The sequence below is a fragment of the Hyla sarda genome, chromosome 10, assembly GCF_029499605.1.
Source record: "Hyla sarda isolate aHylSar1 chromosome 10, aHylSar1.hap1, whole genome shotgun sequence".
In the NCBI taxonomy this organism is placed as follows: domain Eukaryota; kingdom Metazoa; phylum Chordata; class Amphibia; order Anura; family Hylidae; genus Hyla; species Hyla sarda.
The window spans coordinates 8,046,101-8,292,630 of NC_079198.1; the positions used below are offsets into that span (position 1 = coordinate 8,046,101).

At 44.0% G+C, this 246,530-nt stretch overlaps 5 protein-coding genes across 11 annotated transcripts; 2 read left to right on the forward strand and 3 right to left on the reverse strand.

Moving 5' to 3' along the window:
* Positions 1 to 5,663: 5,663 nt before the first annotated feature.
* LOC130293572 (G protein-activated inward rectifier potassium channel 2-like) lies at positions 5,664 to 75,178 on the forward strand. Of its 2 annotated transcripts, none has more exons than XM_056542410.1 (3): positions 5,664 to 6,020; positions 68,803 to 69,759; positions 74,616 to 75,178. In XM_056542410.1, the coding sequence occupies exons 2-3, from the start codon at positions 68,823 to 68,825 to the stop codon at positions 74,939 to 74,941; spliced, it is 1,263 nt and encodes a 420-aa protein (XP_056398385.1). In that variant the 5' UTR covers positions 5,664 to 6,020; positions 68,803 to 68,822; the 3' UTR covers positions 74,942 to 75,178. The 2 variants fall into 2 exon arrangements, with proteins under 2 accessions (XP_056398385.1, XP_056398386.1); XM_056542411.1 differs by lacking the exon at positions 5,664 to 6,020 and adding an exon at positions 33,415 to 33,475.
* Positions 75,179 to 90,373: 15,195 nt separating this feature from the next.
* Positions 90,374 to 109,453, reverse strand: LOC130294528 (cytochrome c oxidase subunit 6B1-like). Of its 2 annotated transcripts, none has more exons than XM_056544460.1 (4): positions 109,304 to 109,453; positions 96,019 to 96,141; positions 93,236 to 93,336; positions 90,374 to 90,617 (listed from the first exon to the last, which is right to left on the reverse strand). In XM_056544460.1, the coding sequence occupies exons 1-4, from the start codon at positions 109,326 to 109,328 to the stop codon at positions 90,564 to 90,566; spliced, it is 303 nt and encodes a 100-aa protein (XP_056400435.1). In that variant the 5' UTR covers positions 109,329 to 109,453; the 3' UTR covers positions 90,374 to 90,563. The 2 variants fall into 2 exon arrangements, with proteins under 2 accessions (XP_056400435.1, XP_056400436.1); XM_056544461.1 differs by lacking the exon at positions 109,304 to 109,453 and adding an exon at positions 96,646 to 96,785.
* On the forward strand, positions 96,809 to 210,755 carry LOC130294527 (dual specificity tyrosine-phosphorylation-regulated kinase 1B-like). 5 transcript variants are annotated; one of them, XM_056544456.1, is made up of 13 exons: positions 96,814 to 96,948; positions 106,167 to 106,235; positions 168,465 to 168,510; positions 188,811 to 188,953; positions 190,850 to 190,969; positions 194,492 to 194,680; positions 196,649 to 196,796; positions 197,331 to 197,617; positions 199,309 to 199,455; positions 200,053 to 200,193; positions 200,587 to 200,890; positions 206,359 to 206,462; positions 208,725 to 210,755. In XM_056544456.1, exons 3-13 carry the CDS (start codon positions 168,480 to 168,482, stop codon positions 209,235 to 209,237), a joined length of 2,127 nt encoding a protein of 708 aa, XP_056400431.1. In that variant the 5' UTR covers positions 96,814 to 96,948; positions 106,167 to 106,235; positions 168,465 to 168,479; the 3' UTR covers positions 209,238 to 210,755. The 5 variants fall into 5 exon arrangements, with proteins under 5 accessions (XP_056400432.1, XP_056400431.1, XP_056400433.1 ...); XM_056544457.1 differs by lacking the exon at positions 168,465 to 168,510 and having other exon boundaries at positions 96,809 to 96,948; XM_056544458.1 differs by lacking the exons at positions 96,814 to 96,948; positions 106,167 to 106,235; positions 168,465 to 168,510 and adding an exon at positions 134,768 to 135,050.
* Positions 210,756 to 221,479: 10,724 nt separating this feature from the next.
* FBL (fibrillarin) lies at positions 221,480 to 231,889 on the reverse strand. The gene is made up of 9 exons (XM_056543878.1): positions 231,738 to 231,889; positions 227,133 to 227,318; positions 225,181 to 225,288; positions 224,993 to 225,087; positions 223,825 to 223,995; positions 223,595 to 223,727; positions 223,364 to 223,476; positions 222,069 to 222,214; positions 221,480 to 221,959 (listed from the first exon to the last, which is right to left on the reverse strand). Exons 1-9 carry the CDS (start codon positions 231,745 to 231,747, stop codon positions 221,935 to 221,937), a joined length of 987 nt encoding a protein of 328 aa, XP_056399853.1. The 5' UTR covers positions 231,748 to 231,889; the 3' UTR covers positions 221,480 to 221,934.
* Positions 231,890 to 234,981: 3,092 nt separating this feature from the next.
* Positions 234,982 to 241,110, reverse strand: LOC130294264 (uncharacterized). The gene is made up of 2 exons (XM_056543876.1): positions 241,008 to 241,110; positions 234,982 to 236,331 (listed from the first exon to the last, which is right to left on the reverse strand). The coding sequence occupies exon 2, from the start codon at positions 236,306 to 236,308 to the stop codon at positions 235,088 to 235,090; it is 1,221 nt and encodes a 406-aa protein (XP_056399851.1). The 5' UTR covers positions 236,309 to 236,331; positions 241,008 to 241,110; the 3' UTR covers positions 234,982 to 235,087.
* Between the last annotated feature and the right edge of the window lie 5,420 nt (positions 241,111 to 246,530).

Consider the following 246,530-nt stretch of genomic DNA (forward strand, 5'->3'; position numbering starts at 1 on the left):
GGTTACTGCCTGCTAGGAGGGGATATTCAACAGGTGAGGACTTCCAAGGGGCGGTGGGGGGTATCGGCGCTGGCCAAGATCGGACACATCCGGTGAGTAAAAGATTTTTTATTCAAATGCAACGCGTTTCACCGCACTTAGGCGGCTTCATCAGACATCTGATGAAGCCGCCTAAGTGCGGTGAAACGAGTTACGTTTGAATAAAAAATCTTTTACTCACCGGATGTGTCCGATCTTGGCCAGCGCCGATACCCCCCACCGCCCCTCGGAAGTCCTCACCTGTTGAATATTGTCCAGGTTGGGGAGGCTGCAGACCAGATGGACTCTCTCATCCACGCAGACTATTGTTGTGTGTGAGTTCACACAACCGCCTTCGTTAAGGGTTTTTTACCACTTTAATTAAATGGGACCCTGGAGGGGCGGTTTTACGCTATGGAGCGCTCTTCTTTCTTGTTTTACTAGGAGGGGAATACTGCCTATTGGGGTCGGGAAATACTGCATACAGGGGCGTTGGGAAAACTGCTTACCGGGAAGGGTGGCGGGATTACTGCCTATTGGTGACGGGATTACTGCCCATTGGGGGAATTACTGCCTACTGGGGGGGGGGGGGGGGGGATTTCTGCCTACTGGGGTGGGGGGAAATTACAGCCTACTAGGAGAATAACTTGCTATTGGGGGAAAATACTGGCTTTTGGGGGGGATTACTGGATACTGGTGGAGCTACCTGGCCTATTAGGCAGAATACCTGCTTACTGGGGGGACTACCTACCTAATGGAAATTGCTTGCCTGCTGGGGGGGGGGGGGCTGCTTTCCTACTGATGAAGGCTACCTGGCTAACTGGGGGTTTGCCTGCTTATATAGGGGGGTGAGGGGTTGTTTGCCTACTGGGGAGGCTGCCTGCTTAGTGGGAGGACTTCCTAACTGCTGTAGGGGGTCCTACATACATATCCACTTTTACTGTTTGGGGCACCAAGGAGGGCATTATTGCCATTTGGTGGACTATAGATGGAGAGATTGTAAAAGACAAGAGCCTAAGATGTTTTCTGACACATTTTGCAGAAAAGAGTCATGGCTGGAAGAAGTCATCATGGGGGTCTCCAAGAAGACGTCCCCTGTGAGTCACTGTTGTCACCCAGGACAAGAAAACGGATAGAACGGAAAAAAACGGTGTAGGGAAGAATCAGAACCAGTATTCCAGCACACTGAACACCAATGATGCTTGGGAACTACTAGTGGACCTGAGGAAGGCATCTATAGATACCGAAACGCGTCATCCCCCTTAACCAATAAATCTATTTGTTGTCCTGTGCTACCTGAGTCTGTTCATACTTTCGCACTCTGAGCAGCGCCTCCCAACTCCTTTTTTTTCCCGCTCTATCTGTTCTCTTGTCCACTCCTCATGCCTGAAGTCCGATACCGTTTCGAGCGTCGCAGCCAGCACCGTTTCGCACGTTCGCAACCATCATCAGAGTTACACAGATCCAGTGTAACTCCCGCAAGTTCGGTATATCACTGAGGTGTGGTGGAGGGTGCACATCAGTGGATATACTTCATCAGGGAGCGAATCTCTAACTGTTGTTACCCAGCACCCCTTAGACCAACGTTTCGCAACCAATGTGCCTCCAGCTGTTGCAAAACTACAACTCCCAGCATGCCCGGACAGCCGTTGGCTGTCCGGGCATGCTGGGAGTTGTAGTTTTGCAACAGCTGGAGGCACATTGGTTGAAAAATGCTGCCTTGGACTATTCTGCATTATGCGGCCATAAAACGTGGCGTAAATCATACGACCGCCATTACAATTACATTTATTACCTGCTTTTCCTGCAGCCCCGGAGTCCTCATCAGCCATTCGCCCTTGAGCCTCCCTGTACTGTATAGCGGAGCCCATATAGCCATATATTAACAATTTATAGCACTGTAATGCTCTTTAACCCCTTAATAGCCTGGCCACATCCTATATCTAGGACACAGTCCATTAGGCACCGCACCTGCTCTACAGTCTGTCGTCCCAATGGTCACATGGTAGAGATATATAATGGGGGCAATGCCTCGAAGGAGATGTCCCTGCAGCAAGAAGAGACCCCCGAGTCCGGCACCTGATGGAAATATAAAGCTGAAATGAATTCACCGGTGTATTCCAGCCTTACATGATTAATAGTAGGGACGTAGATAAAAAGGACAACTAGGATAACAGGATATAGGACCAGAACGAGAGAAGGGATGGGCGAGAAAGACATGAGGGGGGTACGGGATATGTATGGAAGGAGATAAGTGTCACATAGATAAATACATGAAACAAACACATAGACCGGGAAGACCCTCAGCTCCCATGTTTTAGATATCAGGGTCTAGATCTCCTGTGCCACCTCTATCATGGTCGTCATATAGAATTATCATCTGCGTCACCTTTATCATGGTCCTCCCATAGAATTATCTCTTGTGTCACCTCTATCATGGTCCTCCCATAGACTTATCTCCTGTGCCACCTCTATCATGGTCCTCCCATAGAATTATCTCCTGGGTCACCTCTATCATGGTCGTCATATAGAATTATCATCTGTGTCACCTCTATCATGGTCCTCCCATAGACTTATCTCCTGGGTCACCTCTATCGTGGTCTTCCCATAGAATTATCTCCTGTGCCACCTCTATCATGGTCCTCCCATAGACTTATCTCCTGCGCCACCTCTGTCATGGTCCTCCCATAGACTTATCTCCTGTGCCACCTCTATTGTGGTCCTACCATAGACTTATCTCCTGGGCCACCTCTATCATGGTCCTCCTATAGACTTATCTCCTGGGCCACCTCTATTGTGGTCCTCCCATAGAATTATCTCTTGTGTCACCTCTATCATGGTTCTCCCATAGACTTATCTCCTGTGCCACCTCTATCATGGTCCTCCCATAGACTTATCTCCTGTGCCACCTCTATCATGGTCCTCCTATAGATTTATCTCCTGGGCCACCTCTATCGTGGTCCTCCCATAGACTTATCTCCTGTGCCACCTCTATTGTGGTCCTCCTATAGATTTATCTCCTGGGCCACCTCTATCGTGGTCCTCCCATAGACTTATCTTATGTGCCACCTCTATCGTGGTCCTCCTATAGATTTATCTCCTGGGCCACCTCTATCATGGTCCTCCCATAGACTTATCTCCTGTGCCACCTCTATCGTGGTCCTCCTATAGATTTATCTCCTGGGCCACCTCTATCATGGTCCTCCCATAGATGTTTCTCCTGTGCCACCTTTATTATGTCTTACCATGGAATAATTTCCTGCGCCACTTCTATCATCGTCACCTTATAAACTTATCTCCTGGCCACCTCCATCATGACCCACAGACTCATCTTTTTTTACTCTTCTGATATGGCCGTTCCTTACCTGTTCTGTATATCCCCCCACACACACACACACATTTTGGGGGTTTTAAAGACCTATCTCAGATACCTGCTGTATTCTGGACTTTGAATGGACCAAATGCCAGATACACTTATGGCCCCTTCATTGTAGTCCTCTCTTACTCTATCTCCTGCATCCCCTCCTATATGGCTCTTTCATAGACTCATATACTATATCACCTCCGTGGTCTTAACATAAAACTATCTCCCTTATCATCTCCAATATGGGCCCTTTATAGACGTATCCCCTGTATCACCAACAGTCATGGCCGTAAATGTTGTCCCCCCTGAAATTTTTCTATAAAATGAAGTATTCCTCACAGGAAAGGATTGCAGTAACACAGGTTTTGCTATACACATGTTTATTCCCTTTGTGTGTATTGGAACTAAACCAAAAAAGGGAGGAAAAAAGCAAATTGGACATAATGTCACTAAACTCCAAAAATGGTCTGGACAAAATTATTGGCACCTTTAACTTAATATTTGGTTGCACACCCTTTGGAAAAAAATACTTAAATCAGTCGCTTCCTATAACCATCAATAAGCTTCTTACACCTCTCAGCCGGAATGTTGGACCACTCTTCCTATAACCATCAATAAGCTTCTTACACCTCTCAGCCGGGATGTTGGACCACTCTTCCTATAACCATCAATAAACTTCTAACACCTCTCAGCCGGAATGTTGGACCACTCTTCCTATAACCATCAATAAGCTTCTTACACCTCTCAGCCGGAATGTTGGACCACTCTTCCTTTACAAACTGCTCCCGGTCTCTTATTGGAAGGCGCCTTTTCCCAACAGTAATTATAAGATCTCTCCACAGGTGATCAATGGGATTTAGATCTGGACTCATTGCTGACACTTCAGAACTCTCCAGTGCTTTGTTGTCATCCATTTCTGGGGCTTTTTGACGTATGTTTGGGGTCATTGTCCTGCTGGAAGACCCAAGATCTCGGACGCAAACCCAGCTTTCTGACACTGGGCTGTACAGTGCGACCCAAAATCCATTGGTAATCCTCAGATTTCATGATGTCTTGTACACATTCAAGGCCCCCAGTGCCAGAGGCAGCAAAACAACCCAAAACATCATTGACCTCCACCATATTTCACTGCCATAGACCCCACATCTGTGCCACCTTCATCAATATTGTTATCTAGAGCCAATTTATGTTCCTCTGTTATGATCCTCTACACAGCCCCTATTCTACCCCCCCTCTTCTGCGCACCCCCAGATTTAAAGCCTGTCTAATCCTCCTTCATCCCCACTTTCCTTCCCCATTTCCCCTTCTCATCCCTTGTATCTCATCAAACTTTCCTCTCTGCTTCACCATCAACCTGGACTACAACATGGTCAGAGAGAAGCGAATCCACTGCAGACTGTATACAAGTGATCATACAATGTATCTAATATCTATCATCTATCTATCTGTCTCATATCTATCTCATATCTATCTCAGATCTATCTCATATCTATCTATCTATCTATATCTATCTCATATCTATCATCTCATATCTATCTATCTATCTATCTCATATCTATCTATCTCATATCTATCATCTCATATCTATCTATCTATCTATCTCATATCTATCTATCTCATATCTATCTATCTATCTCATATCTATCTATCTATTTATCTCATATCTATCTATCTCATATCTATCTCATATCTATCTATCTCATATCTATATATCTCATATCTATCTATCTATCTCATATCTATCTATCTATCTATCTCATATCTATCTATCTATCTATCTCATATCTATCTATCTCATATCTATCTATCTATCTATCTCATATCTATCTATCTCATATCTATCTCATATCTATCTATCTCATATCTATCTATATATCTATCTCAAATCTATCTATCTCATATCTATCTATCTCATATCTATCTATATATCTATCTCAAATCTATCTATCTCATATCTATCTATCTCATATCCATCTATCTATCTAATATCTATCTATCTATCTATCTCATATCTATCTATATCTATCTATCTCATATATATCTATCTATCCATCTATCTATTTCATATCTATCTATATCTATCTATCAGCAGGCCAATCTACCCTCTATCCTCCTAAACCAGACAACTATCACACATCACCTTCCTTCCCTTCCAGATCAATCACAACCCCAGCTCTGCTACATCCCCCCCCCCCCCCCCCCCCCACTACCTCTCCATTGAGAAGCACATTTGCTGTGGTCCCTCTGCTGTTCCACTACACTGCCTCTGCTGCCTCTGCCTTCCCCTTTCTATGCTGGATGCATTGGTGTAGAAATCCAGTGCATCCTCCTTGCAGGCAGCAGAGCTCCTCCATGTGTCCTACCTACCTCCCACCACTGTCCCATTTTCCTGTGATCTCCTGCTCAGGTCTCTGCTGGGATCTCTGCCCCTCCTCTTGCATCCCATAGAAATCCCCCCTTTTGTATGATGTCTTCTCATTCCATCCTCGTCTGGCCATCTCCCAGCATTGATCTCCTCCTTCCTCTTCTCCCAGTCTCATCACTTCCCTAGAGTTGGATTTCCAGGGGAGCTGTCCTTCAGCACCATGCAGCGTCTTCTCCAGCCCTGGAGGTGCCACCTCAACGAATGACATCTCAGGTAGGATGCTGATGATACATGATGCCCACCCTAAGGTTGGCAAAGCTCATAACTTCCATCGCCTCTACCCGGTGCCTGAAACGCAATGCATGGTTAACCCTTCCACTGCTGCAGAACTTCCATCTCTATTGTCTTGGAAATGCGATGCAAACTTTACCACGTGCCAACTTGCACCTTGAAGGATTTGATGCATTAGAAGTGTTTCTCAGCCTCCAGCTTTTGCAAAACTACAACTCCCAGCATGCCCGGACAGCCTTCGGCTGTCCGGGCATGCTGGGAGTTGAAGTTTTGCAACAGCTGGAGGCACACAGGTTGGTGTATTGGTTCTCCATACAGCTCATTGACATTTATTTCGTGATTTATGGTTCCTGCGTTGTCCCCCTTTAGACCACACCATATAGTCCGTCCCCTGCACAAGAATTGGATTATATACCCTCCATTACTGGGATTTGTAGTTTTGCAACAGCTGGAGGCACACAGGTAGGTGTATTGGTTCTCCATACAGCTCATTGACATTTATTTAGTGATTTATGGTTCCTGCGTTGTCCCCCTTTAGACCACACCATATAGTCCGTCCCCTGCACAAGAATTGGATTATATACCCTCCATTACTGGGATTTGTAGTTTTGCAACAGCTGGAGGCACACAGGTAGGTGTATTGGTTCTCCATACAGCTCATTGACATTTATTTAGTGATTTATGGTTCCTGCGCTGTCCCCCTTTAGATCACACCGTATAGTCCATCCCCCGCACAAGAAGTGGATTATATACCCTCCATTACTGGGAGTTGTAGTTTTGCAACAGCTGGAGGCACACAGGGGTTGATGTATTGGATTGCCCATAAAGCTCATTGACATTTAATTTGTGATTTATGGCTCCTGCATTGTCCCCCTTTAGATCACACTGTATAGACCACCCCCACACAAGAATTGGGTTATATACCCCCCATTATTGGGAGTTGTAGTTTTGAAACAGCTGGAGGCACACAGGTTGGTGTATTGGTTCCCCATACAGCACATTGACATTTAATTTGTGATTTATGGCCCCTGAATTGTCCCCCTTTAGATCACACCCTATGGTCTGTCCCCCACACAAGAATTGGGTTATATACCCCCATTTTACTATTAACCCCCATTTCTGGGAGTTGTAGTTTTGAAACAGCTGGAGGCACACAGATTGAGGTATTGGTTCCCCATAAAGCTCATTGACATGTAATTATGGCTCCTGCATTGTCCCCCTTTAGACAACACCGTATAGTCTGTCCCCCACCCCCACAAGAATTGGGTTCTATACCCCCCCATTTGACTATAAACCCCCCATTTTTGGGATTTGTAGTTTTGCAACAGCTGGAGGCACACAGGTTGGTGTATTGGTTCTCCATACAGCTCATTGACATGTAATTCAGGATTTATGGCTCCTGCGTTGTCCCCATTTAGACCACACCGTATAGTCTGTTCCTCGTACAAGAATTGGGTTATTTACCCCCCATTACTGGGAGTTGTAGTTTTGCAACAGCTGGAGGCACACATGTTGGTGTATAGGTTCCCCATACAGCTCGTTGACATTTAATTCGTGATTTATGGTTCCTGCGTTGTCCCCCTTTAGATCACAATGTATAGTCCATCCCCCCTCTACAAGAATTGGGTTATATACCCCCATTACTCAGAGTTGTAGTTTTGCAACAGCTGGAGGCACACATGTTGGTGTATAGGTTCCCCATTTTACTATAAACCCCTGAGTCCTTCATAAGCCAATTTCCCTTTAGGTTTTCACTGGAGCTTTGTGAGGCAGGAATCTATTATGTCGTGTGTATTTTTCCCTTCTCCGAGCGGCGCGGATAACTACAACTCCCAGGTGGTCGTGTTGATTCGGAAAGCATCATGGGGGGGGATCGTAGTCCTAAATCTGATGATGCATTTTTACTATAGTGTTGGGGGATGTGCGCTGGAAAGAATCGCCACCTGACACTTTGGTGTTATTCTGTATTTTAGGCTATTGCTATTGTATGTTTTGTTTTATATCGTGATGGTGCGGAGGACATCGGCGGATGTGCAACGAAGTTAAGTTACCGATACTGACCTAGTGTATGATACTCTCTGCAATCTCATTGGTCTATAGGATCATACATATCTACCATACCCCCGATACTCCCATGTGGGCTCAGAATGAGTCGGTTTCGAGAAGGAGATTAAAGTACGTTTGTATCGTATTTTATGTCTTAAAGGGGAACCTGCGGAAGACCGGAAATCCACAAAATTAGGGTCTGTAATGTAGAATAACAGTGCATAGACCAGTGTTTCCCAACCAGGGTGCCTCCAGATGTTGCAAAACTACAACTCCCAGCATGCTTGGACAGCCTTTGGCTGTCCAAGCATGCTGGAAGTTGTAGTTTTGCAACACCTGGAGGCACCCTGGTTGGGAAACACTGGCATAGACAGTAACAAACAGCTTCTTGATACAACTTGTTTCTAGAGGTACGCGCCTCTCTTCATGAGGACCTGATGAAGAGAGGAATGTACCTCTAGAAACGCGTTGTCCTAAATAAACTGTTTGGTCTTTTCATATATCTTTCTCCCTTATCACCTCCTATATGGTCCTTCCATAGACTTATCTCCTGTATTATCCCTTATATGGTTCTTCTTTAGACCTATATCCTATATCACCTCCATTATGGTCCTTCCGTAGACATATCTCCTGTATCACCTCTATTATGGTTCTTCTATGTATCCTTCTCCTGTATCACCTTCTATCTGGTCCTTCTATAGACTGATATTCTATCTCGCCTTCTTTATGGTGCTTCCACTGTATTATGCTCCTATATTCTATATCACATCCTTTCTGGTCCTTCCATATATCCATGCCTTGTATCACCTACTATATCTGCCTTTCACATATCTATCTCCCGTATCACCTCCCATATGCTCCTTCTATAGACCTATTGCCTATATTACCCTTATATAGTCCTTAAATATATATCTAGCTCCTGTATTTTCTCCTTCGTGGTCCTTCCATAGACTTACCTCCTGTATCTCCTCCTATATGGTTCTTTCCTATCTGGGGCACTTTCAGGTCCTGATGAAGAGAGAATGTACCTCTAGAAATGTGTTGTCCTAAATAAACTGTTTGTTATTCTACTATAACTAGCTACAGTTATTCTGCGCGCCGGTGAGCGTTACAATGCGGACCACAATTTTGTGGATAAATTCGGAATTTCCAGCCTTGTCTTCTGCTGTTCCTGTTCCTTGACCAATCCGGTATCAGATACAAGCTGCTGCGGCTCAAAGACAGATCTCTTGTATATCCATAAGTGATCAGCAATGTTATGCCTGTAGCACAACACAATAGAGTGAGCACTTTATATCTTATGTGTTCTCTTTTTCCCTATCAGTTTAAGGTAACAGCACTAGATAGCATGATCTCTCCTATTCTTAATTTTATTCTTTATTTGGGTTAAAGGGGAACCTCACCCTTTGAAAATGTAGTTCAATCTGAAGGCATCATGTTATAGAGCAGGAAGAGCTGAGCAGATTGATATATAGTTAATAGGAAACAATTCAGTATAACTTGCATTTTTTTACATTTAAACCTCTGCTCATTCCAGTGTTAGGACCGCCTACTGGACTCCTAAACCCAGAACGAGCCGAGGTTTATGTGAAGAAAATACAAGTTATCCTGAATCTTTTTCTAGAAATGTACATATCAATCCGCTCAGCTACTCCTGCTCTATAACATGCTACCAGCAGATGATACTGCATTTTTATGGTGAAGGGTTCTCTTTAAAGTAGTATTTCCTAACCTGTTGAAAAACCACAATTTCCATTATAAGGAAAGTTGTAGTTTTGCTAAAGCTGGAAAGCCGTAGGTTGGTAATCACTGCTTTAAGGGAAGGTTCCTCTTAGAAGGATCTTCTGATATGTTAAATTTACTGCAATGAAATGGAGCTGTAAGACCACACGAAACCTGAGGATAGGTGTGGCGTTGTTTTTAGAAAAAAGAAGCTATGTTTTTCTAATCCTTCTAACTCCTCAAACTACAGAGTACGCAAGTATCAGAGCATTCAAACGACAGGGCATGCCCACACCAGAGCATTCGAACGACAGGGCATGCCCACACCAGAGCATTCGAACGACAGGGCATGCCCACACCAGAGCATTCGAACGACAGGGCATGCCCACACCAGAGCATTCGAACGACAGGGCATGCCCACACCAGAGCATTCAAACGATAGGGCATGCCCACCCCAGAGCATTCGAACGACAGGGCATGCCCACCCCAGAGCATTCGAACTACAGGGCATGCCCACACCAGAGCATTCAAACGATAGGGCATGCCCACACCAGAGCATTCAAACTACAGGGCATGCCCACACCAGAGCATTCAAACTACAGGGCATGCCCACACCAGAGCATTCAAACTACAGGGCATGCCCACACCAGAGCATTCAAACGACAGGGCATGCCCACACAAGAGCATTCAAACTACAGGGCATGCCCACACCAGAGCATTCAAACGACAGGGCATGCCCACCCCAGAGCATTCAAACGACAGGGCATGCCCACACCAGAGCATTCAAACTACAGGGCATGCCCACACCAGAGCATTCAAACGACAGGGCATGCCCACACCAGAGCATTCAAACGACAGGGCATGCCCACACCAGAGCATTCAAACTACAGGGCATGCCCACACAAGAGCATTCAAACTACAGGGCATGCCCACACCAGAGCATTCAAACGACAGGGCATGCCCACACCAGAGCATTCAAACGACAGGGCATGCCCACAGCAGAGCATTCAAACTACAGGGCATGCCCACACAAGAGCATTCAAACGACAGGGCATGCCCACACCAGAGCATTCGAACTACAGGGCATGCCCACACCAGAGCATTCGAACCTAAGGGCATGCCCACACCAGAGCATTCAAACTACAGGGCATGCCCACACCAGAGCATTCGAACTACAGGGCATGCCCACACCAGAGCATTCGAACTGCGGGGCATGCCCACACCAGAGCATTTGAACTACAGTGTCACCCCTTTCCTCAGGTTGTGTGGGGTATTACAATTTGGTTTTATTCACTTCAGTGGTACTGAGCTGCAGTACCGCACACAACCTGATGACAAGAGTGGTGCTATATAAGCAGCTCCACGGCTTGACAAACACTATAGCTGCTGGAGATACAGTAGAAGTCAGAACCAGTGTGAACTGGAGCCAAGCACAACCCCTTCTCCGTGACATTTCCACCGCTAATAAACTGATTAGGAATAACAGGATTCATTACGGCGAGTGTCGGGCGCTTCACAGGAAAAGCCCATAATAGACAAAAGGGAAACGTTTTATTTCGCTGTTGTGACACAGAAGAGAAGCCGGGACGGCGGTGCGGTGGGCAGATCTCCTGCGAGTCTTTGATGTCTCAATTATGAAATGATGTTTATTTGCTCGCTGGAAATAATAAGATTCATTCAGAAATGATAAAAAGGGAAATGGTCCCGGAAGGAGCCCCTTTAAAATATCGATTTTAATACCCCTACAGATGGGGGCGCTAGTGCACCTGAAAAATACTCATCACAGCGTCCTTCACAAACCTGTGGACTATTGACCCTTACATGGCCACCATAGGCTGCTCCATCCAACTCCCAGAGTGCAAAACTACAACTCCTAGCATGCCTGGTTGGTTGCTGGGAGTTGTAGTTTTGCAACAGCTGGAGCACGACAGGCTGGACACATAGGGTCTAAAACCTATAGCATAAACCTATGTAAACATAATTCTCATTATAACTGATTGCTGTAGAAGAGTCAGTAACACACCTTCCCTCCAGCTCTATCTGTATACTGCTGCTGTCTCTATGGGATCAGGGTATATAGTAGTTATACACCTCCCCTCCAGAATTATCTGTATACTGCTGCTATCTCTATGGGATCAGGATATATAGTAGTTATACACCTTCCCTCCAGCTCTATCTGTATACTGCTGCTGCTGTCTCTATGTGATCAGGATATATAGTAGTTATACACCTCCCCTCCAGAAGTATCTGTATACTGCTGCTATCTCTATGGGATCAGGATACACATAGTAGTTATACACCTTCCCTCCAGCTCTATCTGTATACTGCTGCTGCTGTCTCTATGGGATCAGGATATATAGTAGTTATACACTTCCCCTCCAGCATTATCTGTCTACTGCTGCTATCTCCATGGGATCAGGATATATAGTAGTTATACACCTTCCCTCCAGCTCTATCTGTATACTGCTGCTGCTGTCTCTATGTGATCAGGATATATAGTAGTTATACACCTCCCCTCCAGAAGTATCTGTATACTGCTGCTATCTCTATGGGATCAGGATACACATAGTAGTTATACACCTTCCCTCCAGCTCTATCTGTATACTGCTGCTGCTGTCTCTATGGGATCAGGATATATAGTAGTTATACACTTCCCCTCCAGCATTATCTGTCTACTGCTGCTGCTGTCTCTAAAGGATCAGGATATATAGTAGTTATATACCTCCCCTCCAGCTCAATCTCTATACTGCTGCTATCTCTATGAGATCAGGATATGTAGTAGTTTTACACCTATCTTCCAGCTCTATCTGTATACTGCTGCTATCTCTATTGGATTAGGGTATATAGTAGTTATACACCTCTCCTCCAGCTCTATCTGTATACTGCTGCTATCTCTATGGGATTAAGGTATATAGTAGTTATACACCTCTCCTCCAGCTCTATCTGTATACTGCTGCTATCTCTATGGGATCAGGATATATATAGTAGTTATACACCTCCCCTCCAGCTCTATCTGTATACTGCTGCTATCTCTATGGGATCAGGATATATAGTAGTTATATACCTCTCCTCCAGCTCTATTTGTATACTGCTGCTATCTCTATGGGATCAGGATATATAGTAGTTTTATACCTCTACTCCAGCTCTATCTGTATACTGCTGCTATCTCTATGGGATCAGGATATATAGTAGTTATATACCTCTCCTCCAGCTCTATCTGTATACTGCTGCTATCTCTATGGGATCAGGATATATAGTAGTTATACACCTCCCCTCCAGCTCTATCTGTATACTGCTGCTATCTCTATGGGATCAGGATATATAGTAGTTATATACCTCTCCTCCAACTCTATTTGTATACTGCTGCTATCTCTATGGGATCAGGATATATAGTAGTTTTATACCTCTACTCCAGCTCTATCTGTATACTGCTGCTATCTCTATGGGATCAGGATATATAGTAGTTATATACCTCTCCTCCAGCTCTATCTGTATACTGCTGCTGTCTCTATGGGATCAGGAAATATAGTAGTCATACACATCTCCTCCAGCTCTATCTGTATACTGCTGCTATCTCTATGAGATCAGAATATATAGTAGTTATACATCTCTCCTCCAGCTCTATCTGTATACTGCTGCTATCTCTATGAGATCAGGATATATTGTAGTTATACATGTCTCCTCCAGCTCTATCTGTATACTGCTGCTGCTGTCTCTATGGGATCAGGAAATATAGTAGTCATACACATCTCCTCCAGCTCTATTTGTATACTGCTGCTATCTCTATGAGATCAGGATATATAGTAGTTATACACCTCCCCTCCAGCTCTATCTGTATACTGCTGCTATCTCTATGAGATCAGGATATATAGTTTTCTGTCGCCATCCCCCTCCTATGAGCTGTATAACCATTCATTAACATTGGGAAACATTTTTCCTTCCATTCTTGGGGCTTTATAGGAATTATGAATCACTGCCGTATCCACACGAGTTACATTAGTCAGGGCAGGAAAACAATAGTCACGTAAGCAGATATCTTAGTCAGCGCGGCCCGGCGAACCGCGAGGGATCACGCTTATATATTCAGCAATCACTGAACCAATTGTCGAAAAGCCGGAACAAAAAAGATCTTTTACGCCTAATTTATGGGCGGTCACGGCTGCCTGTCAGGAGTAAAAAAAAGCGGTAATGCATAGAAATGTAGTCGTGGGGTCACAGGCTGTTGGGCATGCTGGGAGTTGTAGTTTCACAGTGCGTGGCTCATGGATTGCTAATCACTAGATCAAGGTCTTCAAACTGTGCCCCTCCAGATGTTGCAAAACTACAACTCCCAGCATGCCCGGACAGCCAACGGCTGTCCGGGCATGCTGGGAGTTGTAGTTTTGCAATATCTTGAGGTCCACAGTTTGGAGACTACTGCTCTAGATAAATACAATTTCCTAAAGGGTAACTTAAAGGGGTACTCCGGTGATAAACATTTTATTTTAAATCAACCGGTGCCAGAAAGTTGTAACAGATTTATAAATTACTTCTATATTAAAATCTTAATCCTTCCAGTACTTATCAGCTGCTGTATACTCCACAGGAAATTCTTTTCTTTTTTTGAATTCCTTTCCAGTCTGACCACAGTGCTCTCTGCTGCCACCTCTGTCCATGTCAGGAACTGTCCAGAGCAGGAGAGGTTTGCTATGGGGATTTGTTCCTGCTCTGGACAGTTCCTGAGGTGTCAGCAGAGAGCACTGTGGTCAGACTGGAAAGAAATTCAAGAAGGAAAATCACCTCCTCTGTAGCATACAGCAGCTGATAAGTACTGGAAGGATTAAGATTTTTATATAGAAATAATTTACAAATATGTATAACTTTCTGGCACCAGTTTAATAAAAAATAAAAAAAATAAAAATTTTTCCCATTGGAGTACCCCTTTAAGTTTTCAGTAGTCAGTTTATTGAATTGATTGACAGGTTTTCATAGCCACGCCCCTGAGGGAGTTGTAGTTTTGCAACATCTGGCGAGCCAGAGTTTGAAGACCATTGCACTAGATAAAAACACCTTTTCATTTCCTAAAGGGTAACTCTGTGCTTCAGTAGTCAGTTTTCATTGAATTGATTGACAAGTCTTCACAGCAACGCCCCCGAGGAGCCATAAAAGCAAAATTTCGGATCTGTCTGGGAGTTGTAGTTTCCCAAATACCTGGAGTATCACAGATTCCTGACTACTAGATAAATAGATCTTTAAAATTCCTAAAGGGTAACTCTACAATTCAGTGGTCAGTTTTCATGGAACAGTTTGTCACAGCCTCGCCCCCGAGGAGCAACACAGAGTAAAAGTAGAACTTCAGATCTGGGCATTGTAGTTTGAAAATACCTGGAGTATCACAGATTACTTACTACTAGCACCAGCCCTGCCAATAGTTTTATTTATTATTTATAATTTATAATTTTATTTATTATATTAAATTAATTATTTAATTTATTATTTTATAATTTTATTTATTATATTAAATTATTTTATTTATTACGTGAAATTATTATTATTATTATATTATTATTATATAATTATATTTATTATTTATCATTTATTATTTTATTTATTATATTAAATTATTTTATTTATTATTTATTACATTACATTTTTTATTTATATTATTACATTCATGTATAAATGAGGAGCAGATACTGCTACGTTGTATCATCTTATTCTCCGTCTGTGGCTCAATATATCTCTCCGGAGGCTATATACTCGTTCACACCGTATTCTGACATTTCTGATTGACTTCTCACAAATCCGCTGCCTATCATTCTCTGCCACATTTCATCTCACTGAGATATCAGGTGATTGATCGGCGCAAATGACGAGTATATAGCGGGGGCCCGGCACCGAATGGCGATATAGACCATTCATCTCCGATGTCAGCAACAGTGATTACTGGGGATGAAGATGAATCTAAAGCATTATATGTCAGCAATACAGGACGTGTATAACATCACATACATTGTAGAGAGCAACTATATTGTAGTATGTATATTCTAGTACATAGGGGGCAGTATTATAGTAGTTATATTCTTGTATACAGGATGCAGTATTATAGTAGTTATATTCTTGTATATAGAAGCAGTATTATAGTAGTTATATTCTTGTATATAGGGGGCAGTATTATAGTAGTTATATTCTTGTATATAGGAGCAGTATTATAGTAGTTATATTCTTGTATATAGGAGCAGTATTATAGTAGTTATATTCTTGTATATAGGAGCAGTATTATAGTAGTTATATTCTTGTATATAGGAGCAGTATTATAGTAGTTATATTCTTGTATATAGGAGCAGTATTATAGTAGTTATATTCTTGTATATAGGAGACAGTATTATAGTAGTTATATTCTTGTATATAGGGGCAGTATTATAGTAGTTATATTCTAGTACATAGGGGGCAGTATTATAGTAGATATATTCTTGTATAAAGGAGCAGTATTATAGTAGTTATATTCTTGTATATAGAAGCAGTATTATAGTAGTTATATTCTTGTATATAGGAGCAGTATTATAGTAGTTATATTCTTGTATATAGGAGCAGTATTATAGTATTTATATTCTTGTACATAGGAGGCAGTATTATAGTAGTTATATTCTTGTATATAGGGGGCAGTATTATAGTAGTTATATTCTTGTATATAGGAGCAGTATTATAGTAGTTATATTCTTGTACATAGGAGGCAGTATTATAGTAGTTATATTCTTGTATATAGGGGGCAGTATTATAGTAGTTATATTCTTGTATATAGGAGCAGTATTATAGTAGTTATATTCTTGTATATAGGAGCAGTATTATAGTAGTTATATTCTTGTATATAGGAGCAGAATTATAGTAGTTATATTCTTGTATATAGGAGCAGTATTATAGTAGTTATATTCTTGTATATAGGAGCAGTATTATAGTAGTTATATTCTTGTATATAGGAGACAGTATTATAGTAGTTATATTCTTGTATATAGGGGCAGTATTATAGTAGTTATATTCTAGTACATAGGGGGCAGTATTATAGTACATATATTCTTGTATAAAGGAGCAGTATTATAGTAGTTATATTCTTGTATATAGAAGCAGTATTATAGTAGTTATATTCTTGTATATAGGAGCAGTATTATAGTAGTTATATTCTTGTATATAGGAACAGTGTTATAGTAGATATATTCTTGTATATAGGGGGCAGTATTATAGTAGTTATATTCTTGTATATAGGAGCAGTATTATAGTAGTTATATTCTTGTATATAGGAGCAGTATTATAGTAGTTATATTCTTGTATATAGGAGCAGTATTATAGTAGTTATAATCTTGTATATAGGAGGCAGTATTATAGTAGTTATATTCTTGTATACAGGAGGCAGTATTATAGTAGTTATATTCTTGTATATAGGAGGCAGTATTATAGTAGTTATATTCTTGTATATAGGAGCAGTATTATAGTAGTTATATTCTTGTATATAGGAGGCAGTATTATAGTAGTTATATTCTTGTATATAGGAGCAGTATTATAGTAGTTATATTCTTGTATATAGGAGCAGTATTATAGTAGTTACAATCTTGTATATAGGAGCAGTATTATAGGAGTTATATTCTTGTATATAGGAGCAGTATTATAGGAGTTATATTCTTGTATATAGGAGCAGTATTATAGTAGTTATATTCTTGTATATAGGAGGCAGTATTATAGTAGTTATATTCTTGTATATAGGAGCAGTATTATAGTAGTTATATTCTTGTATATAGGAGCAGTATTATAGTAGTTATATTCTTGTATATAGGAGCAGTATTATAGTAGTTATATTCTTGTATATAGGAGGCAGTATTATAGTAGTTATATTCTTGTATATAGGAGCAGTATTATAGTAGTTATATTCTTGTATATAGGAGCAGTATTATAGTAGTTATATTCTTGTATATAGGAGCAGTATTATAGTAGTTATATTCTTGTATATAGGAGCAATATTATAAAAGTTATATTCTTGTATATAGGAGGCAGTATTATAGTAGTTATATTCTTGTATATAGGAGCAGTATTATAGTAGTTATATTCCTGTATATAGGGGCAGTATTATAGTAGTTATGTTCTTGGATATGGGAGCAGTATTATAGTAGTTATGTTCTTGGATATAGGAGCAGTATTATAGTAGTTATATTCTTGTATTCAAGAGCAGTATTATAGTAGTTATGTTCTTGGATATAGGAGGCAGTATTATAGTAGTTATATTCTTGTATATAGGAGCAGTATTACAGTAGTTATATTCTTGTATATAGGAGCAGTATTATAGTAATTATATTCTTGTATTTAGGAGCAGTATTATAGTAGTTATATTCTTGTATATAGGAGCAGTATTATAGTAATTATATTCATGTATATAGGAGCAGTATTATAGTAGTTATATTCTTGTATATAGGAGCAGTATTATAGTAGTTATATTCTTGTATATAGGAGCAGTATTATAGTAGTTATATTCTTGTATATAGGGAGCAGTATTATAGTAGTTATATTCTTGTATATAGGAGCAGTATTATAGTAGTTATGTTCTTGGATATAGGAGCAGTATTATAGTAGTTATGTTCTTGGATATACTTTACACTTTACTGTCTCCTATGTAGATCTAATTTCTCACATAATTACATTATTTCTTCTTACGGAAAACCGCCAACAACATGTACGCCATGCGTGGATTCACAAAGTGACAAAAACATCCTCTTGTAATAATGAAATGTGATGGCCCTGACAATTGCCGGCGCTGTAACCCATTGCCCTGATTGGCGCAGTGAGTCTCTCGGGATCGCAATGTAATTAATCACCCTGTGTAACTGTGGCAGATTAATTGCCTTTCATTTATTTTGTTTGCTATTTATTGCACACAAGAACCAATAAAGTGACAGATCAATTGCAATCAGCCCGACTAAGAAAATCTAACACAGCAGGATGGAGCGCAGGACGAACTCCAGCAACCGTGTATTCAGACGGAAAATTACAGATTTAAATTTAAAATGTATTATCTTCATGTTAAATATATTTAAGTGCACAGGGATAAAAAAAAAAAAGAAAATAAATCCTACGCGTTTTAGGCCTAAAGACTTTTGACACATCACAGAGACATGATAAAAGTTTGGATTGGCTGTGGTCTCAGTCCTGAGACCCCCAATGATCATTAGAATGAGCAGAGAGAAGCGCTTGGCTGTGCACTTCACTCCCCAGCTCGCTGTGATCTCCACCCAGGTGCATAGACTTATAATGGACCTGTCTAGTGCAACTGGACTCGTTCGTAGCAATGAGACCTCAACGGATCAAACCGTCTCTGGGACATATCAAAAGTTTTATTTTATTTATTTGTTTTTTTATGAAATGGAAACTTTAAGCCTGAAATGCTTATTTTTTTTTTTTTTATACATTAATTAATTAATTTATTTTTGTATTTGTTATGTTGTATGCACAAGATTTTTTTTAACATGAGGAGCGCAGTTTTTTTGGTTTTGTGTAGTGTTTTTTTTTTGCATTTTTTATGTTGTATACACAACAATGTTTTAACATGTAGCTAATAAAGACAAAGTTTTTGATTCATAATTGTTCATTCGGATGCCCATTGGGAAGAGCGAAGACGAACAGTATTCTATGTGCAGCTTTGAATGTGAGCAGAGTATAAGGCAGTGTTCACACAGCAGAATTTCCAAGCAGGATCCTGCAGAGTCCTAATATTTTTAATGGGAATCTGCTGCACCGTACACACAGCGGAAACATCTGCAGCAGAAATTTCAAATCCTGTCCCTGCAGAAAGAATCGACATGTTAAAGGGGTACTCCGGTGGGAATTTTTATTTTTTTAAATCAACTGCTGCCAGAAAGTTAAACAGATTTGTAAATCACTTCTCTTTAAAAATCTGAATCCTTCCAGTACTTATCAGCTGCTGTATGATACAGACGACATTGTGTGGTTCTCTCCAGGCTGACCACATTTATCTCTGTCCATGTCAGGAACTGTCCAGAGTAGGAGCAAATCCCCATAGTAAACCTCTCCTGCTCTGGACAGTTCCTGACATGGACAGAGGTGTCAGCAGAGAGCACTGTGGTCAGACAGAAAAGAACTACACAACTTCCTGTGGGGCATACAGCAGCTGATAAGTACTGGAAGGAATAAGATTTTTATATAGAAGTAATTTGCAAATCTGTTTAACTTTCTGGCACCAGAAAATTTTCCATCGGAGTACCCCTTTAATTCTTTCTGCAGAATCCACTCGGAAATGCATTGCCATCTATGAGTGATCCTAGTGGCGAAATGTTCTACCGGCGCCTGGTATAATTTCCGCAGCGCCGCAAATATTCTGCTGTGTGAACGTCAGTGATCTTCAACCTTCCGACCTCCAGATGTTGCTAAACTACAACTCCCAGCATGCCCGGACAGCCAACGGCTGTCCGGGCATGCTGGGAGCTGTAGTTTTGCAACATCTGGAGGTCCGCAGGTTGAAGACCACTGGCCTAGGTGATCCAATTCTATCTGCCAGCAGCCACCTTTAGGGGAAGCTTTAATTGACCTTTTTGGCTACCTGTGCTGTTGGCTATCCGGGCCATGCTGGGAGTTGTAGTTTTGCAACATCTGGAGGTCCGCAGGTTGAAGACCACTGGCCTAGGTGATCCAATTCTATCTGCCAGCAGCCACCTTTAGGGGAAGCTTTAATTGACCTTTTTGGCTACCTGTGCTGTTGGCTATCCAGGCCATGCTGGGAGTTGTAGTTTTGCAACATCTGGAGGTCCGCAGGTTGAAGACCACTGGCCTAGGTGATCCAATTCTATCTGCCTGCAGCCACCTTTAGGGGAAGCTTTAATTGACCTTTTTGGCTACCTGTGCTGTTAGCTATCCGGGCCATGCTGGGAGTTGTAGTTTTGCAACATCTGGAGGTCCGCAGGTTGAAGACCATTGGCCTAGGTGATCCAATTCTATCTGCCAGCAGCCACCTTTAGGGGAAGCTTTAATTGACCTTTTTGGCTACCTGTGCTGTTGGCTATCCGGGCCATGCTGGGAGTTGTAGTTTGGCAGCCGCGCACTGCTTAGGAAACGCTGCTCTATATTCTAATATACGAACCGTTCGTTGTTACTTAATGATTCGCAGCAGAGAATAGAAATAAACAGAACGAAGCTGAACAAACATCAGTGATTAATTTCGCCTCCTCCTCGCTCGCGGTTTGAGAGCCCTCTTCACGTCGCGCCCATCTGTCCCTCGCGCTGATGACCAGAAAGGCAAGATGAAAGGAACCCGACATCAAACAGAGACGAGCGTCATCCGCTCCCCCCGGGATAAGTCACCGCCGCCGCCGCCATACTCTTCTGTGCATCTTCTGTCCCCCCAGGGAAGCCTCGGAGGCTGAGGAACATTTACACGTTTTCCTTCCCTGGGGACAATGATTTGTATCACGAGACGTCTGCAGTCTGTACGGAACCGAAACACGTCGGGCGGATGTACTAAGCTAAATGCGGTGTACCTTGTGAAGGACTGGTCCAAATTGTCCCCAAATCTTAGACACATTGGGGAAATTTATCATTCGATGTATACTGGGTTTTTTGTTTTTTTGGGCGCATGTTTTGGCGCAGTTCAATGGTTGCGCCCTTAAAGGGGAACTCCGGCGGAAACAGGTGGAAAACAAATGTTTTAAAAATCAACTAGTGCCAGAAAGTTATACAGATTTGTAAATTACTTCTATACAAAAATCTTAACCCTTCCAGTACTTATCAGCTGCTGTATACTACAGAGTAAGTTGTGTAGTCCTTTCCAGTCTGACCACAATACTCTCTGCTGTCACCTCTGTCCGTGTTAGGAACTGTCCAGATTAGAAGCAAATCCCCATTGAAAACCTCTCCTGCTCTGGACAGTTCCTAACACGGACAGAGGTGTCAGCAGAGAGCACTGTGGACAGACTGGAAAGAACTTCACAAAATTCTCTGTAGTATACAGCAACTGATAAGTACTGGAAGGGCTGATATTTTTAAATAGAAGTAATTTACAAATCTGTTTAACTTTCTGGAGTCAGTTGATTTGAAAAAAAAAAAAATTTCCCAGCGGAGTTCCCCTTTAAATGCGCCTTTTTGTGTAGACGTTTTCCAAAAATTCTATTAGCACCCTGTGCCACCGTTTTGTTGCGTTTAGAATGTCTATCAAAATGGGCTGAGGTCGTACATTTGATGTTTCCATGCAGCGGATTACTGGGGCACTGCATCAGAGATCATTGGGGGAGTCCCAGGAGGCGGACCCCCCGCGATCAGACACGTTATAGGAGATAACATGTCTAGGGGCGGAGTACCCCTTTAAGGAATAGATCAGTGATCTCACACTGTGGCCCTCCAGATGTTGCAAAACTTCAGCTCCCAGCATGCCCGGACAGCCGTTGGCTGTCCGGGCATGCTGGGAGTTGAAGTTTTGAAACATCTGGGGGGCCACAGTTTGAAGACCACTGCGCAAAGGCCTTGATTTACCTTTCAGGGACAGTGTGGATCCTCTGGAGGAGGCAGACAGGATTTTGGCTGTCCAGGCATGCTGGCAGTTGAAGTTATGCAACATCCGGAGGGCCACAGTTTGAAGATCACTGCACAAAGGCCTTGATTTACCTTTCAGGGACAGTGTGGATCCTCTGGAGAAGGCAGACAGGCTTTTGGCTGTCCGGGCATGCTGGAAGTTGAAGTTATGCAACATCCGGAGGGCCACAGTTTGAAGATCAATGCACAAAGGCCTTGATTTACCTTTCAGGGACAGTGTGGATCCTCTGGAGAAGGCAGACGGGATTTCGGCTGTCCGAGCATGCTGGGAGTTGAAGTTTTGCAACATCCGGCGGGCCACAGTTTGAGACGACTGGTTTAGTTAATTCAGTATAGTTCTAGAGATTCGGGAGGAGGGAGATCTGAGAGGAGACAAGGTGTGAACCTCCAGGAATGACAAGCTCGGAGCCGGCCGTGTAATTCGCTCATTCATTTTCACACCTTGATGAAAACTCTTTCGCTTCGCTCCCTAATCTCCGTCTTGATGTGACACTAAACCAGTAGGACCCGCAGGCATCTTCAGGCGAGGCGTTCTCGGCTTCATCGTCTTAATTTAAAGCATTTGTCTTCCTACACGGTGCGAATCCAGAGATCTGCAACTCGACGAAAACTTGTCTTAAAAAAAAAGTCACAATCGAGAATCTGGAACTAGAATCTGCCTGAGAATTAGGGTCTACGATTGAGGGGTCTACCACACGTATTTCAAAGGGTAGTTTAGTTATGTATAGTAAAGCGTAATAGGGTTGCCTGGCAACTTTAAATATTAAAAACAGCTCAGACTATTGTAACATAATATAAGAAGTCATACTCACCCTACTAATCCCCACCGCTTCCATTCCAATGCTTCTTGGGTTATTCCACAGTCTGTACATTCTGGTCCCTCTTGGCATGAACATGTGACCAATACGGCCAATTGCTGGTCCTTCTCTGCATGGACACATGACCACGATGGCGAATAACTAACAGGAGCAGGTCTCTACTTCTTGGTCCCTCTCGGCATTGACATGTGACCACTGCAGCCAATCACTAACAGGAACAGGTCTCTACTTCCTGGTCCCTCTCGATATGCACATGTGACCAATACGGCCATTTGCTGGTCCTTCTCAGCATGGACACATGACCACTATGGCCAATCACTGACAGCAGCAGATTTTACTTCTTGGTCCCTCTCGGCATGGACATGTGACCACTGCGACCAATCACTAACAGAAGCAGGTCTCTGCTTTCTGGTCCCTCTTGGCATGGACATGTGACCACTGCAGCCAATCACTGACAACAGCAGGTCTCTACTTCCGGGTCCTTCTCTGTATAGACATGTGACCGCTGCAGCCAATCACTGACAGCAGCAGGTCTCTACTTCCGGGTCCTTCTCTGTTTGGACGTGTGACCACTACAGCCAATCACTAACAGCAGCAGGTCTCTACTTCTTAGTCCCTCTTGGCATGGACATGTGACCACTGTGGCCAATCACTGAAAGCAGCAGGTCTCTATTTCCTGGTCCTTCTCACTACGGACATGTGATCACTGCGGCCAAGCACTAACAGCAGCAGGTCTCTACTTCTTAGTTCCTCTTGGCATGGACATGTGACCACTGTGGCCAATCACTGAAAGCAGCAGGTCTCTATTTCCTGGTCCTTCTCACTACGGACATGTGATCACTGCGGCCAAGCACTAACAGCAGCAGGTCTCTACTTCTTAGTTCCTCTTGGCATGGACATGTGACCACTGTGGCCAATCACTGAAAGCAGCAGGTCTCTATTTCCTGATCCTTCACACTACGGACATGTGATCACTGCGGCCAAGCACTAACAGCAGCATGTCTTTACTTCCTAGTCCATCTTGGCATGGACATGTGACCACTGTGGCTAAGCACTAACAGCAGACATCTCTACTTTCATGTCCCTCTTGGCATGGACATGAAATCACTGTGAGTTTTTATTTTTTTTAGTCGACAAAAATCCACCCAGTCTAATATCTCCATGATGGAAATAAGCAGGTGCGTGTCCCTTTAAATGTATAATTGATTTAGCAGAACATAATGATTTGATGTTATTATCTCCCCGTAGTTACAGCAGGGTTTCATTTTGGCCGCTCACGGTAATTTGCAATCTCATTACCAATTAGTTTCCAAATTACTCAACAATTTTGGGCGATAGCGAGGGCTTAGCGAAAACCCACAATAGTCTCCAAACTGTGAACCTCCGGCTGTCGCAAAACTACAACTCCCAGCATGCCAGTCTGCCAATGGTGTTTCTCAACCGGTGTGCCTCCAGCTGTTGCAAAACTACTACTCCCAGCATGTCCAGACAGCCAACTATAGTGTTTCCCAACCGGTGTTCCTCCAGATGTTGAAAAACTACAACTCTCAGCATTCCGGGACATCTGATGGCAGTGTTTCCCAACCAGTGTGCCTCCAGCTGTTACACAACTACAACTTCTAGCATTCCCGGACAGCCAACAGCAGTGTTTCCCAAACAGGGTGCTTCCAAGCTGTTGCAAAACTACAACTCCCAGCATGCCCGAACAGCCAATGGCTGTTCGGGCATGCTGGGAATTGTAGTTTTCCAAACAGCTGGAAGCACCCAAGTTGGAAAACACTGCCCTATCCTGTGACTGGAAGAGGAACTTTAATCTCGCGATAAACCATACACGGCTGTCTGGGCATGCTGGGAGTTGTAGTTTTGCGACAGCCGGAGGTCCCCAGTTTGGAGACCTAGGTCATAGTAAAGAGATCTGTCTCAAAAGACTTCTCCCCCAAGCCAGCAGGGGGCAACAGTGAGCACCAGAGGGAGCTTGATCCAGAAAAAAAGAGAGTATACTTTGCTATACAGATTCAAAATGGTATTTTTTTAATTAAGAACAATACACTGTATCACTGACCTTTTATAATAACTGTGGCTGGCGTTGACCTTTAAATGCGGACCTCCCCTTTAAACCCCTGACTTTATATATACGGGTTAGCTTTAAGGCATTAGCGATCAATTCCGAGGAGCCCCGGTTGTTCCGTGAGTTTGTTGTCTACGTTGGACGCATTTCATTAAATACTCGTCCTCCTCCAGGAATTTTATGGAAAGAGAGGCTCCCCGCGGGCCTCCGGCGGAGGTTTTTAAGAACCTCTTATTGATTCGCGTGTCATTTAATTTATCGGCGCATAACATTCCCATTCCGATCTCTTTGTTATCTGCTCTGCCACGGGGCCTGACCTCAGTAGGAACTGAGAGATAATGATATCCCCGGAATGTGGCATTTTCACTTAAGCCGAGAATACGGTAGGAATACACAACGCTGTAATGCGATGAGAATATAATGTCAAGTAGGATATTATACAGCAAACTGTGTCCTATTTACAGTACAATAGAGCAAATGAGAGGAAATTACGGTTTCAGAAACGGTACAGAAACATTTAAAAACTGTGTTATATCTTGTGTAGGCTCCTCGGGGGCGGGGCATGACACAGGGATTCTCTCTTAATTATTATTCCTTACACTCCTGAATTATTCCCCAAGCCTCACGATCCCCACACTAGACATAAAACGGCAGATACATTTTATGTGGAGCGTCACCTTTAGTTTAGGTAAAATATTTTACTACGTTACTCCACGTTCTATATTTTCCCTAAATCGAGACTCCTCCCCTCCCAAGTCTGTCTTCGGCAGTCACCTGATATTTGTATTTTTTTCTCTGGCCGTTGAGTTGCTTGTAGTTTATGATGAGGGAAATCAGCTCTCCGTTCGCTGATTTTCTGCCGAGTCTTTGCTTATATACAGCGGCCATGCTTAACAAGCAGAGCTGCAGTGTAAAGCATTGGGGAAATAAAGAGAGACCCTAGTTAGAATAGATTGCAGACTACTTAAGACTCTAATAGACAGTTCATCTAAGACGGAGTCATTGTGGAGCAGAAAAAGAGAAGTGTGTGTGTGTGTATATATATATATATATATATATATATATATACAGGGGTCAAGTCCTGGAAAAAAAAAGTGTAGGAACTACCCCAAGATTTCCACTCAAGGGCTCGTACAGCTAATGGGAACAGTGTTCCTGCTGTGGAAAAAGTGCAGGAACTCAGTTTCTACGCGTTCCTGCAGGACTTGAGCCCTATATATATATATATATATATATATATATATATATATATATATATATTTATATATATATTTCTTGAGTTTTCCACATACGTCTGCCTCCAATGGGTGGTACTTGGGTTGCCCTTTAAAGGGGTACTCCGGTGCTCCAGCGTTTTGAAGATTTTAGTTCTGAACGCTCGTAGCCGGAGGCCGTGATCGTGATGTCACAGCCATGCCCCCTCCATTCATGTCTATGAGAGAAGGCGTGTCGGTCGGAAAGCCCCCTCCCACAGACATGAATGGAGGGGGTGTGGCGTGACGTCGTGAGGGTGTGCGGCTGTGACCTCACAACCCCAGTCGCGGGAGCAAAGTGGGAACCCCGCGATCATTCATCTTATCTCCTATCCTTTGGATAGGGGTTAAGATGTCTAGCAGCAGAGTACCCCTTTAAATCCCTTAAAAGCAGGGGGTCAAGTCCTGGGGGAAAAAAAAAAGTGTGGGAACTCACCCAAGATTTCCACTCAAGGACTGGTCCTGCAGGACTCCTGCTTATGGGAACGGTGTCCCTGCTGTGAAAAAAAAAGTGCAGGAACTCAGTTCCTATGCGTTCCTGCAGGACTTGAGCCCTGCCTACAAGGGAAAAAGAAGAGTGAATGGGTTAATATATTTATGAATATTAAAAAAAAAGCAACTCACAATGCGGATCATCAGTGGATTCAATGGAACATTATTTACAGAATGGTTTATACTTGCTGGAAGTGGAAAAAGAAGGTTAAAGGGGTACTCCGGCCCTAAGACATCTTATCCCCTATCCAAAGGATAGGGGATAAGAAGTTTGACTACGGGGGTCCCGTTGCTGGGGACCCCCGCAATCTTGCATTCAGCGCCCAACTGCCGGGTGCCGACCACGACTCCGCCCCCGTGTGACGTCACGCCCCGCCCCCACTATGCAAGTCTATGGGAGGGGGCGTGACGTCGTCACGCCCCCTCCCATAGACTTGCATAGTGGGGGCGTGGCGTGACGTCACACGGGGCGGAGTTGTGACTTCATGATACTCCGGCCCCGTGGTCGCCACCCTGTAGTTTGTGGGCTGGCAGCGCGGCGTGCAGCTCAAAGAGGTGGGTGCCGAATACAAGATTGCGGGGGTCGCCAGCGGCAGGACCCCGCGGTCAGACATCTTTTCCCCTATCCTTTGGATAGGGGATAAGATGTCTTAGGGCCGGAGTACCCCTTTATTGTCATTGCTCTTTTTAGCCCGCTTGATGATAATCAGAATATGGATGTCTCCTATTGGATTGCAATGGTTAAAAATATCAGTAATTACACTGAAAATAAAGTAATTAGAGATGGATAGATTGATAAAAAAAAAAAAAAAAAAAGGGAAAATATAAATAATTTTTTTATTTATTTTTTCCGGGTGGGACGGGGTAAAAGGGGGAGAAAATGTAATGTGATATTGTGATAGGTTTTTTGTATATGGTGGAATAGGCAATAAAATAATAAAATAAAAGGGAAAAAGAAGAGCGGAGGATTGATTAGCCGGGAGGTGTAATCCCCAGAAGCCATTTGGTTTGTTGTGCGGGGAATGAAAGGCTCCGGTCTGCGGGGACGTTTGGGTTTTAGGTATTCTGAGAGATCGCTGCAATATTCCTATATATTGATTTACTTGCGAAGCTTCTGCTTAACACAGCAAACGCTCTGGCGCACACATGAAGGGGATTCGCCTGAACACCGGTGGATTATTAACACCCAAACCTGATTTATAAAGAGCTGGTAGTCAGCCACGGCCTCCGCACGGCATCGATTTATTCTTCCCCAGAACCTCAGTAGTACCAACCGATGAGCCGCCATATTGTCCTCCTGTGCAGGTAGGGGGTCCACCTAGGTCTGCCCACACCCAGAGTCATCCAGGACGGCCTTAGATTTCCTATGGTGCCCTAAAAGAGATCTCCTTTTCCTTCCCCCACTAAAGAAAGCCCCTGAGTCGTGACCCTAAGACCCCATTTAGGGTCATTTTCATGGGTCAATAAAGCACTTTAGATTTTGCCCCTTATCCTGGGAGTGCTGCTGGAATTCATTTATTTTGGATCTGTACAGTCTGCGAATGGGACTGTTACCCTGCTGGCACCCCGTACCTTGTTATGGATCTGCTTTGGTTGTGCTGCCTTTTACACGTGGTCTTCTATCTATCTATCTATCTATTTATCTATCTCATATCTATCTATCTATCTCATATCTATCTATCTATCTCATATCTATCTATCTCATATCTATCTCATATCTATCTATCTATCTATCTATCTCATATCTATCTATTTATCTATCTCATATCTATCTATCTATTTATCTCATATCTATCTATCTCATATCTATCTATTTCATATCTATCTCATATCTATCTATCTCATATCTATCTATCTATCTCATATCTATGTATCTATCTATCTATCTCATGTCTATCTATCTCATATCTATCTATCTATCTATCTATCTATCTATCTCATATCTATCTATTTCATATCTATCTCATATCTATCTATCTCATATCTATCTATCTATCTCATATCTATGTATCTATCTATCTATCTCATATCTATCTATCTCATATCTATCTATCTATCTATCTCATATAATGGCTTGTGACACCCTGACAATGTTGCCCACCATATTTACATTGTGGTAGCTGGGTGTGATGAGGGCAGATGTTGTTACCCTAGGGGCAGATGGCATTAACCCCTTGTATTCGTGACGCCAGGGCGTGGTTTATCCTCGATACCACCCAAGGTATACCGCTAGATCCTGGGCTAGGCACAGGGGCAATAAATACTCCAATGCCAAGTTACAGTAGCTTTACTGAGAGTAGACAGAGGGTAAAGTCTATACCATCTATACCAGGACCCAAGGAGGTGACTAGTGATGCAGAGACCTTAAAGGTTTGCTGGGACTTGTAGTAGGACTGGACAATTGAATGCAGACCACGCTGACTTGACAGATGACAGGGACTGACTTGACTCATAAAGCTGTGACTTTATCTTACATGACTTGATGGCGGCTGCAGGACTGGACTTTGAGGTCTCCAACACTCTGGACACACAGACTAGACAAGACTGCACTGGACCTCAGCAGCAGAGAGAGAAGCTCCACCCAGGGCTTATATGGGGGAGACTAGCAGGGAGCCTATAGGTCACTCTTGGGGTCACCTGGTCCCTGGTACCTCCTGGGTAACAATCACATGACATAACTCTTAAAGCAACATTACATGTTATAATACAATACACTGCAGAACATATGTACAGGGGGGAAACAAGTGCAAAGGGCCCAGGGGACACTGAAGGAGGCTGCCTGACAGGACAGCAAGGGTACGTCCCGTACTGGGCCACCACAACATCACTGCAGATATGTCCTGCATGATTTCTCGTCCCCCTATATATATAATATATACTGTATGATGTGGCTCCAGGGTGATATAAGGTTGGGGATCTCTGATCCAGAGCTTTGTGTCTCTGATCTTCCCATCCCCCTGCAGACCCCCCAGGGTGCAGTAATACAGAGGACGGTCACTTCTATACACAGAGATCACCTTCTGTGTCTTTGCTGCAGTCAGAGCTCGGAGATCAATGGCTGATACTGATGAGATCCCCCCAAGGTGAGGATAAGAAAATATTCTAACAATAAATCAGGTTAAAGGGGTACTCCGGCCCCAAGACATCTTATCCCCTATCTGTGTATAGGACATTTAATTCAGTAGCAGTGCGGTGGTAATATGCCATCACTGTATGGCGGTAATATTCCATCACTGTATGGCGGTAATATTCCATCACTGTATGGCGGTAATATTTCATCACTGTATGGCGGTAATATTTTATCACTGTATGGTGGTAATATTTCATCACTGTATGGCGGTAATATTTTATCACTGTATGGCGGTAATATTCCATCACTGTATGGCGGTAATATTTCATCACTGTATGGTGGTAATATTTCATCACTGTATGGCGGTAATATTTCATCACTGTATGGTGGTAATATTTCATCACTGTATGGCGGTAATATTTCATCACTGTATGGCGGTAATATTTCATCACTGTATGGCGGTAATATTTCATCACTGTATGGCGGTAATATTTCATCACTGTATGGCGGTAATATTTCATCACTGTATGGTGGTAATATTTCATCACTGTATGGCGGTAATATTTCATCACTGTATGGTGGTAATATTTCATCACTGTATGGCGGTAATATTTCATCACTGTATGGTGGTAATATTTTCATTTTGAAACACACCTTGGAATATGTAGGTTTGTGAGTTGCTACAAACAATGAAGAGTTAACGTTTCGACGCCCAGTGTAATGAATGTATCTCAGACACCGAAATGTAGTGATACACCAGTCCCAGCCCAGTAAATAATGGGAACACTGGGAGTTGTGATAGCTGAGGGCTCCGCACTGGTTCATCATCCATTACAAGACGCGGTCCCAGGATGACTCCAGTACAGACAGTTCTGGGCAGCAATGTCATGTTTGTTCTGGATCAGGGCCCACGCGTTTCACAGACCAGTCTGCTCCTTAAATAAAACAGGGGGAGGGAGTCCGGAGCTAGGACCAGGCACGTATATACCACCGCCCGTGAGATACAGAATATATATACAGGAGGATATATAAAGAATATACATACAGGATATATATACGATCACTACAGGACGGAGAAATGTCTCACTGTAAGTCCTGAAATTCATCAGATCTTCTATGTCTATGGTTTAGACGTCTTTTCATTATTGTTACAGATGTAAATGTTATTTTGTATCATTTGTGTTGAGAAAATGTATTATTATTAATAACAACAAGTATTATTATTTCTTTATATTATTATTTTATATTTTTTATTATTACAATTAATTTACAAATATATCTTTGCATTTGTTTTCTACTTTGTATTTTATTAGTATTATATTATATTACATTTATTTTATTTTATTTTATGAAATTCTTCAATATGCTCCACGTATAGGTCGGCAACTTCTCAAAATGGGATGGCGACATATACGTGGATGTACTGGATCGGGGCCCCAATAGTGGTCGACTACTGAATACTTTTGGATAAGTCCCCAAACATATATATCAATAGTCCCCAAACTGTGGACCTCCAGCTGTTGCAAAACTACAACATCCAGCATGCCGGACAGCCGTTGGCTGATTTTTCTTAGGGGTTGACCACGATTTTTCATCCCGATTTAAAGACAGATATATTCGTATGAAATTTTCTTTTAAAATGACTTATCTGAATTGTACTGACTAATATCACTGTGGGGGTCATCTTCACAGCCGGTCTAAATAAACAACCTCCTGCATGCGCCTTTACATAAATCTCTGTGTATAGTGTGATGAATTCCGCAAACGGGGTGGCCACGCCCCTTCACACAAACTCACGCCCCCACCGCCACAATAGCAATTATGCAAATAGTGCTGATAACACATTATTTGTGCCGCGATTTCAGGGCAAAAAACAAATGCACCAATTAATTGCGGTACCACTAATTAGCCACGATGTGTGAACACAGTCTAAGGAGAACGTCCTTATAAGTGACGCTATTATTAGTGGTAGTACTAGCTGAGTACCCGGGATTGCCCAGTTTTTCCTAAATAATCCTTGTGGGGGAAGAAAAGCAACATAGGAGGAAGTACCAATCCTCATATCTCGTCCTCATATCCCGTCCTCATATCCCGTCCTCATATCCCGTCCTCATATCCCGTCCTCATATCCCGTCCTCATATCCCGTCCTCATATCCCGTCCTCATATCCCGTCCTCATATCTCGTCCTCATATCCCGTCCTCATATCCTGTCCACATATTCCAACCTTATATCCCAACCTCATATCCCGTCCTCATATCCTGACCTCCTAATTCTTCCTCATATCCCGTCCACATATCTCAACCTTATATCCCGACCTCATATCCTGTCCTCATATCCAGCCTCCTATCTCTTCCCCATATCCCGTCCTCATAACCCGACCTCATATCCCGTCCTCATTTCTATTCCCCATACCCCGCCTCATATCACTTCCTCATATCCCATCCTCATATCCCAACCTCATATCCCGTCCTCATATCCCAACCTCATATCTCTTCCACATATCCCATCCTCATATCCCGTCCTCATATCTCTTCCTCATACCCCGCATCATATCCCAACCTCATATCACTTCCTCATATCCCAACCTCATATCTCTTCCACATATCCCATCCTCATATCCCGTCCTCATATCTCTTCCTCATACCCCGCATCATATCACAACCTCATATCTCTTCCACATATCCCATCCTCATATCCCGTCCTCATATCTCTTCCTCATACCCCGCATCATATCGCAACCTCATATCACTTCCTCATATCCCAACCTCATATCTCTTCCACATATCCCATCCTCATATCCCGTCCTCATATCTCTTCCTCATACCCCGCATCATATCCCAACCTCATATCACTTCCTCATATCCCAACCTCATATCTCTTCCACATATCCCATCCTCATATCCCGTCCTCATATCTCTTCCTCATACCCCGCATCATATCACAACCTCATATCACTTCCACATATCCCATCCTCATATTCCGACCTCATATCTCGTCCTCATTTGGGAGGGGTGTGGCCGGACTGACGCATTCACCAGGAGATGCAGAGCGGAGCTTGAGCAGTAAGGTACAGGAAGTTCCATATACTTGCATTGGACAAAAAACCACATCCTTCACCTAAGGGCGACCTTCCAATTATTTTGATATAAGTCGTGGAATTTCAAAAGACGAGGACAACAATCAATGATAATAGATAATAGTATTCTATATGTTTTATTAGAAATATGTTTCTTAATTATTATGATTATTATTTATTTTTTTATTAAAATATTATTTTTTATTATTCATTTATTTTATTTTATTATTTCTCTCTTCCGCCCTCTCCAGATGACATTGACAAATGGCCCGGAGCTCCCAATTATTTTGATATACGTCAGGGAATTTCTGAAGACCGGGACTACAATATTAGTAATAAATAATCGTATTTTATTTATTTTTTACAAATATTTATAAATTATTAATAAATATATTTTTCTGTTCTTTTGCATTTTTTTTTAAATATTTTTATTTATTTTTATAGATTAATTAATATTTTTATTTATTTATTATTTCTCTCTTTCGCTCTCTCGTAATGACATTGACAAATGCCTCGGACCACCCAATTATTTTGATATACGTCGGAGAATTTCTGAAGGATTCTATATCCCTCTGCCCTCCGGTCTTCTCCTTCTCCTTCCGTTCGTCTTAGATTTATCGTACGTGTCATTTCAGGGTCGAGGACTTGCGCACACGTCAGATTCTATATCCCACTGCGCAGATCTGTGTAGGGTTGATACCGTTCATGAAGAATAAACGCTAAGTATAAAGGCCGACACGTAAGGCGCTGTTCACGTAAGGCGCCTTATGCCAGCCGTATTCTTTATTGTTTATACGGTGCATCTGCCATGTCTATCTCAGTGTTTCCCAACCAGGGTGCCTCCAGCTATTGCAAAACTACAACTCCCAGCATGCCTTGGGATGGCCACAGGTCCTCCTTAGGGTATGTTCACACAGCGGAATTTCTGTGCGGAATTTTGACGTAGAATCTGCCGTAAATTTACTATAAATTGATTTGAATCTGATTCCGCATTCCGTCAAAATATGATATGGCTGTCCGGGCATGCTGGGAGTTGTAGTTTTGCAACAGCTGGAGGCACCCTGGTTGGGAAACTCTGCATTAGAGGTATAGAAATAGGTCAGTTTTGCAGCATTGTTCTGCGTGAACAATTTATCATTTTCCTCGGCATCGGAGGATTAGCGTCATCACAAAATCCCCATTTTTTCTTTCATTGCTCCAGATCTTGCGCGGCGGTATGATTGGCTCCCACAATGCACGGCGGCGGTAATGAGTGATGGAGGACGGCGCTTGTCTTCCACCTGTCAGGATGTAATAAACAACAAAAGTACAAAAGAAAAACTCATTTAAAGTTTGCACTGACATTTACGTCTCGTCTGAGGGGAAATTGCTGCAAATTTCCGACCATTTTTTTCTAAGCGATCATTTCCGAGATGATGATGATGATGGCGGAGGCAGGCGGCGAGTAAAGACTGGAAATGAGAAACGGGACTGTAAATCGCTGTCTCTTCTCGGGTCGCGCTGTTTCTTCAGGGGTCGCGCTGTCTCTACTTGGGTTGCGCTGTCTCTTCTCGGGTCACCTTGTCTCTTCTCGGGTCAAGCTGTCTATTCTTAGGTTGCACTGTCTCTTCTCGGGTCACCCTGTCTCTTCTCGGATCACGCCCTCACTTCTCAGGTCACACCGTCTCTTCTCAAGTCACGCTGTCCCTTCTCAGGTTGTGCCGTCTCTTCTTGGGTTCGCACTGTCTCTTCTCGGGTCACCCTGTCTCTTCTCGGATCACACCCTCACTTCTCAGGTCACACAGTCTCTTCTCAAGTCACGCTGTCCCTTCTCAGGTTGTGCCGTCTCTTCTTGGGTTTGCACTGTCTCTTCTCGGGTCACGCAGTCTCTTCTTGGGTCATGCTGTCTCTTCTCAGGTCACGCTGTCTCTTCTCAGGTCACGCTGTCTCTTCTCAGGTCACGCTGTCTCTTCTTGGTTTGCGCTGTTTCTTCTCGGGTCACAATGTCTCTTCTCGGGTCACGCTGTCTCCTCTGGGGTCATGCTGTCTCCTCTGGGGATCATGCTGTATCTTCTTGGGTCGCGTTGTCTCTTCTGGGGTCATGCTGTCTCTTCTCAGGTCGCACTGTCTCTTTTAGATCACACTGGTCCTTCTCAGATCGCATTGTCTCTTTTTAGGTTATGTTGTCTCTTAGGTCATGCTGTCTCTTCTCAGGTCATGCTGTCTCTTTTCGGGTTACGCCGTCTCTTCTCAGGTCAAGCAGTTTCTTCTCGGGTCACACTGTCTTTTCGCAGGTCCTGCTCTCTCTTCTCGCGTCACGCTGTCTCTTCTCGCGTCACGCTGTCTCTTCTCGGGTCACGCTGTCTCTTCTCGGGTCACGCTGTCTCTTCTCGGGTCATGCTGTCTCTACTCGGGTCATGCTGTCTCTTCTCGGATAATGCTGTCTCTTCTCGGGTCATGTTGTCTCTTCTCGGGTCATGCTGTCTCTTCTCGCTTCATGCTGTCTCTTCTCGGATCATGCTGTCTCTTCTCGTGTCACGCTGTCTCTTCTCGGATCACGCTGTCTCTTCTCGGGTCATGTTGTCTCTTCTCGGGTCATGCTGTCTCTTCTCGGGTCATGCTGTCTCTTCTCGGGTCATGCTGTCTCTTCTCGGGTCATATTGTCTCTTCTCGGGTCATATTGTTTCTTCTCGGGTCATATTGTCTCTTCTCGGGTCATATTGTTTCTTCTCGGGTCATGCTGTCTCTTCTCGGGTCATATTGTTTCTTCTCGGGTCATATTGTCTCTTCTCGGGTCATGCTGTCTCTTCTCGCGTCACGCTGTCTCTTCTCGGGTCATGCTGTCTCTTCTCGGGTCATATTGTCTCTTCTCGGGTCATGCTGTCTCTTCTCGGGTCATGCTGTCTCTGCCATCTACGTCCATCTTTAAACTTTGTCTCTAATGTTGTTTAATTCCCCAAATATAATCTGATGCCACATGGTCTGCCCAGATCTGCCACATACACAGATGGCCGCCATCTATCTGAATAATCAAGAAATGTTCCCTGTAACCACATTAATAATGTATTATACTAGTGTCTTACTGTATTTATATGTAGGGGGAGAAAAAAATGACAGATATGGCGCTAATATAGTGCCGGTTATAGTGCCGGTTATCCGTGTATAACCGTTTCGGGATTCCAACCTCCCACACATCTGCAACATTACTGTATTTATGGTATATTATTGTATATAGGAGCAGTATTATAGTAGTTATATTTTTGTATATAGGAGCAGTATTATAGTAGTTATATTCTTGTATATAATAGGCAGTATTATAGTAGTTATATTCTTGTATATAGGAGCAGTATTATAGTAGTTATATTCTTGTATATAGGAGGCAGTATTATAGTAGTTATATTCTTGTATATAGGAGCAGTATTATAGTTGTTATATTCTTGTATTTAGGAGCAGTATTATAGTAGTTATATTCTTGTATATAGGAGCAGTATTATAGTAGTTATATTCTTGTATATAGGAGCAGTATTATAGTAGTTATATTCTTGTATATAGGAGCAGTATTATAGTAGTTATATTCTTGTATATAGGAGCACTATTATAGTAGATATATTCTTGTATATAGGAGCAGTATTATAGTAGTTATATTCTTGTATATATAGGAGCAGTATTATAGTAGTTATATTCTTGTATATAGGAGCAGTATTATAGTAGTTATATTCTTGTATATAGGAGGCAGTATTATAGTAGTTATATTCTTGTATATAGGAGCAGTATTATAGTAGTTATATTCTTGTATTTAGGAGCAGTATTATAGTAGTTATATTCTTGTATATAGGAGCAGTATTATATTAGTTATATTCTTGTATATAGGAGTAGTATTATAGTAGATATATTCTTGTATATAGGAGCAGTATTATAGTAGTTATATTCTTGTATATATAGGAGCAGTATTATAGTAGTTATATTCTTGTATATAGGAGCAGTATTATAGTAGTTATATTCTCGTATATAGGAGGCAGTATTATAGTAGTTATATTCTTGTATATAGGAGCAGTATTATAGTAGTTATATTCTTGTATATAGAAGCAGTATTATAGTAGTTATATTCTTGTATATAGGGGCAGTATTATAGTAGTTATATTCTTGTATATAGAAGCAGTATTATAGTAGTTATATTCTTGTATATAGGAGCAGTATTATAGTAGTTATATTCTTGTACATAGGAGGCAGTATTATAGTAGTTATATTCTTGTATATAGGATGCAGTATTATAGTAGCTATATTCTTGTATAAAGGAGCAGTATTATAGTAGTTATATTCTTGTATATAGGAGAAGTATTATAGTAGTTATATTCTTGTATATAGGAGCAGTATTATAGTAGTTATATTCTTGTATATAGGAGCAGTATTATAGTAGTTATATTCTTGTATATAGGAGAGCAGTATTATAGTAGTTATATCTAAGTGGAGAGAGGTGAGTGGCACCAGTGACTGGACTCCCTAAGTAACAGCCTATTCGTGTTGTCTTGGAGCTTCAGGTATACAAAATCTCTGGGGGTGCAGGTATAACTTCGGTAGTCCATAAATATGAATAAGAGAAGAAGAAATGAAGATACTGCACTCACCCACTGTATGTACTTGAAGATGTAGATTTATTCAGATCCTTAGAGATGGATCCGTAAGGTGGAGGACATGAAGGGGGAGTATTATAGTAGTTATATTCTTGTATATAGGAGCAGTATTATAGTAGTTATATTCTTGTATATAGGAGCAGTATTATAGTAGTTATATTCTTGTATATAGGAGCAGTATTATAGTAGTTATATGAATCCAAAAAGCAAGTAAAGAAAGAAGTACCGCACTCACCCACTGTCAAAAGCCGGGAACGGAAGGGGTTTATTTCAGATCATAAAATCGGAATAACAGCTGCAGGACGTGGAGGAGAGAAAAAAGCCACACACGACTAGTTTCACGCCGGACGGCGCTTTCTCTGGCTGATTTGGCTACCAAGTCAGCCAGAGAAAGCGCCGTCCAGCGTGAAACTAGTCGTGTGTGGCTTTTTTCTCTCCTCCACGTCCTGCACCTGTTATTCCGATTTTATGATCTGAAACCAACCCCTTCCGTTCCCGGCTTTTGACAGTGGGTGAGTGCGGTACTTCTTTCTTTACTCGCTTTTTGGATTCATATGAATACTATACCGTTACCTGCACCTCCAGGTCTAGCCTGGATTATCAGTCCACCTGCACAGCCTCGCATTGTATGCTAAGAACTTTACCTGTTACTAAGGGAGACCACACAATAGTGCCACTCATCTTGTTGGACTGTTATAGAAGTTATATTCTTGTGTATAGGGAGTAGTATTGTAATAGTTATCTTTCAGTCTGGAAATCTTTGACAATCTGGCAGTATGTAATATTCCTATGCTTCAGGAATAAAATATCATGGTATTTCTGGTGCCATCTGTGATTAGGGATATTTCCTGCAGTCCTGTAATAAGTCCCATCACATCTCGTCTTCATTTACTTTAACACCCCAAAGTCTTGATTACTCTCTTAATGTGGTTCTGAATGACACAGAGACTGGGCGGATTCCATAGCATGGCGGTATAATCCCTCCCCGTGTAATAACATTCCCCCCAAGGGTGTGATTATCAACTTGTAAAACAAATGTATGCGCTGAAGCCGGAGAAGTGAATGAAGCGTCTTCTTAGATTTACCCAGTGATCGCCGGGAGCGAAAGCTTCTGTAGATCAAAACAGGAAAAAAAAGTCCGGTCCTCATGGAGCAAAACTAAAAAGACTGACAAATTCAAAGGCCTGATGCATAATTATGTCTGTCCAGACTTCTTATGTACAAGAATATAACTACTATAATACTGCCTCCTATATACAAGAATATAACTACTATAATACTGCCTCCTATATACAAGAATATAACTCCTATAATACTGCCTCCTATATATAAGAATATAACTACTATAATACTGCTCCTATATACAAGAATATAACTACTATAATACTGTCTCCTATATACAAGAATATAACTGCTATAATACTGCTCCTATATACAAGAATATAACTACTATAATACTGCCTCCTATATACAAGAATATAACTACTATAATACTGCTCCTATATACAAGAATATAACTACTATAATACTGTTCCTATATACAAGAATATAACTACTATAATACTGCTCCTATATACAAGAATATAACTACTATAATACTGCCTCCTATATACAAGAATATAACTACTATAATACTGCTCCTATATACAAGAATATAACTACCATAATACTGCTCCTATATACAAGAATATAACTACTATAATACTGCTCCTATATACAAGAATATAACTACTATAATACTGCTCCTATATACAAGAATATAACTACTATAATACTGCTCCTATATACAAGAATATAACTACTATAATACTGCTCCTATATACAAGAATATAACTACTATAATACTGCTCCTATATACAAGAATATAACTACTATAATACTGCTCCTATATACAAGAATATAACTACTATAATACTGCTCCTATATACAAGAATATAACTACTATAATACTGCCTCCTATATACAAGAATATAACTCCTATAATACTGCTCCTATATACAAGAATATAATTACTATAATACTGCTCCTATATACAAGAATATAACTACTATAATACTGCCTCCTATATACAAGAATATAACTACTATAATACTGCTCCTATATACAAGAATATAACTACTATAATACTGCTCCTATATACAAGAAAATAACTACTATAATACTGCGCCTATATACAAGAATATAACTACTATAATACTGTATCCTATATACAAGAATATAACTAATATAATACTGCCTCCTATATACAAGAATATAACTACTATAATACTGCTCCCTATATACAAGAATATAACTACTATTATACTGCTCCTATATACAAGAATATAACTACTATAATACTGCCTCCTATATACAAGAATATATCTACTATAATATCACCATCTACTGGCCAGAGTTTCCTATTGATGTGATACACTTGGTGTCACAGTGTTGTCGGATGGCAGGTTTTCTCTCCCCCCCCCCCCCCCCTGCTGTGTGTTTTCTATAGACGTTCCGCGTTTCGCTCGTAGTGACTTTCCTCGGTTCCTGGTGATTTCCCAGCAGAACACAATATAATATATGTAAATATGCAGAGCGGCCGGCGTGACATCCTCCATTGTTCATGTCAGGGAGGAAATATGTTTGTTTTCTATTACATTGTACGTGTGTATTCCAACCAGTGTGCCTCCAGCTGTAGCAAAACTACAACACCCAGCATGCCCGGACAGCCAACGGCTGTCCGGGCATGCTGGGAGTTGTAGTTTTGCTACAGCTGGAGGCACACTGGTTGGAAAACACTGCATTATACAATTGGCTCATTCATGCAATGACAACTCTGCTTTAAAATGGCAAAATATTACCGCCATATGGTTCCAAGCAAACATTGCCTAAAAGTTAGCTTATATTATCATGTACTTGAGGACCTAGAAAGTCCTGCTAGAGAGAGCATATCCAAATGACTTAGAATGACCGCACAACAGCCCAAATAATAACACCATATAGTGCCCATATATTAATGCCGTACCGTTCTTAATAATACTGCTATACAACATTGACTTGAAAACGTGTCAGTATCTTATTGGATCCAGATAGTATCCCCATAGAGAGTCCATGTCGCAACGCATAGTGCCCAGATAACCGGAAAAAGGGATCCAGAGTGTACCAACATACAGAACTTAAATAATACCACCAAACAACATAGCCATATAGTGACCACATAACAGCACCACATGGGATCCCAAGTAATAACGCAATATAGAGCCCAGATAATCACACTATACATTGCCATATAGTGTCTTCATAACAGGATCCAGCTAGTACTACCCATAAAAGGCTCAAGTAATAATGCAATGTAGTGCCAAGATAATCCCACTATACAGTTACATTGCCATATAGTGACCACATAACAGCACCATATGGGATCCCAAGTAATAACGCAATATAGAGCCCAAATAACGCTATACAGTTACATTGTCAAATAGTGTCCACATAACAGCATCCTATAGGATCCAGCAAGTGTTACCATACAGATCCTAAGTAATAACGCAATATAATGCCCCAAAAAAACAACGCTGTACAGATTCATTGCCATATAGTGACCACATAACAGCATCATATAGGACCCAACTATTACCACCATACAGATGCCAAGTAATAATACAATATAGTGGTGAAATAACGCTATACAGATACACTGCCATATAGTAACCACATAACAGCATTCTATAGGATCCAGCTAGTACTACCATACAGATCTCAAGTAATAACGCAATATAGTGCCCAAATAACAACACTGTACAATTCTTAAATAATACCAACCAACAATATTGCCGTATAGTGACCACATAGAAGCCCCATATAGGTACCACCATACAAGGCTGAAGTAATAACGCAATATAGTGCCCAAATAACAACGCTATTCAGATACATTGCCCTATAGTGACCACATAACAGGCCCATATAGGTACCACCATACAAGGCTTAAAGTGTACCCGTCAGATCCAACAAAAAAATAAAATTTTTTTAAATATATCGCTCAGTACCTAATCCTGACCGTGTACATCAAATTTTTATGTGTCTAGCACCTTTAGAATTCCTCTCAAAGGGAGGGGGTGTGGCCTCACTGTGCAGGTCTCCGCCTCCTCCCTCAGTATGCTGTCTGATCACATCTCTCCTAGCATTAGCAAAACTACAACTCCCATCATGTCCTCACTGACAGTAGCGGGACACAAGTGGACAGTGGGAGGATTTTTCCTCCAGCTCTGAGCCCTGCGCTCACAGCTGTCAATCAAGGAAGTGTGTCCATGACATAGGTGATGACGCATGGACACAGCAGGACTAGTATATGTCCAAGCAGGCAGGGGGCAGTCGTTTGACTGGTTTTTATAGTATGAAATACTGAAAATTTTCTAATGAAAGCAATTGCTAAACCTATTGGTTATACATGCTTTACGACATATCAAAAGTTTTTGTATCTGACAGTGCCCATTCAAGTAATAATGCAATATAGTGCCCAAATAACAATGCTATACAGATACATTGCCATATAGTGACCACATAACAGCATCCTATAGGATCAAGGCTAGAACCACTGTTACGCTGAGCGCTCCGGGTCCCTGCTCCTCCCCGGAGCGCTCGCGGCGTTCCTCTCTCTGCAGCGCCCCGGTCAGACCCGCTGACCGGGAGCGCTGCACTGACATTGCCGGCGGGGATGCGATTCGCATAGCGGGACGCGCCCGCTCGCGAATCGCATCCCAAGTCACTTACCTGTCCCGGCCCCCGGCTGTCATGTCCTGGCGCGCGCGGCTCCGCTCCTTAGGGCGCGCGCGCACCAGCTCTCTAAGATTTAAAGGGCCAGTGCACCAATGATTGGTGTCTGGCCCAATTAACCTAATTAGCTCCCACCTGCTCCCTGGCTATATGACCTCACTTCCCCTGCACTTCCCTCGCCGGATCTTGTTGCCTTGTGCCAGTGAAAGTGTTTAGTGTTGTCCAAAGCCTGTGTATCCAGATCTTCTGCTATCCATATTGACTACGAACCTTGCCGCCTGCCCTGACCTTCTGCTACGTCTGACCTTGCCTCTGCCTAGTCCTTCTGCCCCACACCTTCTCAGCAGTCAGCGAGGTTGAGCCGTTGCCGGTGGATACGACCTGGTTGCTACCGCCGCAGCAAGACCATCCCACTTTGCGGCGGGCTCTGGTGAACACCAGTAGCCTCTTAGAACCGGTCCACCGACACGGTCCACGCCAATCCCTCGCTGACACAGAGGATCCACATCCAGCCTGCCGAATCGTGACAACCACCATACAAGGCTGAAGTAATAACACAATATAGTGCCCAAATAGCAACACTGTACAGTTCTTAGATAATACCACCAAACAACATTGCCATATAGTGACCACATAACAACATCATAAAGGATCCAGATACTGTAGTACCACTATACAAAGCTCAGGTAATAACGCAAAATAGTGTCCAAATAACAACGCTATACAGATACATTGCCATATAGTGACCACATAACAGCACCATATAGCATCCAGCTAGTACTACCATACAGATCCCAAGTAGTAACATAATATAGTGCCCAAATAACAATGCTATACAGATGCATTTCCATATAGTGACTATATAACAGCACCCTATAGGATCCAGCTAGTACTACCATACAGATCTCAAGTAATAACGCAATATAGTATCCAAATAACAACGCTATACAGATGCAGTTCCATATAGTGACTATATAACAGCACCCTATAGGATCCAGCTAGTACTACCATACAGATCCCAAGTAATAACACAATATAGTATCCAGATAACAACGCTATACAATTCTTCACCAATGGCGCCCCCTACTGCTAAATCCCTTTACACCTGAGGAGTGAACAATGCCGTACGCATTGGTCTCATTTGCTCCATCTGTGTCCCCTTTAAGAGTCACATGATCCCAAAGAAACCTAAAGTGAACCGTTTGGGCCGCGCGCTGCGAAGCGCACGGAACATTTTGTGCTCTGGGTGCTGTACGGCCGACATCCTTTACACTTCAGCGCAGATCGGCGAGCAGCACGAAAATGTATTTTTTTTTTTTAAATGGAAATGTTGTCCCTCGGAGGCCCCCGGGATGATCTTATGCGCCAGGTTCTTCTGATTTACCCACGTAATTGACAGAGCGCTCTTTTCGTAGCGCCCCACCCCCGTTCTCCACTCGCCATGCCACAGCGTGGCGGCAGCAGCGCACATAAGATTTGATCTTAATACATAATGTCTGGGCTACAAGCTTCCCCTAAGGACTGTGACGGCGGCTGTCAGCCGCTCTCACATTTAACAAGTCCCGTCCGGGCCCCGGCGTTGCGTGCGTTCCTATATGATGTGCATGAATCACGCCGTATATAGCGCTCAACCCCAGTAATTGGAGCAGACGGTCGGGAAAAAACATCTGGATGGCGGAGGAGACGGGAAGACGCCGGCGAAGAGGCAGCTGTTATCTCCGTATAGTAATGAACCGTATGACGGATCCGCTGGTTCATTAGCGAGCGGCGGATAATGGGAACGCAAAGGATCTTATAGGGCGATAAAACCACCGGAGGGCGCTGCAAGGAGACGACAATCACAAATTATATATATATATATATATATATATATATATATATATACACATCATCCAGTCGTCTTCAATCAAACCAATACAAATCCCCTCAGCCATTTACCAGTTTAGTGTTTCCCAACCAATGTGCAAAACTACAACTCCCAGCATGCCCGGACAGCTGCTGGGAGTTGTAGTTTTGCAACAGCCGGAGGCACCCTGGTTGGGAAACACTGCCCCGTAGTGATCACGTAACAGGATCCTACAGGATCCCAGGTAAAAACGCAATATAGTATATAGCAAAATAATCGCATTTGGGATCCAGGCAGTGCGATGAACAAGGCAAGAGAAATAACACAATATAGTGCCAAAATAACAACAGTGTATACAGTGCACACTGCCTACAGAATAGTACCATACAGTGCACACTGCCTACAGAATAGTACCATACAGTGCACACTGCCTACAGAATAGTACCATACAGTGCACACTGCCTACAGAATAGTACTATACAGTGCACACTGCCTACAGAATAGTACTATACAGTGCACACTGCCTACAGAATAGTACTATACAGTGCACACTGTCTACAGAATAGTACCATACAGTGCACACCGCCTACAGAATATTACCATACAGTGTACACTGCCTACAGAATAGTACCATACAGTGCACACTGCCTACAGAATAATACTATACAGTGCACACTGCCTACAGAATATTACCATACAGTGCACACTGCCTACAGAATAGTACTATACAGTGCACACTGCCTACAGAATAGTACAATACAGTGCACACTGCCTACAGAATAGTACCATACAGTGCACACTGCCTACAGAATATTACCATACAGTGCACACTGCCTACAGAATAGTACTATACAGTGCACACTGCCTACAGAATAGTACAATACAGTGCACACTGCCTACAGAATAGTACCATACAGTGCACACTGCCTACAGAATAGTACCATACAGTGCACACTGCCTACAGAATAGTACCATACAGTGCACACTGCCTGCAGAATATTACTATACAGTGCACACTGCCTACAGAATAGTATCATACAGTGCAAACTGCCTACTGAATGGTACCATACAGGGCACACTGCCTACAGAATATTACCATACAGTGCACACTGCCTACAGAATATTACCATACAGTGCACACTGCCTACAGAATAGTACTATAAAGTGCACACTGTCTACAGAATATTACCATACAGTGCACACTGTCTACAGAATATTACCATACAGTGCACACTGCCTACAGAATAGTACCATACAGTGCACACTGCCTACAGAATAGTACTATACAGTGCACACTGCCTACAGAATATTACCATACAGTGCACACTGCCTACAGAATAGTACAATACAGTGCACACTGCCTACAGAATATTACCATACAGTGCACACTGCCTACAGAATAATACCATACAGTGCACACTGCCTACAGAATAGTACCATACAGTGCACACTGCCTACAGAATAGTACCATACAGTGCACACTGCTTACAGAATAGTACCATACAGTGCACACTGCCTACAGAATATTACCATACAGTGCACACTGCTTACAAAATAGTACTATACAGTGCACACTGCCTACAGAAGTGCACACTGCTTACAGAATAGTACCATACAGTGCACACTGCCTACAGAATAATACCATACAGTGCACACTGCCTACAGAATAGTACCATACAGTGCACACTGCCTACAGAATAGTACCATACAGTGCGCACTGCTTACAGAATAGTACCATACAGTGCACACTGCCTACAGAATAGTACCATACAGTGCACACTGCCTACAGAATAGTACCATACAGTGCACACTGCCTACAGAATAGTACCATACAGTGCACACTGCCTACTGAATAGTACCATACAGTGCACACTGCCTACAGAATAGTACCATACAGTGCACACTGCCTACAGAATATTACCATACAGTGTACACTGCCTACAGAATATTACCATACAGTGCACACTGCCTACAGAATAGTACTATACAGTGCACACTGCCTACAGAATAGTACAATACAGTGCACACTGCCTACAGAATAGTACCATACAGTGCACACTGCCTACAGAATAGTACCATACAGTGCACACTGCCTACAGAATAGTACCATACAGTGCACACTGCCTGCAGAATATTACTATACAGTGCACACTGCCTACAGAATAGTACCATACAGTGCACACTGCCTACTGAATAGTACCATACAGTGCACACTGCCTACAGAATATTACCATACAGTGCACACTGCCTACAGAATATTACCATACAGTGCACACTGCCTACAGAATAGTACTATAAAGTGCACACTGCCTACAGAATATTACCATACAGTGCACACTGTCTACAGAATATTACCATACAGTGCACACTGCCTACAGAATAGTACCATACAGTGCACACTGCCTACAGAATAGTACTATACAGTGCACACTGCCTACAGAATATTACCATACAGTGCACACTGCCTACAGAATAGTACAATACAGTGCACACTGCCTACAGAATATTACCATACAGTGCACACTGCCTACAGAATAATACCATACAGTGCACACTGCCTACAGAATAGTACCATACAGTGCACACTGCCTACAGAATTGTACCATACAGTGCACACTGCTTACAGAATAGTACCATACAGTGCACACTGCCTACAGAATATTACCATACAGTGCACACTGCTTACAAAATAGTACTATACAGTGCACACTGCCTACAGAAGTGCACACTGCTTACAGAATAGTACCATACAGTGCACACTGCCTACAGAATAATACCATACAGTGCACACTGCCTACAGAATAGTACCATACAGTGCACACTGCCTACAGAATAGTACCATACAGTGCGCACTGCTTACAGAATAGTACCATACAGTGCACACTGCCTACAGAATAGTACCATACAGTGCACACTGCCTACAGAATAGTACCATACAGTGCACACTGCCTACAGAATAGTACCATACAGTGCACACTGCCTACTGAATAGTACCATACAGTGCACACTGCCTACAGAATAGTACCATACAGTGCACACTGCCTACAGAATATTACCATACAGTGCACACTGCCTACAGAATATTACCATACAGTGCACACTGCCTACAGAATATTACTATACAGTGCACACTGCCTACAGAATAATACTATACAGTGCACACTGACTACAGAACAGTACTATACAGTGCACACTGCCTACAGAATAGTACCATACAGTGCACACTGCCTACAGAATAGTACCATACAGTGCACATTGCCTACAGAATATTACCATACAGTGCACACTGCCTATAGAATAATACTATACAGTGCACACTGCCTACAGAATAGTACCATACAGTGCACACTGCCTACAGAATATTACTATACAGTGCACACTGCCTACAGAATAGTACCATACAGTGCACACTGCCTACAGAATAATACCATACAGTGCACACTGCCTACAGAATATTACCATACAGTGCACACTGCCTACAGAATACTACTATACAGTGCACACTGCCTACAGAATATTACTATACAGTGCACACTGCCTACAGAATAGTACTACACAGTGCACACTGCCTACAGAATATTACTATACAGTGCACACTGCCTACAGAATAGTACTATACAGTGCACACTGCCTACAGAATATTACCATACAGTGCACACTGCCTACAGAATAGTACCAAACAGTGCACACCGCCTACAGAATAGTACCATACAGTGCACACTGCCTACAGAATAGTACCATACAGTGCACACTGCCTACAGAATAGTACAATACAGTGCACACTGCCTACAGAATAGTACCATACAGTGCACACTGCCTACAGAATAGTACCATACAGTGCACACTGCCTACAGAATAGTACCATACAGTGCACACTGCCTACAGAATATTACTATACAGTGCACACTGCCTACAGAATAGTACCATACAGTGCACACTACCTACTGAATAGTACCATACAGTGCACACTGACTACAGAATATTACCATACAGTGCACACTGCCTACAGAATAGTACCATACAGTGCACACTGCCTACAGAATAGTACCATACAGTGCACACTGCCTACAGAATAGTACAATACAGTGCACACTGCCTACAGAATAGTACCATACAGTGCACACTGCCTACAGAATAGTACCATACAGTGCACACTGCCTACAGAATAGTACCATACAGTGCACACTGCCTACAGAATATTACTATACAGTGCACACTGCCTACAGAATAGTACCATACAGTGCACACTGCCTACTGAATAGTACCATACAGTGCACACTGACTACAGAATATTACCATACAGTGCACACTGCCTACAGAATATTACCATACAGTGCACACTGCCTACAGAATAGTACTATACAGTGCACACTGCCTACAGAATATTACCATACAGTGCACACTGACTGCAGAATATTACCATACAGTGCACACTGCCTACAGAATAGTACCATACAGTGCACACTGCCTACAGAATAGTACCATACAGTGCACACTGCCTACAGAAGAGTACCATACAGTGCACACTGCCTACTGTATAGTACCATACAGTGCACACTGCCTACAGAATAGTACCATACAGTGCACACTGCCTACAGAATATAACCATACAGTGTACACTGCCTACAGAATATTACCATACAGTGCACACTGCCTACAGAACATTACCATACAGTGCACACTGCCTACAGAATATTACTATACAGTGCACACTGCCTACAGAATAATACTATACAGTGCACACTGCCTACAGAATAGTACTATACAGTGCACACTAACTACAGAATAGTACCATACAGTGCACACTGCCTACAGAATAGTACCATACAGTGCACGCTGCCTACAGAATATTACCATACAGTACACACTGCCTATAGAATAATACTATACAGTGCACACTGCCTAGAGAATAGTACCATACAGTGCACACTACCTACAGAATATTACTATACAGTGCACACTGCCTACAGAATAGTACCATACAGTGCACACTGCCTACAGAATAATACCATACAGTGCACACTGCCTACAGAATATTACCATACAGTGCACACTGCCTACAGAATAGTACTATACAGTGCACACTGCCTACAGAATATTACTATACAGTGCACACTGCCTACAGAATAGTACCATACAGTGCACACTGCCTACAGAATAGTACTATACAGTGCACACTGCCTACAGAATATTACTATACAGTGCACACTGCCTACAGAATAGTACCATACAGTGCACACTGCTTACAGAATCGTACCATACAGTGCACACTGCCTACAGAAGAATACCATACAGTGCACACTGCCTACAGAATAGTACCATACAGTGCACACTGCCTACAGAATAGTACCATACAGTGCGCACTGCTTACAGAATAGTACCATACAGTGCACACTGCCTACAGAATAGTACCATACAGTGCACACTGCCTACAGAATAGTACCATACAGTGCACACTGCCTACAGAATAGTACCATACAGTGCACACTGCCTACAGAATAGTACCATACAGTGCACACTGCCTACTGAATAGTACCATACAGTGCACACTGCCTACAGAATAGTACCATACAGTGCACACTGCCTACAGAATATTACCATACAGTGTACACTGCCTACAGAATATTACCATACAGTGCACACTGCCTACAGAATATTACCATACAGTGCACACTGCCTACAGAATATTACTATACAGTGCACACTGCCTACAGAATAATACTACACAGTGCACACTGCCTACAGAATAGTACTATACAGTGCACACTGCCTACAGAATAGTACCATACAGTGCACACTGCCTACAGAATAGTACCATACAGTGCACACTGCCTACAGAATAGTACTATACAGTGCACACTGCCTACAGAATAGTACCATACAGTGCACACTGCCTACAGAATAGTACCATACAGTGCACACTGCCTACAGAATATTACCATACAGTGCACACTGCCTATAGAATAATACTATACAGTGCACACTGCCTACAGAATAGTACCATACAGTCCACACTGCCTACTGAATAGTACCATACAGTGCACACTGCCTGCAGAATATTACTATACAGTGCACACTGCCTACAGAATAGTACCATACAGTGCACACTGCCTACTGAATAGTACCATACAGTGCACACTGCCTACAGAATATTACCATATAGTGCACACTGCCTACAGAATATTACCATACAGTGCACACTGCCTACAGAATAGTACTATAAAGTGCACACTGCCTACAGAATATTACCATACAGTGCACACTGCCTACAGAATATTACCATACAGTGCACACTGCCTACAGAATAGTACCATACAGTGCACACTGCCTACAGAATAGTACAATACAGTGCACACTGCCTACAGAATATTACCATACAGTGCACACTGCCTACAGAATAATACCATACAGTGCACACTGCCTACAGAATAGTACCATACAGTGCACACTGCCTACAGAATAGTACCATACAGTGCACACTGCTTACAGAATAATACCATACAGTGCACACTGCCTACAGAATATTACCATACAGTGCACACTGCTTACAAAATAGTACTATACAGTGCACACTGCCTACAGAAGTGCACACTGCTTACAGAATAGTACCATACAGTGCACACTGCCTACAGAATAATACCATACAGTGCACACCGCCTACAGAATAGTACCATACAGTGCACACTGCCTACAGAATAGTACCATACAGTGCGCACTGCTTACAGAATAGTACCATACAGTGCACACTGCCTACAGAATAGTACCATACAGTGCACACTGCCTACAGAAAAGTACCATACAGTGCACACTGCCTACAGAATAGTACCATACAGTGCACACTGCCTACTGAATAGTACCATACAGTGCACACTGCCTACAGAATAGTACCATACAGTGCAAACTGCCTACAGAATATTACCATACAGTGTACACTGCCTACAGAATATTACCATACAGTGCACACTGCCTACAGAATATTACCATACAGTGCACACTGCCTACAGAATATTACCATACAGTGCACACTGCCTACAGTATATTACTATACAGTTCACACTGCCTACAGAATAATACTATACAGTGCACACTGCCTACAGAATAGTACTATACAGTGCACACTGCCTACAGAATAGTACCATACAGTGCACACTGCCTACAGAATAGTACCATACAGTGCACACTGCCTACAGAATACTACTATACAGTGCACACTGCCTACAGAATATTACTATACAGTGCACACTGCCTACAGAATAGTACTACACAGTGCACACTGCCTACAGAATATTACTATACAGTGCACACTGCCTACAGAATAGTACTATACAGTGCACACTGCCTACAGAATATTACCATACAGTGCACACTGCCTACAGAATAGTACCATACAGTGCACACCGCCTACAGAATAGTACCATACAGTGCACACTGCCTACAGAATAGTACCATACAGTGCACACTGCCTACAGAATAGTACAATACAGTGCACACTGCCTACAGAATAGTACCATACAGTGCACACTGCCTACAGAATAGTACCATACAGTGCACACTGCCTACAGAATAGTACCATACAGTGCACACTGCCTACAGAATAGTACCATACAGTGCACACTGACTACAGAATATTACCATACAGTGCACACTGCCTACAGAATATTACCATACAGTGCACACTGCCTACAGAATAGTACTATACAGTGCACACTGCCTACAGAATATTACCATACAGTGCACACTGACTGCAGAATATTACCATACAGTGCACACTGCCTACAGAATAGTACCATACAGTGCACACTGCCTACAGAATAGTACTATACAGTGCACACTGCCTACAGAATATTACCATACAGTGCACACTGCCTACAGAATAGTACAATACAGTGCACACTGCCTACAGAATATTACCATACAGTGCACACTGCCTACAGAATAATACCATACAGTGCACACTGCCTACAGAATAGTACCATACAGTGCACACTGCCTACAGAATAGTACCATACAGTGCACACTGCTTACAGAATAGTACCATACAGTGCACACTGCCTACAGAATATTACCATACAGTGCACACTGCTTACAAAATAGTACTATACAGTGCACACTGCCTACAGAATAGTACCATACAGTGCACACTGCTTACAGAATAGTACCATACAGTGCACACTGCCTACAGAATAATACCATACAGTGCACACTGCCTACAGAATAGTACCATACAGTGCACACTGCCTACAGAATAGTACCATACAGCGCGCACTGCTTACAGAATAGTACCATACAGTGCACACTGCCTACAAAATAGTACCATACAGTGCACACTGCCTACAGAAGAGTACCAAACAGTGCACACTGCCGACTGTATAGTACCATACAGTGCACACTGCCTACAGAATAGTACCATACAGTGCACACTGCCTACAGAATATTACCATACAGTGTACACTGCCTACAAAATATTACCATACAGTGCACACTGCCTACAGAATATTACCATACAGTGCACACTGCCTACAGAATATTACTATACAGTGCACACTGCCTACAGAATAATACTATACAGTGCACACTGCCTACAGAATAGTACTATACAGTGCACACTAACTACAGAAGAGTACCATACAGTGCACACTGCCTACAGAATAGTACCATACAGTGCACGCTGCCTACAGAATATTACCATACAGTACACACTGCCTATAGAATAATACTATACAGTGCACACTGCCTACAGAATAGTACCATACAGTGCACACTGCCTACTGAATAGTACCATACAGTGTACACTGCCTACAGAATAGTACCATACAGTGCACACTGCCTACAGAATAGTACTATACAGTGCACACTGCCTACAGAATATTACTATACAGTGCACACTGCCTACAGAATAGTACCATACAGTGCACACTGCTTACAGAATCGTACCATACAATGCACACTGCCTACAGAAGAATACCATACAGTGCACACTGCCTACAGAATAGTACCATACAGTGCACACTGCCTACAGAATAGTACCATACAGTGCGCACTGCTTACAGAATAGTACCATACAGTGCGCACTGCCTACAGAATAGTACCATACAGTGCACACTGCCTACAGAATAGTACCATACAGTGCACACTGCCTACAGAATAGTACCATACAGTGCACACTGCCTACAGAATAGTACCATACAGTGCACACTGCCTACTGAATAGTACCATACAGTGCACACTGCCTACAGAATAGTACCATACAGTGAACACTGCCTACAGAATATTACCATACAGTGTACACTGCCTACAGAATATTACCATATAGTGCACACTGCATACAGAATATTACCATACAGTGCACACTGCCTACAGAATATTACTATACAGTGCACACTGCCTACAGAATAATACTACACAGTTCACACTGCCTACAGAATAGTACTATACAGTGCACACTGCCTACAGAATAGTACCATACAGTGCACACTGCCTACAGAATAGTACCATACAGTGCACACTGCCTACAGAATAGTACTATACAGTGCACACTGCCTACAGAATAGTACCATACAGTGCACACTGCCTACAGAATAGTACCATACAGTGCACACTGCCTACAGAATATTACCATACAGTGCACACTGCCTATAGAATAATACTATACAGTGCACACTGCCTACAGAATAGTACCATACAGTGCACACTGCCTACAGAATATTACTATACAGTGCACACTGCCTACAGAATAGTACCATACAGTGCACACTGCCTACAGAATAATACCATACAGTGCACACTGCCTACAGAATATTACCATACAGTGCACACTGCCTACAGAATAGTACTATACAGTGCACACTGCCTACAGAATATTACTATACAGTGCACACTGCCTACAGAATAGTACTACACAGTGCACACTGCCTACAGAATATTACTATACAGTGCTTACTGCCTACAGAATAGTACTATACAGTGCACACTGTCCACAGAATAGTACCATACAGTGCACACTGCCTACAGAATAGTACTATACAGTGCACACTGCCTACAGAATAGTACTATACAGTGAACACTGCCTACAGAATAGTACTATACAGTGCACACAGCCTACAGAATATTACTATACAGTGTACACTGCCTACAGAATAGTACTATACAGTGCACACTGCCTACAGAATAGTACCATACAGTGCACACTGCCTACAGAAGAGTACCATACAGTGCACACTGCCTACAGAATAGTACCATACAGTGCACACTGCCTACAGAATAGTACCATACAGTGCACACTGCCTACAGAATAGTACCATACAGTGCACACTGCCTACAGAATAGTACCATACAGTGCACACTGCCTACAGAATAGTACTATACAGTGCACACTGCTTACAGAATAGTACCATACAGTGCACACTGCCTACAGAATAGTACCATACAGTGCACACTGCTTACAGAATAGTACCATACAGTGCACACTGCCTACAGAATAATACCATACAGTGCACACTGCCTACAGAATAGTACCATACAGTGCACACTGCCTACAGAATAGTACCATACAGTGCGCACTGCTTACAGAATAGTACCATACAGTGCACACTGCCTACAGAATAGTACCATACAGTGCACACTGCCTACAGAATAGTACCATACAGTGCACACTGCCTACAGAATAGTACCATACAGTGCACACTGCCTACTGAATAGTACCATACAGTGCACACTGCCTACAGAATAGTACCATACAGTGCACACTGCCTACAGAATATTACCATACAGTGTACACTGCCTACAGAATATTACCATACAGTGCACACTGCCTACAGAATATTACCATACAGTGCACACTGCCTACAGAATATTACCATACAGTGTACACTGCCTACAGAATATTACCATACAGTGCACACTGCCTACAGAATATTACCATACAGTGCACACTGCCTACAGAATAGTACTATACAGTGCACACTGCCTACAGAATAATACTATACAGTGCACACTGCCTACAGAATAGTACTATACAGTGCACACTGCCTACAGAATAGTACCATACAGTGCACACTGCCTACAGAATAGTACCATACAGTGCACACTGCCTACAGAATATTACCATACAGTGCACACTGCCTATAGAATAATACTATACAGTGCACACTGCCTACAGAATAGTACCATACAGTGCACACTGCCTACAGAATATTACTATACAGTGCACACTGCCTACAGAATATTACCATACAGTGCACACTGCCTACAGAATATTACCATACAGTGCACACTGCCTACAGAATAGTACTATACAGTGCACACTGCCTACAGAATATTACTATACAGTGCACACTGCCTACAGAATAGTACTACACAGTGCACACTGCCTACAGAATATTACTATACAGTGCACACTGCCTACAGAATAGTACTATACAGTGCACACTGCCCACAGAATAGTACCATACAGTGCACACTGCCTACAGAATAGTACTATACAGTGCACACTGCCTACAGAATATTACTATACAGTGCACACTGCCTACAGAATAGTACTATACAGTGCACACTGCCTACAGAATAGTACCATACAGTGCACACTGCCTACAGAATAGTACTATACAGTGCACACTGCTTACAGAATAGTACTATACAGTGCACACTGCCTACATAATAGTACTATACAGTGCACCCTGCCTACAGAATAGTACCATACAGTGCACACTGCCTACAGAATAGTACCATACAGTGCACACTGCCTACAGAATAGTATTATACAGTGCACACTGCCTACAGAATAGTACTATACAGTGCACACTGCCTACAGAATAGTACCATACAGTGCACACTGCCTACAGAATAGTACTATACAGTGCACACTGCCTACAGAATAGTACTATACAGTGCACACTGCCTACAGAATAGTACCATACAGTGCACACTGCCTACAGAATAGTACCATACAGTGCACACTGCCTACAGAATAGTACCATACAGTGCACACTGCCTTCAGAATAGTACCATACAGTGCACACTGCCTACAGAGTCAACGCAACCCATGAGGAAGCAAATTTATACCAAAAGACAGGGCTGGTGCAAGGATTTTTGCCACCCTAGGCGAAAGCTAATTTTGCCGCCCCTTGACCTGCCCAATGGCTCTGCTCTTTGACACTCCCCACCTTACTAATCGGGTGACACACTGTAACAAGCCCCCTGCTCATGTAATCTCCTTAATACTGGGGTGACACAGTGTAACAAACCCCTTCCTCATGTAATCTCGTTACTACTGGGGTGACACACTGTAACAAACCCCCTCCTCGTGTAATCTCCTTACTACTGGGGTGACCCACTGTAACAAACCCCCTCCTCATGTAATCTCCTTACTACTGGGGTGACACACTGTAACAAACCCCCTCCTCATGTAATCTCCTTACTACTGGGGTGACACACTGTAACAAACCTCCCCCTCATGTAATCTCCTTACTACTGGGGTGACACACTGTAACAAACCCCCTCCACATGTAATCTCCTTACTACTGGGGTGACCCACTGTAACAAACCCCCTACTCATGTAATCTATTTACTACTGGGGTGACACACTGTAACAAGCCCCCTCCTCATGTAATCTCCTTACTACTGGGGTGACACAGTGTAACAAACCCCTTCCTCATGTAATCTCCTTACTACTGGGGTGACACACTGTAACAAACCCCCTCCTCGTCTAATCTCCTTACTACTGGGGTGACAAACTCTAACAAACCTCCTCCTCATGTAATCTCCTTACTACTGGGGTGACACACTGTAACAAACCCCCTCCTCGTGTAATCTCCTTACTACTGGGGTGACCCACTGTAACAAACCCCCTCCTCATGTAATCTCCTTACTACTGAGGTGACACACTGTAACAAGCCCCCTCCTCGTGTAATCTCCTTACTACAGGGGTGACACACTGTAACAAACCTTCTCCTCATGTAATCTCCTTACTACTGGGGTGACACACTGTAACAAACCCCCTCCTCATGTAATCTCCTTACTACTGGGGTGACACACTGTAACAAACCTCCCCCTCATGTAATCTCCTTACTACTGGGGTGACACACTGTAACAAACCCCCTCCACATGTAATCTCCTTACTACTGGGGTGACCCACTGTAACAAACCCCCTCCTCATGTAATCTCTTTACTACTGGGGTGACACACTGTAACAAGCCCCCTCCTCATGTAATCTCCTTACTACTGGGGTGACACACTGTAACAAACCTCCTCCTCAAGTAATCTCCTTACTACTGGGGTGACAAACTCTAACAAACCTCCTCCTCATGTAATCTCCATACTACTGGGGTGACAAAGTGTAACAAACCCCTTCCTCATGTAATCTCCTTACTACTGGGGTGACACACTGTAACAAACCCCCTCCTCGTGTAATCTCCTTACTACTGGGGTGACACACTGTAACAAACCCCCTCCTCATGTAATCTCCTTACTACTGGGGTGACACACTGTAACAAGCCCCCTCCTCGTGTAATCTCCTTACTACTGGGGTGACACACTGTAACAAACCTTCTCCTCATGTAATCTCCTTACTACTGGGGTGACACACTGTAACAAACCCCCTCCTCATGTAATCTCCTTACTACTGGGGTGACACACTGTAACAAACCTCCCCCTCATGTAATCTCCTTACTACTGGGGTGACACACTGTAACAAACCCCCTCCACATGTAATCTCCTTACTACTGGGGTGACCCACTGTAACAAACCCCCTCCTCATGTAATCTCTTTACTACTGGGGTGACACACTGTAACAAGCCCCCTCCTCATGCAATCTCCTTACTACTGGGGTGACACATTGTAACAAACCCCCTCCTCATGTAATCTCCTTACTACTGGGGTGACACACTGTAACAAACCTCCTCCTCATATAATCTCCTTACTACTGGGGTGACACACTGTAACAAACCTCCTCCTCATGTAATCTCCTTACTACAGGGGTGACACACTGTAACAAACCTCCTCCTCATATAATCTCCTTACTACTGGGGTGACACACTGTAAAAAACCCTTCCTCATGTAATCTCCTTACTACTGGGGTGACACACTGTAACAAACCCCTCCTCATTTACTCTCCTTACTACTGGGGTGGCACACTGTAACAAGCCTCCCCCTCATGTAATCTCCTTACTACTGGGGTGACACACTGTAACAAACCCCCTCCACATGTAATCCCCTTACTACTGGGGTGACACACTGTAACAAACCTCCTCCTCATGTAATCACCTTACTACTGGGGTGACACACTGTAACAAACCTCCTCCTCATGTAATCACCTTACTACTGGGGTGACACACTGTAAAAAAAACCTCCTCATGTAATCTCCTTACTACTGGGGTGACACACGGTAACAAGCCCCCTCCTCGTGTAATCTCCTTACTACTGGGGTGACACACTGTAACAAACCTTCTCCTCATGTAATCTCCTTACTACTGGGGTGACACACTGTAACAAACCCCCTCCTCATGTAATCTCCTTACTACTGGGGTGACACACTGTAACAAACCTCCTCCTCATGTAATCACCTTACTACTGGGGTGACACACTGTAACAAACCTCCTCCTCATGTAATCACCTTACTACTGGGGTGACACACTGTAACAAACCTCCTCCTCATGTAATCACCTTACTACTGGGGTGACACACTGCAACAAACCTCCTCCTCATGTAATCTCCTTACTACTGGGGTGACACACTGTAACAAACCTCCTCCTCATGTAATCTCCTTACTACTGGGGTGACCCACTGTAACAAACCCCCTCCTCATGTAATCTCCTTACTACTGGGGTGACACACTGTAACAAACCTCCTCCCCATGTAATCTCCTTATTACTGGGGTGACACACTGTAACAAACCCACTTCTCATGTAATCTACTTACTACTGGGGTGACACACAGTAACAAACCTCCTCCTCGTGTAATCTCCTTACTACTGGGGTGACACACTGTAACAAACCTCCTCCTCGTGTAACCTCCTTACTACTGGGGTGACAAACTGTAACAAACCTCCTCCTCATGTAGTCTCCTTACTACTGGGGTGACACACTGTAACAAACCTCCTCCTCATGTAATCTCCTTACTACTGTGGTGACACACTGTAACAAACCTCCTCCTTATGTAATATCCTTACTACTGGGGTGACACACTGTAACAAACCTCCTCCTGATGTAATATCCTTACTGCTTGGGTGACACACTGTAACAAACCTCCTCCTCATGTAATCTCCTTACTACTGGGGTGACACAGTGTAACAAACCTCCTCCTCATGTAATCTCCTTACTACTGGGGTGACACAGTGTAACAAACCTCCTCCTCATGTAATCTCCTTACTACTGGGGTGACACACTGTAACAAACCTCCCCCTGATGTAATCTACTTACTACTGGGGTGACACACTGTAACAAACCTTTTCCTTATGTAATCTCCTTACTACTGGGGTGACACACTGTAACAAACCACCCCCTCATGTAATCTCCTTACTACTGGGGTGACACACTGTAACAAACCTCTTCCTCATGTAATCTCCTTACTACTGGGGTGACACACTGTAACAAACCACCCCCTCATGTAATCTCCTTACTACTGGGGTGACCCACTGTAACAAACCCCCTCCTCATGTAATCTCCTTACTACAGGGGTGACACACTGTAACAAACCTCCTCCTCATGTAATCTCCTTACTACTGGGGTGACACACTGTAACAAACCCACTTCTCATGTAATCTACTTACTACTGGGGTGACACACAGTAACAAACCTCCTCCTCATGTAATCTCCTTACTACTGGGGTGACACACTGTAACAAACCTCCTCCTCGTGTAACCTCCTTACTACTGGGGTGATACACTGTAACAAGCCTCCTCCTCATGTAATCTCCTTACTACTGGGGTGACACACTGTAACAAACCTCCTCCTCATGTAATCTCCTTACTACTGAGGTGACATGGTGGTGCTGGCTGGGCGGGTGCTTCGGATGCTGGCTCCAAACTTTCAATCTGCAGAGCAGCGCCCCCATCAAGAGGGCGCTCTAGGCAGCTGCCAATTTTGCGGTCAGGACTTGGCACAGGGATGGGCACAGTCACCTCCATCTGAGAGAATCCTGTCCCCAGCGTCAGTCTGCAGCCGCACAGCAGGCGATCTCCATCCTCCTCCTCCTTCGCCGTATTTGCAGATTACATTTACTTCACTCCAGAGCAGAAAAAAGACGACGTTCCGTCTCTAAGCGTCGGGTCTTTCCGCACTGCTGGACCTGGCATCGTTCTCTGACAAACACTTATTTCTCACGTCTTCTGCCACCCATCGGTCTGTGCCAGATAAGTGAGGCCTTTATTATCGCTGAATGGTGCGTAATGACGCCGGACGCCGCTCCTGCTTTTGGCAAATGCGATGAAACTCACAAGAGTTGGAAAGTACGAAACGTAGCGAGAACGACCATCTGTGATTCCTGCCCTGCCAGGAATAAAACTTACACCATGCTTTATATCTGCCAGTGCCAGGGGGCAATGCCACCTGGTGCGGCCCATGGTACCTGCTCTGGGGGGTGTCCACAGCATGGTCCATATCACTATATACAGGAGATATATAATTTATACCAGCTGTGCATATATATTATATACAGTATATACCAGGTTATACCAGCATGGTCCATATCACTATATACAGGAGATATATAACTTATACCAGCTGTACATATATAATTATATACAGTATATACCAGGTTATACCAGCATGGTCCATATCACTATATACAGGAGATATATAACTTATACCAGCTGTACATATATAATTATATACAGTATATACCAGGTTATACCAGCATGGTCCATATCACTATATACAGGAGATATATAATTTATACCAGCTGTGCATATATATTATATACAGTATATACCAGGTTATACCAGCATGGTCCATATCACTATATACAGGAGATATATAACTTATACCAGCTGTGCATATATATTATATACAGTATATACCAGGTTATACCAGCATGGTCCATATCACTATATACAGGAGATATATAACTTATACCAGCTGTACATATATAATATATACAGTATATACCAGGTTATACCAGCATGGTCCATATCACTATATACAGGAGATATATAACTTATACCAGCTGTACATATATATTATATACAGTATATACCAGGTTATACCAGCATGGTCCATATCACTATATACAGGAGATATATAACTTATACCAGCTGTACATATATATAATATACAGTATATACCAGGTTATACCAGCATGGTCCATATCACTATATACAGGAGATATATAACTTATACCAGCTGTACATATATATTATATACAGTATATACCCAGGTAATACCAGCATGGTCCATATCACTATATACAGGAGATATATAACTTATACCAGCTGTACATATATAATTATATACAGTATATACCAGGTTATACCAGCATGGTCCATATCACTATATACAGGAGATATATATCTTATACCAGCTGTGCATATATATTATATACAGTATATACCCAGGTTATACCAGCATGGTCCATATCACTATATACAGGAGATATATAACTTATACCAGCTGTACATATATATTATATTCAGTATATACCAGGTTATACCAGCATGGTCCATATCACTATATACAGGAGATATATAACTTATACCAGCTGTACATATATAATATATACAGTATATACCAGGTTATACCAGCATGGTCCATATCACTATATACAGGAGATATATAACTTATACCAGCTGTACATATATATTACATACAGTATATACCAGGTTATACCAGCATGGTCCATATCACTGTATACAGGAGATATTTAACTTATACCAGCTGTACATATATAATTATATCCAGTATATACCCAGGCTATACCAGCATGGTCCATATCACTATATACAGGAGATATATAACTTATACCAGCTGTACATATATATATTATATACAGTATATACCCAGGTTATACCAGCATGGTCCATATCACTATATACAGGAGATATATAACTTATACCAGCTGTGCATATATATTATATACAGTATATACCCAGGTTATACCAACATGGTCCATATCACTATATACAGGAGATATATAACTTATACCAGCTGTACATATATAATTATATACAGTATATACCAGGTTATACCAGCATGGTCCATATCACTATATACAGGAGATATAACTTATACCAGCTGTACATATATAATTATATACAGTATATACCAGGTTATACCAGCATGGTCCATATCACTATATACAGGAGATATATAACTTATACCAGCTGTACATATATAATTATATACAGTATATACCCAGGTTATACCAGCATGGCCCATATCACTATATACAGGAGATATATAACTTATACCAGCTGTACATATATAATTATATACAGTATATACCAGGCTATAGCAGCATGGTCCATATCACTATATACAGGAGATATATAACTTATACCAGCTGTACATATATATTATATACAGTATATACCCAGGTTATACCAGCATGGTCAATATCACTATATACAGGAGATATATAACTTATACCAGCTGTACATATATATTATATACAGTATATACCCAGGTTATACCAGCATGGCCCATATCACTATATACAGGAGATATATAACTTATACCAGCTGTACATATATAATTATATACAGTATATACCAGGTTATACCAGCATGGCCCATATCACTATATACAGGAGACATATAACTTATACCAGCTGTACATATATAATTATATACAGTATATACCCAGGTTATACCAGCATGGTCCATATCACTATATACAGGAGATATATAACTTATACCAGCTGTGCATATATATTATATACAGTATATACCAGGCTATAGCAGCATGGTCCATATCACTATATACAGGAGATATATAACTTATACCAGCTGTGCATATATATTATATACAGTATATACCAGGCTATAGCAGCATGGTCCATATCACTATATACAGGAGATATATAACTTATACCAGCTGTACATATATATTATATACAGTATATACCCAGGTTATACCAGCATGGTCCATATCACTATATACAGGAGATATATAACTTATACCAGCTGTACATATATATTATATACAGTATATACAAGGTTATACCAGCATGGTCCATATCACTATATACAGGAGATATATAACTTATACCAGCTGTACATATATAATTATATACAGTATATACCCAGGTTATACCAGCATGGTCCATATCACTATATACAGGAGATATATAACTTATACCAGCTGTACATATATATTATATACAGTATATACAAGGTTATACCAGCATGGTCCATATCACTATATACAGGAGATATATAACTTATACCAGCTGTACATATATAATTATATACAGTATATACCCAGGTTATACCAGCATGGTCCATATCACTATATACAGGAGATATATAACTTATACCAGCTGTACATATATAATTATATACAGTATATACCCAGGTTATACCAGCATGGTCCATATCACTATATACAGGAGATATATAACTTATACCAGCTGTACATATATATTATATACAGTATATACCCAGGTTATACCAGCATGGTCCATATCACTATATACAGGAGATATATAACTTATACCAGCTGTACATATATATTATATACAGTATATACACAGGTTATACCAGCATGGTTCATATCACTATATACAGGAGATATATAACTTATACCAGCTGTACATATATATTATATACAGTATATACCCAGGTTATACCAGCATGGTCCATATCACTATATACAGGAGATATATAACTTATACCAGCTGTACATATATATTATATACAGTATATACCAGGTTATACCAGCATGGTCCATATTACTATATACAGGAGATATATAACTTATACCAGCTGTACATATATATTATATACAGTATATACCAGGTTATACCAGCATGGTTCATATCACTATATACAGGAGATATATAACTTATACCAGCTGTACATATATATTATATACAGTATATACCAGGTTATACCAGCATGGTCCATATTACTATATACAGGAGATATATAACTTATACCAGCTGTACATATATATTATATACAGTATATACTCAGGTTATACCAGCATGGTCCATATCACTATATATACAGGAGATATATAACTTATACCAGCTGTACATATATAATTATATACAGTATATACCAGGTTATACCAGCATGGTCCATATCACTATATACAGGAGATATATAACTTATACCAGCTGTACATATATAATTATATACAGTATATACCAGGTTATACCAGCATGGTCCATATCACTATATACAGGAGATATATAACTTATACCAGCTGTACATATATAATTATATACAGTATATACCAGGTTATACCAGCATGGTCCATATCACTATATACAGGAGATATATAACTTATACCAGCTGTACATATATATTATATACAGTATATACTCAGGTTATACCAGCATGGTCCATATCACTATATATACAGGAGATATATAACTTATACCAGCTGTACATATATAATTATATACAGTATATACCAGGTTATACCAGCATGGTCCATATCACTATATACAGGAGATATATAACTTATACCAGCTGTACATATATATTATATACAGTATATACCCAGGTTATACCAGCATGGTCCATATCACTATATATACAGGAGATATATAACTTATACCAGCTGTACATATATATATTATATACAGTATATACCAGGTTATACCAGCATGGTCCATATCACTATATATAGGAGATATATAACTTATACCAGCTGTACATATATAATTATATACAGTATATACCAGGTTATACCAGCATGGTCCATATCACTATATACAGGAGATATATAACTTATACCAGCTGTACATATATATTATATACAGTATATACCAGGTTATACCAGCATGGTCCATATCACTATATACAATGTATTATATCTGGAATCATCTGGACTGTGTAGGTTGCACAATCCCCCGTTTACGCCATAAATCCCCCACGTGACGTTCGTACCTCGCCGACCTCTTCCCCGGCATCTGGACCCAGTCATCCCGATAATTTGCGCTCCCGCTCTTTGTATTCAGGTCCACGATGCATGAAAATCTAATAAAGATGATTACCTCTTCCTAAATACCCATTGGGGGGTGCGGGCGCTCACGTATAGCTGGACGGACATCGCGTAGAATTTTTTACATTAGTTCATAATTTACAATAATTAAATGCGCAGGCGGCGCCGGATTCTTCCACCTTGTAAGATTAATTAATCGAATATGCGCAGGATATACTGTACGTGTGAAAACACCTTTAATATGATATACGACTGATCACCTGGGAGCGAAAAGATCACATCTATTAGGCTTCGTAAATTTCGGCTACCCATAGAACGTCTTATTTAAAGGGACAGTATAAATTGCTTAAAAATTTGGTTTATTGGCTTTGTATTTTGGAGTAAAGTTGCAGTAAAATTAATTCTGGAGAAAATAAATAATAATAATAATAATATGTATATGTATATATAAATAAAAATATTCCTTATTATTTCAATAATAATGTTACACATTGAGTCCTGTACAACAGTGCCCCTAGTGGTCAATGATGTAGAACAATGTGTTTCCATTAGGGCAGTGTTTCCCAACCAGTGTGCTTCCAGCTGTTGCAAAACTACAACTCCCAGCATGCCCGGACAGCCTCTGGCTGTCCGGGCATGCTGGGAGTTGTAGTTTTGCAACAGCTGGAGGCACGCTGTTTGGGAATCACTGCTTTACTTGAGCCTTGTATGGTGGTACCATCTGGATCCTGTATGCAATTGTTATGTGGCCATCTCATGCAGTGTTGTTTGGTTGTATTAAGAACTGTATAGTGTTGTTATTTGGGCACCATATTTCGGTATTACTTGTTCTCTGTACGGTAGTACATTCCTATATGGTGTTGTTATGTGATCACTACACGGCAATGTTGTTTTCTAGTATTATGTAAGAGCCGTATATTATTTTCATTTGGTCACTATATTGCGGAATTACTTGTTCTCTGTATGGTAGTACATTCTGGATACTATATATTGCTGTTACGTGGTCACTATATGGCCATGTATCTGTATATATTTGTTATTTGGACACTCTATTGCGGTATTAGTATTATGTAAGAGCTGTATATTGTTTTTATTTGGACACTATATTGCGGTACTACTTGTTCTCTGTATGGTATTACATTCTAGATCCTATATGGTGCTGTTATGTGGTCACTACAATGTTGTTCGGTTGTAATAAGAGATGTATTTTTTGGGGGCACCATATTGCGGTATTACTTGTTCTATTTAAGGTGGTACATTGTGGATCCTATATGGTGCTGTTATTTGGTCACTATATGACAATGTTGTTTGGTGGTATTATTGAAGAACTGTACAGTGTTATTATTTGGGCACTATATTGCGGTATAACTTGGAATCAGTATGGTAGCACTAGTTGGACCCTATATGGTGCTGTTATGTGGCCACTATATGGCAATGTTGTTTAGTGGAATTATTAAAGAACTGTACAGTGTTATTATTTGGGCACTATATTGCGGTATAACTTGGAATCAGTATGGTAGCACTAGTTGGATCCTGTCTGGTGCTGTTATGTGGCCACTATATGGCAATGTTGTTTAGTGGTATTATAGAACCAAGTGTTGTTATTTGGGCACTATATTGCGGTATTACTTGGGTTCTGCATGGTGGCACTAGTTGGATCCTATATGGTGCTGTTATGTGGTCACTGTAAGGCAATGTTGTTTGGTGATATTTAAGAGCTGTATAGGATTAGGAAGTCCTCAGAATCTTAAGACAGTGAGGACTGCAGAGAATTTAACACGTGATTTCACTGTATGGGGGATTATGGAAGATGATATTATAAGTTACAAGAGATCATCCTACCATCGCCCCATTATGGTTGTCAACAAATGCCCCTCACCAGTACTAGATGATACCCCTGGGCCGAAAAGAATGGAGACCCATTGGGCCTTTCAATAGGCCTACTCAGGAGATAGTGGGGCCCATCACAAAGATCAAGATGGGTCAGGTTCAGAGTATAAGGGTCAATGTAGCCGCCATCTTGTTTACTAACAAAAAAAATTATTTGTAAAAAAGAGTCCTTCACATGTTTTTCTCATTCAGGATTGGGACCTCTCTTTCTCAAAAGTCTCAATAGTATCTTCATGGTCTACCTTGGTGGTGTGTACACCTTGGCCTTCAGGTTTATTGGACCAAACATTAAACCAAACAACATGGAAAAGGCATAGCACCTTCTTCAATGAACGCTAGAGGTTGTCCTCCATGATATGTTCAATGAACCCAAGAGGTTGTCCTTCATGATATGTTCATTGAACCCTAGAGGTTGTCCTTCATGATATGGTCAATAAACCCTAGAGGTTGTCCTTCATATGGTCATTGAACCCTAGATGTTGTCCTTCATGATATGTTCATTGAACCCCATAGATTGTCCTTCATGATATGTTCTTTAAACCCTAGAGGTTGTCCTTCATGATATGTTCAATAAACCCTAGAGGTTGTCCTTCATATGGTCATTGAACCCTAGATGTTGTCCTTCATATGTTCATTGAACCCCATAGATTGTCCTTCATGATATGTTCTTTAAACCCTAGAGGTTGTCCTTCATATGTTCATTGAACCCTAGATGTAGTCCTTCATGATATGTTCATTGAACCCTAGAGGTTGTCCTTCATATGTTCATTGAACCCTAGATGTTGTCCTTCATTATATATTCATTGGACCCTAGAGGTTGTCCTTCATGATATGTTCATTGAACCTTATAGGTTGTCCTTCATGATATGTTCATTAAACCCTAGAGGTTGTCCTTCATATGTTCATTGAACCCTAGATGTTGTCCTTCATGATATGTTCATTGAACCCTATAGGTTGTCCTTCAAGATATGTTCAATAAACCCTAGAGGTTGTCCTTCATATGGTCATTGAACCCTAGATGTTGTCCTTCATGATATGTTCATTGAACCCTATAGATTGTCCTTCATGATATGTTCTTTAAACCCTAGAGGTTGTCCTTCATATGTTCATTGAACCCTAGATGTAGTCCTTCATGATATGTTCATTGAACTCTAGAGGTTTGTCCTTCATGATATGTTCATTGAACCCTAGAGGTTGTCCTTCATGATATGTTATTTCCATATTGATCACCTTCCCTGATAACATGAGGTCATTCAGAAGATTGGCCATTGTATATAAGACCAGGACTGTCCTATCTGCAATGGTCGATCTTCAGAATTACCTTCCACCTCACGTTCAAAAGACGTTTGCATCCGCAGTGAAGGTTGTTGTATAATTCAATTACTGGCCAATGTTTTTTTGATTGTCATGGAAGCCTGTGTCCTAATGTTGACGTAACCATAAGATGCTTGTGTCTTCTATAGGTTAAATGTAATCAAGCTCAATGGGTCCGGCAGGCAAGATGAACTCGTGCAAATTCATGGACCAGGACATTGAAAGTCGGGGCATTAAGTTGCCCAAACAAGTACAGAACCCTCCCCCGGTGCAAACCAACCGTACCATGGTGATGGCAGAACCAGAGAAGAGGCGGAGGCAGAGGTACGTAGAGAAAGACGGCAAATGTAACGTTCACCATGGAAATGTCCGGGAGACCTACCGCTATCTGACAGACATATTCACCACCTTGGTGGACCTCAAGTGGAGATTTAATCTTCTAGTCTTCACCATGGTTTACACCATCACGTGGATTTTCTTCGGATTCATCTGGTGGCTCATTGCCTACATCCGTGGAGACCTCGACCACATTGAGGATGCATCATGGACGCCGTGTGTTGACAAGTTGAACGGTTTTGTATCCGCCTTCCTTTTCTCCATAGAGACAGAAACCACCATAGGTTATGGATACAGGGTCATCACCGATAAGTGCCCCGAGGGAATCATTCTTCTGCTGGTCCAAGCCATCCTTGGCTCCATAGTCAATGCCTTCATGGTGGGCTGCATGTTTGTAAAGATCTCCCAGCCAAAGAAGCGAGCAGAGACCCTCATGTTCTCCAATATGGCGGTCATCTCTGTGAGGGACGGGAAGCTATGTTTGATGTTTCGGGTGGGAGACCTGAGGAACTCACACATTGTGGAGGCGTCCATCAGAGCCAAGCTGATCAAGTCCAAACAGACCAAGGAGGGAGAGTTTATACCCCTCAACCAGACGGACCTTAATGTGGGTCTCGACACCGGAGACGACCGCCTCTTCCTGGTTTCTCCTCTTATTATCTGTCACGAATTTAATGAACACAGTCCGTTCTATGAGATTTCCAAAGAGCAGCTGGGGAAGGAAGAGTTCGAGATTGTAGTCATCCTGGAAGGGATGGTGGAAGCTACAGGTAAGATCTTCAGTATCCAACCAATGTATGATGACCTAGTGAGATCAGATGTTTCCTTTAATACATATTCTACACTATAATACTGCCCCCTATATACAAGAATATAACTACTATAATACTGCTCCTATATACAAGAATATAACTACTATAATACTGCTCCTATATACAAGAATATAACTACTATATTACTGCCCCTATATACAAGAATATAACTACTATAATACTGCCTTCTATATACAAGAATATAACTACTATAATACTGCTCCTATATACAAGAATATATCTACTATAATACTGCTCCTATATACAAGAATATAACTACTATAATACTGCCTCCTATATACAAGAATATAACTACTATAATACTGCCTCCTATATACAAGAATATAACTACTATAATACTGCTTCCTATATACAAGAATATAACTACTATAATACTGCTCCTATATACAAGAATATAACTACTATAATACTGTTTCTATATACAAGAATATAACTACTATAATACTGCCCCCTATATACAACAATATAACTACTATAATACTGCTCCTATATACAAGAATATAACTACTATAATACTGTTTCTATATACAAGAATATAACTACTATAATACTGCCCCCTATATACAAGAATATAACTACTATAATACTGTCTCCTATATACAAGAATATAACTACTATAATACTGCTCCTATATACAAGAATATAACTATTATCATACTGCTCCTATATACAAGAATATAACTACTATAATACTCCTCCTATATACAAGAATATATCTACTATAATACTGCTCCTATATACAAGAATATAACTACTATAATACTGCTCCTATATACAAGAATATAACTACTATAATACTGCCCCTATATACAAGAATATAACTGCTATAATACTGCTCCTATATACAAGAATATAACTACTATAATACTGCTCCAATATACAAGAATATAACTACTATAATACTGCTCCTATATACAAGAATATAACTACTATAATACTGCCTCCTATATACAAGAATATAACTACTATAATACTGCCTCCTATATACAAGAATATAACTACTATAATACTGCCTCCTATATACAAGAATATAACTACTATAATACTGCTCCTATATACAAGAATATAACTACTATAATACTGCTCCTATATACGAGAATATAACTACTATAATACTGCTCCTATATACAAGAATATAACTACTATAATACTGCTCCTATATACAAGAATATATCTACTATAATACTGCTCCTATATACAAGAATATAACTACTATAATACTGCTCCTATATACAAGAATATATCTACTATAATACTGCTCCTATATACAAGAATATAACTACTATAATACTGCTCCTATATACAAGAATAGAACTACTATAATACTGTCTCCTATATACAAGAATAGAACTACTATAATACTGCTCCTATATACTAGAATATAACTACTATAATACTGCTCCTATATACTAGAATATAACTACTATAATACTGCTCCTATATACAAGAATATAACTACTATAATACTGCTCCTATATACAAGAATATAACTACTATATACTGCTCCTATATACAAGAATATAACTACTATAATACTGCTCCTATATACAAGACTATAACTACTATAATACTGCTCCTATATACAAGAATATAACTACTATAATACTGCTCCTATATACAAGAATATAACTACTATAATACTGCTCCTATATACAAGAATATACCTACTATAATACTGCTCCTATATACAAGAATATAACTACTATAATACTGCCCCTATATACAAGAATATAACTACTATAATACTGCTCCTATATACAAGAATATAACTACTATAATAGTGCTCCTATATACAAGAATATAACTCCTATAATACTGCTCCTATATACAAGAATATAACTACTATAATACTGTATCCTATATACAAGAATATAACTACTATAATACAGCTCCTATATACATGAATATAACTACTACAATACTGCTCCTATATACAAGAATATAACTACTATAATACTGCTCCTATATACAAGAATAGAACTACTATAATACTGCTCCTATATACAAGAATATAACTACTATAATACTGCTCCTATATACAAGAATAGAACTACTATAATACTGCTCCTATATACAAGAATATAACTACTATAATACTGCTCCTATATACAAGAATATAACTACTATAATACTGCTCCTATATACAAGAATATAACTACTATAATACTGCTCCTATATACAAGAATAGAACTACTATAATACTGCTCCTATATACAAGAATATAACTACTATAATACTGCTCCTATATACAAGAATATAACTACTATAATACTGCTCCTATATACAAGAATATAACTACTATAATACTGGTACTATATACAAGAATAGAACTACTATAATACTGTTTCTATGTATATTTCATCCCGCACTCAGTGATTTGGTATGTTGTGGTGCGCAGGGATAAGTGGTCCCCGGTGACGCGGTCTTCTCCATCCCCATCACTCTTGTGTTCCTTCACTGAGGGCTCTTAAGAAGCTTCTTCTGAACCTCGTTTCATTTCCTCCTGCACTTATTGCATCCAGTGAGGTCAGCGCCGCTTCACCAGAACATCAGGGATATGGTTATTGCTGCTGATCTCTGATCACTGAGCAGTCATTACATTGTAATTTCCCCTAATAATCCACTATGTGTTCATTGCTTTTTTATTGATCTTACGTCATATCTGAGCTTCACATCCGGCTGCTATTAGATTGATATAACATTGTGTTTCCAACCAGGGCGACTCCAGCTGTTGCAAAACTACAACTCCCAGCAGGCCTGGACAGCAAACGGCTGTCCGGGACTGCTGAGTGTTGTAGTTTTGCAACAGCTGGAGGCACCCAGGTTGGGAAACGCTGCTCTAGTTTGTGCCTTTAGCTGTCCGGGCATGCTGGGAGTTGTAGTTTTACAACAGCTGGAGGCAGCCTGATTTGGAAACACTTGTTCTAATCTGTGCCGTTGGCTGTCCGGGCATGGTGGGAGTTGTAATTTTGCAACAGCTGGAGGCACCCGGGTTAGGAAACACTGCTCTAGTCTGTGCCTTTAGCTGTCTGGGCATGCTGGGAGTTGTAGTTTTACAACAGCTGGAGGCACCCTGATTGGGAAACACTTGTTCTAGTCTGTGCCTTTAGCTGTCCGGGCATGGTGGGAGTTGTACTTTTGCAACAGCTGGAGGCACCCAGGTTGGAGAACGCTGCTCTAGTCTGTACCTTTAGTTCTCAGGCATGCTGGGAGTTGTAGTTTTGCAACAGGTGGAGGCACCCAGGTTGGGGAATGCTGCTTTAGTCTGTGCCTTCAGCTGTCTGGGCATGTTGGGAATTGTAGTTTTGCAACAGCTAGAGGCACCCTGGTTGGGAAACACAGCCATAAGGGGTTAAACTACCAATAGGATCCTCTTTAAACTCTATCTTTACCAGCAATACATATAGTCTAATACCTCAAATGGTTTGTACAGTAAGAGAAGAGTGACACCTGGTGTTGTCTCTAGAAAGTACAAGTAAAAACTAGATTCCTTGTGTAACACTGACATCTGGTGTTCAAAGTGAAAACTGCATGTTACTATAATTTTGCTCTCAAAGAAGCACATTCCTGTACCTATACCGGTGTTTCCCAACCAGGGCGCCTCCAACTGTTGCAAAACTACAACCCCCAGCATGCCCGGACAGCCTTTGGCTGTCCAGACATGCTGGAGGCACCCTGGTTGGAAAACACTGCTCTAATCTGTGCCTTTAGCTGTCCAGGCATGCTGGGAGTTGTAGTTTTGCAACAGCTGGAGGCACCCAGGTTAGGAAGCGCTGCTCTAGTCTGTGTCTTTAGCTGTCCGGGCATGCTGGGAGTTGTAGTTTTGCAACAGCTGGAGGAACCCAGGTTAGGAAACGCTGCTCTTGTCTGTGCCTTTAGCTGTTCAGGCATGCTAGGAGCTGTAGTTTTGAAACAGCTGGAGGCACCCACGTTAGGAAGCGCTTTTCTAGTCTGTGCCTTTGGCTGTCCGGGCATGCTGGGAGTTGTAGTTTTGCAACAGCTGGAGGCACCCAGGTTAGGAAGCGCTTTTCTAGTCTGTGCCCTTAGCTGTCCGGTAATGCTGGGAGTTGTAGTTTTGCAACAGCTGGAGGCACCCAGGATAGAAAACGCTGCTCTAGTCTGTGCCATTAGCTGTCCAGGCATAATGGGAGTTGTAGTTGTTCAACAGCTGGAGGCACCCAGGTTAGGAAGCGCTTTTCTAGTCTGTGCCTTTGGCTGTCTGGGCATGCTGGGAGTTGTAGTTTTGCAACAGCTGGAGGCACCCAGGATAGAAAACGCTGCTCTAGTCTGTGCCATTAGCTGTCCAGGCATAATGGGAGTTGTAGTTGTTCAACAGCTGGAGGCACCCAGGTTAGGAAACGCTGCTCTAGTCTGTGCCTTTAGCTGTTCAGGCATGCTAGGAGCAACAGCTGGAGGCACCCAGGTTAGGAAGCACTTTTCTAGTCTGTGCCCTTAGCTGTCCGGGCATACTTGGAGTTGTAGTTTTCCAACAGCTGGAGGCCCCCAGGTTGGGAAATACTGATCTACACAAATCAAGTACCTTCGCCATTACCAGTCCTGCAGCGCCATCTGTTTTGTCCCAGCACAGCTACATCCATACGGTTCATTACTATAACTGGGTCATGTGATTACCGGCCTGACGTACAAAAAAAGTGATAAATGTGTCGGAGGAAGTGGTCAGTCCCGGGTCAGCTGACTTTCTGTGACCTATAGGAGGACATCTTTATCAGATCGCATGTGGCCGCTAATTTTTTCATAATGTTCTTTTTTTTTTTGTCTCCTTGCTGTCGCAGGTATGACATGTCAGGCTCGCAGCTCCTACGTGGAGAGGGAGATCCTCTGGGGTCACCGCTTCATGCCGGTCCTCACGCTGGAAGAAGGCTTCTATGAAGTTGACTACGACACTTTCCACAACACGGACGAAACGCCGACCCCGACCTGCAGCGCCAAAGAGCTGGCGGAGCTGAGCGAGAAGGGCGAGATGCTGCAGCTCACCTCCATCAATAGCAAAGGCAACCAGACCACAGAGAGCGACCTGCAGGAAGGGTCAGAGGTCGAGAGCGCCCCGGCCATCTCCAACGGGGACGTTAGTAAAATAAAGATGGACGCTTGTCCGTAAATACGGGGGGGAAATAAATCTGTGGAATTTTTTTCGCCATCAACAGGCAGGACGATCGTTTATGAGAATTTAGGAGCTATGACGACCTGCTGCGCACGCCAAATAATACCGGGAGGCTGCACGTGTTCTGCGCGAAGCGGCCATCTTGTTGGGCGGAACACTTAAGGGCTCTAGGATCTGGTGACATATTAAGGAATGAACCCCTCAAGCCCAGATATACAATAGCTTAAGACAGTGTTTCCCAACCAGGGTGCCTCCTGCTGTTGCAAAACTACAACTCCCAGCATGCCCGGACAGCCTTCGGCTGTCCGGGCATGCTGGGAGTTGTAGTTTTGCAACAGCTGGAGGCACCCTGGTTGGAAAACATTGAATTAAGATTATATCAGACAATGAAGAGTGCAGAAAAAAAAACTATTTAAGTCGTACTTTTCTGTCCATCATGATGAAGCCATGATAGGGTCTACTGCACAGATCACCCAGCTTTCCAAGGATAACGAACAGCACTATGACTGATTGTGGATCCATTTTTTTTCCCCCACTCTGCCTCATTCTATAGACTTCTTGTCATTCAGCAGCCAAGGAAAGCTGCATGGCGTCTATATATCGATTGATAGAAGAGCACTTGTCATATCTGAATCTGGGAAAGCTGGGTGTACATCCAATACGGTCACTATTACAGCACTCACTTAGCTTCCCTATACTTCTGAAAAGCAGAACTGGCTGGGTGTACTGGCTGGGTATGGCAGGAACCCCAATCCCCCCATTTTAATTTTATAAATCAGATTTATCATGACAAAAAAAAGAAAGCTTTTGGGGAACTCCCAGGGGTGATTGTAATGGCAGCCATATTGTTTAGCACCCAGCTTTCCCAGAAACAGATAGAACCTCTTTTTGGAAGGCAAGGAGTGAAAGGGGGTTGTCCAGGATTCCAAAAAACATGACCGCTTTCAGTTCAGTTCCATTAAAGAGAGGGTGACTAAGCTGCAGTACCAGACATAACCTGTGGACAGGTGTAGCACTGTTTCTGGAAGAAAGCAGCCATGGTTTTGTTATCCTAGACAACCCCTTGAATGCTTCCCCCAGGCCAGATGAATTTACAGTTCAGGGGTTTAGGAAAGCAGAGTGACAACTGTAATAGTGGGCTTATTGGAAGTCACCCACATAAGCAGATACATACGTGTTCAGTCTGTGTTTTTATTTTTCTTATTTTATGGCATATTGGTCAGGAAAGGGTTAAAGGGTTACTTGGGTGGAAAACGTAATTTTTTTTAATTTTTTTTTATGTTTTAATGAACTGGTGCCAGAAAGTTAAACAGATTTGTTAATAACTTCTATTAAAAAAAATCTTTATCCTTCCAGTACTTAGCAGCTGTATACATTTTTGAATTTCTTTTTTGTCTTGTCCACAGTGCTCTCTGCTGACACCTGATGTCCGTGTCAGGAACTGTCCAGAGCAGCATATGTTTGCTATGGGGGATTTTCTCCTGCTCTGGACAGTTCCTGATACGGACATCAGGTGTCAGCAGAGAGCACTGTGGACAAGACATAAAAAGAAATTCAAAAAGAAAAGAATTTCCTCAGTAGCATACAGCTGCTAAAAAGTACTGGAAGGATAAAGAATTTTTTTTTAAATAGAAGTCATTTACAAATCTGTTTAACTTTCTGGCATCAGTTGATTTAAATTTTTTTTTTTTTTAAATGTCACCGGAGTACCCCTTTAAGTACCGCTCATTCAGGTCTCGGACACGAGCCAGAACTCGTATATCAATCAGCGTTACATCGCGCCAGATTTATCGATCTGTTCGAGACAAAGACTGGAAAGACTTTCCCATAGCAACCAATCACACCTCATTGGTTGCTATGGGCAAATCACTCCAGTGTTTGTCTTGGACAGATCAATAAATTGGGCCCATTGTGAGTGTTATACATGTAGCCATATAGGGTGCAACGGCGGCATTTGTTCCCGGGCCCTGGTGTCTGGTGGGGGGCCCCAAAGACCCCTCGGCAATATAAAAAAGGTACCAGTATTGTAAATGACATATGGTAGGTGGGGGGCCCGGGTGCTTCAAGTGTCCCCTCAGATCCATATTCTTCAAACTGATATCTTTAAAGGGGTACTCCACTGCCCCAGTGTTCGGAACACGGGGGTCGTGGCGTCACGTCACGACCCCTCAATGCAAGTCTATGGGAGGGGGCGTGGCAGTCGCAGCGAAACAAGAAAATCCCTCTCTAAGCGCCACTTCTCCAAAACGGAATCAGACAGGCTCTGTGCGATTCCGTTTTGGAGAAGTAGCGCCTAGAGAAGGATTTTCATGTTTCTCTGCTGAAGACAATGATGGCGCTGTTTTCGGAAGAAATTAGCTCAGTTTTTCTATCCCTGGATAACTCTTAAACTCCTTCCCTCTGTGTCACGTGACCTGGAAGGACCCAATGTAAATCTATGGGGCTATCTTGGTAAGGCTGCATTCACACCACGTTTTTGCAATACAGTTCCCGTATCAGGTTTTTGATGAAAAACGGATTCCTCAAAACCGGCCTAAACTGTATCAAAACGTGTGTACAAATTTTAACCCGTATACAGTTAAAAACCGTATACGGTTTAAAAAATGATGTCCGGTTGCATCAGTTTTTTAAGAAAAAAAAACGTATACGTTTTTAACCTTTCACTCCATTATGAATAAAGTTTCACTTGTTTGTTTGAAATTCCAAGAAAAAAAACTGTGCAAAGTCAAAAACCGTATGGTGAAAACCGGATGGAACCGAACGCACATACAGTACTGCACGGTTCCCATTGACTCTCATGTTAAAAAATAAAAAAAACTTATACGGTTTAATACAGTTTTTCACCCGGACCAAAAACCGTGGTAGACTACGGTAAGGGTAAAAAAAAAACTGACAAAACCGTATAAGACGCAAAACGGACACAACCGGATGCATTGTTTGGCGTACGGTTTTCAATGGAGAGTCAATGCATACGGTTTTCAATACGATTCCATACGGTTTTCACATAGAAAACGTATACGGGAACTGTATTGCAAAAACGTGGTGTGAATGCGCCCTAAGAGAAGCGCGGCGCCATGACGGCCTTATAGATTTACATTATGCGCACAGCCACACACTTCTCCCCTCGGTCATTCACTTATTCACTCGGAGTCTGAACGCGAAGATCCCGACCAATAAAAACGTTTGTCATGTCCCTAGGACAGTGTTTCCCAACCAGGGTGCCTCCAGGTGTTGCAAAACTACAACTCCCAGCATGCCTGGACAGCCGAAGGCTGTCCAGGCATGCTGGGAGTTGTAGTTTTGCAACATCTGGAGGCACTCTGGTTGGGAAACACTGCCCTAGGAGGTGTTTTGTTATTGCCAGCTCCGTTTTTAGCTAAGATATAGTCCGTCAATGCTTTTTGTGGGTGTGTGCATTCACTGACAGCAAGCGGATATCTTAAAAACAGGAGCTAAAACACAAAGGGGCTGAGTCATGGAAACGGTGTTGCCTATAGCAACCAATCCCAGCGCCGCTTTTATTTTTTACCAGAGCAGAGTTATTAATGAAAGCCAAACTTTGATTGGTTGCTATGGGCAACAGACTGTTTTACTTTCAGTTTGTAAAGGTGAGGCCTACTGTAAGGCCCGGTTCAGGCTACGAAAATTCTGCCCCCTCCTCCGGAAACCCGCTACAATCCGCCATAGACATTACTGTCCGCTTCACCACAGCACAGTGTGGGGACATCTCCGGCGGACTCCGCTAGACGATTGATCACGTGAACATGTTCCAATTTCGCATTAGAGATTCCGTTACGGACAGGGCTCAAGTCCTGCAGGAATACGTGGGAACTGAGTTCCTGCACTTTTACCACAGCAGGAACACTGTTCCCATTAGCGGGAGTCCTGCAGGACCAGCCCTTATGTGGAAGATTTCCCATCCTTTTTTTTCCAGGACTTGACCCCCTGGTTACGGAACTTTCATGGTGGGAGCTGAGCTGCAGCAACCACCCCCAAAAATTACCATTTTATGCTTTAAAAAGACACCCAAAAATTGCTAATTTCTTCATATCGATATTCAGATAAATTTTACAACCATACGTTTTTTAAATACAGTTCCCGTATCGGGTTTTTGATGAAAAACGGATTCCTCAAAACCTGACTAAACTGTATTAAAACGTGTGTACAAATTTCAACCTGTATACGGTTAAAAACCATATACGGTTTAAAAAATGATGTCCGGTTGCATCCGTTTTTTAAGAAGAAAACGTATACGTTCTTTAACTTTTCACTCTATTTTGAATAAAGTTTCACTTGTTTGATTGAAATTTCAAGAAAAAAAACCGGTGCAAAGTCAAAAACCATATGGTGAAAACCGGAGGGAACCGTACGCACATACGGTTTTGTACGGTTCCCATTGACTCCCATGTTAAAGAAAAAAAAAACGTACGCGGTTTAATATGGTTTTTCACCCGGACCAAAAAACGTGGTAGTCTACGGTTTTGGGTGCGGGTAAAAAAACGGACAAAACCGTATAAGACGCAAAACGGACTAAACTGGATGATGCGTTTGACATACGGTTTACAATGTTAAGTCAATGCATACGGTTTTCTATACGGTTCCGTGCGGTTTTTAACTTGAAACCGTATACGGGAACTGTACAGCAAAAACGTGGTGTGAATGCGGCCTTACAGAGATTATTTAAAATAAAATAAAAAGGTCACTGTTGTTTCAAGCACTGCCTGTTGTTAGGCTCAGTCCGTTTCTAGTAACACAGAGACCAGGATGGAACACAGAAGTGTTGGGGGGGGCGGAGTTTAGCTAATACTATGTGCAAGAGACCATCTGGGCTGTGTAACTGTAATATGTGAGCCTGTTTGCCTCCTCCAGAGGATCCACACTGTACCTGAAAGAAATCAAGGCTTCCTTTCTTCATCATAATCATCAGCTCCGTGATTAGGGGGACGAATTCTATCATTTCTGTAACCCCTTCTCCTCCCCCACATCAAATCTATAGTAGTGTACTAGAAATCATCCCCCCAGCACAGTGCCAGCCTATTCAGTCCAGCCAGTGCTCTTTCTCCATGGCATAACAGTAAGGACTAGGTGCTGTCCTGTGATTGGCCAAACAACTAAGGTAAAGTAATTCCTGTGTGTGTACTACTAGTAAACAGCCCAGCTCAGGTCCAGCCCCCTGAAGAAAAAAAAAAAAGAGAACTTGCTGTGCACCATGAAGGGGGCTCACCACTCTGAAGGGTTAATGTAACCATGGTAACCATGCCAGACAGGTTTTTTTTTTTTTTTTTTAACAACAGGTATGCTTTAAGTGCCAGGTACTTCTTTTCAGATGTTTACGTGCCAAAAATACATCCGTATTTGTAAAAATTATTATTTTTTTAAATATAAAGGGCTTTAAAGCGTCCCAAAAGACAGAAAAACATTTGCGCGTTTCAGACAAAATTTATTAAAAAAAACCTACTCACATGTAAAACCGCCATCTCTCTGGTGTATCCTATCTGACGTGTCACGGTGAGGCTGCAACTTATCGCAGGTATCAGTGGTCACATACTGTACATTAGTGTTTTCCAAACAGTGTGTCTCCAGCTGTTGCAAAACTACAACTCCCAGCATACCCGGACAGCCAACGGCTGTCCGGGCATGCTGGGAGTTGTAGTTTTGCAAAACACTGCTGTACAGGCACAAAATGGTAAAAATCTTTTATTTATTGAAATAGAAAACTAATCTTGCTGTGACATAAGTATTCATACCCTTTACTCAGGCCTTAGTATTCATGTAAGTATTCATACCCTTTGGCACTGATTCCGGCCTCCAGTCTTCTTGGGGATGAGGCCACAAGGTTTACACTCCTGGATTTGGGGATTTTCTTCCATTCTTCTCTGCAGATCCTCTCAGCTCTGTCAGGTTGGATGGGGACGGCCGGTGAAGCCATTTTAAGGTCTCTCCAGAGATTTTACATTGGGTTTGGGCTCTGGCTGGGTCACTGAAGGACATTGATAGAGTCATTCATTGTCCCTAAGCCGCTACTGGGTTGTCTTGGCCGTGGGCTTAGGGTCATTGTCTTGTTGGAAGGTGAATCTGCACCCAGCCTGAGGGAGAAGTCAATGTCTAATCGCAGGGGCTCCAACCACTGGGACCCCCCGGTGTTCTGAAGAGTTATGTCCAGGACACTGGCTATCCTTGTGCACGGAGCAGCAGTGGTTGACATGTCCCTTCCATGCACTGTCTATGGGAGTATTGGAGATTCACGAGTACAGCGCAAAGACCTTCTGCCCTGATTACTGAGTCTTGGGGTGGGGGGTACGCTCAGAAGAGTCCTAATTGTTCCTCTTTTTTTCCATGTAAAAATTATGGAGACCACTGAGCTCTTGGAAACTTTCAGTGGAGCAGAAATGTTTTTGTCCCCGTCTCCAGATCTGTGACTCTACACAATCCTGTCTCTGAGCTCTATAGGCAGTTCTTTTCTCCTCATGGCTTGGTGTTTGCTCTGATATACATTATCAGTTGTGAGACCTTATATAGACAGGGCTGTGTCTGAGCTATACAGGCAGTTCTTTTCCCCTCATGGCTTGGTGTTTGCTCTGATATACATTGTCAGCTGTGAGATCTTATATAGACAGGGCTGTGTCTGAGCTCTACAGGCAGTTCTTTCCACCTCATGACTTCGTGTCTGTTCTGATATACATTGTCCGCTGTGAGACCTTATATAGACAGGGTTGTGTCTGAGCTCTACAGGCAGTTCTTTCCTCCACATGGCTTGGTGTTTGCTCTGATATGCATTGTCAGCTGTGAGACCCTATATAGACTGGGCTGTGTCTGAGCTCTACAGGCAGTTCTTTCCGCCTCATGGTGTTTGCTCTGATATACATTGTCAGCTGTGAGACCTTATATAGACAGGGCTGTGTCTGAGCTCTACAGGCAGTTCTTTCCTCCTCATCGCTTGGTGTTTGCTCTGATATACATAGTCAGCTGTGAGATCTTATATAGACAGGGCTGTGTGAGCTCTACAGGCAGTTTTCCCCCTCATGGTGTTTGCTCTGATATACATTGTCAGCTGTGAGACCTTATATAGACTGGGCTGCGTCTTCCCAAATCCAGTCCAATCATCTGAACTTACCAGATGACTCCGATCAAGGTGGAGAAACATGTCAGAGAAGATCGAGAGAAGTGGGAGGAGCCAGAGCTAAATATCACGTGTCATAGCAAAGGGTTTACAACTTGTGTCCATATGATGCTGAGTGCTCCATTTAAGTTAAATAAGAAAAATCACAACAAAAACATATACGGTATATACTATAGATTTTAAATCTTTAACGCAGGTAAATTTAAGCGCAAATTCCTCATGTACCACGTAAAAAATTCCATAACAGTTTCACGTCACTAGTACAATATGTTATTATAATCACTGACGTAATGAGATAGAAAACTTGACTTTTATTCAGTCATTTAAAAGTAATAGAAAAATTCATGAAAAATGTGAAAAAAGTATATAGCATAATTTACTATAACAGCCCGCCATCAATATATGCAACAAATGTTCACATCCAACATACTACTCAAAGGTATATGGGGGAGATTTATCACAACCTGTCCAGAGGAAAAGTTGCCCATAGCAACCAATCAGATCGCTGCTTTCATTTTCCATAGGCCCTGTGAAAAATGAAAGAAGAGACCTGATTGGTTGCTATGGGCAACTTAGCAACTTCTCCTCTGGACAGGTTTTGATAAATCTCCCCCTATGTGTCTGTGGATATAGGAATCCACACAAATAATGTCCAGCAATTAATAATCCTCAGTATTTATGTCTGCAGGAAAACGATATGTTTAATAGTCAGTAAGTTCATCATATATCAGTATAGCTTGGTAGTTCATGATCTTGCAAAGCTGCGTATGTCCAGGTAGCAGAAATGTGACCATAAAATCCTTTTAGGAGTCAATACACACTGGCCGACATTTCCTATTGCAAAGCAGACATGTTTTGTTGGGTTGTGCGCCAGATTCTGGTGCCAGAATTGAAAAAACCCGACTAACTATCCATTTTACAAAGAAAAAACCCCAAAAGCGGCGTGGTTGTCTGGAAAAGGGGTGTGGTCACAGAAAAGGGGTGTGTCCCCCAACATTTTCACAAAAATCCAAAATATTTACTAAGGTTTCCACAGAAAATGTGGTGGATTTCAGCTGAGGAAAACCCGACAGATCAGAACATGTGTAAAAAAAAAAAAAGCAAAATGTAGGGAAAGTGGAAAATATAGGGAAAGTTAGAAAATAACGTGAAAAATAAATTGTAGGGAATTAAAACCCACAAAGAAACCTACACAACACTCTTAGTAGATCAGGGCCCCTATATGTACTTGTGATTTTTCACACACTATTCACAAGGCTATTATCTCAGTGTCCACATAGTACGTATCCCATACTCATCCTGAGGATAGTCCGTGTCTCTATAGTTACACTTAGGGCTGGGCGGTGTACCGGTTCATACCGAATACCAACATTTTTGTGCTGCACAATATGAATTTTAACCCATACCGCAATACCGGTTTGGCCCCTCCCCCTCGGGAATGAATGAATTTTCAGCCCAGCGCTGCGCTGTCTCCACATCGGGGAACTAATCCTATGTGACCCGCGAGCGCTGTTCTGCCTCCCCCACAATTAATTATCAGCCCAGTGCTGTCCCCATTGGGGTAAATACTACATGTCACCCGCAAGCGCTGCCCTCCTCTTCCTCCCGTTTGTTGCGGCAGCCGGCGCTGACAATACTGTGTGGTATCCCTATGCCCGGGCTGCAAAAAATAAACAAAATAAACTTTAACTCACCTCCCGTTGGTCCGGTACCAGCCTCATCTGCTTCTTGGGGACGGGAACTTCGGACAGCCGTCAGCCTATCACCGGCAGCAGTGATGTTCCGCCTCGGCTGGTGATAGGCTGAGCCCACTGTCCTTACATGACAGTGGGCTCAGCCTATCACCGGCAGAGGTGGAACATCGCTGTGGCTGGTGATAGGCTGACGTCTCTCCGACGTTCTCGTCCCCAGCGTAAAGCCAATGTTGGAACATGCGTTAGTTTATTTTGTTTACCTTTTGCACCCCGGGCATAGGGATACCGCATAGAATTGTCAGCGCCAGGGGCCCGCAACAAACAGGACGAGGAGCGCAACGCTTGTGGGTGACAGCGCTGGGCTGATAATTAATTTGGGGAGGGGGGGGGGGGGAGGCGGAGGTAATACCATTATCTACCATGGAACCGCCAAAAGTTACAAAAATACCGTGATATTTGGTCATACCGCCCAGCTCTAGTTACACTGACTATCTTCCTGATGAGAGTATGGGATACGTACTATGTGGACACAGATAATAGCCTTGAATGGAACCAATAGGACGCAAAGTTTGTGAAAAATCACAAGTTCGCACAGTGAGGGTCATTTATCATTGTAGGTGTAAGTGAAGCATTTTTCTACCCCTTTTTTATGTGCTGGTGATGTGTAGGAGCGCCAGAATAAAATGGTTGCAGAGCATTTCATAAATTTTGTGCAGGTCACATTTTCACTCTTCACATACACCATAAAGCGTAGGCTGGTGTAGTGTAGAGACTTTAGAGAAAGAGAGAAAATATAGGGGAGAGAATGGATTCGAAAGTAGAGAAGGCAATTTTTTTTTAATTAATTTTATTTTGTTTTTTTTCTTCCTTGCATGACTTATAATGCAGACTACAGATATTAAGATGTGTGTAAAACAATACTGACAATAATAAAGCTCTTTTTTATTTTATTTTTTGGTTTTCAAAAAGACTTTTCAGTGGATTTGTGTCTTTTCTTTGCCCCTTTCACAAAAAGGCGCAGTTCATAAAACCTTTCCATATCATGTGTATCACCAAAATCAGTGGATTGTAACTCAAAATCTGCAGAAATGTGTAAACCAAAAAGGCGCAAATAAACCCTGCTTGCGCCTTTTCTAGACACACACAAAAAAAAAGTAAAGACAAGGAAATGTCGGCCAGTGTGTATTGACTCCTAAAAGGATTTTATGGTCACATTTCTGCTATCTGGACATATGCAGCTTTGTAAGAGCATGAACTATCAAGCACAAAGAAAATTTCAGCTCACCTCCCACTGGTCTTGCGCGGATCCTCAGCATGGCCCAGCTTTATACGCACTGGTCTTGCGCGGATCCTCAGCATGGCCCAGCTTTATACGCACTGGTCTTGCGCGGATCCTCAGCATGGCCCAGCTTGATACGCACTGGTCTTGCGCGGATCCTCAGCATGGCCCAGCTTTATACGCACTGGTCTTGCGCAGATCCTCAGCTTGGCCCAGCTTGATACGCACTGGTCTTGCGCGGATCCTCAGCTTGGCCCAGCTTGATACGCACTGGTCTTGCGCGGATCCTCAGCTTGGCCCAGCTTGATACGCACTGGTCTTGCGCGGATCCTCAGCTTGGCCCAGCTTGATACGCACTGGTCTTGCGCGGATCCTCAGCTTGGCCCAGCTTGATACGCACTGGTCTTGCGCGGATCCTCAGCTTGGCCCAGCTTGATACGCACTGGTCTTGCGCGGATCCTCAGCTTGGCCCAGCTTGATACGCACTGGTCTTGCGCGGATCCTCAGCTTGGCCCAGCTTGATACGCACTGGTCTTGCGCGGATCCTCAGCTTGGCCCAGCTTGATACGCACTGGTCTTGCGCGGATCCTCAGCTTGGCCCAGCTAGATATGTCGTGTAATGGAAAGAAGTTCTGTCCATGTTTGTAGTGTAACACTGGCTAGGTGGTGAGTGCTATGTTTTTTGCTACATCTTAATCTTGGATATAAATAAAGCCTATGTTTTACGGAATTGCTGGATCAGAACTTCTTTTTAGAGATGAGCGAACTTACAGTAAATTCGATTCGTCACAAACTTCTCGGCTCGGCAGTTGATTTTTCCTGCATAAATTAGTTCAGCTTTCAGGTGCTCCGGTGGGCTGGAAAAGGTGGATACAGTCCTAGGAGACTTTCCTAGGAATGTATCCACCTTTTCCAGCCCACCGGAGCACGTGAACGCTGAACTAATTTACGCAGGATAAGTCATCAACTGCCGAGCCGAGAAGTTCGTGACGAATTGAATTTACTTTAAGTTCACTCATCTCTACTTATTTTCATTAAACTATCAAGCTATACATTGATAAGATCTGCATCCGAGATATGATGAACTTGCATGGATGACTATTGTGCTCGTAAAGATATCGTTTTCCTGCCGATATAAATACTGTACATTATTTGGAGTAAGCTTCATGGCACTATGTGGATTCCTATATCTACAGACATATATATACCTTTGAGTAGTATGTTGGATGTGAACATTTGTTGCATATATTGATAGCGGCCTGTTATAGTAAATTATGCTATATACTTTTTTCACATTTTTCTATTACTTTTAAATGACCGAATTAAAAAAAAAAAGTCAAGTTCTCTCTCACTACGTCAGTGCTTATTATAGTAAAGGTGAGAAAATACACCTAAATCTATACTGTGCTATTCACAGATCAGTGCAATATATTAAAAAAAGGTACCAATATGTTAACTGTGGACATAGCCTATGGCGGCGTTTCGAAACCATGGTGCCCCAGCATGCCTTTGGCTGTCCGTTGTTGCAGTTTTACAACAGCTGGAGGTACCCTGGTTGGCAAACACTAGCCTATGGGGATTGGACTATACAGATCTTTAAAGAGGTACTCCACAACTAAAGAAGATCTGTGGTATTATATCCACCCCACAGCAGGTGTATACTCAATGATCTTCTTTCCAGCAATAGAAGCCAAAATCATAAGGGGGATATATCCCAGGGGAAGCGCTCTAAAATATAGCTTTTAATAGTTCATAAAAAATAAAACACACCATAGACTAAGTATGTGACCCATTAAAAAGTAATTAAACAATATAGGTACCAAAGAAGTGCAACCCAACGCGTTTCCACTGTATACGACAGTTTCCTCAGGGGAATAGCATTGGTACAATATCTAAGGCCCAATCGTGGGCTGAATGCGATTACCAGAATCTGTATTACTAGTATGAAATATTTGCCAATGTTCAGAATAACCCTTGTTAATAGGCCCTGACATCCATACAGGCAAACATGCTACCTACAGTATGGCCGAGAGCGCCAGCAGCGTGGCTCCCTACCATTGTAGGTAGCGCTCAATGCTCTAACTATCTGGACAACTAAACGTTTCCCAGGTAACATCAGGTCACCGTGGAATACCAACCAGTCCGGTATAGGCATAAATATTTTTACACACTGTATTGTCAGCTGATTACTAGAGATGAGCGAACTTGCAGTAAATTCGATTCGTCACAAACTTCTCGGCTCTGCAGTTGATTACTTTTCCTGCATAAATTAGTTCAGCCTTCAGGTGCTCCGGTGGGCTGGAAAAGGTGGATACAGTCCTAGGAAAGAGTCTCCTAGGAAAGAGTCTCCTAGGACTGTATCCACCTTTTGCAGCCCACCGGAGCACCTGAAAGCTGAACCAATTTACGCAGGAAAAGTCATCAACTGCCGAGCCGAGAAGTTTGTGACGAATCGAATTTACTGTAAGTTTGCTCATCTCTACATATTACCTTGGAGTGACAAGTTGTTGTGAACTATAAAATTCGGTTCAATGGATGGATGGATGGCAGGGCCTATTAACAAGGGTTATTCTGAACATTGGCAAATATTGCATACTAGGTATACAGACTGGTAATCGCATTCAGCCCACGATTGGGCCTTAGATATTGTACCAATGCTATTCCCCTGAGGAAACTGTCGTATACAGTGGAAACATGTTGGGTTGCACTTCTTTGGTACCTATATTGTTTAATTACTTTTTAAGGGGGTCACATACTTTGTCTATGGTTTTTTAAAATGAACCATTAAAAGCTATATTTTAGAGCACTTCCCCTGGTGTATATCCCCCTTATGATTTTGTACTCCACAACTAGACAGATATCTTATTCCCTATCTAAAGCAAAGGGTATAAGATGTCCGATTGCGGGGGGGTCTGGCCACTGGAACCCCCCCCGCAATCTACAGCCCGGAACCCTGCCATTCTGAACACTTATGTTCAGGATTCACCCTGTGCTAGGCTTCGGGCGGCCGAGGTCATCATGGCCCCTCCATTAACATCTATAGGAGGGGGGAGTGACGGATTTGGTCGCTCGTAATTGAGCACAGAATGGAGTTCATTCTGTGCAGCGGATTGCTGGGGTGCCGGGTAGGAGATGGCAGGTGTCTCAGCAACCGGACCCCCTCGATCAGACATCTTATCCCATATCCTTTGGATAGGGAATAAGATGTCTACGGACGAAGTACCCCTTTGAGGGAACCTTTCAAGTAAATTATGCTGAGGGTAGCATAATATAGGGCAGCGTTTCTCAAGCGCGATCCCCAAGTCCCCCCCCCCCCCCCCCCCCAAATGGTTATGTTTTCTGGTCAGTAATCAGGCATCACCACAGTTATATCATCTGTGAAAGACTAAGGAAATCCTGAAAATATGACCTGCTGGGGGTGCTTGAGAAACACTGATATAGGGAGACAAGCTTTTGTTCAGAGCTCTGCCCCTGACATTATATGGTAGTATATAGTAGTTTGAGCACTTATGCCCAAGTAAGTAGCTGTATTCTGTTCAAGAAGAGGCTGATGTCATTGCCCCAACTATAATTGACAAGCATCTACCTATGCACAGTGCATAACAACCTCCCCCTTTTTGACAACACCTCAGACGAGACACCCAATAACCACAAACTTTGTTTAACCCTTTAATACCAGGTATTACTCTCACAAACATCAATAAGATTGTAAGTATATATTTTTATATCAGTGTTATTGTTATTTATAAGCGTTCTGATAGTCAGTTTACCTTCTACATAAGGATACAGGAGTTTAGGGCTCTAGGATTAGTAAAAATGGAAAAGTTATCAAGGGCTTGGTGCCACGTGCCAATAGCCCAGGTCTATTATACAGTTCATATCAGTGCCAAAAAACCCTACAACCTCCAATCTTACAATGCGCACAATAACTTTTAGCAGGATCTTCATATTTGCAAGAGCCTCTATGCTGCCGTTCCCTCAACCTGTGAAAACTAAATGCTACCCAAGCTACTATGCCATGATCATAGTAATAGTTTTAACACCTATAGAGTGATCTATGCCAGATTTAAAAGGAAATAAAAGTCAGCTGCCGTTCCCAGTGACAGCAGAGGTGTACACATGCCATCCACCCCTTTACCATGTTTTACCCACCATGCCAGCCTACGTCTACACACTGTGAATATATTAACCTTTGCCAATTACTCATGAACTGTTTCCTGTATTGTCTTGTACGTTTGTGTCCTAAAAAGCCAATAAATATTTAAGATTTGCAATATGATTCTTGCGGTTCATTCATGTGTGACGCCCTATCCCAGAGAATTGAAATTTTAATTCCATATATTTTAGCGCCTCTAAATATTACATTTCAATTTAGATCTATAAAATATAAATACAATATATATATATATATATATATATATATATATATATATATATATATATATATATATATATATATATATATATATATATATATATATATATATATATATATATATTTTTTTTTTTTTTTTTTTTTTTTCTTAAAAAGGTTTATATTCTATATTTATATAATTTTTTTATATATATTTTTTATCCACCTTTTCCAGCCCACCGGAGCACCTGAAAGCTGAACTAATTTATGCAAAATAAGTCATCAACTGCCGAGAAGTTCGTGACGAATCGAATTTACTGTAAATTCGCTCATCTGTAATATTTATATTTTTTTTAAATATAAATTATATTTTTATATCTATTTTTTTTAAATATATAATATAAATTATATTATAAAAAAAAAAAACACACAATATGTACTATATATACAGCCAAAAAATTAGTACGTCTAAGTTATTTTTTAAGATATATTTTCTCTTTAGAAAAAAAAAAAAGAATCTAAATAGTTGAAATTTTCTTATATTTAAAAAATCTGTATAGTTTTAAAATAAAAAAAATCTAATCTCAATAAAATCTGTATAGTTTTAAAATAAAAAAAATCTATATCAATAAAATCTGTATAGTTTTAAAATAAAAAAAATCTATATCTCAATAAAATCTATATCTTAATAAAATTTATATATATATATATATATATATATATATATATATATATATATATATATATATATATATAGTGTATATGTAAATATAGTTTGTGTAGTTATGTATTATATATAATTTTAAATAATTTTTTTTAACAAACAAATATCATAATAAACTTAGAATGAGATGTAACACCCACAGACCCCCAAGTACTGTATTAGTTCTATGGTGCAGTAAGTGAGGTGGAAGGCCCCGGCAGCGCACTACCCAGCAGCCTCCACCGTATGGATTAGTAATAAATGCCAGGACAGAAATGATTGAGATTTTCCAGGGTTTTCTTTTATTACTGACATAGAAATAAATGAACTAGGTGCTCTCTTCTCATTGCCGAGCAACACAGGTCAACTGAGTCACAAGGACGATTCCCAGCTGACACGCACGGATTCAAGTAAACACCAATCCAGAATAGCGGAATCAAGAAGAGTCCATACCACAGAAGAGACAGATTTATATCTTTATGGGGTAGTTCCCTTCTTCTCTCTGCTCATCCCACTTCTCCACCTACAAGAAGACAGACACCATGAAACCCACATGATGGCAGCAGGCACTAAATATCCATATATCTACAGCAGTGTTTTTCTTAACCAGTGTGCCTCCAGCTGTTGCAACTTCGGGCATGCAGGGAGTTGTAGTTTTGCAACAGCTGGGGGCACGTTTGCCGATCACCTGACTAAAGGAGATGTAATCCCTTTTATTGATTACCAATCATAGCGCCATATTTTTTTATGGTGGCTGAGCCTGGTATTGCAGCTTTGATGCCGGGCACAACCACTAGTAAAAGTATGGCGCTATGCCCAGTAAACCAGTGTTTCTGCCCCCAGCTGTTGCAAAACTACAACTCCCAGCATGCCCGGACAGCCTTTGGCTGTCCGGGCATGCTGGGAGTTGTAGTTTTGCAACAGCTGGAGGCACCCTGGTTGGGAAACACTGCAGTAAACAATGAAGGAATTACTTTATTCACTTCTTTACATTATCTGATCCATGGTAGCCAGGTGCTCAGGGTATTAGACTTCCAAAATTCTGATAATGAACAATGCATTTGATTTAGGAAAGAACATAGCTGCATCCATTCACTTCATTATTGTAACTGGGGCATGTGATCACCAGAAAGTCAGTGTTTAAATGTGTCAGAGGAAGTGTTTAGTCCTGGGTCAGCCAACTTCCTATGAACTACAGGATGACACCATCACCTATTAGATCCTTCCTGCTAGAACCTAGACCGACCCCAGCTCTCTCTATGGGATCAGGATAGATAAAAAATAAAAATGTAATATATAATTTTATATCTATCCTGCTCCCACTAAGATAACACATCCTAGATCTGAATGAATGAACTAATCGTATGAAATACTTTCCTCTTTACATAGTTGAATGCGCTGACAACAAAATCACACAAAAATTATCAATGGAAATCAAATTTATTAACCCATGGAGGTCTGGATATGGAGTCACACTCAAAATCACAGTGGAAAACCCCACTACAGGCCGATCCAACTTTATGTAATGTCCTTAATACAAGTCCCAATGAGGCTCAGTAGTGTGTGTGGCCTCCACGTGCCCGTATGACCTCCCTACAACGCCTGGGCATGCTCCTGATGAGGTGGAGGATGGTCTCCTGAGGGATGTCCTCCCAGACCTGGACTAAAGCATCCGCCAACTCCTGGACAGTCTGTGGTGGATGGAACGAGACGTCCCAGATGTGCTCAATCGGATTCAGGGGGAACGGGCGGCCAGTCCATAGCATCAATGCCTTCCTCTTGCAGGAACTGCTGACACATGAGGTCTAGCATTGTCTTGTATTAGGAGGAACCCAGGGCCAACTGCACCAGCATATGGTCTCACAAGGGGTCTGAGGATCTCATCTCGGTACCTAATGGCAGTCAGGATACCTCTGGCAAGCACATGGAGGGCTGTGCGGCCCCCAAAGAAATGCCACCCAACACCTTTACTGACCCACCACCAAACTGGTCACGCTGGAGGATGTTGCAGGCAGCAGTACGTTCTCCACAGCATCTCCAGACTTTGTCACGTATGCTCAGTGTGAACCTGCTTTCATCTGTGAAGAGCACCAGTGGCAAATTTGCCAATCTTGGTGTTCTCTGGCAAATGCCAAACGTCCAGCACGGTGTTGAGCTGTAAGCACAACCCCCACCTGTGGACATTGGGCCCTCATACCACCCTCATGGAGTCTGACCGTTTGAGTGGACACATGCACATTTCTGGCCTGCTGGAGGTCATTTTGCAGGGCTCTGGCAGTGCTCCTCCTGCTCCTTCTTACACAAAGGCGGAGGTAGTGGTCCTGCTGCTGGGTTGTTGCCCTCCTACAGCCTCCTCCGTCTCCTGATGTACTGGCTTCTCTCCTGTTAGCGCCTCCATGCTCTGGACACTACGCTGACAGAGACAGCAAACCTTCTTGCCACAGCTCGCAATGATGTGCCATCCTGGATGAGCTGCACTACCTGAGCCACTTGTGTGGGTTGTAGACTCAGTCTCATGCTACCACTAGAGTGAAAGCACCGCCAGCATTCAAAAGTGACCAAAACGTCAGCCAGGAAGCATAGGAACTGAGAAGTGGTCTGTGGTCACAACCTGCAGAACCACTCCTTTATTAGTGGGGGGGGTCTTCATAATGGTCTATAATTTCCACCTGTTGTCTGTTCCATGTGAAATTGATTGGCAATCAGTGTTCTTCCTGAGTGGACAGTGGGATTTCACACAAGTCTCAGTGACTTGGAGTTACATTGTGTTTAATTGTTCCCCTTGAAATGTAATATATAATATAATATACATATACGCTTCTGGTTGCCTATGTTGCACTATATGAGCAAACAATAGAATACATTTGGCAGACAACACATCCATGTACTACATGTACAGTCATGTGGCTGCCATTGGATACTGTATTGGTTGGATGCCCCCAATAACTGATATCAAGGAGCTGCCACACAAGTAGATCAGGTTAAAGCAGTGCATTTCAACTAGCGTTCCTCCAGCAGTTGCAAAACTTGTAGTTTAGTAACAACTGGTGGCACCCTGGTTGGAAAACACTGGGTTAAAGACTTCCCTGGTGCTGAGGAGGAGGACATGCTGGATGCATAAAATTATGACATTACACTCACCCATCCATTGGGGCACATGGACTTGGACACCCGGTTGTACCATTCACATGGGTAGGGGTCCTTCCCTTTAGCGGTCAGAGATTTCTGGCATCGGTGATAATCTAAGCAAGAAAAATCCAGTAAGCGTCTTTGAGCAGAGTTCGGATGTCATGTGATCACAAACTGCTGCAAAAAAAGGGGTTAATGTGTACTGAGCCACCACTAGAGGGAGCTGAGGACTTGCTGTAGAGTTTGAGGCATATAGGAAATGTATACAGCTTCTACGTCTCCATGGTTACTGCCGCAAACAACTTCTCTGTAGAGTAATCAGTATTTTACACAATAGAGGACAGATGACTGCAGGATCAGACTACGGAAATTGTTGTCTGTTACCATGGAGATGCACAGTCTACGTACATGCGTAGAAAATAAACCGGAGCACTCACTCAATTTCTTAAAATTCCGGTAAACTTCAGATGGAAGCGGTAGATGGTACCGGGGGAGGTCAGACGCTGGCCACGGACCGTATCACGCCACTTGGTGCTTCGTCAGGCCGTACTCGTGCGGCCTGACGAAGCACCAAGTGGCGTGATACGGTCCGTGGCCAGCGACTGAACTCCCCCGGTACCATCTACCGCCTCCTCGCTTCCATCCGAAGAGAACATCGGAAGTTTACCGGAATTTTAAGAAATTGGGCGAGTCTGCACAAGAGCTGTAGAAACAAAACCGTAAAAAAATTGTTAAAGAAAAGTAGCTTCATTTTATACGTATAAATTTCTCACTATCATCTGTAAAACCTTTAAATAGAACAACAGTACAAGTTATAAGCCTTGTGATGCGGCTTTTCCTTGTTACTATTTCTCAAACCCCTCTCATCCTGATTTTCAGAGAAGATTTAAGCAGCAGCTCAGCTTCATCCTGCGCCTGAAAGACAAGCAATACAAGTCTATGGAGGAGGGAGCTCTGCAAATTAGAGATGGCGCCTGCAGAGCAGAAATCTGCTTTAAAAAAAATAAATTAAAGAAAGAAAGTTTGGCTATAACTACTTCCAACTCTGCAGTACTCAAAGGGGTACTCCATTACTAGGCCTCCTATCCATAGGCATACAGAGGGGGCGTGACGTCACTGCCACGGCCTCCAAACCAAGCGTTCTGAAAATAATGTTTAAAATGCCAGGTGTCGGCACGGAGATCGAGAGAGATGTGGGGGTAGGTCAAGACCCAGCGGCGGGACAATGATTAATTCCAGTAACAATTATGTCTCTGTTCTTGGGATCATAGGGGGCTCCAATGTTTGGGAGAAGAAATGTCAACCTTGTTTGTTGGATTTTTTTTTATTTTTTATTGGCTCAGTGAAAAAATAAACAAAAATAAAAAACCCGTTACCAAAGCACACAGAGAGATTTATCAAAACCTATGTGAAATGAAAAATGGTGCAGTTCCCCATGGCAACCGGATTGTTTTTCATTTTTCACTAACTTTCAAAAATAAAAGCAACCCAATTGGTTGCTATGGACAACTGCCCCAATCTTCCTCTGCACAGGTTTTGAAAAAAAAATAAAAATAAAATCTCCCCCACTGTGCTGTGGCAATGGCCTTTAATGACCAAGTTTGTGGCATTTTACCCTTAAGGCTCTGACTTTTTTTCCCTACCTAGAGGGAAGAAAAAAAAGAAACCAAAGAAAAAATAAAAATAAAAAAAAATTAGGGATCCGCCCTAAAAATGGTATGGTCAATCGTTGTTTTTTTTTATTGAAGCCATAACCTGCAGCCATCCGGTTGTGGTGAAACTCCCTCCAAGGCTGTCCTAGGATGCTGAGAGTTGTCCTTCCACCATCTCTGATACAGACAGCGCTAGTTGCAGAGCGGCAGCCATGGTGTGAACCAGATCTGCACAACCCACACATTAATAAATAACCTTTATAGGAGCCACTGCCAGAGAAGACAGCAGGTTCCTTGTAGGGCATCTGGTGCATTATGGGGAAAAAAAAGAGTGTAAGGTTATGTGTATAATAGGTGACATTACATTTATATTCAATACTCAAAGATTTCAGGGGCACAACAACCGACTGAGGAGCTTCTTAGCTAATGTATGTGTACAGTGACCTCACCTGCAGAATAGTGAGTGCAGCTCTGGAGTATAATACAGGATATAACTCAGGATCAGTACAGGATAAGTAATGTAATGTATGTACAGTGATCTCACCAGCAGAATAGTGAGTACAGCTCTGGAGTATAATACAGGATATAACTCAGGATCAGTACAGGATAAGTAATGTAATGTATGTACACAGTGACCTCACCAGCAGAATAGTGAGTGCAGCTCTGGAGTATAATACAGGATATAACTCAGGATCAGTACAGGATAAGTAATGTAATGTATGTACACAGTGACCTCACCAGCAGAATAGTGAGTGCAGCTCTGGAGTATAATACATGATATAACTCAGGATCAGTACAGGATAAGTAATGTAATGTATGTACAGTGATCTCACCAGCAGAATAGTGAGTACAGCTCTGGAGTATAATACAGGATATAACTCAGGATCAGTACAGGATAAGTAATGTAATGTATGTACACAGTGACCTCACCAGCAGAATAGTGAGTGCAGCTCTGGAGTATAATACAGGATATAACTCAGGATCAGTACAGGATAAGTAATGTAATGTATGTACACAGTGACCTCACCAGCAGAATAGTGAGTACAGGTCTAGAGTATAATACAGGATATAACTCAGGATCAGTAATATAATGCTTCTGCAGACTACTTCTACGTTTGCAGTAAAGCCAATGATAATTCTCACCCAGGTAGTTCTGGACGCAATGTTTGGTCTGGTTGCGATTTGGAAAGCGGGCGTCGAATGGAGCAGTTTTGTAGTTCTCGATCTTAGCACGGATGTCGTCTCCCATCTTGTCAGCTGAAAATACTAGAAGATATAAGCGACGTCAGTTCTGCACTATATATAGATCACCACGTCCTGAACTACTCAGCAGTCTTGTAACCACCATTCTTGCAAAACTACAACTCCCAGCATGCTCTGACAGCCGAAGGCTGTCAGGGCATGATGGGTGTTGTAGTTTTGCAACAGCGAACCAAAGACTGAAGAAGAATTTTATAGAAATAAATATGACTTCAATTTGCATGCAATCTATGTAACTTGTGCAATATGCAGAATTATGAATGGATGAGCAAGCGACCTCCAGGGCAAGCGGTATAGACCTTCATTCATGGAGGTGACATTATATATATATATATATATATACACACACACACACAAACATATAATTATATATAATATATATAATCTGTGTGTGTCAGCAGCCTCACTCTCATACAGCGCTTCCCCTTCTTGCCCTACCCAAACCCATCGTAGAACCCAAAACAAAAAGCTTCACCCCCCTCCGGTACCCCGAGCACCCCGGCCTCTCACCTCGAGCTCAGGGTCCGCACACACGCCTCAATGTCACCGCTCAACCCAGGGACCGGAAGTGCGGCTTTCTGGCGGAAACACGTCACGTCTGCCTATCTAAGGGCACGAGAGAAGGGCATTGCGGGTTACACGCAAGGTGCGCGCTGACGTCGGAAACGCCTTACGTCGACGCAGTTTAACTCCTCAACGGCCTCCGCGTTCGTGTGGGGAAGGACGCCGTTGCTGAGGAAAAAGAAAAGGACCTGAGGGGGTTAAGGCACCTCGCTCCGCTATTGGCTGTCTGCTTGTTACTAGGGCGGATTGGTAGGCGCCATTTTGTGTGTGAGGAACGTCACATAGGCCAGACACAGGGCGGGCGGGGTGCCCGGGGGACATGTTCATAATCCAATATACAAGAATATAACTACTATAATACTGCCTCCTATATACAAGAATATATCTACTATAATACTGCTCCTATATACAAGAATATAACTACTATAATACTGCCCCTATATACAAGAATATAACTACTATAATACTGCTCCTATATACAAGAATATAACTACTATAATACTGCTCCTATATACAAGAATATAACTACTATAATACTGTCTCCTATATACAAGAATATAACTACTATAATACTGCTCCTATATACAAGAATATAACTACTATAATACTGCTCCTATATACAAGAATATAACTACTATAATACTACTCCTATATACAAGAATATAACTACTATAATACTGCTCCTATATACAAGAATATAACTACTATAATACTGCCTCCTATATACAAGAATATAACTGCTATAATACTGCCTCCTATATACAAGAATATAACTACTATAATACTGCTCCTATATACAAGAATATAACTACTATAATACTGCTCCTATATACAAGAATATAACTACTATAATACTGCTCCTATATACAAGAATATAACTACTATAATACTGCCTCCTATATACAAGAACATAACTACTATAATACTGCCTCCTATATACAAGAATATAACTGCTATAATACTGCCTCCTATATACAAGAATATAACTACTATAATACTGCTCCTATATACAAGAATATAACTACTATAATACTGCCTCCTATATACAAGAATATAACTACTATAATACTGTCTCCTATATGCAAGAATATAACTACTATAATACTGCCTCCTATATACAAGAATATAACTACTATAATACTGCTCCTATATACAAGAATATAACTACTATAATACTGTCTCCTATATGCAAGAATATAACTACTATAATACTGCCTCCTATATACAAGAATATAACTACTATAATACTGCTCCTATATACAAGAATATAACTACTATAATACTGCTCCTATATACAAGAATATAACTACTATAATACTGCTCCTATATACAAGAATATAACTACTAGAATACTGCTCCTATATACAAGAATGTAACTACTAGAATACTGCTCCTATATACAAGAATATAACTACTATAATACTGCTCCTATATACAAGAATATAACTACTATAATACTGCCCCCTATATATAATAATATAACTACTATAATACTGCTCCTATATACAAGAATATAACTACTAGAATACTGCTCCTATATACAAGAATATAACTACTATAATACTGCTCCTATATACAAGAATATAACTACTATAATACTGCTCCTGTATACAAGAATATAACTACTATAATACTGCTCCTATATACAAGAATATAACTACTATAATACTGCCTCCTATATACAAGAACATAACTACTATAATACTGCTCCTATATACAAGAATATAACTACTAGAATACTGCTCCTATATACAAGAATATAACTACTATAATACTGCTCCTATATACAAGAATATAACTACTATAATACTGCTCCTATATACAAGAATATAACTACTATAATACTGCCCCCTATATATAATAATATAACTACTATAATACTGCTCCTATATACAAGAATATAACTACTATAATACTGCTCCTATATACAAGAATATAACTACTATAATACTGCTCCTATATACAAGAATATAACTACTATAATACTGCTCCTATATACTAGAATATAACTACTATAATACTGCTCCTATACATACAAGAATATAACTACTATAATACTGCTCCTGTATACAAGAATATAACTACTATAATACTGCTCCTATATACAAGAATATAACTACTATAATACAATGGCAAGTAGAAATGAAGGTAGACGGACGACTCACCCAGGTAGCAAAAATATCTTCTTTATTCAAGGCTTGCAGCTTAAAATAACAGCAGGTTCAGGGGGGTCTGTCAGCAGGAACGCAGGGCTGTGGAGTGTAATTTGACTCACAGTCGAGTAGACAGTGCCTGGTGCTCCTCTCTTTATTACAAATATAACTACTATAATACTGCTCCTATATACAAGAATATAATTACTATAATACTGCTCCTATATACAAGAATAGAACTACTATAATACTGCTCCTATATACAAGAATATAACTACTATAATACTGCTCCTATATACAAGAATATAACTACTATAATACTACTCCCTATATACAAGAATATAACTACTATAATACTGCTCCTATATACAAGAATATAACTACTATAATACTGTTCCTATATACAAGAATATAACTACTATAATACTGCCTCCTATATACAAGAATATAACTACTATAATACTACTCCTATATACAAGAATATATCTACTATAATACTGTTCCTATATACAAGAATATAACTACTATAATACTGCTCATATATACAAGAATATAACTACTATAATACTGCCCCTATATACAAGAATATAACTACTATAATACTGCTCCTATATACAAGAATATAACTACTATAATACTGCCTCCTATATACAAGAATATAACTACTATAATACTGTTCCTATATACAAGAATATAACTACTATAATACTGCTCCTATGTACAAGAATATAACTACTATAATACTGTTCCTATATACAAGAATATAACTACTATAATACTATAGTATATATACAAGAATATAACTACTATAATACTACTCCCTATGTACAAGAATATAACTACTATAATACTGTTCCTATATACAAGAATATAACTACTATAATACTGCCTCCTATATACAAGAACATAACTACTATAATACTGCTCCTATATACAAGAATATAACTACTAGAATACTGCTCCTATATACAAGAATATAACTACTATAATACTGCTCCTATATACAAGAATATAACTACTATAATACTGCTCCTATATACAAGAATATAACTACTATAATACTGCCCCCTATATATAATAATATAACTACTATAATACTGCTCCTATATACAAGAATATAACTACTATAATACTGCTCCTATATACAAGAATATAACTACTATAATACTGCTCCTATATACAAGAATATAACTACTATAATACTGCTCCTATATACAAGAATATAACTACTATAATACTACTCCTATATACAAGAATATAACTACTATAATACTGCTCCTATATACAAGAATATAACTACTATAATACTGCCTCCTATATACAAGAATATAACTGCTATAATACTGCCTCCTATATACAAGAATATAACTACTATAATACTGCTCCTATATACAAGAATATAACTACTATAATACTGCTCCTATATACAAGAATATAACTACTATAATACTGCTCCTATATACAAGAATATAACTACTATAATACTGCCTCCTATATACAAGAACATAACTACTATAATACTGCCTCCTATATACAAGAATATAACTGCTATAATACTGCCTCCTATATACAAGAATATAACTACTATAATACTGCTCCTATATACAAGAATATAACTACTATAATACTGCTCCTATATACAAGAATATAACTACTATAATACTGCTCCTATATACAAGAATATAACTACTATAATACTGCTCCTATATACAAGAATATAACTACTAGAATACTGCTCCTATATACAAGAATGTAACTACTAGAATACTGCTCCTATATACAAGAATATAACTACTATAATACTGCTCCTATATACAAGAATATAACTACTATAATACTGCCCCCTATATATAATAATATAACTACTATAATACTGCTCCTATATACAAGAATATAACTACTAGAATACTGCTCCTATATACAAGAATATAACTACTATAATACTGCTCCTATATACAAGAATATAACTACTATAATACTGCTCCTGTATACAAGAATATAACTACTATAATACTGCTCCTATATACAAGAATATAACTACTATAATACTGCCTCCTATATACAAGAACATAACTACTATAATACTGCTCCTATATACAAGAATATAACTACTAGAATACTGCTCCTATATACAAGAATATAACTACTATAATACTGCTCCTATATACAAGAATATAACTACTATAATACTGCTCCTATATACAAGAATATAACTACTATAATACTGCCCCCTATATATAATAATATAACTACTATAATACTGCTCCTATATACAAGAATATAACTACTATAATACTGCTCCTATATACAAGAATATAACTACTATAATACTGCTCCTATATACAAGAATATAACTACTATAATACTGCTCCTATATACTAGAATATAACTACTATAATACTGCTCCTATACATACAAGAATATAACTACTATAATACTGCTCCTGTATACAAGAATATAACTACTATAATACTGCTCCTATATACAAGAATATAACTACTATAATACAATGGCAAGTAGAAATGAAGGTAGACGGACGACTCACCCAGGTAGCAAAAATATCTTCTTTATTCAAGGCTTGCAGCTTAAAATAACAGCAGGTTCAGGGGGGTCTGTCAGCAGGAACGCAGGGCTGTGGAGTGTAATTTGACTCACAGTCGAGTAGACAGTGCCTGGTGCTCCTCTCTTTATTACAAATATAACTACTATAATACTGCTCCTATATACAAGAATATAATTACTATAATACTGCTCCTATATACAAGAATAGAACTACTATAATACTGCTCCTATATACAAGAATATAACTACTATAATACTGCTCCTATATACAAGAATATAACTACTATAATACTACTCCCTATATACAAGAATATAACTACTATAATACTGCTCCTATATACAAGAATATAACTACTATAATACTGTTCCTATATACAAGAATATAACTACTATAATACTGCCTCCTATATACAAGAATATAACTACTATAATACTACTCCTATATACAAGAATATATCTACTATAATACTGTTCCTATATACAAGAATATAACTACTATAATACTGCTCATATATACAAGAATATAACTACTATAATACTGCCCCTATATACAAGAATATAACTACTATAATACTGCTCCTATATACAAGAATATAACTACTATAATACTGCCTCCTATATACAAGAATATAACTACTATAATACTGTTCCTATATACAAGAATATAACTACTATAATACTGCTCCTATGTACAAGAATATAACTACTATAATACTGTTCCTATATACAAGAATATAACTACTATAATACTATAGTATATATACAAGAATATAACTACTATAATACTACTCCCTATGTACAAGAATATAACTACTATAATACTGTTCCTATATACAAGAATATAACTACTATAATACTGCTCCTATATACATGAATATAACTACTATAATACTGCTCCTATATACAAGAATATAACTACTATAATACTGCTCCTATATACAAGAATATAACTACTATAATACTGCTCCTATATACAAGAATATAACTACTATAATACTTCTCCTATATACAAGAATATAACTACTATAATACTGTCTCCTATATACAAGAATATAACTACTATAATACTGCTTCCTATATACAAGAATATAACTGCTATAATACTGCTCCTATATACAGGAATATAACTACTATAATACTGCTCCTATATACAAGAATATAACTACTATAATACTGCCTCCTATATACAAGAATATAACTACTATAATACTACTCCCTATGTACAAGAATATAACTACTATAATACTGTTCCTATATACAAGAATATAACTACTATAATACTGCTCCTATATACATGAATATAACTACTATAATACTGCTCCTATATACAAGAATATAACTACTATAATACTGCTCCTATATACAAGAATATATATACTATAATACTGCTCCTATATACATGAATATAACTACTATAATACTGCTCCTATATACAAGAATATAACTACTATAATGTACAAGAATAAGGCTTCCGTAAAGCACCAGTGTAAACTGGTGACAAAAACACACTTACCATGTGCTCCCAGTTTAAGACTAGGAGACTGCTAGAAATAACAGGGCCCGAATTCCTGCAGCAGTGGTTCTGACGTCCACGTGATGTCACGCCAAACCCTTCCATACATGTCTATGGGAGGGGGTGTGGCTGCTTGCTAAAGCAAAAAAAAAAACTGTACTTACCTGCGTCAGTTCCCCCTGGCCTCCAGTATTGCTGCTCCGAGTCTTTATCGTGCTCCTTTTCAAAGTGCTGGTCCCATTACATCAGAGTGCAGCTCAGCCAATCACTGGCTAGGACTGGGTTCACACCACGTTTTTGCTATACAGTTCCCGTATCAGGTTTTTGATTTAAAAAAAACGGATTCCTCAAAACCTGACTAAACTGTATCAAAACGTGTACAAATTTTTATCTATATATGGTTTGAAAAATGATGTCCGGTTGCATCCGTTTTTTAAGAAAAAAAAAAGTACAGTGACCCCCTGCCCTACAATGGCCCCGACATATGATGAAATCAACATACGATGCTTTTTTATGTCGGGGCCATCGCATTAAGTGCTATCCGGCAGCGCCAAATGCTTAGCAGCTTAATGTTCCCCATGTGGTGCGGTAAGTATTACTTACCCCTCCACGATGCTCCGGGGTGCCCTCCGGGTCCAGCACTGGTCTTCCGGTGTCTTCTCGTCCCTCTCTGATGACGTCAATACGCTGCTGCGCACGTCATTCAATAGGAATGGCGTACGCAGCGGCGTAATGACGTCGATACGCAGGCCCTGCGGAAGATAAAAGAGGACCGGAGAAGACAGAAGAGGACCGGAGAAGACAGAAGAGGACCGGAGAAGACAGAAGAGGACCGGAGAAGACAGAAGAGGATCGGAGAAGACAGAAGAGGACTGGAGAAGACAGAAGAGGATCGGAGAAGACAGAAGAGGATCGGAGAAGACAGAAGAGGATCGGAGAAGACAGCGGAGGATCGGAGAAGACAGAAGAGGACCGGAGAAGACAGAAGAGGATCGGAGAAGACAGAAGAGGATCGGAGAAGACAGCGGAGGACCGGAGAAGACAGAAGAGGACCGGAGAAGACAGAAGAGGACCGGAGAAGACAGAAGAGGATCGGAGAAGACAGAAGAGGACCGGAGAAGACAGAAGAGGACCGGAGAAGACAGAAGAGGACTGGAGAAGACAGAAGAGGATCGGAGAAGACAGAAGAGGACTGGAGAAGACAGAAGAGGACCGGAGAAGACAGCGGAGAGCCCAGCGGAGGCCCGGGGTCACCATCGGGAGCGGCGGGGACAGGTGAGTACAGCTTCCTATACTTTACGTTGCACGAATACCTCAACATACGATGGATTCGACAAACAATGGCTCGTTTGGAACGAATTACCATCGTATGTTGAGGGACCACTGTACATATATACAGTGGTTCCTCAACATACGATGGTAATCCATTCCAAATGAACCATCGTATGTTGAGGGACCACTGTATACGTTTTTAAGTTTTCACTCCATTATGAATAAAGTTTCACTTGCTTGATTGAAATTCCAAGAAAATAACGGTGCAAAGTCAAAAAACCGTATGGTAAAAACCGTATGGAACCGTACGCACATACGGTTCTGTACGGTTCCCAAAAAAAAGCGCATATGGTTTTTCACCCGGACCAAAAACTGTGGTAGGCCACGGGTTTCTGTCCGGCAAAAAAAAAGTAAAAAAACGTATGGTTTGAAAAACGGAAACAACCGTATACATTATGGTGCATACGGTTTTGAATGGGAAGTCTATGGGCACGGTTTTCTGTACCGTTACATACGTTTTTTTTATTAAACCGTATGCCAAAACCGTATAGCAAAATCGTGGTTTGAACCCACCCTAAGGATGGACACCGCTACGACCAGTGATTGGCTGAGCAGCACTCTGATATATCGGGCCCCAGCACCAGGAAATGGAGTGCGTATGGCCACGAGGGAGGTAAGTAGTTGTTTTTTTTTTTTGTTTTTTTTAAAGGGGTGCTCCAGCGTTCTGAATATCTTGTTAAACGGCCACGACCCTCGTGATGTCACGCCCCCTAAATTCATGACTATAGGAGGGGGCATGTCTGACGACACACCCCTTCCCATAGACATGAATGGAGGGGGCGTGGTGTGACCACTGCCGCAGGAACCTTTGTTTAGAGTGTTGGGTGCTGCAGGATATCGCGGGAGGCCCAGCAGTGGGACCCCCGCGATCAGACATCTTATCCCCTATCCTTTGAATCTAGCAGTGGAGTACCCCTTTAAGCAAGAGGTGCACACACACACAAGTGTAGAGTATCAAAAAGGTACAAAAAGACAAAACGTAGGTGCACTCACCACTCGGCGGAGACAGTAGCATTTAGGGGTCCGGTTCACCGGGAGCTGGATCTCAGCGACGGCGCAGGAGGTATGGCGCTCAGAGGCTACGCCGGCAGTTTCGCACGTGAGTGCGTGCTTCGTCCGGCCTCTCTCAGAGGCCGGACGAAGCACGCACTCATGTGCGAAACTGCCGGCGTGGCCTCTGAGCGCCATACCTCCTGCGCCGTCGCTGAGATCCAGCTCCCGGTGAACCGGACCCCTACATGCTACAGTCTCCGCCGTGCGGGGAGTGCGCCTACGTTTTGTCTTTTTGTACCAGATTTGTAAATTGCTTCTATTAAAAAAATATTAATCCTTCCAGTAGTTATCAGCTGCTGAAGTTGAGTTGTTCTTTCCAGTCTGACCACAGTGCTCTCTGTTGACACCTCTGCTTGTCTCACGAACTGAGCAAACAAATCCCCATAGCAAACCTCTAATGTTTTGAACAGCTCCCGAGACAGACAGAGGTGTCAGCAGAGAGCACTGTAGTCAGAAAGAAAAGAACAACTCAACTTCAGCAGCTGATAAGTACTGGAAGGATTAAGATTTTTTTTATAGAAGTAATTTACAAATCTTTTTAACTTTCTGGAGCCAGTTGATACAAAAAAAACAAAAAAAAAATAATTTTTTTTTCCTGGAATACCCCTTTAAATATATTGAGATGTGAAGACTTACTTGTCCTACTGTCCTGTTCTTATTCCCCCCACACGTCGCCCGTCTGAGGTCACACAATGTCCCTGATGTCCTCTGACTTGTTGCTAACTTAGGTAATGTTAAATAACATAATGATACAATGTAAGGGATGAGCGGCATGCTGGGACATTGTTCTCAGTTATCCCAAGAATAAATTTCCATGACATGAAATGACGCGGTTTATCTCTTTTACTTTTCAGCAGTCACTTATCCGGCAGCTACTATGTGACCGGAGCAGAGGACAAAGCATTCATTACTCCCATAACCTGGTATGTAGAACATTTAAAGATCCCACTAGTACATAGCTGCGGTCATATGCTTTCACCAGCCTCTTACCTTCATCTGTGTCACCTTTGCTTACTGTCATACAGTTCACACAGAGATTAAAAGGGAAAGGAGCACAGTCTGTGTACATAAATACATTACATCTACTCCAGAGCTGTACTCACTATTCTGCTGGTGAGGTCACTGTGTACATACATTACTTATCCTGTACTGATCCTGAGTTATATCCTGTATTATACTCCAGAGCTGTACTCACTATTCTGCTGGTGAGGTCACTGTGTACATTACATTACTTATCCTGTACTGATCCTGAGTTATATCCTGTATTATACCCCAGAGCTGTACTCACTATTCTGCTGGTGGGGTCACTGTGTACATACATTACATTACTTATCCTGTACTGATCCTGAGTTATATCCTGTATTATACTCCAGAGCTGTACTCACTATTCTGCTGGTGAGGTCACTGTGTACATACATTACTTATCCTGTACTGATCCTGAGTTATATCCTGTATTATACCCCAGAGCTGTACTCACTATTCTGCTGGTGGGGTCACTGTGTACATACATTACATTACTTATCCTGTACTGATCCTGAGTTATATCCTGTATTATACTCCAGAGCTGTACTCACTATTCTGCTGGTGAGGTCACTGTGTACATACATTACTTATCCTGTACTGATCCTGATCCTGAGTTATATCCTGTATTATACTTCAGAGCTGTACTCACTATTCTGCTGGTGAGGTCACAGTGTACATACATTACATTACTGATCCTGTACTGATCCTGAGTTATATCCTGTGTTATACCCCGGAGCTGTACTCACTATTCTGCTGGTGAGGTCACTGTGTACATACATTACATTACTTATCCTGTACTGATCCTGAGTTATATCCTGTATTATACCCCAGAGCTGTACTCACTATTCTGCTGGTGAGGTCACTGTGTACATACATTACATTACTTATCCTGTACTGATCCTGAGTTATATCCTGTATTATACTCCAGCGCTGTACTCACTATTCTGCTGGTGAGGTCACTGTGTACATACATTACATTACTTATCCTGTACTGATCCTGAGTTATATCCTGTATTATACCCCAGAGCTGCACTCACTATTCTTTCATCAGTAAATCCTACTAAACTCAGGGGCATTGTAGTGACACGGTTGTCAAACACTCCCTCACAATGCCACTACACAGCCCAAATATATACGGCACTATGGTGCCAAAATAGAAAATGAACCCCCTCATTCCCTAACTCCTTCTGGTTTCTGTTCTGCATATCGAAGGAGCTTTTACTAGATCCTATTGGATTTGGGAAAACTTACAATAGCAAAAGATCATAAGACATTTTTTTATTTTGATATAATCACAAGGGGGAATCATGAAACAGTTTGCCTAGTTTTCAGTGTCAAAAAGCTGCAAATGTTTGTGCAACCTCTGGACAATCCAGGAGAGGGCAGCAGAGACTACAGAATCACATGCTGTATAGTGGAGGGGCGCTGCTGTATCATATGAATTGCACCTAGAGGATGGGAACTGGAACTTTCATTTAAATCAGTGTTTCCCAAACAGTGTGCCTCCAGCTGTTGCAAAACTACAACTTCCAGCATTCCCGGACAGCCGTTGGCTGTCCGGGCATGCTGGGAGTTGTAGTTTTGCAACAGCTTTAAGCATACTAGCTAGGAAAAAATATTTACAGTTCTAGTACAAATACCAGTACTTTGCTTCAAGTACTCACCGATACTAATCATCAATCTTTTTATTTTTATTTTTATTTTATTTTTTCATGTCATGTGACAGCAGAGGTGGATCTAGACTTTGTGAGGCTTTACACAAAACTCGAATATGAGGCCCTCACTGACACATTTGCCCCCAGTAGCAAGGTAGGGTATACCCCTTATTAGGTGTAACCCCCAAGCAGGTAGGGACCCCCAAATAGGTAGAAACTTCTAGTAGGTACGGAATTCCCCCTCTAATAATAGAAGCGCTCAGTAGGTAGGGACCCCCACCCCCAAAAGGTAAAAGTTCTCAGTAGGAAGGGAGTCCTCGCAATAGGTAGAAGCCCCCAGTACGTAGGGAATCCCCCAAATAATTAGAATCCCATAGTAGGTAGGGAACCCCCTCTGTTAGGTAGAAGCTCCCAGTAGATAGGTAACCCCTCCTAATATTAGAAGCCCTCAGTAGGTAGAGAATTCCCCTTATTAGGTAGAAGCCCCAGTAGCTAGGCATAGAAAGTGGAAGCAGAAAATACCCTTTGGAGATGGCGCTGCTGAGGTCCAGTGAAGGAGTCGACCAGTGTAGATAAAAAATGATCAAGCAAGAGGATGAGGTTACAACCAAAGCTGGATCAATTTATTAGCGAAAAAAAGTACAATCAGGATAACGCGTTTCGAGGGACAGCACCCCCTTCTTCTTCAGTGATCACTGATCTGAAGAAGGGGGCGCTGTCCCCCGAAACGCGTTATCCTGTTTGTACTTTTTTCTTTGCTAATAAATTGATCCAGCTTTGGTTGTAACCTCATCCTCATGCGTGATCATTTTGTATCTACACTGGTCGACTCCTTCACTGGACCACAGCAGCGCCATCTCCAAAGGGTATTTTCTGCTTCCACTTTCTACGCCTCTCATCAGGACGGGACGCGCCTCTCCTGCTCCTTGGGCTCAGCAGTTGTCTCTGGCTCATAACCCCTGTTGTGGGTTGATATGCGAGTTTTACATTCGCCTCAGGGGAGTATCCACTACCTACAGGCTCTGCAGGCTTTTCCTTTTACAGATACTCAGTAGCTAGGTAGGAGTCCCCCAGTAGGTAGAAATGCCCAAAGTAGGTAGGAACCCCCCCCCCCCTAATAGGTATAATCCCCCAGTAGATATGTAGGGATTCCCCACTTATTAGGTTGAAGCCCCAGTAATCAGGTAGGTAGGAAATCCCCCTATTAGGTAGAAACCTCTAATAGGTAGCTAATTCTCCTATTAGGTCGATGCCCCCATTAAGTAGTTCCCCCCAATAAGATTCCTCAAATAAAAATAAAAAATCCCACTCACCTTCCCTGCCTCCACGCTGAGGCATCTTCTTCCTCCGCTCTGTTAGTGGTGAAGGACCTTCTCATTTCATCATGCTGCAGGTCCTGCATCGAGTGGAGAAAGCATTGGCCTCAGCACCCGAGCAGAGGGAACTATGAAATAAAATGTGTAGTTCCTGCAAAATAAAAAAAATAATATATATATATATATATATATATATTTCACATTACAAAAAATTTAAAGACCTGTGAACTGACTTTAAATTTTGTGAAATTGTGGGAAGAATCCCATTATGGGGTTTTAAAATTTGGCAGAATTGCTTGTTTTGAGCACACAGAAAATCAGCTGAAATTCAGCCAATATGCTGCTGAGAATCCTCAATTGTGCAAAAGAAAAAATCTGCGGCAAACTTTGCGGAACAGAATTCAATCTGAATTGCATATTTTCGGTCATGTGAACATAGCTTTTTACCGTAGAAAACCAGCAGAAGTCGGATGTGAATGGTGCATATTAAACAACATACAAAGGGCTGGCAGGGTCCTGATAATGGTGTTCGCCTTCAGAAGACTCAGTCAATTGTCCTTAAAGCAGTGTTTCCCAACCAGCATGCCTCCAGCTGTTGCAAAGCCTTTGGCTGTCCGGGCATGGTGGGAGTTGTAGCTTTGCAACAGCTGGAGGCACGCTGGTTGGAAAACATTGCCTTTGGGGCTGTCATCCAGCTTTTCTTAGTCCCTGGGTAGCGCGCGTATTTTGCTGCGGATCCGCCGCTGAAGGACCTGTATATGCTGCCTTTACATGTGCCTGCTCAGAGTGGCAATACGCCGCTACGAGCAGACACACTGCAACATGCGAGTCGCCGCACATGCGCAGTATACTCGCACATCGTGGCAGCTCTCGGCCTAGCTCATTGAGCAGGGGAAGTGGCCACAATGTGTGTGAGTACACCGTGCATGCGCGGCAACTCGCACATCGCTTCAGTGTAGCGGTGTATTGCCGCTCCGAGCAGGCACATGTAAAGGCAGCATATAGAGGTCCTTCAGCAGCAGATCCGCAGCATAAAATACGCTGTAAACCCGCTCGTCTGAACGTACCCTAAAGGGGTACTGTGGAGGGGAAAAAAATCAAAACAACTAGTGTCAGAAAGTTATTCAGATTTGTAAATTACTTCTATATAAAAATCTTAATCCTTCCAGTACATATCAGCTGCTATATGCTCCACAGGAAGTTGTGTAGTCCTTTCCAGTCTGACCACAGTGCTCTCTGCTGACACCTCTGTCCGTGTCAGGAACTGTCTAGATCGGGAGAGGTTTGCTATGGGGATTTGTTTCTGCTCTGCACAGTTCCTGACCTGGACAGCAGAGAGCACTGTGGTCAGACTGGAAAGAACTACACAACTTCCTCTGGAGCATACAGCAGCTGATAAGTACTGGAAGGATTAAGATTTTTATATAGAAGTAATCTACAAATCTGAATAACTTTCTGACACCAGTTGATTTAAAAACAAATTTTACCAACCAGAGTACCCCCTTAAGCACCATCTGCAATCTCAACCCCATCCTTGTCCTTCAGAGCAGGACTCTCAATGACAACCCCGACCAGGGTCACCTTGGTGGTAGTATGAGAGACATTCCTTCTTCTGAAGGGTCAATCAGGAGGAGCATTTATGAGTATGTTAAACTTAGAAGCAAAGAGAGACGGACTTGTAGCTGTGTCAAAGGTGACGGGTTATAAATACTCTGCCCGGAGTGAAGCGGTGCCCCATGTTCTCTCACAGCGAACCACAAATTGACAATCAGAAGTTGCCAGGAACATTCTTTAACTGAACAGAAGCTGCCAGGTCTCCTGTCCCGGTAGAGATCTAAGGAGAACGTTCTCTTTAATGAGGTTGAGCGACATGAAATACCAAATCCTGAACCATTGGTGTCCATTATAGAGGAACGTTACCTTAATTCACCCGACCTTTACCATGAGGTGAAGGGAAATAGCTGATAGAAAAAATCTGATACAACTTCTACAATAGTCAGTAATATAGTTGAAAAAATGGACATTCACAAACTACTATATAGTTCTACACCCGGGGATTACCCAAATAATGTGATTGTACATTTTCCACATGATACAGTGATAGCAGTGACCAAATAATACAGCTATACAATGCCCAAATATATATTATATACAGTGCTGGTGTAATACTGGAATATAGTGCCCTAACAATACCACCATGTGGTGCCTTCATAATACAGCTGTGCAATGCCCAAATAATACAGCTATACAATGCTAAAATAATACAGTTATACAATGCTAAAATAATACAGCTATACAATAACTAAATAATACAGCTATACAATGCCTAAATAATACAGCTATACAATAACTAAATAATACAGTTATACAATGCCTAAATAATACAGCTATACAATGCTAAAATAATACAGTTATACAATGCTAAAATAATACAGCTATACAATAACTAAATAATACAGCTATACAATGCTAAAATAATACAGTTATACAATGCCTTAATAATACAGCTATACAATAACTAAATAATACAGTTATACAATGCTAAAATAATACAGCTATACAATGCTAAAATAATACAGCTATACAATGCTAAAATAATACAGCTATACAATAACTAAATAATACAGTTATACAATGCCTAAATAATACAGCTATACAATAACTAAATAATACAGTTATACAATAACTAAATAATACAGTTATACAATGCCTAAATAATACAGCTATACAATAACTAAATAATACAGTTCTACAATGCTAAAATAATACAGCTATACAATGCTAAAATAATACAGCTATACAATTACTAAATAATACAGTTATACAATGCTAACATAATACAGCTATACAATGCTAAAATAATACAGCTATACAATAACTAAATAATACAGCTATACAATTCCCAAATCATACATTTATACAATGCCTAAATAATACAGCAATGCAATGCCCAACTAATACAGCTATACAATAACTAAATAATACAGCTATACAATTCCCAAATCATACATTTATACAATGCCTAAATAATACAGCTATACAATGCTAAAATAATACAGCTATACAATGCCCAAATAATACAGCTATAAAATGCCCAAATAGATATTATATACAGTACTAGTGTAATACTGGAATATAGTTCCCTAACAATACCATCATGTGGTACCTTCATAATACAGCTCTGCAATGCTCAAATAATACAGCTATACAATGCTAACATAATACAGCTATACAATGCCTAAATAATACAGCTATACAATTCCCAAATCATACATTTATACAATGCCTAAATAATACCGCTATACAATGCCCAAATAATACCGCTATACAATACTAAAATAATACAGCTATACCATTCCCAAATCATACATTTATACAATGCCTAAATAATACAGCAATGCAATGCCCAAATAATACAGCTATACAATGCCTAAATAATACAGCTATACAATGCTAAAATAATACAGCTATACAATGCCTAAATAATACAGCTATACAATTCCCAAATCATACATTTATACAATGCCTAAATAATACCGCTATACAATGCCCAAATAATACCGCTATACAATACTAAAATAATACAGCTATACCATTCCCAAATCATACATTTATACAATGCCTAAATAATACAGCACTGCAATGCCCAAATAATACAGCTATACAATGCCCAAATAATACAGCTATACAATGCCCAAATAATACAGCTATACAATGTCCAAATAATACAGCTATACAATGCCCAAATAATACAGCTATACAATGCCTAAATAGATTTATATACAGTACGAGTGTAATACTGGAATATAGTGCCCTAACAATACCATCATGTGGTGCCTTCATAATACAGCTGTGCAATGCCCAAATAATACAGCTATACAATGCTAAAATTATACAGCTATACAATGCTAAAATAATACAGCTATACAATTACTAAATAATACAGTTATACAATGCTAACATAATACAGCTATACAATGCTCGAATAAATATTATATACAGTGCTTATGTAATACTGTTAAAAAGTGCCCTACCTTAACAATACTACTGTCACGATTCGGCTGGCTGGAGGTGGATCCTCTGTGCCAGAGAGGGATTGGCGAGGACCGTGTCGGTGGACCGGTTCTAAGTTGCTACTGGTATTCACCAGAGCCCGCCGCAAAGCGGGATGGACTTGCAGCGGCGGTAGCAACCAGGTCGTATCCACCAGCAACGGCTCAACCTCTCTGACTGCTGAAGATAAGCGCGGTACAAGGGAGTAGACAAGAGCAAGGTCGGACGTAGCAGAAGGTCAGGGCAGGCAGCAAGGATCGTAGTCAGGGGCAAAGGCAGGAGGTCTGGAACACAGGCTAGGAACACACAAGGAAACGCTTTCACTGGCACAATGGCAACAAGATCCGGCGAGGGAGTGCAGGGGAAGTGAGGTATAAGTAGGGAGTGCACAGGTGATGACACTGATTAGGCCTGCTGCGCCAATCAGTGGCGCAGTGGCCCTTTGAATTGCAGAGACCCGGCGCGTGCGTGCCCTAAGGAGCGGGGCCGCGCGCACAGGGACAACACAGACGGGGAACGGGTCAGGTACGGGAGCCGAGATGCGCATCGCGAGCGGGCGCGTCCCGCATCGCGAATCGCATCCCGGCTGGGAGCAGTATCGCAGCGCACCCGGTCAGCAGGTCTGACCGGGGCGCTGTGAATAAGAGAACGCTGCGAGCGCTTCGGGGAGGAGCGGGGACCCGAAGCGCTCGGCGTAACAGTACCCCCCCCCCCCCCCTTGGGTCTCCCCCTCTTCTTGGAGCCTGAGAACCTGAGGATAAGACTTTTGTCCAGGATGTTGTCCTCAGGTTCCCAAGATCTCTCCTCTGGGCACTTAACTACAAAGGGTCCAAGATAACGTGGTCCCAGATTAAAACTGGGGACACGGAAGCGGATATACTTGGTGGAGAGCCACACAAAAACAGGAGGAGTTCTTCTTTTTTTTTCGGCATGCTTCTTCACCCGGGATGAGGCTAGTATGAGGGATTTTAGAGTCTTTTTCCAGACGGTGGCGAAGTCCCGGGAAACCCCATCAACAGCGGGCACACAAGAAGGCGTGGGGGTGGGGAGGGAGGGAAGAGGGTAAAGCTTGGCACGGGGCAGAGTGTTAACAGGACGGGGGCTATGAGAAGGAGACACAGCATAGTCCAGATAGGCCTTGGGGAGACCAGGTAAAGGAGGAGACACTGAGGTTAGACTGACGGGACTGGGAGCAGACGTGAGGCATTTTCTGTGGCGAATCCTCTCTTCAGTGGTCAGGCGAGACCGATCCACTTGCATAGCCTCCACGGTGGGAGGCACAGAGGTATTTTGCAAAGGATACTGTGAGAGAGGTGCTCCGAGTGGTGTGGCCCATGGCAGGGCCTTCCCAGACAGGAGACCACGGCAGAGTCTAGAGTCCCCATCAAATTTGTCCGGCAGGGACAAGCGGGGGTTGGGAGCAGCCGCTCGCTGCGGTGGAGGTGCAGGAGCCGGCGGAGGAGATGGTTGTTGCTGTAGCAGCTGCTGTATCTGTGACTGAAGTTGCTGTATCGTGGTGGTCAAGTACGACAGCTGGTGATCTCGTTGAGCGATCAGTAGGGATTGCTGGGAGATCACCGTGGAAATGTCGGCAAGACTTGACAGCGGCACCTCAGCGAAATCCATGGCCGCTCGCTGCGGAGGAGGTGCAGGAGCCGGCGGAGGAAATGGTTGTTGCTGTAGCAGCTGCTGTATCTGTGACTGAAGTTGCTGTATCGTGGTGGTTAAGTACGACAGCTGGTGATCTCGTTGGGCGATCAGTAGGGATTGCTGGGCGATCACCGTGGAAATGTCGGCAAGACTTCACAGCGGCACCTCAGCGGAATCCATGGCCGGATCTACTGTCACGATTCGGCAGGCTGGAGGTGGATCCTCTGTGTCAGAGAGGGATTGGCGTGGACCGTGTCGGTGGACCGGTTCTAAGTTGCTACTGCTTTTCACCAGAGCCCGCCGCAAAGCGGGATGGTCTTGCAGCGGCGGTAGCAACCAGGTCGTATCCACCGGCAACGGCTCAACCTCTCTGACTGCTGAGATAAGGGTACAAGGGAGTAGACAAGAGCAAGGTCGGACGTAGCAGAAGGTCAGGGCAGGCAGCAAGGATCGTAGTCAGGGGCAACGGCAGGAGGTCTGGAACACAGGCTAGGGACACACAAGGAAACGCTTTCACTGGCACAATGGCAACAAGATCCGGCCAGGGAGTGCAGGGGAAGTGAGGTATAAGTAGGGAGTGCACAGGTGATGACACTGAGGGGAACGGGTCAGGTACGGGAGCCGAGATGCGCATCGCGAGCGGGCGCGTCCCGCATCGCGAATCGCATCCCGGCTGGGAGCAATATCGCAGCGCACCCGGTCAGCAGGTCTGACCTGGGCGCTGTGAATAAGAGAACGCTGCGAGCGCTTCGGGGAGGAGCGGGGACCCGGAGCGCTCGGCGTAACAACTACCATGTAGTGACCAAAAAATACACCTATGCAATGCTCAAATATTATAGCTATACAATGCCTAAATAGATATCCCTGTATATACTGTAGTTATACAATGCACTAACAGTACTACTATGTAGTGCCTACATAATACCGCTATAAAATGCTAATATAAAATAGCTATACAATGCCCAAATAAATTTTATATACAGTGCTTATGTAATACTATTATGCAGTGCGCTCACTATACTTCCATGTACTGCCTAAATAATACAGCTTTACAATGCCTAAATAGATTTATATACAGTGCTGATCTACTACTGTTATGCAGTGCCCTAACAATACCACCATGTAGTGTCCAAATAATACAGCTATACAGTGCCCAAATAAATATTATATACAGTGCTAATGTAATACTGTTATACAGTGCCCGAACAATAGTGCCATGTAGTGCCCAAATAATATAGCTATACAATGCTAAATTACGGAACTATACAATGCCCAAATATTACATCTATACAATGCCCCCTCAATGCAACTCTATGGGAGAGCCGGAGTGCTGTACTCGGTAATCTCCGGCTCCAAAGATCCTGTGTGCAGATGGGAAAAACTTCCAGAAGGTCCAGAAGCATTACTCTAGGTTCACTCTACGGGAAATTCCGAGTGCGGCCAGCGCCGACTGAATTAGTCGGCGCTAAGAACACGTGGACACTGCAGTCTCCAATAGACTGCAATGTGTTCCGCGAGTATTTCCGCCTGAAGAATGAGCACCGCCATTCTTCAGGCGGAAATTTTCAAGCGGATTTTCCGTTCACTAATTCCGCTTCATAAATTCTGAAGTGTGAATTTGTGTACGGAAACCCATTCACTGTACAATACATTTTAGTAAGCGGAATTTCTGTCTGCAATTTCAAAGTGGAATTGCAGGCGGAAATTCCGTAGTGTGAACCTAGCCTTACTGCAGCCTCCACAATCTGGGCTTTATGGCAGAAAGAAGCCTCCTCAGTAATAACACATGAAAATCATCTGGAGTTTATTTAAAAAAAAGTATCTAAAGGATCAAACTGAAAGGAACAAAATTCTATAGTCTGATAAACCAAGATTGAAGATTTTGGGGGAGATTTATCAAAATCTGTCCAGAGGAAAAGCTGCTCAGTTGCCCATAGCAACCAATCAGATCGCTTCTTTCATTTCTCAAATTTCACTTTCAAAAATGAAAGAAGCGATCTGATTGGTTGCTATGGGCAACACAGCAATTTTTCCTCTGGACAGGTTTTGATAAATCTCCCCCTTTGTCTTTAATTCTAAGCGTTATTCCTTTAGAAAACCAGGTACTGCCCATCACCTGCCCAATACCATCTCTACAGTGATCATGGTGGGGGCAGAATCATGTCTGGAGGAAACCAGGCACTGCCCATCACCTGCCCAATACCATCCCTACAGTGATTATGGTGGGGGCAGCATCATGTCTAAAGGAAACCAGGCACTGCCCATCACCTGCCCAATACCATCCCTACAGTGATTATGGTGGGGGCAGCATCATGTCTAAAGGAAACCAGGCACTGCCCATCACCTGCCCAATACCATCCCTACAGTGATTATGGTGGGGGCAGCATCATGTCTAAAGGAAACCAGGTACTGCCCATCACCTGCCAAATACCATCCCTACAGTGATCATGGTGGAGGCAGCATCATGTCTGGAGGAAACCAGGCACTGCCCATCACCTGCCCAATACCATCCCTACAGTGATCCTGGTGGGGGCAGCATCATGTCTGGAGGAAACCAGGTACTGCCCATCACCTGCCTAATACCATCCCTACAGTGATCATGGTGGGGGCAGCATCATGTCTGGGGGAAACCAGGCACTGCCCATCACCTGCCTAATACCATCCCTACAGTGATCATGGTGGGGGCAGCATCATGTCTGGAGGAAACCAGACACTGCCCATCACCTGCCCAATACCATCCCTACAGCGATCATGGTGGGGGCAGCATCATGTATAGAGGAAACCAGGCACTGCCCATCATCTGCCCAATACCATCCCTACAGTGATCATGGTGGGGGCAGCATCATGTATAGAGGAAACCAGGCACTGCCCATCACCTGCCCAATACCATCCCTACAGTGATCATGGTGGGGGCAGCATCATGTCTGGAGGAAACCAGGCACTGCCCATCACCTGCCCAATACCATCCCTACAGTGATCATGGTGGGGGCAGCATCATGTATAGAGGAAACCAGGCACTGCCCATCACCTGCCCAATACCATCCCTACAGTGATCATGGTGGGGGCAGCATCATGTCTGGGGGAAACCAGGCACTGCCCATCACCTGCCCAATACCATCCCTACAGTGATCATGGTGGGGGCAGCATCATGTCTGGAGGAAACCAGGCACTGCCCATCATCTGCCCAATACCATCCCTACAGTGATCATGGTGGGGGCAGCATCATGTCTGGAGGAAACCAGGCACTGCCCATCACCTGCCCAATACCATCCCTACAGTGATCATGGTGGGGGCAGCATCATGTCTGGGGGAAACCAGGTACTGCCATCACCTACCCAATACCATCCCTACAGTCATCATGGTGGGGGCAGCATCATGTCTGGGGGAAACCAGGCACTGCCCATCACCTACCCAATACCATCCCTACAGTGATCATGGTGGGGGCAGCATCATGTCTGGAGGAAACCAAGCACTGCCCATCACCTGCCCAATACCATCCCTACAGTGATCATGGTGGGGGCAGCATCATGTCTGGGGGAAACCAGGCACTGCCCATCACCTGCCCAATACCATCCCTACAGTGATCATGGTGGGGGCTGCATCATGTCTGGAGAAAACCAGGTACTGCCCATCACCTGCCCAATACCATCCCTACAGTGATCATGGTGGGGGCAGCATCATGTCTGGAGGAAACCAGGCACTGCCCATCACCTGCCCAATACCATCCCTACAGTGATCCTGGTGGGGGCAGCATCATGTCTGAGGGAAAACAGGTACTGCCCATCACCTGCCCAATACCATCCCTACAGTGATCATCATGGTGGGGGCAGCATCATGTCTGAGGGAAACCAGGCACTACCCATCACCTGCCCAATACCATCCCTACAGAGATCATGGTGGGGGCAGCATCATGTCTGGGGGAAACCAGGTACTACCCATCACCTGCCCAATACCATCCCTACAGAGATCATGGTGGGGGCAGCATCATGTCTGGAGGAAACCAGGCACTGCCCATCACCTGCCCAATACCATCCCTACAGGGATCATGGTGGGGGCAGCATCATGTCTGGGGGAAACCAGGTACTACCCATCACCTGCCCAATACCATCCCTACAGTGATCATGGTGGGGGCAGCATCATGTCTGGAGGATACCAGGCACTGCCCATCACCTGCCCAATACCATCCCTACAGTGATCATGGTGGGGGCAGCATCATGTCTGGGGGAAACCAGGTACTGCCCATCACCTACCCAATACCTTCTCTACAGTGATCATGGTGGGGGCAGCATCATGTCTGGAGGAAACCAGGTACTGCCCATCACCTGCCCAATACCCTCCCTACAGTGATCATGGTGGGGGCAGCATCATGTCTGGGGGAAACCAGGCACTGCCCATCACCTGCCCAATACCATCCCTACAGTGATCATGGTGGGGGCAGCATCATGTCTGGAGGATACCAGGCACTGCCCATCACCTGCCCAATACCATCCCTACAGTGATCATGGTGGGGGCAGCATCATGTCTGGGGGAACAGGGAGACTGGTCAGGGTTGAGGGAAAGCTGAACGGAGCAAAGTACAGAGATATTCTTAATGAAAACCTTATACAGAGAGCTCTGGACCTCAGACTGGGGTAAAGATTCAAAGAAGACTTGAGGCCAAAATCACTGCCAAAGGGGCTTCAACTAAGTCCTGAATAAAGGGTATGAATACTTATGTCACTGCATGATTTATGTTTTTCCTTTTAAATAAATAAACAAAGATTTCTACAATTCTGTGATCACCCATCGGGCTTCTGATTTTTTTTTTATCTGGTGGGAGGCGCGATAGCAGAACAGCTGTATAAGGCCGGGGTCATGTGTGGTGACTGCAGGGGAGTTGTACGTATATATAACTTGTGTGGCTATTATTTTATGTCTTGGTCATTTTGGGGTTATCGACATGGATTACAGTTCTTTAGGACTGAATAATCTGCTATAAACAGCCGACTCAATACAGCAGGTGACAGCGTTTATCGGGTGTCATAACATCCAAGTTAACAGCGGCACATTGTAGTGACTCACAACTTAAAGTGGAACTAAATATAAAAGGAAAAGTTGCCCACAACTCTCCATGTGTCGCCTATTTATATAGTTAATATGTGCGGGCAGTGTTTTCCATTCAGTGCGTCTCCAGCCGCTGCAAAACTACATCTCCCAGCATGCCCGGACAGCCGAAGGCTGTCCGGGCATGCTGGGAGATGTAGTTTTGCAACAGCTGGAGGCACAATGTTTGGAAATAACTGTCCTAGAGACATATTAAATATTTTGATTGGTCAGGGTCTGGGTGTTCAGACCCTGACTGATCACTAGAAACAGCAGAAAGAGAAGCGCGACCGAGACAGTCCCATCGACTTGCATTGTAAGCCTGTGTTGATCACATGGCGCAGAATCGGGAGAACACGCTTAGTGCTCTTTTCTCCCAGCTCGACCCCAACTAATCTTAAAGGGGTACTCCGGTGAAAACCTTTTTTCTTTTAAATCAACTGGTGGCAGAAAGTTAAACATATTTGTAAATTACTTCTAATAAAAAATCTTAATCCTTCCAGTACTTATTAGCTGCTGAATGCTACAGAGGAAATTCCTTTCTTTTTGGAACACTGATGACATCACGAGCACAGTGCTCTCTGCTGACATCTCTGTCCATTTTAGCAACCATGCATAGCAGATGTATGCTAAGGGCAGCATGGTGGCTCAGTGGTTAGCACTGCTGCCTTGCAGTGCTGGGGACTTGGGTTCAAATCCCACTAAGGACAACAATAAATAAGGCGTTATTATTATTATAATAACGTCAGCAGAGAGCACTGTGCTCGTGATGTCATCAGAGAGCATTCCAAAAAGAAAAGAATTTCCTCTGTAGTATTCAGCAGCTAATAAGTACAGGAAGGATTAAGATTTTTTAATAGAAGTAATTTACAAATATGTTTAACTTTCTGCCACCAGTTGATTTAAAAGAAAAAAGGTTTTCACCGGAGTACCCCTTTAAATATTTTGATTGGTCAGGGTCTGGGTGTTCAGACCCTGACTGATCACTAGAAACAGCAGAAAGAGAAGCGCGACCGAGACAGTCCCATCGACTTGCATTGTAAGTCTGTCTTGATCACATGGCACAGAATCGGGAGAACACGCTTAGTGCTCTTTTCTCCCAGCTCGACCCCAACTAATCTTAATTTTTGCCATGTCCGTACAACCATGACTATATTTTTTAAAGGAGTACTCTAGTAAAAAAAAAAAAAAAACCTTCTTAGTGTCAGATGGCGGGGGTAGGGGCTGGCGGTTGATGTTCTGCGATCTCCTGCTGGTGTCCTGGCTCTTCCCATGAATGATGCTGTGTTGACCACGGCACAAAGCGGTGGCTGACACGCCCACTCTATGCACCTCTATGGGAGAGTCGGAGATGCCGCTATGTGCCGCGGTCGACACAGCGCAAAGCTGACACGTTTTCACTTAAAGGGGTATTCCAGGAAAAAACTTATATATATATATCAACTGGCTTCAGAAAGTTAAACAGATTTGTAAATTACTTCTTTTAAAAAATCTTAATCCTTTCAATAATTATCAGCTGCTGAAGTTGAGTTGTTGTTTTCTGTCTGGCAACAGCGCTCTCTCTCTGCTTGTCTCGGGAACTGCACAGAGTAGAAGAGGCTTGCTATGGGGATTTGCTTCTAAACTGGGCGGTTCCCGAGACACGTAATCAGAGAGCACTTAGACATAAAAGAACAACTCAACTTCAGCAGCTCATAAGTACTGAAAGAATTAAGATTTTTTAATAGAAGTAATTTACAAATTTGTATACCTTTCTGGAGCCAGTTGAGATATATATATATATATATAAGTTTTTTCCTGGATAACCCCTTTAAGTGTATAAAGGATGTGGAAGCCAGGAATTAGCAAATAGGGGCAGCAGACAATGCAGACCCCCACCCTCTCAATAAGGGAGTGGACACCTGTCTGGCATTTATGGCATAGCCTGTGAAAATGCCATAAATGCCTCACATGGGAATCTTTTGTAAAGGAGAACTGTAGTGCAATATAACTTATCCCCTATCCGAAGGATAGGGCATAACTTATAGATCGCGGAGGGTCCGATTGCTGGGACACCCGCGATCTCCTGTAGAGGGCCGCAGCAGTATGCTGGAAGGGGGCGTTCCGTCCCTGCATGACGCGGTGGCCGACACGCCCCCTCCATGTATCCCATGCTAAGGACGACACAGCGCTTCCTGCAGACTGCGGTGGTCACATACAGGAGATCGCGGGGGGCCCCATCGGTCGGACCCCTCGCAATCTATAAATTGTCCTCTATCCTTCGGAAAGGGGATAAGTTATGTTGCACTACAGTTCTCCTTTAAGAAGATTCCTTGTGGAATGCAGTCTGTGGCCATGTTCACACAGCGGAATTCTGCAAAAAAAAATTTGCACGGACTTTCCGCTGTGTGGAGTCCCATTGATTTTATTTGATTGATTTGATGGGATTCTGCTGCACTGTGCACACCGCAGAATTTCTGCCGCAGATGTTTCTGGCGTGGTAGTCCAGATTCTGTCTGCAGGATGTCCGCCCTGTAATTTTCTGGCAGAATTTCCGCACATCCGCACTAATTCCGCTTCCGCATTCATTTGGGTGGTTTCTGGCTTGTGCGGATTTTGTGCGGAATTGGTGCAGAATCCACTTGCGGAAATTCAGAAGTGTGAATGGGAGTGCGGAATCCCATAGAAGTCTATTGGACTTTAATTTGAGGCGGAATCCACATGCGGAATCTGTGCACAATTCCGCACACGGAAATTCAACCTTGTGAATAGACCCCCAGGCCAGCTCTAACTGGCCCATGGCAATTTTTTGGTGAAAAAAACACTGCAGCCAGATGTTAGCTGCAAGTCAGTAGGAAATTGCAGAAAGTGATACCCACTTGCTGTGTTTGTCTTTGGCGTTTTTCTGCATTTTTGGGCTCTGCGGCAATTTTTTTAAAATCGCAGTATTTTGACACTGTGGCGTTTTATTCACTGTAGTCTTGGCGTTTGAACTTGCTCAATGTTCGGGCGGAATCTGCGCTTCTGACATTGCCGTCTATCGGGACGGCAATGTCCATGCGATCTTAGTGCCAACTGATTCAGACGGCGCGGACCACCCTCAGAATCTCTGTCCTGAACTTTTCTGGCCGCGGATTCTGTAGTGTGAACCCAGCCTTACAGTGAATAAAGGGATTATCCTAAGACTAGTAGTTATCTGCTATCCACAGGATGAGTGATACCTATCTGATGGTGTTGGTCTGACAGCTGGGAGCCCCACAGATTACAATTCCAGAGTGACCACTGGCCACCACTCCATTCACACCCCATGGGACTGGTGAACATAGTCCAGTGGTCCCATAGAGGGTGAATGAAGCAGTGGCTGAGCTTGCGCCACTGCTTCATAATGGGCAGACTAGATGGACTGAATGGTTCTTATCTGCCGGCACATCCTATGTTTCTATGAGGGAGACAAAAACCGCAGTGTTTGAGCACAGCCTCAGGGTAGGTGTATATATACAGTATATATATTCTAAGCCATCTTTACATGGCTGTATATATACAGTATATATATTCTAAGCCATCTTTACACATTGGATTTATTTTACAAAAAAAAATAATCCTACAGTTTTCTTTTTTTTTTGCATGCAACACTTTTCAATAAGACTTCTTGCCATTTTAACATTTGAAATACAATGACCCCTCTACATTCGATGGCCCCGACATATGAAAATTTCAACATGTGATGGCCTCTCAGAGGCCATCGCATGATGAAGGCAGCATCAACATACGATGCTTTTGTATGTCGGGGCCATCGCATAAACGGCATGCTGGGTGTTGTAGTTTTGCAACATCTGGAGGTCCGCAGATAGTAGACCACTGTCCTATACTTTACATTGCACGGATCCCTCAACATACGATGATTTCAACAAACGATGGTCCAGTTGGAACGGATTACCATCATATGTTGAGGGATCACTGTATATGTCTAAATCCACACATAAAAACAGTTCTGTTGTGAGAGCATGTACTTACATGACAACCAGTGACCGGCAGCTGTGTACCCCCCAGTGAGATGCTGCTCTCTGCCCCACATCTGGATGGCCACAGGTATGTGGGGATTGAGGTTTTTCTCTTATGATTTATAACTTCTTATTTCATATTCATTAAAAGATGGCTATCGTTAAGACGTAGGCGTCATTTATACGTCCTCATTAGAGATGAGCGAACTTACAGTAAATTCGATTCGTCACGAACTTCTCGGCTCGGCAGTTGATGACTTATCCTGCGTAAATGAGTTCAGCCTTCAGGTGCTCCGGTGGGCTGGAAAAGGTGGATACATTCCTAGGAAAGAGTCTCCTAGGACTGTATCCACCTTTTCCAGCCCACCGGAGCACCTGAAAGCTGAACTAATTTACGCAGGATAAGCCATCAACTGCCGAGCCGAGAAGCTCGTGAAGAATCGAATTTACTGTAAGTTCGCTCATCTCTAGTCCTCATCCATACATGGTGGTGATTGTTCTGTTATTGTTCCTAATTTACAGCAGCAGGTTCTAACAGGAAACTGCTGGAAGTCGACATCTGTGTCCGGGCCGTGGGCCCAGCTGTCACCGCTCCCCATGTTTCTTTACTCTTATGTTCCCAGTGACCACCCATAAGCCCATTGTTCTGGCCATACCCAAAGGGTGTGAAATTGGACACATTATTCACAGTCTGTAAGATCTGTTTATGGCTAAACCCTCCATCAGACGTGTACATCATGAGTATCGCCCCATCATAACCACATATTACCGCCACACAGTGACAAAATAATGACGCCATATACTGATACTGGATAAAATCCAGTATCACCGATACCAATATTATCAATTATAACTCTATACAGACAAATAGTACAGCTGAACCATGACCACATATTACCTAATACTGAATAATATAAAACTTCAAATCCATAGTGCCCCCACAATAATAGTGCCTTCTAAACAGCGTGCCCCCACATATTAGTTACCCCTCTAACAGCTCCCCACAAGATAGCTACCCCCCAATAGTATCTACACACAGAAATTACCCCATAATTATTCCTTCAGACAGTAGATAACCCTATAGTAGTGCCCCTACACAAGTTATCCCCTAATTGTTCCCCCACACAGTAGTTACCTTATAATAGTTTCTCCAAACAGTAGACTCTCCCATAACATTAATTACCCCATCATAGTTTCTCCATATGATAGTTTACAACCTCCAATATTGCACCCATACAGATGTTACACCCCTAAGAGTGCCTCACATGATATTTACCCCCTTAATTGTGCCTCACCAATGGATACCCCCCTAATAGTGTCCCCACCCAGTAATTACCCCATAATTATTCCTTTAGACAGTAGAAACCCTATAGCAGTGACCCTACATAGTAGTTATTCCCTAATTGTTCCCCCACACAGTAGATACCTTATAATAGTCTCCCATATCATTAGTAACCCCCTCATAGTTTCTCCAGACGGTATTTTACCACTCCCAATAGTGCGCCCATACAGTTGTTACTCCCCTAAGAGTGCCTCACACGATAATTACCCCTCGAATTGTGCCCCACACAAAAGACACCCCCCTAATATTGTCCCCACATAGTAATTACCCTAGTGTAGTTCCTGCAGACAGTAGATTACCACATAATAGTGTCCTTACACAGTATTTATCCTACTTATAGTACCCCACACAGTAGTTACCCCCTAATACTGACCCCACTCAGTAGTTTGCTTATAATAGTTTCTTTAAACAGTAGATTCCCCATTAACAGTAGAAACCCTATAATAGTTTCTCCGATAGCAGATTCCACCATAATAGTGGTGTTACGCCGAGCGCTCCGGGTCCCCGCTCCTCCCCGGAGCGCTCGCCACATCCTCGCTACTGCAGCGCCCCGGTCAGATCCACTGACCGGGTGCGCTGCGATACCGCCTCCAGCCGGGATGCGATTCGCGATGCGGGTGGCGCCCGCTCGCGATGCGCACCCCGGCTCCCGTACCTGACTCGCTCTCCGTCGGTCCTGTCCCGGTGCGCGCGGCCTCGCTCCCTAGGGCGCGCGCGCGCCGGGTCTCTGCGATTTAAAGGGCCACTGCGCCACTGATTGGCGCAGTTGTTCTAATTAGTGTGTTCACCTGTGCACTCCCTATGTATACCTCACTTCCCCTGCACTCCCTCGCCGGATCTTGTTGCCATTGTGCCAGTGAAAGCGTTTCCTAGTGTGTTCCTAGCCTGTGTTCCAGACCTCCTGCCGTTGCCCCTGACTACGATCCTTGCTGCCTGCCCCGACCTTCTGCTACGTCCGACCTTGCTCTTGTCTACTCCCTTGTACCGCGCCTATCTTCAGCAGTCAGAGAGGTTGAGCCGTTGCTAGTGGATACGACCTGGTTACTACCGCCGCTGCAAGACCATCCCGCTTTGCGGCGGGCTCTGGTGAATACCAGTAGTAACTTAGAACCGGTCCACTAGCACGGTCCACGCCAATCCCTCTCTGGCACAGAGGATCCACCTCCTGCCAGCCGAATCGTGACAGTAGATCCGGCCATGGATCCCGCTGAAGTTCCACTGCCAGTTGTCGCCGACCTCACCACGGTGGTCGCCCAGCAGTCGCAACAGATAGCGCAACAAGGCCACCAGCTGTCTCAACTGACCGTGATGCTACAGCAGCTACTACCACAGCTCCAGCAATCATCTCCTCCGCCAGCTCCTGCACCTCCTCCGCAGCGAGTGGCCGCTTCCGGCCTACGACTATCCTTGCCGGATAAATTTGATGGGGACTCTAAGTTTTGCCGTGGCTTTCTTTCGCAATGTTCCCTGCACTTGGAGATGATGTCGGACCAGTTTCCTACTGAAAGGTCTAAGGTGGCTTTCGTAGTCAGCCTTCTGTCTGGGAAAGCTCTGTCATGGGCCACACCGCTCTGGGACCGCAATGACCCCGTCACTGCCTCTGTACACTCCTTCTTCTCGGAAATTCGAATTGTCTTTGAGGAACCTGCCCGAGCCTCTTCTGCTGAGACTGCCCTGTTGAACCTGGTCCAGGGTAATTCTTCCGTTGGCGAGTACGCCATCCAATTCCGTACTCTTGCTTCCGAATTATCCTGGAATAATGAGGCCCTCTGCGCGACCTTTAAATAAGGCCTATCCAGCAACATTAAAGATGTTCTGGCCGCACGAGAAATTCCTGCTAACCTGCATGAACTCATTCATCTAGCCACTCGCATTGACATGCGTTTTTCCGAAAGGCGTCAGGAGCTCCGCCAGGATATGGACTTTGTTCGCACGAGGCGTTTTTTCTCCCCGGCTCCTCTCTCCTCTGGTCCTCTGCAATCCGTTCCTGTGCCTCCCGCTGTGGAGGCTATGCAAGTTGACCGGTCTCGCTTGACACCTCAAGAGAGGACACGACGCCGCATGGAGAATCTTTGCCTGTACTGTGCCGGTACCGAACACTTCCTGAAGGATTGTCCTATCCGTCCTCCCCGCCTGGAAAGACGTACGCTGACTCCGCACAAAGGTGAGACAGTTCTTGATGTCAACTCTGCTTCTCCACGCCTTACTGTGCCTGTGCGGATATCTGCCTCTTCTTCCTCCTTCTCTTCGTATTCCTAATGCCTTTCATGTCTCTCTTCTTAAACCACTCATCATCAACCGTTTCTCTCCCAAACTTGTTTCTCCCACTCCTGTTTCCGGTACCTCTGACATTTTCTCCGTAAAGGAGATACTGGCCTCCAAGACGGTCAGAGGAAAAAAAAATTTCTTGGTCGATTGGGAGGGCTGTGGTCCTGGAGAGATCCTGGGAACCTGAGGACAACATCCTAGACAAAAGTCTGGTCCTCAGGTTCTCAGGCTCCAAGAAGAGGGGGAGACCCAAGGGGGGGGTACTGTTACGCCGAGCGCTCCGGGTCCCCGCTCCTCCCCGGAGCGCTCGCCACATCCTCGCTACTGCAGCGCCCCGGTCAGATCCACTGACCGGGTGCGCTGCGATACCGCCTCCAGCCGGGATGCGATTCGCGATGCGGGTGGCGCCCGCTCGCGATGCGCACCCCGGCTCCCGTACCTGACTCGCTCTCCGTCGGTCCTGTCCCGGCGCGCGCGGCCTCGCTCCCTAGGGCGCGCGCGCGCCGGGTCTCTGCGATTTAAAGGGCCACTGCGCCACTGATTGGCGCAGTTGTTCTAATTAGTGTGTTCACCTGTGCACTCCCTATGTATACCTCACTTCCCCTGCACTCCCTCGCCGGATCTTGTTGCCATTGTGCCAGTGAAAGCGTTTCCTAGTGTGTTCCTAGCCTGTGTTCCAGACCTCCTGCCGTTGCCCCTGACTACGATCCTTGCTGCCTGCCCCGACCTTCTGCTACGTCCGACCTTGCTCTTGTCTACTCCCTTGTACCGCGCCTATCTTCAGCAGTCAGAGAGGTTGAGCCGTTGCTAGTGGATACGACCTGGTTACTACCGCCGCTGCAAGACCATCCCGCTTTGTGGCGGGCTCTGGTGAAAACCAGTAGTGACTTAGAACCGGTCCACTAGCACGGTCCACGCCAATCCCTCTCTGGCACAGAGGATCCACCTCCTGCCAGCCGAATCGTGACAAGTGGCTCCACACAGTAGTTACCTCTCTCCCCCCCCCAAATAGAGTTTGCTCCAAACGATAGTTAACCCCCTAATAGTGTCCACACAGTGATTACCCCATAATAGACTACATCCCCCCATAGTTGTGCCCACTCAGTAGATACCTGTATAATAGTGACACACAAAGTAGTTTTCCCCAATAGTGTCCCCACCATATTTACCCCCTAATAGTGCCTCCACACAGTAGTTATCTCCTAATAGTGTTCCCACACAGTAGTTACCCCTAATAATATAATAATAGTTTCTCCTGACAGTAAATTCTCTCATAATAGTGCCCCCATACAGTAGCTACCCCCATAATAGCTCCCCTCGCTGTACATAACCCCTGTAATAATGCTCCCAAACAGTAGTTTCACTCTCATCTGTGCTCCCGCACAGTTGTGCAAAATAAATAATATTATAAATAACATAACACGCAGAGATATCATCTGTTATTTTTTTAAAGATTTTTTTTGTATGATAAATAGGAGGGGGCAGAGGTATTTAAAGGAGATATCCAGTGCTGAACAACTTATCCCCTATCCTAAGGATAGGGGATAAGTTTTAGACCGCGGGGGTCCGACCGCTGGGGCCCAAGCAGCCCGCGGGAAAGGGGGTGTGTTGACCACCACACGAAGTGGCAGCTGCCACGCCCCCTCAATACAACTCTATGGCCTTCGGCAATCTCTGGCTCTGCCTTAGCGATGTATTGAGGGGGCGTGTCGGCCGCCGATTCATGCGGTGGTTGACACCCACTATCTGGCCAGCGAGCCGGGACCCTGTACAGGAGATCGCGGGGGGCCCCAGTGGTTGGACCCCCCCCCCGATCTGAAACGTATCCCCTATCCTTAGGATAGGGGATACGTTTTTCAGCACTGGACTACCCCTTTAAATGGTTTTTATTCATATTTTTTTTTATAACTTTTCTTTTCCCCCAGGACACTGCAATATTATGGCAATTTTACTGTCAGATAAATAAGCCTATGTTTGGGGGTATATATCAGCATACCAGCAGAACAGTATGTGAATTTATTCCGCTGTATACCCCTCGATGTGTACCCTCGAAAAAAAATTAAAACTGTATATGCTAGATAGGCTGTTTGGTCCGTTAAGATCAGTGGAAATGGCACGGGATCGCCATGGTATATGTCTGCATACTGTTCTGCTGGTACGGCACCCACCGAATGTGAAGCATACTTGGCTCCACCTTCTTCTCTAACCATCGTAAAGTAATCAGTTGTTATTGCCCTAGAACACCGCTGCTGCCCAGACATCTCAACCTCTGGGGCCCACTACACAGAAAATGGGCAAATTTAGTATTAAATGCTGGACGAGCATGTATGAGCTCCGCCTACCACAATGGGGACCTCCCCCCCCCCCCCCCTATGACATCCATGAGGCGAACTTCATGAGACAACCGGTCCTGCTGGTCACTTATAAGTATTCAGCAGAACTGACGAGGAGGGGCAAGTAGTAGGCATAGCAGCGAGTCGTGGGGGTTGGTAGCTGTGGCCCCCAGGACTCTTCAGCATCTATTATAATAGTTCTCGCACAGTAACCGTGACTCATCCAGGTCTTCTGTTTGGTCACGTATATCACGGTGACACACACAACATGGCCGCCTCTCTCTTATTTTCTTCTCAAGGCCACTCACCAGGGTCAGGACACATACAAATCTTTCATTCACAATATAAAATTCAAGGTTTTTATAGAATTTTTTCCCCAAATATTTTCATCCTTTCTATATTATTCAAGAGTATTACTCATTCAGCCTTCCCAGAAACAGATGTAACCTAGAAATATATTGATAGAACTGTAAACAAGACATGAAATTAAAGGGGTGGTTAAGAAAACCTTTTTTTTTTTTTTTTTTACTGTGGCCAGTCTGGGGTGAGAAACGTAAAGAAAGTTATAGTAACCTTTCACCGATCCCCTGCCGATGCTGGTCCCATGGCCCCCGATCCTGCTGTTCACAACGGCCTGGTCTCAGCCTCAGTATAAGGAAGTGCCCATTCAGCGTTGTAACTTGTAACTGCAGGGAACCTATGCAAAATTTGTCATCTATAGTACTGGTCCATATATAGGAAAAAGTTAATCCCCCCCTCAGGTGTCCAGGTGTAACCACACCCTCTGCCTCCCCTTTATTTATCCGCCCGTGACCACCAACCAATCTGTGGCTGAGGCAGGTACTAATCCTTGTTGAGAGGAGACCAGGAGGTGCTGAGCAGCAGGACCTTATAACTTTGTTGGTATGGTGCCTTTTTAAACAATCTAGGAGACCTGGTCCATGGTTGTTGGACAACCCTGCATCCCCCACTGTGGTAAGGGACTGATTCGGGGACTATTTGGTGCAGGCCTAGACATAATTGTTGTGGCTCATTTACTAGTACTAAATGTTCTGTCGGCAATGATGGAACTGGTCCAGTATTGATTGACCTGTACATTGTCATTTGACGCTGGTATTGTAGCCATTATGGTAGCCATCATGCTCCAGTTGAACCTTCCTTCTCATATTTTCTTACCTTTACCTAATGCTCATGGATGGACGGGTTGACTGATCACATACACATATCTACGGGTACCTGGGAGCATGAGCTCCTTGAATTTGAACTGGCACAAATTTTTTACCCACAAAAAAAACAATAGCTTGCCAAGCTTAAAGGGGTTCTCCACCATAAGGTGATTTTAGTACTTACCTGCCAAACAGTAATGGACATGCTTATGAAGGATTTGCGCTTGTCTTGGAGCTAAACTGCTATGTTCTGAGTCAACCATAAAGCTGTGGATATTTTTTCGTGAACTGGTTATTATACTACAAGTCCCATGATTCCATGTTTGTAAGTGTGAGGTCATTTTTCTCCCTCCCACACATCAGCCACCCCACCCATTGAAACACACCTGTGCTCCTTACCATGCAATAGACCAGTGTTTTTAACCAGGGTGCCTCCAGCTATTGTAAAACTACAGTTCCTTGCAGAATGATATCCTTCCCACCCAGCGGTCTCTCCACCCACTGAAGCAAAGACAAGGCTCCCTCCTAACACCTGCCTAGTGATGTAAAGTCTGGGGCTGCACTGCAACCTGGGGAAACCAGAGACCACAGTCATTTTGTATGCTGTAAAGAATAAGCATTGGGGCAAAAATCACAGAATTGCCATCAAACACATGTACAGACACTATATTATGAACTACACTAACTTTACAGCCCCAGTAGCATAATAAAAAAAAATCCGGGAATACTCCTTTAAAATAAAAACTTCTAAATAACTCAGGAAGACTCTACATAGAATTTATGCCTTGGTCTTCGATACTTGTTGGTGTTGGCACTGTGACATTGCCTTACTGCAGCTTGTTCAGATACCTCTAAGCATTGGAAGTCTTAAATAGTATTCCAGCCTTTAAAATAAATAATAATGTGTTGCTTGGGTGGGGGAAAAAAGAAAAACATACTTACCAAGCCCTGATCTCCCGCATTTCCCATTCGCCTCCATCCTGCTTTCCAGACTTATTTGATCCTGCTTTGAGACTGTCTGCAGCGTAGTCCCTCTTTTCTGAGGTGTGTAATGACTGGTTGGTTCCCAATTAGTCCCAGAAAGTCTCTTCTTATCATAATCTTTGTGAACAGTTTAGATGCATGACTGTTTACAAAATCATTAGAATGGATGGTGCCCCTTTTTGTAAAGCAACAGTTAAAGGGGTACTCCGGCGGAAAATAATATTTTTCATATCAACTGGCTCCAGAAAGTTAAACTAATTTGTAAATTACTTCTATTAAAAAAAAAACCTTCCAGTACTTATCACCAAAGCGCTCTTTGCTGACACCTCTGTCCATGTCAGGAACTGTCCAGAGTAGGAGCAAATCCCCATAGCAAACCTCTTCTGCTCTGGACAGTTACTGAAACGGACAGAGGTGTCAGCAGAGAGCACTGTGGTCAGACAGAAAAGAACAACTCAACTTCTTCTGTATTATACAGCAGCTGATAAGTACTGGATGGGTTAAGATTTTGCAATAGAAGTAATTTACATATCTGTTTAACTTTCTGGCACCAGTTGATTTGAAACCCCCCGCCCCCCCCGCAGTACCCCTTCAAGTAAGCACAGTGCTGCTGTATTCAGACTCACTGTGGGTGATGGCCAAGCTCTGTAGTTGAGGATCTTCATCATAAATGTCTTTAGAGGGCAAACCGTTACGAGCAGACAGACTGCGATGTGCGAGTCGCCGGGCGCATGTGCAGTATATTCGCACATCGCGGCAGCTCTCAGCCTAGCTCATAGAGCAGGGGGAGCGGCCGCGATGTGTGCAAGTACACCGCGCATGCCCGGCATCTAGCACATCGCTTCAGTGTGTCTGCTCGTAGCAGCGTACTGCCGCTCCGAGCAGGCACCTGTAAAGGCAGCATACAGTGGTCCTTCAGCGACAGATCTGCAGCGTAAAATATGCTGTGAATCCGCTCGTGTGAACATACCCTAAGGGTGAGTTCACACATGTCTTTTTTGCTGTAGATTTTCTGCAGCTGATTTTGCTACCTTTGAAGCCACAGAAAATATGCAGCAAAGGACGCACTTGTGAATTTGATGCTGCAGATTTAATTCAGTTTAATGAGTACTCAGGGATAGAAATACTTATAAGTGTCAGATCATTGAGGGTCTGACCGCTGGGACCCCCTGCAATCTCCTGTACAAGGTCCCTGCTCTCCTTCTAAATGGAATGTGTAGACCATCGCACAAAGCAATGGCCGACATTCCGAGTGCAGCGCTTCGGCTCTCCCATAGAGATGCATTGAGGAGGAGGCGTGTCCGCCATCTCTTTGTGTGGTGGTCGGCACGCCCTATTCAGGAGGAAAGTCGGGACCCCATAGAGGAGATCGCAGGGGTCCCAGTGGTCGAAACCCTGTGTTCTGACACTTATCTCCTATTCTTAGGATAGGTGATAAGGTTTTCTTGGAGCTCTCCTTTAAATGATTATAAATTAATATCAAATATTAATAAATATCAACATAAATAAGTATCAGATCCGAAGAGAGGAGACATTACATGTGAATGTAACCTTAATAAATTGGTCAGAAGGTTGGAGACCACGCCCACTGCTTGTAAACCCCACCCACTTTTATTGGCACTTTTTTTTTTTTAAACTGGTGTGCTGAGAATAAGGCTAAGTTCAGACTACGAAATTTCCGCCCGCAATACCTCTTTGAAATTGCAGGTGGAAATTCTGCTTTCTAAAATGTTTAGTGTAGTGAATGATTTTCCGTTCACATATTCACACTTCGGAATTTGTGAAGCAGAATTTGTGAACGGAAAATCCGCTTGGAAATTTCCGCCTGAAGAAAGGGGTTGCTCTTTCTTCAGGCGGAAATACCCACGGAACACATTGCAGTCTATTGGAGACTGCAGTGTCCGCGCGGTCCTAGCGCCGACTGATTCAGTCAGCGCTGGCCGCACTCGGAATCTCCGGGTGGAAATTTTCTGCCTGGAGATTCCGTAGTGTGAACCTAGTCTAAGTCTCAAATTTGTGAGCAAATTTCTTTTTATATTATCCTATACTTATATTTTCCTTACATATATATATATATATATATATATATATATATATATATATCATTTTTTTTTCTTCCAGTAATGCAACACAAAATGGCTGCAAAAACAAACCGACGCAACAGCCGCTGAAGAGAAATCACGTGAGTGCGCATGCGGAGCTGAAACGTTTATGGGCTAGAAATAAGGAAAAGATATAAAAAACTATATAAGAAAAATCTAAGAATAGAAAAACATAAAGAAAAAAATTATATATATATATATATATATATATATATATATATATATATATTTTTTTTTTTTTTTCCTTTATATGTTTTTCTATGCTTAGATTTTTCTTACATAGTTTTTTTTTTATCTTTTCCTTATTTCTAGCCCATAAACGTTTCGGCTCCGCCGCCCAGCTTTGAATGCAGCACGAGACCAGTGGGCGTGGCTCGGTCACTAAGGGGGCGTGTCCCATTCAATGACGCAGCCTCTAATCCCCAAAGCGGAGGCGGTGGAGAGCGCTTGGGCTATCGCTCAGCGGGACTCTGCGCATGCGCACTCACGTGATTTCTCTTCAGCGGCTGTTGCGTCGGTTTGTTTTCGCAGCCATTTTGTGTTGCATTACTGGGAAAAAAAAAAAAAAAAAAAAAAAACCTCTGCTGAGCGGCGGAGCCGGAGAGCGGGGCAGAGGCGGCGGCGACTGACAGCCCCCCCTCCCCCCGCCGCCCCTCCTCCTCCAGCACCGGGGACGGGAAGGGAGCGGACGCCGGGGGCTGCCTCCAGGACCCGCTCCGGCCTCGGCCTCCGCAGAGAGTCAGGATGTGCGCCCGCCCGAGGACCGGCAGCCGCTGCGCCTGAGGTAAGAGCCGGCCGGGGGCTGAGGGGAGGGGGCATGCGCTTTATTCTTTACCTTCATCCCCGGTCACATCGGGCGGTTGTATCCAGGGGCTCCCGGAGTCTGCCCGCCGCTCCCGCTCCACTGTTACCGGGGGGAGCTCGTATTCTGCCCGGGCCCGGTGAGAGGGGGGGCTGCAGGTACAGATACTACCCCACCCCTCCTGGAGGATGCGGTACCGGTGCGGTACTGCAGCTGTCATTATATGTGTGTAGCGGATGTCATTAACCATTTCGGCTTTTTACTGTCGGGATTTATTGGATGATCGTTCATGATTCCCGACAGTTCTGCGCCTTATGCACAAGACCGAGTCTGATATACATGGAATCCCGACATGTGATAGGGGACTACAACTCCCAGCATCTCATATACATGGAATCCCGACATGTGATAGGGGACTACAACTCCCAGCATCTCATATACAGAGCATCCCGACATGTGATAGGGGAACTACAACTCCCAGCATCTAATGTACATTACATCCCGACATGTGATAGGGGAACTACAACTGCCAGCATCTCATACATTACACCCCGACATGTGATAGGGGAACTACAACTGCCAGCATCTCATATACATGGAATCCCGACATGTGATAGGGGAACTACAACTCCCAGCATCTAATGTACATTACATCCCGACATGTGATTGGGGAACTACAACTCCCAGCATCTAATGTACATTACACCCCGATATGTGATAGGGGAACTACAACTCCCAGCATCTAATGTACATTACATCCCGACGTGATAGGGGAACTACAACTCCCAGCATCTAATGTACATTACATCCCGACGTGATAGGGGAACTACAACTCCCAGCATCTAATGTACATTACATCCCGACATGTGATAGGGGAACTACAACTCCCAGCATCTCATATACATTACATCCCAACATGTGATAGGGGAACTACAACTCCCAGCATCTCATATACATTACATCCCGACATGTGATAGGGGAACTACAACTCCCAGCATCTAATGTACATTACATCCCGACATGTGATTGAAGAACTACAACTCCCAGCATCTAATGTACATTACACCCCGATATGTGATAGGGGAACAACAACTCCCAGCATCTAATGTACATTACACCCCGATATGTGATAGGGGAACTACAACTCCCAGCATCTAATGTACATTACACCCCGATATGTGATAGGGGAACTACAACTCCCAGCATCTAATGTACATTACACCCCGATATGTGATAGGGGAACTACAACTCCCAGCATCCAATGTACATTACACCCCGATATGTGATAGGGGAACTACAACTCCCAGCATCTAATGTACATTACACCCCGATATGTGATAGGGGAACTACAACTCCCAGCATCTAATGTACATTACACCCCGATATGTGATAGGGGAACTACAACTCCCAGCATCTAATGTACATTACATCCCGACATGTGATTGGAGAACTACAACTCCCAGCATCTAATGTACATTACACCCCGACATGTGATTGGAGAACTACAACTCCCAGCATCTAATGTACATTACATCCCGACATGTGATTGGAGAACTACAACTCCCAGCATCTAATGTACATTACATCCCGACATGTGATTGGAGAACTACAACTCCCAGCATCTAATGTACATTACACCCCGACATGTGATTGGAGAACTACAACTCCCAGCATCTAATGTACATTACATCTCGACATGTGATTGGAGAACTACAACTCCCAGCATCTAATGTACATTACATCCCGACATGTGATTGGAGAACTACAACTCCCAGCATCTAATGTACATTACATCCCGACATGTGATTGGAGAACTACAACTCCCAGCATCTAATGTACATTACATCCCGACATGTGATTGGAGAACTACAACTCCCAGCATCTAATGTACATTACATCCCGACATGTGATTGGAGAACTACAACTCCCAGCATCTAATGTACATTACATCCTGACATGTGATTGGAGAACTACAACTCCCAGAATCTCATATACATTACACCCCGACATGTGATTGGAGTACTACAACTCCCAGCATCTAATGTACATTACACCCTGACATGTGATTAGAGAACTACAACTCCCAGCATCTCATATACATTACACCCTGACATGTGATTGGAGAACTACAACTCCCAGCATCTCATATACATTACACTACGACATGTGATTGGAGAACTACAACTCCCAGCATCTCATATACATTACATACTGACGTGATTGGAGAACTACAACTCCCAGCATCTCATATACATTACACCCCGACATGTGATTGGAGAACTACAACTCCCAGCATCTCATATACATTACACCCCAAAATGTGATTGGAGAACTACAACTCCCAGCATCTCATACATTACACCCTGACATGTGATTGGAGAACTACAACTCCCAGCATCTCATATACATTACACTACGACATGCGATTGGAGAACTACAACTCCCAGCATCTAATGTACATTACACCTCAACATGTGATTACAAAACTACAAAACAAATGATACACCTCGACATTTGTTTGCAGAACTACAACTCCCAGCATCTGATGTAGATTGAACCCCAACTTGTGACTGCAAAACTACAACTCCCAGCATCTAATATAGATTGCACCTTAACATGTGATTGCAAAACTACAACTCCCAGCATCTAATATAGATTGCACCTTAACGTGTGATTGCAAAACTACAACTCCCAGCATCTAATATAGATTGCACCTTAACATGTGATTGCAAAACTACAACTCCCAGCATGCCCGGACAGCCTCCGGCTGTCCGGGCATGCTGGGAGTTGTAGTTTTGCAACAGCTGTAGAGTTGGAGAACGCTGGGGTCTGGGCATGCTGGGAGTTGTAGTTTTGCAACAGCTGTAGAGTTGGAGAACGCTGGGGTCTGGGCATGCTGGGAGTTGTAGTTTTGCAACAGCTGTAGAGTTGGAGAACGCTGGGGTCTGGTCATGCTGGGAGTTGTAGTTTTGCAACAGCTGTAGAGTTGGAGAACGCTGGGGTCTGGGCATGCTGGGAGTTGTAGTTTTGCAACAGCTGTAGAGTTGGAGAACACTGGGGTCTGGTCATGCTGGGAGTTGTAGTTTTGCTGCTGTGCTGCCAGTCTTATCGATGCCCTTTCATTCCTATGGGTGGTATGTTTGTACATCCTGGCCCCCCGTGTTGTGATCACATGGTCCCGCGGGGTGCCATATCGCGATATGCATGTTGGCAGTGATGGGGTTAATCCATGGCTCAGGTTCGGGGGTCCCCGTCTCCCGGTGGGGTGTGGGATCTCGGTGCAGTTGGATCTGTTCACATCTGCAGAGCAGGCCTTGCTGCATTGTGCCTATTGTACGGCTCAGCACCCTGCCTGCTGCTCTCCCCTCGCTCTGCTATTCCGATCCCACCTATCAGTGACTGCTTTTATTTTCTTATCTATAATGTAACATTTATCTTCTTATAGTTACTAGAATTGTTACAGATGTATCGGTGCAGTCCTGTGTGTTCTCCCCTGATAAAATGTCCACATGTCCTGCCGGAATGTGGCTTATAGGGTTAACACCTGGATAGGTAAACATGTTCGAGTGCAGAGACCCCCACTGATCAATGGGGGTCCCTGAGCCCCCTGTGTAAATGGAGCAGTGGTGTGACTCTATGACCTCCGCTTTATTCACTGTCTACAGGTCAGACCCCAATGTATTCATGTGCATAGGTGATAATGTATGAGTGCTGGGACCCCCACTGATCACAAGAATGAGACCCCAACTGATCAATGGGGGTCCCTGAGCCCCCTGTATAAGTGGAGCAGTAGTGTGACTCTATGACCTCCGCTTTATCCACCGTCTACAGGTCAGACCACAATGTATTCATGTGCATAGGTGATAATGTATGAGTTCTGGGACCCCCACTGATCACAAGAATGGGGGTCCGGAGCCTCCTATGTTAATGAAGCCATAATGTGCCTCTATGACCTCCGCTTTATCAACTGTCAACAAGTCAGACCACAATGTATTCATGTGCATAGGTGATCATGTATGAGTGCTGGGACCCCCACTGATCACAAAAATGAGACCCCAACTGATCAATGGGGTTCCTAAGCCCCCTGTATAAATGGAGCAGTAGTGTGCCTCTATGACCTCCGCTTTATCCACTGTCTACAGGTCAGACCCCAATATATTCATGTGCATAAGTGATCATGTAGGAGTTCTGGGACCCCCACTGATCACAAGAATGGGGTCCCGAGCCCCCTTTGTTTATGGAGTAGGATTGTGCCTCTGTGACCTTCCCCTTTTTTTTCACTGTCTACATTTCAGACCCCTGTATGTTGCTTTGGTGTTAGGTGATAACTGATAATGTATGAGTGCTGGGACCCCCACTGATCACAAGAATGGGGGGGGCCGAAGCCTCCTATGTTAATGGAGCAGTAATGTGCCTCCATGACCTGCACTTTATTCACTGTCTACAGGTCAGACCCCCATATAATCATGTGCATAGGTGATCATGTATGAACATTGGGACCCCAACTAATCACAAGAAGGGGGTCCCGAGCCCCCTGTGTGAATGGATCAGTAATGTGTCTCGATGACCTCCGCTTTAGTGTCTTAGGTCAGACCTAAAGTGATCATGTATGAACACTGGGACCCCCACTAATCACAAGAAGGGGGTCCCGAGCCCCCTGTGTTTATGGACCGGTAACGTACCTGCATGACCTCTGCCTTATCCACTGTCTACAGGTCAGACCCCAATATATTCATGTGCATAGGTGATAATGTAGGAGTTCTGGGACCCCCACTGATCACAAGAATGGGGTCCTGAGCCCCCTGTGTGTATGGAGTAGTATTGTGCCTCAGTGACTTTCCCTATTATTTCTCTGTCTACATTTTAGACCCCCGTATGATGCTTTGGTGTTAGGTGATAATGTATGAGTGCTGGGACCCCCACTGATCACTAGAACGAGGGTCCTTGATCCCACTGTGGGAATGGAGCGGTAATGTGTTTCCATGACCTCCGATTTATTTACTGTCTACAGGTCAGACACCCCCCCCCCCAATACATCTATGTACATAGGTGATAGTGTATATGTGCTGTGACCCCCACTGATTTTAAGGAAAGCGGTGCCCTGTATAAATGGAGAGGTAGTGCACCTGCTAGTCACCAATTTATTTACTGCCTATAGCAGTGTTTACCAACCATGGTGCCAACAGCTGTTGCAAAACTACAACTCCCAGCATGCCCGGACAGCCGTTGGCTGTCCGGGCATGCTGGGAGTTGTAGTTTTGCAACAGCTGGAGGCACTCTGGTTGGTAAACACTGACCTATAGTTTAGACATACTTTGCTGTTGATAAATGACAATGTCCTACGACCACCACTCATTATAAGAATGGGGGTCCTGAGCCCCATGTGTGATTGTAGCGGTAGGACGCCTGCTAGTCACCACTTTGTACACTGCCTATAGGTCAGACCCCCATACATTGCTATGTATAAGTGATAATGTACAATCACTGGGACCCCCACTGATCATGAGAATGGGGGGTCCGGAGCGGTAGTGCACCTACTAATCACTACTTCATTCACTGCCGATAGGTCAGACCCCCCCCATACATTGCTGTGGAAAGGTGATAATGTACAATCACTGGGACCCTCACTGATCACAAGAATGGGGGTCCGAGTCATCTGTGTGAATAGAGCGATAGTGCACCTGCTAATCACCATTCTCTGCCTTTAGGTCAGACCCCCATACATTGCTATGTATAAGTGATAATGTACAATCACTGGGACCCCCACTGATCATGAGAATGGGGGGTCCGGAGCGGTAGTGCACCTACTAATCACTACTTCATTCACTGCCGATAGGTCAGACCCCCCCCATACATTGCTGTGGATAGGTGATAATGTACAATCACTGGGACCCTCACTGATCACAAGAATGGGGGTCCGAGTCATCTGTGTGAATAGAGCGATAGTGCACCTGCTAATCACCATTCTCTGCCTTTAGGTCAGACCCCCATACATTGCTGTGTATAGGTGATAATGTACAATCACTGGGACCCTCACTGATCACAAGAATGGGGGTCCGAGCCATCTGTGTGAATAGAGCGATAGTGCACCTGCTAATCACCATTCTCTGCCTTTAGGTCAGACCCCCATATATTGCTGTGTATAAGTGTTGGGTGTGTGAGATCGGTCTCGGGCAGGGTTCATATACATCCGGGATGGGATCTGTCTCATCCGCTGCAGTGGGCACCAGTGGACCTTGTGGTATGGTGGCGTCCAACCAAATCTATGTGAGTGGTCTTCAAATGATGGACATCCAGATGTTGCAAAACGACAACCCACATCATAACCCGGACAACCAACGGCTCTCCAGGCATGCTGGGAGTTGTAGTTTTGCAATATCTGGAGAGCCACAGTTCGGAAACCACTGTCCGAGGATCTATCTAGTTCACTAGTTTTTGGGGGTTGCTTTCCATTAAAGTGTGTGACTGTTCTTATTCCTGACCAGTACTTCACCCATTCCTGACGGGACTGGTCTTCTTCACCTCGGAAGACATCGAGGACCATGACAGAGGAGGCCACGTGTCCACTTTAGCCACTGGTCCTTGCTATGTACGTGTCATAAAGGGGTATTCCAGGCAAAAACTGTTTTATATATATCAACTGGCTCCAGAAAGTTAAACAGATTTGTAAATTACTTCTATTAAAAAATCTTAATCCTTCCAGTACTTATGAGCTTCTGAAGTTAAGGTTGTTCTTTTCTGTCAAAGTCCTCTCTGATGACACGTGTCTCGGGAACCGCCCAGTTTAGAAGCAAATCCCCATAGCAAACCTCTTCTAAACTGGGCGTTTCCCGAGACAGGTGTCATCAGAGAGGACTTAGACAGAAAAGAACAACCTTAACTTCAGAAGCTCATAAGTACTGAAAGGATTAAGATTTTTAATAGAAGTAATTTACAAATCTGTTTAACTTTCTGGAGCCAGTTGAGATATATAAAAAAGTTTTTGCCTGGATAACCCCTTTATGACACGTACATAACCCCTTTAACTCTGATGTATGAAGCAATGCTGATCCATTCTGTAGTGTTTTAATATATTCATATTGCTCTGTGTGAATGGGAACCAAACGTTAGGGGGAGTTGGATTGAAGGAAAACCAATCTCCTAGTGTAATGTACAAATGTCCTATACTGCAAAGATAAATGGTATATACTGCCCCCTAAACTGTCAGACGGGAGGATATACTGCACCCTTACATTACCAGGATAACTGGTATACTGCACCCCAACATTGCCAGGCTGGAGTATATACTGCACCCCAACATTGCCAGGCTGGAGTATATACTGCACCCCAACATTGCCAGGCTTTAGTATATACTGCACCCCAACATTGCCAGGCTGGAGTATATACTGCACCCCAACATTGCCAGGCTGGAGGATATACTGCACCCCAACATTGCCAGGCTGGAGGATATACTGCACCCCAACATTGCCAGGCTGGAGGATATACTGCACCCCAACATTGCCAGGCTGGAGGATATACTGCCCCCTCACACTGACAGGACAGAGGAGATACTACAGGCTTAATCTAACAGGACCTCCATAATCTGTTGCTTCATACAACGGCCCATTTGTAGATTTTACATTTGTCGCTCACATAGACTGTCACAGTTTTGTTTTCTCTTAAGATAGTCTCTTCCTATGACAAGTTCTCTTACACAGTTTTGCTTTGATCCCGTATCTATTGATTTATGGGGTCTGGAGAGATCTTTCGGCTATAGTGCTCACCTATACTGTTCCTTGAGATCAGCGGCCACCAGAGTTTGTGGCACCGCTCATCTTCTCTGTACTGGAAATTTCCTGCTGTTTACAGTACATTCCAGTGGATGGGGTCTTCTGTGTGCATGTATATATGTCAGTGTTTCCAAATTAGGGGGCCTCCAGCTGTTGCAAAACTACAACTCCCAGCATGGCCGGACAGCCGAAGGCTGTCCGGTCATGCTGGGAGTTGTAGTTTTGCAACAGCTGGAGGTACCCTAATTGAGAAACACTGATATATGTCAATGCTGTCTGGGCATGTTGGGAATTGTAATTTTGCAACAGCTGGGGGCACCCAGGTTAGGAAACGCTGCTCTTGTCTGTGCCTTTAGCTGTCCGGGCATGCTGGGAGTTGTAGTTTTGCAACAGCTGGAGGCACCCTGATTGGGAAACACTTGTTCTAGTCTATGCCATTGGCTTTCTGGGCATGCTGGGAGTTGTAGTTTTGCAACAGCTGGAGGCACCAAGGTTGGGAAACGCTGCTCTAGTCTGTGCCTTTAGCTGTCCGGGCATGCTGGGAGTTTGTAGTTTTGCAACAGCTTGAGGTACCCTAATTGAGAAACACTGATATATGTCAATGCTGTCTGGGCATGCTGGGAATTGTAATTTTACAACAGCTGGAGGCACCCAGGTTAGGAAACGCTGCTCTTGTCTGTGCCTTTAGCTGTCTGGGCATGCTGGGAGTTGTAGATTTGCAACAGCTGGAGGCACTCTTATTGGGAAACACTTGTTCTAGTATGTGCCTTTAGCTGTCCGGGCATGCTGGGAGTTGTAGTTTTGCAACAGCTGGATGCACCCTAATTGGGAAACACTGATTTATGTCAATGCTGGGTATATCACCTTGTAACAATGTAGCACATGTGAATTTGCAGCAGAATCTAGTGGAAGTGGAAGTTGTCTCTGGGCAGTATTTCCCAACCAGGGTACCTCCAGCTGTTGAAAAACGACAATTTCCAGCTTGCCTGGACAGTCGAAGGCTCTTTGGGCATGCTGAGAGTTGTAGTTTTGCAACAGCTAGAGGCCCTTGGTTGGGAAACCCTCCCTTAGTATATACTCACTTGTCAATCATTTTTAGGGGTCAGATGGCCTCTAACTTTAGTCTGGAATAAACTCCTAGGATAATGTAACAAACAAAGTAAAGTAACAATAAAGCTGAAGAGGAGTTTCTTTAGCTGCTGCCGTATCCTTGGCTCGCACCGTCTGATGGCATCCGTAGTACTTGTGAGGGTTCTCACCGGTAACGTTACATCAGACGCCTCAGTTTCTCTATAAATACTCGCGTTTGTCGACGCTCCCTCCTCCCCGTCAAAACTATTTGATCTTTGTTACCTTTTTATTTTTTTTATCTTTTGATGCCTTAGAGCCGCGTACAAGCTTATAATTTCTGATTCACTCTTATTAGGAATCAAATAAGAGTGCGATTATTTTAAGCCAAAGAGCAGATAGAGATTGGAGTATGATCATGTAGGACAGTGGTCTCCAAAGTGTGGACCTCCAGATGTTGCAAAACTACAACTCCCACCATGCTGGGAGTTGTAGTTTTGCAACATTTGGAGATCCACACTTAGGGAGACCTCTGTCTTGAGATCTAGTTCACCGAAATGTTTTAACTCTGGGCATGCTGGGAGTTGTAGTTTTGCAACATGTGGAGGTCCGAACTTTGAAGACCACTGGTTTAGGACAGCATTACTTCTTTCTTTTAGTCTTGCAGTCAGTATAAGGGTACGTTCACACGGGCGGATTTATTTTGTGGGTTTCCCGCTGCGTATTTGAAAGGGGGTGGGATCTACTCGGCTGTCCGCAGCAGATTTTCTGCCGCAGACCCTACTGGCTTCAATGGGGCTTGAGGTGCATTTTCCGCAGCGTAAATTCTGCCACGGAAAATCTGCTGCGGACAGTCGAGAAGAGCCCATCCCCTTTCAAATACGCAGCGGGAAACCGGCAAATAAATCCGCCCGTGTGAACGGCCAAATTTTCTGCCCCCTGACTTTAATGGGATTCTGCTGTCCCATTCACACAGCTGAATTTCTGCAGAGAAAATTCTTTAATTTTGCAGAATTCCATTGAAGCCAATGGGGCTTTAAATTTCAGCAGAATTGTGTTTTGAAGACGCCAAAATTCCGTTGTGTGAACATAGACTTGGGAGATCTAAACTCATATTCTATGGTTTGATCACAAGTAAAAGGTTGTTCCATCCGATGACACCATGTGGGCACCAGTCACTCATTCATAAGATTATCTTAAAGGGGTTATCCAGGAAAAAACTTTATATATATATATATATATATATATATATATATATATATATATATATATATATATATATTATATAATATATATATATATTCTCTCTCAACTGGCTCCAGAAAGTTAAACAGATTTGTAAATTACTTCTATTAAAAAATCTTAATCCTTTCAGTACTTATGAGCTTCTGAAGTTGAGTTGTTCTTTTCTGTCTAAGTGCTCTCTGATGACACGTGTCTCGGGAACCGCCCAGTTTAGAAGAGGTTTGCTATGGGGATTTGCTTCTAAACTGGGCGTTTCCCGAGACACATGTCATATTCTTAAACATGGCAGTATTAGTGTTTTATTTTTTTCCTGGATAACCCCTTTAAGGTTCACTGCCATGTTTAAGAAGTCACTATAATTCCTTATTGCAAGCTCATAGTGCTGCCATATGGTACCACCAGAACACAGTAGGACACGCCGCAGTAGGTCTCTATGAAATAATGGCGGTGCCACTTAAAGATCTTGTTTGTGGCAATCCATGGCACTGGAGAGAAGCCAGAGAACCGCATTACTGTGGACGGTATTGTCGCCTCTCAGGCTGTAATTTTGGGAGATGGAATACAGGCGGCGGGTTTATTGAACGAATTGCACAACCCTGGATATCTGACGCCATTGGTGGACGTACAATTGGGGAAACTGCTGTTATTTGGTCATTCATCCCAGTAGTTCTGTCCCTGATACCAGGGAGCGATAGACAGCAACTCAGCTGCACAACAAGGTAAAGATAGACAAAAGGTTTAGTGCAATGTTTTCCAAACAGTGTGTCTCCAGCTGTTGCAAAACTACTGCTCCCAGCATGCCCGGACAGCAAACGGCTGTCCGGGCATGCTGGGAGTTGTAGTTTTGCAACAGCTGGAGACGCACCGTTTGGAAAACGCTGGTTTAGTGTCCCTTCTATAGCAAAGAAAAAAAATTTGATATGACCACAGGGTTGCAGACTTTTTACTCATTATTTTGCCGTGTACTCGCCTATAGTGTTACGGGTCTGAACACCTGTCCCGCGGTACGCTCTCCCCGTGCCGCCTTATCCCTGCGCATCCTGCTTTAATAAATAGGTCAGTGTCATACATGAGGAAGCGGTGTCACCATTATATCACTTTCACCAATATGTTGCTGAGTCTGCTTGGTCCTGGTGGCACATATTGCCGTAGATACAGATCTCATCACGTTCGTTTCTCAGGGTCGGCGTTTTCTTATTGCATTAAATCCAGTTTACAAATCACTAAATGCACTAGAATGGAGTTTGGGCATCGATGCCACCTATTAGAAGGAATTGGAGTCCCATTCACAGATTGGAGCAGGGTGTCCCAACCAGTGTTCCTCCAGCTGTTGCAAAACTACAACTTCCTGCATGCCCTGATATTGCAACTTTGTATCCTGTTATTAAGTAGCTTTGCAACTGTTGAAAAACTACAACTCCCAGCATGCCCTGACAGATGTTCTTGCAACATTTTATCTAAATTTTTAAAGCATTGATTCCCAGCCTCAGTCGCAGAACTACCAGCATGCCCTGACCAGACATATTGCAACTTTGTATCCTTTATTAAAGCAGTCATTTATGAAGTGCTTCTAGAACTTTTGCAAAACTACAGCTCCCAGCATGCCCTGGCAGCCAATGTGCCTCCTGCTGTTGCAAAACTACAACTACCAGCATGCCCTGACAGAACGTATTCCAACTTTGTATCCTTTATTACAGGATTAACTATTAGATGGCTCTGCAGCTTTTGCAAAACCACAGCTCCCAGCATGCCCTGGCATTAAAGGGGTATTCCAGGATTTTTATTTTTTTATTTGACTATGCTACAGGGGTTGCAAAGTTAGTGTGGATCATAATATAGTGTCTGTACCTGTGTGTGATGGTTTTCTCACAATTCTTCTGTGATTTTCACCCCAATATTTATTTTTAACAGCATACAAAATGACTGTTGTCTCAGATTTTTCCCTGGTTGCAATGCGCCTGAGACCTGACATCACTAGCCAGCTGATGACAGGGAGCCTGTCGGCTTCAATGGGTGGAGGGATCACTTGGTGGGGGAGAGATCAATCTGCAACTAATGCAGCAGCTGTAGGCACCCTGATTGAAAACCACAGGTCTTTTGAATGGATGCAGCTGACTTATGTTTCAATGGGTGGGAGAGATAAAATGGAATTATGAGATTTGTAGGCAAAGAAGAAAACTCAAACAGGAAATACCCGTTCACAAAACGATAGCCACAGTGTTATGGTAATCTCACAACATAGCCATTTAGCCCCAAGACAAGCGCAGATCCTTCCTAAGCATGTCCATTACTGTCTGCCAGGTACGTACTGAAATGACCTTATGGTGAATAGCTGCAGGAGCCATTAGAAGTCATGGAACTGCTAGTTGATCAATTTCTTAATCATTGCTCCTAAGGCTGGAGATGCACTTCTTAAAGTAGAGGTCTATGGGGTAATATCAGGCAATTGGAGGGGGAGGCATTTGCCTGGATGCCTCTTATCTACCCTATTTGGCAATTCCTTTTGGAATTTGGGAACGTAGTTCTTGAAACTTGGTTTGCACAATTGTATGAATCCTTGTGCGATGGTTCTAGCTAGGGATGAGCGAACTTACAGTAAATTCGATTCGTCACGAACTTCTCGACTCGGCAGTTGATGACTTATCCTGCATGAATTAGTTCAGCTTTCAGGTGCTCCGGTGGCTGGAGACTCTTTCCTAGGACTGTATCCACCTTTTCCAGCCCACCGGATCACCTGAAAGCTGAACTCATTTATGCAGGATAAGTCATCAACTGCCGAGCCGAGAAGTTTGTGATAAATCGAATTTATTGTAAGTTCGCTCATCTCTAGTTCTAGCCCCTAAATCGGTGCTTCCCAACCAGGGTGCCTCCAGGTGTTGCAAAACTACAACTCCCAGCATGCCCGGACAGCCTTTGGCTGTCCGGGCATGCTGGGAGTTGTAGTTTTGCAACACCTGGAGGCACCCTGGTTGGGAGGCACTGCCCCAGATGGTGCAGGGTTCTGTACCACATAGGTCCAGACATTTTCCAATATGGGGATCTCTGTATATCATGCAGTCTTGTGTATACAGCACATGCATGTTATAGATTATTTTTGTATGTATTGGACCAAGGGCTGCTAAGTCCTTATTATTTTTACTGGTTCCTCTAAAGAAAAGTTACATTGTCTCCAATATATATATATATATATATATATATATATATATATATATATATATATATATATATATAATATATATGGCAGGAATGAGCTATATGGTCACTTCCTCATGTAGAAACACTATATTATATTATATATAGTGTTTCTACATGAGGAAGTGACCATATAGCTCATTCCTGCCATTAGGCTGTATCCATTTCTTTTCCCTTTGAACCCTAAGCACATGTGGCAGGACATAAGTGACCACACCAGATGCATGCAGGGAATGTCAGGGGGTGTCGGGACATGCCATCTGCTGGTGTCAGGGCTGGGCTATAAATGCCTGACAGCCTTAGGATGGAGGGTTGGTGGGGGGAGATGCCGCACAGTATTACATTGCCGGAGCCCCCCCTTCCCCCCCCCATGCATGTGTTTAGCGTTCATCTGCTGTGCACTGGTTATTGTGTATGTGTTGGCCAGCGCTGGTGCTGCATACTGTATGTAGCCGTGGTGCCGAGCACTTGTCACGTTGTATTAGAAGCGGAGCAGGAAGTCCTCACAGATTCCCTGTTACTAGGGAATAAGAGCCAGCGTTCTGCTGTGCAGTTTGCGTGTCTTTGATGTAGTGCGGCTCAGCGGTGAAGGAGTTAAGGGGGAGAGCGCCGCCGCCGCTGCTGCTGCGGACTGTTGCTGGAAATAGATGTAGTTGCAGTGCATTTTGCAGCAAGTTCCAGTCCACGTGCTCCACCTGGTTCTGAGGATGGTGGCGGCGGTGGCGGGGGGAGAAGGACATCTGATCTGAGGGCACTTTTTAACATGACTGTTTAAAATGGCAAGGTGCCAGTGGAAAATTTTGGCTGGCGGGGGCCACCTCTGATTCGTTTGGATATTGGTTACGGATCGGGATTGGTAACTGCAGTGCGTTATTTATATCTGCATGTTCCTGGAAGGAACAGCGGCTTTGAAAAAGAGGGGTATTTTTGGAGAGCCTGAACTGCTCCGGTTTCTCTTCTTTGTTTGGGCATAATCATTCACTGCATCATATATAACCTAGCAACATGCATCACCGCAGAGCGGCTCCCGGGATTGGCTGGAAGTAGCATTTGTGGCAGCCAATAGGGAGCCTGTTACCATAGCAGAGGAAATGTTAGAGGTGAGTCTGCAGAGGCACGCACGGGAACATTTGTGCCCTTATGCTCCGTGCTGGGGGAATCTGTGATACTTACAAAAGGCTGATTGATAACGCTCGGCGCCGCGCTCTGTGTGCACATCCTGCACGTTATCCCCCTTGTAAAATAAGGGGGAAATGTAATGTAACGTGGGGGATGTGCAGAGCTGGGAGAGTGCAACCCCCCCCCCCCCCCCAATTCATTAAATCTAATTATAGAAGAGACTTTTAAGTCCATAAATGCTGCCATTTAAAAAATATATATATATATTTTATTTTTTTACGCAGCCCCCTCCTCTTCTGCTCTGTGAGACCACCTTTCTTCTGTTGTAATATTAGATGTACTTTGTGGCTTCGTTTTATTAACCAGTTCCCTTCCAGTCGTCCAGAATATGGCTGGTTGTTTGCATGTATGACCTATCCGATGTACAAAGTGCTACATTATCAGCTGATTGCGCCGTACGTGTCTTGTTGCATTTAATTGTAGAACAATTTCATCTTGTGTATACAGAGGACATGGCAGACTCCTTGGTCTTGACGCGGCCCTGTCAGGACCTGCACATGTTCACCAGGAAGGTCCTTGCTCTGTGTTTTCAGTGTCGGGGTCGGAGTTGCATTAGCTGCAGTGTGGAGAGGGCTGCGCTGCTGCAACTAAGTTGGATAGTCGTGAATTACTGGGTTGTGCTTGCATCCTATCTTAAACTGGATTAATATAAAGCGAAATTTGGTTATGGGCACAATAATTGTGTGTTGGGGGGGGGGGGGGGCTCTTAAAGGAAATCTGTACAATTTAATCAAACTGACATTGAATAGTTAGACATTTTAATTAACCTTTACAAGCCAACCCGACACTTCACGGCCATCTGATTCTAGTAAATGATATGGCATTGGGAGGTGCCCACCAGGGCCCATAAAAGCAATGACCCATTCTGGTCCAGTAGCGCCACTATTGCCAGACCTAGCCCCCTTGTTTGGGCCATGCCACCCCACAGACACAGCGGTGTGGCAATAATGGCTGCTACTCTATGCCACACCAGGGTGAACAGCCAGGAATAATCCCTTATGGCAGTGTTTCCGAACCAGTGTGCCTCCAGCTGTTGCAAAACTACAACTCCCAGCATGACCGGACCTTAATGGAAGACATATGAGAATCTTTGTAAGTTCTCCAGTCTCACCTAAAGACAAGCAAATCCTGGAATCCAAATCCAAATACCAATTCAGTTTTTAAAGAGCAAAATGCATTTCTGCCTCTAGAGGGCCCTGCAGGGAAAAGGTTCCAGCTTAGTTTGGTTGTGGCTGGGCTCCATCTTGTTGGTATTACAGTAGTTGATGTTTACAGTCATGGCCGTAAATGTTGAATTTTTTTTCTAGAAAATTAAGTATTTCTCACAGGAAAGGATTGCAGTGACACATGTTTTGCTATAAACATGTTTATTCCCTTTGTGTGTATTGGAACTAAACCAAAAAAGGAGGGGAAAAAAGCAAATTGGACATAATGTCACCAAACTCCAAAAATGGTCTGGACAAAATTATTGGCACCCTTTCAAAATTGTGGGAAAATAAGATTGTTTCAAGCATGTGATGCACCTTTAAACTCACCTGGGGCAAGTAACAGGTGTGGGCAATATAAAAATCACACCTGAAAGCAGATAAAAAGGAGAGAAGTTCACTTAATCTTTGCATTTTGTGTCTGTGTGGGCCACACTAAGCATGGACAACAGGAAGAGGAGAAGAGAACTGTCCGAGGACTTGAGAACCAAAATTGTGGAAAAATAACAATCTCAAGGTTACAAGTCCATCCCCAGAGATCTAGATTTGCCTTTGTCCACAGTGAGCAACATTATTAAGAAGTTTACAACCCATGGCACTGTAGCTAATCTCCCTGGGTGTGGACGGAAGAGAAAAATTGATTAAAGGAGTCAACGCAGGATAGTCCTGATGGGTGGATAAGCAGCCCCAAACAAGTTCCATAGATATTTAAGCTGTCCTGCAGGCTCGGGGCGTATCAGTGTCAGCGCGAACTATCCGTCAACATTTAAATGAAATGAAACGCTATGGAGGAGACCTAGGAGGACCCCACTATGGAGGAGACTCAGAAGTACCCCACTGCAGACACAGAGACATAAAAAAGAAAGACTACATTTTGCCAAACTGAACTTGAGTAAGCCAAAAATCCTTCTGGGAAAACATCTTGTGGAGAGATGAGACCAAGATAGAGCTTTTTGATAAAGAGCATCATTCTACTGTTTACTGAAAATGGAATGAGGGCTACAAAGCAAAGAACGCAGTACCTACAATTAGGGATGTCCCAATAACCTTTTTTTAAAGACAGAGTATCTATACTTTAATTCTAGTACTCGACAATATCAATTACGAGTACTTTTTATTTTAAAGGGAATCTGACACCAGGGTGACCCGGTTTCTGGTGCTGCTTACCGTGCTGATACGCCGACACGCCCCCTCAATACAACTCTATGGCAGAGCCGAAGCACTGCCTTCTGCAATCTCCTGCTCTGCCATAGCTATGTATTGAGGGGGCGTGTCGGCGTCGCTTCGTGCGGGGGTCGACACCCACTATCTGGACGGAGAGCCGGGGCCCCGTACAGAGAGATCGCAGGGGGCCCCAGCGGTCGGACCCCCTGCGATCTCAAACTTATCCCCTATCCTTAGGATAGGGGATAAGTTTTTCACCACTGGACTACCCCTTTAAGGGTGCCAATAATTATGTCCAGCCCATTTTTGGAGTTTGGTGACATTATGTCCAATTTAGCTTTTTTTTTCCCCCCCTCCTTTTTTGGTTTAGTTCCCATACACATAAAGGGAATAAACATGTGTATAGCAAAACGTGTGTTACTGCAATCCTTTTCTGTGAGAGAAATTTCAGCAGTGCCAACATTTACGGCCATGACTGTATGTTCTCTGATATCGGCCTTAATTGACTTTTTCTGATTCCTATTAATGTAAATTAATGCCTTTTTTTTTTTTTTTTTCAAAATCAACTGGTGCTAGAAAGTTCTACAAATTTGTAAATTACTTCTATGTAAAAATCTTAATCCTTCCAGTACTAATCAGCTGCTGTATGCTCCACAGGCAGTTGTGAAGTTCTTTTCAGTCTGACCACAGTGCTCTCTGCTGACACCTGTGTCCATGTCAGAAACTGTCCAGAGCAGGAAGGTTTGCTATGGGGATTTGCTCCTGCATTGGACAGTTCCTGACATGGACAGAAGTGGCAACAGAGAGCACTGTGGTCAGTCTGAAAAAAAAAAACTTCACAACTTCCTCTGGAGCATACAGCAGCTGATAAGTACTGGAAGGACTAAGATTTTTATATAGAAGTAATTTACAAATCTGTAAAACTTTCTACAACCAGTTGATTTGAAAATAATTGTTTTCCAGCGAAGTAGCCCTTTAAAGGGTTTATCCAGCTTATAAAATGTATCCCCTATCTGCAGAATAGGGGATTCATTTTTGCAGGATGTCCAGCCATTGGGATTCCCTGCAACTTCAAAAGGTGAGTGGGGGGAGATGGCAGGGGATCCCAGCCGTCAGACCCCTTGTGATCAGACAGTTATCCCCTTATCCCGTAGATAGGGGGTACATTTGTGTATGTAGATAACCCCTTTAAATGGATTATTTGCCAGGGTCCTAAGTTTAATGTCATATGACAAAGCATCCTCCTGCTGGAACCCCCAGTGGTCAGAATTGTTCAGAGGATAAACCTGGAAGGAAGTGTTCAATTTCCCTGCAGCGCCACCACTTGGGAAGTGACACACTATGCAGCACCTATTGCAAAGAGATATTAGGGGTCCTCCAGAGAAAGAGAGACTTTGTAAGTGGTCTTCACTTAAGATCCTTAACCGAATACCCCAACCCCTATTAACTTTGAAACCAGAGAACCCCTTCAAATGGCAAGGACAGCTGACTTCATGTTTATGGATTACACTCATGAGCACTTCCTACTTTTGGATATGGGTTGTATCTAAACAATATAGATGACCATTCTGGGGGCTGCTGCTGTTTCCGTAGCAGATAAAACTCAGTAGTAGTAGTAGTAGTAAGTAAGCACAGTTGACAAGTTGAAAACTTGTGAGAAGTGTCTTGTGGTTTGTCGTGGACTAGACCATTATTTCCCAAGCTGTGGCTCTCGAGCTGTTTCAAGACTTGTGCTTGCTTCTCGCATGTATTGTGGATATGTGTTAAGCCTATCTGGCTGTATTTGGGCGAGGGGCGTGAGTATTTTCCATCCCCTGCACTTCTAGGCGGGGCGTTAAGGCGTTGTGGGTAGGGATATATATTGCCCCTGCACCTACTGGCAGAGCATACGTGATGTTTTGACAGGTATGTATGTATCGTTGTAATCATGAGCCCCAAGCACAAATGTAGTATACTAGAAAGTGAAGAGGAAGTGCTCAAAGCTTATATATAAAGGTTTATTCCTTGGGACGTCCCCAAGCCAAGTCTTAATAAGCATCAACATAAAAGTAATATGTTGTATATACACACCCAGCAATGGATGTCCAGCTTGTAGATATTTTACCTCTTCCCCATCTAGGCCACAGTAGCTTTGTTTATATAGTGTAACCGCGATTAGTCCCCCAACTAGTTGAGCCACCACAAATTGGACAAGACCAACCCAAATATTTTATTAAAGGGGTACTCCGGCCCGAAGACATCTTATCCCCTATCCAAAGAATAGGGTATAAGATGTCTGATTGCAGGGGTCCCGCCGCTGGGGACCCCCACAATCTCTTATGCAGCACCCCCTGTGTGAGCTGCACGTCAGCACTGGAGGCTCAGTCTGAAGCCTCATGACTACAGGGCCGAAGTATCATGACATCACACCCCACCCCCTCAATGCAAGCCTATGGGAGGGGGCGTGACGGCAGTTTAAAGGGGTACCCCTTGCATGTTGATTTTGCATGTTTGCAAGAGTAGAGATAAGCCAGTCCCAGACAATTGTGGCAGCCCTTTTGTCCAGAGTGCCCAAACTTTCTGTGTGTCCCAGTACACGTTAGGTGTTCAGGTGCCTTTCCAGGTATATAGCCTATTCTAGTGTTTCCTAACTAGGATGCCTCCAGCTCTTGCAAAACTAGAACTCCAAGCATGCCTGGACAGCCTTAGGCTGTCTGGGCATGCTGAGAGTTGTAGTTTTGACGCAGCTGGAGCTACCTTGATAGGGAAACATGGTCTTTTCAGATTAGCAAATTGAGTCAATGACACTGACTGAGTTAATGAGCTTTAAAAGGGGTACTCCGGTGGAAAACAAAATGTTTTAAAATCAACTAGTGCTGGAAAATTAAACAGATTTGTAATTCTCTTAAATCTCTCCTTCCAGTACTTATCAGCTGCTGTATGCTCCACAGGAAGTTGTGTAGTTCTTTTTAGTCGGACCAGTGCTCTCTGCTGCCACCTCTGTCGGTGTGAGGAACTGTCCAAAGTAGAAGAGGTTTGCTATGAGGATTTGCTCCTGCTTTGGACAGTTCCTGACACTGACAGAGGTGTCAGCAGAGAGCACTGTGGTCAGACTGGAAAGAACTACACAACTTCCTGTGGAGAATACAGCAGCTGATAAGTACTGGAAGGGTTAAGATTTTTAAATAGAAGTAATTAAAAATGTAACTTTTTGGCACTAGTTGACAAAGTTTTTTTTTTTTTTTTTTTTACCCCTTTTAAGATCCTTTTGGCAAATGTTAGACCATTGGTTTACCCCCAATTTACTTTACAAACTGACACATTTGGAAGTAATTCACGTATGTAGTAGCACAGATCTACCACCTTTTTTTTTTTTTTTTTAAATGGGCACTGTCAACTTTTTTTTATGTTTTTAATACTTATGTACTACAACATCTCTAATATACTTCTATTATTTTTGTGTTTAAATTATTCACTTGAATACGGCCACTAGGGGTCTCCCTCCTAGTGGCCGGCTGCAGCCTGCTGTGACGTCACAGCTGAATTCAGACCGATCCCGGCCGGGCATTTGGTCCGAATTCAGTCAGCCTGCGCTCGCTCCCTGCCTGTCAGACAGGCGGGAGTGAGCGATGTGAACGCCTGGGCTGCGCACATTGGCTGCCTGGCCTCGTGCGCTGGCTGTCCCCAGCATGTACAGTCTGGAGGCAGTGCGGCACTGAATCTCAGTGCTGCGCTGATGCTCCAGGACTGTGCATGTCCTGTACAGGTAAGTGAGGTCTTATTTCACTTACCCATACTTTGTTTCGGTCCCGGCATTGTAGAATAGCACGGCAGGTCGGCGATGCTCCTATACTCCTCCTACCTGGATAACACTACACTGCTAAACAGGGAGGAGAAGACCCCAGAGCAGCCTGTCCTGCTATTAGCCGCTCATCTCCCGACGGGAGCGCAGCATAGATGAGCTAAGGGCAGAAGTCGGGCCCCCCCCCAGCAGGCATCAGTGGTGATGCGCCTCTTGGGGAAATCTGCCTGGTAAGTGAGCACACTACCAAGTAGACAAAGATATTTATAAGGTGGTAAAAACATTTTTAAAGGTTTAAAGGCAGGGATGGGGTTAGGGATAGATGGGCAATAGGCAGGGACAGAAACTTTTTTTTTTTTTTTTACATGGAGGGAGCTACTCTTTAAAAGGATTTTTGTGTAAGATAAGAATCCTGCAGTTTGAAGGAACTTGGTATACATAAAGGTTTAAAAACTGCTTAAGTTTTAATTGGTGGGGAACAAGGTGCTGAGAATTATCATAGACCTGCATTGAATACAGGACAGGAGAGCCAAGCTGAAAAGAAGGGGTACAGCACACAGCCCTTTTGTTGTAGCAATCTGTGAGGGTCTTGGCACCCGAATCTTCATCGATCAAAACTTCTGACCTCACTATTACATGTCAGAAGTTGTTTTAAAACTTTAGGTAGTATAAGTCCGTTAAATGGGCACTCTGCCCCTAGACATCTTATCCCCTATTCTGTTAGGCCTCTGGGACCCCCGCTATCTCCGTGCAGCACCCAGCTTTCTGAACATTGTCTACGGGAGGGGGCGTGATGTCATGACCCCAGCTGCCTGCACCAAGCATTCTAAACATAATGCCAGGTGCTGCACGGCAATCGTGGGTGGGTGGGGGGGGGGGGGGGGTAGGGGATAATATGTCTAGGGGCAGAGCACCCCTTTAAGTGTCTGCTGGGTCAAAAACTTGCTGAGTAACTTTTTTTTTTTTTCTTCCTTTGCCTTGTAACTATATACACAAGTGACCAATCACTAATATTTTAATGGGCTCACAGTCATGAGCTGTAATGGCAGTGACACACAAGTATTGTATATCATGTGATACCAGTGTACATGTTAGTGCTTAAAGAACCAGAGGAGGAACAAGCCATTTTCAACTGTGTGATATTTGGCAAGGGTCTTGTAGATGTTTGAAGTGACTTCTTGTGTTATGTATGAAAAGAGTAGAGCCGTGGTACCCACACCGTGGCTTTGTGCAGTCCATATCCATACAATGGTTGACTTCATCGGATCAATATGTATAAATAGGGAGAAGTTAGAGAATCTTACTGCTGGTTCACCTGCACTAAACCAAGTATACTACTGGGTTATAGTGGGTGCAGAGCTTTAAAATGATTGGTCACTTACTGTTTTTCATGTTGTGGGTGCAGAGTTCTGTCCTTTCAGGCTATTATTCATATTGCGCTCCAGCACGCAATGGAGGCGGCTCGCCCAGCTACACCTAACCCCCAGCCCTTTTATTGTTTATAATAGTTGGCTCTGTATTTTCTGGATTAGCACCAGGGGCAAGCTGAGGATCCGGGAGTAGCGTGGGTGATTGCTCCATAACTACAGAGACTGTTTGCGTCCCAGCGGCAGTGCCAACATTTACATTTTCTTCCTTATTGGATTTATAATAGTTGCCACAGAAGCTTTATTCAAGACAAAAGTTTGGACAGCACCTTCTAAAGTTGGCAGATCGGTTTCCTATTTCTGTGAATCTTTATATGGAAATCAAGGTCTGGGCTGGTACTGGTTATCACTGAGGACACCCAGCTGGTGTATAGAGTCGTACAGGCAATGCTACGTTTGGCAAAAAGTATGCAAGTGAACTTTTCTTCAGAAGGGGAAAAACATTTAGTGCCACCTTAAGGTAACTACCCTGTAAGAAAGTGCTGATCCATACAAGAGCCTCGAAATGTGACTATAAATATTTAGTCAAACCAGTGTCTCCTCCAGAAGAATGGTCCAACCACCTGTAGATGGATGTTTTGGGAGTCTTGCCCCTCTACAGGACTGAGCAGGCTACTGGTGGGATAGGTAGTATGATTTTGATGTATCTCTGGAAGTACTCTTCTCATTGGAGAGAGCCAGTTGGTGTATGGGGGACTTGGCAAAGGCCAATCCTTTATACCATGTAAGCTGTAGAGAAGCCTCATATCTCTTGCTGTGCCCTGGAGAGAAAATAAGCAGGCCGCTAAGACTGGGGTGCAGAAACCGCTCTTCCCCTCTGGCTGAAAAGAGTTCTGGGAGAGGCTAATTCAGGGGGTGGTTAGTTGGTAGGAGCCTTAGGGATGGGAAGCGCAGTGTCTGTGATGCGGGGGGCAGGGTAGGCTCACAACACTAAAGTGGAGCCTACCCCACAGTGGAGCGGAACACAGGGGCCAGTCATCCAGGGAGATTGAGGAAGAGGATGGCTTGTTGGCTCCAGGAGTTGCTTTCTTTTCCCGATTATAGAGTATGACAGCCAAGGCTGCTGATTGGATGTGGCAGTCGCCACACCATGTCAGCGTGGGGCCCTCCTCTTGTACATGGTGTTGCTTTCTCTATGGGATAATATGGTAGTGACTGTTGGGAAAATGTATTAAAACTGTAGCAAAGGAAAAGCTGACCAGTTTTTCAGAGGCCTTTTACAAAATTAAAGAGTTGATCTGATTGGTTGCAATTAGAGATGAGCGAACTTACAGTAAATTTGATTTGTCACGAACTTCTTGGCTCGGCAGTTGATGACTTTTCCTGCATAAGTTAGTTCAGCTTTCAGGTGCTTCCGTGGGCTGGAAAAGGTGGATACAGTCCTAGGAGACTCTTTCCTAGGACTGTATCCACCTTTTCCAGCCCACCGGAGCACCTGAAAGCTGAACTAATTTATGCAGGAAAAGTAATCAACTGCTGAGTCGAGAAGTTCGTGACGAATCGAATTTACTGTAAGTTCGCTCATCTCTAGTTGCAATGATCAACTGGATAACTTTTCCACTGCACCAATTTTGATAACTCTCCCCATGTATCAATTTTTACAAATAAATCCTGATGGATACTATTGAGAGAGCACATCTGTTTGTGTTCAGTTGTGTTTCACCTTCTATAAGTAACAGAGATCATACAAAAAGGGAAATAAGCCAGTGTGAACAGCACCTTTATACATCTGTATGTGAGCATGTAAGTCGCTGTGATTGTAAACATGACAGTGGTGAAGATCTGTACATCTGAGGTGTCACCTGTGGACATAATTGGTACGGGACACAGGTGCTGGTGTGTATATAGGTTTCAGTCGTCACCACTAGCGTGTTCTCACCATTATGGTCATCCAGTAAAGAGTGGTCAGTTGTATGGTGCTGTAGGGGTAGCTTGTGTTGAGCCATCACCTTGTGCTATATGGCATGGTTTTGTGGTTTTGGGCTGCTAGTGGTGTGACTTAGGTAGGAGAGTTAGTGAATGGTATTGGGGTACAAAGTCCCTGTCCCGTCACTGTAGGGGGGGGGGGGGGCACTGTCCCTGTCCAGTCACTGTAGGGGGGGGGGGGGGGCACTGTCCCTGTCCCGTCACTGTAGGGGGGGCACTGTCCCTGTCCCGTCACTGTAGGGGGGGGGGGGGGGCACTGTCCCTGTACCCGTCACTGTAGGGGGGGGCACTGTCCCTGTACCCGTCACTGTAGGGGGGGGCACTGTCCCGTCACTGTAGGGGGGGGGGGGGGCGGGGGCGGCGGCACTGTCCCTGTCCCGTCACTGTAGGGGGGGGGGCACTGTCCCTGTCCGGGGGGGGGGGGGCACTGTCCCTGTCCGGGGGGGGGGGGGGGGGGCACTGTCCCTGTCCGGGGGGGGGGGGGGCACTGTCCCTGTCCCGTCACTGTAGGGGGGGGGGGGGGACACTGTCCCTGTCCCGTCAGTGTAGCGAGGGGGGGGGGAGACACTGTCCCTGTCCCGTCAGTGTAGCGAGGGGGGGGGGGCAGTCTCTATCCTGTCAGTGTGGGGGGGCAGTCTCTGTCCTGTCAGTGTGTGTGTGTGGGGGGGGGGGGGGGTCAGTCTCTGTTTCAGTGTATGGGGGGGGCAGTATCTGTCCTGTCAGTGTAGGGGAGGCAATATCTGTCCTGTCAGTGTGGGGGGGGGCAATATCTGTCCTGCCAGTGTGGGGGGGGGGGGGCAATATCTGTCCTGTCAGTGTAGAGGGGGGATGTTTCCTCTCCAGTGTAAGGGGGGGGGGGGGAAATGTTTCCTCTCCTGCCAGTGTGGGGGGGCAGTCTCTGTCCTGTCAGTGTAGAGGGGGGGGGCGCGCAGTCTCTTACCTGTCAGTGTTGGGGGTGCAGTCTCTTACCTGTCAGTGTTGGGGGTGCAGTCTCTTACCTGTCAGTGTAGGGGGGGGGGGGGGAAATATCTGTCCTGTCAGTGTAGAGGGGGGTGGCAATATCTGTCCTGTTAGAGTGTGTGTGGGGGGGGGGTTTCCTCTCCTGTCAGTGTTGCCGGAATGTTTCCTCTCCTGTCAGTGTGGGGGGGGGGGCAGTCTCTGTCCTGTCAGTGTGTGTGGGGTTTGTTTCCTCTCCTGTAAGGGGGGGGCAGTCTCTGTCCTGTCAGGTCAGTGTAGGGGGGTTGTTTCCTCTCCTGTCAGTGTAAGGGGGGCAGTCTCTGTCCAGTCAGTGTAGGGGGGGCAGTCTCTGTCCCGTCAGTGTAGGGGGGGGGGATGTTTCCTCTCCTGTCACTGTTTGTTGGGGGGACAGTCTCTGTCCTGTCGGGGGGCAGTCTCTTTCCTGTCAGTGTAGGGGGGGATGTTTCCTCTCCTGTCAGTGTTTGTTGGGGGGGCAGTCCCTGTCCTGTCAGGGGGTGGGGCAGTCTCTGTCCTGTCAGTGTGTGTGTGGTGTTTCCTCTCCTGTAATGGGGGACAGTCTCTGTCCTGTCAGTGTGTGTGGGGGATTGTTGCCTCTTCTGTAAGGGGGGGGGACAGTCTCTGTCCTGTCAGTGTGGGGGGGGGGGGGGTTTCCTTTCCTGTCAGTGTGTGAGGGGGGCAGTCTCTGTCCTGTCAGGGGGTGGGGCAGTCTCTGTCCTGTCAGTGTGTGTGTGGGGGGGTGTTTCCTCTCCTGTAAGGGGGGACAGTCTCTGTCCTGTCAGTGTGTGTGGGGGATTGTTGCCTCTTCTGTAAAGGGGGGGGGGGACAGTCTCTGTCCTGTCAGTGTGCGGGGGGGGGGGGTTCCTTTCCTGTCAGTGTGGAGGGGGCAGTCTCTGTCCTGTGGGGGGGGGGGGTATTTCCTATCCTGTAGGGGGGGCAGTCTCTGTCCTGTCAGTGTAGGGGGGGGGGCAGTCTGTCCTGTCAGCGTAGGGGGAGGGCAGTCTCTGTCCTGTCAGCGTAGGGGGGGGCAGTCTCTGTCCTGTCAGCGTAGGGGGGGGGCAGTCTCTGTCCTGTCAGCGTAGGGGGGGGGGCAGTCTCTGTCCTGTCAGCGTAGGGGGGGGGGCAGTCTCTGTCCTGTCAGCGTAGGGGGGGGGGCAGTCTCTGTCCTGTCAGCGTAGGGGGGGGGGCAGTCTCTGTCCTGTCAGCGTAGGGGGGGGGCAGTCTCTGTCCTGTCTGCGTAGGGGGGGGGGGCAGTCTCTGTCCTGTCAGCGTAGGGGGGGGGGGGCAGTCTCTGTCCTGTCAGCGTAGGGGGGGGGGGGCAGTCTCTGTCCTGTCAGCGTAGGGGGGGGGCAGTCTCTGTCCTGTCAGCGTAGGGGGGGGGGGGGCAGTCTCTGTCCTGTCAGCGTAGGGGGGGGGGGGCAGTCTGTCCTGTCAGCGTAGGGGGGGGGGGCAGGCTCTGTCCTGTCAGCGTAGGGGGGGGGGGGCAGTCTCTGTCCTGTCAGCGTAGGGGGGGGGGGGGCAGTCTCTGTCCTGTCAGCGTAGGGGGGGCAGTCTCTGTCCTGTCAGCGTAGGGGGGGGGGGGGGCAGTCTCTGTCCTGTCAGCGTAGGGGGGGGCAGTCTCTGTCCTGTCAGCGTAGGGGGGGGCAGTCTCTGTCCTGTCAGCGTAGGGGGGGGGCAGTCTCTGTCCTGTCAGCGTAGGGGGGGGGGCAGTCTCTGTCCTGTCAGCGTAGGGGGGGGGGCAGTCTCTGTCCTGTCAGCGTAGGGGGGGGGGGCAGTCTCTGTCCTGTCAGCGTAGGGGGGGGGGGCAGTCTCTGTCCTGTCAGCGTAGGGGGGGGGGGCAGTCTCTGTCCTGTCAGCGTAGGGGGGGGGGGGGCAGTCTCTGTCCTGTCAGCGTAGGGGGGGGGCAGTCTCTGTCCTGTCAGCGTAGGGGGGGGGGGCAGTCTCTGTCCTGTCAGCGTAGGGGGGGGGCAGTCTCTGTCCTGTCAGCGTAGGGGGGGGCAGTCTCTGTCCTGTCAGCGTGGGGGGGGGCAGTCTCTGTCCTGTCAGCGTAGGGGGGGGGGCAGTCTCTGTCCTGTCAGCGTAGGGGGGGGGGGGCAGTCTCTGTCCTGTCAGCGTAGGGGGGGGGGGGGCAGTCTCTGTCCTGTCAGCGTAGGGGGGGGGCAGTCTCTGTCCTGTCAGCGTAGGGGGGGGGGGGGGCAGTCTCTGTCCTGTCAGCGTAGGGGGGGGGGGGGCAGTCTCTGTCCTGTCAGCGTAGGGGGGGGGGGCAGTCTCTGTCCTGTCAGCGTAGGGGGGGCAGTCTCTGTCCTGTCAGCGTGGGGGGGGGCAGTCTCTGTCCTGTCAGCGTAGGGGGGGGGCAGTCTCTGTCCTGTCAGCGTAGGGGGGGGGCAGTCTCTGTCCTGTCAGCGTAGGGGGGGGCAGTCTCTGTCCTGTCAGCGTAGAGGGGGGGGGGCAGTCTCTGTCCTGTCAGCGTAGGGGGGGGCAGTCTCTGTCCTGTCAGCGTAGGGGGGGGCAGTCTCTGTCCTGTCAGCGTAGGGGGGGGGCAGTCTCTGTCCTGTCAGTGTAGGGGGGGGGCAGTCTCTGTCCTGTGGGGGGGGGGGCAGTCTCTGTCCTGTCAGTGTGTGTGTGTGGGGGGGTTCCTGTCAGTGTAAAGGGGGGGGGGGGGTTGTTTCCTGTCAGTGTAAAGGGGGGGGCAGTCTCTGTCCTGTCGGTGTAGGGGGCACTGTCTTGGCCCTTTCAGTGTAGGGGGGGATGTTTCCTCTCCTGTCAGTGTGTGTGGGGGGGCAGTCTCTGTCCTGTCAGTGTGTGTGTGTTGGGGGGGGGGGGGGGTTGTTGTTTCCTGTCAGTGTAAAGGGGGGGGGGCACTGTCTTGGCCCTTTCAGTGTAGGGGGGGGGGGATGTTTCCTCTCCTGTCAGTGTGTGGGGGGGCAGTCTCTGTCCTGTGAGTGTGTGTGTTGGGGGGGTTGTTTCCTGTCAGTGTAAAGGGGGGGGGGGGGCAGTCTCTGTCCTGTCGGTGTAGGGGGCACTGTCTTGGCCCTTTCAGTGTAGGGGGGGGGGATGTTTCCTCTCCTGTCAATGTGTGGGGGGCAGTCTCTGTCCTGTCAGTGTGTGTGTTGGGGGGGGTTGTTTCCTGTCAGTGTAAAGGGGGGGGGCACTGTCTTGGCCCTTTCAGTGTAGGGGCTGTATCTCTGTCCTGTCAGAGATGGGGGGCACTATTTCTGTCCTGTCACAGAGATGGAGGGCACCATTTCTGTCCTGTCAGTGTAGGGAGGGGGGACAGTCTGTCGTGTCAATGTAGGGGCAGAGATGGGGGGCACTATTTCTGTCGTGTCAATGTAGGGGCAGAGATGGGGAGACTATTTCTGTCCCGTCACAGATGGGGTGCAGGGTTTTGTGTCATGTGACAGAGTTGGGGTGCAGGATACTCGCACTGCGAGATCAGGTTCTCTCCTGTAAACTCCCCCATGGTTGCGCCTGTTTCACTTGCTGCTTTATCAGCTGCTTCACGGAGTCCCTACGCCGGCAGCCAATCAGCTCTCGTCGGCCAGGCTCCCCAGCCAATGACGGCTCAGCCTGTCCCGTTCCCGCTGTGCGCGCCAGCCAATGGGCTCGTTGTTGCTAAGGCGTTGGTGCAGCTTGGGGCAGTGCTGGCGCTCCCCCTCCCCCCTCTCCTGTGTTCCCGCCCTCCCGCAGTTGGACACGTCCGCCGAGCGCCTCAGAGACGGGCGGGTGACTCAGCAGAATCAAACATGTCTCTGTCAGTTCAGCCTGAGCCCTCCTCCTCCTCACCGCCCACACAGCCCGGCTTGTAGAGCGGAGCTCAGCCAGGGGAGGCTTCGGAAGCTCCCAGCGCTGCCGTTTCCATTAAGAATGTATTCTTACCGGCAGCCGTCTGCTATCGGCGGGAAGCGGGAATGGCCGTCCTGCGTCTCACACCCAGCGGGCCGCTCTGACAGATAGAGGCCGCCCGGGGGTTGTCGCGATATATCGCGGTGGTTTTTTTTTTTTCCGAGGGGAGGAGGGGGTGTTTTTTTTTTTTTTTGTTTCCCGCCCGTTTTGAAACGGAAGCATCGGCCGCGCGCACTCTGGGCGGGAGTGCGCCCCCTCCTGACACAGATCCGCTTACGTTACTATAAATGGTGTGAAGCTGCGGGAGGCGGCCGCGGATATCACACACAGCCCGCCGCCACCAGCACCACCGTCCGAGGAGGAGGCAGAGGGGGGGCGGCCGAGAGGGCTGGGCCGGGCCTGAGGAAGTCACCTATTATTGTGTCTGTGACGCGCCTCCTCTCCCCCCCGCGCTGGTGGCTGCAGTGGTACATCCCAGGGTGTGGAGCCTCAGACCTAGAAGAGCACAAGAGTTTACAGAGCCGGGGATTGTGCTCATCCGGCCCGGGACATCCAGCGATCCCTCCCGTCACCCTGCACACATCGTCCGGCCAGCGGCCTAGGCCTCCTACGCCTCCTCTCCCGGGTGTGTGCGGCGCCCAGTCTCCGGGACGTGACCTTCCATGACCCGCGTTCACCTTGCCCTGGATCCTGGGGCTCAGGACTGGCGGAGTGTGGAGCGGAGCCTCCCGTGCCTTGTCTATCCGCTCCCATCAGGTAGCATGCTTCCCCAAAGATAAGGCCCAGCGCCTGGCCCTGGCCTATTGCACTTGGTGGAACAGGGTTTCTCATCGTCCTCCTCAATGACTGGATTATCACTCTCATCATCATTCATCGTGTTCTGTATCACGGCTATCCCCCACCCAAGCAGTGCTGAAGGGCTACAGATTGCGGCCCCCCTCTGATGACCCGGAGTATATGGTATCTTCTGGACGTGTCCCCCTATAGAAGGATCCATCACTTTCTACTTGTAGGCACTGGATGACCTGGGTCCCTGAGAGGTCACGGATCACCCCTCTTCTGTTTTTTATTTTTGGCTGACAACGTGTGTGTCCTGACTACCTACTGACTACTGGCTCGTCGTCCCATAGAAACACATCGATGGTGATCACCACATCCAGCTCTGAAGAGGCGCCCCCTCAGAGAATGCTCACTGCATTACCCACAGAATGGGGCAGTAAGGATCCGGCTTGTCTCTTGCCTCCAACCCACTGCAGCAAGAAGCCTTCCAGAAGTTGGTATACCTGCCCAGACACTATCGGTGTTGTGGTGTTACCGCATGTGCGCCTGCGATGTTGGTACCCATCACCGGTTGTTTGAGATGTTATTGGTCTTAGGGTCCATCAGCATGCAAGCCCGATATGTTAAAGCAGCATTCCGTAACTTGTTATGCTTTAAGCTGGTGCAAAATTTCAACTCCCAGCATGCAGGCATGCTGATAGTTGTAGTTTTGCAGCCAGTGTTGACTCAAGAGACCAGTTTTGCAACCGGTATGGAACCGTAGGATGCCGAAGACTGGCAAGACATGCTGGGAGTTGTATTTCAGCATCTATGGCATGTAGTTTTGCAACAGCTGCAAGTTGGAGTTCACTGCTAAAAGGATAAAAAAAAAAGTTGCAATAGCTTCTGTCAGGGCTTACTAGGAGTTGTAGTTTTCCAGTAGCTGCAAGTGATGTCAGGGCATGCTGGTAATTGTAGTTTAACAATAACTGCAGGTTGAGATGACTGCTTTAAAAAGGAATAATCAAATTGCAGGATGTTCTTTGCTTGCATACTGGGAGCTGTAGTTGTAAAACATCTGGAGAGACAAAAGTTTGGAAACACTGCATTGTAGTAGTATAGGCCCTGAGATGGCCCTGTAGGAACAAAGTTTTACTTTTGTAAGATCTGACTTATAATTTTATTTTTCCCAAAAAAATGTTATGGTATAAACTATTGCAGCCTTCGAGAGAGGTCCTAACAATATTGCGTTTCCATAAAGTCCTTATATTGTAGTGGAATGTCCTTGTAAAATAGTGAAGGCTGAAAGAGTCCTAGAAAGAAGGAGCCATAGGAGTTTATATGGGCTCAGCAGGGCCCCCCAGGGTGGCTGTCATTTACTCCTCTTATGCTGGATGTGTAGTTATAGGCCGTCATCCTGCTTGTTGACTCAGTTCTGTCACAGTGAGTAGGCCTGAAGGGTTAGTCAGCTGATGACTCTCTGGGAATGAAGCCTTTTCTACATTGTGATGATATCTGTATGTAAAGAAAATTAACTGGGCTGGTGAAAAGTACCTCCCCTCCTGCCATAATTCTGCTTAGATACAGTATCATTGACATTGTGTCATCCAGACTTGACAGATTAGTATCTGGTAAAGGAAGTGGGCCTTATACTCTTGTTACAACCTAACATAGTGGTGGTGATGTACGGTGCAGTTGCCCTAAGCAACCAATCGGTTTGCTATTTTTTTTTTAGGGGACTTTTTTTTTTTTAATGAAACAATCTGGTTGCTATGGGCAACTGTGCTACTTGATAAACATCACCCAGTGAGTGTATTTCCTATGATAGGTCAGAATTTGATATGTTCACACAACATAATTGACACTTGTAGCTTTGAAGGACTTTCACCATGAGCAGCAACTTGGTGAGATTGCAGCGCTGCAGGAAAGTGAGGTGCTCTTGCACGTGGTCTGGTGACTTGCAGAGATGAAGTTTCATGATAACTGGTCTTCTACAAAGAATATTTCTCAGCTTACCTTTTAGGGTTTTGCATCTAGTCTGATTTTACAAGATTTGCGTCTTTCATTATCCAAGAATGTGTCCTAACCAGATGGAGCTCTGACCTCTTATAGACAGGACTGAAAAAAATAAGTCTTGCTCTAATGTGCACTTACAAGGGAACACTGTGACCAAGGACAACATTGAGGTGTAAATTCTGCAGTGTTGTATGTTGTATAGTGATGCTTTGATTTAACATCCTATACTAAAGCCATCAGATCTTTTCTGGGCATAGGAGTAGATGTGAAAGCTTTCAATGCGATATGACTTTTATATATGCAGTACTATGGCTCCCACTGTAATAAAAGGCAGTTTCATTCATACAAGAGGTAACAAGGTAAAATAGCTTGCTCCCACCTAGGCTGTGTGGCCAACTTTGAATAATTATTTTGATTTCCCCCTGAAACAAGTGATTGGAAAGACTAACATGACTTTAGGATTAGTGCTCTTGGCCCTAATGCATTGCCCCAACTCTATTGTAACCAATATTTCTGGTGTTCTAAGCCCATGTTAGTCGCAATTTATTTCTGGCAGTATGAAAGTTAGGACACCTCACCTAGTAGCTTAGCAGTCCCTGACCTATAGCTTTCCAGCTGATTCAAAACCACAGCTCCCAGTGTGCAGGCATGGTAAAAGTTGCATTTTGCAATGCCTGGAGAGCCACAGGTTTGGGAAGACTGTTGCAGATGGTCAGAAAGGGATGTATAATGTGCCAAATTGTTTAATCAGGATTAAAATGGAAGCTCCATAAAGATCAACTACCACCCAGCATCCTCTTCTTGACTTTCAGATTTCTCTCTTCCATCTGATGTATATAGTTGTTTGTGTACATTCTGCTGGAGTTCCGCCTCTAAACATTGCAACCATGTCTCTGGCAGTGTGGTAACTTACCCTGGATGGGCATCCTTCCTATTCTAATATATCTGACACAGAAGAGCAGATTTTGCTTTGACTGGTTTGGAACCTCCTAAAACATGTTACCTTGTTCCTTAAAATAAGAACGAATCTATAGTCTGAAGCCTTAGCTGGAAGAGCTCTTTGTGAGTGATTGGGCTTGTTTTGCATTTTATGCTTAGTATGAGTCAGCTCGGTCAATGGTCAGTGTTCAGTCACTTGGCTGTAGGTTGCTCAATTGAGTTTACAGATAAAGAACCTGACGTCTAACTTGACTTTGGACCTCAGTAGTAAAGGGAAAAGTGTTGATGAAAGTTTTGTTAGCTTTCCTGTAATTTTCTAATGTTATATGGTCCTAATCGTACAGTAGTACATGACAATATGTTTTTGAGAATATAATAGTATGCTTATTATGGACTTGATGATTAGTCTGGCCTGGTTTATTTAGCCTTGGGTGACCCTCAATTGTAGCAGGCAGTAAGATCTAACAGTGTCTGGACAGCTGCAATAACTTCTTTGTCTGGGATGGTGTATAACACATTCGACACAATGCTGTAGCCATTAGAAGTAAATTACTTTGTGTTCTGCCGATTAAAAGAGAAAAAACAAATCAGTTTATTGGTTCCTGTAGCTTAACTTTGTGTTAGAGTTTTTAAATTTTTTATTTTTTTACCTACATATGAGTGCTCATTTCTTAATGCAGGAAAAAATACTCTCAAATTGTGACTTTCAACAATTTCTATGGAGAAAGCAGCTTAAAATGATGGTCATGGTTTTCTGTTGAGCAGGTCCCAATCTTAGCTGAGTTTAGATACGTCAATGATTGTGATTTATGGAGAACTTGCATGCATAGTTAGCTCTTCTCCCCAAACGGATATGAAGTACACAAGTGTTAAATTGTTTTGTTTTGTTTTTGCTGAATTATTAGGAACAGCACCAAATAATGCATTTTGAATCGGAAGACTATTTGTTAGGTAAGTGGATAGGGAAGTTTGCACAAATAACAAGCTTATAGGGAACGTGCTAAAATTAGTTTGAATGAACTTCTTAATGCACTTGCCTGGCAATCTTTTTCAGACTTGAAATGCGTTGTTTGCAGTTTTAAATTATCAACTTGGTTTTTGTGTATTTGGTATTCATTTGGTGGGAAGCAGTATCTGTGGATCATTTTCAGCTTTATTTTTAACATAGGCCATTTGTATTTATTATTTTAACTGTTGCCCTAACCTATTGATGTGACAACTGCTTTCACGTTATTTTGAGTTTGCTGAAGCGGTTGTCACCTTTCAGCTGTTGCACTCAAAGAAAATACTCGAGCATCTAAATACTCTTATAATCATTCCTCCTTTATTTCAGGTGGTTGTCATTAAACCACTATGCCCATCCCTCATGGAATACATTACTTACAGTTACTTTATATACTGGCATTGATTGGCCCACCATATTGCCCTACAGTCACTGCACAAAGTATTTTCTTCACCCCAGACTTTTTAAACCTAATATAAAAAAAACAATAGTGCAGGATCCCAGACATCACTGTCATTATACAGCTGTGAACTTCCTCCTTGTGCTTCATTTTCTTCCTGTGCACATTGACGAGTCCTCTACATCTCTATGTTCACATGTCTGAATGTCCACACAGAGATTCTCCGTGCGGTCATTCTGCAAATTGCGTGGCGCTGGCATAATATGCAGGCGCTAGGACCAAACAGGAATGCGCTGTCTCATAGACTGCTATGCATTCAGTGTGGATTCCACAGAAAGAATGAACGTGTTCATTCTTTGTGCGGATACGAAAAATGGAATTTCCGTGCCGGAAATATCTGGCACGGAAATTCTGCCGTGTGCACATCGCATGTAAATTCTGACGTTTGAACCTAGCCTAATGAACCTAAACAACTTTAGCTGTATCCAAGTTTCCGCTGCCTAGTCTTAGTTTTGTATCTTTGTTGTTCTTGGTTGTTTTTCTACAGAGTTTTTTTTACTTTTGGTGCACGGACTAGTAAAGGTGGAAGTTCATATTGTCAATAGCTCTGGACTCATTTTGGATCCTAGTAAAGTAATGTGAATGTAAGATAATATGAAATCGTGTAAATCAGCCCATTTTGCACTTTGGCCGACATTTATCATTATCTTTTAGACTGTTTTTGTGTCTAGAAAAGCGCAAGTATGGTTAATTTGTGCCTTTTTTGCGCCTTTTGGTTTACACATTTCTACTGATTGAGTTGCAATCCACTGATTTTGGTAATACACATGATACGGAAGGGTTTTATGAGCTGTGCCCTTTTGTAAAAAGGCGCAAAGCCACTGAACAGTCTCTAAACTACACCAGCCCAGACTTGGCTTAGCTTTATGGTCTATGTGAATAGTAAAATTTCAGAAAATGTTTACCTGCATGAAATTTATCAAATGCTCTGCGACCATTTAATTTGGTGCGCCTACACATTATCAGCAGACAAAAAAAGTGAAGACAAATGATACTCACACCTACAATGATAAATGCCCCCCTTTGTGTTTATTGATCAGTATGATCTGCTGCTTCATAACTAGAAATGTTATGCTAAGGACTAGATACAGATGTAATAAATGTTCCCCAGGAAGTATTGCTGCGATCTATCAGCATTAGGCTGCTATCAATCAGTGGTCTCCAACCTGTGGCTCCTGCAATGTAGCTCCCAGCATGACACAGCTATCTGCAGCTTTCATGGTTTGGGCCTTTTGGTTTCACAAGAATCACAGGTTGCAGATCACATTGATCAAATATAGAGTGAAATAAGTTAGCAAAAAACAACAAAGCCAGGCGGCCTTTTATAGAGTTCTCCTGACTGACAACTTTTTTTTTTTTTTGTGTTTCTCAAAGTTAGAGCAGGAAATGGCCCTGCTTTTCTTTCATCCTACCAATGGTTTCATTTTCAGCTATTCATAGCCTCAGACCTTGTGCTCAGTTCAGACCTTAAATGAACCCAGTGTATCACCAGGCAATTAAGGACCACTTGGCACAGGTTCTGCGATCCATCACGGAGAAGAGCGGTGCAACTTTAAGGTGTTGGCTGTAAACCCTCTTTGTGCACACAGCCACACACACTGTGTAAAAGTCACAATACACATTGAGCCTGATATAAAAAAAAATAACACTTTGTAGCATTAAAAGATCAAAATTGTTGGAAGACAATGTGTAAATATTCCAAGCTATGCGGTTAGTATTGGTCAGCTCCCTATATAGGGTGGATTAGTATACAGAAGCCTACAGCCGACTAAACTATTACTGAGATTATTAAAGCAATATAACACTTCCCTAAAGACTACATACACTAAAAGTATGGGATGTCACCACAATAGACTGTAACAGACAACTGCATTGCTATTAAGAATAATAGATTGTGATCTTTGTTACAAATTCAGGACTTTTTTTTATTTTATTTTTAAGCTGTTATACAGTTAAAGCAATGGACATAGAATATATAATTCACACTGCAAACTAAATTAATGTGGGTAACTAATTCCCATGATCTCCAATATCTTGTAGTGTATGCTGTGTTAGTATCCTTATGTTAAAACGTGACTTTAGGGACATATTTTGCTCTTTGTTCAGCTTAACTATTGACAAAAAGGTGTTGTGATGGTCAAACACATTAGGACCATGGTCAAAATAGCATGGTGGCTTCTATATTACTGTGGGCAGTTTTGACAGATCTTCTGTGTAATTAATCCTGATGGATCCCTTTTACTTACCATCCATGTGTTTCCTCCCCCTAAACAAATGGAGAGAGCTGCACACTACTTACACCTTCCCACACAGGTGCTCTCTCATACCGATTATCTTCTCAGTGAGTCAGATTTCACATTTGCTTTGTCACGGTTTCTGATTCCTTAGGTTTCAAAATAACTTTGAAATCTTACAGGAAAAGAAGTAGCACAAACCACTAGAATAAAGAGTTCCTCAAGGGCAATGCAAAATCACATCTATATAGAAGTGAACCAATCTACCAAGAAACCTCTTAGAGACCACCACCCAAAATTGGCTTTTGGTGAGGTTAGAGTCTAAGGAGAGAAGTATGGGTAATATATTGTGGAACCAAATATCCCTTAAGTAGCAAATCTGGTCTACTTACAAATACTGAAATGATAAACTGGTGGGTGATCATGGGAAAGTATGGAAGTAGATATTGGTGTCACTTATTGGTGCATTTTTATAGAGAATTATTGCTAAAATTGTAAAAGGGATTTGACCTATAATCACAATATAGATGTTTAATGAATATTTGATGTTTTCAGTAGGGATCGACCGATATAGATTTTTTTTTAGGGCCGATACCGATAATCGGTAGACTTTCCGGCTGATAACTTATCGGCTATTTCACCACTAATTCCCCAGCCCCACAGAAGCCGCTGCAGATCAATTATTTAAAGCGGATGCTTTAAATCAATGAACTGCAGCGGCTTTTTCGGGGCCAGGGACTGCCGCCCGCCTCTCTCCCCCCTGCCTGTCCTGAGTTTAACCACTGCCGCTGCTCCATAGCCTATACCATCCCCGTTCTATAATCACCTGTTCCTGGGGTCCGCGCTACCACCGCCGCTGCACCCCTCCCCTGCCCAGAGACCGCCGCTGCCCGCTTCTCTCCCCTGCGGTCCTAAGTTTAACCGCTGCCCCATCCCCAGTTTTATAATTACCTGTTCCCGGGGTCCGCGCTACTTCTGGCTCTGACGGCTTCCTGAGCTGTCACTGTATGCACAGACGGTGACGTCGCGTTGAGGACGTAACTCGTCATTGTACAGCATAACGCAGGACACCGCAGGAGCCAGAAGTAGCTCTGGCCCCGGGAACAGGTAATTATAAAACCGGGGATGGGGGAGGCAATGGGGCAGCAGCGGTGCGGGGCATTATCCGGAAGGTAATTGCCGATACCGATAATCGGTCGATCCCTAGTTTTCAGGCTATGTTCATGTGTTGCATTTTTTACAGCATATTGCCTGTATTTTTGCTGTAATTTTCCAAACTCCTTGTAGTAATTTTTTACTATGGTTTGTGCATTTGACGTAAAATAGTGCTATTTTCTTGTGATTTCAGGAAATTCAAAGCAAAATTGTTGGGGAAAAAACATGTGAAACTGCATCAGGGGAGGTGTACTATAGTAGCAGTAATATACAGAAAGAGCTGGCCGGGGTCTGTGAGCAGCCAGAAGAATCTTATAGATTTTCTCATCCTGTAGTTAACCGGAAGTCAGCTCACCCAGGAATGACCACTTCCTGGGACACATCAAACACTGTTTTTCAGTGAATCAAGCTGGTGATCATATGACCTAGTTACAGTAATGAAACACATGGATGTAGCTGTGCTGGAATAAATCAAATAAAGCAAAAAAAAAAAATCCAACAGACAGATTAGTTTTCCCTGTGTTTGAACCTCTTGCTTTTAATTCCTTTTGCCTAATGTGATAAAGATATGAACGTTGACTAATATTACCCATGGGCAGTGATCAGACCAGACCTATGTAGCTGATTGACCTCACTGGTTTAGTAGCATGGGTGACAAGTTCATACCTGGTTTAGTTTATAAGAAATCTTTCACCAGTGTCACCTGCACTAACCTTTCGGTACCGAAAGGTAGTGCACGTGACACTGATGACAACGGTACTCACCTTGTCCCGTTCTGATGCGGGGATCTCCGCGGGGATTTTGTCACCGCTGCTGCAAGACCCAGCAGAGCAGCAGCTGCTTGGGGGAAGGGCAGAGCTTAGTGAAGTCACCGCTGCTGCTCCCTGCTGGGTCCCGCTGCTAGAGAACAGCAGTGGTGACGTCACTAAATCCTGCCCATGCCCCAAGCCGCGTTCCCGGAGCTGACTCTAATTGACAAGATTACCAGAGATCCCCGCCACGGAACGGGACAAGGTGAGAGTACCATTGTCATCAGTGTCACCTGCACTACCTGTCGGTATCGACAGGTTAGTGCAGGTGACACTGGTTACAGATTTCCTTTAAGACTGAGCAAATCATAAAGGGAACCTTACAATACTATTGCTGAGTTATTGGGATAGTCTTTGTTGGCTTCTGCCTTGATTGATCTCCCCCCTACACCCCACCAGTCCAGGCTGGTTGGTCATTGAAGGTGCTAGGGCCACCCAGATGACTTGTGACTTGGGAAGCATGAAAATAAGTCAAATGTTTTGAAGGCTTTTTTTTTTACTCTGGATTGTTCGCTGTTGGTGCCTGTGATCATCCCTATTGCTCTAAAGCAGTCATTCTCAAGCGCAGTCCTCAAGATCCCATAACAGGTCATGTTTTCATGATTTCCTTCTTTCACAGGTGATATAATTATGGTCAGTGAATAGGGCATCACCACAGTTCTCACCTGTGAAAGACTAAGGAAATCCTGAAAACATGACCTGCTGGGGGGTACTTGAGGACCGTGCTTGAGAAACACTGCTCTAAAGTCATAAGACTCATCCTCAATACACAGTGAACAAAGCCAGAACGGTACCCCTGCAATACACAGTAACAGAGACTGGACCAAAGGGCTCTGTACATTGTGCATTGGTTGTGCTCAGTTTCTGTGGCTCAGCTTGCTGGTCCTCCGCTCCTTGGCCCGCTACCGGTCCTCCGCTCCTTGGCCCGCTACCGGTCCTCCGCTCCTTGGCCCGCTACCGGTCCTCCGCTCCTTGGCCCGCTACCGGTCCTCCGCTCCTTGGCCCGCTACCGGTCCTCCGCTCCTTGGCCCGCTACCGGTCCTCCGCTCCTTGGCCCGCTACCGGTCCTCCGCTCCTTGGCCCGCTACCGGTCCTCCGCTCCTTGGCCCGCTACCGGTCCTCCGCTCCTTGGCCCGCTACCGGTCCTCCGCTCCTTGGCCCGCTACCGGTCCTCCGCTCCTTGGCCCGCTACCGGTCCTCCGCTCCTTGGCCCGCTACCGGTCCTCCGCTCCTTGGCCCGCTACCGGTCCTCCGCTCCTTGGCCCGCTACCGGTCCTCCGCTCCTTGGCCCGCTACCGGTCCTCCGCTCCTTGGCCCGCTACCGGTCCTCAGCTCCTTGGCCCGCTACCGGTCCTCCGCTCCTTGGCCCGCTACCGGTCCTCCGCTCCTTGGCCCGCTACCGGTCCTCCGCTCCTTGGCCCGCTACCGGTCCTCCGCTCCTTGGCCCGCTACCGGTCCTCCGCTCCTTGGCCCGCTACCGGTCCTCCGCTCCTTGGCCCGCTACCGGTCCTCCGCTCCTTGGCCCGCTACCGGTCCTCCGCTCCTTGGCCCGCTACCGGTCCTCCGCTCCTCCTGCTTGCTGGCTGCACAATGGACATGCTAGCCACTCCTCAGCTCAGGCTTGCCACACACGCCAACCCTGGTATAGAATACAATATCCCATATTTATCAATCTACATGAGCCAAAAATGTATCCTATGCCCATAGCAACCAGTCAAAACTCAAGTTTCATTTTACCAGAGCAACTTTTGAGAAATGAAGCCTGAGCCATGATTGGTTACTATAGACAAATCGGACACATTTTTGTCTCAAGCAATAGATTTTTGCCACCGTGATGTTTCTTAAAGGGGTTATCCACCATAAGGTGATTTTAGTACACCATAAGGTGATTTTAGTACTTACCTGCCAGACAGTAATGGACATGCTTAGGACGGATCTGCACTTATCTTGGGGCTAAATGGCTATGTTGTGAGATTACCATAACACTGTGGCTAGCATTTTGTGAACTGGTATTTCCTTTTTGTTTTCTTTTTAGCCTGCAAATCCCATAATTTTCCTCCCTCCTACACATCAGCCACCCCACCCATTGAAACATAAATGATCTGCATCCATTCAAAAGACCTGTGGTTTTCAATCAGGGTGCCTACAGCTGTTGCATTATTTGCAGATTGATCTCTCTCCCACCAAGCGATCACTCCACCCATTGAAGACCTTGCTAGTGAGTTGGGTCTCAACCGCATTGCAACCTGGGAAAAATCTGAGACAACAGTCATTTTGTATGTTGTTAAAAATAATTATTTAGGTGACAATCACATAAGAATTGTGAGAAAACCATCACACACAGGTACATACACTGTATTATAAAGTACACTCTTTACAGCCCCTGTAGCATAGGCAAATAAAAATAAAAAATCCTGGAATACCCCTTTAAAGCAGCTGTGATGTTTAGACTGTTACTCAATCTCTAATAAGCAAGGACAAGAAGTCTGAATCCCTGTCAGCCATGTTGAAGGGCTGCCTTTTGTGACCCAGTCTGTGTACATCTATGCTTTGACTACTGCTTACTCTTTTCTTATGTCTGTCAGTGTATAATTCTTCCAGTTGTGTATAGTACTTCTAGTTTAAGTACTGTGGTTCTTGAGTTCATAAGGGGACAGTACTTTTTCCTTGATGGTGATACTTGCCTGCTAGTCCAGTCCCCCTCAGCTAACATTGCACACTCATCTGCTACAAATATCTGATATAGAGCGGACATGATTAGGTTAACATTTTGCAGGCAGTTCTATTAGGCAGGCAAGAAGTCAGGTTTTAAATAAAACAAACTCTGTCCAGGAAAGAGTTTATTAACATGGGCAAAGTTAGTATTTTAAGTTCACTTGCTATAAATACACTGAAGCAGCACTTCAGTCCCATGTGCTCAGTCCTTACTTGCCTTCTTTGGCATCAGAGTAAGCTGTGAGCTCTGCATCTTCTGAGTGTCATACACATTGCTCTTCCCAGCAAACCTCCGGTGTTACTTAGGAGTATTGTGTAGATTATCTCTACGGAAAAATAACTGGAAATTCTCCTGTGAAAACAATTCTTGACTTCAAAGTAGTCACAAGTGCCCTGAAAAGTTTGTTCAAAATTATCTGCAGCAACTTAATGAGAATAGTGAATGTCTGAGTGTAATCTGCCAGTAACTGTAATAAATTTGTCTCTAGAGATTAACACTTTTTTTTTTTACTTTATAAACACTGACATTACAGAATTAGGATATGACACTGCAGAATTTTAGAATTTTGTCAGCGGCTGCTCAGATGGCATTTCAGCATTCCTGATAGATGTTCTGTGTAGAGATTTCTATACCCATAGTGTGAACATACTCTTTAAGCTTTATGTTGTAATGTCTGAGGGTTGTCAAAGCTTTGTTCACACAAACACAACTCAGTAGCGACTCATTAGGGATATAGGTTGAACTAGATGGGCTCTGGTCTTTTTTCAACCTTATGAACTATGTTACAATGGCCCAGATTTATTAAACTGTGAGAAAAACTGGAATGATTTTCCCACAGCAACCAATCACAGGTCAGCTTTCACTTTACTAGAGCTTGTTAGCTGGGCTGTGATTGGTCGCTGTGGAAAAATCAGTTTTGGGCCAATCTGTCCATAGGCAGGTCCAAAGAACAGCCATAGTGTTCTGCCTATGTAAACCAAAGTGCGTCCACCCAGTCCTGTTCCCATGGATATCGGTGCTGAACTCATTAACTACAGAGCTCATTGAAAGAAGTTCTCCGCTTTCGACAGCTCCTGCTTGTGAGAAGGGTCTCTTAACAAGCTGATCACAAAGCCGTACCCCTGCTGAGACCCCCAGTGATCACCTGTAACTTAAAGGACATCTGCAGCCATTTAGTGAAATTGTGGATAAATCCAAAAAAGAGAGGACTTCTCGACTGGTGCTTATCCTCCCAGGAAAATTGTGGAACCAGCAGCCCACAGTGTAGAAAATGGTCATTTATTGAAGCATTAATACATTTCCATTTTCTACACTGTGGGCTGCTGGTTCCACAATTTTCCTGGGAGGAGAAGCGCCAGTCGGGAAGTCCTCTCTTTTTCGGATTTATCCACCATTTCACTTGCATTATCCAGCTGACCTTGGCCATCTGGAAAGGACACCGTGGCTGCTGACCTTCGCTCCAACAGTGATTCCACACTACTGCTGAGGTGTTGTGCCCTGAGCACAACACTATCTGGTAAACCTCCAATCTCATATGTGCACCTTAGCTCAATTTTAAACCGCCTGCACTAGGCGCGCACCTTTTTGTGTTTTCTTAATTTATCTAACATCTGCAGCCATTTAACACTTATCCCCTATCCACAGGATAGGGGATGTTTGATTGAGGGGGTGTCCAACTGCTGGGACTCCCCCGCGATCTCCTAAATGGGGCCCCGGCATTAGCGTCGACCTGAGTGGTCGACACTTACACCCTATCCCCATACAGTTCTATGTGATAGGTCGGGAGGCACGATCGCTGCCTCCCCGCCAGGAGGTGTGTTGGCTGCAACCTCATACTACGGCCAGCACGCCTCCTGCATGGGAGAGCCGCGCCAGAGCCATTTGCAGGAGATCAAATACTTATTAAACACTTATCCCCTATCCTGTGGATAGGGGATACGTATTAAAGGGCTGCAGATGTTCTTCAATAGTGTGTGTTCAATTTCCGAACAGTGCCACCAGAGGAGAAATCAAGCTTAACACATTGTCCATTTAAACTGATGACCTGTCTGTGTAATCCAGAGCTTGATGCTCTGTATTCTAGCCAAGGCATGAGGGTCCTGAACATGGGACCTCCCAAACCCCCCCCCCCTATTCAGAATTCTTTGTGTGTATGACACTTTTTTTTTTTTTTTTTTCAACTGAACACCCCTATAACCCCCTAAGGACCCGAGCATTTTTTTGCACATCTGACCACTGTCACTTTAAGCATTAATTAAAAAAAAAATTATAGTTGTAAGAAAATTACAATGTTACTACTGAAATGCCAATTGTGACCCAGAGCATAGCCAAAAGTAAAAAAATATGCCCGCCCCAAACTCTATACTCTGAATCATCATTCTGGGAATGTGATGTGTGTGGCCGTCCCTAACCTGTTGCCTCAAATGTGCACCCCACTCAGGTGGAGAGAGAGAGCTTCGCATTTGAGGAAACATGAAAAAGCCCCCAATGCTAGTGACCCATGACCCATTTTTTGAAAAATTACCCCCAGAGGTCTTATCAGGTTTTTTGTTTTTGTGAAAGAGATTTCTAGGTAATTTTAGTGTGATACTCCCTGAAGCAGTTTTTAATGCAGAGGCCCGGATGATCAGGGCAAGTGTCACATTCATTGGTGGTGTCCTTACGTATCCCCCTCTTGTGACACACTCTGCATTTGTTCTGGGATCGTCCCTTATTTCCAGTGTGAGGGATCTCACCTGGAAAGTGCTGGCCTGGGACGATCCTGGCACCTAGAACTCCAGTTCCTTGGGAACGCCAGCCTGCTCTTTCCCGGTTGACAAAGATCAGGGCCCTTAGGACTTCTTCTTGGAACTGGTGGAACCAGAGGTATGTCCCTGTGTTGGCAGCGTACTGGAGAGTACATAAGAGTTGTACATGGCAACCTGTACAAAGTAGACCACTTTTTAAATTTTTTTTTTAACCATACCTGTGTTTTCCGCATGGCCATGTATGGCTTGAGGACTTGATCAGAGACCTCAACTCCCCCCCACCCCCCCCCCCCCATATACTGATTGTAGTCCAGAATAAAATCAGGCTTGAGGACTATTGTTGTGGTACCTCGCACAGGGACAGGTGAGCTGCCATTACCATGAATTGTGGTCAGCATGAGGACATCCCACTTAACCTGTTGCTGTTAGGTATAAAGATTTCATGGGTAAGGGCACGGGTTTCACCCTTGGGCATAGGTGTCTGGATCAAATTTAGAAGGAGGCCTCTCTGGTTCTTCCGTACAGTCCCAGAAGTGGACGTGGATCTGGTGGCAAGGGATGTGAACAGAGGGATGCTGGTATAAAAGTTGTCGTAAAGGTGGTAACCCTTATCCAGCAATGGGTGCACAAGGTGGGGGGTTAAATACTGGAATCCCATCCCTCATATACTCTAAACTTGTAAGTGTACCCAGGGAAGCGGTGAAGTTTGTATGTATGTGTTTGGTGCAAACTTTATATAATGGTGTGTGATAGAATAAACCACTGCGGCCAGAAAAAAGGGTGGCCAAGGGGACATTAACCCTTCCTCTCCCAGCTGCTATTGGTCAGACAATCGTCCGACCACTAGCAGCACATCTGGGGCCCATAATAACAGGAGGTGATTGGTGGTGTATAGTATCACCTTCTAATCCTGGGTAATCGGGTTACAAGTGACTTGTATGACCGTAATCACCGTAGATAACCAGTGTGAATGGAAGGGCGGAGTTTGGGGTCTCGGGATGTCTGCTGAATGATTTCAGCAGGCAGTCCGGTACAGGTACGCCCTGGGTCCTTAACTGGTTAAACAGACATGTCAAAAGAGCTGACAGATCCTCTGTATACTGCAAACACAGGAGAGGTGACAGATGCTCTATACTACACCACACAGGAAAGCAGACAGATCCTCTGTATACTGCAGACAAAGGAGAGCCAACAGATCCTATGTATACTGCAGACACAGGAGAGCCAACAGATCCTCTGTATACTGCAGACACAGGAGAGCCAACAGATCCTATGTATACTGCAGACACAGGAGAGACAACAGATCCTCTGTATACTGCAGACACAGGAGAGCCAACAGATCCTATGTATACTGCAGACACAGGAGAGCCAACAGATCCTCTGTATATTGCAAACACAGGAGAGCCAACAGATCCTCTGTATACTGCAGACACAGGAGAGCTGACAGATCCTCTGTTTACTGCATATGCAGGAGAGCCAACAGATCCTCTATCCTACACCATACAGGAAAGAAGACAGATCCTCTGTATACTGCATACGTAGGAGAGCCGACAGATCCTCTGTATACTGCATACGTAGGAGAGCCAACAGAACCTCTGTATACTGCATATGCAGGAGAGCCGACAGATCCTCTGTATACTGCAGACACAGGAGAGCCGACAGATCCTCTGTATACTGCATATGCAGGAGAGCCAACAGATCCTCTATCCTACACCATACAGGAAAGAAGACAGATCCTCTGTATACTGCATACGTAGGAGAGCCGACAGATCCTCTGTATACTGCATACGTAGGAGAGCCAACAGAACCTCTGTATACTGCATATGCAGGAGAGCCGACAGATCCTCTGTATACTGCAGACACAGGGAGCCGACAGATCCTTTGTATACTGCAGACACAGGAGAGCTGACAGATCCTCTGTATACTGCATATGCAGGAGAGCCGACAGATCCTCTGTATACTGCATATGCAGGAGAGCCGACAGATCCTCTGTATACTGCATACGCAGGAGAGCCGACAGATCCTCTGTATACTGCATATGCAGGAGAGCTGACAGATCCTCTGTATACTGCATACGTAGGAGAGCCGACAGATCCTCTGTATACTGCAGATACAGGAGAGCCAACAGATCCTCTGTATACTGCATACGTAGAAGAGCCAACAGATCCTCTGTATACTGCATATGCAGGAGAGCTGACAGATCCTCTGTATACTGCATATGTAGGAGAGCCGACAGATCCTCTGTATACTGCATATGCAGGAGAGCCAACAGATCCTCTGTATACTGCATATGCAGGAGAGCCGACAGATCCTCTGTATACTGCATATGCAGGAGAGCCGACATCCTCTGTATACTGCATATGCAGGAGAGCCGACAGATCCTCTGTATACTGCATATACAGGAGAGCCGACAGATCCTCTGTATACTGCAGACACAGGAGAGCTGACAGATCCTCTGTATACTGCATACGTAGGAGAGCCGACAGATCCTCTGTATACTGCATACGTAGGAGAGCTGACAGATCCTCTGTATACTGCAGACACAGGAGAGCTGACAGATCCTCTGTATACTGCAGACACAGGAGAGCTGACAGATCCTCTGTATACTGCATACGTGGCAGAACTGACAGATCCTCTGTATACTGCATACGTAGGAGAGCCGACAGATCCTCTGTATACTGCAGACACAGGAGAGCCGACAGATCCTCTGTATACTGCATACGTAGGAGAGCCGACAGATCCTCTGTATACTGCAGACACAGGAGAGCCAACAGATCCTCTGTATACTGCAGACACAGGAGAGCCGACAGATCCTCTGTATACTGCAGACACAGGAGAGCCGACAGATCCTCTGTATACTGCATACGTAGGAGAGCCGACAGATCCTCTGTATACTGCATATGCAGGAGAGCCGACAGATCCTCTGTATACTGCATACGTAGGAGAGCCGACAGATCCTCTGTATACTGCAGATACAGGAGAGCCGACAGATCCTCTGTATACTGCATACGTAGGAGAGCCGACAGATCCTCTGTATACTGCATATGCAGGAGAGCTGACAGATCCTCTGTATACTGCAGACACAGGAGAGCCGACAGATCCTCTGTATACTGCATATGTAGGAGAGCCGACAGATCCTCTGTATACTGCATATGCAGGAGAGCCGACAGATCCTCTGTATACTGCATATGCAGGAGAGCCGACAGATCCTCTGTATACTGCATATGCAGGAGAGCCGACAGATCCTCTGTATACTGCATATGCAGGAGAGCCGACAGATCCTCTGTATACTGCATATGCAGGAGAGCCGACAGATCCTCTGTATACTGCATATACAGGAGAGCCGACAGATCCTCTGTATACTGCAGACACAGGAGAGCTGACAGATCCTCTGTATACTGCAGACACAGGAGAGCTGACAGATCCTCTGTATACTGCATACGTGGCAGAACTGACAGATCCTCTGTATACTGCATACGTAGGAGAGCCGACAGATCCTCTGTATACTGCAGACACAGGAGAGCCAACAGATCCTCTGTATACTGCAGACACAGGAGAGCCGACAGATCCTCTGTATACTGCAGACACAGGAGAGCCGACAGATCCTCTGTATACTGCATATGCAGGAGAGCCGACAGATCCTCTGTATACTGCAGACACAGGATAAAATCCTCTATACTACACCACACGGGAGAGCCAACAGATCCTCTGTATACTACACCACACAGGACAGATCCTCTGTATAATACACCCCACAGGACAGATCCTCTGTATACTACACCCCACAGGACAGATCCTCTGTATACTACACCCCACAGGACAGATCCTCTGTATACTACACCCCATAGGACAGATCCTCTGTATACTACACCACACAGGACAGATCCTCTGTACTACACCCCACAGGACAGATCCTCTGTATACTACACCCCACAGGACAGATCCTCTGTATACTACACCCCATAGGACAGATCCTCTGTATACTACACCCCACAGGACAGATCCTCGGTATACTACACCCCACAGGACAGATCCTCGGTATACTACACCCCACAGGACAGATCCTCTGTATACTACACCCCACAGGACAGATCCTCTGTATACTACACCCCACAGGACAGATCCTCTGTATACTACACCCCACAGGACAGATCCTCGGTATACTACACCCCACAGGACAGATCCTCGGTATACTACACCCCACAGGACAGATCCTCGGTATACTACACCCCACAGGACAGATCCTCTGTATACTACACCCCACAGGACAGATCCTCTGTATACTACACCCCACAGGACAGATCCTCTGTATACTACACCCCACAGGACAGATCCTCTGTATACTACACCCCACAGGACAGATCCTCTGTATACTACACCCCACAGGACAGATCCTCTGTATACTACACCCCACAGGACAGATCCTCTGTATACTACACCCCACAGGACAGATCCTCTGTATACTACACCCCACAGGACAGATCCTCTGTATACTACACCCCACAGGACAGATCCTCTGTATACTACACCCCACAGGACAGATCCTCTGTATACTACACCCCACAGGACAGATCCTCTGTATACTACACCCCACAGGACAGATCCTCTGTATACTACACCCCACAGGACAGATCCTCTGTATACTACACCCCACAGGACAGATCCTCTGTATACTACACCCCACAGGACAGATCCTCTGTATACTACACACGAGAGCCTTTTTGCTTGTGGTATCTGAATGAAGCCTGTGACTGTCTGAAACCCTTACATAAAATGGGAGTTTAGGATCATCCTATGAACAGCCTTCATTTGTTGTGCAGTATTGCAGAAGGTTCTCTTGTTGCCGTATATTCTCTCCTATCTGCAGCTGTTCGGTGTGTGTGTATAGGTCTTTTGTTGGTTGTTATTATTATTTTTTTGTTTTGCTGTCGTTGTGGATCAGGGGCGGCCGGAGCTGTTCCATTTGTATTCACAGAGCATTGTGAATATAAACATTTTAACACATGCCGCGGTATTTAGGAAGGTTTTGCTGCTGCAGATCCTCCATTCCCTTCTCTCAGATAGGGAGGAGTTCACCGGTTTCCTTGCCAACCATGAACCGGCTGCTGGCAGCTGTGTTTAGTCAGCTGTGTGCATGGTGGTATTATGGGTACTGCTGCTGAGACAGCACAGCTGACTTTTTTTTTTATTTATTTTTAGACTAACCCTGCCCATAGATACTAGTTCTTCATTGGATACCTGTAAAGCTGGTTGAACCAATTAGATGAAGAAATTAGAACTACTTTCGGACTAGAGAGCACCGTGCATGTGGGTCCCCAGTGAAAAGACATATAAATTGGTGTTCGCGAAGTGTGTTATGTAAGGCCGGGAAGTTTTTGCTTTGCTGGAAAATGTTATTCCTTTTCTCTTTAGTGGTGAAGCTGCACAAAGCTCCATGAAGTGAAACGGACTCCCTGGAAATCTACATCTGGTTTAAATCCCCTATTTGTCATAAATAAATGCAAGTGTCATTCTTTATTAGAGCATTGTAGTAAATTCTTATTTGAGGAGAGAAGCTTTTTGTAGATACACTTTAAAAAACACCATGAATAAAATTGTCTAATCTACATCTACTCATTTTGTTTGATCATTCACTTACCGTATTTTTCGCCCTATAGGACGCACCGGCATATAAGACGTACCCAATTTTAAAGGTGCAAAATGTAGAAAAAAAAGATTCTGAACCCAACAGTGATCTTCAACCTGCGGACCTCCAGATGTTGCAAAACTACAACTCCCAGCATGCCCGGACAGCCGTTGGCTGTCCGGGCATGCTGGGAGTTGTAGTTTTGCAACATCTGGAGGTTCGCAGGTTGAAGACCACTGGTATAGGAGGTAGTACTCACGTGTCCCCGCCGCTCCAGACCCGTCGCCGCTCGTCACAGTTGCCCTGGATGTCGCCCTCCATCGCTGTCGCTGCGTCCCCGGGGTGTCCCTGACGCTCCGGACGTCTTCTTCCCCGGGAGCCATGCTCTCCATTGCCGTCATCACGTCGCTATGCACACCGCTCCTATTGGATGACGGGACGATGTGATGACGTCGAAGGAGAGCGCCACCATGCAGGGGATCCCGGCACGGAGCAGACACCGAGGAGGCAGGTAAGGTCCCTCCCGGTGTCCTGTAAGCTGTTCGGGACGCCGCGATTTCAGTCCCGAACAGCCTGACTGAGCAGCCGGGTTAGTGTCACTTTGGCTTCAGACGCGGCGGTCAGCTTTGATCGCCGCGTCTGAAGGGTTAATACAGGGCATCACCACGATCGGTGATGTCCTGTATTAGCCGCGGGTCCCAGCCGTTGATGGCCGCAGGGACCGCCGCGATAGGTGTGTATTCGCCATATAAGACGCACCAACTTTCCCCCCCAGTTTTGGGGAAGAAAAAGTGCGTCTTATACGGTGAAAAATACGGTAATTAAACTGATGGCTTGATGTTTTAAAGCAGACCTTATAGGCATGTGGTTTAATAAACAAAGTGATCGACTCTACTAACATGTACACCTAATGTGCTTTGTTGTTTTTACTATAATGTGATACAGCTATTGAGTGCCCATCGCCTTAGTCTCCTCTGGCATTCCACCTAGTATGAGTGGTGGTGATGAAATAGAAAGAATGGGGGCAATTCATCAGACTGTTTACACTGTGTTGCCGCTAGTTTCTGTGAGACTCATGTAGAACATTTTAGAACTGTTACCACATTGTCGACTGCTTTAACCCCTTAAGGACTCGGGGTTTTTCCGTTTTTGCACTTAACTTTTTTTCCCCTAATCAGTCACCTTCTAAAATTCATAATGCTTTCAATTTTGCACCTACAGACCCATATGAGGGCTTATTTTTTTTGCGCCACCAATTGTACTTAGTAATTACATCAATCATTTCACCACAAAATTTAGGACGAAACAAGAAAAAAAAAATTGTAGGGAAAAAATCGAAGAGAAAAAAAAAAAACATTTTGTAATTTTTGGGGGCTTCCGATTCTAAGCAGTGCACTTTTTCGGTAAAAATGACACCATATCTTTATTCTGTAGGTCCATACAGTTACAAGGATACCGAATTTATATAGGATTTATTTAATTTTACTACTTTAAAAAAAAAAAAATTATAACTTCATGCACCAAAATCACCAAAATTAGTGTGTAAAATTGTCATCTTCTCACCCCCTATAACTTTAAAATTTTTCATTATACAGGGATGTATGATGGCTAATTTCTTTGCGCCTTGATCTGAAGTTTCTATCGCTACCATTTTTGTTTTGATGGGATTTTTTGATTGCTTTTTATAAAAAAAATTTTTTAAGGTATATGAAGTGACCAAAAATACGCAATTTTGGGCTTTAGAATTTTTTTTACGTGTACGCCATTGACCTTGCCATTTAATCAACATAATATTTTTTTCGTTTGGACATTTACGCACGCAGCGATACTACATATATTTTTTGTTTAAGGTAAGGCTCCTCTCAGCTGTTCGGAAAGCCGCGATTTCACCGCAGTGGTCCCAAACAGTTCCGATGAGCTAACTGGCAGTATTTTCTCCTGGTTTACACGCCGCGATCAACTTTGATTGCGGCGTCTAAAGAGTTAATACCTGATATCAGCCCAATCGGCAATGTCCGGTATTAGCCACGGGTCCTGGTTGCTGATGGCAACCGGGACCTGTCCAGTATGAAGCGTGCTCAGCTCCTGAGCATGCTTCACATAACGGGAGCCGTGCAGGATGTAAATATACGCAACTTTTTGCAAAAAGTTACACATTTGTTGCACATAGCCTCTAATACACCATAGTTAGTACGGTTGAAAAAAGACATATGTCCATCAAGTTCGACCAGGGAATTAAGGGGTAGGGGTGTGGCGCGATATTGGGGAAGGGATGGGATTTTATATTTCTTCATAAGCATTAATGTTATCTTGTTCCAGGAATGTATCTAATCCTGTTTTAAAGCTGTTAATTTTTCCTGCTGTGACCAGTTCCTGAGGTAGACTGTTCCATAAGTTCACAGTTCTCATGGTAAAGATGGCGTGTCACCCCTTGAGACTAAACTTTTTCTTTTCCAGACGGAGGGAGTGCCCCCTCGTCCTTTAGGGGGGGTTTAACCTGGAACAGTTTTTCTCCATATTTTTTGTATGGGCCATTAATATGCCCTAAGGCTGTGTTCACACAATGGAATGTCTGTACGGAAAATCTCCGTGCGGACATAGCGCAAACTGCTAAGCATTCCGTGTAATGTTCTCAGAAAGAATGCAAAACTTTCTGCGGACACGGAAATCAGAATTGCCGTGCCGGAAACATCTGGCACGGAAATTCCACCATGTGCACAGTGCAGCAGAATCCGTTAAATTTAATGGGACTCTGCTGCAGCAGAATCTCTGTGCCAATTTCCAGTGCAGCATTCGACATTGTGTGAACATGGCCTTACTCAGACTAACTCTCACCAGCTCTACAAAAGCATCTAAACTTCCACCATGCTGAGATGATTTGGCCATGTTGCAAATTTTTATCAAGTGTGAGATTTGATGAATTTGTCCCATTTGTGTTCTAAACATGCACAGAGAATAGACCAAAATAACCATATAATTGATCTTACGTGGAAGATTGTGTGGAATGGATTCAAGAATGAGGAAAAGTTCTTGTTTTGCATCCATTCCTGGTATGTTAACACATGCGTATTTTGCTGCACATTTTATACAGTGATCCCTCAACTTACAGTGGCCTCAACATACAATAGTTTCAACATACAATGGTCTTTTCTGGACCATCGTAAGTTGAAATCAGACTCAACATACAATGCTACGGAAAGTCCAGATCTGTGAAACGTGTCAATGGCTGGAAGAACCGACCAATCAGAATGGGCATTCACTGGTAAAACCCCTGTATTACTGAAGTGTATGCACTGACTGGTGTCTGGTAGCGCCCCCTACAGTACAGGGAGGTATTACATGTTCTGTACTACTCTTTACCTGTATTACTGAAGTGTATGCACTGACTGGTGTCTGGTAGCGCCCCCTACAGTACAGGGAGGTATTACATGTTCTGTACTCTTTACCTGTATTACTGAAGTGTATGCATTGACTAGTGTCTGGTAGCGCCCCCAACAGTACAGGGAGGTATTACATGTTCTGTACTCTTTACCTGTACCAGGGTTAGCTGCTCCTTTGGACACCAGGTGAGGGCGACTCCATGTTACTTTTTTAGGACACTGTGTACTGTACAGGACCCTGAAAAAGCTCCTGTCCTCTACATAGACCAGTTTTTCCCAAGCAGGGTGCCCCCAGCTGTTGCAAAACTACAACTCCCAGCATGCCCGGGGCTTTGACGGAGGGAACGGGCTAGCGCCGCATGGCACTAACTTATAGTTTATTTACACAGGGTGCCTCCAGCTGTTTCACTACTACAACTCCCAGCATGCCCTGACAGCCAATAGATGTCAGGGCAAGCTGGGAGTTGTAGTGGTGAAACAGCTGGAGACACCCTGTGTAGATAAACTAAGGGCGGAAGTCGTCCCCCCCCCCCCAGCAGGCATCAGTGACATGGTGCCTGCTGGGGAAGTCTGCCTGGTAGCGAGCACACTACCAGGTAAGACAAAAAGTTATTTTTAATATAATGAAAAGAAAAATTAAAAGCAGGGAGGAGGTTAGGGATAGATTGGCAATAGGCAGGGACAGAAAAAAAAACTATAGGATGGTGGGAGCTACCCTTTAAGCTGAGATATCTATTGGGGGGTCCCTCTGTAGGTCTAGCCTTAGGTTTCAGTATGAAGCTATGTATCTGTGAAGATAAAAACTAAGAATGTGTTGCCTGCGATAGTAAAAGAATATTCATGGTGAACGTGATGTATAACCAGCCAGATGGTAAACCTACCAAAGCTGGTAGAGCCCTCCTTACCCTTTATTGGGGTCAGTTGGTCACCTTCCTGGTTAAATCACAATGTACAGATGGTGCTGCTAAATTCTATGTTACCGGTCTCCACCCTTGCGAAGCATCCTCTCATCATGCTCAAGATATGTTTGTACATTTTTGTGATACCACAAATTGCACTGCATGTTGCCACAGACTTGTGCGTTTAGGAGTGCTTTACCTTTTTATTTTACAATCTTGCAGGTGGCAGCAGTACAGGATGCAAGTCCTCGTCTTCTTTCTGTCTGGCTGCCCCTTTTGCCTTTGTCCCCACTGAGGCAAGCATGTCGAGCCAGCACAGCCACGCTCCGTTCTCCAGCCTTCAATCAATGGCTGATCATCAGCAGGTAACTCTAAAGTGTCTTGTACCTCTGTGCAAAAACAAATTCTTCAGACTGTAGGAGCCAGATAAGAATTTCTTGAAGCTAAAGTTAATATTTGTATTGTAGGTAATGATCTGATTATTTATTTTTTCCTTTTTTTTTTTTTTTTTTTTAGTAATCCCGAATGTAGGGCTGGGCGGTATACCGGTTCATACCGAATACTGAAATTTTTGTGCTGCACAATATGAATTTTCCCAATACCACAATACCAGTTTGGCCCCTCCCCCTTTGGAATGAAATAATTATCAGCCCAGCACTGCCGCTGTCCCCATCGGGGAACTAATCATATGTGGCCCGCTAGCCACATATGATTAGTTCCCCGATAAGTCCGCTAGCACTAACCTCCTCGTCCTCCTGTTTGTTGCGGGCCGACGGCACTGACACTCTATACTGTACGCCAGTGGTCTTCAATAGAGATGAGCGAACGTGCAGTAAATTTCGATTCGTCACGAACTTCTCGGCTCGGCAGTTGATGACTTTTCCTGCATAAATTAGTTCAGCTTTCAGGTGCTCAGATGGGCTGGAAAAGGTGGATACAGTCCTAGGAGACTCTTTCCTAGGAATGTATCCACCTTTTCCAGCCCACCGGAGCACCTGAAGGCTGAACTAATTTACGCAGGATAAGTCATCAACTGCCGAGCTGAGAAGTTCGTGATGAATCGAATTTACTGTAAGTTCGCTCATCTCTAGTCTTCAACCTGCGGACCTCCAGATGTTGCAAAACTACAACTCCCAGCATGCCCGGACAGCCAACGGCTGTCCGGGCATGCTGGGAGTTGTAGTGTTGCAACATCTGGAGGTCCGCAGGTTGGAGACCACTGCTGTATGCTGTATCCCTATGTCCGGGCTCCAAAAGTTAAACAAAATTAACTTTTACTCGCCTTCCCCGTCGGTCAGGACCAGCTACCTGGAGATGGGAACGTCGGACAGCCGTCAGCCTATCACCGGCCACAGCGATGTTCCTCCTACTGAGTCTACTGTCATGTAAGAAGCCGGCCAGAGCTCCTTACATGACAGTGGGAACATCACTGCGGCCTGTGATAGGCTGACGGCTCTCTGACGTTCCCGTCCCCAGCGTAAGGCCGATGTCGGAACATGCGTTATTTTATTTTGTTTACCTTTTGCAGTCCGGGCATAGGGATACCGCACAGTATAGTGGTCAGCGCCGGCAGTCGCAACAAACAGGACGAGGAGGGCAGTGCTTGCAGGTGATATGTAAGTATTTACCCCTATGGGGACAGAGCAGTGCCGGGCCATAAGTTACAAAGATACCGTGATACCCATATTTGGTCATACTGCCCAGCCCTACCCGAATGATCAGTTGCAACCAGTAACAATCTTCTCAGTTGATTTGGGCGCTTACTGTTCATACTCGTCCTTTGGTCAAAGCTATTACTGAATTTTCCTACAGGATTTATTTTCTGCCAAGGACCATTTGGATATTTGTAAGATCATTCAAAGGCCATTCATAATTACTGTCTCGCATTGTACAATTCAGACAGCCCTGCCGGATGTTCCCGGGTTTACCTTATGGCGCTGCGTCTTTCCCCAGAATGCATTGCCGAATCCTTGTTAGTCAGCGCGATCTCTCTCTAACTAGCAAGGTCGGGCTACATTACAGTTATTTTGTGAGATCTCCCTTAGGTAAAATAACAGCCCTGACAGGACCATGCCAAATAATTTTGCCAGTCAGATATGTTCCATGCCTTTTGTAAGCCAATACAGATGTGCCAGACCTTTTTTTTTGTTGTTGTTCTGATTTCTCTTTAATGTTTCTTCATTACAATGTATGTAAATAATTATATTTACCACGAAAGGGATGATGTTTTTGTTTCACATGACTTTTGTTCTACTAATCAGGTCCTGCCAGATATGACCATTTTACAACGGCGGATTCCATTAACCTTCCGAGACTCGGCAGCTGCACCTCTACGGAAGCTTTCAGTGGACTTGATAAAGACTTACAAGCACATAAATGAGGTTAGTTCATTAATTGACTAGAAGTGTTTAATGTGGATGCTACAGTTAGGAATTAAGGATATTGACATACACTTTTTGTAGGACATAATACAGCAGTATATAAATCATATATATTATTATTGTTGTTTTTTTGTTGTTTTTTTAGAGCTAGGCCATACCCTGTTACTATATACATGTAATCTCTTATATGGATTCTAGGACAGCTTGCCTTTGCTGTAATCTGCCATTCAGTTAAGCCTGTGAAACAAAAAAAAATTTGCTTATGTTTACTTAAAAGTTATAGCAATTCACGGCTGTTGTCTCCGAGATCATTTTTCCCACACTATTAAATGTCAACCGGATGTAGATCACCCTTCTCTAAACAGGTATTGCTTGCCAAGTGCACAGTCATGCTCCTCCCTGGGTAGGAAATATTAAGAAATCACAGTTGATTATATATCATGACCTAATTATAGGAATATATACAGTGGGGCAAAAAGGCATTTTGTCAGCCACCAATTGTGCAAGTTCTCCCACTTAAAAAGATGAGAGGCTGTAATTTTCCTCATAGGTTATAACCTCAACTATGAGAGACATAACAATAAAAATAAAAAAATCCATAAAATCACATTTGTCTGATTTTCGAAGAATTTATTTGCAAATTATGGTGGAGAATAAGTATTTGGTCAATAAGAAAAGTTAATCTCAATACTTTGTTATATCCCCTTTGTTGGCAATGACAAAGGTCAAACGTTTTCTGTAAGTCTTCACAAGGTTTTCACACACTGTTGCTGGTATTTTGGCCCATTCCTCCATGCAGATCTCCTCTAGAGCAGTGATGTTTTCGCTGGGCAACATGGACTTTCAACTAACTTTCTCCAAAGGTTTTCTATGGGGTTGAGATCTGGAGACTGGCTAGGCCACTCCAGGACCTTGAAATGCTTCTTACGAAGCCATTCCTTCGTTGCCCGGGCGGTGTGTTTGGGATCATTGTCATGCTGAAATACCCAGCCATGTTTCATCTTCAATGCCCTTGCTGATGGAAGGAGGTTTTCACTCAAGATACATTGCCCCATTCATTCTTTCCTTTACACGAATCAGTGTCCTAGTCCCTTAGCAGAAAAACAGCCCCAAAGCATGATGTTTCCACCCCATGCTTCACAGTAGGTATGGTGTTTTTTGGATGCAACTCAGCATTCTTTCTCCTCCAAACACAAGAGTTGTGTTTTTATCAAAAAGAACTACTTTGGTTTCATCTGACCATGTGACATTCTTCCAATACTCTTCTGGATCATTCAAATGCTCTCTAGCAAACTTCAGACGGGCCCGGACATGTACTGGCTTAAGCAGGGGGACACATCTGGCATTGCATGATTTGAGTCCCTGGTATAGTGTGTTACTGATGGTAGCCTTTGTTACTTTGGTCCCAGCTCTCTGCAGGTCATTCACTAGGTCCACTAGGGATTTTTTTCTCACCGTTCCTGTGATCAATTTGACACCACGGGGTGAGATCTTGCGTGGAGCCCCAGATCGAGGGAGATTATTAGTGGTCTTGTATGTCTTCCATTTTCTAATAATTGCTCCCACAGTTGATTTCTTCACACCTATTGCAGATTCAGTCTTCCAAGCCTGGTGCAGGTCTACAATTTTGTTTCTGGTGTCCTTCGACAGCTCTTTGGTCTTGGCCATAGTGGAGTTTGTAGTGAGACTGTTTAAGGTTGTGGACAGGTGTCTTTTATACTGATAACAAGTTCAAACAGGAGCCATTAATACAGGTAACGAGTGGAGGACAGAGGAGACTCTTAAAGAAGAAGTTACAGGTCTGTGAGAGGCAGAAATCTTGCTTGTTTGTAGGTGACCAAATACTTATTTTACACCATAATTTGCAAGTTAATTCTTTAAAAATCAGACAATGTGATTTAATGGATTTTTTTTTTCTTATGTCTCTCATAATTGAGGTTATAACCTATGATGAACATTACAGGCGCCTCTCATCTTTTTAAGTGGGAGAACTTGCACAATTGGTGGCTGACTAAATACACTTTTGCCCCACTGTAGATCACTGTCCCTGTTATGACTGATATCATAAATTTATTTCACCGTGGTAAAATTTTTTAAAATAAAAACTCTGTTTACTTCTAGTTATGTGTTGAGGTTAAGGTATTGTCTCACCCCAGCAGCCTCTCTCTGTATACTCTATTACTCACCCAGTGACTGTTTCTTATACAGTGGTCCCTCAACATACGATGGTAATCTGTTCCAAACGGACCATCGTTTGTTCAAACCATCGTATGTTGAGTGATCCGTGTAAAGTATAGGACAGTGGTCTACAACCTGCGGACCTCCAGATGTTGCAAAACTACAACACCCAGCATGCCCGGACAGCCGTTGGCTGTCCGGGCATGCTGGGAGTTGTAGTTTTGCAACATCTGGAGGTCCGCAGGTTGAAGACCACTGGTAGAGGAAGTTGTACTCACCTGTCCCCGCCTCTCCGGAACGTCACCGCTCATCACCGTTGCACTGGATGTCGTCTTCCATCGCTGTCGCTGCGTCCCCGGGGTGTCCCTGACGCTCTAGCAAGGCCTCTGCTTCCCCGGCATCCTCGCTCTCCGTCGCCGCCATCACGTCGCTACGCACGCCGCTCCTATTGGATGACGGGACGGCGTGCGCAGCGACGTGATGACGACGATGGAGAGCGCCAACGATGCAGGGGATCCCGAAGAGGACGCGCCGGAGCCCCGAGGACAGGTAAGTGATCGTCAGCTGACCACACGGGGCACCGTAAACTGCTATCCGGGGGCAGCTGAAGCAGTCTGCGCTGCCGGATAGCTGTTTATGCGATGGCCCCGACATACAAAAGCATCGTATGTTGGTGCTGCCTTCACCATGCGATGGCCTCTGAGAGTGATCGTATGCTAAAATGATCGTAGGTCGGGGCCATCGTAGGTCGGGGGGTCACTGTATACGGTTTTGTCTATTTGCAATAAATCTGCATGGCCTGTCTAGATCTCATGCTTACATATTGCACCTGTATTTTGTACTAAAAAAAAAAAAAAAAAAACTATCACTCACTAACTTTATATAGGCATGATAAATCCTCTTTACAATTCTGAATTCACATTTTGCGCTTCTTCCATTTTAATGTGGGAAGATGCTATTGCTTTACCAGCTGTCTCATGACAAAACCATATCATGATGTAACTATTAGGCTAAGTTTCCACTTGTTTTTTTTCTGGCAGTTTTTGGGAAAACTGTCACTGCAGTTTTTGAGCCAAAGTCAAAAGTGGATCCATATGGGAGGAGAAGTGTACGTCCTTCCTTTTATATATGTCCTATTCCTTTTCAATACATTTCTGGCTTTGGCTCAAAAACTGCAGTGAAAGGTTTCCAAAAACTGCCAGAAAAAGAAAGTGTAAACTTATCCTTACTCCTTTACTAACCTTTTGTTTTGGGGTAATTTTTTTTTTTGCTTTAGCATGGCAATTGACGCTTGCTGCTTGGGTATTAAGTAAATAAGTAAATGATTTTTTCCAAAATCTTCAGGTTTATTATGCTAAAAAGAAGCGCCGTGCCCAACAAGTGCCACCTGAAGACTCCAGCACGAAGAAGGAAAGGAAAGTGTTCAACGATGGATTTGATGATGATAACTACGATTATATCGTTAAAAACGGAGAGAAGTGGATGGACCGTTATGAAATAGATTCATTGATTGGAAAAGGATCTTTTGGACAGGTGACTGGTGACTGGATTGAGGAAATGTGTTGATATGTTTTACATAAAGTGTAAATCGAAGGCTGTGCACTAATTTCACTTTCTTTACTGTTGATGTGGTTTTGAATCATCTGTAATATTTGTGTATACATGGATTTAAACTTTTCACAGGGACTTGTCAAAAGTTTTGATCGGTCGGAGTTTCCACGCTGGGGACTTCACTGATGAGTAGAACCGGCTTTGAGAAGTGCGCAGCATTGGGTTTCACTTGCTGACTTACAGTGATCTTTGTCTTGTCACCGCGTTATTAAAGTCTACAGAGCAATGAGACAAAGATTGCTATAAGCTGGGGAGTGAACCACAATGCTCGCATATCTCCTCCTCTTTCTCCTGATCTGTGAGCTGTGAGTGTTTCAGCTCTGATAGCCCAACCAATCAAAACTTACCGTATTTTTCGTCCTATAGGACGCACCGGCGTATAAGACGCACCCAATTTTTAGGGGCAAAATCTAAAAAAATAAAGGTTTTGAACCCAATAGTGGTCTTCAACCTGCTGACCTCCAGATGTTGCAAAACTACAACTCCCAGCATGCCCGGACAGCCGTTGGCTGTCCGGGCATGCTGGGAGTTGTAGTTTTGCAACATCTGGAGGTCCGCAGATTGAAGACCACTGCATAGGAGGTAATACTCACGTGTCCCCGCCGCTCCGGACCAGTCACAGCTGCCCTGGATGTCGCTCCATCGCTGTCGCCGTGTCCCCGTCGCTCCGGAACGTGTCTGCTGCCGGCCGGGTATCCTCGCTCTCCGTCGCCGTCATCACGTCGTTACGCACGCCGACGCACATACGCGACGACGTGATGACGAGGAAGGAGAGCGCCGGCCATACAGGGGATCCCTGAACGGAGAAGACACCGAGGAGGCAGGTAAGGTCCCCCCCGGTTTCCTGTAAGCACTAACCCGGCTATTCAGTTGGGCTGTTCGGGACCGCCGCAGCGGTCCCGAACAGCCCGACTGAACAGCCAGGTTAGTGTCACTTTCCCTTCAGACGTGGCGGTCAGCTTGGATCGCCGCGTCTGAAGGGTTAATACAGGGCATCACCGCGATCGGTGATGTCCTGTATTAGCCGCGGGTCCTGGCCGTTGATGGCCGCAGGGACCGCCGCAATAGGGGTGTATTCGCCGTATAAGACGCACCGTCTTTTCCCCCCCAGTTTTGGGGAAGAAAAAGTGCGTCTTATACGGTGAAAAATACGGTATATCCAAAACTATGTCCATGTGACATTTCAAAAGTTTTTTAAAGGGACATTGACACTTTATAGAACATGTGCCAATGCATTTTACATATTGAAATGGGCACAGGAAAGAATGAATCATACTAAGATTTTTTTAATGATTAGTTAGCTGAGGCTCACCCGTGCATGGAAAAGTTGCACAGTTGCCCATAACAACCAATCAGATTGCTTCTTTCATTTTTAACAAGGCCTCTGCAAAATGAAAAAAGCGATCTGATTGGTTGCTATGGGCAACTTTTCCTTTGCACAGGTTTTGATAAATCTCCCCCATAATGTTTCAGGAAGTTTGTAATAAAAGTAGATACGTTTGTAAATTAAAGCTACAACCAGATAATCATCAAGAGATTGATGAAGAGCAGTATTGTGTTTTCAAAATTCTGTTTAGTAGCTGTTACATAAATGAAACTGTGATGTATATGATTATATAAGTTTACTGGTACAACTTCTAAACTTGGAGATTTAGCAAAACCTGTCCAGAGGAAAAGTTGCTGAGTTGCCCATAGCAACCATTCAGATCGCTTCTTACGTTTTTCAGAAGCATTTTAAAAAATCATAAGCGATCTGATTGGTTTCTATGGGCAACTCAGCAACTTTTCCTCTGGACAGGTTTTGAAAAATCTCCCCATCTTTTTTTTTTTATTTTTTCCCCTCCAGATTTACAATTTTATAGTATGTTTATACCCTGCTGTCTTTTTCAGGTGGTGAAGGCATATGATCACCATGATCAAGAATGGGTAGCCATTAAAATCATAAAAAATAAGAAGGCTTTTTTAAACCAGGCCCAGATAGAGCTGCGACTACTTGAGCTTATGAACAAACATGACACCGAAATGAAGTATTACATAGGTAAGTGTTGAATAAATATTTGATTTCTCGGAAATAAAGTTACATTTTTGGGTGTGTGTATCCATACTTACATAGATTGTGTTCTCTGTTGTTATGATTTTTACATAAACTTTCCTTGACCACATTTATTTATGCAGTATTTTTGCTATTGTTTTGGCTTCTTCCATTGGATTTTTAATTCTTTTCATAAAATACGTAACAAGCATAAAATCACAATTTTTTTTTGGGTGGGTAGGATTGGCCACGGGTCCTCTTTAATAATGGGCTAATGAAAATCTGAAGCCTTGAGGCCAGTGTTTTATTTGCTTGGGAGGGCTTTATGTATTTTACCCTTTTTCTTAGAAAATTAGAATGCATCTCCATGTATAGTTACATGCAACACCTTACTTGTTCAATAGAAAAATGTAAATTACCACTTTTCCTAAAACTTGCATATATTCCATTGTGTGTGCGAATTTCTAATACAGCTATACAATGTTGACTATGTTCTGTGTTGTAAAAAGTAGTCACAATTGTGTTCTTTTCCTTTTGTAGTGCATTTAAAACGGCACTTTATGTTTCGGAACCATCTTTGTCTGGTGTTCGAGCTACTGTCTTACAACTTATACGACCTTTTAAGAAATACAAACTTCCGTGGCGTTTCTCTAAACCTGACCCGAAAGTTTGCTCAGCAACTCTGCACCGCTTTGCTCTTCTTGGCCACTCCTGAGCTCAGTATCATTCATTGCGACCTGAAACCCGAGAATATTCTTCTATGTAACCCAAAACGCAGTGCCATCAAAATCGTGGACTTTGGCAGCTCCTGTCAGCTTGGACAAAGGGTAGGTCTCATCTAGGGAAGTCTCTTGCTGGTAAACTTTAAAACTTCTCACGTAGTGGGACTGCTTGATACCTCGTAGATAGTTGGTCAGAATGGCATCTTATGGATTTCAGGATGGAACCTTTCATGAAAATTGCTCAAAGGATTAATTTTCTAACCTGATTATTGGCTTTTGGTGAAATGGGCATGAAGCCAGCGTACAAAGGGTTCAGAATCATTGTATTTATGATTGTATATATCAGTGGTCTCCAACCTGCGGACCTCCAGATGTTGCAAAACTACAACTCCCAGCATGCCCGGACAGCCAACGGCTGTCCGGGCATGCTGGGAGTTGTAGTTTTGCAACATCTGGAGGTCCGCAGGTTGGAGACCACTGGCATATATGATGAATCCAGTCACACTAGGCACCTGCTTAGGTTGCCCTGTGAAAGACCAGTATTGCTCACAGTATGGCCTTGTCCACACTTGAGTATTGCGACATAGATTCCACGTGAATTTTGATGCAGATTTTGCACCGAAATACTCATTTTTTAAATCGGCCTCGGATTTTTATGAGTGTTTTGACTCTTTGCTGCTAAGAGCTGCAGACAATGCTGGAAAGCTGTGAAGCTATAAATACAAACAGTACTTTTCCTGGAGCTGATGGTGGTTGCCATAGTTGTAGAATCACCTTTTTATTTATTTTTTACTGCCTGGCACTTTATCTCACCTGCCCAGACCCTTCTTGATTTGCATACAAAGGCCTGTATGTCAGTCAAGGGGCTGGGAGGCGAGGGCAAGCAAGAAAGTAAGCCATGCTGTGGCACTTGGCCAGCTCGACTCCCCCTTTTCTCTATCGGCTCCATTGGGAGACACAGACCATGGGTGTATGCTGCTGTCACTAGGAGGCTTGACACTATGGCAACAAGAAAAGTCTGCTCCTCCCAGCAGGGTATACCCGCCCACAGGCGCCTGAGGTAACCAGTTTTAGCTTAATGTCTTAAGGAGGTGGACATGGTCTGGAGTTCTCCCCAGACCAGGTCTCATATTTTTTATTTTCCTAGGATTAGGAGACGTTAGTTTTTTTATTCCTTTTTCTTTCCTGTTTTCAGGTGGGGACTCAGGAACCGCGGCTCACGGTTTCCCCATTGCTATTGAGGGGGCACAGACATCGCGTTTATGTACTGTTAACCCCCTCTCCCTGGCTGAGAAATAGGCAGTTTTATAGGTTTGACAACCACCATCAGCTCCAGGAAGGGAAGACTTTGCTTTTATAAACTAAAAGCATCAAACTGACATAAAAACCACGTTGGAATTTACTAGAACTGTTCGATTCTAGGATAGTGAAAGACTACAAATGTGCCAGATTTATAACAATGGCTTTGGCTGGCTGATAAATTTGGTTAATCTATAGGCTGTCTAGGATAAGTTTGCTCTGTTGCATTTTCGATCACACCAGGGAAAGGTAAGGCACTATAATTTTGGTGCATGGCACAAAATTTTAGGCCAATTCCCTGGTAGTATATGTGTTTTGTTAAGCAAGAAAGTATTTGTTTTTTGTGGGCAAACACAGCATAATGTGTGTCAATTGCTTTGCACAACAGTTTTGGAGCATGTGGCATAGTAAATGTGTTAATGTATCCTGTAAGTGTTTGAAAAACAAGAGAAAATAAATCGAACTCACTAGTAACCACAGTTATTATTATTTTAAAGATCTACCAGTATATTCAGAGCCGCTTCTATCGGTCACCTGAGGTGTTACTGGGGATGCCGTACGACCTGGCAATAGACATGTGGTCTTTAGGGTGTATTTTGGTGGAAATGCACACAGGAGAACCTTTATTCAGCGGATCCAATGAGGTAAGAAATTGTGATATTTCTGTGTTTTACTTATGAGGGGTTGTAAATATGCAGTCTACAGTATTACCATGTTGTTTTGTGCTCCTGACTATTCTTTATTTTGTCTTTATGTGTTTGTTTGTAGATATGTATGTGTATATGTGTGGGTTTACTTTGAATTTTAAAGGGCTATTTTGTAGTGAATGAATACATTGTATGTACTGTTCATCTGTATGAATGGATGAATCAGCCTTTAAAAGTAATCCTCAATTTTAGTGCTTTTTTCTAGAGATGAGCGAACTTACAGTAAATTGATTTGTCACGAACTTCTCGGCTCGGCAGTTGATGACTTTTCCTGCATAAATTAGTTCAGCTTTCAGGTGCTCCCGTGGTCTGGAAAAGGTGTATACAGTCCTAGGAGACTCTTTCCTAGGACTGTATCCACCTTTTCCAGCCCACCGGAGCACCTGAAAGCTGAACTAATTTATGCAGGAAAATCCATCAACTGCCGAGCCGAGAAGTGCGTGACGAATCGAATTTACTGTAAGTTCGCTCATCTCAATTTTTTCCCATTTGTGAAGTTAATACACTAATAAAATTATTTTTTACATAAAAAAGGTGGACCAGATGAACAAAATAGTAGAAGTGCTGGGAACTCCCCCAAACCACATGTTGGATCAGGCCCCAAAAGCACGAAAATACTTTGACAAACTTCCTGAGGGAACGTGGACTGTAAAGAAAAATAAAGATATCAAGAAGGTAAATCTATGTGATTCTGCAAGATGATGAAAGTATTTGATTTTCTTTGATCACATGAGCAGTTGATGACTAGGTTATGACTGAGAGCTATCTGGCCATTAAGGGTGCGTTCCCACACGGCGTATTTTGCTGCATACTTGCTGTGTATTTGCTGCTGCGTATTTTCCTACCCATTGACTTCAACAGGGAAAATAAAATACGCAGCAGCAAATACGCCGTGTGGGAACGTACCCTAAAGCAATATTAATTTCAGGATATATAAAAATATAATTTTATGTATTTATTTTTTCTTTTCATTTGAAGTGGATAGAAAATAACATTTTTTTTTTTTTTTTTTTTTTTTTGTTCCATTGTATATATAATGTGTAATCTGTTGTTTGTACTGTGTTTTAGGACTACAAAGTGCCAGGAACTCGTAGGCTCCATGAAGTTCTGGGTGTAGAAACCGGTGGTCCTGGTGGACGCAGAGCAGGAGAACAGGGACATTCGCCATCCGATTATCTCAAATTTAAAGATTTAATTTTACGGATGTTGGATTATGACCCTAAAACTAGGATTACCCCTTTTTATGCGCTCCAGCACAATTTCTTCAAGAAAACGACAGATGAAGGGACAAATACAAGTAACAGTAACTCTACAAGCCCTGCAATGGATCATAGTCACTCAACCAGTACAACTAGTTCTGTGTCCAGCTCAGGTGAGGTATTGCATATGCAGCCTATGGTAATATTGGATGCCGTGCTGGGGATAATGCATGGTAAAAAAAATACATTACAAAAGGAAAAGCAGTGCAACACTCATTTGGCGTTCTCAAACTGAAATGGAAGATCTAAATGAAATCTAATGTCTTAAAGACTTGTTGGAAGACCTTAATCCAACCCTGTTAACTTGGGTCTGCATGATCCTAAAAAAAGCCTCTGGCAGCAGGACAAAGTATGTGCTGTCAGGGCTTATATAGACTGACACTGACAGCAGTGGTTACAAGAGTACGGAGTTCTAGCATTGTCACCCCCCTTATTGATGTGTGGCTACTTTTAGGTTGTGGCTTAAAAATTTGCTTAGTTATAGAGAAATAATACTAGATTCAGTTAAACCTCTTTAAGAAGACCACCCAAAACTGAACTCAATAAGTCGTCTGTGGGTGGTGGTCTTCTCAGAGAAAATGGGCACTATGCATTCTGTATAAGTGGACTGAAAATCTGTTACAGAAAATCTAGTGTGGATAAGGGGTGGTCTTCCAGAGAGGTTTTACTGTAATTGTTAATTAGTATGTGTGGACCCAGCGAGTAATTGGAATTGTAAACTGTAGAGATGAGCGAACTTACAGTAAATTCGATTCGTCGCGAACTTCTCGGCTCGACAGTTGATGACTTATCCTGCGTAAATTAGTTCAGCCTTCAGGTGCTCCGGTGGGCTGGAAAAGGTGGATACAGTCCTAGGAAAGAGTCTCCTAGGACTGTATCCACCTTTTTCCAGCCCACGGGAGCACCTGAAAGCTTAACTAATTTATGCAGGAAAAGTCATCAACTGCCGAGCCGAGAAGTTCGTGACGAATCGAATTTACTGTAAGTTCGCTCGTCTCTAGTAAACTGTTCCTTCTGGGCAGAACCCATTTCCAAAGTTGAGTGGAATGCATATGTAACATAACTATTTAGGGCTTCAACCTGCGGACCTCCAGATGTTGCAAAACTACAACTCCCAGCATGCCCGGACAGCCGTTGGCTGTCCGGGCATGCTGGGAGTTGTAGTTTTGCAACATCTGGAGGTCCGCAGGTTGGAGACCACTGATCTAGGGGCTGCAGCAGTGACCGAAATATTCCTTATTCTAAAAAATTAGTAAAACTTAAAGGGGTACTCCGGTGAAACTTTTTTTTTTTAAATCAACTGGTGCCAGAAAGTTTAAACAGATTTGTAAATTACTTCTATTAAAAAAATCTTAATCCTTCCTGTACTTATTAGCTGCTGAATACTACAGCGGAAATTATTTTCTTTTTGAAACACAGAGCTCTCTGCTGACATCTCGAGCACAGTGCTCTCTGCTGACATCTCGAGCACAGTGCTCTCTGCTGACACCTCTGTCCATTTTAGGAACTGTCCAGAACAGCATATGTTTGCTATGGGGATTTCCTTTTACTCTGGACACTTCCTAAAATGGACAGAGGTGTCAGCAGAGAGCACTGTGCTCGTGATGTCAGCAGAGAGCTCTGTGTTTCAAAAAGAAAAGAATTTGCGCTGTAGTATTCAGCAGCTAATAAGTACAGGAAGGATTAAGATTTTTTTTAATAGAAGTAATTTACAAATCTGTTTAACTTTCTGGCACAAGTTGATTTAAAAAAAATAATACATAAAGGTTTTTCACTGGAGTACCCCTTTAACAAATTTGTATCCTACCATGAAACCTCTCCTGTAGCATGTTCTCCTGGTCACAAGAAAATAAAAAATACTGAAAACTATAGAGGAGATTTATGAAAACCTGTCTAGAGGAAAAGTTGCCCAGTTGCCCATAGCAACCAATCAGATCACTTCTTGAATTTTTTAAAAGGCCTCTAAAAAATGAAAGAAGCGATCTGATTGGTTGCTATGGGCAACTAAGCATCTTTTCCTCTGGACGGGTTTTGATAAATCTCCCCCTATATGTTGCTGTGTAGTAGTCAGGGCTTCCTTTCTCCCAGTTGCTATGAGGCTAATAGATGGCTGCGGAGTGAGACTACTATGACCAGGGTAAAAAAATCTGAGCTCACAGCCACCCATATTTGTTTATTTTGATGTATATGATCAATGTATTTAATTATATTTCTAAAGAAATTGCACGCAAATTTGAACTCAAAATTTCTGTAATCAGTTTAATTTCTGGATTGTATAGACCAGTTAGTTGATGGAGAAACACTGATTTAGACCTTATGAGACCATCTTGTTTTAGTGGTATTCTACTTTATATGGGACAGAAATGCTGCAGAGTTTACCTGAACGTTTGTGCAGGTAAAATCTGTAGCAGTCAGACAGGTGATACTTTACAGATACCATTCACATACTGTGTCCATGTTCTACGGCTGCAGAACCTGTTGGTGGATTTGTGGAGGATTTTCACTGCAGCTTTTACCACTTTCAGTGTGGGTGAAATTTGCAGAGAATCCACAGCTGACTTTTCAGTGGTGCAAAAACATGTTTTCTGACAACTACATATTCTAGAATTCTGAGTTAAAGTTGTTACCCCCTATTCTCAGGATAGGGGGTTAACTATCTGATTTTCGGTCGCGGATCTATCCACCGGGGCCCTTCTGCCATCTTGTTAGAATGGAGCCAGGGGTTGTGATTTAAAGGGGTATTTTTTAACCAACTGGTGCCATAAAGTTAAACAGATTTGTAAATTACTTCTATTTAAAAATCTTAATCCTTCGAGTACTTATCAGCTGCTGTATGTTCCGCGGGAAGTTCTTTTCTTATTAAATTTCCTTTCTGTCTGACCACAGTGCTCTCTGCTGACACCTCTGTCCATGTCAGGAACTGTCCAGAGTAGGAGCAAATTCCCAAAGCAAACCTATCCAGTCCTGGACATTTCCCAAAATGGACAGAGGTGTCGGCAGAGAGCACTGTGGATCAGACTGGAAAGGAAATTCAAAAATAAAAGAATTTCCTCTGTATACAGCAGCTGATAAGTACTGGAAGGATTAAGATTTTTAAATAGAAGTCCTTTACAAATCTGTATAACTTTCTTGCACGGGATGATTTAAAAAAAAAATTAAAAAAAAAAAAATTCCACTGGAGTACCCCTTTAAGTTGTCCAATCATTTCCATGCTGTGTCTCTGGGTGCGCTGCAAGGAAGTTTAAAACTTGCTGCTTGCTTTGATAGGTTGCAGATGACCGCTTCAGCTATGGGATCAGCTTTTTTATTTATTTATTTATTTTTTTTTTTTTTGTGGTGGGGACCTTTCTAACAAAATATGTATTGTAGTACACGGACTACCACTTTGACTATTTTATTACACTTAACTTAAAAGTTTTTTTTTTTTGTATTATTTACAAAGAATATATATTCTGTCCTATCACTATCTTGATTGGAAGCTTCATATAAAATGGAAATTTCTAGCTGTATGGAAATACAGCTGATGAAAGGTCATACACATACTAATTATTATTATTATTATTATTATTATTATTTTATTTCCCATTGCTTATCTAGTACCAATGCATAGGAAGCCATTTGCCTTATTTGCATGGGATTGAAGATGACCAATGTATAAGAAGGAATCCCACACATACCAGGGAAAAACATACAAATGCTAGGCGGGTGCTGCCTTTGGTCATATTGAAAACCAGGACCTAAGTGCTGCAGGGTTACAATGCTAACCAGCTAGGTGCAAACACTAAGGGGAGATTTTTGAAGCAGTCTAAAAAAGACCGTTGCCCATAGCAACCGATGGCAGTGCAGCTTTGAAGGAAAAAAACTTTTTTATATATATATATATACCAACTGGCTCCAGAAAGTTAAACAGATTTGTAAATTACTTCTATAAAAAAAATCTTAATCCTTTCAGTACTTATGAGCTTCTGAAGTTGAGGTTGTTCTTTTCTGTCTAAGTGCTCTCTGATGACACGTGTCTCTGGAACCGCCCAGTTTTGAAGCAAATCCCCATAGCAAACCTCTTCTAAACTGGGCGGTTCCCGAGACACGTGTCATCAGAGAGCACTTAGACAGAAAAGAACAACCTTAACTTCAGAAGCTCATAAGTACTGAAAGGATTAAGATTTTTTTTTTTAAATAGAAGTAATTTACAAATCTGATTAACTTTCTGGAGCCAGTTGATATATAAAAAAAAGTTTTTTTTCTGGAATACCCCTTTAATTTTTAAATTGTTTAAGAGCTTCATAAATCTCCCTCTAAGCCAGTGTTTCCCAACCAGTGTGCCTCCAGCTGTTGCAAAACTACAACTCCCATCATGCCCGTACAGCCAAAGGCTGTCCGGGCATACTGGGAGTTGTAGTTTTGCAACAGCTGGAGGCACACTGGTTGGGAAATACTGCTCTAAGTATCTCATAGCAGCTATAGAAACTGAGATCCAAAATAATAGCTGCTCATTGGTTTTCATCAAAACTTGTGCAGGGGAAAAGTTGATCAGTTGCCCCAAGCAACCAATCAGACCCCTTCTTTCATTTTTAAAAAGGCTTCTAAAAAAATAAAAGAAGCGATCTGATTGCTTTGTCTCTTTATCAACAGTCTACGGACCACCACTGCCCTTGCATTCACCATTCCAACGTGTCTCGGGAAACGCCCAGTTTAGAAGCAAATCCCTGTAGCAAACCTCTTCTAAACTGGGCGGTTCCCGAGACACGTGTCCTCAGAGAGCACTTAGACAGAAAAGAATAACCTCAACTTCAGAAGCTCATAAGTACTGAAAGGATTAAGATTTTTTAATAGAAGTAATTTACAAATCTGTTTAACTTTCTGGAGCCAGTTGATATACTAAAAAAAAAAAAAAGTTTTTTTTCCTGGAATACCCCTTTAAGTGTCGAATGTTAACCATAATTTTAAAGAGGTTTCTTAAAGGGGTACTCCGCCCCTAGACATCTTATCCCCTATCCAAAGGATAGGGGATAAGATGTCAGATCGCCAGGGTCCCACTGCTGCGGCACCCCGCTATCATTACTGCGCAGAGCGAGATTGCTCTGCACGTAATGACGGGCAATACAGGGGCCGGAGCATCGTTACGTCACGGCTCCACCCCTCGTGACATCACGGCCCAACCTTAGTCAATACAAGTCTATGGGAGGGTGCGTGGCGGTCGTCACGCCCCCTGCCATAGACTTGCATTAAGGGGACGGGCCGTGATGTCATGAGGGGCGGAGCCGTGATGTCATGCTGCTCCGGCCCCTGTATCGCCCGTTATTACGCACAGAGCGAACTCTCTCTGCGCAGTAATGATGGCGGGGTGCCGCAGCGGCGATCCCCGGGGTCCCCAGCAGCGGGACCACTGCGATCTAACATCTTATCCCCTATCCAGATGCCAGGGGCGGAGTACCCCTTTAAGGGCATATAGGAATAGGTTATCACAGGACATACACTCTCTCCTAGGAGCCTTTAGCTGCCATTAGAATCTTATCTGACTACACTGTGTTGCATGTCACGTGTTGTACTCTCTACTAATACATGTTCTGTTTAACTGCAGGAGGATCAAGTGGCTCTTCTAATGATAACCGCAATTACCGGTACAGCAACAGATACTATAACAGCGCTGTTGCTCACACAGATTATGAGATGCAGAGTCCACAGGTAAGTTTTTTTGTTTGTTTGTTTTATTGCTAATTTCTAGAAGTTGTGGATGAGTTTTACATTTTTAGGGGAGAGAATTTGTTTTGAAGGGGTAATCCAACATTATAAAATGGGATGTGCTATCTTCCTTCCCACGGATCAACTGTTTGAAAGGGATGTGTGCTCCTATGTGCTCCTATGTGCTCTGCAGCCTCTTCAGTGTTCCCTATAGCAGCAGTGCAAGGTACTACAGCTTTATTCCATTGAAGTGAATGGAGCAATGCAGCAACAACTTGCACCACAAGGACAATGTAGGAACAATTTCTCGTAAGTGTTGGGGGAGACCGCGGTGCTTGCTTAGACCCCTGACAATTTAATTTAGTTTTTTTCCCTCCTTACCTTTAAAAAAACCATAACTCTTTCACCTAAAAATCCATATGATGGCTTATTTTTTGTGCCACCAATTCTACTTTGTAATGGCATCAGCCATTTTACCCTAAAATCTACACCGAAACAAAAAAAAAATCATTGTGCGACAAAATTTAAGAAAAAACGGCATTTTATAAATTTTTGGGGCTTCAGTTTCTACGCAGTAAATTTTTCGGTAAAAATGACACCTTCCCTTTATTCTGTAGGTCCCTACGATTAAAATGACCCCCTACTTATATAGGTTGGATTTTGTCGCACTTTTGTAAAAATTCATAACTACATGCAGGTAAATGTATACGTTTAAAATTGTCATCTTCTGACCCCCTATAACTTTTTTTATTTTTCTGTCTATGGGACGGTATGAGGAGTTATTTTTTTTTTTGCACCATGGTCTGAAGTTTTTAGCGGTACCATTTTTGTATTTATCGGACTTATTGATCGCTTTTTATTCATTTTTTCATGATATAAAGAGTGACCATAAATACGCTATTTTGGACTTTGGAATTTTTTTTGCGCGTACGCTATTGACCGTGTGGTTTATATAACGATATATTTTTATAATTCGGACATTTCAGCATGCGGCGATACCACATATTTTTATTTACACTGTTTTTTTTTTGTTTTGTTTTTTTAAATGGGAAAAGGGAGGTGATTCTTACTTTTTATTAGGGAAGGTGTTAAATGATCTTTATTAACTTTTTTTTTCTAATGTTATAGCTCCCATAAGGGAGTAGAACACTGCACACACTGATCTTTTACATTTTGAGCATTGTTATCCCATAGGATAACATTGCTCAATGATTCTGCCACTGGACTGCTCATGCCTGGATCTCAGGCACTGAGCAGTCATTCGGCGATCGGACATCAGGAGGCAGGTAAGGGACCCTCCTTGTGTCCTACAGCTGTTCAGGATGCTGTGATTTAACCCCGGCAATCCCGAACAGTCCCCTGAGCTAACCGGCACTTATTAACTTTCACTTTAGACGCGGCAATCAACTTTGAACGCCGTGTCTAAAGGGTTAATAGCGCGTGGCACTATTAGTCACTGGTCCCGGTTGTTACCAGGTGCCGGGCCCGACCCGCTATGACGCAGGACTATGCCGTGGCCCCGCGTTATAGAATGGGAGCCGACCCATGACGTACATGTATGTCATGGGTTGGGAAGGGGTTAAAAGCCTATGTGGAGGATAGGCAATGAGTTTTATAAGGTTGGATAACCCCTTTTACATATATTATGCTATAATGTGGACTACTACTTAACTGGAGACTCAAGTGAGATATAAAGGCTTTATCAATACTGGCAGCCTTCCTTCCTGCAATATAAGTTCTATATAGAGTCTTAGCTCATGAATACCTACCTACCTACCTACCTTCATAGGCGCTTCAGAGTCCGATGTGCATCTTATAGACAGTTTAAAGTGTTGAGGAAGGGTTTTATGATTAATGTGTGTACAAGACTTTTCCTACTGGGAGTTGAGCGTTTGCACAGACATCTCTGTATACACAAGGATGGATTCTCCATTAGTTATATATGGAAGATTGATGGTGTCTCTGTATTGTACATGTCATCGTAGTAGGTGGGGGCTTTGGCTCATCGATGTGTAATATCACCAATCATAGGTAGAAATGGATTGTTCCTGTCCAGATTGTGTACAGTGCCATGTAAAATTGCTATTTTGTGGCAGCGTTTTTGGGGGTTGTTTGTAAGCAGCTATCAGACTGTAGTGGGTGCATTGGGGGAAATCTTGTTTGGTTTACTTCTATGTGTGACTAATTACAGGTGAAATGTCACGCTCCTGTAGGTGGCTTTGTTTCCCAATTTCCAATGTGCATTTTTTTATTCTCTTTTCACAGACTCATTCTCAGCAACAGATAAGACTGTGGGCCGGCGCAGATGTTCCAATCACAAACAGCGATTCCTACCCTCAGATCTTACCTCACAAGCCTACTCCCAGTCAGCCGCAACATTTTCATGGAAACGAACCACATCACCCTCACCCACTGTATCATCACGTTAACCGGCCACACTACCATCGGCAGCTCATCACCTCCTCTTCTCCGCAAATCCCAGAGTCTATGGAGCTCAGCTTGGGACACAGACACCCCCAGTCTTCCTCTTCATTGCACCCACACCACCCTAGCTTAGACTGCACTCCGTTTGGCTCCTCAAACTTACACTTAGGGGTTTCTGCTTTTCGGACTAGAACAGTCAGTGGGCATAACGATACTGGCGTGCCTCTGAATTATCCCTACTCTAGCAACACATCCAGCATGGTTGGACCACCTCATATCCGAAACAGGACGGAAACTGAAGAGAGTGCGATGTTAGGCGTTTGTGTCCCTCAGAGTACAGCAGCAAGCTCTTGATGATTCTTTCATGTAAAATTAAAGCCATAACAATAATAGAAAAAAATACTGAATTCGGAGGAGGGCTGACAGGCTGCAGGGTGGGGTTGTGGAAAAGGGTGAGCTGGCTTTTATCACAACCATCAAACAAAAAAAAATGTCAAGGTGTAGCTGTTAATGTGAATTGTTTATTTATTAAAAAAAAATCACTACGAGAGGAGTGTGAAGTGTGTGTTGACCCATGAGAAGCAGTTTTAAACAGACTTCAATTGGACTGCTCTTTTTTTTATTTTATTTTATTTTTTATTGCTTTTTTTGACACACTGGTAGAAGTTAACCTGTGCAAAGACTTCAAGACATTTCCAATGCTTCCATTTCTATCATAAGTTCCTCTTCGGAAGAAGCAGGAGAATCCAGACTTACTTTGCACGTCAGTGAACTCGTTTACAGGCCAAACGTCACTCTGCAGAACACTGTCTGTGCCAGTTGCCCTACGCTGCCATTTTAACCATTCATACAGATTTCCTGTGTTGCCCCCCTCCCCACTTTATACCAACCTTTGCTAGGGTGCAGATTTATGCACTTCACTGGAATAACCTTGGCTGCTAACTCCACTCTCTCAACTGGAATTGCTGCTAAAACTCTTTAACAGTTTTGCTTTTTAAAAACCTAAAGGTTCCCCATGTCTTTTATTTATGACTTCGTACTCAGTCGGTTTTAGCTGTTTCAGGAAAGATTTTTAGGAGCCATTTTTTTATTTTATTATTATTTTTTTTAATGCTTGTGCATTAATACAGAAATTCAGTGTCTCGTTTTTTTCCTACCATCACCTTTTTTTTTTCTTTCTCGTCATCTTTCAGTTTAAATTGACAACTTTTTTGTTTGCACACTGAATTCTAGATTTAACACTACAATTAATATATATTTTTTTTATTTGCATTTTCCCTCCCCCTTTTTTCTCATATTATCTCGGCCTCTTAAGTTCAGTGTGACCAGTAATGGCACATCTTCATGGGTTATTGTAAGACGCTAAGCCCTTGCTTCAGTATTAAAACTTTTACAGCGCTATGTGCTGTAACAGTAGGGTTTTTATTTTATTTTCATTTATTTTTATTTTTTTCTATTTTTTATTTTTTTTTCGAAGCTTTCAAAAATGTAAAGACTAACCTGTCCTTTTTTCATATCTCTGTGGATAGTAACGTACTGTTTTAATTTTTTTATTTTAATTTTTTTCCTTTTTTTATTTATTGTACCAAAGATGGTATTGAGGCATCACTTTAAAAAAAAAAAAATATCAGACATGTAAAATGATTGTCTTTTTAAATGTTTCCTTTTTCTGTTCTTGCGTGTTTAATTGGGCTTAAAATTCTGAATCATGTGTAGTTGCTGTTGGACTCCAAGGCCTTTCACATTCATGTTTGTTTCAAGTATTGTGGGTGATTTGGAGGATCCTAAAAATAAAGTAATAGACAGCTACAGAAGATCGAGAGGGTTGGTGTCGATTGTGTCTTTGGAAAAAAAAAAAAAACACAAGAAAAATCATGACTTGGAACCTATAAAAACATCAAGAGCGTCACATTAGCCCTGCTGTAATATATCTTCTCATTGCTTTGGTGAATAAAATGGAACTAGACACAAATGTTGATGTAGATGAGTCTACTTTGCTGCCAGTGATGCTTTTAGCATAATACGCCCAAAACATTGATGGTAGCAAAGCAATGGGGTGCATCTATAAGAGTCAAGATCACAACATTACCAAACCTGTGTATGTCAAGTTGCCTGCTGCCCATACCTTTTTCTATACTAGTTTTGTTTTTTGTTGTTTTTTTTTCAGGTTTTTATTTTATTTTTTATATATCAGAATTTATTCTTGTTAAAGGGGTACTCCACTGCTCAGCGTTTGGAACAAGCTGTTCCGAACGCTGGAACCGGGAGCGTGTGACGTCATAGCCACGCCCCCTCATAACATAATGTCCTGCCCTCTCAATGCAAGTCTATGGGAGGGGGCGTGACGACCCCTCCCATAGACTTGCATTGAGGGGGCGGGTTGTGTGCATTTAAAGAGTACCCCTTTAAATGCACACTTTTTATGCTAGTAATTTTTTTAACATAAAGCCTCTAAATGAAAAGTCATTGCACAACCTGTGGCTTTCCAGCTGTTGATAAATAAAGGCGGTCAGGACATGCTGGAAGTTGTAATTTTGCAACTAGTTTGGACCCCTACGAGGCCAGTTTTGCAACCAGCTGTTAATGGATAGGAGCGTAAAGGCTGTCAGGGAATGCTGGGATTTGTAGTTTTGCTTAAGAGCCACAGGTTTGAGATCACCGATGCAGCACATTAGGGTATAGTTTGGCTCGAAGTATTTAATTTCTCACTTTTTTTATTTATTTTTTATTTTTTTTGGACCAGCATAGAGAGTTAATAGTGAAGTAATATATAGATATATACATTTCCCAATACTGCAGGGTGTTCACTATTGTCGGTGGATGTACACTTAACCCATCTAAGGACCTTTCTCTTTCTCTGCTCTGTAACTTACATCTTTTATTTTTTTATTTTTTTTTAACCTGTTTCCAAAAAGTTACAAAAATTGCTATATGGAAAGTAATGAAATCTTGCCAGAACGTACCAGACTATTGGTGGCTTCCTTAGACCCATATATATAATTTTTTTTTTTTTTATATAAATATCTATTTACTAACCTATTATGTGGATTGAGTCTCTACTGTTAAAGAACAGAGCAGGTTTGTGCTGCACAAGAGATCAATTAATGAGGCTTTACTTTGGGCTTCTGCACATTGGTGTGTGTGAAAATAAATAAAAATTAGAAATGATGGACGTTTGGGTAACGGGGTTTGGGGATGAGGTTTTTGTTTTTTGTGTTTATTGTACAAATCTCGCAGCTGGAAGCTTCGACCTTGTGTCATGAGCGACAATGGAGAATAATAAAGCTGTTTAATGGTAAGTGTGTGGCAAGAATATATACCCTATCTATGAGATTATTTTGCAGTATAGAGAAGTCTGCTGTTCATCTCCATGCACACACTATTATGTGGACACAAGGGTCTGTCTAGGATTGTGCTTGAGGGATGCTGATCAGATGTGTACATATTGTATGTTTATCCGTAAATTTAAGGATGATAAAGGTATCTTTTCTATTGAAAATTGTTTTGTACTTTTATTTTTTTTAAACTTTATGCATCCAATGGTTTTCAGTTTTGTGAATGGTATAGGTTTTACTTTGTAAAGAAAAGCTGTTCGCCATCCTATCACTTGTGGGAAGAACAGCTACTACCTCCATTGGGTGACTAGGACAAGAATGAAGACTAGGTAAGGTAAGCCCATCACAAGGTTTATAGATCTGTATGTCATTGTGTTAGGATAATCCTTGCTTCCCAGCCCTCATCAGTGTCGTCAGATTTCCTTAAAGGGGTACTCCAGTGGAAAACTTTTTTTTCTTTTCTATAAAAAAAATCTTACCGTATATACTCGAGTATAAGCCGACCCGAATATAAGCCGAGGCCCCTAATTTCACCCCAAAAACCCAGGAAAAGTTATTGACTCAACTATAAGCCTAGGGTGGGAAATACATCATCCCCCCCCCCCCCCCCATGTCATCATCCAGAGATTTGGTTGGGCCATGTTGTTTGAGTACGTGCTAAATATTGGCTAAAGTGTCAGCAGAGATCCCAAAGTGGAGGGCTGGGGAGCAAGAATTGTCATAGTTTAAAGCTCCGACTCCTTTTAAAGCCTACATTTATTTCTAGCTATACATCTGGTTCAGTCTGATTTTGAGCTTCTCCATGTTTCCAGGGTCCCATTATGGAATCTCCGCCCGGAGATATTCCTAGCGGAGATTCCGTCTGCTGTGGGCGCTGAATAAATCAGTCGGTGCTAGGACTGCGATCTCCATAGACGGCAATGCATTTATAAGCAGGTTCCACAGAAATAATTAACTTGGTGGACTCTGGAATTTAAATTTTCCACTGTGGAAATCCTGCAGTGTGATCTCCAAATACAATGGGAGGCTGCCGCCCTTGGAGTTCTCAATTAGAAAATTCTGGGTTCTGCTTAATCATTGGAGCAGAACTAAATAAAAATAAAGATACCAGTGGAACGAGCACTGATTAGAAACTTGGTAATTTATCTTTCTCCAACAATCCTCTCCTTTCCTGCCTTCATGAACTGATCGCTTGTCGGTAGTTTAATCCAGACAAATAGGAGACAAATGATCCGCCTCAGCCCTTCTTTACACTTCTGTGCGAAAAGATGGATTAAATGCACGTGTCTCACTGGGGTTTCTTTTTTTAAAAAAATGTTTTTTCTTCACCCGTATATTTTTTTTTTTTAAGAATTAAAGTGGTATTCTGGACATGGAGGGTTGTTTGATATGTTGGGCAGAAAAAGGTATAGAAGTACAGTATACTTACCCAGATCCATTCCCTGGCAATGCTGTTTTCCTGAGCGTCCAGTCCCTGCTGATTTCCTCTTCGTCCTGGTTCCTGTGACATCATTTTGTGGACAGGAATTGCCCACTGAGCCAATCGCTATGCTTGCATGACCCAAGTACCAGGGGGCAGGCACTTGGGAGAACAACAGCACCATAGGGATCGCCCTGAGTAACCCTTCAAAATGCCCCCCCCTCCCCTCCCCTCCCCATATCCAAAAAAACTCCTTGAACTTTTTCTGCTGAAATACAGATGTTACCAAATAGAACAAATACAGGCACAATGCCAAAATGCAATACATGTTTTTAAATTCAACCCTTTGGCTTCTATGGGCTATAAAATAGCATCAATGCGAATTCCTAGAATCAGGGGGGGGAAGATTTAGCTAAACATGTGCAGAGGAAAAGTTGCCCATAACAACCAATCAGAAAAGAGAGAGATCGGATTGGTTGCTATGGGCAATTGGTCAACTTTTTCTCTGCACACGTTTTGCTAAATCTCCCCATGGTGCATCCTACATTTTTTTTTTTTTTTTTTTGCATAAAACTACATTTATGAATGAAACTTTTATTTTAAAATTATTAGAAATGTATTTCTCATAGATAAAACCTTCAACAACCTGGTTCTGATTCAGGGAAGTGTGAATGAGGTTTATTGAGAGAGAACATTGCAGAGGATGGCGGTCTGGAGAATCAAGGGTACGGAGACGTGTGCGCCCATCGCTGGTGTGGATCGCAGTTCGGCGCTACAAGGTGGCTGTCTGTCACAGGTGCACAGAGGGCATCAGAGGTAAAACCAAACTGGTTTATTGGGTAAAATACAGAGACGTCTTTTGCAAGGCTCCCCCTTGTGAAACGCGTTGTCTTTGTATTTTACCCAATAAACCTGTTTGGTTTTACCTCCGATGCCCTCTGTGCATCTGTGACAGGCAGCCACCTTGTAACGCCGAACTCTATCCACACCAGCGATGGGCGCACACCTCTCCGTACCCTTGATCTTCCCAATACAGGATTCTCTGCTTGTTACTGTTATGCAATCTCCTTCATGCTACTTCTGTAAATGTCAGAGAGTAAAACACTTATTAGAAGCATCATCTCTGAGATCTGGCATATCTCTATCTGCAGCTGCTCCCTTCTCCCCTTCTGTGGACAACATGTAACCTGTTCTCACAGTGAAGCTAGTCTGTGTAGTGATTTTACTGGTGAACTTGTGATTGTGATCAGTGCTAGACGTGGGGTTGTGTCTGATCGGTGAAGAGACCTTTTTCTGTTAAAAGAAACGCAATCTTTTTATTTTTTTTTGTGCAGCGTGCAATAGGGTTAAACACATGGATTGTAATTATCATTTCCATCCTGAATCAAGTAAGAACTGAGACCGTGACGGGAGTGTGAACACGGCCTTACCAATGTCAAGAGTGTAATGAGATAGAAGGCAAGTGTACTGGAATGGCTGCCTATAACTGGTATTAAAGAGGAAAGTTACCTATATGAACAGTAGAGGCTTAGGACGTCTCGCTATACTAGGCTTGGTCACAGTATGGACCAAGCCTAGAGGTATGAGGCTTAAAAATAGTGACACCGACATGGCCGCGCACGTAACCGTACATCCACAACTTGTTCTAGGATCTAATTTCTTCACTTTATAATGTCAAAATTAAAGGGGTATTCCAGGAAAAAACTTTTTTTTTTTTATATCAACTGGTTCTAGAAAGTTAAACAGATTTGTAAATTACTTCTATTAAAAGAAATCTTAATCCTTTCAATAATTATCAGCTGCTGAAGTTGAGTTGTTCTTTTCTGTCTGGCCACAGTGCTCTCTGCTGACATCTCTGCTTGTCTCGGGAACTGCACAGAGTAGAAGAGGTTTACTATGGGGATTTGCTTCTAATCTGGTTCCCAAGACACGTGTCATCAGAGAGCACTTAGAAAAGAACAACTCAACTTCAGCAGCTCATAAGTACTGAAAGTATTAAGATTTTTTTAATAGAAGTAATTTACAAATCTGTTTAAACTTTCTGGAGCCAGTTGATATGTATAAAAAAAAAAAAAAAAAAAAAGTTTTTTCCTGGAATACCCCTTTTAAGATCAAAACATCAAGGCCACCTGATAAGAGCGGGTCTCTAAACTAAATCTGGTGTTGTGCGGAGTGGAGGTCACCATCGCCGCGGCACCAAGCCTACGGGGAATAATCCAGTGACCTTGACAGTCGAGTTTGGGCTACGCTGCAGACAAACCAACAATGGCCGCTGCACACCACCACACCAATGTGAACACCTACCATGTGCCTTGTCTGTGAGGTGGTGCGGCACAGGGTCTAGATCTTGCCGTATTGAGGCTGCTCTGCCACTGGACCGGTCCCTCAGGGCACTGGTATCGTTTCAGTAGTGGTTGCAGCTCAGAACCACACCATTTTATGTTAGGGACCCACTATGTGATGTGGCTAGAAGGCTTGTGCTTCATGATCATAACTAGAGATGAGCGAACTTACAGTAAATTCGATTCGTCACAAACTTCTCGGCTCGGCAGTTGATGACTTATCCTGCATAAATTAGTTCAGCTTTCCGGTGCTCCCGTGGGCTGGAAAAGGTGGATACAGTCCTAGTAGACTCTTTCCTAGGACTGTATCCACCTTTTCCAGCCCATCGGAGCACCTGAAAGCTGAACTAATTTATGCAGGAAAAGTCATCAACTGCCGAGCCGAGAAGTTCATGACGAATCGAATTTACTGTAAGTTCACTCATCTCTAATCATAACATACATGAAAGACCTGTTAGTTTTATACAGTGATCCCTCAACTTAAAATGGTCTCAAGTTACAATATTTTCAACATACAAATAATCTTTTCTATTTAACTTGAAACCATCCTCCTCTTACAATTCTACGGAGATTCCAGCTCTCTAAAACATGTCAATGGCTGAAACATCTCACCAATCAGAATGGGCATTTCACTGATATAACCCCTTATTTCTGAAGTACTGGGATCCCTCAACTTACAATGGCCTCACCATACAATAGTTTCAACATACAATGGTCTTTTCTGGACCATTGTACCTTGAAACCAGACTCAACATACAATGCTATGGACAGTCCAGATGTGTGAAACGTGTTAATGGCCCGAAGAACCGACCAATCAGAATGGGCATTTCACTGGTACAACACCTGTATTACTGAAGCGTATGCACTGACTGGTGTCTGGTAGCGCTCCCTACAGTACAGGGAGGTATTACATGTTCTGTACTCTTTACCTGTATTACTGAAGTGTATGCACTGACTGGTGTCTGGTAGCGCCCCCTACAGTACAGGGAGGTATTTACATGTTCTGTACTCTTTACCTGTATTACTGAAGTGTATGCACTGACTGGTGTCTCGTAGCGTCCCCTACAGTACAGGGAGGTATTACATGTTCTGTACTCTTTACCTGTATTACTGAAGTGTATGCACTGACTGGTGTCTGGTAGCGCCCACTACAGTACAGGGAGGTATTACATGTTCTGTACTCTTTACCTGTATTACTGAAGTGTATGCACTGACTGGTGTCTGGTAGCGCCCCCTATAGTGCAGGGAGGTATTACATGTTCTGTACTCTTTACCTGTACCAGGATTAGCTGCTCCTTTTGGACACCAGGTGAGGGCGGCTCCATGTTACTTTTTTAGGACACTGTGTACTGTACAGGACCCTGAAGAAGCTCCTGTCCTCTACATAGACAGTGATTACAGCTCCCAGCAGATCTTTATTACTTTTATATGTAAGGATTTGCTTTATCTCTCATTTATATACTTTGTTTTTCTTTAATCCTCACTTTTTCCTATTTTTGGATGGCACTTTGTTGACTTCAGGACCAATTATCAGGCTTCCATAGAGTTATGGTCTCAATGTACATTGATGTCTTACTGTGCGTTCTTTCCCCCTCATTGTTTTGTTTTAGTCAGCTCTCTGCCCAGCCTATCAGGAGACTGTAAAGGGGACTGTTCTTGGCAATCTTCTAGTTCAGTGGTCTCCAACCTGCGGACCTCCAGATGTTGCAAAACTGCAACTCCCAGCATGCCCGGACAGCCAATGGCTGTCCGGGCATGCTGGGAGTTGTAGTTTTGCAACATCTGGAGGTCCGCAGGTTGGAGACCACTGTTCTAGTTCTCAGTCTGGGAGCACATGGTGAGTGAGGTATCTGTTCACACTGGTGTGGTGCTGTGTGGCAGACATTGCTGCCGTGTCCCAGAGCTGGGGGCAAGTCGGGCAGCATTAAAGGGGTACTCCGGTGAAAACCTTTTTTCTTTTTAAATCAACTGATGGCAGAAAATTAAACATATTTGTAAATTACTGCTATTAAAAAAAATCTTAATCCTTCCTGTACTTATTAGCTGCTGAATATTACATAGGAAATTCCTTTCTTTTTGGAACACTGATGACATCACGAGCACAGTGCTCTCTGCTGACATCTCTGTCCACTTTAGCAACCAAGCATAGCAGATGTCTGCTAAGGGCAGCATGGTGGCTCAGTGGTTAGTACTGCTGCCTTACAGTGCTGGGGACTTGGGTTCAAATCCCACTCAGGACAACAATAAATAAAGACTTATTATGATTATAATGTCAGCAGAGAGCATTCCAAAAAGAAAATAATTTCCTCTGTAGTATTCAGCAGCTAATAAGTACAGGAAGGATTAAGATTTTTTAATAGAAGTAATTTACAAATATGTTTAACTTTTTGCCACCAGTTGATTTAAAAGAAAAAAGGTTTTCACTGGAGTACCCCTTTAAGGCTGCTTTGCCACTGGGCCGCTTCTATAGGCACTGGTGTTGCAGCAGTGTCTGTTGCTGCTTATCTCCACACCATTTTGTTACGGATCCTATTTACACAGGTGCCTGTGACGCAGCCAGTGAGCTTGCACGTACATACTATTCCTGTTAGAGAGAGGCACTACTTTGCATGTAGATTCAAGAAGAGGCCATTAATACTCCACAGGCTTCTGGGAAGGGGAATATGCAAAGCAGCTTATCACATTCCCTGGACATCAGCTTCAGCTCCCATTATGGAGTCCCAGAAACTGGAGGGATGAAGACCCATCTGCAAACAGCGCTGTTTCTGAGTATTTTTCTCCTTGTCGGTGCAGAGTAGGGTGTCTGGCTTGGCTAGGGAGCACCACACCAGGTTTTTGATAAATCTCCACCAGCAGAATAGTGAGTGCAGCTCTGGCGTATAATACAGGATAAGAAATGTATGTACACAGTGACCTCACCAGCAGAATAGTGAGTACAGCTCTGGAGTATAATACAGGATATAACTCAGGATCAGTACAGGATAAGTAATGTAATGTATGTACACAGTGACCTCACCAGCAGAATAGTGAGTACAGCTCTGGAGTATAATACAGGATATAACTCAGGATCAGTACAGGATAAGTAATGTAATGTATGTACACAGTGACCTCACCAGCAGAATAGTGAGTACAGCTCTGGAGTATAATACAGGATATAACTCAGGATCAGTACAGGATAAGTAATGTAATGTATGTACACAGTGACCCCACCAGCAGAATAGTGAGTACAGATCTGGAGTATAATACAGGATATAACTCAGGATCAGTACAGGATAAGTAATGTATGTACACAGTGACCTCACCAGCAGAATAGTGAGTACAGGTCTGGAGTATAATACAGGATATAACTCAGGATCAGTACAGGATAAGTAATGTAATGTATGTACACAGTGGTCTCACCAGCAGAATAGTGAGTACAGCTCTGGAGTATAATACAGGATATAACTCAGGATCAGTACAGGATAAGTAATGTAATGTATATACACAGTGACCTCACCAGCAGAATAGTGAGTACAGCTCTGGAGTATAATACAGGATATAACTCAGGATCAGTGACAAGTCATCTGGAAATATTACTAAGAATTACAGACCTTTTTCCTAAAAATTTATCCACGGGAGTACCCCTTTAATGAGCATTGTTTGAGAGAGATCACTAGGCCAAGTGTTCACAAATATGGAAGTCAGGTGAGGTAGCTGTAGGCTGTGGTAAGTCTTCATGTCTACGGGGTATACAGTGAGGGAGCTGTAAGTTTTCATGTCTATAGTGGATAAGGAGATAGATGTTGGCTGAACAAGTATTTATATGTATGAGGGAAGGAGGAGATATAGCTGTAGGCCGAGCCTAATGTCATGTGTATAGTGGGATCTGGAGAGACACCTGTAAACTGGACAAGTGTTCATGTGTATGGGGGGGATCAGGAGAGATAGCAATTGATGGACATAAGTTTTTATGTGTTTAGGGGAATGAGGAGAGAACTTTTCCCCAAACACAAGCATTTATATGTAATGGGATGAGGAGAGTCTCCATGTGTATAGAGGATACAGAGAGGTAGCTGTAGGCTGTGGTAAGTCTCCATGTGTATAGAGGATACAGAGAGGTAGCTGTAGGCTGTGGTAAGTCTCCATGTGTATAGAGGATACAGAGAGGTAGCTGTAGGCTGTGGTAAGTCTCCATGTGTATAGAGGATACAGAGAGGTAGCTGTAGGCTGTGGTAAGTCTTCAAATGTAAAATACAATATTTTAAACAAAAAATTGATGATGTATATTAGATATGTTGTAGTACATAAGTACAACATAACCAAAACAAAAAGTTGGTGACAGTGCCCATTTAAGGTTATATTTCCATGAAAGAATAGATGAGAGATTATTGAAATGCCAAGTTTATGTAGTTTTACTACTTTTACAGATGGAAAACCCTGACGGTGCACAGAGGAGGCAGCAAGCTCCCCGCAATCTCATACGAAGGCTTAAGCTACCACCTGGTGTTAAGGGGAACAGCCTATTTAGTTTAATCAAACCTCTTACTTTTTTTTGCCAACCAGTGTACCTCCAGCTGTTGCAAAATTACAACTCCCAGCATGTCAAAAAGAAAAGAACTTCCTTTGGAGCATTCAGCAGCTAAGTGCTGGAAGGATTAAGATTTTTAGATAGAAGTAATTTACTAATTTTTTACCTTTCAGACACCAGATGTAAAAAAGCCAAGTACCCCTTTAATCGCTGAATTGGGATCATCCTGACCAGTGCTGGGACACCCCATAAACCTCCATCTCGTGTTTGGGAAACCTATTTAAGGCTGGGTCCACACTACGTTTTGTCCCATACGGGAGCGCATACCTGCCGTATGCTAAAAGCTCGCGCTCCCGTATGTAACCGTATGCGCTCCCGTATGTCATTCACTTCAATGAGCCGACCGGAGTGAAACGTTCGGTCGGCTCATTTTTGCGCCGTATGCGCTTTTACAACCGGACCTAAAACTGTGGTCAACCACGGTTTTAGGTCCGGTTGTAAAAGCGCATACGGCGCTAAAATGAGCCGACCGAACGTTTCACTCCGGTCGGCTCATTGAAGTGAATGACATACGGGAGCGCATACGGTCACATACGGGAGCGCGAGGTTTTAGCTCCCTCCTGCCGTATGCGCTCCCGTATGGGACAAAACGTAGTGTGGACCCAGCCTAACCCAGGATCCCTCATGCTGGGGACAACCTGCCACCCCACCATAAATCCCCCTCCCCCTTGTGCTGGGACAAGGCATAAACAACCCCCCCCCCCCCCCTTCTCGTACTGGGACCCCAAAAGCTGTGGGTCAAACTAATGGTTTTCCAACCAGTGTGCCTCCAGCTGTTGCAAAACTACAACACCCAGCATGCCCGGACAGCCTTCGGCTGTCCGTGCATGCTGGGTGTTGTAGTTTTGCAACAGCTGGAGGCACACTGGTTGGAAAACAATGCACTAAAGGCTTCAATTCCACACCCCCAAATAAAACAGCAGGGACAGAGGTTAAGATAAAAATTTATATCACAACTTTGCCCCCCCAAGAACTGTTCATCCGCATGAATACAAAATACGCAATAAGGGCTAATTGGAGCCCCAAAAATAATCATAACAAAAAGATGAGCCCTCTGTTACAATCAGATGTCCCAGTACAGGGCATATTACCAGTAATAAAGGAAGTGACAAAACTATCGCATTTAAGCCGCACCCCCTGGAACTACATGAACGTTTGACAAACAGCGCCCCCTGGTGTAAGAGAGCAGTGCAGCAATCTTGTCAATACGCTATTAGAGGCGGCAGTGTAGCACCCCTCCAATCCTGCAGATCTGCTCATCTGTCGGAGTATTCAGGGAGGGAGGTAAGATCCCAGCATCTTTAGCAGGAGTAGAGGGGGCAGCGTGGAACAGTGGGATTCCTTATATATAAAAATAAAGTCTTAAGAAAACCTAAAGTAGGAAAAATCATTTCTTCTGTTTTGGTGGAGGCCTGCAAAAAAATAAAATAAATTATTAATTATACATTAAATATAAAATACAATGAGATCAAGGAGAATCCCAGGGTCGTCCCCCCCCCTACGACATGTAATCCATGTTACCTGTACATCCCGACCACCACCGCATGGTCCCTCTCGTAGGGCTCAAGCGTCAACTGTTCTTGGGGTTTCATGTTTTCTTGCTGCATTTTCTTTACTTCTGAGGCAAATACGGCCTCCGGGGCCGCGGTGGAGTCAATGCAGTTTGCCTGGAGGAGAAAAAAAAAAATTTAATTCACAATGTAGGAAGGATACATTCAATTTATTTATTTATTTTTTATCTTTTTTGTTTTTATTTACCGGGTTTCTGGAACCAAGCAATAGTAGTTATATTCTTGTATATAGGAGCAGTATTATAGTAGTTATATTCTTGTATATAGGAGGCAGTATTATAGTAGATATATTCTTGTATATAGGAGCAGTATTATAGTAGTTATATTCTTGTATATAGGAGCAGTATTATAGTAGTTATATTCTTGTATATAGGAGGCAGTATTATAGTAGTTATATTCTTGTATATAGGAGAAGTATTATAGTAGTTATATTCTTGTATATAGGAGGCAGTATTATAGTAGTTATATTCTTGTATATAGGAGCAGTATTATAGTAGTTATATTCTTGTATATAGGAGCAGTATTATAGTAGTTATATTCTTGTATATAGGAGCAGTATTATAGTAGTTATATTCTTGTATATAGGAGGCAGTATTATAGTAGTTATATTCTTGTATATAGGAGCAGTATTATAGTAGTTATATTCTTGTATATAGGAGTTTTGTGGTGGGGAGAAGGAGAGAAGCGATCGCTGCAGCGGGAGCTGAGTGGGTAATTGCTAGAAGCTTTTTTTCGCTGGCGATCCGCTTCCTCGAGCCTAACCTAGTGCCTGTAGGAGCACATCCTTTACCTGGGTGCTCCTAACGACATCCCATTCGGGATGTCGTCATTAGGGGCGCCCAGGTAAAGGATGTGCTCCTACAGACACTAGGTGAGGCCCGAGGAAGCGGATCGCCAGCGAAAAAAAGCTTCTAGCAATTACCCACTCAGCTCCCGCTGCAGCGATCGCTTCTCTCCTTCTCCCCACCACCAGCCAACCGAAGATGACTTAACGTGTAACACAGACTCTCCTTTGAGGTGAGTGCCGAAGTGCATTTCCTTCTTTGAACATATTGGACTTTGTAATATTTCTGCTTCTTTGCACCACCTCACCCCGTACCATTATTACCCCGACTGTGATTACACCCCCCCCCCGGCTATACCGTGTGACAGTGGTCCTGTCCTGCTCTACTTGCCTACATTATAGTAGTTCTATTCTTTTATATGAGGGGTGGGTTGGTCCCATAGTTCTATTCTTGTACCAACCTTTATAGAGATGACGAAATGCCCTCCATTCTTCAGGAAGTTGTGTGCGTTGAGCGCCACAATTCTTGTTTGATCAGGCTGCGCTACATCGGCGAAAATTACATCAACCATCCCTGAAAAGACAATAGTTCATCGTTATCTGGATTGTGCAGTAAAACCAATGAATATGCTGAACACCCCCCCCCCCCCCATTCCAACAGTAAACACCCCCCTATCACATGAGCTCATTACCCATTAACATGCGGTACTTGTGCGGGTGTCTGGCGTCCTCGATTACAGGGATGATGTTTGTACGTTTCTTGGCGACATTAATGAGATCGCGCCCGGACCTGTGGGAGAATTCGACGGCGTAGACCAATCCTTCCTGCCAGATACAAAAAGCAAGAGGGTTTATAAAAATGCACCGACATCTTTAGGTGTAAATGGTCAAACATTACTGCGGTTTAGGCGCATTCACTTACCGGGCCGACCAAGTCAGACACGTGGGATACAGTCGTCCCAGAGGCAGCTCCAAGATACAAGACTTTGGATCCAGGTTTTATGTGAATCTGGTCAATGCCACCCAAGATGGCCGCCGCGAGCTTCGATCTGAAGGGGTTCCAGGCTCTGTACTCAATTTTTAACTCTCCATCCTGAAGACAAAAATCAGATGCCATTTAGTGTTTGACTCCGTATTTCACCCCCCCCCCAAACTGTCCGGGCATGCTGGGAGTTGTAGTTTTGCAACAGCTGGAAGCACCAGTGGGAGGGGGATTTATGGTGGGTTGTCCCCAGCACGAAAAAGAGGGCAGCAGAATGAGAGGGGGATCCTGGGATCCAACACGAGGTGGAGGTTTATGGGGTGTCCCAGCACTGGTCAGGATTAGAGATGAGCGAACTTACAGTAAATTTGATTCGTCACGAACTTCTCGGCTCGGCAGTTGATGACTTTTCCTGCATACATTAGTTCAGCTTTCCGGTGGGCTGGAAAAGGTGGACACAGTCCTAGGAGACTCTTTCCTAGGACTGAATCCACCTTTTCCAGCCCACCGGAGCACCTGAAAGCTGAACTAATTTACGCAGGAAAAGTGATCAACTGCCGAGCCGAGAAGTTTGTGACGAATCAAATTTTCTGTAAATTCGCTCATCCCTAGTCAGGATGATCCCAATTAAGCAATTAAAAAAGGGTACGTAGCTTTTTTTCAATCTGGTGCCAGAAGGTTAAACAGATTTGTAAATGACTTCTATTTAAAAAATCTTAATCCTTCCAGCACTTAGCTGCTGTATGCTCCACAGGAAGTTCTTTTCTTTTTGAATTTCCTTTCTGTTTGTCCACAGTGCTCTCTGCTGACACCTCTGTCCATGTCAGGAACTGTCCAGAGAAGGAGCGGTTTGCTATGGGGGATTCGCTCCTGCTCTGGACAGAGGTGTCAGCAGAGAGCACTGTGGTCAGACAGAAAAGAACTCCAAAAAGAAAAGTACTTCCTCTGGAGCATACAGCAGCTGATAAGTACTGGAAGGATTAAGATTTTTTTAATACAAGTAATTTACAAATCTGTTTTAATTTTCTGGCACCAGAAAAAAAATAATGCTTTCCAACGGAGTACCCCTTTAATCTAGTCCTGTCCTGCCTGCAGTATAACTACAAACCTCCACAGAGATCCTCTTCTCTCCATAGACAGATTCTCCAGGCACCAGGTTCTTGGTGACCAGCGCGTCCTCTTTTCCTCTGCAGATGAAGACGCCTGGAACAAATAAATAAAAGTCAACGCAAAATTGAGCATGACTCACCCAGAGTGCTCACTCTCCGGAGTGCAGGATCTGATCCCCGTCCTTACCTTCATGTCTGTGCGGCTCCACAATAACTTTCCTTCCTGCTCCAAATCCTCCTCTTCCCCCGCGGCCTCCTCTGGACCCACCACGAGGTCCACCCCTTCCAAAACCTCCTGCAGAAAATAAACCAATTATTAAAGGGGTTATCCAGGATAAAAATGTTTTTATATATCAACTGGCTCCAGAAAGTTAAACAGATTTGTAAATTAATTCTATTAAAAAATCTCAATCCTTTCAGTACTTATGAGCTTCTGAAGTTAAGGTTGTTCTGTTCTGTCTAAATCCTCTCTGATGACACGTGTCTCGGGAAACGCCCAGTTTAGAAGAGGTTTGCTATGGGGATTTGCTTCTAAACTGGGCGGTTCCCGAGACACGTGTCATCAGAGAGGATTTAGACAGAACAGAACAACCTTAACTTCAGAAGCTCATAAGTACTGAAAGGATTGAGATTTTTTAATAGAATTAATTTACAAATCTGTTTAACTTTCTGGAGCCAGTTGATATATATAAAAAAAAAGTTTTTTCCTGGACAACCCCTTTAACCCCTTAACGACGCAGGACATATATTTACGTCCTGCGCCGGCTCCCGCGATATGAAGCGGGATCGCGCCGCGATCCCGCATCATATCGCGTCGGTCCCGGCGCTAATCAACGGCCGGGACCCGCGGCTAATACCACACATCGCCGATCGCGGCGATGTGCGGTATTAACCCTTTAGAAGCGGCGGTCAAAGCTGACCGCCGCTTCTAAAGTGAAAGTGACCCGGCTGCTCAGTCGGGCTGTTCGGGACCGCCGCGGTGAAATCGCTGCGTCCCGAACAGCTGATCGGACACCGGGAGGGCTCTTACCTGCCTCCCCGGTGTCCGATCGACGAATGACTGCTCCGTTCCTGAGATCCAGGCAGGAGCAGTCAAGCGCCGATAATGCTGATCACAGGCGTGTTAATGCACGCCAGTGATCAGCATTAGAGATCAGTGTGTGCAGTGTTATAGGTCCCTATGGGATAACAATGATCAGTGTGTGCAGTGTTATAGGTCCCTATGGGACCTATAACACTGCAAAAAAAATGTAAAAAAAAAAGTGTTAATAAAGGTCATTTAACCCCCTTCCCTAATAAAAGTTTGAATCACCACCCTTTTCCCATAAAAAAAATAAAACAGTGTAAAAAAAATAACATATGTGGTATCGCCGCGTGCGTAAATGTCCGAACTATAAAAATATATCATTAATTAAGCCGTACGGTCAATGGCGTATGCGCAAAAAAATTCCAAAGTCCAAAAAAGCGTATTTTGGTCACTTTTTATACCATTAAAAAATGAATAAAAAGTGATCAAAAAGTCCGATCAAAACAAAAATCATACCGATAAAAACTTCAGATCACGGCGCAAAAAGTGAGTCCTCATACCACCCCATACGTGGAAAAATAAAAAAGTTATAGGGGTCGGAAGATGACATTTTTAAACATATAAATTTTCCTGCATGTAGTTATGATTTTTCCAGAAGTGCGACAAAATCAAACCTATATAAGTAGGGGATCATTTTAACCGTATGGACCTACAGAATAATGATAAGGTGTCATTTGTACCGAAAAATGTACTACGTAGAAACGGAAGCCCCCAAAAGTTACAAAATGGCGTTTTTTTTTCGATTTTGTCGCACAATGATTTTTTTTTCCGTTTCGCCGTGCATTTTTGGGTAAAATGACTAATGTCACTGCAAAGTAGAATTGGCGACGCAAAAAATAAGCCATAATATGGATTTTTAGGTGGAAAATTGAAAGGGTTATGATTTTTAAAAGGTAAGGAGGAAAAAACGAAAGTGCAAAAACGGAAAAACCCTGAGTCCTTAAGGGGTTAAGAGTTTTTAACAACGACTTGTTGCAGCTTTGGCGCGATGTTATAGATCCGGGGAAGGTGGTTGTGTAATGGTCTATTCATCCCCAGAATAAGTTCCTCACCTCTTCCAAAGCCTCTGCCACCTCCACGGTCACCAAATCCACCTCTGCCACCTCCACGATCACCAAATCCGCCTCTTCCAAAGCCTCCTCTGCCACCTCCACGGTCGCCAAATCCTCCTCCGCCGCCGCGGCCTCTAAAACCGCCACGACCGCGGTCACCGAATCCCCCTCCTCTAGGACTGAATCCTGAAAGAAAGAAATAATGAAATGAAATATATATTGTTAAAGAGTAGCTCCCACCATTTTTTTTTTATGGTCCTAGCGCAGCACTGCTTAGCAGCAGCGACACATGAAATCGGCGTGCGAGGCCAGGGAGCCTGCGCACATCCTCTTTGTTCAAAGCGCTCGCTCCCGCCTGTCTGATTGACAAGAAGGGAGCGAGCGCAGCCTGACAATTCGGACCGATGCCCGGCTGGGATTGGTCCGAATTCATCTGTGACGTCACAGCAGGCTGCAGCCGGACACTAGGAAGGAGACCCCTAGTGGCCAGATTTCAAAATAAAGTGTTTTCATTACAAAAAAAATTAATTATATGTATATTAGAAATATGTTGTAGTTCATCAGAAATTATATATATCTCTATCTATATCTGCATCCTCCAGTGGTGACTGGAGCAAAACTACAACTCCCAGCATGCCTGGACTGCCTTCAGTTGCTAGGAGCTAAAGAGCCACAGGTTTAAAGGGGTACTCCGGTGAAATATTTTTCTTAAATCAACTGGTGCCAGAAAGTTAAACAGATTTGTAAATTACTTCTATTAAAAAATCTTAATCCTTCCTGTACTTAGCTGCTGAATACTACAGTGGAAATTCTTTTCCGTTTGTAACAGAGCTCTCTGCTGACATGAGCACAGTGCTCTCTGCTGACATCTCTGTCCATTTTTAGGAACTGTCCAGGGTAAAAGGAAATCCTCATAGCAAACATATGCTGCTCTGGACAGTTCATAAAATGGACAGAGGTGTCAGCAGAGAGCTCTGTGTTTCAAAAAGGAAAGAATTTCCGCTGTAGTATTCAGCAGCTAATAAGTACAGGAAGGATTAAGATTTTTTAATAGAGGTAATTTACAAATCTGTTTAACTTTCTGGCACCAGTTGATTTATAAAAAAAAAAAAAAAGTTTTTCACCGGAGTACCCCTTTAAGACCACTGTAGAAAAGTGTTTCCCAACGAGGGTGTCTCCAGCTGTTGCAAAACCACAACTCCCAGCATGCCCGGACAGCCAAAGGCTGTCCGGGCATGCTGTGAGTTGTAGTTTTGCAACAGCTGGAGACACCCTCGTTGGGAAACCCTAATAGAGGATGTGCAGCAGATCTTTGAAAATGGCCACACAAATGAGCCAGTGATTAAGTGGCGCTCAAGTCATGTGATCTACTAGATTAGCGCTAGTTTACAGCGTGCCCAAGAGCGCAATGTTTTCCCCCCTATAGGACAAGGGACAAACATTCGGGGTAGAACATTTAGCGCCGCATCCTGTTCCATCAGTGGAGCTGGCGGTTATCCGGGATTAGAAAAAAGGCTTCTGCAAAAACAGCGCCACCCCCTGTCCATAGGCTGCTAGTAGTACTAAAGCTCAGTGCCATTCTCATCTGAAGCTGCAATACCAGATGCAACCTGTGGACAGAAGTGGCACTGTTATCGCAAACAAACCGTTTCTGTTCCTAACCCTTTAAGGGTCGGAAAGCAACGCATGCAAAGTGTTCTGATCTGGAGCCGCCATATTTGCGGATGATCATGTGACCCCCAGTCTATGTTATACATTATATATATTATTTTAAGATATATATTAGGGACCGAGCAATATCAATTTTTTATGGCCGATACCGATAATCTGTGGAGATTAAGGCCGATAATTTATACCGGAATATCGGTATAAATTATCGGCTATTTCGCCTCCATCCCCCCGGCGACGCCGCTGCAGATCATTGATTTAAAGTGGATGCTTTAAATCAATGAACTGCAGCCGCTTTTGCGGTGCCAGAGACCGCCGCACGCTTCTCTCACCCTGTCTGTCCTGGGGTCCTCCTGAGTCCTACCACCGCCGCTGGCTGCCCCCCCTTTACCCATCTTCTGCGCCGCCGCCGCCGCCCCCCCCGTTACACATCCTCTGCGCCCCCCTTTACCCCTATCCTCTGCGCGTGCCCCCCCTTAACATATCCTCTGGTCCCCCCCTCACACCTATCCTCTGGCCCCCCCCCTCACACCTATCCTCTGCCGCCGCCCCCCCTCACACCTATCCTCTGCCGCCGCCGCCCCCCCTCTACACCTATCCTCTGCGCCGCCCCCCCTCTACACCTATCCTCTGCGCCGCCCCCCCCTCTACACCTATCCTCTGCGGCGCCGCCCCCCCTCTACACCTATCCTCTGCGCCGCCGCCCCCCCTCTACACCTATCCTCTGCGCCGCCGCCCCCCCTCTACACCTATCCTCTGCGCCGCCGCCCCCCCTCTACACCTATCCTCTGCGCCGCCGCCCCCCCTCTACACCTATCCTCTGCGCCGCCGCCCCCCCTCTACACCTATCCTCTGCGCCGCCGCCCCCCCTCTACACCTATCCTCTGCGCCGCCGCCCCCCCTCTACACCTATCCTCTGCGCCGCCGCCCCCCCTCTACACCTATCCTCTGCGCCGCCGCCCCCCCTCTACACCTATCCTCTGCGCCGCCGCCCCCCCTCTACACCTATCCTCTGCGCCGCCGCCCCCCCTCTACACCTATCCTCTGCGCCCCCCTCACACCTATCCTCTGCGCCCCCCCCTCACACCTATCCTCTGCGCCCCCCCCTCACACCTATCCTCTGCGCCCCCCCCTCACACCTATCCTCTGCGCCCCCCCCTCACACCTATCCTCTGCCGCCCCCCCCTCACACCTATCCTCTGCCGCCCCCCCCTTACACCTATCCTCTGCCGCCCCCCCTTACACCTATCCTCTGCCGCCGCCCCCCACCTTACACATATCCGCCGCCGCCCCCCCACCTTACACCTATCCGCCGCCGCCCCCCACCTTACACCTATCCTCTGCCGCCGCCCCCCCACCTTACACCTATCCTCTGCCGCCGCCCCCCCACCTTACACCTATCCTCTGCCGCCGCCCCCCCCACCTTACACCTATCCTCTGCCGCCGCCCCCCCCCACCTTACACCTATCCTCTGCCGCCGCCCCCCCCCACCTTACACCTATCCTCTGCCGCCGCCCCCCCCACCTTACACCTATCCTCTGCCGCCGCCCCCCCCACCTTACACCTATCCTCTGCCGCCGCCCCCCCACCTTACACCTATCCTCTGCCGCCCCCCCCCACCTTACACCTATCCTCTGCCGCCCCCCCACCTTACACCTATCCTCTGCCGCCCCCCCCACCTTACAGCTATCCTCTGCCGCCGCCCCCCCCACCTTACACCTATCCTCTGCCGCCGCCCCCCCACCTTACACCTATCCTCTGCCGCCCCCCCCCCCCACCTTACACCTATCCTCTGCCGCCCCCCCCCACCTTACACCTATCCTCTGCCCAGAGACCGCCGCCGCCGGCTTCTCTCCCCCCGCCGGTCCAGAGTCCATCCACCGCCACTTCCATTACCTGTTCCCGGGGTCCGCGCTACTTCAGCTCAGGACGCCACAGGAGCCTGAAGTAGCGTGGACCCCGGGAACAGGTAATTATAAAACCGGTGATGGGGAGGCAATGGGGCAGTGGTGGCGGTCTCTGGCCGGGCGGTGCTGTGTTGGGCATTATGGGATTATCCGATACCGTGAATATAGTCTGATAATTGGTCGATCATATATATATATATTATATATATAAGAATGATGGGAGTTATCAGCACGTGTATAATGAGAGTTGATGCACATAGGCTGCATTCACATCTCGTTTTTACAACAGTTCCCGTATCAGGTGTTTTGCAAAAAAAGACTCAATGGCTCAAAACCGGACCGAACCGTGTCCAACCGTATAGACCTCTATGGTTTTAAACCGTATACGGTTTGAAAACGGATGTTCTGTTGCACAGGGTTTAATTGAAGAAAAAAAAAAAAGATACAATTTTATGTTTGTCCTTATATTTCTTGTTCTATTTGTGGGAAGAACTTTCGGCGTGCACTGCGCATGTGCAAACTGCAAAACCGTATTGTGCAAACCGGATGGAACCATACACACGTACAGTTCAGTACGGTTCCACTGACCACCATTTTTTTTTTTTTAAAGTATACGGGTTGTATCCAGTTTTCCACCTGGACATAAAACCGTAGTAGACTACAGTTTTGTGTACGGGAAAAAAAACTAAAACATAAATGATGCAAAACATACACAACCGGATGCTACGGTTTTCTATGAAATGTCTATACATTCGGTTTACAATAAGGTTTCATACTTTTTTTCTCACTGAAATCGGATACGGGAACCGTATTGCAAAACCGAGATGTGAACGCAGCCTTAGATCTTCTATTCCACTAGCCATATGTAGTTCAGGAGGGAGACAACTCCCATCATCCGCATCTAGAGAGACACGATGTACGGCTATGGCGGCTCCACTCCCGACTGTCCCCTATATATTACGCGGCCGCCCAGTGTCCCCCTCCTGTGTCCCCGCACAGACAGCTCCCCTCCCCGGCCTCAGCCCCTCACCTGGCCTCATGTCTGCAGCTCCGTCCGATGATCTACAGCACACAACACGTGTCCGCCGCACGAGAAAACTGATCTCCCGACAGCCTCCGCGATATAGAGGAAGAGGCGGGGATGCGCATGCGCATGTAACCACTGCAGCTACCGGAAGTAAGCAGCCGCCATGTCTGTTGTGGGCAGTTTGCGTCTAGAATGGAGTGTGAGGTAAAAAAAAAATGGCGGACGTCTTTAATACATTTGGCTGAAATTATTCCTAAACCTGCCCTCCTAGAGATACATTTAACCCCTCCCATCGTGCCAATTTTGTTTTAAAAATATTTTTTTTCACCTACTTGGATTTATAAGGCCGTGTTTACACTGTTGTTTTTTTTCTGTTTAGCATATACAATTATACACTTGCTGGAAAAAAAAACGGAAGTTGGATGTCGCATAGCAGAATCCACTTCCCGTTAACTTAAATAAGGCCTGGTTCACGCCGCGCTATTTGCTGTCTATTTAATGTATATGATAACAGATTATAAAAGGAGCACGTGGTTCAGACGCGTCCTGTTTAGGAGAATGTGGGGATCTAAGCAGTCCGACCCCTAACGATCAGACACTTATCCCCTATCCTGTAGGGGATAAGTTGTTTTTCATCGAACCACCCCTCTATTGTCCAGCATAGCCGATCTCGCCGATATCCAGCATTAGCGGTTAAAGGAGAATGGCGTGCTGGAATGACCTAGGGGGGCGATAGTAACCTTAAAAGGGTACTCCGGTGCTTAGACATCTTATGCCCTATCCAAAGGATAGGGGATAAGATGCCTGATCGCGGGAGTCCCACCGCTGGGGACCCCCATGATCTTGCACACGGCACCCCGTTTGTAATCAGTCCCCGGAGCGTGTTCGCTCCAGGTCTGATTACCGGCGACCACAGGGCCGACGGCGTGTGACATCACGGCTCCGCCCCCGTGTGACGTCACGCTCCGCCCCTCAATGCAAGCCTACGGGAGGGGGCGTGATAGCTGTCACGCCCCCTCCCATAGACTTGCATAGAGGGGCGGAGCGTGAGGTCACACGGGGGCGGGGGCGTGACGTCACACGCCGCCGCCCCCGTGATCGTCGGTAATCAGACCCGGAGCGAACACGCTCCGGGGACTGATTACAAATGGGGTGCCGCGTGCAAGATCATGGGGGTCCCCAGCGGCGGGACTCCAGCGATCAGGCATCTTATCACCTATCCTTTGGATAGGGGATAAGATGTCTAAGCACCGGAGAACCCCTTTAAGTAAAAATAAGGGGGCAGTAGGGAACCCTATAGTGACTTCTGCTTTACAGAACACAACGGAGGAAATTTGTATAAACTTTTTGCTTCTACAGTTGCCTTTATTTTTACTCGAGGCTACTACCTCCCCCACAGGTCATCCCATCGCCCCCCTGTAGGTGACAGTATTTCCCACTGGTCTGTGCTGTTGTTACACTATACCTCTCTGTACTATAGATATGTTATCACTAGAGCACAATGCAGAACCTTACCCATTAATAAATATCAACCACATACACAGGTGGGCTACATCATATTACTTTCTAGAACGGCTGTCCGGGCATGCTGGGAGTTGTAGTTTTGCAACAGCTGGAGGAACCCTGGTTGCAAAACATTGTCCCACATAGTGGTCTTGAACCTGTGGCACTTAAGCTCCCAGCAAGCCCGGACAACTGGGAAGTTGTAGTTCCACCACAGCTATGCAAAAAGAAAAAAAAACACCTAAATATTAGAGAACAATCAATTTACTTTCCTTTTATTATCCTTTTCCTTATATATATATATAGCAGCAATAGATATAGATTTAAAAATCCAGTATTAAAGCACACCATTCACACAGCACATATCCTATTAGTAGAATTCTGTCCATCGACCTTGCACCCACCATGTACATCCTTAGTATATCTTCTGTTAGTTGCCTTCACTTTTTTAGGAAGTTATTTATTAAATGTGCCTTTTTTTCTGCAAATTTACATATTTCTTCATAGCAATTTTTGTCACTGCTGCTTCATTCTATGCACATGTCTTTATATGGTTTATAGTTTTTACAAAATTATACTACAAACCATAAAATCCTGATTTTTGTTAAGGCACATTCACACCTCGTTTTGCGCAGCCGGATACAACAGGAGAATTTCAACACTGCTTTCTGCTTTATCCCTGCCAGACCCCGTTCATTTCAATAAGCCAACAATTTTCTTGATCCGGACTGAAAACCACAGCAAACCAGTAGGAGGTTTTGAAAGTATCCCTCCGGCTGTGCAAAACGAGGTGTGAATGCAGCCTTAGTATGACCAAAGGACTGCAGTTCCTTGGTCGTATTTAAGCTATGTTCACACAAAAGGGATTTTTTTAGCCATCTTTTGTAGCAAAAACCTGCAGTTTTTTTTGTTCATTTCGAGGTACAAAACAGAACAAAAAATTACCTTCTTTATCCAGTTCAATGGAGCTCAATAAAAAAAAAAACTGCTAGTAATGCACACAGTGTATTCTAAAAAAAAAAAAAAAAAGTTTTTGAGCAAGAGACAGCTAAAAAAAATTGTCTGTGAGTAAACATGGCTTTAAAATGCTTTGCAATACTTGATATTCCAAACCATTATTTCCTGATTTACTTCCCATGATGGAATTTCCATGAGGAACTTTGCATTGAAATTCCACACGAAGATTCTGCTGCAGCAGAGTTCCATTGATTTCAGTGGGATTTTGCTGCGCTGTTCACATCTGGCTGGAAACATCTGACACAGAAATGCAAATTCTGGTGTCTGCATTAAAAATAGACATATTTATTCTCGCTGAAATGCGTTGCTACCTATGAGACAGCGCATTTCCGAGTGGTCCTAGCGCTGGCTTGTTCTTCCGGCGTTCCGCTGTCAAGAATTTCCACATTGAGATTTTCTGTGCAGACATTTCCCCTTGTGAACATAGCCTAACAGGGCTTTTCTCTGTCATGATGTAATGGGTGTGCTACCATGGCAGACTTGGCGGTGTTTGTTAGTGGACACCTATGGGCTGACACAGAATGCCCCCTCCCTTATCAGACTACTTAGGTGCTGTGGTTGCTTTTGATAATGGAATCTAAGGGGTTGGATGGCTGGAATCAAAGTTATCCCCTGTGCCTACGCCATCATTGCACTGAAACAGTAAGGTGGTTCACTGGAATAACCCATTAAACATAGTGTGTGTTTATGTCCCAGGGAAGGAAGGGGTTAAATATAAGAAAGACTATATAATAATAATTTTATTTATTTATATAGCGCCTACAGATTCCGCTGCGCTACACTATATGGCAATTTATATTCAACAAAAAGAGATTATAAAGGTGATGTTATGACTAGTGACCTTGTTCTATTTGTATGGCCACATACTGGCAGAAGCAGATACCGTCTACTAAGTGTCCAGGAGGCCGGGAGTCACCGCACGGAAAGTGTTTCTTGGCCAGACAGTTGGCGTAATCCGATGAATATCTGATCATGGCTCTTTGCCACATATGTTTTTCCAGTTCAGTATCAGATTCAGAAGCAATATGGAACATATCTTTACATCGTTTTAAAGATACAAAAACAAATACCAAACTGGACTTGGAGGCGCAACCAGCGAGAACTGAAGTCTCGGCTAAGAGTAGATTGGCTTCACCAATTCTTCTGCTCATGTTTTGGACAATCTTTTCAAACCTATGCTTTTTCCAATAGTCCAGTTTATACAATGCAAGACTCAATGGAATAATAATGGTTGGTAAGAAAAGAAAGTACGGCCAAGTTGGGCTAAAACATGAAAATGTAAACATAGCAATACAAAGGGCAAACACAAGACCTGAACAAAGGCTTAAAAAGACTAAAGAACATTTGGATATATCTACCCAAGTCGGGGTATCATTTATCAGTCGAATAGCTTTCTTGTATATTTCAGGGTCTTTCACAACTGCTTTCAAAGAGTCCGGCACACGAGCATCAGAGAAAACTCCATTGCCCACTTTTATATCATTTTCATTTACTGCGGACAGAGAGAGCAGATGTTTTCCGCCATATAGTATAGATGATTGGAAGTGAACCAGGACGTCTTCGGTTTCCTTAGCATTAGTCTTCAGTAGCCTGTTGCACAGTTTTTTGTAGAACTGCTCGTCTTCAGCTTCTAAGTAAGTTAAATGGCTGAGATATAGAGGCATCGGGCACGGCTTCAGCATAACAGGGACAATGGCTTTATGTGACGTACAGTCCTGGAACATGGAGAGATTGGCTTCAAAGAGGCACCACCGACTGTGCACAAAATCCGGGCTCAGCACCATCAGAATTTTCTGACTCCTCTGGATGCACTCGGTCATGTTTTCTATGATCGTCTTTCCTGGAGTAAAGTCCCGATTATGAAAACAGATTTTAATATCTGGAAATGTGGCCTCCAGTTTTTGGATAAGCTGCTCCACCCATGTAGAATCTGCTCCGCTGAAGCTTATGAAAACGTGGTACATGTCATCCCCAGTGAGCTTAGGGACCGAGAGGAAACCAGAAGCAGATGAGCTCGCTGAATCTCCATATTCTGAATCATGATAGTTTTCCATTTTCTTTAAATTTTCCGTTATACCTGTAATGATGAAAACATGTTATGATTTCACTTAATCCCGTTTTTAGCTTTTTAGACACAAATTTAAACACCTGGATGATGGACAGACCTGGATATGGTGGATATACAGTAAGTTGCCCTAGACTTAAAGGGATTATCCAGGAAAAAACTTTTTTTTATATATATCAACTGGCTCCAGAAAGTTAAGCAGATTTGTAAATTACTTCTATTAAAAAATCTTAATCCTTTCAGTACTTATGAGCTGCTGAAGTTGAGTTGTTCTTTTCTGTCTAAGTGCTCTCTGATGACACGTGTCTCGGGAACTGTCCAGAGTAGAAGCAAATCCCCATAGCAAACCTCTTCTACTCTGTGCAGTTCCCGAGCCAAGCAGAGATGTCAGCAGAGAGCACTGTTGCCAGACAGAAAAGTACAACTCAACATCAGCAGCTGATAATTATTGGAAGGATTAAGATTTTGTAATAGAAGTAATTTACAAATCTGTTTAACTTTCTGGAGCCAGTTGATATATATATATAAAGTTTTTTCCTGGAATACCCTTTTAATTAAGTAGGGAACTGTATTCCCTTCCTTGCCAGGAAATGATCTTTGTAAATTGTTTCCTGTTACCTTATTTTATTTATCATAGGAAGTTAGGGAATCAGCTCACCCTCATGTCCTGCTCCTGCACTAGCTGGTGTGGACACATCAGAGACAAAACGTAAAGAAAAAGAAAATTGCCCAGCACAGCGCCTCTTCAGATCGTTGTTACTTTATTAAAACCACATGAAACACAGGTCTCTGGTGAACAGTGACACGTTTCGGCTAGAGAACCCAGCCTTAATCATACAATTTGTACACAGACAAAGAATCCTATAAATGGATAAAGGAAATGACATCATCACACATCCCTCGGTACAATCACTTCACCCCTACATATGCCATAAGTGCAGAGAAAAATAAACATACAAAATCTGTATATAATTTACTGGAAACAAGTCTGAAACATAAATGTAACAGAATAGAAATGGAATAGAAATCTAAATAGATCTTGGCCCAGTAAAAAGACCAAATGAATAAAAGCTTGTGTGTAGGGAAATATGCACTCATCCTAATCTATAATATAATACAGAGACATATTATTTCTTGTTATCATATGAAAACGATTATATAAATAAAGGATGAATAGATAAAAACCCACATTGAAAAGGAACAAACCGGAGGTCACACATGAAGGCTTTGGGGGTACAAACAGCTTTCGCAGCCCCGGACGAAAACCTTTGTGTTACGCCTAGCGCTCCGGGTCCCCGCTCCTCCCCGGAGCGCTCACGGCGTCTTTCTCCCTGCAGCTCCCCGGTCAGTCCCGCTGACCGGGAGCGCTGCTCTGTCATGGCCGTTGGGGATGCGATTCGCACAGCGGGACGCGCCCGCTCGCGAATCGCATCCCAGGTCACTTACCCGTTCCCGTCCCCTGCTGTCATGTGCTGGCGCGCGCGGCTCCGCTCTCTAGGGCGCGCGCGCGCCAGCTCCCTGAGACTTAAAGGGCCAGTGCACCAATGATTGGTGCCTGGCCCAATTAGCTTAATTGGCTCCCACCTGGTCCCTGACTATATCTAACCTCCTCCCTTGCACTTCCTTGCCGGATCTTGTTGCCCTTGTGCCTAGAGAAAGCGTTTTGTGTGTTTAAACCCTGTGTACCAGAACTTCTGCTATCTCCCCTGACTACGAACCTTGCCGCCTGCCCCCGACCTTCTGCTACGTCCGACTTTGCTTCTGCCTACTCCCTTGTACCTCGCCTATCTTCAGCAGCCAGAGAGGTGAGCCGTTGCTAGTGGATACGACCTGGTCACTACCGCCGCAGCAAGACCATCCCGCTTTGCGGCGGGCTCTGGTGAAAACCAGTAGTGTCTTAGAACCGGTCCACTAGCACGGTCCTCGCTATCCCTCTCTGGCACAGAGGATCCACCTCCTGCCAGCCGGCATCGTGACAGTAGATCCGGCCATGGATCCCGCTGAAGTTCCTCTGCCAGTTGTCGCTGACCTCCCTACGCTGGTCGCCCAGCAAGCTCGTCAGATCGCCCAGCAGTCGCAACAGATAGCGCAACAAGATCACCAGCTGTCGTACTTGACCTCCATGACACAGCAACTCCAGTCACAACTACAGCAAGTACAGTCGCAGCTACAGCAGCAACAACCATCTCCTCCGCCAGCTCCAGCACCCCTTCCGCGGCGAGTGGCCGCTCCTAGCCTCCGCCTGTCCTTGCCGGACAAATTTAATGGGGACTCTAAGTTTTGCCGTGGCTTTCTTTCGCAATGTTCCTTGCACTTAGAGATGATGTCGGATCAGTTTCCTACTGAAAGGTCTAAGGTGGCTTTCGTAGTCAGCCTTCTGTCTGGAAAAGCCCTGTCATGGGCCACACCGTCTGGGAAACGCACGCTCGCACTCAGCTCTCGTGGGTGTGGCGTCTCTTGATGCCAAGTCGGCTTCTCCACGTCTCACGGTACCTGTTCGGATTTCCACTTCAGCCAGCTCTCCCCTCTCAGCCGTGGCCTGCCTGGACTCTGGAGCTTCTGGGAATTTTATTCGGGAGTCCTTTGTGAATAAATTCCGCATTCCGGTGACCCGTCTTGTCAAGCCACTCCACATTTCCGCGGTCAACGGAGCCAGGTTGGATTGCACCGTGCGTTACCGCACGGAGCCCCTCCTAATGTGCATCGGACCTCATCACGAGGAGATTATATTTTTTGTCCTTCCTAATTGCTCTTCTGAAGTTCTCCTTGGACTACCCTGGCTTCAACACCATTCCCCAACCCTGGATTGGTCCACTGGGGAGATCAAGAGTTGGGGTCCCTCTTGTTCCAAGGACTGCCTTCAACCGGTTCCCAGTACTCCCTGCCGTGACCCTGTGGTTCCTCCTGTATCCGGTCCCCCTAAGGTCATTAAGGACTCTGCCTGCCACAGGAAATGCCCCTCCCCCCCTCCCAGTTCCATCAGGCAAGCTTCTGTGTCCCCTCATGGCCCTCGTCCTGGTGTCACACTGCCCCGTGCCAGGTCTCGCCCTCTGCCCTCTCTCCCCATTCCTACTCCTGCGGTTCTGCCTGCCGTTGAGGAATCCCTCCATCCTTTCCCGGTGTCCTCATCCCAGGGGAGGCAGTTACCCGATAAAGAGAAGGGGAGACCTAAGGGGGGGGGTACTGTTACGCCTAGCGCTCCGGGTCCCCGCTCCTCCCCGGAGCGCTCACGGCGTCTTTCTCCCTGCAGCTCCCCGGTCAGTCCCGCTGACCGGGAGCGCTGCTCTGTCATGGCCGTTGGGGATGCGATTCGCACAGCGGGACGCGCCCGCTCGCGAATCGCATCCCAGGTCACTTACCCGTTCCCGTCCCCTGCTGTCATGTGCTGGCGCGCGCGGCTCCGCTCTCTAGGGCGCGCGCGCGCCAGCTCCCTGAGACTTAAAGGGCCAGTGCACCAATGATTGGTGCCTGGCCCAATTAGCTTAATTGGCTCCCACCTGGTCCCTGACTATATCTAACCTCCTCCCTTGCACTTCCTTGCCGGATCTTGTTGCCCTTGTGCCTAGAGAAAGCGTTTTGTGTGTTTAAACCCTGTGTACCAGAACTTCTGCTATCTCCCCTGACTACGAACCTTGCCGCCTGCCCCCGACCTTCTGCTACGTCCGACTTTGCTTCTGCCTACTCCCTTGTACCTCGCCTATCTTCAGCAGCCAGAGAGGTGAGCCGTTGCTAGTGGATACGACCTGGTCACTACCGCCGCAGCAAGACCATCCCGCTTTGCGGCGGGCTCTGGTGAAAACCAGTAGTGTCTTAGAACCGGTCCACTAGCACGGTCCTCGCTATCCCTCTCTGGCACAGAGGATCCACCTCCTGCCAGCCGGCATCGTGACACTTTGTATGTTGGATCGGCAAAAAGACAGAAGCCTAGTCTGAACTGAGTGCAGATACCAACACAACCCTAATGGGAATCAATGGGAGACTACACCAAGAATGTGGTCATTAACAGTATATACAGTAGATGTATGGGGGGCACAAAACACAATATAAACCTTGTATAGCAATACAATACAGAACAATAACAAATAAAGTGTGTACAGTGTAATTTGTGGTCTGCCCTCCATACAAGTAATATTCTCAGATTTTTGGGCTTTATTCTTGAAGGAATTCTATCTTTCCAAATATGACAACTAAGGAATTGTATTCTGTATTGTAAATAATTAAAGGAGTCCTCCGGTGCACACTTTTTTCATGTTATCCCGTCCGGGCTGCAAAATAAAAGAAAACGCACTTTATCTTACCTGCCAACGAACCCCCGGAGCTCCGGTACAGGTGTTCGGTCCCCGGGCTGTATTCTTCTTACTTCCTGTTAGCCCGGCACACGGAGCTTCAGCCTATCACCGGCCGCAGCGATGTCCCGCCTCGGCCAGTGATAGGCTGAAGCTCCGTGTGACGGGCTAACCGGAAGTAAGAAGAATACAGCCTGGGGACCGAACACCTGTACCGGAGCTCCGGGGGCTCGTTGGCAGGTAAGATAAAGTGCGTTTTCTTTTATTTTGCAGCCTGGACGGGATAACATGAAAAAAGTGTGCACCGGAGTACTCCTTTAAGATAGTAGCTTTGTGACCTATAATCCTTCCTGCTTTCCTATCACGTTTGATAAGTTGGGGTCATTGCAAAACTGCACCTACCTGGTTAATGCAGATTTGTATTAGATCAGATCGTTCTTCATGAGTGTTAACATCCAGGAAGTATAAAGACTAAATAGATTTACAAAGTGTTTCTGAGTTCCTGCTTTCAGTTTCATTTCACGAGAAATCTTGCTCCCTCCCATATTGAATCTTTAATTAAGAACTGGGAGGATACAGGATGAAGAACTGCGCTTACATGGGCATCAGTGTTCAATATGTCTTTTTTTTTTTTTTTTTTTTCAACCATAAATTTGGGGTTAACTTCCTTAACCTTGTAATATATTCAGTAACATATACCTGCAGCTACGTTACATGCTTGTCATGTGACATTTGCTTGTACAGCCAGGAAACCTATACAGCAAGACGCAGGACCATGCTGCCTGAGGCGATGTTTTGGCTGTCACCACACTTAGTACAGTGATCCCTCAACTTACAATGGCCTCAACATACAATGGTTTCAACATACAATGGTCTTTTCTGGACCATCGTAACTTGAAACCAGACTCAACATACAATGCTCAATGCTACAGACAGTCCAGATCTGTGACACTTGTCAATGGCTCGAAGAACTGACCAAACAGAATGGGCAATTTACTGGTAAAACACCTGTAGTACTGAAGTGCATGCACTGACTGGTGTCTGGTAGCGCCCCCTACAGTACAGGGAGGTATTACATGTTCTGTACACTTTACCTGTACCAGGGTTACCTGCTCCTTTGGACACCAGGTGAGGGCGGCTCCATTTTACTTTTTTTTTAGGACATTGTATGTATTGTACAGGACCCTGAAGAAGCTGCCGTCCTCTACATAGACCAGTGTTTCCCAAGCAGGGTGCCCCCAGCTGTTGCAATACTACAACTCCCAGCATGCCCGGACAGCCTTTGGCTGTCCGGGCATGCTGGGAGTTGTAGTTTTGCAACAGCTGGAGGTTCCCTGCTTGGAAAACACTGACATAGACAGTGATTACAGCTCCCAGCAGATCTTTATTACTTTTATATGTAAGGATTTGCTTTATCTGTGTTAGTTATCTACTTATTTTTCTTTAATCCTCACTTTTTCCTATTTTTTGGATGACATTTTGGTGCCTTTAGAACCAATTACCAGGTTTCCATAGAGTTATGGTCTCAACATACAATGGTTTCAACATACAATGGTCGTCCTTGAACCAATTAATATTGTAACTTGAGGGACCATTGTACTTAGATGTCCTAGTTCAATGGCCATTATTTCTGCTATCAATATATACAGCACCTATGGCAGACATAGGGGGTCTTTGTTAGTAGATAAGTTTTCAAGACCCCAAAAAGTTTACAGAAGAAACCCCCTCCCTATTTAGACTACTTATATTTTGTGGTTTTTCATAATGGCAATGGTTAAACATTGGGGGACACAGACCGTGGGTGTATCTTGCTGTCTCTAGGAGGTGTGACACTATGGTAATAAAAAAAAGTCGGCTCCTCCCAGCAGGATACACCCGCCTTCAGGCTCTGAGCTAGTCAGTTTAAGCTTAGTGTCTGAGAGCCGCGTACCCGGTCTGAACCGCCCTCTACAAGACTGCCTCTACTCATTCACATTCCCATGGGTGAACTAGTGGATAAGGCTTCCGAACCGGCATCTGACCCAGAGGACTGCTCGGACTCAATTTCTATGGTGAACTCATTGGTGACAGCCATAAGAGACACCTTTCCCTTGGAGGACCCAGGATCTTCGGATGTCAATCCAGAAGTATCCTTTCATCGTACTAAGCCAGCACCTAAAAGGTTCAACTCTCTCGCTGACTTTGATGACATTCTGGAATCCGCATGGAAACATCCAGACAAGAGATTTCCGGGAATCAAGACAATTCAAGATGGATCCCGCAGACAAGAAGGTACAATCTTTAGCGAAGTTCGCTTCTGAAGCAGCTGGCTATTCTCTTCTTCCCATCTTTGCCTCAACATGGGTGTTCAAGGTCCTGTCGGAGTGGTGCCAAAAGCTCCATCAGGATATCTTAGCGGGATCCCCCCCCAGAGGATCTATCTGCTCTGGCTCTCCAATGCGCTAAACCTGGGGACTTTCTGTGCGCAGCTTCCATGCAGTCAGCCCGCTGTTCTGCCTTTGCTGTGGGTCACCTAGCGGCCCTCCGGCGCTCTATGTGGCTTAAAGCTTGGAATGTGGATACCGCTTCCAAGAGGTCTCTCACTGAGCTTCCCCTTACGGGCGGCCGTCTTTTTTGCAAACGCCTTGATGAGATTCTCTCTGAGGCAATGGGAGGTAAGAGTTCCTTGTTACCTCAAACTAAGGCTCACCCTACTTCCCAAAGGAAGTCCTTTTTCCTTTTGGTCCTTTCGGACCTCTGGCCCCAGTAATGGGTCCGGGCAGGCGCCCTCGCGGGACAAGAAGGCTCCCTCGTTCCGGGCACGCATTCTTGGAAGTCGGACTCCAACCGCCCAAACCGGACAACCGCAAACCCAATTCTGCATGAAGTGAGGCCCCCACCCGTGGTTTCTTTTTGGGTGGGAGGTCGTCTGTTGTTTTTTCCGAGACATCTGGACCTCACACATTCAGGACCCTTGGGTCAGGGACGTGGTGTCCAACGGTTACCGGATCGAATTTGCCTCCTTTCTTTCGATCCCGGCCCCCCCGTCTTGTGGCCCCCAAGAAGGACGGTTCTGTGCGACCAATCCTAGACCTCTAGCGTCTCAACCGTCTCCTTCTCATCCGTCACTTCCGAATGGAATCTCTCCGCTCGGTGGTGTCCCTGGAACAAGGGGAGTTCCTTCATCGGTGGACATCAGGGATGCCTACCTCCATGTGCCAATATTTCCGGGCCATCATCGGTACCTCTGCTTGCGGTTCCGGAGGGGCATTTTCAATTCGTAGCCCTCCCCTTTGGTCTAGCCATGGCTCCTCGGGTCTTTACAAGTCCTTGCTCCAATGATGGGATTGTTACGGTCAAGGGGTGTCTCGGTGATACCCTATCTGGACGACCTTCTCAGAGCCCAGACTCTGCAGAATCTGGACGTCACTCTCCACACTCTGATTCTCTTCGGGGGGATGGTCAACCGGGACAAGTCAGTCCTCCGTCCTACCCAGTCTCTAACCGTTCTGAGATTTCGATTCGTCCGGCCTCTGCCCGAATTTGTCTTCCGCCGGACAAACGTCTGGCGCTTCGGGCGGGGGTCGAATGGTGGCAACTATGGAAGCCGTACCCTTTGCCCGTTTTCATTACCGCCCCCCTTCAACTGGCGATTCTGTCTCAATGGCACAGGTCTGCTCTGTCCCTCGATCGTCAGATTGTTCTCCCTCTTAGGGTACGTCAGTCTCTGCTCTGGTGGCTTCGCTCCTTCTTCCCCTTCACCGGCAGGTTGCTACAACGGATGCCAGCTTGTCGGGCTGGGGCGACGTGTTCAGGGATTGGAAGGTTCAGGAACTCCTCCGGAGACCCTTCTTCCGATAAACATATTGGAATTACGGTTGATTCTTCTTTGTCTTCTTCATTGGGAGTCACATCTTCAGTCCTGTCCTGTCCGCGTTCAGTCGGACAACTCAACGGCCGTGGCGTACATAAATCGATAGGGCGGCACTCGCAGCTTGGCAGCCATGACCGAGGTGACCAAGATTCTCACCTGGGCGGAGAACAAGGTTCCAGCCTTTTCGGCAATTCACATTCCGGGAGTGCTCAACTGAGTAGCGGACTTCCTCAGTCGGTCCTCGCCCGCCCCGGCGAGTGGTCTCTTCATCCGGAGGTCTTCACGCTGCTCTGCGGCCTCTGGGGCATTCCGGATGTGGATCTCTTTGCGTTTCGGCACAATCGGAAAATTCTTCCGTTTGTGTCCAAGTCCGGGACCCTCAGGCTTTGGCCGTGGACGCCCTAGTGATTCCTTGGGGGGGGTTCGCCCTACCTTATCTGTTCCCTCCTCTTCCGCTCCTTCCCAGGGTGCTGAGGAAGCTCGAGGCAGAGGAAGCCTCCGCCATTCTGGTAGCTCCAGATGGGCCCCGAAGGTCGTGGTACGCCGACGTAGTCAAGCTCCTGGTCGACGCTCCTCTGCGCCTTTCGCCCCACCCGGACCTACTATCTCAGGGTCCTCTTTGCCACCCCAATTTACAGTCGCTGTATTTGACGGCATGGCGGTTGAGACCGCGGTTTTGAGGGCCGCTGGTTCTCTTCCCCAGTCTTTCACACCATGCTCAAGGCTCGTAAGCCCTCCTCCGCAAGAATTTACCACCGTACTTGGCGGTCTTATTTTCGTTGGTGTGAAGCTCAGGACTTCTCCCCGGTGACCTTCTCGGTTCCCCGTCTTCTCTCCTTTTTGCAGTCGGAGCTGGAACTGGGGTTGTCTCTCAGTTCTCTTAAAGGTCAGGTTTCGTCCCTTACTGTTCTTTTCCTGCGGCCCCTGGCTTCTAATCCTCATGTCCGGTCCTTCCTGCAAGGAGTGGTGCACCTGTTTCTCCTTATCGGTCACCTTCTCCCTCTGGGGACTTGAATTTGGTTCTAAATGCCCTCCAGGGTGCACCCTTTGAGCCCCTTAGAGAGGTGTTTCTCCGCCTCCTTTTTTTGGAAAGTGGCGTTTCTTGTGGCTATCACCTCCATCCGGAGGGTGTCTGAATTGGCAGCTTTTTCCTGCTGTTCTCCCTCCGTTTCTGGTGATCCAACTGGACAAGGTCGTTTTCCGGCCAGATCCTTCCTTTTTACCTAAGGTGGTCTTGGCCTTTCATCTCAATGAGGACATTGTCCTCCAGTCCTTTTGTCCTGCTCCTTCTCATCCTAGGGAGCGCTTACTACACAAGCTGGACGTAGTTTGAGCTGTTCAGTCTTATCTCTCCATCACTTCTTTGTTTCGTCAGTGTGATTCCTTTTTCGTCCTTACGGAAGGTCGTCGCAAGGGACAACCTGCTTCCAAGGCTATCATTTCTCGGTGGATCCGGTCTGCCATTTCGTAAGCCTTCGCTGTAAGGGGAAGAGTCCTCCTTTCAGGGTTGTGGCTCATTCCACACTTTCTGTTGGGGAATCTTGGGCTCTCCAGAATAGAGCCTCGGCCTCGCAGATTGCAAGGCGGCTACCTGGTTGTCTTTGCATACTTCTCGAGGTTTTTTTTTTACCGAGTTCATACTTTCGCATCGGCTGATGCTAGTCTGGGCCGTAAAGTGTTGCAGGCGGCAGTGGACCGGCCGTCTGCCTATTTACTTATCTGCCCACCCAAGGGACGGCTTTGGTACATCCCACGGTCTGTGTCCCTCAATGGAGCCAATAGAGAAAAGGAGATTTTTTAACACTTACCGTAAAATCTCTTTCTCGAAGGATCCATTGGGGGACACAGCTCCCGCCCTTTTTGTTTTTTTTTCCTTTGGTTCTCTGTCCGAGGGTGTATTCAGTTATGTTTTTTCTTCTGGTTCTCAGACAGTTTTTGGGTCTTCTTTGACCTATTGGTCTCCTCCTATTGCTCTGGAACTTAAACTGACTAGCTCAGAGCCTGAAGGCGGGTATATCCTGCTGGGAGGAACAGACTTTTTTTATTACCATAGTGTCACACCTCCTAGAGAC

What these genes read in the sequence shown, in the direction of transcription:
- LOC130294528 (XM_056544460.1), bottom strand. Translation starts at nt 109,328, where the DNA reads ATGCCTCAGCGTGGAGGCAGGGAAG. An exon ending in TCAGCGTGGAGGCAGGGAAG is followed by an intron (nt 96,142 to 109,303) that starts GTGAGTGGGATT and finishes TATATCTTCTAG; the next exon opens with TATTTTCAGCTGACAAGATG. An exon ending in TTGCGTCCAGAACTACCTGG is followed by an intron (nt 93,337 to 96,018) that starts GTGAGAATTATC and finishes TTTCTTGCTTAG; the next exon opens with ATTATCACCGATGCCAGAAA.
- LOC130293572 (XM_056542410.1), top strand. Translation starts at nt 68,823, where the DNA reads ATGGGTCCGGCAGGCAAGATGAACTCGTGCAAATTCATGGACCAGGAC. An exon ending in AGGGATGGTGGAAGCTACAG is followed by an intron (nt 69,760 to 74,615) that starts GTAAGATCTTCA and finishes TTGCTGTCGCAG; the next exon opens with GTATGACATGTCAGGCTCGC.
- LOC130294264 (XM_056543876.1), bottom strand. Translation starts at nt 236,308, where the DNA reads ATGGAAAACTATCATGATTCAGAATATGGAGATTCAGCGAGCTCATCT.
- FBL (XM_056543878.1), bottom strand. An exon ending in TGGCAGAGGCTTTGGAAGAG is followed by an intron (nt 225,289 to 227,132) that starts GTGAGGAACTTA and finishes TATTTTCTGCAG; the next exon opens with GAGGTTTTGGAAGGGGTGGA. An exon ending in GTGGTGGTCGGGATGTACAG is followed by an intron (nt 221,960 to 222,068) that starts GTAACATGGATT and finishes ATTTTTTTGCAG; the next exon opens with GCCTCCACCAAAACAGAAGA.
- LOC130294527 (XM_056544455.1), top strand. Translation starts at nt 164,986, where the DNA reads ATGGTGATCACCACATCCAGCTCTGAAGAGGCGCCCCCTCAGAGAATG. An exon ending in CCTGTCAGCTTGGACAAAGG is followed by an intron (nt 197,618 to 199,308) that starts GTAGGTCTCATC and finishes ATTATTTTAAAG; the next exon opens with ATCTACCAGTATATTCAGAG. An exon ending in TATTCAGCGGATCCAATGAG is followed by an intron (nt 199,456 to 200,052) that starts GTAAGAAATTGT and finishes TACATAAAAAAG; the next exon opens with GTGGACCAGATGAACAAAAT.